The sequence below is a fragment of the Pseudorca crassidens genome, chromosome 12 (genome assembly GCF_039906515.1).
Source record: "Pseudorca crassidens isolate mPseCra1 chromosome 12, mPseCra1.hap1, whole genome shotgun sequence".
In the NCBI taxonomy this organism is placed as follows: domain Eukaryota; kingdom Metazoa; phylum Chordata; class Mammalia; order Artiodactyla; family Delphinidae; genus Pseudorca; species Pseudorca crassidens.
The window spans coordinates 21,119,081-21,407,438 of record NC_090307.1 but is presented as its reverse complement, the minus strand read 5'-3'; the positions used below and the strand labels follow the sequence as shown (position 1 = coordinate 21,407,438).

At 37.5% G+C, this 288,358-nt stretch overlaps 1 protein-coding gene across 1 annotated transcript; it reads left to right on the top strand.

Moving 5' to 3' along the window:
- Nucleotides 1-79,461: 79,461 nt before the first annotated feature.
- On the top strand, nucleotides 79,462-270,330 carry LOC137204224 (netrin receptor DCC-like). The gene is made up of 10 exons (XM_067701461.1): nucleotides 79,462-79,534; nucleotides 80,803-80,957; nucleotides 83,512-83,632; nucleotides 179,236-179,392; nucleotides 196,277-196,431; nucleotides 229,586-229,734; nucleotides 231,401-231,539; nucleotides 237,777-237,826; nucleotides 267,296-267,469; nucleotides 270,085-270,330. Exons 1-10 carry the CDS (start codon nucleotides 79,462-79,464, stop codon nucleotides 270,328-270,330), a joined length of 1,419 nt encoding a protein of 472 aa, XP_067557562.1.
- The last annotated feature ends 18,028 nt before the right edge of the window (nucleotides 270,331-288,358 follow it).

Genomic DNA, 288,358 nt, shown 5'->3' with positions numbered 1-288,358 from the left:
AGAATCAATATTGTGAAAATGACTATACTACCCAAAGCAATCTACAGATTCACTGCAATCCCTATCAAATTACCATTGGCATTTTTTTCAGAACTAGAACAAAAAATCTTAAAATTTGTATGGAATCACAAAAGACCCCAAATAGCCAAAGGAGTCTTGAGGGGAAAAACATGGAGCTGGAGGAATCAGACTCCCTGACTTCAGACTATACTACAAAGCTATAGTAATCAAGATTGTATGGTACTGGCATGAAAACAGAAATATAGATCAATGGAACAGGATAGAAAGCCCAGAGATAAACCCATGCACATATGGTCACCTTATCTTTGATAAAGGTGGCAGGAATGTACAGTGGAGAAAGGACAGCCTCTTCAATAAGTGGTGCTGGGAAAACTGGACAACTACGTGTAAAAGAATGAAATTAGAACACTCTCTACCACCATACACAAAAATAAACTCAAAATGGTTTAAAGACCTAAATGTAAAACCGGACACTATAAAACTCTTAGACGAAAACATAGGAAGAACACTCTTTGACATAAATCACAGCAAGATCTTTTTTTTTTTTTTTTGGCGGTATGCGGGCCTCTCACTGTTGTGGCCTCTCCCACTGCGGAGCACAGGCTCCAGACGCGCAGGCTCAGCAGCCATGGCTCATGGGCCCAGCCGCTCCGCAGCATGTGGGATCCTCCCGGACCGGGACACGAACCCGCGTCCCTTGCATCGGCAGGCGGACTCTCAACCACTGCGCCACCAGGGAAGCCCAGCAAGATCTTTATTGACCCACCTCCTAGAGTAATGGAAATAAAAACAAAAATAAACAAATGGAACCTAATGAAACTTAAAAGCTTTTGCACAGCAAAGGAAACCATAAACAAGATGAAAATACAACACTCAGAGAAAATATTTGCCAACGAATCAACAGGCGAAGGATCAATCTCCAAAACATATAAACAGCTCATGCAGCTCAATATTTAAAAAAATAAACAACCCAATCAAAAAGTGGGCAGAAGATCTAAATAGACATTTCTCCAAAGAAGACATACAGTTGGCTGAGAGGCACGTGAAAAGCTGCTCAACATTACTATTAGAGAAATGCAAATCAAAACTACAATGAGGTATCACTTCACACCAGTTAGAATGGGCATCATCAGAAAATCTCCAAATAACAAATGCTGGAGAGGAGGGCTTTTCATGATGTGGTTCAAATTCTCCATAAATTAGTAAATTCGATGATGGAATAGCCCTATGGCTGCTACTATGAATGGAGTGGCAGAGAACAATTTCAGATAATCAGAGCCACGTGAGGACCAGAAATGAGGGCAACAGTCACAGCCTCAGTGCCCAAGTGCCCATTCATCCCACAGATGGAGATAGGTGTGTAGCCAGTTTCTTTGACCACATTGCACCTCAGAAGTAGAAAGATACTGCCTAGACTTTGACCAATACTTAGCACTTTGGAATATTAAATCATCATTGGATCCACAATATCCTAATTTGGGGGTGGGGTCACAGACATTGAGTTCATAGCACCTTCCCAAATGCATGGTTGTTTTTTGTTTTGATATTGAGTTGTATAAGTTCTTTATATATTTTGGCTGTCAACCCCTTATTGCATATATCATTTGGAAATATGTTCTCCCATTAAGTCAGTTGCCTTTTTGCTTTGTTGGTGTTTTCCTTCACTGTGCAAAAGCTTTTCAGCTTAATGTAGCCCCATTTGTTTATTTTTACTTTTGTTTCCCTTTCCTGAGGAGACATAGCCAAAAAAAAATTGCTAAGATCGATGTCAAAGAGGTTATTGTCTGTGTTTTCTGCTAGGACTTTTATGATATCAGGTCTTGAATTCACTTTTGAGCTTATTTTTCTATATGGTGGAAGAAAGTGGTTCAGTTTGATCCTTCTGCATATAGCAGTCAAGTTTTCCCAATACCGTTTATTGAGAAAAACTCTCTTTTCCTCATTGTATAGTCTTGCCTCCTTTGCCATAAATTAACTATATGAAGATGGGTTTATTTCTAAACTCTATATTTTGTTACATTGATCTATGTCTCTGTTTTTATGCCAGTACTGTACTGTTTTGATTAATATAGCTTTGTAGTATAGTTTCAAGTCTGGGAGTGTGATAGCTCTACTCTGTTGTTCTTTCCAAGATTGCTTTGGTATTTGGGGTCTTTTGTGGTTTGAAATACATTTTAGAATTATTTGTTGTAGTTCTTTGAAAAATGTCATTGGTATTTTGATAGGGATTACATTGAATCTGTAGATTGCCTTTGGTAGTATGAACATTTTAAAGATATTGATTCTTTCAGTGCATGGACATAGTATATCTTTCCTCTTATTTGTGTCATCTTCAGTTTCTCTCATCAGTTTCTTACAGCTTTCAAAGTACAGGTCTTTAACCTCCTTGGTTAAATTTATTCCTAGGTATCTTATCTTTTGATGAAATTTTAAATGGGATATTTTATTTTTTCTTTCTGATAATTTGTTAGTGTACAGAATTGCAACATATTTCCACATACTAATTTTGTATCCTGAAACTGTATTGAATTCATTTATTCTAATATTTTTGAGTCTTTGGTGTTTTCTATATATATTATCTGCAATTAGTGACAGTTTTATTTCTTTCCTATTTGAATGTCTTTTATTTATTTTTGCTGTCTAATTGCTGTGGCTAGGACTTTCAATACTATGTTGAATAAAAGCTTGCAGCTTGTGGGTTTTTCATATATGGCCTTTATTATGTTGAAATACGTTTCCTTTATTCCCACATTGTTGAGAGTTTTATCATAAATGGATATTGAAGTTTATCAAAATCTTCTTATTCATCTATTGAAATGATCATTTGACTTTCATCTTTTGTTAGTGTGGTGTATCACATTGATTGATCTATCCTGGAATGAATCCTGCTTGATCTTAGTGTCTGATCCTTTTAATGTGTTGTTGAATTAGGTTTGCTAATATCTTTTTGAGGATTTTTGCATCTGTGTTCATCAGGAATATCAGCCTGTAATTTTATATTTTTGTTTATGTCTTTTTGTGTGGTTTTGGCATCAGAGTAATGCGGGCCTTGTAAAATGAGTTTGGAAGTATTCCTTCATCATCAAATTTTTGAAATAAACTGAGAAGGATAGGCACTCTTCTTTAAATGTTTGCTAGAATTCACCTGTAAAACCATCTGGACCTGAAATGTTTCTGAGTGGGGTAGTTTTTTGATTACCAATTCAATTTTGTTACTATTAATTGATCTATTCAGGTTTTATATTCATGATTTTGTCTTGGAAGATTTATGTTTCTAGGAATATATCCATTTCTTCTGGTTGTCTTATTTGTTGACATATAGTTGTTAATAGAATTCTCTTATGATCCTTTATATTTCTGTGATGTTAGTTATTTATTCTTTTTTGCCTGATTTTATTTATTTGGGCTGTTTTTTTTTCCTTGATGAGTCTGCTAAAAGTTTGTGAGCTTTGTTTGTCTTTTCAAAGAACCAACTCTTAGTTTCATTGATCTTTTAAATAGTTTTTTAATCTCTTTTTTCATTTATTTCTACTCCAATTTTTATAGTTTCCTTCCTTCTTGTAACTTTGGGCTTTGTTTTTTCTTCTTCTAGCTCCTTTAAATGCACATTTAGATTGTTTACTTGAAGTTTGTTTGTTCATTTGTGTTTAGAGGTAGGCTTATATCACTATGAATTCCCCTCTTAGAATTGCTTTTGCTGTGTCCTATAGATTTGGGACAGTTGTGTTTCTACTTTCTTCTGTCTCAAGGTGTTTTTTGATTTCCCTTTTTATTTCTTCATTGACTCACTGGCTGTTTATTAGCCTGTTGTTTAGTCTCCATGTGTTTGTGTTTTTTCCAGTTTTCTTCTTGTAGTTGTTTTCTAGTTTCATACTGTCATGGTTGGAAAAGGTGCTTAGTATGATTTTAATCTTACTAAATATATTTCTGGAGACCTGTTTTGTGGCCTAGCGTGTATTCTATCCTGGAGAATGTTCCATGTGCACTTGAAAAGAATAGATGGAGTGTTCCATATAAATCTATAGGTCAATCTGGTCTAATATGTGGTTTAAGGCCAATGTTTCCTTACTAATTTTCTGTCTGGATGATCTATCCATTGATGTAAGTAGGTTTTTAAAGTCCCCTACTATTATTTCATTGCTGTCTATTTCTCCATTTATTTCTGTTAATATCTGCTTTATATATTTAGGTGCTTGTATGTTGAATGCATAAACGCTTACAAAAGTTATATCCTCTTGTTGAATTGACCCCTTTAATCATGTAATGCCCTTCCTTATTTTTTGTTTCAGTATTTGTTTTAAAGTTGTTTTTGTCTAATGTGAGTTTTGCTCTCTTTTGTCTAATGTGAGTTTTATTTTCCATTTATGTCAAATAACTTTTTTCATCCCTTCATTTTCAGTCTATGTGTGTCTTTAGATCTGAGGTGAGTCACTTGTAGGCAACATGTTAAGTGGATCGTCTTTGGTTTTGTTTTAAATCCATTCAGCTACCCTGTGACTTTTTATTGGAACATTTAGTCCATGTACATTTAAAGTAATTGTTGATAGGTAGGTACTTGTTGTTATTGCCACTTTGTTAATTGTTTTCTATTTTTTTTTTCTTTTTCTTGGTAATTCTTCTCTGTTCCTGTCTTCTTCTCTTGGTTTCTTCTCTTGCGGTTTGATGAATTCCTTTAATGTTATGCTTGTATTCCTTTCTCTTTATTTTTTTGTGTATCCATTTTAGGTTTTTGGTTTGTGGTTCATATATATCCACCTGTTTAGTCAGCTGTCTGTTTTAAGCTGAGAGTCACTTAAGTCTGAAGGCATTCTAAAAGCACTACATCTTTATTCCCCTCCCCATACCCACATTTTATGATTTTGATGTCATATTTTACATCTTTTTATTTTGTGTACCCTTTAACTACTTACATAATTGATTGTACTACATTTGTCTTTCATCCTTCATACTAGATTTTTAAGTGGTGATTCACTGCCTTTACTATATATTTACCTTTACCAGTGAAAAATATTATATATATATATATATTTTGTTTATTTATTTATTTATAGCTGTGTCCTTTTCTTTTCCATTTAAAGAAGACCCTTTAACACTGATTGTAAGACCAGTTTGGTGGTGATGAACTTCTTTAGTTTTTGCTTATCTAGGAAACTCTCTCTCCTTCAATTCTGAATGATAACCTTGCCAGATAGTGTATTCTAGGTTGTCAGTTTTTTGTTTGTTTGTTTGTTTTCTTTCAGCACTTTAAGTGTACCTTGCCACTCCCCTATGGCCTGTAAAGTTTCTGCTGAAGAATGATAGTTTCAGCTGATAGTCTTATAGGGTTTCCCTTGTGTGTTATTAGCTGTTTTTCTCTTGCTGCCTTTAAGATTATCTCTTTATCTTTAACTTTTGCCATTTTAATTATAATATTGACATGTCTATGTGTGGACCTCTTTACGTTCATCTTGTTTCGAACTCTCAGTGCTTCCTGTGCCTGGGTATCTTTTTCCTTCCCCAGATTAGGGAATGTTTTTCAGCCACTATTTCTCCAAATAATTTTCCTGTCCCTTTCTGTCTCTTCTCCTTATGGGACCCCATCATGTCAATGTTAATATGCTTGATGTTGTCCCCAGAATCCCTTATACTCTCCTCATTTTAGAAAACTGTTTCTTCTTTTTACTGTTCTGATTGGATAATTTCCACTATTCTATCTTCCAGATTTATAATTCATTCTTCTGTGTCATCTACTCTGTTGTTAACTCCCTCTAATCTATTTTTTTCAATTTGAGTTATTGTACTCAGTTCTGATTTGTTTGTTCTTTTATTCTCTGAGTCTTTGTTGAAGTTCTTACTTAGTTCTTAACGTTTTTCTCTCAAGTTCAGTGACCGTCCTTGTGACCATTTCTTTGAACTTTTTTTGTCAGATAATTACTTATCTCCACTTCATTAGGGTGCCCCCCCCCACAACCACCAATGTTTTATTTTGTTCTTTTCTTTGAAACATATTCCTCTGTCTCTTCCTTTTGTTTGAACTGTTTTTTGTTTTCTATGAATTAGGCAAAACAGCTACCTCTCCTGGTCTGGAAGGAATGGCCTTGTGGGGAACAACTCCTTTGTATATTGCTTGTACCTAGTGGCTTTGGCAAGCTGGCTGGGGCTGGAGTGAGCACAGGCTAAGGGTTGTCTATAGGGAATGCCATGCCTGAAGTCACCTTGACTGTGCAACTGGGCTGGAGCAGCCTGGTCCAGGACAGTCCCTGGGGAATGCTGCACCTGAGGCTAACTTAGCAAGGTGGCTGAGGCTGGAGTGGGTGCAGGTTGGGAGGGGAGTCCCTGGGGAATGCTGGGCCTAAGACCAAGCTGGTGGGGTGACTGGAGCTTAAATGGGTGCGGGCCAAAGGGGAGTCCTGGGGGCACTCAAACAATGGTGTTAAATGGCATTTCTGGCCCCGGGGGTGTTACAGCAGTTCCTTGCCTGTTTGGCAGAAGCTCTAGGATTAGTAAATGAATTTCCTTCCTGTATAATCTAGTTACACAGGAGGCTCCCTACCCAAATGTTTATTTTATCAACAGAATTAAATGTAATGTGTTGAACTGAAGGCAGGTTATAGCTCACTTTAAATGAGAGTTTCCGGTTAGTCCATCTAGAAATAGAATGGATTGCCTCATTTGTAGAAGTGCTCAAGCAGGTTCTGGATGAACTCTTCTTAGGGAGATACACAGGATTTAAGCACACGGTAGGATATTTTAATTAGTGACCCCTAAGATTTTTTTCTGACTCTGTGTCTCTATGGTTAATTTCTTTATCTAGTGACTCTGCCTATATAGACTGAGATTGATTTTATCTTTTTTTTTTTTTAAGTTGCTCAATACTGCTTTCCTAAGCCACTAATTCTCAAGAGACAAAGAATTGCTATTTAAGACAATCGTGCAAACTTATCATCAATCAATATAACTCAGGGAACACAACTCCCTTGAACACTCCCTCTGATGACTTAATTTAGGACATCTTGTGTGGAATGAGTTCATTACCATCCTTGGCATGGTTCAATATGTTGTTAGGGAATTGAACCTGGGAATCATCATCTTTTTTCCTCAGTCATTCCAGTTTCCATAAAGGTAAGTTAAATAAAGCTAAACTTAGAAAATATCTCTGACAGAAAAGGACAATTATTTTATAACATCTATTGAAACCAGTAAAACTTTGAAGAGTTGCTGTGAGGCTTGATGGGATAAAAGGCAGGAAGGAAATGAAAAGTTCTTTGATGAAAAAAAAAGGTTCTTTTCTGGTTTCATTTTATATAAGAACTTTTAAGTGGGTTCTCATTCTAATATACACGAACATTTGGCAAATGTACAGGAATATGCTTAGCACTGGAAGGAAGAATAAGAGGAACACAGTTTAATTCTAGAATATTCTAACTCCTGTGTAAAACAGAATGAGGGTATTCCCTTTCTCAATAAAAATGACCACCTCTAGTGTTAATATAATGCCTCTTTACCATCAAATTTAAGTGGGAGACTAAGGTTTTATTACTGCTTCATATAGTAATGAGGTTTGAGATGAGTGACTCAATTGTCAAAAGAATTTAGGATGGGAAAGGCTATGATTTGGCGTGTTTCCAGTTGGACAGAGGTAAAAAGATGGGTTAGGTTCTTAGGGTATGTGAGAAATAATATGGATTGAGGAACATGGTGCCATTTTCCTGGGTATATATTTCTGTTGAATTAAAATTCCTATCTTGTATAAATAAGTAACTGGTAGTTCCCAGTTTTATAAATTCTGAGAATTCCTTGTGATTTTTCCTTGCTACCTGTCACTGTGATATTCCTTTCACTCTGTGTCATGTTCGAATTAGGATTAATGAGGAGTTTTCCATGAATCAAGTCAAATTTTTAAAATACCTTAGCTCATTTTTCTTTGAATGGTCGGGAATTGCAACATGAAAAATGTTTTATCACACAGATGGCCAAGTTGAGAGCTGACCACACTGACGGAACTATTCAGCTCAGTAATGTTAACAAAAAAGAAATCTCAACCTAGGTAAGGGTAGCCAGTATGTATCAGGAATAGTCATACTGTTTAAATCTCTTACAAAACGCTAAAATTAACATTGCCTATCAGATTTGCTATAAAATGTAACCATCTTGATCCTTTGAGTTTCATTGCTTTCTCTTCTTACCACTTTGATTTATTGACGGAATATTCTTTTTTAAGACCATCTTTGAGAGAAGCGAATAAAGTAGTAGATTCTTGGCAAATCATTCTCAAAATTTCCACCAATTCAGGAATGTGAGAGAAATGAGAGGAGAAAGAAGCAATTTTTATTTCAATTACTTGCTTCCCCTGAGAAAAGAATGTCCTCTTCTTTTATTTTTAAAACAAGGAAGGAACAAAAGAATTCATACATTAAGAAAATTGGAAGTATCCTAAGCAACTATGATTGCATTTTATGCTTAACTTTCTAGCGAGAATGAACTCCTGATACTCAAATTTGAATGTTTCAGTGTATTGTGTAAGCATTACCTTAGGGGCAATTAATATAAAATTGGTGGCAGATATAGCTTTTGCTTTACAGAATGGAAATTAAATTTAGTTAGAAAGATAATTCTAGTTAAATGTGTTAATTAAAAACCTTTTTGACTATTCTATAATTTAAGAACCAAAATACTTCTGGTGACTTGGATGCCACATTTATTTTAAGAAAGGTTTCAGTGAATCAGATTCCACATTGCAAACAAATCTAACAAATCTGATTGCTCCGTGCGGTTTTATTTATTTATTTTTTTTAACATCCATACAAAATTAGTTACCTTCTATGAGAGTGCGAACATGGTTGGAAGATGTTTTGAGGGTTTTTTTTTTTTGTCCCACAACTTGCCATTTATTAATTAATAGTTACAACACCAGCAAATAATAATAAATTTTCTCAATGAAAGTGTTTCTTTACTGAACATGGTTCCTGATTGCATTTTAAACAAATCAATAACATTTTAAGACATTAAACTTCTCAAAGCTAGTGCCTTTTAAGTAGCAACTAAATTAACATGAATTTAATTAGCTGTCTGTGAAACTATTTAAGAAGACAAACACCTCAGTTGTCAATTGTTGGGTGCTCAGCATCTAATATGAACCCAGATTACTTTAAGTGAATATATGGTCCTTGGTATGGTCCTTGGTCTGTTGTGAAACATGGTCAGCCCTTTTTGTTAACCGATGGTCAAGAGAAGAGGTTTAGAGTAAGCAGCAAGAGGTAGTAAACTTGGACCTGACTTTTGTCCCAACTCAACTTACTAATAGCTTAGTCTTGAGAAGTAATTTAACTTTGAAGCATTTACATTTCCTCTGTCATAAAATGTTGCAAGTAATATCTACTTTGCATGATTGTTGAAATATTTTTTGAAGAGTCCCCAAAACAGTGCTTGTGTTGTTCAGTGAATATTTTCTTTGCTATTCAACCACCCCTACCCCAACTCTCTCTCTTTGCCATCTTGTAAAGGTCAGAAGAAGACTTGGGCAAGCAGAGCCCAGGTTCTCTGACCAAGAGGTCTGAAGCATTTTTCTGTGGAGACTGATCAGCTTCTGGAGAATCTGTGTCCACTACTTAAGCCGTACTACACCTCCCATGCTGCCGTATTCCTTCCACTGAGAACTGCAAAAGAACACTCGGCACCTAACAAACCCATCCAAATTCCTACACTAAAAGGCATTAACAAATACTAGCATAGTTTTTTTTAACAGCTCAAGAATGAGACCCTAGGAAAGCTACTACAACCTCCTTAAGTTTCTGCCGGGAAAGCTCACAGATGCCACAAAAAAATACTGTTTGTCCCAGTTAACACCTGAAGAGAGGATCCCTGTCTCTTTGTCTCTGTGGCAAGGTAGGAGCTTAACTTTGATAAGTTCACCAACCCAAATGGCTTAGCTACATGGACCAAGTCCTCCCCTTTGCCCTTCAGTGCCTTTTCCTTCACATACCCCAGCCTTTTAAAAGTCTGTCTTTTGTTTGGGAGAAGTTGAGTTCAGTTCATGCTGGACTTTTTTTCCTGTTTCAATAGTTACTACTGCGCAGAGCCTGTCCACTTTAACTAGTGTCTGGCTTTGATTATCTTTGGCACTACCCAAAAGTGTTTCCACATCTTCCCCCATGTCAGATGGAAGCTGGGGCAAGGGAATAGTCAGAAGATTGCATTGTTAAGGGAGCACATTTTACTCCTCCGTAGGCATGGATAACGGCATGGATAACAGCATAAAATCACAAACTGCATATACCACACAATATTCCATTCAAACCTCAGTGTTTTAAATCTGTACTTTAAGGCAGTATATTCTATATAATAATTGGATTGTTTCAGTCATATTGTTGTTTAAAAGAATTACTCTAACAGTAATTACCATAAATTGCATGTCTAAGGAAAAGCTCCATGAATCTTTTGGGGTTTACATTTTGATTTCAGGGATGCTAACAGTTTAGGTGACTGTTTTGGGATATATTTATCAACACATCTTAACTTCATGTTCATTAAATATTTTTTTGAGAAATTGCATGTAAGCAGTATTCTTAAATGATAGTTTATTTTGAATTTCATAAATTCTGAATCCTAAATATTTTTTTCTTGAGATCTTCATGTAATTTCATGTTGCAGACACTAATGATTACTAAGAGAACCATATATAAATTTGGTAAATATTATCAGAGTCAAATGTTTAGGAATTAAAACAAAATCTTGCAATAATTTTCTGTTTTGAAAAGGTAAGCCCTACCTCATCGTGACCTGCCACACTCTTCACTTATTTATTTTCTCTTCTCAAACAGAATCACCTTTTTCTTGATATTCTCTGAAGTGAGAAACACACGTACTCTGTGTCTCTCTGCCCACCCTTCTGAAATAGAATTTGGCTCCTGACGTTCCAAGCTGTCAACATTTTTGTAGACAGTCATTTTTGATGAAGACACACAGAATTCAACTATTCATGGGGCTGTCAATTTGTCCATGTACACCAGTCTCTTAGGCTCTTCAGAAGATGAGCTCTCATCTTTATGCTTTTATATTCCCCAGTGCCTGGTTAAAAAATAAGCAAAAGCCAAACCAAACCAGAAACATTAGAAAAATATTTGCTGTGTTAAACTAAAACAAATACACAATGCATTCATTGAGTGAATGAGGAAGGTACAGACCAAATCTTTGTACCTTGAAAATGTTGTCCAGGAATGTCTTAGTCTTGATGACTCACCTTGATCTTCACCTGGGACCCATCTCTGATGGCTCTCAGCAGGGCGCCATCCCTTTCCCATCCTCATTAGAATTTTGTCCTTCAACAGTGATGTAGACAGGTTTTCTTACTTCCAAGTATGTTGGGTAGAAGAGTTTGCCCAAAGAAGACTTACTCAACATTAAAAAAAAAAAATCTTAGAAGGCTAAATATGTTTTTATTATCTAGATAAACTGCAGTAGGCACAAAATTCTACATCTTAGTTCAGAACTCACATTTTCCAATTACTATTGGAGAGGCTTGACTTATTAGCAGTTACACTGAGAACTTATAAAATTCTTTCAATTAAATGTAAACTTAAATGGAGCCATTTTTTCTACCATGAATGCCAGTTTGAATTTCAGATGCACATTTTGAAGTATAGTATTCAAATAAGGAAAGAAACATTCTCACATTTTTTTCAACAGGCCAAGGTAAATTGTGTATAGAGTATGCCTTGAAAACTAATTTTATGAAGGTCATGAGGAAAATGGAGTTTCTACTCAGTATCTCACAGCCAGATTTTTGTGTTCAAACTGGTATTTGAATTCTTTGTTCTCATTAGGTTCATTCGTGCCTGTGTGATTTTGTGAATTTTTTTCTGAAACTTCTTCTCCCCTTTGTCACCTGGCTAATTTCAGCACCAAGACCCAGCTCAGGCATCACCTCCTCAGGGTAACTCTAACTCAGCCATCACCTGGTCTCTCATTTCAGCCCTTTTCTGCTGGGCACTATCATAAACAATATGTTTATTGTTATATTTATCAATGTATAGGCCTGTCTATTCCATCAAACTTGCGTTGTCCAATACTTTGCCCATTGCCATATGTGACAATTTAAATAAAATACAATTAAATAAAAATAAAAATTCAGTTTTTCAGTTTCCCTATCATTTTTCATATGTTCAATGGCTACACTTGGTTAGTGGCTACCATATTGGACAATGTGGGTATAGAATATTTTTATCATCTTAGAAATATCTATTGGCTGTAACTGCACTAGGCTGAGATCCTTAAAAGAGATTCTCTTTGCCTGATCTCTACATCCTCATCATCTGGGGTAGTACTTGGTACATGGAAGACTGCTGGTAACAAACCACTGGACACAGCTGAACTGAGAAACAGTGGGTATGCTAACATGGAAAATAGGATCAGAGTTTGTGTTGCACAAGGATAGAATTTCAGATGCATGAAGGTACCGCGGAGGCAGATTTGAGTTCAGAGTGGTAAGCAGCTTTCTCTCAATAGACCTATTGGAAAATGAAATGGGCTTCCTTGTTCTGTATTTAGCTCAGGCCCCAAACTCATTCCGTTAAAGCCATGGATCACCTTTCAGGACTCTGGTGCAACATATCCTTGCTTTGGGGTGGGAACTGCAAGCAGAAGAGAATAACTGAGGTTCAGTCATTCTCATGAACAACATTTGAGAAAGTTTTGTGAAACTTTTTACAAACCTTGACTACCTGTCACATTTCCATCCTTGACTGTCAGTGATGATCCGTGCTTCACTTTAAAATATCTCATATGTATACCTTGTCTTTTGCTAGGATAGCTTTTACTAAACTAACATAGCTCTAAAATGTTCTTTTTTTTTTTTTTTTTTTTTAAGGAAGGCTGTCTGGAGATAACAGCTGACTGGTAAATTTTCAGGATTTTTACAAGCCGGTAGTTAAACACAGCCATAATTAAAATTAAATTATATAAACTTGCACTTGAATTATATTAAAATCAAGGTAATACATACTTATAAGTTCCTAATTATTTTTACCACATTGTGCTAGTACCTTTGTTCTTGAGGTTATTTACATCTATTGAATCTCTGTGATAGACAACCAATATAAGATGTATTACTCTACCTCTCATCCCAACTCAATGTTCCATCAAGTCAGTAACTTGAAATCAATCATAGTAGAAAATTGGGTAACCAAGGAAATTGACAGATGCTACCAGTGAGGGCTTTCACCACTCCAGCCTCCAACCAGGAGAGTTGATAATATTTATCAGCCCACCACTGGTTCACACTTGCCTGATTGTGCACTCTTTCACCCCCAGGATTTTTACAACTTTGGATATTGTATAAGAAAGTTGGACTAGAATACAAGAGAGGGCCCTTGAACAAGGTTAAATCACACCCTTTTTAATAGGAGAGTTCACAGAAGGTTTGAAAACAGTGCTTTACATCTTGATCTGACCTTTATGAATATAAAGGAGTTGTCTTCCAATTACAGATTTTTCAGGGAACAAGATGCCACCATCTTTCTTATGACTTACTTATCATGACCAAGTGTTCTCCTAAGATGGATAAGAGTAAAATAGTTCATAACCTTCTCAAGACTTTTCCCTTCTGGGTCCCAGATTTTGCATGATTGAATAACAATGTATGAGAACAATGAATCACACTTTTCATTTGAAATATAACGCTTTTCTCTTGGGTGACCTTTCTGAAAAGTTTCGATACTGTCTCTAACCTGCAAGAGACTATTTCTTGTTTGATTATGTTACAATGATAAATTTCTCTAGGTTATTTAAAATAAGTCATACACTTGTTTTTGTTATATTTTGTTTTTTATTGTCTTTTTTTTCCTTAGGCAAAAGCAATGAGGTGCAATATACCATAACTCAGACTTAATGAGTTCTAAATGGCTGAGATCTGGGGAAATTCCTCCTTTAATCTTAATTTTTCTTTAGTTATTTTTTTGGGGAATTGTCCATGAGTGTGACCACACGATGAGAAACTCATCCTGGTCACTTTATGCAGCTGTTTCAGATTTTTTTTTTCTGTAATTTCATTAACCTGTATTTTCCAACAACTGTATATCATAATCTGAGAAAATTACTATAATCATAAAAAATACATTGATAGCCTTTACCCCATGAGAAACACAATTTAAAAATATATTTTCTTTATTTTCATGGTATTACAAACCACATAGGCAGATCAGTAGATTTTTCTGAGATGCAATAATTTTACTGTCAATGTTTACTGTCTAGAGTTGGCAGAGCTATCTAATGATACAGCTACTACTCTTCCTCTAGCCATGTGTAAACATCCTTTGGTTTCCCAGCTCATGCACATTTTGATACTGTTCCCATGCTTAAGCTTCCTGTATTATAGACTATAACAAAGTGTTTTCAGGGCAACATGAATAAGAGCTACCACATATAGACTAGACCAAATAATATTGTCTTCTCCGAGGGGAAGTCATCATTATCATCATCATCATCATCATGAAATATTACATTGTAAAATAAAATATTTTTGCTACACATTCATTTGACAATGGAAGTGTTATGGATTTCCTCTTTAGATTACCCACCTTGTCTTTTTTTTTTGTAGTTAAGTTGGTAGTGCTATACTGCTTTTGCTTGTCATAGGCAAAGTGACCAGGAACATCATGGATGAGCAAGTAATTGACAATAGACCAATGATTACTTTTGGCTCTTGGTGAGATTCAAAATCAACTCATTTCTGATTAAACACCACAAGTCTGCTCATTATTCCTTTAATTACACCTCTTTTTGTTTGTTTTTTCTCAGAACTTTGATGATAAGCACATGACAGATGTTTAAAAAGCACTTGTTTTTGAAGCAGCATTAGCCTTGAAAAGACAAATGGGAGAGGTTGGGAGGACAGAAGGATAGATTTGCACCTGATATACTTACAGGCAAGACTGAATGACTCTCCAGTGACAAGCTGCATCAGCACATAATCTTTATAAAAGCTAAGAATGGAACTGGTCAAATTTCCTTTGTGTTTATTTCTTTTTATGCCACCAACATATAAGAAGGCTGCCTGTCAAGTCCTCTTGACAAAGGAAACTCTGCCCTTAGGTCATATCTTGTGTTTTGTAGGAGCTAAGGGTACATAGCTTTAGGGAAAAGCAAGTTGGTAGGTGCTGAAAACAAAGCTAAATAACGGGATTGTGACTAGACAGTATAAGGAATGCTGTCAAGGATGCAGGGGTAGAAGGTGACGTGATACGTTTCCCACTGCATCATCCTCTCCCGTTTCCTTAGCAACTTGGCTTCTTGATGGTCAGACCTGAGATAACTAATTAAAATGCTGGAAAAATCATTATTATTTAATTAAACAATGGATTATTGAATGCAAACCATTCAATACATGATTGAAAATGCTGTTAACCTAAGAGATCTCTTCCTTTTGGATCTGTAATACACATCGAACCCAGTAATATGACCCTGGGGTCAGTGGTGAAGTTTGTGTGGATTTGAGGAGAGAGAGGTTTGGGTGGAACTACCCAGACATAACAAAATAGGTCAGATGCTACCTCTGTCTCATCTCCTGTATGCCCTCTTTATGACCGCTTGGTTGTGCCCATACGTTCTAGATGTGATTAATCAAGAAAGCTATAATGCACTTGGAGGTGACACATACTGTTCTTTGTTTTCTCAGAGAGGTGAAGAAGAGAGTGGCCTCCCCCTATGACTTTCTATCCCTATTTCTGTGCTTTTCATAGACATTGGGTCTCAGGCTCCAATTTATGGTGATGGTCCAAAACGGGGAAGATTATGAATGACAAAGTCTGTCATTTGAAATCTACTTATAAAGAATCTTTATTTGGTATGTGTTATAATTTCTTTCTGGTGGTCCACCCCAATCACCATTTGGATGTGATGGATATTAATATGCGTGTAATGTGTCATACCTTTGCTTCACTTATCATTTCTCCAAGGTCTAGCCTCATTAACAAAGCCCAGTGTACCTTCAGTATTGGAACTTATAAATGGATCGATGGAATTCCCACAGCATCTTTCTTGATAGTAGTAGTTCATTAAGAAAGAGTAGTATACTGGGCGAGGCAATGATGAAAATGGGGAAGAGCCCTCAGATAAGCTTTTATCTCTGTGGTTGTAGTTTTGGCATTTTTTTTAGTCTACGTGTATATATTCTTCAGTCATTATGTAAAAATAATAGTCATAGCAATTTTTATGCCCATTTTCTTTGTATTCTTATGTAGATATCCAAATACTTTTACTGATACAAAGAGCAACAAAAATCAAAACTGGTTGTGTATCTCATGATACACAAGTAGAGTTGTCTTCACAACTTTCCAAAGTGAGATTTGTAAATGGTATGAACCAGATTTAAAGTGTCCAATCAGGGACTTCCCTGGCGATCCAGTGATTAAGACTTCGCCTTCCGATGTTGGGGGAGTGGTTTAGATCCCTGGCCAGGGAGCTAAGATCCCACATGCATCGTGACCAAAAAAACAAAAGATAAAACAGAAGCAATGTTGTAACAAATTCAATAAAGACTTTAAAAAATGTTCCACATCAAAAAACATTTTAAAAAAAGTGTCCAATCGGGTGTCTTCTGTATAGATTGATTAATTAATTCTTAGGCATGGCAATGCTCATCTCAAATCAGTCCCTGTCTTCTGGGTTAATGCTAAGTAAAAAGCAAGAGTATATATTTTAACCATTAAAAATTCAATCTAGGAAGATGAAAAATGATGGCAAAATGGAAGAATCAGCAAAAGAGAAATGACTTTGGATATACATTTAAAAAAGCTATTTTTCTTTTTTGCCAGCTTTAAGATATAATTTACATATAACATTATGTAAATTTAAGGTAGACAGTGTAATGATTTGATATACATATATATTGCAAGTGATCACCACAATTAGTTAACACATCCATCCACCTGACAGTTACAATCTTAATTTTTTTCTTTTTGTGGTGAGATCGTTTAAGATTTACTTTATTAGCAACTTTCAAATATACAATACAGTATTGTTAACTATAGTCACCATGTGGTACACTATATCTCTAAATTGTATACATCTTAAAACTGGAAGTTTGTGCCCTTTGACCACCTTCACCCATTACCACTGTCCCCCTTACCCCCACCCCCATCAACCACCAGTATGCTCTCTGTATCTGAGTTTGTTTGTTTTCTTAGAATCCACAAAAATAAGATCATACAGTATATGTCTTTCTCTGTCTGGCTTATTTCATTTAGAATAATGCTCTCAACCTTCATCCATGTTGTCACAAATGACAGGGTTTCCTTCTTTTATATGGCCAAACAATATTTATATATATATATATATATATATATAACATTCATCCATCGGTGGACACTTAGGTTGTTTTTGCATCTTGGCTATTGTAAATAATGCTACAGTGCATATTGGGGTACAGGTACCTCTTCAAGATAGTGATTTCATTTTCTTTGGATATACTTCCAGAAGTAGAATTGTTGGATCATAAGGTAGTTCTGTTTTTAATTTTGTGAGGAACCTCCATACGATTTTCCATGGTGGCTGTACCAACTTGCATTCCCATCAACAGCGTACATAGGTTCCCTTTTCTTCACATCTCATCAACACTTGTTATCTTTTCTCTTTTTGATAATAGCCATTCCAGCAGGTATGGCTGTATAACAGTGAGGTTATACCTCACTGTGCTTTTGATTTGCATTCCCCTGATGGTTAGTGATGTTGAGCCCCTTTCCATAAACCTGTTGGCCATTTGAATATCTTCTCTGGAAAAATGTCTGTTCAGGTTCTTTGCCTATTTTTTAATTGGATTTTTAAATTTGCTGTTGCATTGGGCTCTGCAATCGCCTCCCATCAGGTGAGGTCACGGCTGTGTTCCCTGGCGGTATGGTGCCACTTGTTGAACTCCCTGGTTGAGCAGGGCTGTAGGCTGGGCTCCACAATTGCTCTTAGTTAGGTGGGTTTCAGGCTGTGCTCTCCAATAGGACAGTACCTCTGGCTGCATTCCATGTTCAGGTGATCCCCCAGACAGGGCTTTTTGATCTGATGGGGCCTCAGGCTGTGCTCTGTGTTCAGGCGGGGCCATAGGCTGTGCTCAAAGTAGGCAGTGCCACAGGCTGGACATCATGATCGGGTAGGCCTCTGGCTGTGCTCTGTTACTGGGCAAGGCCACTGGCCAGGCTCTTTTCAGGAGAGGCCTTCAGCTGTAGCCTGCAGTTGGGTGGGGCCAAAGATTGTGCTCTGGGGTCAGGCAGAGATGCTGTCAGGACTCCCTTGTCAGGCAGGGCTTCAGGCTATATACTCTGTAGCTGGGAGGAGTCACTGAAAGGGTTCTGTGCCTGGGCGAGGTCATGGCTATGTTCTGCAATTGGGCTGGGCTCTGATGCAGAGCTAGATTGTAGGCTGGGCTCCTAGGCTGCCCGGGGTCTCTCATCACACTTCCTGGTTACTCAGGGCCTGAGGCTATCCTAAATAGTTGGCAGGGCTGCTGGCTCGGCTCCCTGCCCAAGGCAGGTGTGGGATGGGCTCCATGGCTGCCAGTGTTCTCTGTGCGGGCTTGGTTGTGGGTTACCAGAAGCTATACTGAGCAGTTAGGAGAGGATGGAATTTGCTCTCCTGCCCAGGCATGGATGTAGAACACATCTCATTGGCTGGGAATCCAAATTAGGCAGACCTGCCAACTGAGCTCCCTGGCCAGATAAGGCTCAGCTCTGCAAATATGCATATTCACTGGCTGAGTTTCAGCTCAGATGCTTATGCAAAGCAGATGTGCAGTCTGCCAAGATCCAAGTGCTTGTTGCTTTAAGCCCCAGCCTCCTCCTGATCTCCTCCTGACACTCAGTCCTTGAGCCCTCTAGACTCCTCCAGTGATCCACTTGAGGTTAGACCCAACTAGGCTTCCCAGGAAGTGTCCTGCAATGCTAGGGAATTGGATATCCTCCTTGAGCTCTCTTCTTTCAACTGGAGAACTGGAGAAGCCATAGGCCCAGAAGGGCTCTTTGTATATGACATTGCGCCAGCCTGGGGGAGGGATGATGCAGTCAGAGTGTAGCTGCTTCTCTTACCTTCTAATATGATCCTTCTCAGTCTCTGCGGTCCACAGCGAGGAGTGGTTCAGCCTTACCACTGGGTTCTGGGAGTTTTCACAATGGTGTCTTGTCTTTGGATAGTTGCTAGTTGGTTTTCTTGTGAAGGGGACTGAAATAGGGAATGACCTGTGTCGCCATCTTGATGATATTGCTGGAGATACATTTTTATGATAAAAATATTCCAAAAGAAAGCATAAACTTAGGAGTAAATATGCATATTTACCGCCAACATAGAGATGCAGAATTCAAGAATCCCAGATGAATGCGAAACCTATGATATTGATAATAGTTTGATAAAGTATGCCACGGTACATTGTTAGTTTTGACTTTTATAGCAGTTGGTCATTTATATCATCCAGGCAGGAAGCACAAACTGATGTCAAACCGTCATGTAAGCACGGCTATTTGAATTAGTTTCATTATTACTTATAAGCTGCTCTGACCTTGTCAGCTCTAGTGTATAGAACACTTAAGTCTTGAGTCTTGTCAATAAATATCTGGAAGCTGATCCACTTCCAAGAGGGCATGACAAGGTCATGATGTTTTGCAACCTGCTTTTCCTACAAATGATAATGACCATGGATTCCAAAGAGATTGCTTTTCTGCATGTGATATATCATCAGAAATGGTGCATTAACTGAAATGTAATCACCATAGGCTGATTTGAAGCAAATGATAGACGGGATTGTAGGAATGCCAAAGAGCTGTAAAAACAACAAAAACAATAAAAATATCCTTAGCTGAAGTGAAGCAACTGATTAAATGGTTTATATGTATTCCAAGCTTCTAACATAGGACAAAATTAATTGCATCTGGCATTATGTAATTAAACTTTTTAGCCATCATTGGAAAAGCACTGAGGTTGAATTACAACGGCTATGATAACTTAAGGACGATGTGGTTACATATAGAGAAACCCAAGTTGACAATGATAAATTTTGTAATAAATTTATGGTAAGTTTGGACATGGGTATCAGGCCAATTAAGTGAGCAATCAAACTCCAAATAGAATTAGTTTCCTTTGAACTGCCAACTCTATGGAGAGCCCTATTACTTGGCAAGAAAAGGAAACTTATAGAAAAAAATCCATCAAAATATATTGTTTGGAACTAAATAAGAGCTGAGGTAGCAACTGTGTTTATAAGAGAAAGAAACAGAATTTGGAATCAAGATCAACTATTAAGTTTTAACTAAAATATGCTGAGAGTCAGAGGCAATTTAGAAGCTTGAGAATAGAAACTAAACCCCCATTATCTTTTGTGAATATATAAGTATATTATAGATATGAGATCATAAATAAAATATTATAAATATATTATATATATTTATAAATAAATGTAAAATTAAATTTTACATAATATAAATAAACATTATATATATATTAGAAATACAGTAATTATTTGTTCTCAATATAGCAAAATGTAAGCCTAGAAGTTACAAATTTAAATGTCTACAGAACCAGGAAATCAACATGAAGATTAACATAAAAGGCCCAGTGTTATATAACAGTGAATGTCAGAAACCATGACCAACTGGGGTGTTCATGACTTATTTAAAGCCATTCCCATTCAGTTTTCTGATCTAGGAGCCTTCTTTTTGCTAATTCAAATGCTGTTGATTTTGACCAGTAAGCCCCCAATTCTGGAAAATCAGGCTGAGACCATTAAATAATTACTTGAACCAATTTCAACTAAAGATATATTATGTAAAGATGAGAGTGATTTTACTATTCCAAGATTGAAAATATGAAGCAGCACCAGAATTTGTACATAATGTTATTTTAAAATGCCTCTGAATCACATATGCAGAAATGTTAAAATAGTCCTCACCTAAAAATAAAGCCATAATAAATATTATTAACTTTTTTGCAATATGCTTTGAATTCCCTGTTTAAGGTTATTCGGTGAATCCATCACATTCAACAGACTTAAATCACACTTTCATGTTTATTGATAGCTAGCCCTTTACTTAGCTTAGTTATTCTGCTGACTCATGAACAATTTTTACCATTGATCTTTAGTATCTATTCTGCTTAATTACACTTCTGTTGATATATCAGTAATTTCTACTTAATTTGCTTTCCGAAAAGTGGTTTGGAAACTGAAACCTTTAACCATTTCCGTTGCTCCAGGATATGCTTCTGTCTGGTAGTATTTATCTATTTTCAAAAGAGAATATATTCTATGGAGAGAATAAGTAGAAGTCTTTCCTGTTCAATCTAATGAGTACTTGCAATACACAACTTTAATTTAGTTATAAGTGAATTCTCAGGATATGAAAAATATCAGTATAACTTAAATTGGTAATAAACTTATCGCATAAGTGTAAAATATTTTAAAGCTATGTAATGTTTTTATAAGTTAACCATTTCACTAGCATAGTCCACGTTTCTGGAATATGCCATCATTACTCAATAAATATTTGTAAACAGATGAAAATAGTATACTTAACAGCTATTATTAACAAAAATTGTAGAGTATAAATTTAGAAGAAATTTCTCGATAAACATTATTAAGTACTGAAGAAACAGCACTAACTTTAATATAGGCAGAAAATAAAAGAAATACCAAATAACACTGGTGATTCTTAAATGAACAGGTTACAAATGAGTCTCTACATACATCAATAATGCCAGAAGTATCGACAGTAATAAGTGCTGTATATTAGAACAGGCACCCCACATTTATAACCCTTAAACCCTTATATTAAAGAAGGAGTTGCAACAGACCTGAAAGGATTATATCAGAACATGTAAGTTAAGATAATGGGAGTAGAATATTATAGCCCTCATTAACAATCCCCTTGCCACTCTGGGTTTCTATTAGCTCACATTATTTGTGGGTGCTAGGAGGAATTATCTCTATCTTAACTGATCATATTTCTGAGCCCATATACCAGAGCATAATATCTTTTTTATTTATTTAGAACTCAGCCTGAAAAAATAAAAAAAAGAAACAAGAAGCTAAAGGATATTCTATAAATATATATTTTATTATTAGTCTGTGATACTTTAAACTCATTGTTTTAAATAAAAGACAGTTACGATGCAATAAAAAATCAAAGATATTCCTCAAAGTCCAGAATCCTTGGTCATTATATTAAAATGTCCCCGTTATTACTATAGAAGGCTTGGGACTGGCTATATATGCAATGCTGTCCATAAGATGTCGAAACAGTCTATCCATTATGTTGATTGTGTGGTTAGGGAAATAGTGGTTCCAGATTTAAAAAAGCAAATAAGAGAGAAAGTCAGTATAAAAAATAATAATTATTATAATAAAACAATTCTGAATTCAGACCTTACAATTAGATGACTTCTTTTTGGACCATATGTTAGATATTTATACCTATGAACATTTCTCCATTGTGTAGGTCTTGTGTGGTAGAGTAAGTCTGTTCTTCAAATTTATTAGTAAGAAGATAAAATTTCTTGGCATTTAGTTAGGTTTCGGCATTTATTTTAGTTAGAGTTAGGTTAGGTTAGGTTATTTAAAGTTTCTGGTTAGATCATATATAAATTTTAAAAAGCAGTCATATGTTATATGATCTGAACTGAACACTCAGCATTAAAAGTTTTAACTTCCCAATATGCTTCACCTATAGGCTAACTCAGTTGAAATCATCTACCCTATTGGCTTTCAGAGTCAATGCCATTGTCGCTGGTCTAATCATGTCTTGAGTTTCATTGTTGAACCCCCAGTGGCTTCTCTAGATAGAGGCAATGAAGCAGCAGGAGTAACTCTGGGAAAGTACATGTGACAGATGTTTTAAAAATCAAATCCGGGCTTCCCTGGTGGCGCAGTGGTTAAGAATCACCTGCCAGTGCAGGAGACACAGGTTTGAGCCCTGGACCAAGAAGATCGCACATGCTGTGGGACAACTGAGCCTATGTGTTATAACTACTGAGCCTGTGCTCAGTCATAACTACTGAGCCTGTGCTCACTCTAGAGCCCGCAAGCCACAACTACTGAAGCCCGTGAGCCACAACTACTGAGCCCGTGTGCTGCAACTCCTGAAGCCTGTGTGCCTAGAGCCTGTGCTCTGCAACAAGAGAAGCCACTGATATGAGAAGCCCGCACACCACAACAAAGAGTAGCCCCCGCTGCAACTAGAGAAAGCCCACGCGAAGCAATGAAGACCCAACACAGCCAAAAATAAATACATAAAATAAATAAATTTATTTAAAAAAATCAAATCCATCAAATATTACTACTTTAAATTCACTCAAAAGTGATTAGACCCACTCGTGTGATCTTGCCTCATACTGGTTTTGTTTAGTTTAGTTAATGTTGCAGTTAATCTTTGCAAAAATCTAATCCATCCCCAAGCTTCTTTCATGCCATGATCTGTTTGTGTAAATCTTCTGAAACAAAATACCCTGTTTAATTTGATCTGTTGTCATGATTGAAAATAGTAAGCTGATATTGTGTTTTTTCTACAGTGATATAATTAAGATGTCCATGCTTTTCTAATTAATCTAGTCTAAAATTGCTTCGGCTATTAGATATCCTAATAGAATGTAATGCATTGTTTTTTTTCTTATCTCTGTCATTAGTCAGGAGAATTAATTTCACCAAGTTTGAAACACACCCAATGTTTATTTGCATTTTCAGTTATCAATCTAAGCCAGACTTCTTTGTCAAATATGATCCATTGCTTATTTGTTCTAGAAAAAGTGTCAGATTCAGTATTCGAAGAAAGAGAGATATATTCATGAGTAGATACATACCTAGAAGTTTTAAACTTCAAATTAAGCTTTATATTAATAAAAAACAATGGGAGTTAGGGAAGGCTTTGAAGAGCTGTGAATAATTTTCCTGGAATTTTTTTTTTTTTTTTGCTGTACGCGGGCCTCTCACTGTTGTGGCCTCTCCCGTTGCAGAGCACAGGCTCCGGATGCGCAGGCTGAGCGGCCGTGGCTCACGGGCCCAGCTGCTCCGCGGCATGTGGGATCGTCCCGGACCGGGGCACGAACCCGCGTCCCCTGCATGGCAGGCGGACTGTCAACCACTGCACCACCAGGGAAGCCCTTCCCTGAATTTTTATCTTAGTGAAACATCATTGTGCAAATCCACATTTCTGTCTTGACATATGGCAAACATTATTTTTAGAAATGGACAATGCAGAGATTAGAATTTAAAGTATTTTTAATATGCAATTCACATTTGATTTTTTAATGAAATGATTTAGTAATGAAACTAAAAAGGGAAAATTTATTAAGCAACATTAGAATGCAGCTCTACGATCTTCAAGGAAAACTAGCCTGATTTATCACTCAGGGTATGTTTAAATCTGATATTAAATAGTTGCACTTATATTAAAAATGTAAATTTAATTAAATGACTCATAGTATTATTAAATTAATAACACATATTAAATATGTTGATAAAACTGTTCCTTTAAAAATCCTTAAACTCATTTTACTAATATTCTGATAGTATATATGAGTATGTAAATAATAGTTTATGTGTCAGTTGTTGATAGAAAAACAGTACAATAGATTGTTTTGATTGTTTGCACATAATCTAAAGAAGCCAGTATTATGATACTCAGAGATGCTTGCATCTCATGAAAACCCTTCTATTTAGAAACAATTCTGTTTTAAATTAATTTTTGAACACTTTATAATGTATTTCAATGCTTAAAATATTCATTTTCTAAAAACATAATCCAGTTTCCATATGGTTTCAGCTTTGACTATATTTTCCTCCTCTTATAACTAAATTCAGTATTTTAAATTTATCAAAAATAAACCTTACATAACTAAAGGCTTAAAAATCAACCCCTTAAAAAAACTTTATTAATGAAAATTTTATTGATAATAAAGTACATGAATGAAAACACTTGTAATGAGATAAAATTGCTATATAAAACATTTTTGATGAAGGAATGCATTTCCTAATTGCCTATGTTTAGGGCAAAATTCAGATTAATTTGAATTAAAGGCATTCTGCAGCTAATGAATGCTTTAAACCCTCCCTTCCTACTCATTAAGCTCATGGACCTTACCTTAATTTTTTTCCCCAAGATATTCCAACCCTTTTTCCATATTTTTATGTTGACTTATATAACACAGATTTATTGAGTCCTTGACTGTATATTTATATATTCATTCATATATTCATATTATAATGAATATACACTTGACCCTTTAAACAACGTGTGGGTTAGTTGTGCTGACCTTCCTTGCAGTTGAAAATACATAAATAACTTATAGTTGATTCTCTTGGTTCCTTCATATCTGAGGTTTCACATCATGGATTAAACCAACTATAGGTTGTGTAGTACTGTAGTACATATTTATTGGAAAAAAATTCACGTATCAGTGGGTCTGCACAATTCAAACCTGTGTTCTTCAAGGATCAACTGTATGTATATATATCAATCGTATATAAATGTAATTATAGTATATAATTTAATTGCATAATACATTTTTAAAAGCTTACTTAAAAAGTGAAAAATAATGTGGATCCTATTGTGCTTTGATTTAAAAATTACGGAAACTGCTCCACATAATTAGTCATGGAAATGCAAAGTAGATGGCATGCCCTTATACACCCACCAGAATGCTTAAATTGAAAAGACTGACAATACAAAGTGTTGACAAGGATGTAGAACAACTGTTCTACTCATACATTGTTGCTGGAAATGTAAACACGAAACTATCCCTTTTGGAAAGCTATTTGACAGTTTCAAAAAGATACGCCTTCCGTATGGCCCAGCAATTCCACTTCTAGGTATATATGCAAGAGACATGAGTGTGTATGTGCATAAAATTCATAGAAGAATAGCGATAAAAACGTTATGCGTAGTAGTGCAAAACTGAAAACAACTCGTGTGCCAAAATAGGAACAGAAATAAACAAATTGTATTAGTCAAACAATACAATACTGAACAGCAATAAAAAAGATGTACAAACTGTCATACACTATGATGTGAATAAATCTCAAATATATTAGTTTGAGAAAAAGAAACCAAAGAGGCATATACTATGTGAATCTATTTATACGAAGTTCTAGAAAAGGCAAACCTATTGCTCATGATAGAAGTCAGAATAGAAGTTACCTCTGGGGGGCAGATTTTAACTAAAAAGGAACACATCAGAAGTTTAGGTGAAAGGAAGTGTTTTATACCTTGATTTTGGTAGAGTGTACATATACACACACACACACACACAAATATTAATTGAGCTATGCAGTTAAGCTTAGTATATTTTGCCAAATGTAAATTATACCTTAATAAATAAAAGAAACATGGTACAATTGATTATTGTTCAATAGAAAAAAAATTTAGGATGTTTTCATGAGTATTGATTCTACTATAACAAAATACATAAAAGCCTTAAAACATGAGTCTATTTCCTCTTCAACCTGACTACCCTTGCTTTCTATAAAAAATTTATCCAGGGCTTCCCTGGTGGTGCAGTGGTTGAGAGTCCGCCTGCCTATGTAGGGGACACGGGTTCGTGCCCCAGTCCGGGAAGATCCCACATGCCGCGGAGCAGCTAGGCCCATGAGCCATGGCTGCTGAGCCTGCGTGTCCAGAGCCTGTGCTCTGCAACGGGAGAGGCCACAACAGTGAGAGGCCCGCGTACTGCAAAAAAAAATTTATCCATAGCTTTCTTAAGAATTATTCTTGAGATTGGTTCAAGATGGCAGAGTAGAAGGACATGCGCTCACTCCCTCTTTCGAGAACACTGGAATCACAACTAACTGCTGAACAGTCATTGACAGGAAGACACTGGAACTCACAAAAAAAGATACAATACATGCAAACACAAAGGAGAAGCCACAAGGAGATGATAGGAGGGGCACTATCACAATAAAATCAAATCCCATAACTGCTGGGTGCGTGACTCACAAACTGGAGAACACTTATACCACAGAAGTCCACCCACTGGAGTGAAGGTTCTGAGCCACACGTCAGGCTTCCCAACATGGGGGTCTGGCTACATGAGGTGGAATTCCTAGAGAATAAGACTTTGAAGTCTAGCGGGTTTTGATTGCAGACCTTCAGCAGGACTGAGGGAAACAGAGACTCCACTTATGGAGGGTACACACAAAGTTTGTGCACATCGGGACCCAGGGGAAGGAGCAGTGACCCCATAGGAGAGAGGACCAGACCTACCTGCTACTGTTGGAGGGTCTCCTGCAGAGGCGGGAGACAGCTGTGGCTCACCAAAGGACAAGGACACTGGCAGCAGAAGTTCTGGGAAGTACTACATGGTGTGAGCCCTCCTAGAGTCCGCCATTAGCCCCACCAAAGAGCCCGGGTAGGCTCCAGTGTTGGGTTGCCTCAGGCAACCCAAAGGGGAGGGAACCCAGCACCACCCATCAGCAGACAAGCGGATTAAAGTTTTACTGCGCTCTGCCCTCCAGAGCAACAGCCAGCTCTACCCACCACCAGTCCCTCCCATCAAGAAACTTGCACAAGCCTCTTAGATAGCCTCATCCACCAGAGGGCAGACAGCAGAAGCAAGAACTACAATCCTGCAGCATGTGGAACAAAAACCACATTCACAGACAGACAAGATGAAAAGGCAGAGGGCTATGTACCAGATGAAGGAGAAAGATAAAACCCCAGAAAAACAGCTAAATGAAATGGAGATAGGCAACCTTCCAGAAAAAGAATTCAGAATAATGATAGTGAAGATGATCCAGGACCTCAGAAAAAGAATGGAGGCAAAGATTGAGAAGATGAAAGAAATGTTTAACAAACATCTAGAAGAATTAAAGAACAGACAAACAGAGATGAACAATACAATAACTGAAATGAAAAATACACTAGAGGGAATCAATAGCAGAATAACTGAGGCAGTAGAACTGATAAGTGACCTGGAAGACAGAATGGTGGAATTCACTGCTGCAGAACAGAATGATGAAAAAAGAATGAAAATAAATGAAGACAGCCTAACAGACCTCTGGGACAACATTAAACACAGCAACATTCGCATTATAGGGGTCCCAGAAGGAGAAGAGAGAGAGAGAGGCCCGAGAAAATATTTGTACAGATTATAGTCGAAAACCTCCCTAACATGGGGAAGGAAATAACCACCCAAGTCCAGGAAGTGCAGAGAGTCCTGGGCAGGATAAACCCAAGGAGAAAGAGGCTGAGACACATAGTAATCAAATTGACAAAAATTAAAGACAAAAATTATTGAAAGTGACAAGGGAAGAATGACAAATAACATAAAAGGGAACTCCCATAAGGTTAACAGCTGATTTCTCAGCAGAAAATCTACAAGCCAGAAAGAAGTAATATGATATACTTAAAGTGATGAAAGGGAAGAACCTACAACCCAGATTACTCTATCCATCAAGGATCTCATTCAGATTCGATGGAGAAATCAAAAGCTTTACAGACAAGCAAAAGCTAAGAGAATTCAGCACCACCAAACCAGCTCTACAACAAATGCTAAGGAACTTCTCTAAGTGGGAAACAGAAGAGAAGAAAAGGGCCTACAAAAACAAACACAAAACAATTAAGGAAATGGTAATAGGAACATACATATCGATAATTACCTTAAACGTGAATGGATGAAATGCTCCAACCAAAAGACACAGCCTCACTGAATGGATACAAAAACAAGACCGATATATATGGTGTCTACAAGAAACCCACTTCAGCCCTAGGGACACATCCAGACTGAAAGTGAGGGGATGGAAAAAGATATTCCATGCAAATGGAAATCAAAAGAAAGCTGGAGTAGCAATATTCATATCAGATAAAATAGACTTTAAAATAAACAATGTTATAAGACACAAGGAAGGACACTATGTAATGATCAAGTGATCAATACAAGAAGATATAACAATTATAAATACATATGCATCCAACATAGGAGCACCTTAATACATACGGCAACTGCTAACAGCTCTAAAAGAGGAAATCGACAGTAACACAATAATAGTGGAGGACTTTAACACCTCATTTACACCAATGGACAGATCATCCAAACAGGAAATTAATAGGGAAACACAAGCTTTAAATGACACAACAGACCAGCTAGATTTAATTGATATTTATAGGACATGCCATCGGAAAACAGCAGATTACACTTTCTTCTCAAGTGTGCATGGGGCATTCTCCAGGATAGATCACATCTTGGTTCACAAATCAAGCCTCAATAAATTTAAGAAAACTGAAATCATATCAAGCATCTTTTCTGACCACACTGCTGTGAGATTAGAAATCAATTACAGGGAAAAAAACGGAAAAAACACAAACACATGGAGGCTAAACAATACGCTACTAAATAACCAAGAGATCACTGAAGAAATCAAAGAGGAAATCGAAAAATACCTAGAGACAAATGACAATGAAAACACGATGATCCAAAACCTATGGGATGCAGAAAAGCAGTTCTAAGAGTGAAGTTTATAGCTATAGAAGCCTACTTCAGGAAACAAGAAAAATCTCAAATAAACAATCTAACCTTACACCTAAAGGAACTAGAGAAAGAACAAACAAACCGCCAAGTTAGCAGAAGGAAAGAAATCATAAAGGTCAGAGCAGAAATAAATAAAATAGAAACAAAGAAAACAATAGCAAAGAGCAATAAAATAAAAGCTGGTTCTTTGAGAAGATAAACAAAATTGATAAACGATTAGCCAGAATCATCAAGAAAAAGAGGGAGAGGACTCAAATCAATACAATTAGAAATGAAGAAGGAGAAGTTACCACAGACACCACAGAAATACAAGGCATCCTAAGAGACTACTACAAGCAACTCTATGCCAATGAAATGGACAACCTGGAAGAAATGGACAAATTCTTAGAAAGGTATAAACTTCTAAGACTGAACCAGGAAGAAATAGAAAATATGAACAGACCAATCACAAGTAATGAAGTTGAAACTGTGATTAAAAATCTTCCAACAAACAAAAGCCCAGGACCAGATGGCTTCACAGGTGAATTCTATCAAACATTTAGAGAAGAACTAACACCGATCCTTCTCAAACTCTTGCAAAAATTTTCAGAGGAGGGAAAACTCCCAAACTCATTCTATGAGACCACCATCACCCTGATACCAAAACCAGTCAAAGATACTACAAAAGAATAAAATAACAGACCAATATCACTGATGAATATAGATGCAAAAATCCTCAACAAAATACTAGCAAACAGAATCCAACAACACATTAAAAGGATCAAACACCATGAACAAGTGAGATTTATCCCAGGGATGCAAGGATTCTTCAGTATATGCAAATCAATCGATGTGATGCACCACATTAACAAATTTAAGAAGAAAAACCATATGATCATCTTAATAGATGCAGAAAAAGCTTCTGACAAAATTCAACACCCATTTATGATAAAAACTCTCCAGAAAGTGGGCATAGAGGGAACCTACCACAACATAATAAAGGCCCCATACGACAGACCCACAGCAAACATCATTCTCAATGTTGAGAAACTGAAAGCATTTCCTCTAAGATCAGGAATGAGACAAGGATGTCCACTCTCACCACTATTACTCAACATAGTTTTGGAAGTCCTAGCCACGGCAATCAGAGAAGAAAAACAAAAGGAATACAAATTGTAAAAGAAGAAGTAAAACTGTCACTGTTTGCAGATGACATGATACTATACATAGAGAATCCTAAAGATGCCACCAGAAAACTACTAGAGCTAATCAATGAATTTGCTAAAGTTGCAGGATGCAAAATTAATGCACAGAAATCTCTTGCATTCCTATACACTAATGATGAAGAATCTGAAAGAGAAATTAAGGAAACACTCCCATTTACCATTGCAACAAAAAGAATAAAATATCTAGGAATAAACCTACCTAAGGAGACAAAAGACCTGTGTGCAGAAAATTATAAGACAGTAATGAAAGAAATTAAAGGTGATCCAAAAGTTAGAGAGATATACCATGTTCTTGTATTGGAAGAATCAACATTGTGAAAATGACTATACTACCCAAAGCAATCTACAGATTCAGTGCAATCCCTATCAAACTACCACTGTCATTTTTCACAGAACTAGAACAAAAAATTTCACAATTTGTATGGAAACACAAAAGATCCCGAATAGCCAAAGCAATCTTGAGAAAGAACAATGGAGCTGGAGGAATCAGGCTCCCTGACTTCAGCCTATACTACAAAGCTAAAGTAATCAAGACAGTATGGTACTGGCATGAATACAGAAATATAGATCAATGGGAAAGGATAGAAAGCCCAGAGATAAACGCAGGCACCTATGGTCAACTAATGAATGACAAAGGAGGCAAGGATATACAATGGAGAAAAGACAGTCTCTTCAATAAGTGGTGCTGGAAAAACTGGGCAGTTACTAGTAAAAGAATGAAGTTAGAACACTCCCTAATACCATACACAAAAATAAACTCAAAATGGATTAGAGACGTAAATGTAAGACCGAGCACTATAAAACTCTTAGAGGAAAGCATAGGAAGAACACTCTTTGACATACATCACAGCAAGATGTTTTTTGATCCACTTCCTAGAGTAATGGAAGTAAAAACAAAAATAAACAAATGGGACCTAATGAAACTTAAATGCTTTTGCACAGCAAAGGAAACCATAAACAAGATGAAGAGACAACTCTCAGAATAGGAGAAAATATTTGCAAATGAATCATCGGGCAAAGGATTAATCTCCAAAATCTATAAACAGCTCATGCAGCTCAATATTAAAAAAACAAACAACCCAATCCAAAAATGGGCAGAAGACCTAAATAGACATTTCTCCAAAGAAGACATACAGATGGCCAAGAAGCACATGAAAAGCTGCTCAACATCACTTATTATTAGAGAAAGAGAAATCAAAACTGCAATGAGGTATCTCCTCACATCAGTTAGAATGGGCATCATCAGAAAATCTCCAGCTGGAGAGGGTGTGGAGAAAAGGGAACCCTCTTGCACTCTTGGTGGGTATGTAGATTGATACAGCCACTATGGAGGACAGTATGGAGGTTCCTTAAAGAACTAAAAATAGAATTACCATATGACCCAGCAATCCCACTACTGTGCATATACCCAGAGAAAACCATAATTCAAAAAGACACATTCGGGCTTCCCTGGTGGCGCAGTGGTTGAGAGTCCGCCTGCCGATGCAGGGGACACTGGTTCGTGCCCCGGTCTGGGAAGATCCCACATGCCGCGGAGCGGCTGGGCCCGTGAGCCATGGCCGCTGAGCCTGCGCATCCAGAGCCTGTGTTACACAACGGGAGAGGCCACAACAGTGAGAGGCCCGCGTACCACAAAAAAAAGAAAAAAAAAAAGACACATGCACCCCAATGTTCATTGCAGCACTATTTACAATAGCCAGGTCATGGAAGCAACCTAAATGCCCATCAAGAGACGAATGGCTAAAGAAGAAGTGGTACATATATACAATGGAATATTACTCAGCCATAAAAAGGAACGAAATTGGGTCATTTTAGAAACATGGATGCATCTAGAGACTCTCATACAGAGTGAAGTAAGTCAGAAAGAGAAAAATGAATATCGTATATTAACGCATCCATGAGGAACCTAGAAAATGGTACAGATGAACCGGTTTGCAGAGCAGAAATTGAGACACAGATGCAGAGAACAAATGTATGGACACCAAGGCGGGAAAGTGGTTGGAGTGGTGGTGTGCTGAATCGGGCGATCGGGATTGACATGTATACACTGATGTGTATAAAATGCATGACTAATAAGATAAGTAAATAAACATTAAAAAAAGGATTGTTCTTGTGACACAGCATATTTTCTAGCAAAGCTTAAAAACTTTGCCTATTATTATAGAGAAATAAAAGAAACAGTTTACAAATCAGACGTTACTGGATACATTGTCTACCTCTGTACCTGAGTTACTGTATTTGAAACATGGCAAAATGGCTTTATGACTACAATGAAAATAATCATAGATAGATACTTATATATTTCAAGACTGTGCGAAGTAATATTACATGAACTCTTCTTCATAGCAATATTAATGAAATGAATCTTATTTTATTTTAGTGAGTCCTGGAGCTGTACCTTGAACCTAGGGATTTTGTCTTCATAGACCCTGTTCTTAACAATATATTATTTTTATACTGAGTATTTCAAGTGTAATGATTATACAACTAGAACAGCTGGTCTGTTGTGAGTCACTCTACATTTGGACCATTGTATTGAATGAGAAAAATCACTTGCTTATTAACAGATTAACCATTGCAATTTCTGAAGCATATATTTGAAGTTCAAGCAGTTATTTCAAAACTATGGATAATTATTTGTGCTCTTCAAGTGTAGGTACCTTAAGTAGAACGTTTCTCTACTTTTAAATGAAGTAGATTAGCATTATGGGATGTAAACAGAAGATACAGGTAAGCATGTACAGAAGGCTAATGTCTTCTCAGATTCTGGAGGAAAGATGATTGGATTTGAGTTTGGAAATATTTAAGAAGATCTTTAAAAAGAATGGCTTAAGTTCTGCATAAGCATCTGAAGTTGAGAAGAAGAAATAATGGGTGGGCCAAAAAGTTCGTTTGGGCTTCTCTATAAGAAGGTATGGAAAACCCGAACGAACTTTTTGGCCAACCCAATACTTGAGTGATCAAAGTGAAGGTGGTCCCCAAACTATTTTCTGTTGAAGTAGGTATGATTTCATCTGTATTGGGGAGGAATTTAGTTCTCCATTTAATTAAATTCCCTCTGGAATCAAAAGTAAATTACCCATATATCTTATTTATAAAGCTTTTTGCTTTCCCAAATAGTTAAAATTAGAATATAACTAATACTCTACTAAGGGAAGGAAAATTCAAATGTAAAATTATCATCCTTTCAATTCCCTTAGAAGTTTGATAAAAGAGAGAAGAATACCAACAATTACACTCAGATTCTAGAGTATCACTAGATTTCTTCTTTCTATAAATTTCCTGATTTCCAAGATAATGATTGATGATAAGAAGTTTAACAGTGTTAATTCACAACTGATTTTCAGTTCATTTATAAAATTAAATATAGTGAACTCCAAATATGGAAGGAGCAAGAATCTTTCTGATCTATCAGCTCATCAAAATCTTAAAACAGAGAGTTTTAGGATGAACATAAATTTTACTCATTTAGCTGAATTAAACATTTAATTTGTATGAATGTGATTAATCTTAGGCTCTCTTAGGTACAAATGCAATTTCAGAGTTTCTCCAACTCAAGTTCATTGACATTTTTCTGAAGTAGATTAACCTTCACTTGTTGTGTTTAGTTGCTGATGGCTTTAGATGCCCCTTACATCACAGTCATACTTTGACTCTGTGTATGTGTGTGAAGTGGGAAAGCTTAAAATGTTTTGTAAACTACCTTAGATAAATCTATTTCTTCCTGGCAGGTAGTGTGCAAAATTATTTAACCAGAGAGGCAAAAAATTTCTCCCTGAAAACATTGATAAAAATGCTGTACCCTTACAGAGCAAACTAGGACATGCCCTTGAAAAGGTAGATCTGATATTTTAAAAACTGCATTTGAAAATCTTTGCCCTTGCTTTGGATATAACTTTAAAATTACATTGTTTTAATAATTATGGTTGAATTTTAAGTAACAAAAATTGCAAAAGAATCTGTTTTTATGTGAATTTTCACTGTATTATCCATTAGAAATAATCAAAGTAAAATATGTTACCTCATATATTTGAAAGTCATGACCTGCCAAAATGGCACAAATTTATAGTAAAATATTTAATTCTTCTCTTTGCTTAAGTGCATAATGCAAGTCAATACTTGGTTTATTGAGACCAGAAAAACACTACAAGGGAAAATGTAAAATCAGACAGTTCTGCAACTGTGTCAAATTATAGAAGAAATAAGCAAAAAATTAGCTGTTTGTTTTCAGAAGATTTTTCACATCTCTCCTTGAATATTTGGAGCTTGTCAGCGACTAAAAACTTGAGTCAACTATTTGTGGTAAACCGGTTTCTACTGAAGTATGTTTGCTGATAAATAAGGATTTCCTCTATGAGATGCTAAAAAGTAGTTAGGCATCTTCAGCCAAAGGTATATCTTATGTCAGTGTGCAGTGGAGTACTTTGGAAAATGATTTATAGAAGTTCTCACTTTAGTTTTATGAAAGGCTATGTGGTATTCAATAGTGGTGACACATCTGTTTTTTAAGATGGGTGGAGAGTTTACAAATGTTCACTTTACAGATGTTCACTATACTATTATGCTTGACTTTACTGTTATGCTTTACTTTACTATCATGCATATATATTTTTACTTGTGATTTTATGCATCAACAACTTTCAGTAAAATCTAAAATCAATAATAGATCATTGGCTATTCTGAAGAAACACATAATTTAAGCCTAACTCTTTATTTCAGTCTTCATTAAAGTGGAGTTTATTCCCAGTTGTTTTTATCTCCAGTTATCTGTTATTTTAACTAAAAAGATAATTTAAAAACAGATATAGCCAAACATAGAAGTTTGTGAATTTCTTCAATATCCATACTAAATCCTAAATCTTTGGATACTGGGTAGAGTTATTAACCTTAAACTTGCAGTTGCATGGATGATACTCAAGGCATGTACAGAGCAATGGTCCATAAACTCACAGGGACTGGTAAAACTAGGGCTCATCACCACTCCCCACCACCCCAGGAGAGGGAAAGTGTACACATTCTGATACATACAATTTTAAAAAATTTAGTATGATAGTTACAGATCTCCTAAACCCTTCCATTTCTGGTAGATGTAACAGTACTGACACTGTTAGCAGTGCAAAAAAAAAAAAAAATGTAGTATTTCTTTTTCTTTTTCTACATACTTAACTGCACGTTCCCCAGTGTTGTTCCTGATGCAGACTTACAGTGTATCATGCTGCCTGAGTTACCACATGCCAATTTTTGCATGGCAGTGGTTTCAGTCTGTTTCTATTACCTGTTCTTAATCCCTGTGTTTAGAGGATTTGGGTTACCATAAGCATTTATCCATGCAGAGGCAGAATCTATATTCCACTGATGTATACATATTCCTTTCTTGATCTTTAATGTTACATGTGACTTTCAATGTTAATAAAATTGCTTAAGAGTATCCAAGAGATTGAAAGCTGTCACTAAATCACTAAATTATCCTACACACAATGGTACCAGTACTTGGCTAAACAACACACACATAGAATAAATATTGACATTACAGTTTTCGGGTACAGCACAACATTGGCTTTACCCAAACTCTGAATATAAGGATTATCCTAGTTGTTCCCAACCTGGCTTTAACCTGGCATTCTTCACTAACTTCTTTACCTTACCCCCTTTTCTTCTTTCTTTCTTTCTCTCTGTTGTCCCCCCTTCTTCCTTCCTTCCTTCCTTCCTTCCATTATCTTTATAAGAAACACTCCTCTTGCCTTAAGAGCTATAATTTTGTTTGGACTGCTTCAACTTATCCTCAATTAAACATTTCTTCTTCAGGGTCACTTACCACGAACATATCCTTTTTCTATCATGGCATGTAATTCATTTTGTTCCCTGAAATATAAAAGAACAGAGTAGTATGATATATACAATATTGTATGTACTCAAACAGCATTTATTGTTGCACAGTAAGTGTATGAATGAATGAATAGATGAATAAATGAATGCTATAGCCTAGTGTATATTCAAAATATATTTGCTTGTTAAGTAAAGGATATCTCTCACTTTTGATCTTAGAGATGCTTCAAAACAAAAGCTGAAATGACTGAATTTGGACTTTTCTACATATAATATAGTTACATATCATCTTGTTTTAATACCTAAATCACAATTGTCTTCTATTTTTCCATTTAGTTTCTTTATTGTCATTCCCTCTTATGAGCATTTGAAGACTAGAGTTCAGAACCATGGAGAGTTCCAAGTCGTCAACAAAGCCCTGTTGCCTGAATTTTCCTGTGAGAAAACTAGTAACTTATAGTAGTAATCAGTATATTAAGCACTGTTATTCACACTGACTAGGTCCTACACTATTTAGCACAATTCTTTTTTTAAAAATCTTATTTTTCATAGATAAGATAGCTGAGAGCTGTCAGTAATCCAAAAGCTGATTCCAAAATTCAGGATCTTTTTCCACAACTCATTGCCTCTTCAACATCCATTTGAGCCTATAGTTTTCATAACTGGTGTCAAGACGAAATTTCTCTCTTTTTCCTGTATGGTCCACGAGCATTTAACAGTCAATACCTCCTAATTTTGCAGAAGACATTAGAATTAGCTTTGTAATTTTAGAATAACTTCTGAGGTAGAAAATTCTATTATCTTTAAAATCGAAGAGAAGTTAGAGTCTCTGCCATGAGCTACCTTCCCTGGGTTGGAATCTCTAGAACACTTGCATTTTATGTATCTGTACTTGCAATCTAGGTCATCTCTATGGTTTTGGGATTGCACACTTTTAATAGTTATTCTCATCAGCCTCATCCTGGGCTCCACCACCTCCTTTATCCTTAAGCCTTCCTCTTTCCTGTTCATAAAATCTATAATGAAAATCCGAAGACATACTTTAGTATCTTGTACGGTGATATATTACAGATTCTCCGATTCCTTAAACCACGTGTTGGCAAACTACAACCTGTGAGTCAAGTTTAGCTCACCACTCATTTTTAAAAATAAAGGTTTATTGTATTACAGCCAGCTCCACTTGTTTACATTTTATCTATGACTGCTTTTTGTGGTACAACAGCAAAGCAGAGACCCTATGGCCTACAAAGCCTGAACTGGCCCTTTACCAAAAAAAAAAAAAAAAAGAGAGAGTCTTCTGACCCCTAGTTTAGACACAGGGAATTATTAAGTGTGGTTTTCAATAACATATTAAAGAGAGTAAAGTTTCCTGGATACTAGGAGTCACAAACTACACAGATTGTGGCCATATACAGTTAAACTAAAAGTGAATCAGATGTGTAAGAAACAGGGAATGATGGAGATGTGGGAACTTGGTATATGCACGTTTTGCTTAAGAAATGCAGCTACTACCTAGCTCCAAATTGATTTGCCTAATTGGGTTGTAGACAATATATTGCAAACCTAATTTTTTAAGAGAAGCCTGAAATTTATATTCTTATGCGAAAACTTCAAGTAAATAAAACTGACTAAATATTTAGGATTTCATGCTGCTTGAATTTGTTTTGTGCCAAAAACAGAATAAAACTTGAATTTGACCAAAGATCGTCAGTTGCAATCTCAGCTTTAAAAAATTCAGTTCTTATCCAGAAATGTAAGATTGAACCATATTGTTACACAAAGTAGATATTAACAAATAATAAATTTGGGGGAATCACTATTTTTGAGTACTCCTAATGTAATTTCCAGCACTTAAATTAGCATATCCTTACAAATAATAGGGATCTTATTGATCAGGTCTCTTAGGGTTTTCTTCAAAATTGAACTTGTACCAAAAGTTATTTGGAACCAGCAGTAATCAAAGAGGAAAAGGTCATATACTACTCTTAATCAATGTGATGTGCTTCATACTCCTTATTTGTTCTTAACCCTAAGTGTAAATATGCAATCTAACTAGCTTTGGATGGACTCCTGCCCATTGAGGCCAAGCGAAAACTGTAACAAATACCTTAATTGTGTCTTCTTGTTTTAAAAGTCTTTTCAGAACAACAAACTTTCTAGTTATAAGGGTATGAGATCTGTAGGATATAGATAAGTTAAGGTCCTAGCACCTTTAGCTGGGAATTGAGTAGAATTTAATAAAAGAGCTGTCTTAAAAGGAAGGGGTAACACTTAGGAAACAAGAGGGAGTAAAAAGTCCCTGGGCGTAGTTCATTGCCACCTCAAGGCCAGCAGAGGTAAGGGGAGGGCCAGGTTATGCAACCTGGAGGTAACATTTTATTGCCATCCGACAAGAGATTTTGGTAGAGAGGCATAACCAACCAGCTGTGCATTAGAAGCCAGGGAACAGGGAAAGAAAAACATGCTGACCTTATTCCCATTCTTCCACCTCCTCTTGGTTCCTCATGTTGCTGAACCCACTGGAAGCCTGAGGGAAAGGCAGTCTGTTGAGACAGTCCATAAAGGTCACCTTCCTGGGGCACAGAGCAGAGGGTGGAGAATGTAAGGATCAACTCTGAAAGGGTAAAGAGGGAGTACTCAGCCCAGTGTCTTTCTTCTCTAGTTGTGTGAAGAGTTCTCTTAACCTTTGAAAATTGTTAAGTCTTCTAAAGCCAGAAACTCAGTAATGTAGGACATGAATAGGAAGGTTTTTCTGTAAAGCAATGGAAGTGAATGAGCTGTGAGTGAATACTTGTGCAGAGAGCATCAAATGTATCTGTTAATGACAATTATTATATCTTGTTCTATTATGTGTCTGGTGAGCTGCGAAGTCAAGTGAGGGTGACAGGCACAGTGGAAACTGAAATGTTATTCCCCTTATAGCATCCCCTGAGAGGAAGTACTGAGCGGACAGTTGCTATTCTAAATAAACTTGCATGTATATGCTTTGAAGGAAAGATTTCCATGGAGAAAAGGATAAAAGGTTATATACTGGAGAATTCCACAGTACTGGACTCAACTGACTAATTTTGAAGGTCAATTGATTTCTTTAATCAGACCATGTTCTTGTAGATGTTACCGTAATCGAGGGAAATAGAGCACTTCACTATTAATTCTACTTGAAGCCTGGCCTGATAAGGAAAATAAACTTGGATGACTTGATGGATACTGCACAATTCTGGAAAACCTTAATTAGTGTTTTGGGAAAAGCAAGCAGTTGGATATTGGCTACATTTGTTTTTATCTGGACTTTACTCAAAAGCCCTGGTTTTACCTACCTACATACAACTGCATGGAATACGAGTCTTTGGGCTAAAATTTCTAAACCTGGTTTCAGCAGTTAAGTCACAATTAAAATATTGGGAAAGGTACATTTTTTCAACTATTTCCTAGTTATATTAATAGGAATAATAATCTCTTTTTTATATGTACCTTAGTACATTTCAGCATACCTTAATGCATTTTCAGTTCAAAATCTCTATTTATTGTAATGCATACATTTGAGAATATCCTTTTACTAAAATAAACACAATTAGATGTGAAGGATTTATCATGAGTATACATTTATAGTAACAAGCTTTTAAAAAGATTAACCTTAAATTAGATATTCTTATTAAAAGATGGGTTAAGAACGTAAGTTCTAGAGTCACAATATTTGGGCTTGATCCCAGACCTGCCACTTATTAATTCTGTGAACTTGGGCAAGTTGCTATACCTCTCTGTCTCACTTTCCTTATCATTAAATTATAGGTAATAATTCTATCTACCTCCTGAGATTTTTCTAAGAACTAAGAATTAATCATTGCAAGGCACTAGAACAGTACTTAGAATATGGATGAAAATATGAGAATGTGTCACTAGAATGCAGATTGATTTTTTCTGCACTATTGGTAGAACTACTCAACTCTATTATGTAGAGATTTGTAAAAAATCATTTTTAAACTGAATGTTTATTGATAAGTTTTTCTTCCCTGGTGAGCTTAATTTGTGAAATTCAAATTTGATGACTTGAAAATCCTGAGGATAAAACAAATCGAACAATAATAAGTTTAGTCCTCTTTGTTTTAAATAATTAGACAAGGAAGTAAATGACTTATCCCAATATTTTACTTTAAATGGAAACAATTTATATTAATAAATGAAAGAATAAATAAGTTAATGTTAAAAAATAAGTAATTTAAAATGTATATTAAGATTGTAGTTTCCTTTATCAAAATTAAGAAGAGGGTTTTAATTATAATCTACCTTTCAAGCAGCCTGTCTGCAAGAACATCATTTATTCTCAAGGCTACTTAAGCATTAAAAGTTTATATCAGAAAAACATTAATAAAAAGTAGAGAAGTATCTTTTAAATACTTAGATTCATTGTTCATCTTTATACTCTAAGAAAAATCATACATTTTTCAGCCATTATGTAATTTTAAATGCAAATAATAGAAAGATTCTTGGAGTCCTATCTCATTAAATACCACATCAATGACTGCAACATCCTAGTTTCCAAAAAGTCCTGCTTTTTGTTAAAAAAAAAAAGATTCAAGAACATGTAAATCAGTGAAACAGAGTAAAAAGGAATTTGTAACATTTTGTAAAAGCAAACATGGCTGCAATTATAAGAAAATAATGATTTTTTTCTGCTGTGAAAACACAGTCAAGTTAAAAGAATGTTTGTATTTGGTACTGATGTAATGTTTTCTTCAAAATTTACCTTTGCATTTTCATAAAGGATTCAACAATTTAAAACATTAAGTTTTATATTATCGGCTGCTCCAGCTCATGAGAGCTGACCGTGCACGTCTCTTCCCAAGTTTGTGTTAAAAAACATCACCCTGAAATTTCAAAATAGGCAGTGAGGGTTGTATTTATACCATGGAAATTGTATAAATATAAACCTGGGTCTTCTTGGAGAGCTGGTTGCAATAGATTTACCCCTATACTCTCCTCACACTTGATGGATGTAGGTAAATTCCTCTGCATTTTCATCCCTTGTTTTCTAGTTTTATAATAACGAACGTACCGTACTGAATACTACTAAAGAGTACAGAAGTTTTTACTGGTCAGGAAAAAAAGTGTTGACATAAACACAAAAAATCCTTTGAGAAAAAACGATTTCAAGATCTTTCAAAGAATATATGGTCTTACAACTAGGTTGACCTTTAATACAAGATTGTTTCTACAGAAAATTTTCATGATAAAACCCTGCTAATGCACTCCAAGTTTTGGCAGTATGTCATCAAAGTTAAAAATCTGGACCCCAGAGCTACTCAGAATTCTATTTGAAATGTGATTTGTCCATCTGAGTGACTTTCAGCAACTAATTTGTCCGTTTTGATATTTTGATCTTTACAATGGATGTTACAAGAATAATATAAAGTTTATGAGGTATTATAGCAATAATGTATCTAGAGCTTAGCACAGTGCCTGGTACTTTAAACGCCTCACTTACGAGTGAATTGATTTGGCAACTGCTATGTAATCTGAAATCCAGGGTTTTACTTGGCTGGTTTAGCCCATACTATCTTGACTACAGATGTCCCAAATTCCACTCGGTCATTTAGTTAGTGGAATTATTTTACATCTGTTAACCTGTTAACTTCATCTAAAATGCATATTCATATGTTATGGGTCAATTTTTTTTGATTATTAGATGAATAGAATCAAAAACTCCAAAACTTAATTGGGGAGAAAGTGGAGAACTGGGCAAAAATACGTTTAGAATGAAGAGGACAGACTTTCACACACACACAAAATCTGAGAGCAAAATTGTTCATTTTTGCCCTGAGCACATAATATTTAACAATAGAAACAGGCTAAATTTTTTTTCTTGAATGAGTTGGCTCTAAAGAGTTTTATAAATGATGCTTAAAAGAAAATCAACATAATAGGAAGAAAACTCGGGAATCAGGGGAAATGGAGCTGTTGTATTTTGGGGGTACAAGCTTGTACAGGCAACTTCACCAATCTGACTCTTGTTTACCTCCTTTGTAGTCTCTGAAGTACATTTCTATTCTAAAATTCCAGAGTATCATCCTATGAGGATAATCTCTGAGGTTACTGTTGATGCATTACATTTGCATAGCTCTTAACAGTTTTCAAATGCTTTTCACATCCATTAGCCAAGGGAGACTGCCCATGAGCTAAAGAGCTCATCAAAGTAATAAAGAGGGAGGAAGATGAACAGAAGTGTCATCCACTGAATCACAGGGAATAAGACATAGAAATTCAACTCAGCAGAGGAGACTCAATAGTCCCTGGCAGCTAAACCAAGGACTCTTCCATCTTAACTGGTCTCTAATGGGTTTCTAGTCCTTTGATCAACTTTTGAGTATTAACGACACTCTATCAATTCAATTTTAAATTCCTAAGTCTTGTGAAATATATGTGTTAAATGTTAATTTTTTATCAGCAATGGGTAAAGGGATTGCAGTGGTTGTTTCTTAATATATACAAACTTGGCTTGTCTTTCATAGTTAATGACACTAACAATTTGCTGTAGCTTAACATATGAAAAATAAACCACTCCACACTCATACCTCCCTTCTTTTATCTTCCACCTTCACAGAAGTAAGGAAAATCTATATTTCATTATAGATTTTCCCCTCTCTAAATATATTTTATTTATGAAAGTAATATATAAACATATCCAACTTTAGTTAAAAATTAAAATATTGCAGACAAGGTTGATTCTCAGAAATGCCTTGATTTCTCAAAAGGATGAAGAGCTTCAATCTGGAACATTTGCATTGGAGTTAGTCTGGTTAAAATGGGTGGAAAAATATAATCAAACAAAAGATGTGTGAATATTTACTGAGGGATCACTTGGAGCAGGTGAGGGTTCATGAAAAACAAGCTATTTAAAACTAATTTTCTGCCATATTTTAATGACATTACTAGAGCGGAAGATCTTGAAAATTCTTTAGAGATTAAAAAAATTTTCATGCTATTGTTTTTGCTTTTTTTTTTTTTTTTTTTTGCGGTACGCGGGCCTCTCACTGTTGTGGCCTCTCCCGTTGCGGAGCACAGGCTCCGGACGCGCAGGCTCAGCGGCCATGGCTCACGGGCCCAGCCACTCCGCGGCATGTGGGATCGTCCCAGACCGGGGCACGAACCCGTGTCCCCTGCATCGGCAGGCGGACTCTCAACCACTGTGCCACCAGGGGAGCCCCTCATGCTATTGTTGAGGAAAAAATTTGGGAGAGTGGACTAATGGAATGAGTATCTAATGGTACATGAGTATTGCCCAAAAAGGAAATGTGATAAACTGATATTAATCAAAATGATTGTTTCCTTCAGGGATCTTAACTTGCCCCTTCCCTGTTCAACACATTTGTTAAAGGCTGCTGTTATGTCAGTTGGGCTGCAGCCAACTAGTACACATGAGGTTCCCAATACTCAGGAAACGCCAATCTTCATTATGGCATGACTATTCCAGAATAAGATTCTAATATTGGACTCTGATGCCAAATTTTAGGGTGTTTTACCCCACAATATATCTAGACCTTTTTGTCTCTGATAGTGGATAGAAAGTAAAACGATGCTGTTTGAGATATAATTGAAATAACTGAGGATGTTTAGACTGGAGAACTAAAGTAGGCAAAAACTATCTTATGATATATGTAAAGAGCTTCCATATCGGAGACTATTAAACTATAAAATATGTCTTTCTTGGAATAAATTAAGACTGAATACGGGATATAGATAACTTATTTGCTGTTTAATGTAAGAAAAAAACCCATCTTTTTAATGTTTGTAGACTTTTCTAACTAGAATAAGCTTCCTTATTTAGGAAATGACTTTCTCGTCATGTGAGATGTTCCAGCTCAGCTTAGAGGATGACTTTTCGCAGTGGTTGGTCATAAGATTCATATGGGGTTAATTGAATAATATCCAAGGATTTTGAAACTCTGATGTTTCCCCCTCCCCACCATGAACCTATAGAGGATATTCATTAAATTGCTATAAAAGGTAGGTGAAGGTATTGATATTTAATTATCTTTATTTTACTATGAGCTTATAAGCATAATTGAGAAAACTGGAGGAAAAAGGAAGATAAAAAGTAGCTATGTGACATTAATGCAACATTTTATTTTTTATAATATACAAAGACATTTCTTTATTCTTTCTTATATTTTATTTAGTTCCCTTTAAGAACACAGTCTTCTTTAAAAACTGTGTTATAGAGAAAGAAACATGTCACCTATTCATCTCTTTATGCGGATCAATGCTTTTTTTCTCAGTCTTACATTTTAACACTTGGCTTTGCCCTATTAAATTCCCCTTTCACTTTAGGAAATGTAGCCTGAATTGGTAACTCACACCTGGGCAATCCTCATTCCATGCTACCGCAGCCCACTCTTTTCTTTAAAGACAAAATTTGAAGAAGTCTTGTAAATATCTGCAGGGTTTTCCCAATCTCTAATGGCATCCCACCCTTGAAATAATTTTTATCTCTTCCAGTCACCACAGCTTATCTAAAAGATTGTGATTATGCAAACCCTTTATTACTCACATTAAAAAAAATTAAACAAAAACAGTAGTTTCCTGGACAGTCCTTAAGCTGATAAGGTGCTATTTGTCTTTCTCATATATCTTATTCTTGATCATAACAGCCTGTAAAAACATACCGTCCTCCAAGATGACTAGATTCTCCCCTTTTTCTGTGGGACCACATATAGGAAGGAATCAGCAAAGTTTGATGAAATGATCCTGAAACTTACCTGGAGGAATGGAGACATCTGGTTCCTGTTTTATAGGGACACTGAAGTGAAATCTACTGTATATAATCAATGAGGACAAGACTGTCACAGTTCAGCAATGAGTAGACCTCAGAGAATCCACACTGATAAAAGTATTGTAAAGGCCCATTTAGTTCAAAAAGAACCGTAACATTAGCATCAACAAACATTGATATGGTCCATTACAGTTTATAAAAAGCTCTAAATGCATGAAGTAATGTTATTTTCAGAACCACTCTGAAATTCTGCATAATATATAAACAATTTCTGGATGGGAAACAGGATCAGAGAGTGGCAGTATTCCGCCTAAAGTCACACAGCTGCAAACTTGGGGCAGAAAACCACATCACTTAATACGAGATCACGTTTTCTCTTTTATGTTCAATGCCAAATTCCCCCCTCCACCTTCCATCTGATGCTGATTTTTCCAACACCTGGACTCCCAGACTGTGTTTGACTGGCTCCAATGATGAGGAACCTCACTACCTCCTAGGACTTCCCTGTCCTTTTATTTTCATTTTCTTTTTTTTTTTCTTTACAGCTTTAACTTTTATTTTCTTTATGAATTTTATTATAGTGAGATTTTTTATGGTTGTGAGATAGATATATATATATATATATATATATGGTTTATTATTTACAGATAAGTCCCCCTCTTTCATTTGACTCTCACTGTTCATATTATTCACTGGTTTCCCTAAATCACCTTCTGTGTACCAAATTGTCACCTTCTGCATAGTGCTGAAGTCCCATCTCCTGCAGTTCAGTGAAGTTTGTCAGTCAACACTGTCACTGGGAAAATGGCTCACCCTTGATAAAGCAGGAGTGTTTGCTATTTCCTTTTCAGCAACCAATCATCTTAGCTTTGGTAAATTTTATGTAGTATTGATTAGAGAGCAAACATAAACTCTCTGCAGTCTTTTTCCTTTGCCTGATTTTAATGGGACTGCTTTTAATATTCTGTCATTAAAGTTATTTTTGTTACTTAAGAAAGTTTTTTTTTTAATCATGATAAAGAATTCTTTCTGTTTTTTAATTGAAGTATAGTTAATATACAATATATTAGGTTCAGGTGTACAATATAGTGATTAATATATTTATAGATTATACTCAATTTAAAGTTTGTTATTATGAAATATTAGCTATTATTATCCATTCTTTGCTAGAAATTATGTAAAATAATGCATTTTTGTGTCCTCAAATGATAATGTACTTCTTTTTTTAATGCTAAACCATCCTTTTATTTTTGGTGATAAATACTTTTTGCATCAAAGTTTATATGTTATTTTTAAAATTTTTGTTATTACCTATAATATATTTTAATTTCAAGTTTATACTAGCTTCATTAGATAAGTTGACAAGCTTTCCACCTTTTTCTTACTCTAGGACAATTTAATTATCTAAATTATCTAAACAGAACAACATCTGTTTCTTGAAAATTTGAATTAGGTCACTTGTTAAGGTCGTTGGGCTAAGGCAGCATTTTTGGAGATAAATGTTTAGAGAAATTGAGAATTTTTTTCTCAGTTTCTTTCTAGGTTTTGTACTTTTTAAAGCAGTTTTGTGATTTGTACTTTTGTACCTAAATAAAAGTTTCATGGTAATAGTATTTATTATCACAGAGCTGTAAAAAGGTCTGCTAGCATTTTTGATCTCTTTGCCTCTCTTTTATGTGCTTTCCATGCCTCTAATGTTGCACTTTCTCACTCTTCATTAAACTGTTGATTCTTCTATTTTCTTTCTTTTTTTGTAGTCTAGTTCATTATTTTTCTGCTACCTTCATCTTTCCTCATTGTTTCCTTCAGTCTTCTTTATTGTTATTTTTGTTAACCTTTCAGTTAAATGAGATAATTCAGCATTATGGAATTTGTATATTGAGATATTCTAAATGTGAGAACAATATGAAATAGTATTATGTAAACTCAGATAATCATGGCAAGAGAAGAGAATGAGAGAGACAGACAGACAGACAGACAGAGACCAGTATAGCATTGCCGCTTCCTTATTGGTTACTTTTCCTCTCCTTTTCTTCTTGAATTAAAAATGGTTTCTTGTGATCAGTTAGTTACTTTGTATGCCAAGAATAGCGTGTAATTCCATGGTATTCAACCTATGTGCCTTAATAAAATTCTGGACTATATAGTGGGTGCTATTCTCACATTGCTTGTCATCTTCCCCCAATCCCCAAAGGTACACTCATTATTCTGCAGGGTCCCTATAACAGGATTTCTTCTTATTCTGGAAAATAGAAAAATGAGGCAGTATGGCAAAGCACTTATGAGTACTAGTTCTAGAATTATGTTCACTGGCTCTGAATCCTGTTTTTCCCACTTGCTACTTACATGACCTTTGACAAGTTATTCAAATTCAGCTTCCGTATTTGTAAACTGGCAAGATTAGAGGCATCTCTTTCATAGGTTGTTGGTATGAAAATGCATCAAAAGTATCTATTGGCATCCTCAGCACATTGTCATTCTGTCATTTTTGATTCACAGTTGTCTATTTATACAATTTTAAAATTGATTTGTTAAGCTTTCTGATTGCCTGACTTCTTATCTATTTGATAAGAAGTCAGGCAAATAGATAAGCTTTGATAATTTTATGGTAAAAAAAGAAATTGATTTTGTGTTTTTGAAGCCAGCATTTCCTTCCATACTTAGAAAGAAAAAAAATGCCTGAAGTTTCTATTCTGTAAAACACTCACTGGGAGAATGATCAGGCACAGTTACTCACACTCAGTTAACAAATGTTCAAAATGAATTGACACTTTTTGTGTTTCCTGTTACTATACCATCTATCACTGCTAGACCTGCAGTATTCCACCTTCCCCTCAAATCAGCCTGATGACTGCAAAGAAAAAAATAAAGAGAGGGCCTGATGAGTCTGTTCTTCTAACGAAGAGAAAATGGCAATGCTCTAAACCCTGAAGACTTTGTAATTAGCCCCAAGATAGGCAAATTATGTAGCCGGATGAGTAACTATTGTTAAACAGAAAGTGAATCTATAATTACAGCACAGTAATACTCTGATAAAATACCTTACTTCTCAAGTATCTGTAAGTTTATAATTTCATTTTAACCTCATAACAACTCTGCCTGGTGGAAAGAGAAACATTTTACACACTGGTGCAAATGGATAGTGAGTTTAATGGGAACAATGGCACATCCCGGACTGGATAGTGATACACCCAGACTTTAAATCCAAGCTTCCTGGAGGAAAGAGGCAGCGGGTAAAACCACTGATTAGTAAAGGGGAGATTCATTCATTTTATCCAGTTTTTAAATATCTATGGAGTTATGATAACTGACTATAATACGTTCTGAATTGAAGAATAAGTTTTTGATTTTGTCTTTACATGTAGCTCATTGCCTTATCACATTTCTGTTGAATTTTCTTCTATATAATATACAGTATATATTTTTATCAACTCATGATAAAGCATTGTAGTAGTCTAATATAAAATTGTTTTCAGAGCCTTCAAAATATTATAAACATTAGGAGTCACCCTTCATTTTCTGCTGCAGTTATAATAGGGAAACATAGGTGTAGCTTATTTGTTGGGGTTTTTTTGGCAAGCAACAGAAAGCTTCTGTGACCACTGCATTCAGTGTTTTCCGTCATATAGAAGATGTATTAAAAGAGAAGAGATCATTCATTACCAATTATCTACTTGATTAATTAAATTACTAGGTACCTGTTGGTTACAACAGGCTAAGTTAAATATAAACATTATTACTGTTATTACTATTATTATTATTTAGCTTACAATATTTGAAATCCTTATAATTGAGGTGCCTTAATGGCTGTTTATATTTCTGGAAGATATGATAGTACATCCACCAATATAATAGGAAGCTTAAATTCTTTCTTATGCAGGCAAAATGATATACCTGAATGATCCTAATTTAAGGTGTTGCAGGTGATTTTCTGTAAGAACTCATACATTTTTTGTAGCTTTCAATTTCATCAAATGGCATTTGAGTCATTATTAATATTTTATTACCATATCACTAATCATAATTATTTAATGATGTTTACTTTTAGCTTGAATATTGGTATAGATAACTTTGTACAATAAATTTGAACCCAAAGAGTTGTATGTAGATAAATTCTTTTTTTTAAATATTGGATAATTTAAATTTACTAGACTATCATGCTGTTTAACATATTTTTTAACATCTTTATTGGAGTATAATTGCTTTACAGTGTTTTGTTTGCTTCTGCTGTATAACAGTGAACCAGCTATATGTATACATACATCCCCATATCCCCTCCCTCTTGCATCTCCCTTCCACCCTCCTTATCCCACTCCTCTAGGTGGTCACACAGCACCGAGCTGATCTCCCTGTGCGATACAGCTACTTCCCACTAGCTATCCATTTTTCATTTGGTAGTGTATATATGTCTATGCCACTCTCTTACTTTGTCCCAGATTGCCCTTCCCCCTCTGCGTGTCCTCACCATTCGCTACGTCTGTGACTTTATTCCTGTCCTGCCCTTAGGTTCATCAGAACCATTTTTTTTTTTTAGATTCCATATAGATGTGTTAGCATACGGTATTTGTTTTTCCCTTTCTGACTTACTTCACTCTGTATGACACTCTCTAGGTCTGTCCACCTCACTACAAATAACCCAATTTTGTTTCTTTTTATGGCTGAGTAATATTCCATTGTATATATGTGCCACATCTTCTTTATCCATTCATCTGTTGATGGACACTTAGATTGCTTCCATGTCCTGGCTATTGTAAATAGAGCTTCAGTGAACATTGTGGTACATGACTCTTTTTGAAATATGGTTTTCTCTGGGTACATGCCCAGTAGTGGGATTGCTGGGTCATATGGTAGTTCTATTTTTAGTTTTTTAAGGAACCTCCATACTGTTCTCCATAGTGGTTGTATCAATTTCCATTCCTACCAACAGTGCAGGAGGGTTCCCTTTTCTCCACGGCCTCTCCAGCATTTATTGTTTGTAGATTTTTTTGATGATGGCCATTCTGAATGGCGTGAGGTATAACTCACTGTAGTTTTGATTTGCATTTCTCTAATGATTAGTGATGTTGAGCATCCTTTAATGTGTTTGTTAGCAATCTGTTTTTCTTCTTTGGAGAAATGTCTATTTAGGTCTTCTGCCCATTTTTGGATTGGGTCGTTTGTTTGTTTGATAATGATCTGCTTGTATATTTGGAGATTAATCCTTTGTCATTTACTTCATTTGCAAATATTTTCTCCCATTCTGAGGACTGTCTTTTAGTCTTGTTTATGGTTTCCTTTGCTGTGCAGAAGCTTTTAAGTTTAATTAGGTCCCCATTGGTTGATTTTTTGTTTTTCTTTCCATTTCTCTAGGAGGTGGGTTGAAAAGGATCTTGCTGTGATTTATGTCAAAGAGTGATATGCTTATGTTTTCCTCTAAGAGTTTTATAGTGTCTGGCCTTATATTTAGGTCTTTAATCCATTTTGAGTTTATTTTTGTGTATGGTGTTAGGGAGTGTTCTGATTTCCTTCTTTTTCATGTAGCTGTCCAGTTTTCCCAGCCTCACTTATTGAAGAGGCTGTCTTTTCTCTATTGTATATTCTTGCCTCCTTTATCAAAGATAAGGTGACCATATGTGCGTGGGTTTATCTCTGGGCTTTCTATCGTGTTCCATTGATCCCTATTTCTGTTTTTGTGCCATTACTATACTGTCTTGATTACTGTAGCTTTGTAGTATAGTCTGAAGTAGGGGAGCCTGATACCTCCAGCTCCATTTTTGTTTCTCAAGATTGCTTTGGCAATTCGGAGTCTTTTGTGTTTCCATACAGATTGTGCAAGTTTTTGTTCTAGTTCTGTGAAAAATGCCATTGGTAATTTGATAGGAATTGCACTGAATCTATAGATTGCTTTGGGTAGTATAGTAATTTTCACAATGTTGATTCTTCCAACCCAAGAACATGGTATATCTCTCCATCTGTTTGTATCATCTTTAATTTGTTTCATCAGTGTCTTACACTTTTCTGCATACAGGTCTTTTATCTCCTTAGGTAGGTTTATTCCTAGGTATTTTATTCTTTTTGTTGCAATGGTAAATGGGAGTGTTTCCTTAATTTCTCTTCTTGATTTTTCATCATTAGTGTATAGGAAAGCAAGAGATTTCTGTGCATTAATTTTGTATCCTGCTACTTTACCAAATTCATTGATTAGATCTAGTAGTTTTCTGGTAGCATCTTTAGGATTCTCTACGTATAGTATCATGTCACCTGCAAACAGTGACTGTTTTAGTTTTCTTTTCCAATTTGGATTCCGTTTATTTCTTTTTCTTCTCTGATCACTGTAACTAAAACTTCCAAAACTGTGTTGAATAAAGTGGTGAGAGTGGGCAACATTGTCTTGTTCCTGATCTTAGTGGAAATGGCTTCAGTTTTTCACTGTTGAGAACAATTTTGGCTATAGGTTTGTCATATGTGGCCTTTATTATGTTGAGATAAGTTCCCTCTATGCCTATTTTCTGGAGAGTTTTTATCATAAATGGGTGTTGAATTTTGTCAAAAGCTTTCTCTGCACCTATTGAGATGATCATATGGTTTTTATCCTTCAGTGTGTTAGTATGATGTATCACATTGATTGATTTGCGTATATTGAAGAATCCTTGCATTCGTGGGATAAAGCCCATTTGATCATGGTGTATGATCCTTTTAATGTGCTCTTGGATTCTGTTTGCTAGTATTTTGTTGAGGATTTTTGCATCTATGTTCATCAGTGATATTGGCCTGTAGTTTTCTTTTTTGGTGACATCTTTGTCTGGTTTTGGTATCAGGGTGATGGTGGCCTCGTAGAAGGAGTTTGGGAGTGTTCCTCCCTCTGCTATATTTTGGAAGAGTTTGAGAAGGATAGGTGTTAGCTCTTCTCTAAGTGTTGGATAGAATTCGCCTGTGAAGCCATCTGGTCCTCGGCTTTTGTTTGTTGGAAGATTTTTAGTCGCAGTTTCAATTTCAGTGCTTGTGATTGGTCTGTTCATATTTTCTATTTCTTCATGTTTCAGGCTCGGAAGTTTGTGCTTTTCTAAGAATTTGTCCATTTCTTGCAGGATGTCCATTTTATTGGCATAGAGTTGCTTGTAGTAATCTCTCATGATCCTTTGTATTTCTACAGTGTCAGTTGTTACTTCTCCTTTTTCATTTCTAATTCTGTTGATTTGAGTCTTCTCCTTTATTTTCTTGATGAGTCTGGCTAATGGTTTATCAATTTTGTTTATCTTCTCAAAGAACCAGCTTTTAGTTTTATCGATCTTTACTATCGTTTTGTCATTTCTTTTTCATTTATTTCTGATCTGATCTTTATGATTTCTTTCCTTCTGCTAACTTTGGGGGTTTTTTTTGGTTCTTCTTTCTCTAATTGCTTTAGGTGTAAGTTTAGGTTGTTTGTTTGAGGTTTTTGTTTTTTCTTGAGGTAGGATTCTATTGCTATAAATTTCCCTCTTAGAATTGCTTTTGCTGCATCCCATAGGTTTTGGGTCATCGTGTTTTCATTGTCATTTATTTCTAGGTAGTTTTTGATTTCGTCTTTGATATCTTCAGTGATCTCTTGGTTATTTAGTAGCGTATTGTTTTGTCTCCATGTATTTGTAATTTTTTACGGTTTTCCTGTAATTGTTATATAGTCTTATAGTGTTGTGGTTGGAAATGATCCTTGGTATGATTTCAGTTTTCTTAAATTTACCAAGACTTGATTTGTGACCCAAGATATGATCTACCCTGGAGAATGTTCCATGAGCACTTGGGAAGAAAGTGTATACTGTTGTTTTTGAATGGAATGTCCTATAAATATCAATTAAGTCCATCTTGTTTAATGTATCATTTAAAGCTTGTGTTTCCTTATTTATTTTCATTTTGGATGATCTGTGCATTCGTGAAAGTGGAGTGTTAAAGTCCCCTACTATTATTGTGTTACCCTTTATTTCCCTTGTTATGGCTGTTAGTATTTGCCTTATATATTGAGGTGCTCCTATGTTGGGTGCATAAATATTTGCAATTGTTTTATCTTCTTCTTGGATTTATCCCTCGATCATTATATAGTGTCCTTCTTTGTCTCTTGTGATAGTCTTTATTTTAAAGTCTATTTTGTCTGATATGAGAATTGCTATTCCAGCTTTGTTTTGATTTCCATTTGCATGGAATATCTCTTTCCATCACCTCACTTTCAGTGTGTATGTGTCCCTAGGTCTGAAGTGGGTCTCATAGGCAGCATATATGCAGGTCTTGGTTTTGTATCCATTCAGCCAATCTGTGTCTTTTGGTTAGAGCATTTAGTTCATTTACAATTAAGGTAATTATCAATATGTATGTTGCTATTACCATTTTCTTAATTGTTTGGGGTTTGTTTTTGTAGTTCTTCTCCTTCTCTTGTGTTTCCTGCCTAGAGAAGTTTCTTTAGCATTTGTTGTAAAGCTGGTTTGCTGGTGCTGAATTCTTTTAGCTTTTTCTTGTCTGTAAAGGTTTTACTTTCTCTGTTGAATCTGAATGAGATCTTTGCTGGGTAGAGTAATCTTCGTTGTAGATTTTTCCCTTTCATCACTTTAAATGTGTCTTGCCACTCCCTTCTGGCTTGCAGAGTTTCTGCTGAAAGATCATCTTAACCTTATGAAGATTCCCTTGTATGTTATTTGTTGCTTTTCCCTTGCTACTTTTAATATTTTTTTCTTTGTATTTAATTTTTGATAGTTTGATTAATATGTGTCTTGGCCTGTTTCTCCTTGGATTTATCCTGTGTGGGACTCTCTGAGCTTCCTGTTCTTGATTGACTATTTCCTTTCCTATGTTAGGGAAGTTTTCAACTATAATCTCTTCAAATATCTTCTCAACCCTTTCTTTTTCTCTTCTTCTTCTGTGACCCTTATAATTCAAATGTTGGTATGTTTAATGTTGTCCCAGAGGTCTCTAAGACTCTCCTCGATTCTTTTCACTCTTTTTTCTTTATTCTGCTCTGTGATAGTTATTTCCACTGTTTTATCTTCCAGGTTACTTATCCATTCTTCTGCCTCACATATTCTGCTTTTGATTCCTTCTAGAGAATTTTTAATTTCATTTTTTGTGTTGTTCATCTCTGTTTGCTCTTTAGTTCTTCTAGGTCCTTGTTAAACCTTTCTTGTATTTTCTCCATTCTATTTCCAAGATTTTGGATCATCTTTACTATCATTACTCTGGATTCTTTTTCAGGTAGACTGCCTATTTCCTCCTCATTTGCTTGGTCTGGTAGGTTTTTACTTTGCTCCTTCATCTGCTGTGTATTTCTGTCTTCTCATTTTTTTTTAACTTACTGTGTTTGGGTCTCCTTTTCGCAGGCTGCAAGTTCGTAGTTCCCGTTGTTTTTGGTGTCTGCCCCCAGTGGGTGGTGTTGGTTCAGTGGTTTATGTGGGTTTCCTGGTGGAAGGGACTGGTACCTGTGTTCTGGTGGGTGGGGCTGGATCTTGTCTTTCTGGTGGGCAGGACTGTGTCCAGTGGTGTGTTTTGGGGTGTCTGTGAACTTAGTATGATTTTAGACATCCTCTCTGCTAGTAGGTGGCATTGTGTTCCTGTCTTGCTAGTTTTTTGGCGTGGTAAGTCCAGCCCTGGAGCCTGCTGGCTCTTTGGTGGAGCTGGGTCTTAGCATTGAGACAGAGATCTCTGCGGGAGCTTTCCCCGATTGATATTATGTGGGGCCGGGAGGTTTCTGGTGGATCAATGTCCTGAACTTGGCTCTCCCACCTCAGAGGCTCAGGCTTGCCACCAGGCCAGAGCACCAAGACGGTGTCAGCCACACGGCCCATCTAGGTGGCGGCAGCTCCCTGGCCCCACTGGCTGTGCCACCCTGCCTGCTGCTTCCCCAGGAAGATGCAGCCACCAGGTTCGCTTCCTGCTCAGCTTCCTGTGACTCGGTCCCTCCTCCTCCCTGGCTGAGGGGGTCAGTGGGCGCCGTGGCTTCCGGGCTTGGCTGGTGGGATGGGGGCAGCAGCAGCACCACCACGTGGCCGCCTGTTTAACATATTTATGCTATGAGTCTTTCCACAAAATAAAGACACATTTTATCATTTTGGCAGACACAAGTTTTCATATGTAATATTTGCATTAAGCGAGATGTAGCTGTATATTCTCGATTGTTCCTCAGTCACCCTTATTTGGAATGCTTATTTGGACTGAGTTCTCAGGATTTTCAAAATCGATCTTCTCTTTTCCTCCATACCTTATTGTTCATGAAAACATTTAACCATTTTCCTCCATGAACCCAGAAATACCGTTGCCATAAACCTGCCAATTTTTCTAACCATAATAAGAAAACAATTATAGTTCTCATCTCACAGGTACTTAGATTCTACGTGGCATATAAATACCATACATTATGCATTTAAAATCATTATGTGTGTACTGTGTGCAAAGCTTAATCACAGGTTTACAAAAATGCGCCTTTCTTTTTTGTATCTGATCTTAATTATTCTTTTGAGATTGGCTTTATTTTACTGTGGATGGAAACCTAATCTCTATTAATCTGGTAGGAAAATAGAAAAAGCTTTATATACTGTCAGGGCCAGGAGTAGAAAGCTGGGATAGTCATCTGGGTGATAAAATCTCTGTATTCCAACATTCATGGATACCTCCTCATTTCTAGCTGGTTCTCTAGCTGTGATCTCTAAAAGCAGCTGTGGCATTATCCTTCTTTGATATCTTAATGGCCTCTGCAGGTCTAGTGACCATCTCGCCTTGAACAGCGTGGACAAGGATCTAAGATAGCATTGCTTGCCCTCCAATTCTGTGTTCTTCCCACCCCAGTGGAGAATCATTATCCAGTCGTTGTCATGGTGGTGGGGGGCGGGGCTGGACTCGTCATATTGGTTTTATTTTCTTTTCCTCTTTCCAAAGTCCCTTGAGTTTCTGCACTTCCCTGTCGGAACTACAAAGCCTTTTCTTTGCTTTTGTGATGAAACATTCCGTTTTTAAGGTAATGAGTGTTTCTCTCTCTAGTAGCCAAACTCAGAAATGATCAAGGGGTAACGGAAAAAAAAAACAGTTAATGTTTCAGAATATCATCTTTCTGCACTTGCATTATAACTCCCTGGACTTTTATGAATGTTTTGCATTGTGCTGTTGGGTAACTTCAGCTGGAATGTTTGATCTGGTGTTGGTATTTTAGAATTCAGAATTTGAGAATTTTACACGGCGTGTTCTCTGAGAAAACATTTCAAGAATATAGTTTATATTGTGTTCTCTCTTGTTTCTACCACTTAAACAGGCATACAGCATACTCAGAAACCCAAAATTTCACTGTACATTCCAGAACAACATTTAAAACTCAAATGCAATGACATATGAAATAATTCAGTCAAACCTTGCCCGATGTCACTAAAGATATTCAACTACATTTTGGGGTGGGAAGTTAGGATGATTGGGTGTGAAGAATGTGGTCTGTAGGCAGGTGGTAATTTCCCTTTGAAGGTAGAAGGTCGGTAGCATGAAAGGAACAATGTCCCGTGAATGGAAGACCAATGTTGAGCAGGCCACACAAGAGATGCTCATCTCCATGGAAATGCCTGCATACCAAGACGGCCTTAGAGGAGGTGCAGCTTCAGGTCCTCTAGGAGAAAAAACACAGGGGAATCAACATTTTGTAAAATTTTTTAGTATGTAGATATTTGGGGACATCTGACCATTTCCATTTTCTCTTATTTTTCTCTTTTCTTCTGTCAGCTTTTCTTCCCCTCTTGCCTCCTTTCTTTTTGTCTCCCTCAATTCCAGTCTCCAACTTTTTTACAATTCTACTTCTCCCTTTCCTGTGCACTCCTCCGCCTATAGCTTTGACCCATGGCAACAGCAGATATTATTTTTCCATTCTAATCTCCTATGGAAATCTGGCCAAGGTGACATCAAGCATTATAAAGTGAAGGATCATTGGCTTCATATGAGAGAGTAAGGCGGTATTTGAGTTGATTGAAGGCACTTTAGCATTAGCAAATGGAAGTCAGAACAGTGATCTACTTAGGAATACTGATAAAGTCATGTGACGCTACAGTTAAAGGTAATCTCCTAATAACGGTCAGTAAGGCAAATGGACATTTGTATCACAGCCCAGGTAGCCAATCTGAACTACACTGTTTGTCCAAGTTAATATCATCATAGGTATGCAGTGCTCATGTTGCCATGCAGGTGAGTTCAGCTCAGACAAATTATGCTGTCAGTGGTCATTGGAAGTGCTATTATCAAAATCAGAATGTGCCTTAGGTACCATTAACGGCAGCACTCTTATGGGTTTTTTTATTATTTGTTTTCTCAACTTTAAAATTTACATTATTTTTATTAAAATTAGTTTTGCATTAAAAATATATTTAATAACCACATTTTTCTCTTAGTCATTAATAATGCCTCTGTCCCCCAACAAAGTATTTTTGGCTCTTTTCCCACTTAATTACTAAAAGTGGAAAATATCATACACAGCTTTTCCACTGCATAAAATTATGCTATGTATGCATAATATTCAGAGACCTTTGCTAGGAGCAATGTAGTTATACTATTATCAGTCATGTTAGGTAGTAGTTAAAACTCAAAATCCTTAAATGATTATTCCAATTTAGGCTGACTTAAATCTTCCGTAACTTCTTAGCCTAATAATTATTTTCTTAATCATCTGTAAATTTGATTTTCAACCATTTCTCATTTCAGTTTATTATGAAAACTCCTAACAAAGACAATAGTCTCAATATTAAACAACAGAAAATAATTCCATTGGAATTTTAATAACATCCAAATATACCTAAAGACCCACTGCACCTAAACTACTACTAGTAGCTTATGATCAAAACAATTACTACACTGCAATTAAATCCAAAAATGATTTTCATTATACAACCTTATATTCAGCCATGTAGTGTAGAATTTTGGGAACTGGAAAAAAATTACATATCCTGAAAGGAATTTCAGAGGTTTTGTTTGTTTGTTTCTTTGATTGTTTGTTTCTCTTCCACTTGGTTATAACGATTAAGTACTAGGAGGGGAAATACGTATAAGCCATAGTTTTTGTCTGTTTCAATTAATTCATAAAGCAATAAACTAAAATTCTCCCAAATGTGGATTTTTAAATAGATGTAAATAAATAGAATAAATTAACACTTGGTTGAAAAAGGAAATGCAGATATGTGGGGGGTGAAAATATCCCTCTGTAGGGTAAGAATAACTTAAAATTAGCCTCTATTGATGCTTCATCATAAAACTCATCTGTTCCTAAGATACTGAAACTTGCTTTAATTTAGTACAGTGGAACAAAATAAATATGTATTATTTGTCTCTCATATGTAAATCATTTTGCTGAGACTTTTTCTGTGTGCATTTATGGTAGAAATAATCATTGAGCACAGTCTATCATACCTCCTTCGTGAACCTAAAACAACTTGGAAATGCCTGATTTGTAGCCTTTCCCATACACTATGGAAATTATCTACTTCTATATCAATTACTGTCACTAAATTGGTGATAACTTGAAGGCTGGCACTATGTCTGTGTCTTCTTTGTGTAGCTATCTTTGTGTAGCTACATAAACTCAGAGGTACAACGAATATCACATTCCTTTATTTTTCTCAATTTAACTTCAAAACCCCCCTCTCCTGTTAAATTGAGGGGCTGTTCAATCTATGGCATTATTAGGGCTCCTCCGCTTCTCCAGGGTTTCCTCAACAGTCCCCAGGGGCTTGGTAGGGCAAGACGTTTGGAGAGAGTCCGTTTATCTGATCCATTCTGATCACTGTTGTCTTTATCTAGCTTGCCTAGACGCTTACAGGTGAGTAGCTTCCTTGATTTTATGCTAAATTTGAGTACTGGGAAATTTTCTGAAGTTGGGAACCTTGGACTCTAGAATCCAGCCTACACAGATATTTCATTCATCAATTAACTTCTCAGATTCTGCCATCTTCCCAGAACAGAGAGGGACACTTTCTGGTATTGGTGGGATCTTAAATCATTTTCCTAGATTGGCCCATGCCACCCTCTAAAACTCCCTTTTATTCCTCAATGCTATTTAAATATACAATCCACTTGTAGGTTTTAAAATAAAAGGAGGTGGTCTTCGGAAAACTTAAACTTTTGGTCAATAACTGTGCCTCATCTGCATCCCCAGTAAAGCAGGGAATACAAAGTCTTGGCTATTTTTCTAGAAGAAGAGAGACAAAAATACAGGAGGAATAAGCACATACTGGCATCTCAATATATGTTCTAACCATATTAATAAATATAGTAGAAAGAAGATTCTTCTACATGATAGATACTCATTAAAGAGTGTTGCATGGCTGAATAAATAAATGGGACTCTTTTTGATGTAAAGAACAAGGGCTCGTCTGTTTCTATTTCCATTTTACTATTGTATCTGACAGTCAAGATTAATATTATGCACATAGGAAGCATTCTACTTTGAGCTGGAAATATTATTCTCTATAATTATATCAAAATTTAGCTCTTCTTGGACCTATTGCTATGGGTCCCTCCCCTATCTTGGTAATAGCCAGAGGCTATGTTATAATCATTGCCCTCAAAATAATATATGCATATTTTTTCTAGATGAAGTTTAGTGGATGCCACACTCTAACTCAAAGGGAAGATGTTCCTGATGGGAAGTGTAGACCCTATAGTAGTAAAAGAAATATTTTGTAACAGAGCACAGTGTTACTGTTCCATTCCATCACTTCACTGTGGGCAACCAGAGCAACTCTTTTGAAACACATTCCCAGGAAACTGAAATACATTATCAGCACACTAGAAATCAGGTTGACCTGGATTGTACCTATCACCTGTTGACCAGTGGTCACACACCCACAAGTGGGGCTGTGTGACCAGTGTATTGGATCATGGGTCTCTCTTGAAATTCTTTTCTGACATGTGATCACTTAGAATATTGATAAAATTCTTTCCTGGACCAGATATACTGTGACCTTAATTTTTGTGTGTGGAAATTAGGTAATATTATCTTTCCCAATTTTTTATAATTAAAAGTAACTTTGTTCACTCTGAAATGTCATTATTTGGGAAATTAGAAGTATATTTCCCAATTATCATTATTTGGGAAATTGCTAAAAGTGCAGATCTCTGGAGTATGAAAGATGAGTTTGCAATTCTCTCATGTTATAAGACTGATAACTGGTTTGGATCATATAGACTTTGATATGTATCCATAGACTCCAAAATTTGGTTTATTCAAATTTTGACTAAATAATAAAGTTTGAGTTGAGAAAGAAAAATGAAGGTTAACAGAATAATTAAATTAAAACAGATTTTCAAGGAAAAATAAGACAAAATACATATAATGTTAGGATTTGCCAAAATTTTACCTTCTAGATATCAAACTAAAATTATTTTTAAAGAATTTGACTTTTTCAGTAGGTTAAAGTATTCTGAAGATATTTTCCTGGGAAGAGCTCCAAAAGGGTCTAATAACTTACTCTTCAGATTATGTATTTTTACTTATATTGAACCTTTTAAATCAGTATATAGGTGTGTGTGTGTGTGTGTGCGCGCGTGTCGGGGGGGATGGTGTATGTGTATGCAGGTTTAACTAATTTTAATTTTCAGTTAAGCTGTTTTTCAAAAAGGACAATTCACTGTTCTTTGTGGAGCAGCTTTGAGAATATAAGAATGTGATATTCTAGTAAATACACAATCTGTCAAACTGTTATTTTGAGAAATATGCATGTGTCGCTCTGGAGGTCCGTCTCAGACTTTCCTCTTGTTTGGATGCCACAAGAAAATGTTATCAAATAAATGATACAAAACACACTTTCATCTTTTAGAATCTTTTTTTTTCTATGCTACAAAGAATTAGAATCACCCAAAATTAAAAATAATAATAAAATAAAAGGAAGTCTAGTAGAACCAGAGAAAGAGAGAAACAAAGAGAATTGCATATGATTTTTCCTGTATAGATTCCTTTTCAGGAGGAGTAGAACTAAAGGAAAACATATTAGAAGTCCTTTTACTTGAAGGAAAGATAATTTCCTGGCAAATAGTTGGACCAAGCGTATATTTTTCCCATTTGATTTCCCTGTTGTCAGTTCTTTGGATGTGATACAGGCACTTATTGATCTCACCGTTCTCTCATGATACATGGCGTTATTTGTGTTTTGGGTTTTTTTTTTTAATTTTTCTTTATTTATATTTGGCTGCTTTGGGTCTGCGTTGCTGCACAGGCTTTTCTGTAGTTGCGGCGAGCGGGGGGCTGCTCTTCATTGCGGTGCACGGGCTTCTCACTGTGGTGGCCTCTCTTTGTTGTGGAGCACGGGCTCTAGGCGCACGGGCATCAGTAGTTGCGGCACGCGGGCTCAATAGTTGTGGCACACAGGCTTAGTTGCTCCGCGGCATGTGGGATCTTCCTGGACCACAGCTCGAGCCCGTGTCCCCTGCATTGGCAGGCGATTCTTAACCACTGTGCCACCAAGGAAGGCCCGTTATCGTGTTTTGAGAATCATATTTTGTATGCATGGCATGAATCCATTTTGAAGAAAAGTTTAATTTATCAGTGCAACGTCTTTGATAGAAAATGTTTCTAAGAGTTAGGAGTCTATGGTTCTATACGTTGTTTCCGTGGGGTTACCACTTACCATCCTGTTTTATATTGGAGGAATCAGGGAAATGTCAAGCTCCACGTTTAATGCTTTTGCATTCACATGGAAACATAGCTCACGGTAAACCCCTGGGGATAAAGATCTAGTGTTCCATGGGCCATTATGAGAGCTTCAGGGTACAGAGTGCAAAGAACATATAGGCATTTTTTTTTTTCTGAGCAGAACTTTGAGCATTGAAGCTCACTGCTGGGGAAAGAAGTTAATAATAAAGAGGAAAACTTGCAGTTCAAGTCAGACTTGAGGTGGAAATAGCGACTTCCCCAGAAATCTCCCTCTGGCTCTAAGTCTGACTTTTCTTGGCAACCCACATAAAATCTTTAAAAAAATTTAATGACATACCCAGTTCTTCACATATGGTCTTTTAATGAGTTGAGGATTCTCTGCTTTAGTGTGCCTTTCATACCCGTTAAAAAGAGTTCAAGTCTCTATGAAAGGTAGAACTCATTCTGTGGCAAGTAACTGAAGACTCCCAAACTGACTTAACACAAAAGGGAATACAGTGGCTCATAGAAATGAAAAGTTTCTGGGTGGGGAAGGCTTCAAGTACAGCATGATGAAGAAACTCAACTGGCAAACCCAATCCCAGGTAAACCTAATTTTTACCCACATTACACTTGAATTCTGAAGCCAAACATAAGTGGAGAAAAACACAGGATCTTGCTGACAGGTCTCTCAATTATAATGACTGCTAGCTTCAAGTGGTCCTTAATGTTGGTTGGTGTGATCCAGCCATGTTTCTCTACTCCATTTGATCTCCCACGAGCCTGTAAGACTATTTTACAATGTTTTCCTTTCTCCTCATCCATCCACTCCCTCTTCCCCACCTCAGTCTCCGTTGATGATGTTGTTTTCCATTTCACTGAGAAAATGGCAGGTATCAGAAGAGAACATTCATCTGTTCTGTATTTATCAGACCACTGTGTGTGCCCGACCAACTCTTGCTTTCCTTCTGTATGACCTGACCTAAAACTAGCCCCTCTATCCCTGCACTGTCTCCATCGCTTCTTGGGTACCTATGGGCATTGCTTCAGCATTTGTCCTCTCTCTTTCCTAGAGCATCTGTTTTCCTTCTCTGCTAGATCATTGCCAACCAATATACAAATATGATATAATTTTCTCTATCTTAAAGAAAATGAACTTTGTGAATGTACATTGCCTTCAGGCATGACCTCATTTGTCTGCTTTTTTTGTGTTGTTTTGTTTTTCTGTTATTTTCACTGCAAAACTTCTGTAAAATGTTGACTTATATACAGTGTGTCTCCACTTCCTCCTCTAACAGACTATCAAAACTTTCCTTCCCGAGGCCGCCTCCTTTGTGGTTATTTTTCAGGCCTTAATTTACTCAGCTTATTAATAATATTTGACATGGGTGACATACTTTCCTTCTTAAAACCCAATCTTCATTTCTCTTCTGGGACAGCTCCCTGGTTACTCCTTTTCAATCTCATTTACTGGTTTCAGCTCATCTCCCTGATGCCAAATGTTGAATTTACCCAGCTCTGAGTTTTCACTCCTCTTCTTTAATGACCTGGGTGATATCCAAGACATACTATTTATGTATTGATAGCTTTCAAATTGTGTGTTTTTTTTTTTCCATCCCAGAACTCTTCCCTAAGCTTTAGACTCATACAGACTCTCCTTAGATGTCTGGTATCTAACCCTAACCACGCTAACCCTAACATGTTATACTTAAAATGATAACCAAATTTCTCATCTCTTCCCACAGCTTCCCTGCCCCATCATATCTCTCTAGAAAAGTTTCCCATCTCAGTATAGAGCAGATGCACCATTCCAGTTGTACAGGCCAAAAAAGCCATGGGGTCACATGCAACATCTCCTCCCTGCTCCCCCAAAACTCACCTCTGGTCTATCTACAAATCCTGTTGGCTCTAACTTCAAAACACAGTCAAAGATGGTTGGAATCTAAAACCCCACTGCCACTGTGCCACCCTGACGCAAGCTACAACTGTCACCTGGCTGTTGCAGGAGCCTCCTAACTGACCTACTTATTTTCATCCTTGTTCCTCTACAGTCTGTTCTTAATTCAGAAACCAGAGTCCTGATAAACCTAAGATCTGCTGGGTTACTTCTCTGCTCAAACCTCTTTAAGGCTTTCCTCAGTCCATCATAGTGGAAGCCGGAATAGTCAAGGAGACCTAAGATCTGGCCTCTTTGAGCTCATCTCTTCTTCCTCCCCTTGCTTGTGCTGCTCCAGCCTTGTAAGGCCACCTTTGCTCTTCCTTGGACCTTTCAAGCACACTCCTCCCTGCAGCTTTGCTGTTCCCTCTGCCTCAAGTATTCTTATGCCCCAAATACTCCCTTCCTACTCAACTAGCTCATTCTTCCCACACTCCCAAAGGACTCTTCCAACTCCCTTTTGTCCTTTACATACCTTTTTTTTTTTTCTTTTTTTTGGGTAACACTTACCATCACTCATTTTCAATCTTACTAAACTAGAATGCAAGCTTGCTGAGCACAGAACTTGGTTTTCTACACTAGTTTTGTTTTCTAGTGTATCTCCAGTGCCTAAAACGGTGCTAACAGCAAAGTTTTAAGACAACAATTTTAGGTCTGGTCTAAAGAATCTTGATTTCACTATCTGCAGTATTATCTGGTCAAAAAATGGATACATTTAGACTCTCTAATGTTATGTGGAAAATGGAATCAAGTTTATTTTATAATTAAAAAATAGTATAATTGTAGTTTGGGGGAATATCAAAAGCCCAATATTCATCTCTCAGGTATGTTTATACTCTTGCTTAAAGAGGAGTATTATTCCAATGTAGGGAAAACTGGAAACAACGAAAGTGAACAACAGTGGGGTCGCCTCCATTCTTTGGTACATTTGTATAATGGGGTACTAGGCAGCTTTTACAGACTGTGCTATAATGTTTAGTGGCTTCATATTCATCCATAATTGATTTAAGTAATCCAGTCATTCTAATGTATAGTTGATACTTTGTATGCAATAGTAACGGACATCCCTATACACACATTTTTTGGCATTTGCGCGATCATTCCCATGGTATTAATTCCTAGTGTTTTTGCTCAAATTAGATTCAGGTTTTTAAAAACTATATTATTAGTCAGAACTTTTTTCCTGTGATTTTTTTTGGGGGGTAGGATTTAGCAATTCTTTACTTAGAGAACTTAGTATTTTACTGTTACAAATGGTACACTGTTACAAATGGAACACTCATGTTGACAAATCATTGTCTCCAACTGTGCTTATTTCCATAGGTTACATTCGTAGATGCTGAATTACTTAATAAAAGAGAAAACACATATCTCAAGTCCTAACATGGTCACTTTATACATCTTACAAAATTGCCTTATAAGAAAAGAATTTCAATTTATCTTTCCTCAGAATTGTATAATGGTGTTTGTTTCATTTCAACTTTACAAAAAAAAATGTTATCTTTACAAAAAATGTTTTTAAGAAGGTCTTATAGCTTCCAAAAATCTTTACCCAAATTGGTTAGGATATGCACCTACACAATTTCTAGTATAGTTCGTTCTGCTATAATGCTTGTTTTGAAAATGTGAACTTGTTGCAAGGTAATCAATATATTAGGGAACAATTAGAGTATAATGCACGTTTTGCATTTTCTATATGTGATTTTATCTGCAAGAAATAATAGGTGACTAGAGAAAACTGTGCCCAGCTGAGCCAAACCAGGCAGGAATCCAGAGCTCAGACATCTACTAGCTACCCTAGTTTACCACATGTGTTTATGAGCCTCACCTATCCATAGCTGATCTTACAACTTTTTGTCCAATTTCAGGTAACTTTCCCTTTACCACTTCACTATAACATGGTCATTTTTTAGGAACACGTATGTCTCATTATAGCAAAACTGTGTATGAATTCAACATACATCAAAGGTATGTCTACACAGGTGTTATTTGTGTTTGTTTGTTAATAGCCTACAGAAGTAATATTCTATTTTAGAGGCTTTCTGAATCACTGGTAAAGGCACTGGTGGATCTGTTATTAAGTATGTGTCCCTAGCCCCCCTATCTGCTCCTTAACTGTGTGTGGAGAAGGCAAACTTGAGACAGCAGAAATTGAAATGGAAAAGGAAGTGTTCAGAACATTTGGTGTAAGCAATATTGGAACTGAATATTTCTGTTTGAAAAATATGCTGTAGAGTCTGGGAGATGAGTTCTTTCAAGTATTGCTTCCCATCTTGGGTACACTTGAATCCTTTAGCTTTTCAGAAAGAAAGTTTAGTCCAAACTTGATACGCATTTTCAAGGAGGATTTTTCAAGCAAACAGTAGAGCAGGGTCCTTATCAATCCTTCAAGACTCAGGAAACATTTGGTTATTTTTTTCATCAGTTTCAAACAGGAGAGCTGACATTCTGTTTAGACAGAGTAAATGATTTGGGGGACATTAGAAAAGACCCCTTACTCAAAGAAGCATTGCCAACTCAACCAATGATGCCTAAGTTGTTCTGTGCTACAGTAAGAGATGAAACTTCAAGTGTAGCCATCCCTGGGTTTGCATTCTAATTTAGATTCAGTTGCAAATGGCATCAAGTACAGCTAGGAGAAGTTCAAGGATAAGAGAATTGACAATGAGTAGTTGAAGAAGAAAGGTGATAAGGAATCAATTGAAAGTGAGCATAGGTACAAAAAGAAACAACACATATTTCCCATGTAACTGATATATCGCCTACTTGATATATTTTAATATATGTAAATATATATTTATGTATAATATAATATATTAATATACATTTAAGGGACTTCCCTGGCGGTCCAGTGGTTAAGACTTCGCCTTCCAATGCAGGGGGTGCAGGTTCAATCCCTGGTCGGGTAGCTAAGATCCCACATGCCTCACGGCCAAAAAACCAAAAAACATAAAATCAGAAGCAGTATTGTAACAAATTCAATAAAGACTTTAAAAATGATCCACATCAAAAAAATCTTTTAAGTATATATATATTTAATATGTAATATACTTAATATATTGCCTACTTAACTGCCCTTTTAATAAGTCACTATATGTGAGTGTCGGGGCAGGGAGGTACCAGTAAAACAAAACTAAACTAAACTAAAACCTGACATGGTTTTGTTGTTTACAGTCATGAACAGTATTTACACAGCCTTGTTCTGTTACCATGTTACATCTATTCCTCCTGGTCTCTTAAGAGTTTTTATCATAAATTTTGAGTAGAAGATTACAGGAAGGTGTTACTTAAGAGGCTGAACTCTTAAAACTTACCAACTCTGAAGGAATGAAACCACACTGGTATGGAAAGTACAATGAATAGGCAACAACAAATGTAACCTCTGATAAGGTAAGAAAACCACATGGTGCTATTTGAAAGCACAGCCTTTGAAGTCAAGCAGAGCTGGGCTTTATCCTGACCCTCCACTTATGGGTTCACAATATGGAGGAGACCATTTAGCCATCATGAGTCTCGTTGGCTTCATCTGTAAAATTAGAACTGATGAGAACACTTGAAAGGATGTTTTAAAAGATTCAATGAGATAAAGTTGTGTGAAAATATTCTATATTATCTGTCACTTGGAAAGTATGGGAAATGAAGGCTAACAAAAAATAAAAAGAAACAAAGGAAAATGCCTTATGTCAGAGTTCTACTTTGGGAAACAGATCTATCTCCAGAGATGGTCAGGTTATGCAATCCCAAAGCAAAAACAAACAAACATATCTGAGATCATTGTTAACATTTAATGCTACTATCTTTTGATTCATGCACGTACTTGTCAACAAATATTTGAGTGACTCTAAGGCATGAAGCTAGGTGCCAGGGATAAAACAAAGTACAAGACCAGTCCCTGTTCTCCATGTTCTCATTTGTAAAGTTAAGAAATTGGGACAAATAATCAATTAGTTCTCTTTCAGTTTTGATATTTTAGGATTTGATTATTACTGGTATTAGTAATATGTATATATAATTGCTATTGTCTTAGCTTGGGCTGCTGTAACAAAATACCATAGACTGGGTGGCATAAACAACAGACATTCATTTCTCATATTTTTGGAGGCTGGGAAGTTTAAGATTAAGATACCAGCAGATTTGGTTCTTGGTGAGGGCCTCTTCTTAGCTGGCAGCTAGCCACCATCTTGCTGTGTTCTCATGTGAACTCTTCTTTGTGCTTGTGTATGATCTCTCTGTCTTCCACTTCTTATAAGGGCATGAATCCCATCAAGAGCATCCCATTCTCAGTGTCCCATTCTCATGACCTAATCTAAAGTTAATTACCTCCCAAAGTAATTACCTTCCAGTTCTAAATACCATCACTTTGGAGGTTAGGGCTTCGACCCGTGAATATGGGGGAAGCATAAACCTTTAGCCCATAACATCTATACAATACTGTTATTAGGACAGAAGTTTTATAGGATTCTCTCTTATCCTTAAGGTAACCTTTATTTGATAGTTATTAGTATGCTCACTTTACAGATAGACGCGGAGACTAAGAGAGGTGAAATTAATTGACCCAAAGTCCCATAACCACTGAGCGGCAAGGGCAGAATTCTAGACTAGAAGTGGACTAGATCTGTATCCTTTATGGATCCCATCAGTCAATCAATCAAATCAGCATTTATTCAGCATTCATTGTGTTTTAGGATATATAGTAAGTAATAATTAGACAGAGTTCTCTCCTCAAAGTACTCCCAGCCTACATTTCTACTCTACCTGAAGTTCAGGTTTATTTAAAAAGCAAAAACAAACAAAAAGTGGCTCCTTCTTGTCTAACTTGTGACTTGACTTGTAGCTTGGTGGATTTATTTTTCTTTCCACAATGCAGAAATCTTGTATCAGCTTTGTGCACATGAAAACAGAATGTTCAGATTGCAGGTTGCACTTTTGTTATAGGCATGTCAGTAGGTATAACAGGATACAAGGGCATGTATATGGCCATAGAATATAGATGTTTGAGGTGTATAGATATATGTCACAAAGTAAAGACTTGTGTTGGTTTATATGACTGCTTTCGTTTGGCATATAAACAGGAATTATATGTATGTACACGAACACACATGAGATACATATGAATGACAAGTATGAAAATCTGCCAAGTACTTTTTAGAAGCTTCTGAGAAGCACATATATATATATATATAATTTTAATCAGAATCAGTAGATGGATTATAAGTTTTCTAAACAGTTTGCTTGTAATTGATGAGTCATATGTTAAGCTATGCAACTACTTCTGCAAATGAGAAGGAATAGAAGGGATTCTGTAAAGTTTGAAACATTACATAAAATATTTCCTTGAACTTTTCCTTCCAACCATTTCCCAAAGAGCCTTTGGGTGTAAGAAGGTTTCACTATGAAATGCATGGTCAAAAATGCAAGAACTTCTGCGTTAGCCTTACATTTTGACTGTTGTATTTGGTGAGTTTTAGGAGGGGAATGAAGTGTTTCCCTGAGGTTTGAAGAGTGTTAGTCATGGGAGAGGAAGTTTAGGGTTAAACACTGTTCTATGCCAGCACTGATTGCCAGACCGCAAGTGATAAAGGTAGCAATACATCCCTTATCACACACACACATGTGCACTCACACACATACATGCACACATGCATACATATACATGTTTATGATATTCAGGATCCTCCAAAGTGCAAGGCCAGGGCAGGGTTTTAAAAGTGGAATTCTTCAAAAGTGCCAGGATAATCACTGGAATCAGAAAGAAATTCTTCTTCCTGCTGGTCTCAAACCTAGAGCCAGAAGACATTTGTTGAACAACTGCTTTCCCAGGACTGGTGATCCCCAGTTTTATATACAGCAAATGATTTTGTTTTTATTGTTTATGTACTGATTTTTAAATATAATTCCATTTACAAAAAATAAATAAAAATAGAATTGGGATTCTTAGCAGTCAACAAAAATTCCTAGATTTCTTTTGATATAAACTTGTGTTAAACGTGTAGTAGGTTTTGCTGTTTTTAATCTAATGCATGCTTTTATCATTTGCCCTCAATACACTGCATTTTAAAATTTGATACCAATTCTTCCTAACTAAAATGAACTTTCTGAGTTCTGAATTTTTTAACTCAATTTACCACTATGAATTACACACACATTTTGTAAGCATTCCTTTTTGCTTTTAACTATCAGGCGAAATGTTTAAAAAGACCATTTTCGTTTACTGTGCAAGAAGTCATTCAGGTTTACAAATGGCTTATCTGTGTGGTGAGATTTTATAAATCCTAACACACATGCACGTGTGCGAGTGCACATGCACACACACACACACGTGCGCGCGCGCGCACACACACACACACACACACCCCTTCTCCATGGTTTCTGAAATCCATGTTTGTAAAGCAGTGAAATTACCATGGAGCTTGGTCTTATCTGTAGGGAAATAGCTAAGGTCTCATGAGGCCAAAATGCAGGAATGAAAAAGGCAGATAAAATCTGAAAGTTGGAATGTAATCAATGCTGGAAGTACTCTTACACCAAGTAATCTTAAAAGCCATATGTGAGTGTTAGTATGAAAGGAATACTGTCATTTTACAGCAAGACATTGAACTAATTACCTTTGACCTGTCTGTGAGTAACTTTCTCAAGTGACTCAAAGATGCTTGAGATACTTATGTTGGTATTTATTGTTTTAAGCAATGCATTGATTCAAATATTATTTTAATGGTTGAATAAAAAGCAAATTGACAACTTATTTTCCCTCTTCCTTTCTAAATCAACTTGATGTAAACTGTTCATGTTGAAGAGCATTGGACCAGCTAAATATACTGATGGGTTAGACTCACCAGAATTTTAAAGCGGGGGTGAAAAAAAAGGGCTTGGGGATAATTTACTTTCTTTGTTTTAGTAGCAGAGAATGTTCTCGTGAAGCTTCGAGTTAATATAGAAGCTCATTATATACAGTGGCATTGGTACCGACCAGGGTTCTTGACCTTCCCCAATCAATAGAACTTGATAAGAGACCAGACAAGAAATTCAGGCAAGGCTTTACTGGGGCCCCTGTTGTAGCAGGGGGAGTGAAAACAAATAACAGGTTCCCTAGCTCGCTCCCCTAGGGGGTGTGGGATGGTTCCTTATATTTGGTGAGGGAAGGGGTGTGTCCCGCGGTCGAGCTGGAGGGGTGACTTAGGTGATCTCCCCACCCCTTTGGTGGTGTTGAGTGCAGGGGCATGTGCAGTACCCTGCTTTCACTCCCAACACCCTGTCTTTGCTCCTGGCTCTTCAGAAGTGGCAATTGGATTTTTTTTCTTTTGGTCTTTTTATATCTTCTTGTCCAGACTTTGCCCTAACTGCCCATGCACAGTTATTTTTAGTCCTTTATAGTTTCCTTGTATTCTGTTGCTCGAGGAGAGGTTTGTCCAGGTGCACGTACTGCAGCAAAGGGTCCCAGGGCCCAGGTCCCAGCCTGTCTCAGCATTACTTTCCTTGAAGGTATTAAAGCGTTGGAGAGAAACATCATCACCATCCCCTCCCCAGCAACTGGTGAAGAGATTCCAAAGAACCTGAATGATTGGATTCCAATTTAACCTTCTAAGTTTTCAAGTAAGAAACTGAAGTCAAGCAAAGTTCAGTTACTTGCGTGGTGTCCATAATCTGACCTTTAGTAGAGCCAGAATCAGGGTTGTTCCTGATTCTCCTGATTCTCCTTTTTCTCATACAGTGGTTTTCCCCAGATCATCCTGCATATAGGAAATATATAGGAAATATATTATCCTTCACCAAATTTGATACAGGAAACCTGGTGTTGCTCTTACCTCCACATGATTTCCCTTAAGGGTTTATGTACTCTTGTCACCAGCAACAAGAGTTTCTCTGAAGTTCTTCCAAGACCCAGTGAAGAGGTAGAATAAAAGGAAAAGAAAAGAAGGATAAATATGTTTACTTGCTATTTATATCATGTGTATTATTTATACAAGCTCTTGAATTTCCAGTGGGTTCTATTATTTAAAACTATCATAGTGAGCCCTCCCAGAAGGTAAATGTTTAATTAATATCTTTTTTAATCATTGAATTTTTTTTAAAATACAGAAAAAGAAAGAAGATATATCCATACTTCCATAATCACTGTACATCTTAGAATATTTACTTCTAGAGTCTTTAAAAAATTGTTTTAGAAGAATCACTCTATAATTTTGTGAAAATAACCCATGTGATTTAAAAATCATCCCAAATCTCAGTATTCCATACATCCTTCTACGTATATGAATAGTTGGATACTTAGGTAGAAGTATGTTTATAACAATGTGATGCAGCTACAGATACTGTTTTTTAAAGTTCACGTTTTATTTAAAGGCATAATTGATTAAATTCCTGCTGTGAAAGATAGCACCTAGGGGTTAGCATGAGGGGTTAGCAGTCTCATCCATCCTCTCATTCCCCCACCTTCTGATTTTGGTAGTTATGGTATTAGTTGTATCCTTTTCACGTTTATGACAATTGACTTATCTTCAGTAAACATTATTTCCACTGTGTTTACTTTTATTTCTGTATAGAGTTATATTCAATATTCATCACCAGTCTTTTTATCACAATGCCTATCTTTTCATTTTGATGGTACTCTTCTTAATTGCCTGGATTTTGTTGTCAGACTTACTTTAGCAAGTGCTATATTTTCTGAGCACTTTCATAATTTAGACTATGGCTTTGTAAATAAACAACTGTATATAATATTCTTGGGTAATATTGCTTCATTATCTTCTAACATTGGATATTACTATATGGGAATCTGATTCCCCCTCATTCCTTGTAGATGTGTTTTGATCTGTTGAATGTTCAAATAATTATTTATCCTCCAGATTCAATATTTCAAATAAGATATGTCTTACTGTTGAGAATTATGCATTCTATTTCCCAGGAAAATGGGATAGTCTTTCAATCTAAAAATTCATATTTATTTTTTTAGGGAAAATTTCCTATTATTTTATCTTTGAATATATCTTCTGTTCCATTTGTGAGTTTGCTACATCAGAATGCCAGTTATCTCAATATTAAATCATCTTTGCTTGGCCTCTTTCTATACAAGCTTTTCCTAATTACTTTAGTCTCTTTGCCTTTTTCATCTGCATTCACTGCATTTATCTCATTTCCAACACATCGGTAATTTGGTTTTTAGTGGTGTCTATTATGTTACTTGTACTTTCTAATTTATATATTGGCTCTCTAATGATGTTGTTTTGCCCCTTGATTTGTTTCCTTAGGTCCGCTACCTTCATTTTCATTTCATTCTGTTGTTTTTCATCTAGTCTTTGACCTCTAGTGTTGTTGAATTTATTTTCATAATAAGTAAATCTATTGTGTGAAACAACTTAAGAAATTTATTTCTGCTTCTCCCCTTAGATTTTCTTCTGGGTTGAGTGTTTTGTTTCTCTCTCTTCCTCCCCCCACTTTTCCCTCCTTGCCCCACCCTCTCTCTCTCTCGTTATTGTTGCCGATAATATATTTCCATATTTCCCATGTGTGTCATTTATCTTGCTCATGTGTGGGTGACTCTGTCCAGACACTATTTGTGCCAATATAGCAGAAGTTACTTCTAGACTTATTTACCACGCTGCCTGAGACCCCTTGGGCTCCAGTTTGTAGTGCTGGATATTTCAGGTTTTATTAATTATTTAATAACCAGCAGGAATGGTCAGGGAGTGAGTTCAGTTGAGGCAACATTCGGCCTCTTTGAGAGCACCCAGCTTCGTTGGCTGGTTCCGTATCCTATTCCCTTCTGTAGGGGAGGGGCTGGTCCTCAGGTTCATAGCCACTGCAGCTTCTCCTCAATCAGAAAAGGAAGGAAAAACATAGGACTCTCCATAGGTTTCACATTGATTCAATTTTGGAGGTATTACTGAGAATTCTTAGGCTTTTCCCCAAAGTCCAGGGCAGTTTCTGGTGTTTAAGGATAGATAAGGACCTAAATCCTGCTCTGCCTTTCTCCTCTATTCCAGAAACATCTATTTTGATTTTTTTTTGTTGTTTGCAATTGACTGCTTTCTTTTCTTTGGTTGCTATGGTTGGGGTGTGTGTGTGTGTGTGTGTGTGTACGTGCGTGCATGTGCATGTGTGTGCTGGGACTTTTGACTTCATTGGGTATTGGGGGAGGGAAATTTGTTGTGTGTTAGAATTCATCATCGTCTCAGTTAAATGTTTGTGTTGGAAGATTCCCTCATAGAATATCTACTACTAACAAAAAACTCGAAAAACAAAGTTTTCACTATAATTTACTGTAACTCTTCAATGTCCACTTAAAAATACACAGAAATTGCTCTAATGCATGACAGAAACATTTTTTCTAGCTGTTTAGAATATCCACATCTTTTACTCTCAAATAACAAGAGGGCATGCTAGAAAACATTTGACTGAGGGAAAAATAATAAGTCTTAAAAATTTCTGTCAGTATGCAGTGTTAGGAACTAGATAACTTATTCTAAATATTTATTATTTTTGTCATAACCCATGTGAGTTAATGTTTTTATCTTGTTTTTCTTAAAATGTTTTCATTTTCTTCACAGCTAAAGTTGAAAATTGGATAAGAAAGATGTTTATAAATTGTATATGTATGGATATATCATTTGCATGTCTTTGTGTATACATAACATTTTAAATATAGGTATTCGATGTGATTTTACAGTTTACATAGGATTACATAGGAGCACAGATATGTATATAAATATATAGAAATAAATGTATTTAATATATGTGTTTATATATACATATACATATGCATACATACACACACACAGACTTAATTGTTGGAGAGTTGCCAACATCTACTGAAGGACACTGATAGCACACAAATAGTTTCCAAAGACATGGTGATAACATAAGTAAGCATATAGGATTAGGGCCTTGAGATTAATCCTCCTATCATTTTTATCACTGGTTTGAGCCTTACAACATCATTCTCCCAGTTTGGTCCTAAGCTCTACAGTTAAAGAGAGAAATGGAAAACTCAGTCTGGATTTAGAGAGAAGCAATCCTGATTGCAGAAGCAGTGGAAACTGAAGAAGAGTAATGGAATTATTTGTCTGGATAAAGAAAATTGTGACAAGAGGTCTAAAATAGTTTCTAAGGTCTAAATAGTTTCTATTTTAAAAAAATAAAACAAAAAAACAAAATAAAACAAAATAACCTAAACATAACTCCAAAGTAAAGGTTGAAGGTCAGATGCTCTTCATCCCCACAGCACATAGACTAGAATTTTTAGATAGGAGCACAAATTTTTTGGCATGATGGGGTAAGAGATAAAATCAAAAGGTCTCAATTTTTATTTCTCTAAGATGATTAAAATATCCTCTTTGGCAGCTATAGCAGAATAGCTTATAGTTTGATGCTTCTAATATTCTATTGTTGTCATTAGCATTGACTTTAGAAGAAAAGTATATCCTTATTCTTAAATGTTGTTCCTCATCTAGCTTTTCCATAGCTATTACCTGTTTGCAGCCAGAAAGTGGCAATGCCAAAGCATTGGCCTATGAAGACTAAACCACATCCATGCCTGTTTATCTAATAAGTGTTTATTAGCACCCATCCCATGTTTAGTCTTGGGGACAGAAAGTGAAGTAAGGTAGCCCCTGTCCTTAAGAAATTAAGAGCTTGGTGGATTTGCATCCAGATGGATGCTACAAGGGGATGAATTGTTGTTGCCTCATCAGCTTTTCTGAAATGTAGTTTTCAATAATGATATATTTACTTCTGCTTGAGAAAAAAAAAATATAATTAAATATACCACTTAGGCTTACACATATGTCAGGGAAAAAGGTAATGTACATTCTGGAAGTTGTTAAGAGGACCCAAACCCCCCCACCCCCGGAAATTGAAACACTTTTTTGAATAGAAAATGCTAAGAATAAAATCCATAGCTTAATAGTCATTTTTCTAGAACAATGGAAGCCCCAGTCAATATTATTAATTAGAACAAAACTAAAATGAGATCTTATTTCCAATGTGGGATACATTCTAGTCACTTAAGGCTAGAACCCAACTAGACCCAGATTTCAAGTCACTTGTCACATAAGAAAAGGCCTGGAGAGAAGTGTTGGATTGGGCAGAAATATATCACACAGCTCCTTGTTAAATAAAGGAGAAGGAAGGTTATTCATTTAAAGATCAAGTTAGCTGAAAGAGTTACTTTGGCACCAGAAGTCGGTGCAGGAAGAATTGAAACTATGGGATCAAAGAGCTATTTCTAATCTATAAATTGAATGTCCATTAGAAACCTTATTCCATAAAAGTAGGATTTCGTTGAGGTACATTTAACATGGAAGCCTGAATTGATAAAAAAAATATTTTCCCCCTGTGCTATGTTATCTCTAAACCTACATTGAACACCAGATGGCTTCCTTTGTAGTCATCTGAATGTGATTACGTATCAAACTGTGGCTCCTTAAGGTGAAATTATCTGACTGTACTTGAAAGAACTCAATTTATTTTGGATATAGAGTTAACCCAGTTTGGCAGCAAACGTATTTTAGATTTTTGATCTGGTCAGAATCTTCAGGTATTTGCATTTAAGAGAAGACTAATGGGTTTATGTCCATTATTTCAACAACAAATTAACTCCAAAAGGCCTGGAGAGATAGGAGTGTTTTGCTCAGGGACACTAGCTGGCTTTCCAGTGTTCTCAGGATAAAAATGTAGCCCATCAAGGCTCATGGTAATTTCTATTGTCTTCCTAACAAAATCTCGCTAATCTGTTTTTTTCCTTGATGTTTATCATTCCCATGATGTTTATCATGTTTATCATTCACCAGTTGTGTGTTCTGCCTAGTGTTCATTTAAACCACCTGCATTCCTTTAAAGTTTCATTCTTGCAGTTTCAAAGAGCTGTAGTAAATTTTTAGGATGTATCGAATCTTCTCAATTTCAAGGTAATACAGAGTGTTAATTATGTGTCCTAGAGCAGTATTTTAGAATTGACCCACATTTATTTGTACTTAAATAACTGGAAAAGAATAGATAAATGTTACTAAAAATACTTGTGAGGCATCTTTTATGTGAAATAAAACCTTTAATACTATTTAGATTGTTGCTGATGACTTGGTTTGGGGCTGAAATTACCGAATAAAATTTACTCTACAGAATGCAAATGATTAGTCATAGCATAGAAACTCATTTATAAAATATTTAATATAAATTAGTCATAGCATAGAAACTCATTTATAAAATATTTAATTTAAATTTTATTCAAATTTAAGGTTTAATTTTACAATTCTAATGATTGCAGTGTAGAGGGATCTCTCGTCTATTAGTCATTTCTAAATATGATAGCATTTTCTAGAACAGACATATTTTTTCCATCTTTCTGTTGTAGTCACTATTTCTTCTTCCCTCAACCCCTAAGTTATAAAAATTCTCTATATATGTACTCTAAGTACTTAAGAAGATCCTGAGAAACCAAGATCTAATGAAAATCTGGGTAATTTATTTCTGGTCATGAATTTTATTCTGTCTAAAGAAGGAAAGTATAACAAAATCAGTATCTTGCCTGAAATTGCTGTAGCATCATACGTGTATGTTAAGCAGTTCTCTGAAATGGACTAAAACTGGGTGAATGGAACGATTTGATAAGCTTGAAAATTCATGGCACTTCATTTTTATTAGTCATTAAGGAATTGTTGAGCTGTGACAGGGCGAGAGAGCGTCATGGACATATACACACTAACAAACGTAGTAAGGTAGATAGCTAGTGGGAAGCAGCCGCATGGCACAGGGATATCGGCTCGGTGCTTTGTGACAGCCTGGAGGGGTGGGATAGGGAGGGTGGGAGGGAGGGAGACGCAAGAGGGAAGACATATGGGGACATATGTATATGTATAACTGATTCACTTTGTTATAAAGCAGAAACTAACACACCATTGTAAAGCAATTATACCCCAATAAAGATGTTAAAAAAATAATTGTTGCCCCCCAAATAGTTTAAAGTAGTGAATTATTCCTTCCATGAGAGTGGAAAGGAAGGAGAACTATGTTAATATTCAAAGGGAATTAGAAGAAAAAGCATATGCTTCAGGCCCCATCTTTATAGTCTGGTTAGTAAATAATGATGTAGGTGAAAAATATCTAACAATAATAAGTGGGATAAAAATTGAGCACAGAGAGAGAGCACTGCAAGAAGCAGGAAAACCCACGATCGGCTTCATGAAAGACAACATTTCATGGAAGAAGGAGTGTGTGAGTTCCCTCTTCATGATCAGAAAAATGCTAAAGAAACATGTCCACAACCATTGATAAGTCATGTTCACTCATTAGTCCCAGTTTATATTTGTCTTGAGAATCTAGTACCCCAGAGCAGTGAAAGTTATACCTAGGTCCTAAATTCTAGGAAGCAATCCTAAAATAGGATGAATAAATCCTAGTCTGCTCATCACAAGAAAAGAGAAAGAGAGAGGAGTAGCATAGGAATAGGAAGGATTAAGAGTATAGAAGAGGAAAGCAGGAAGAGAAGAGAATACTAAGTCTCCTTCTCTCTATATAAATATATACACACATATGTATATGTTTATGTATGATATATGTTTATGTATATTTATATTACTTATATACATATATATTTAAAGTTTAGTCTCAACCCCATAAATTAATTTCAAGATCCACTTATGGAAGTCATCTGAATTTTGAAAACTCTGATGTGGGCACAAATGATTCCAGGAAATCTGATGAACATGAACGCCAGGGCTTAGCAGACTCAGACAGTTTTCATGGTACCAGGAAAGAAGGGCTTAAAGGGAGAGGCAAAATAGACAACGTGATGTTATTTTTTTTAACAGCTCTAATTGCTTAATTTCTATTATCACTGAGGCTTTGGGAATATTTTTGAGTTATCCTTCCATCAGAATTTTTCGGTGGCAAAATAATTTTCCATCGGAATTTTCCAGAGGTAGAACTATTACAAAATAGTTCAGAATGTAGGCAGTGGAGTCAGCCTGTCTGTGTGGTTTGGAGAAGTTGCTTACACACCACAGTCTCTTCATTTCTAGAATGGGGGTAAAAGAGCCTGCTTCAAAGAGTTGTGGTGTGAATAATAAAGTGCTTAGGTTAATAAATCGTACAGTCAGCTCTCAATAAATACTGGCTATTGGCTGGTAAATAAATACTTGATCAAAATCTGTGATAAAATTGACAACAGAATCCAAAAGAGACAATAAATGTATCTGCTCAGAGGCACTCAAGAAATATTTCTGATGTTGGTTCATTCTCAGTGAATTTGGTGAAAGAATAAATAAAGTCTAATATTACTATAAATTATAAATAATTAATCTTAGCCCTATATACAATGGTGACACATTCTCTGTAGGAAAGCTCTCAGACACATTTTTTCCATATCTTTAATCTGTGAATATTAATGAATCCCAGGCAAGTCACCTAAACCAAGTTGCCTGTGTGAAAGATTCAAGAATTTAAAAGTTGTTTGGTACTAGAGGCCCAAATATTTAGTTAAAAATAGGAAGATAAGACAGGGAAGGGGAGAGAGGGAGGGACAGAGAGAGAGAGAGAGAGAGAAAGAAAGAGGAGAGGAGAGGGGAGGGGAGGGGAGGGGAGAGATCTGACTTCCAAGATCATTCAGTAGAAGAACTAGGACTTGAATCCTGGGTGCCTTCCACTGGCTCTTCGATTTTTCTAGAAGGCAATGACCATCAAAGATTGTAAATTCACTTTGACTTCAAGGGAAAGTTTTGCTGATGGTGGTTGGAAAGAGCAAAGTATGGTGGTTACTCAAAGAAGCAAAAATTAGCACACCTTACCCACTGAGCGTAACAACAGCAAAGACAAATATTATAATCTGTCTTTAAAAATGTCTACGAAAAATACATATTTATTTCCAAGGTGAAAAGGGGATCAAGGCTGCTACTTCCCTGTGAATTTCAGACAATATAAATATTCAAGTTTCACATCATTTTAAGGTTCCCAGCGGAAGAAAATGACAATCACTTAAAAAAATTTTTTTTCTTTATTGGAGTATAGTTGATTTACAATGTTGTGTTAGTTTCCACTGTACAGCAAAGTGAGTCAGTTTTACATACACATATATCCACTCTTTTTTAGATTCCCATATAGGTCATTACAGAGTACTGAATAGAGTTCCCTGTGCTATACAGTAGGTTCTTACTAGTTATCTATTTTATATATAGTAGTGTGTGTATGTCAGTCCCAATCTCCCAATTTATCCCTTCCAACATCACTTTTTAAAATGTTCCTTTCCTACACAGTGTTCTGAGGCACCAGGTCTGGGAGATTCACTAGCGAAGGTGTGTTATATTTGTAATTTCCTTTCAATTGCAAATTTCCATCATAGAGTAATGAGTATTATGGTAATTAAGACATTAAATTAGTGTATCCTGTACCCTGCTGAGAAAATAGTAATATAGTATAGCGATGCACTAGAGTAGATAATTGCTGGGACAATAGGCATGTGTCCACAGTAAAGACGATGGTCATTTTTAGTGCCCTTGTCACCACAGCCAGTTTCAATAGGAACGAGTCCGTCACATTAACTAAATCCTAATGAAACTCTAGAATTACAGAGACACTAAGCGTTCGTGTCTTATACACTGGGTTGTGTCAGTCATATCAGCTCCCCTTCATTTGCTTTATCAGCATAGTTTCCATAGCTTTATGGACTTTCCAGTGTCCTTTATGTAGGTCAATACGAACACTTATTCAGAATGTTTATTATATGCATTTTTTTAAATTTATTTTTATTTATGTTTATTATATGCAAAGGTTGTTGTTGTTTTTTACATTCTTTGTGGCAAGACACCATTAACACAACAACACACTGTTTAACTGCATTTGGGGGGGGCGGTGGGAGTTTATCATGTCCTACAGTAGTTCCTATAAAGTAAACTAAGGGCTTAGGGGAATTATTTGAATTACAAACATTTTCAATATTTGTTTCTAAGTCAGAGAAGATGCTAGCATGCAAGTTCACATCCCCACCCACTCACTTTTTATTTTTCTGTCTTTACAGTTCCACCATGGTTTTTAAATCACCCTTCCAACCTCTATGCCTATGAAAGCATGGATATTGAGTTTGAATGTACAGTCTCTGGGAAGCCTGTGCCCACTGTGAATTGGATGAAGAATGGAGATGTGGTCATTCCTAGTGATTATTTTCAGATAGTGGTAACTATCTTTTTTCATATTCACTTTACAATCCCATTCATTGTCTACTCTGTTTTCAGTTGCTTTTCTTTCTTGGGAACAACGTTCCCGTTGGGAATGTTTATGATGTATGAAGAAAATTGTTCCAATAAAGCAAATCATTTTTTAGACTTGGAATTTTTGAGCTCAAAAAAAGTCATTAAACAGTCCAGCCCCCTTGTTTACAGACACGGTTTTAAACAAACAAAGAAAAAATGGGGGGCCTAAGACCAGTGCTTTCTAAATATTCTCATTGGTGGTTCTTGGAAAAACAGAGTTTAGAATCTAGTTCTAGACTGTATGAATCCAAGAATCTCTTACTTCTTTAAATTTTGCACATTATAATAAAGTTTCAAGTAAGATGCGCTACTTATGAATATGGTAGTCTTACTTTGGTAATTAGGATGGTCACTCTTTGCTCCTTTGCTGCTCTTCCAGATAGGCCAGCTGATCCTACATGAGCAGTAGAAAAGGGCAGTGATGATGGTGATAGTGACAATGGTGGTGGCAGTGTTGGAGAGGATTTGAAGACCCAGAGTTCACATCCTTTGCAGTTCTGAACTTTGGAAAGAATTGAAGCCAAGAACAATGGTTCTTATAGTTCCTATAAGGTTTAGTGTACCTCTCTGTCCCTGCCCTGGAGAGAGATAATAGGGATAATGGTGGTATATTCACTGAGTTGTTGTCCTGGTACATAGTGAGTGATCCATACCTATCATTATTATTATTGTTTTTGCTGCTACCAGCAGAATGCTTTGCTCATTTAAAAATGCTCTGTGAAAACTCTCCTTTTGGTGTAGGTCAGCATCAGAGGTTCTGAATTCAAATGAATATCTGAGAAATATGAAAAGCACTTTTTAAATATCAAAGAACTTTGCAGCTAAAGAAGGAGGCTTTCAATCCATTTCTCTTACGTTTGAGATGCAGACATGACCCTGTCAAAGAAAAGTGGTCCTCCAAGCCAGGTCTCCCAGGAGACGGCAGTTATAGTGTAAGTGCCCTATGGAATTCAGGCACAAGCTCTCTCCATGGCTTTACAGTGCCTCTTGCTGGTGGTCCCTCTTGCACGATCAGTCGGCTTTCAGAAACTTTCATCACCTCTCGATTCATGCATTTTGTCACATTGTAAGGGCTCTTAAGGAATACATCCGTAAAGAATATCTTTATTATGTTTATCACCACTTACCATTTTTCATTTTTAGTTGCATTTAATTGGTTGGGAATAGAGTAAGAAAGGAAAAAAAATTGACTTTTGAATGCCACATCAATCCATTAGTTCCTTTACATGCAATGCTGTTTCCCCTATCACTGAATTAAAAATGATCTGCCATGGGGCAACTTGAAATGTGTTGTATATGCCTAAAATAGATGCTACTTGCATATAGAGGAAATTGTTGAGTGCCCTTAAGGACACAGGATAAAATGAAGCATTTCATTTTTTTCTACAGTTTGAATAATCTTTTCCCCAGAATGACTTATTATAGCCAACCTACTTAAAATGTTCCTTTTCTTAAGGTAAAAAAAAAAAAAAAATGTATGGTATGAGCCCTTTTCACATTAAATTGTGCTTAAAAATATTTCCCCAATAGCTCCAGATCTGTCACACATGTAACATTTAGCACAAATAATAACTTATATGAGAATTGTTAATTGTAAGTTAGTCAACTTTATCTTAGGAATTTTACATCAGCTGAGAATTGACTACAAGACACTAAAAACAATTAAGTATTCCCCATGAGGTAATATTTATCTCTCAATGACTTCAGGGCAAGTGATTTAACTCGTCTCACTTACTGAACTAATTCTTACACTATCGAGGATAAACTGAGTTACTGTAATTAAATGCTATTTCAGATCATTTTATCATCCATCCTTGAAAACTATGGTGGCCCAATTTACATAAAACAGGAGTTAACATTGCTGTGTTTTAATTTATGGATCACTGAAGGTGAAACATTTCGGCCATATAACAAGAATGACATGGGTATAAAAGATCTACCATACCCTCCTCCAAATCCCCGAAAGGGCACACAATTTTAAAAGGATTTTCAGATATTTTTTTTCTCGGCAAATGTCCAGAAAATATCCAACCTAGATTTCTTGTCCTTTAGAAGCTGCAAAGATAAGTAATTTTTGTTTCCTTTTGCTTTTTTTTTTCCCCCTCCAGCACCCACTGAAACTATTTCCTTCAGTACAAGGAAAAGAATGAGATTTCTTTTGATACTAACCTCTCTTTCGTCCATACCTAATAAAAGAGTTTTCTGTTTACTGCTCACTTATGGAGGATGTGCATTCTTGGAAGTATACTTTTCATGGCAGAACTAGGTTAAATTGTGGCATGTGGATTCAGCAGAATCTTGGGAATCTGTGACATTTCCCAGATGACACAGGACATATCTGTAAGGCTGAGGACCCTCTTGGCCTCCCTTCCGGTTTCTTTTGGGAAGTTTGATTAAAATTTGTTTTGTGATCATTTTGTCACTTGGAGTTTTTTTTTGCTTTTTCAAATGCTTTACCTGCTTTTTCTTCTCCCTAGGGAGGAAGCAACCTACGAATCCTTGGGGTGGTGAAGTCGGATGAAGGCTTTTATCAGTGTGTGGGTGAAAATGAGGCTGGAAACGCCCAGACCAGTGCACAGCTCATTGTTCCTAAGCCTGGTAAGATGAAGTGAACCTTGCTCTGGTTCCTGTAGTTGCAGTTCTGCATGGTTCATCTGTGAAATCTGTACTGTTTTCCCTATTCTCAAAGTCAATTTGAAATTATTGAGTTATTTAGTTAATCAGGTATACATGTGTGTATTGTTGGTATATTTGTGCTAGCAAATTATATCTATGACTATCGATATATATCTCCATCCAGCGAGATACAGTCAAGATGACTACCACTAAATTACTACCGTCTCCCCTCTTTTGTGGCCTACCTTTCTTCTTGGTGTTTCATATAAATATAAACTCTATATATGGAACATATATATATATGTAATATATATAAAATAGATAAGCATATACATGTATACATACATGCTTATTTATAGTCTTAAATCAATGGAAGTTGGTAGAAAAATAGCAGGAGTAATCACTTGAAAGTAAAAGCATTCTTCTCTTTTTTTAGAACAGATTTTGATAAGTTGTCTTTTTTCTATAATTTATTAAGTTTTTTATTTTGTTCTGTAATCTTTTAGAAGTTTAATATGGTGGTGTATTCAAAACTAGCGTAAATCTATAATAGACATGTCATGTAATATCCCCATAACAATATGATTTCCAGAAAGCAAGCAAACAGACAAAAACAAACACACAAAAAAACCAGCTGGTCAGCTACTCTGAAATGTGGTTACACTAAAGAAGATCAAAAACATCCCTTCTCTCTTTTTATTCTTTTTTTTTTTTTAAAGCAGGGACTGAACAATTGTTTCTATAGATCAAAATACCTTAAAATATTAATAGCTCCTCATGAAAAGTTTTCATACCACCTATTGATTATGTTAATTTCAACTTTTTGAGGCCAGTTTCCTTCCTCTTGGCTCAACCTTGTCTTAATCTTTCCCTGCTTTAATTTTAATAGAAAACAGATTTTCTGTTTAGAAACAGTAATTTTAATAGAAAACAGAAATTTCTATATAGCTACTGAAATATATGAGACATAGTCTTTCTTTGGCTTCTGTCATTTACAGTGTGCCTATTGAGGCCTTATATTTTGTGCATCTCTAACCAATTATCTGAAGATGCTCAGACTCTCATAATAATGCTCACAGCGATGACTTTCTCTGCTTTTCTTGATTAAAACAAAAAAGCAACCATAGAACCGCAGTCCCAGATGAGTAAAGGAATGAAAGGAACTATTTAGGAATTTGAAGGTACCATTAACTCTTGTTCAAGATCACCAGTTTCTCTGATGGACTGTTTGTTTTCCCTCCATTTAATGTGCCTTACATGTGAACGTGACCTCATTTGTGTGACTAAATACATTCTCTTCGGCCGAAACAGTAATGGATAAGGAGGGGAAAAGGAACCTCTAAAACCAAGGTCTCTAATATGAGCCATGGTTTAAAAACTCTGTGCTGTCTCATTAGCAACGACAATATGGCAACATTTACACTAATACTGACTGCTACACAAGTCACAGAATAAGAGAATTCTAGTTAACATTGATTTCCACGTAAGGCCATAAAGCTGAGGAAAGTGCAAGATAAGTAGTCCCGTATTTCTAAAGAGAAGTATGAGGTACCTTCTCCTATCATCCCCTTTGACTGCCATTAGGGATGGAGGATTCTTTGAAGTGTTGAAATTCATAGGATTAGACAGACATCATCATGGTGTTTTCTTTCCCCCACAAGTCAAGTTGTGGAGATACCAAGAAAACCCCTTGAACAGAATGTGTGTGTGTGTGTGTGTGTGTGTGTGTGTGTGTGTGTGTGTGTGTGTGTGTGTGTGTGTGTTCTACTGTTTTGCAAAAATGGAAAATGGGCAACTTACCCTGACTAAAAGCTGTCTGGAGCTGCCCACAACTGCAGGAGGAGAAAGGGGAAGGCAACAGTGGGGAGAAGCTCAATTTCCACCTTTGGGAAGAATGAGGGTGTGAGTTGCACTTGAAGAAAGCAGGGCGGAAGACATCTTGAAAGGCCTTGCCCACGAGGTCCTGGCTGCTAAGGCTACAGCCACCAAAAGACGCTAGAGGGACACTGGCTGGGACGGAGCTGAGCTGGGAGCTGGTGCAGAAGACTAGCCAGATCCTGCCGTGCCTGCTGCAGGAAGGGGTCCAGGGCGGGGCTTCCTAGGTTGGAGGGGCCTCTGAAGAACACAGAGCTGCTCCCCAAAAGGAGGCAAGTTGATGCCTTCCATGACTGTGGACTCTCAAGAGCACAGGCTAAGAAAAACAGCCTTTGTCTCTTTACTCCAAATCCATCCTCTCTTTCTACCCTGGAGAAGCCCTAAGCAGAGGGGGAAAGAATAGACCCAAGAGAATAAAAAAAAGTGGTGACAGACAGTCCCATTGCCTCTTCCCGATTTTTGGTCTCAGGCCTACTCTGGGAGGAGGGGAGAAACTTTAAATTGAACATTAAGTTAATGTCTTGATTTAGATCTCACTGGTTGTGTGTGTGTGTGTGTGTGTGTGTTGCTGTTGTTGTTGTCATTATTGTTTTTAATACCTGCAAATAAGGCTTTTAAAATATTTTAAGGTGCCCTTAGGACCTGAGGGTTGACCCAACTTGTTATCTGGGGTAGGAAATATATCCGATAGGGTGTGTTTGAAAGTGGATGACAGGAGAGAATAAAACTGTTTCCCCTTGATATTCCAATAGTTCAGCTCGTTCAATAAACCAATTATAGGCATTCAACTTCATTTACACCAGGCAGCTCTGAATTCAACAGGTAGCTCTTTATTAACAGTATCTTGCCTTCCACTCAGGCCCTGATTCATTTGGGTCTCTGTGACCACAAAAGAGCAAGGCGCCCCTCGGCATAAATGTCAGTTACCTCCTGGCTAGGGCAAACCTTGGAGAATCTTGATAATTCATTCTTCTCCCATCTAGATGGTAAAATGTTGTCAGTGGATTCTACATTCTTGGTCGGTGTTTATTGTATCTGGCATTGGATTAGAATGAAGACCAAAATCTGAAAGCGTGACAGAACACCATTGTAACTGTCTTACATCCCCTCCTTGTAAATGATGGATTGCTTTTTCCTGGCCATTTAATCAGGTCTTAAAATAATGCCTCTCCACCTCCGCAGAGGTGCAGTATAGGCCATGTGCACAGATGGTGGAGAGGCCAGCTATAAATATAAACTCAGCAATGAGGCTGACCTTGGCGGGAAGAACAGAGCCCTCTCTGTTTAAGTTCCAACAGTAAACGGTCACCACATATTTTGAGGCACATCGTGAGTCTGCACTGACCAGCTGTTCAGCTTTGGTCTGTCCACATGCTTGCGTCTAAGAGTTTCTCTTGACAACCATAACAATCTGCTTCTAACTGAAGTGCACACAATGGCCTGTTAGAGCCAGTGCCCATTGTTGGTGGATATTTACATAAGCCTAATGAAGTTTCAACCTAGTCTTTTCTATATAGTTAGTTATTCCCTCTTTAGCAATTAGTGACTTAGGAAAGAAACATCATCTACTAAATTAAATTGAGTTAATGACTTGTTTTTCTTTCCAGAAGATAAATTTTGGGAAAATACTGAAATGTGTGCACTGTAACATGTGAAATATATACATGATTTCCTCTAGATAAAGATCAATGGCACTTAAAAAAATCATTATACTAGAGGAGGTGCTATCAGTAATGGTTTCTATCTGATACTCTAACACCACACACACAGTTCCAGACTGCTGACCATCTCTCTGTATACCTAACACAAACATGAATGCACACACACACTCGTGCACCCACAGACAATGGTCTGCACACTTAAGAAGACTTTGCATATGCATCAAAAATACTTTAGCCATATTATGTAAGTGGTGGTGAATGCGAGTTAAGATATTTTATCTGATATATATCACTTGTATTGCCTATTCATCTCTTCTAAGAGCTAAGGAAATGTTTTCTTGTTATTTGTTTTAGTTTTATTTATTATTTGGCGAGGGACATTGGTTAAGAAGTCCTCTTTCCAAAAGAGGATTGACTGTAGCCCTCCAACTCTACTGTTCAGTGAACAGCCCAGACAAAATGTGCCAAGAATCAATGTGTTAGGCATCATAAGAATAAGATGTTTCAGTAGCCAGATTTGCAAACAGGTAACCAGTACCTTAGGATCTGGTTGACATAGCAGATGCTGATGAGTTAGTTACCCTTGAGTCTCATCCAGTGAACTGGAGTGTGGGTAAGTAGTAATTAAATTAAAACTATCGGGTAGCTAGAAGGAGAAGTGAGCATACTTTCCAGTGCTGGTGGGGCAGCGTGGGAGCATAGAGAGCAAGGCAGGAACAAAGGTAAGATAGATATAAGATATCAGTTATCTCTGAGTTAGTGATTCTGGTTCTAGTTGCTAGGTAGCATTATGTTTCCAGGCCAGTGGTCTTCAGTGAAGGTAATTGGAAATACCTAACTGCTGGGCAGAGAAGAAGAGAGGGCCAGGGAACTGGGAATGCAGCTGTAATCAGGGCATATGTAGTCTGGAATATTTTAAATTTAATGGCAGAAATGGGTGAAGATAGAATAAAGTCGCCACGGGAAGAAATAATGTATTCTTCATATTCTACTATGCACAGAAAGGTTATGTGTTCACAAATGAATAAATGCTATTCTAAATATTTCCTAAATGTAGATCTGCTTGGGCAAGTTACCAAATCATGCCTTCCACTGAAGAAATATATATGGGATATGTGTCTCATGTTAACACTGAATATTTTTTTAATGCTGGTTTTGTGTTTTTCCTCCAATATTGATGGCAAAATAGAGTTTCCCACTGTAGGAGGGGAATATATTGGTTATGCCTTTAGTAAAATAGTGAGCTACTATCAATTCCTTGTTCTCCCCTGGGAAAGGTTACTGATTACAAATGCTGTAGAATTTTAAACATTGTATTAAGGCAGTGTATTATATATTAGCAGAAGTGTTAGGTCCAATCATAAACATCAAGGCATAACATCAAAAGTCCTTTTGATGCCAAAAACTTGGCCTCTGTGTCCCAGTGCTGAATCAAATCTCAGAGACAGAGTTTTGGGTGAAATAGGAAAGAATAGCTTTATTGTTTTGCCAGGCGAAGGAGGCCACAGCAGGCTCCTGCCCTGGAAAACTTTGTGTCCCCACCCGGGAGGATTTGGTGAGTTGCTGATAAGATTAGGAGGTGTGCAGGGCCTGCACTCCTTTATTCTGGTGTCAGGTAATCTTTTGATGAGCTTCTCTGGTTCCTTTAATCTGGCCTCCTCAGGGTGGTCTTCTCTCATATGAAGAATGCTGACATCTTCCATTTGTTGGGTCTTAGTTCTATAAAGGGCTTAAAGGCAGTGTTATGTGTATCGCTTGAGGCAGCACCAGGACCCTGCCCCAAGGCTGCACTATTGTCTCTTGACTGTTCCTCCCTTGTCTCTTCATCCCCTCCCTTCCCTGATTAGCAACTGTTCGAATCTGCCCTTTGGAACTCAGGGAAGGTCATGGAGGCTGGAGTCTGTTCCTCACAAGAAATGAGGGACATGAAAAGGCTTCCGTGCCCAGGAGCCCCACAGGGTTCTGCTAGGTTTCACTTTGGATCTGTTTTTGTGACTTGTTCCCTATCAGTACGAGAGGAATACCTTGAAATCCAAATAGGCAAGAGGAATATGTGGGTGTGTACTCATACAGTGTATATTAACTGCAGCTAGTTTAAGTGTTTCTTACTAAATGTGGGCTCTTATGTAGTAACTTCGGTGAGATTGTGTGAAACAATGAAAATTGTACAATTAGTTGTAACACTTCAAGATCTGTTAGAATTTAATTTGTCAGTGTAATAGCACTGTGTAAGAGAGATTGTTACTAACTCTCAAGTGGTGTACTTTTAAATCTGATATTAGTCACTGGAGGTCAATTAAGTTGAATTTTTGTCTCTTATTATGAGAAGAGTTACTATGATTTAAGCGCTCAGTATTATTTTGTGTGGGATCAAATTATTCCTGGAGTTCTGTAAATAATTTAGAAGAGCCAGTTCCATGTATTGGACTAATATATTGGTGGACCCAAACTAGAAAATGAGTCATTAGACAGTTCCCCTCACACAAACTGAGACGCTCATTAAAACTACAAACATTCTCTTTAGAGTTCCATCATTGAGTTTACGTGAATGAAAGTGCAACTTAATATTTTTGAAACTTGTTTCCAGTGATGATTATAGTGATTATAGCTCATAAGCTTTCCACAAACATTTTCCCTTATAAGCCTTAGTAATTAACTGTAGCTATTAAGATACAGAACCGATTTTTTTCAAGGAAGTGATTAATGTCCGTATATGTATGTGGCTGTGAATTTGTTCAGTGTACTGAAAAATTATTTCGCTAGCTAAGGTAAAGATAAAAATAAGAGGAAGGTAATGTCTGCTCTTTTATTTTCTACCTCAAAGTCTCCTTTCCCTTAGAGAAATCTTGACGCACAAACTAGCACTTTCCCTGAGGGGTTCAACGATAGCCGAAGTTTCACATTTGATTTTTTACCATGTGATATTCACGTAGTCTATGAGATGTGGACACATTTCATGTCCACATCCTTCTCTAGTTTATCTATAGAGATTTAAACTATATTGGAATATAGAATATAATGAACAGAATCTTAGACAATATTGCCTAACCTTTCCAGGTCTCCATTTCCTCAGCTTTAAAGTACAATAGATAATTGTCTCAAAGATTTAGTGCAATAAATGTATGTCAGAGGGGTTTGTAGGCTGTAAATTGCTACACAAATGTTAGCTATTATAAAGTCTTCCACTGGTTTATTTAGTCTCAAGAAAAACAGGAGGCATTTCTTGGGATGGATACAATGATAGCTATCTTCTAGCATATTTTTCCATCCTCCAAGAAAAGAATTAATAAACAAATATTTCAGGGACAGTGGCAATTTGAAGTTTAGGTTTTTAGCCCAGTGGACAAGGTGAAGGGAAAAGGTTTATTTCAGAATGCCTGCAGTGGAGAGGTTTGTAGTAGGGTTTACAGTATCCCTTTAATGACTTGCTCATTCCAGTTTTATGTTGGCAGAGGTTTCTCAGCAAATAAAAACTTGTCACTCACCTTGTCCTTCATTCAGCATGTGTTTCAAGTAGGAAGCTAGCTCAGTGCTAATCAAGAGGATATGGCAGACTTCGAAATTAGAGATGAATTCTACAGTAATATGAAGTATCCTGAGACCAGTGATAACTATAAATCCATACAATATGAAAGACTTGATAGATTCATAAATACTGATCACATCAGACTTTGGTGGTAAACACACCAAAGATTGTTACTCCATAGCTTTTTAAAATCCCCATTGTGGGGAAGTAGAAAAGAAGAATCCTGATTTTTACACTGAACCCAAAGGATCTTGTTCTTGTATTTCTGCCTTTTATTTATAAATCATCGTTTGATAATAGATGTGCCTGGACACACACACTACACACACATACAGATATTCCTTCTGATATATTAGTATAAGAGAATTTTAAAATATCAAGGTGATCGTTAGTAGGAGGTATATATAATTTAATAGCTAAAATTATATAGATGTAATTTTAACTGATTATCAAAGTGATAATAATCAACATTGATAGGGCTACAATGAAAATAGTACTCATATACACAGTTTGAAGGAATGAATTACAATGTAGTCAACAACATGGGCCTCAGATGATTCCACAGGAAGCTTTGAAGCTGGGTTAGCTACTCAGGGTACTCTACCCCCAGAGATGGGTATGACCTTGAGTGAGGTAGTTCTCTTTAGCTGAAGGCAGTTACTGGAGATGGATTCTGTAGGGAGCCATCAGCCACCATCACTGTCTCCAGCTGGAGGAGTAAGTGCCACAGTCTATGAAAGGGAGATCCAGACGGTACACCACCCTATTCACTACAGTCTCCCGCTGTGCCACTCAAACCTATTTGCTTCATGTAACCAATTCTAGAAATAACTATTCCAGGATACAGGTTGGTCTTATTCCCTGGGGGAAAAGGAAGGTTAATGGGATGAACTACAACCCTCACCAGTACAACTACAGCTGGTCTCAGGGCTGCAATTCGTGCTCATCACTTCCTTCCTCTCACCCTCAGCCAACATCTCTGCTCATCTGTATGGCTTAGCGGATGGAATGACTCAAACTCCTATTCCTTCGCAAGTCATAGAACTTGTAGTAGTCTATTTACCATCAAAATTGGGGAAGAGAGTACCAAGAGACACTCCAGTAGATCACCTGGGTGCTAACCACAGTCATCCCTGTTTCCTGCTTCCCCCTGATGATCTGATAATTATTCTCTCCTTGCCTGCTGCTATTTTGGCACAAGAAGCCTGAAATGACCAGGAAGCAGTGATAGCTCAAAGGTTAATGATTAAAGTATTCCTCCTCTGGGAACTAGGACTTCTAAGTCCTAGAGTTTCAGGGATGAGAAACACAGATTCCCAAATGGGTCACTGGGAGTGATGGTAAGCAGGGTTGCACCTACTTCAAACTCTTTTATCCATTTACTCTACCTTTGGGGACATGGCACCGTATACTGATCATTCATTTTGTGTATGTACCTTACTCTAGAGGAAGGCTCTTCATTTTTTTAGGATATCGTCTTCAGTCTTAACCCATTGCTCCTCCAAAAGACTGTACTTAGGCTGTATCAAGTTAGCGGCTTCTCAGAGGTTGGTATGTGATAGGATGAGGGGCTCCCATGGTCGTGTATTCATGCCCACACCCCTTTTGCTGTTAAGTGTGTTATTTGATCTTCTGTAATATTATGCATGATCCCATGTCTGTGGCTCAGAAACTTTGGGAGCTCTCAGTACTGCAGGCTGAAGCCTTGAGAATAAGAAAGGTGGAATATGTGTATAGTCCAATCAGGAATTTCTGCCCTTTCCAGAGTAGAAGGAGTTCAGTATAAACAACTTGCTACCAAAAAGTTAGTCGGCCTCCTCAAGGAACATTGTTTTATTGGGTGCTCTGCATCGGGCTCTTTACTGGTAGATTGAATGTATGGCAGCTCCAGTAGCTGCCGGTGAGCCCGTGTTGTTGGGCAATGCACAGGTCCAATCCCTGCCACAATAGCCTCTAAATTTATGCACCTTTGATGTCACCACTGGAGCCTGGCTGATATCACCTGGCCAGATTGTTCCATCTAATTGATTGTGTCTCTTTCATGGAGGATACAATCTGGTGTTTAGATGTTTTCAATTAGCAATAATCATGCCTGGGATAAACTTCATTGACTACAGTACTTCATTGACTACATTGCACAAAGCTTGAGGTTTAGATGTGATTCAGAGATCTTTATAATACTTGATATCCACTCCCAGAGGCCCATCCAAATCTTTTCCAAATCTCCATGTCCCTGATCTTTCAATCACTATCCCTCCAGACCCCTGGTCAATCAGCCAGGCCATTTGACTTTGCTCATAATCTACATATATATATTCTTACTCTGGGCCATTTCTCTCTTCACGTAAGGTAGATGGCCTGGTATACCAAACATTCTGCCTATTGAGAAAAGCTCCGGACTGCTCTCTTTCAGGGCTTTCCCTAAGAGGGGCAGCCATCTATTCTGAGTGCAACCACATACCCACGTACCAAGCCGACAAAGCTTGGCCTTTTTCCTCCTCAGTCACTTGGTCATAAGTGTGAGTCAAGGGGGAAGTTCCTTGGACAGCAGTGATTGAAAATATGGTGGTCAGGGACACCTGCCATTATGCCCTCTGGTCATGCTTGAGCCTGATACCAAATATAACACTTTCATCTGATGATGGTGCTGCATGAACCTTTGACTCAGTGCATCTCAGGGAACTCAGCTCAAGATGAACAGTTCTCGCCAGTTGATTATCCAATAGTGGGGCATTCTTACTCCAATAGGGTCCAATATTTTGTCAGAATCCATTATATAAATGGTGTGTAATTCTCTACTGCAGGTGGCCTGATTTTACAACAGAACCGTCAGGGTTTATGTTGTGATTCTTCTCTCAGGGTCTGCTGTCATCTCTCCATAGAACATTTTTTCTACCACCAATGCCTCTAATACTACGGAGTCTACTAGGTTGTATAGCCTAAGTGGCAGAGCCACTTGCATCATGGCCTGGACCTGCTATAATGTCGGTTTTTACTCTGGAAACCGTAATCAAAGACAACACCCTTTCACATTACTGAGTAAATAGGTCAGAACAGAATGTGCTGCCTGCACAACCCAAATGCTTAAGAGGCATTGTGATTCTTTCTTAGTGTTTGGAGGTATCAGATATAATAACGTGTCCTTACCTATAGGACATGTCTTGCCATGCCGCAAATCACAGTGCCTCTAAAATCTTTACTAACGTTATAGGCCACTTTATCTCCATAGGGTTTGTCTCTCACTACTGGAATGTATATTTTTTTACCAAAGCCTTCCACGTATTTGCCATTTCTTGCTCAACTTGTCCGGTGAACATGCTGTCATTAAGATAATGGACAAGTGGATTATGCTGCAAAATATCTGGATGGTCCAGGTCCCTTTGGACTATATTAAGACAGACATGGGAGAGTTAGCATAGCTCTGGGACTGAAATGAATGATGATTTTTCATTCCTAGTGAATGAGAAAATGTTTTGGTTATCCTTTCTTATAGGGATAGAGAAGAACACATCACTGTGGCTAAATGTGACTGGCGGTCATTTGCATTTCATGCAAAGATACAGCATCTGGTATAGCAGATGCAATGGGAACCACCACTTAGTTAAGTTTGTGGTTGTCCCCTGTCATCTTCTAGGTGTGATCTGATTTTTATAAGGGACCAGATAGGGGAATTAACTTAGAATGTGATAGGAATTACCATTCTTTAGGACTTTAAGAGTGGCAGTCACCTCCGCCCTTCCCCCAAGATGTGATATGATGCAGTGATAAATGGAATATAAATAGTGAAATATAAATATATAGTGGAATAAATATAATATGTGTATAAATAGTGGAAACAAATATAAGAAGTAGAATGTAATTTTTGCATGCAATATGGGTCCCACCTTTTAAAACAAACAAATCTAAATCTATTTCTATATTTGTAATAAAACTATTATTTTTATTTTAGAAATCAAAATACATGGATGCAAACAGTATCAAACAGCAAGCAATATACACTAAAGCATTGCAAGCGTTTTAGAAATGTGAGTGTGATTTTGCCTTTAACTTCAGGCCCCAGAGAAGCTACTGGGAGTATTCTCTACCCCTTGGGACACTTAGGTGGCCTTAGGAATAAGACTTTTGTATTTTAGTATTTTCAATCTCGTAAGAAACTTAGAAACATAAGAAAATAAACACTGTTTTAACTTATGGAAAATAACATGCCAACAGAGCTATCATCAGTCCTATTTAGAGTAAGATTTAAATAAATACAGACCCAAAGGAAAACACAGAGAGAATAACATATTCTAGAACATTCTTGTGTTGGATACTGTGTGCTAAGCATTTTATATGCATCATTCCTTTCACTTCTACAATAATCCAGTCTAGAATATATTTCTGTTCTCATTTCGAATGTTAGAAGGTTGTGCCCCGAAGAGGACCATGCAATATAAAATAGCTACAAAGTGGTAGAGCTGGATTTGAAAACACTGTTGAATCTTTGTTAGTGGGTAGTAGCATGCTGAGTTCGGGCTTTACAATCACATATTAATTGATTCCTCTCAAGAGTCCTATGGAGGAGATAGAATTGTTTTCCCCTTACTTTGTGGGTGAGGAAACTGTGGCTCAGGGAAGGTAATTAACTTACCAAGGCCACACAGCCAGTCAGCCCTCTGACTTTTGCACTTAACTTTCTCATCCACTCTGCCATGATGTGACTGACCACCCATATTCTGTCCACCACATGGAGCTTTGTCAGGTGAATGGGTGATATTTCAGATTTATTTGAATCTAGTCAGACTGGTTTGGGAATTATTGATAGAGGAGAAAAGCTTGGAATTAATTAAAATTTCTAACATTCTGCCACTCAAATGATCTCTGTCCAGATTCCCACTGTGCTAGAGGTCATTACTAAGTGTGGGTCAGTCATAATATTGTCTTAAGAGTCTTAAAGGTAAGCATCACATCATCTCTGCTATTCAGGAATCCATACTTTAACCAAAAATACACTTGATGCAACTAATCTTACTTATCAAATACAGTTAAGACAGTGTGACTTGTAGGGGTGGGGGAACAGTGCATGGAGAAAGAATCCATAAGGATCAACAGTCCCATTAAATGTAAATAGTCTAAACACTCTAGTTAAAAGATAGAGATTGTCTGGTTGGATAGAAAGACCCAACTATATGCTGCCTACAACAAGTCCATTTCACATATGAAAACACAAATATGTTAGAAATAAAAAGATGAAACAAGATGTATCATGGTAACACTACAAATAAATAGATAAGAAAAAAAATTAACCTGGAGTTTCTTTACTAATGTCAGGCAAAATAGATTTCATGGCAAGGAATATTATCAGCGATAAAAGGTTTATTTCATAATGATAAAGGTTCATTAATCAAGAGAACATAATCCTCAATGTGAATGCAACTAATAATAGATCTTCAAAATACATGGAACAAAACTGACAGAACTGCAAGAAGAAATAATCTACAGTTATAATTGGAGAGTTCAACACTCCTTTGTCAATAACTAATCAAACAAGTTGACATAAAATCGTTAAGGATATAGAAAATTTAAACAACTGTATCAACCAGATTGACCTAATTGATATTTCTAGAACACTCCACTGAACAAGAGCAGAATGAATACTCATTCTTCTCACGTGCACACAACATTTTCCCAGTTAGAGCATATCCTGGATGTACAAAAGAAGTCTCAAATGGACCTGGAGGGTATTATCCTTAGTGAAGTAAATCAGACAGAGGAAGACCAAAAAACAAAAAACCAGACAGAGTGACTTGTCATGGTGTTTTAATTGTTCAACATTTATTAAGCACGCTGAAAATGTATGAAGACTCACATAACAAATACAAATTAGAGATAGTAGATGCCATTCAAAGAAAGTTCAATTCTTTATATTTATACTCCTTAAATTCTAATACAGCTAGTGCTTGGTGTATTTTTGTTTGTTGTTGTTCTAACCCTATTTTTAGTACCCCTTTTCACACAGAATGACAAGGCTCCTATTGTTTTGAAAAGTTCTTTCACTTATTGTTTTATTTTGTTCCCAGCTTTAGGTGAGAAGCTCCAGGTTAAAAAATAGGTTTAAAACATTTTTTTTTTCAGATCGTCTACTCATGGGTCTTTAACCTATAGTGTCGTTCCATCAAAAAAACAATAGTTAGTGAATAAGCCTAAATGACTAGTGCATGCTGTGCACAGCTGTCTTTGTTATTTTGTGTTGACAGATATCCACCAAGGATCTATAGATGACCTTAACTTTCTCTGACAATATTGACAAAATATATATACCTATTTAGTTGATATCTGAGTTTGATATATTGTGGAACATAAGAAAATTCAGTTGAAATGAAAAATAACCCGTCCTCAAAATAAAACACGCATCATTATAAAGCAAGAAAAATCAAATAGAGAAGTGAGTTTTCCATATCTTCTGTTATTTTTCAGTGCCAGTTCTTATTTAAATAAAGATCTCCCTGATAACCAGACAAAATATTCTTTAGTTCTGAAAGATGTGGGCTGAGTGTATGTATATAAAAACATACAAAAGCAGAATAGACTATCTTGAATAGAGAAGAACGATTCTTTCTCTAAATGATTTTCTCCTAATAATATGACACTTATTTGGGAGAAAAAAGAAATAAAAATACTATGTAGCATATTTCATATCCTTCTCTTGCCTTGTCTTCTTGATCTCATAAATAGAAAGAGACATGAGATAACAAAATTGGTGGCCCAGACATAAGTCTTTGGATCTCATGAATTTCATATCCAATTTCTGCCATACAGACTACCTGCTTTCTTTTCATATGTCTGCCTTACTTCTCATTATTTAATATGAGCCTTTGAGCCCAATTCTGATCAGCTATTTTAGGTCTTTAACACGCTTGCCTAGAAAGGATATTGTGACCCTTGGGGAAATTCAACTGAATGAAGTGGTAAATGCCTTTTGCTTTTTATATCAGGAACAATAACAACAATGATAAAACCTCATACCAAGTAGATACTTTCTTGCATATAAAACGTTATCCTAGAATAAGTTATTCCTATTTTCTGAATGCAGATGCTAAGTGGTTGCTCAAGCTTCTAGTCTAATAGGGAACTTTGAAGTAGAACAAATCATTACCATGAGTTCCAGGAGTATATTCATACAAGAGGTAGGGCTAGCACAATGAAGAGCTTAAGCAACTCTTCTGTGGAACAGAGGAACTCATCTCTGAGGATGTGACATCTAAGCTAAGATGGACGTTGAAGAAGGAAGATGATTTTTGCCAACCTGTCCAGAAGGGCAGAGAAATGGCTGGTAGAAGACATGTTATACCCAAAGCCTAGAGAAATAACACAGAAGCAGAAGTATATATTCAGAGAAGTATGTGTGGTTCAGTAAGATGGGAGAGATACTCAAGGGCTGAATCACAGTCTGTCTTTCAGAATAGGGCAAAGAAAATTGGACTTTTTGTCTAGGCTGTGTGTGGGATGTTGGGGGCTAGGATGTAAAAGATAGGCATGCTCCTACTGGTGTTTTTAAGAGAGAACTCTGGAAGCAGTGTGGATGATAGCTGGGTTAACAGTGGCAGGAGGCAACACTAGAGATAGAAAAACTAATCGGGAAGGTATATCGTCCATTGGTTAGGCAAGAGAGAATAAGGCCATCTAAAACAACAGTACAAAAAGCGTGAGTAGATATATTAGAAGGTCTTCAAAATGTAGAGATTACTCTGAGTATGTGTGGATGCATTAGGGATCTGGGACGATTCCTAGATTCTTGATTTAACTGTATAGATGGTAAAACCAGTACTTACAAAGGGCAGAAGACTAAGAAGAGTGATTTAGTGCATTTAGACAGAAAGAACCTGGCTAGTGAGTTCCTTGAGGGTGCCTGTCTTTGCATTTCAAGCACCTGGTAAAAGGCCTAACAAGGGCAGGCTCTCAATTACTCACTAGAAGGCCTGAAAGCAAATTCTGTTTTCCTGCTTAAGTGACAATACCAGTGATTTAGTAAAAGATGAAGCAAAGGAGGTAAACGTTTAAAAAGATCTCAAAGCATATAATTGAAAAATTTATAATCAAAATAGGCAAAATTAATAGTCTGACTGAAAAGGAATGTTCTGCTGTGTGTATTTGAGAGATTGGAGCAGAAGGAAAGATGAATGCAAAATGTTTTGTAGTATCCCCAGAGGGAAGTAATTATGGTCTGAACTGGGTGGCAACTCAGCTCATGGAGAGAAAGATAAATCCAAAGAATACTATGAAAGAGGAAATGCTTAGCAGTTTGCATTTGAACTGAAAAAGAGATTTTAATGCTGACTGGGAATCCTGTAAGTTATTGGCATTGCTGCTGGTGATGAAAAGCTTAAGGGAGAGTATGACGGAGCCTTATCGTGCACCCTAAGTTCCTTGATAGGCTATAAGTGAGTCATTCTCCTACTGATGAGAGGATTCCTCCTTGCTGGACATTTTTTTTTACCCAGCTCTGAGGAAGGGACTCATTGTACTGCCATCTTGGAAGGAATTAAAGGGCTATGCATTAACATAAGATAACCATTGAGAACATACTGTCACCGCCAGGACCAGAACATATTGATTTGATTATCCCTTAACTATCAGAAGGATATAACTGATCACTTCTTTTTCTTCTCTCTCCTCTTTGTCTCTCCTTTCTGTGATAGACAGATTAGAACTGAGAAATAGATTAGAAGTGGAAGGACTAACTTTGGTTCTTCGCCACCTGAAAATATTCCATGTAATTTACCCTGACTATCCTTGTTAGAGTGTTAAATATCGACTCAACAGTTTAATATGGATTTATGTAATGAGTTCACAAATTGATTTTGCAGAGTACGCTTGCTTTAGGAAATAAGCATCTATTCACGTGGCTTGGATGCCATACCTGTATGTTTTGAAATGATGAATGGATTTTTTTTAAATGATAAGGATTCTAATTTATGATCATTTTATCATCTCAATATTTAAAAAGCTCAGAGTCCAAAACAAAACAAAACAATGATTTAGAAGCTCCAGCTATCTCGTAGGGGAAGCAGTCTCTATAGGGTAGCAGTGCTAATATCTCTGAGTAACAGTATTAAACAAAAAAGACTTTCACCCTATGTCTGCGAAACCTCCACTTTCTCTTTTCCCTGTGCAAGAAAGTCATATGTACCTTATTTAAACATTAATTATTTAGCCTGAATTGTCTGCAGCTCATTTGTAAAATAAAATTCCTTGCAAGTTTGAAGATGAATCCAAGAGCGGTGCCTCTCTCATGCGGGTCCCCTCCTTCCCTATCTCGGGTGGCCAAATTTGATGTAATTGTAATTGGTGATGGGGTGGCGATGACAGTGTCAGCCAATCATTCTAGGCATGACTGCTAAGATTTGTAATTATAATGTCCTTTATTCCCATTTAAATTCAGCAGTATCTTCACATTACTATTCTTTCTCTTGAAACATGGAAATTTGGATATGGAGGTTGGGGATGGTTAAGAGAAAGGGTTTTGCCTTCTTGAAATCTATACTTTTTCACAGTCTATCCCATTTCTCTAAGGCACCAGAGACAGGGGAGGCCAGCTATCAAGAATGGTAATTTACAATCCAAGAGTGCTTAATCTAAAATCTGTCCTTGTCGAAGGAGAGCATGTTGGTCCCCATGCAGCAGTAATGGGAATTTTATTTCAGCATAAGCTTCAAATTGTATTTCAAATTGTATTCTTTAAACTACCCTGTCCTTATCAGTTTATGCAATGTACAAGTCTTGTGGGCCTTCAACCTCGTTCTACTTTTAAAATAGAAATCACTAAATGTAAACTCTGAAAATGTAAACTAACCTCATAAACTGATTACAAACATAATCGTTATACAGTTTTGATGGGATCTAGCTTTATTAGTAATCATTTCTCCTGGTGATTAAAATTTAACTCTCCAAAGAGACCTTTTTCCCTAACAGACTTGTCTCTCTTTCACTGTAACCATGTTATATTCTAAAATTACTTCCCTTAATTTTCACTTTCATATACAATAGAGATTTGCTTACCATGGCTGTTAAAAAAAAGTCATAGTTGAGGAATATATTATTTTAGAGTAAAAACTGGATCGAGTAGACAAGAATGAAAATACATACATAAGATCTTTATAACTATTTTTGTTCACTTACAAATCACTAGGCAGCATGCTAAATAAAGGCAGTATCAAAGACATAGTAATAATGGGTATTTTGTTTTAACTCTATTTATAAGCCCTGTTTGCTGGAAACCTTTAAAGATGTCTTACCCTCATAGATTCCAGGTGATGTGTATAAAATATTTTGCTTCAGAAAACACATATCCTAACTTTATTTTCCCTTGTTTTCTGGTCTGGGACTAAGTTAAGTACCAATATCTGGCTTCCGCGTACTGCCTCACTGAATCTCTCCTCTGTTATCCCAAGTTTATCCTATTTACATCTGCTGTAGTGGATCCCTAAATGCTACACCTCACTGAGTTCTGCATCCACCTACCCCTGTAACACTGGTCCATTTTTTTCCTTCATAGCAGATTCTACTAGGGACCAAGTCTTAAGATTTTTTTTTCACCTTTACTTTTTCTTCCAACAACCTTCCCAAGGCATTATTGATTAAAAAAAAAAAAAAAATCCAACAGGTATCATCATCCCCTCTTCCTCATCAAAACATTCATTTTTCTCTGCTGTGTTTTAACACAATATTTTGTCCTCAAACCTCAGTTCCTTTATGTTTTCCAGTTATCTCATATGAGAGTGACAATTCGAGTGCTAGAAATGGCAGATTGATGACTGTGTATGTGGTATATATGTAAAATTATATATATTATTACTTCAAGAAACGTCAGATATCCAAATTGACTTGGAAAAGACTTGATTTCTCATATGTGAAACTCTTGATGCCTGAAGAGTGGCACAGTTATGGTTTGGATGCTTGGTGATGTGAAGGCAAACTGACAGTGTTAAAAGTTTGCACTGTGTGTTGGGTCAGTTTCTCCTAAAGCATATAATGCTGTCAAGAATACTAGGACGGGGCTTCCCTGGTGGCGCAGTGGTTGAGAGTCCGCCTGCCGATGCAGGGGATGCGGGTTCGTGCCCCGGTCCGGGAAGATCCCGCGTGCCGCAGAGCGGCTGGGCCTGTGAGCCATGCCCCGCAGAGCCTGCGCGTCCGGAGCCTGTGCTCCGCAACGGGAGAGGCCACATCAGTGAGAGGCCCATGTACAGCAAAAAAAAAAAAAGAATACTAGGACCTAAGGACTTTTTTTTTGAATTTTATTCAATTTATTTTTTTCTATGGCAGGTTCTTATTAGTTATCCATTTTATACATATTAGTGTATATATGTCAATCCCAAAGGACCTAAGGAATTTTTAAGACCACTTTTTGTTGACTATTTCTTAGATTCATCCAGGGAACACTTTGCATTCTGAAAGTATGAGCAACTAAAATGTCATATCCATAACTAGCAAGATTCCTTACCCAGTTTTTAGAATGACTATATTTTACCTTTCTGCTGTTCAAAATAAATTTCAAGACATAAAGGTACCAAGAGTTTATGATACGATGCTGCTATTTAGAGAGAATCTGTGGAAATCTCTTTGTTCACATATGTATAGATACATGGTCAAAATTTTGGAATAGTCTTGTCAACAATCAAATTCCCCTACTCTGTTTCCAGATATTGGAGTCTTTGGGGAGAAAATGAATGGCTATAGTGATGGCAGCAGAAATCGTTGTTTACAGTGTTTTTCAACGGCTGAGGCATCTGAATATCAGAGTGAACATGGATGTGATGGATTTTTACTGTGGCACTTCTTTCACGCTGGAACATTTCTCTAGGTTGCCTCCCCCGCATGGTTCTACGTTAGCGTGGGCCAAAAGAGAAATTTTATATGAGATTTGGCAAATAGATACAAAAGAGGAGCGAGGAGCCATACTTCTTTGTGTTTTGAGGTTGTTGCAGGCGCAAGGTACTGCTCATCTGCTGACAAACCTGTTGGCACGAGGTAGCATCCTGGCCAGCGGCAACTCTAGGTCCTGCCATATCTTCTGCTTCAGCTTCTCCACCTCCTGAGCTAGGTGTGTGTTTAGGTCTGTGCTGGAGATGGTGAGAGACTGACATGGATTCCAGTCTGTCCTCATGGGTTCCATCTAAGCTTTGTAGATTTCATCTTGTCCTTGCTTTCTCCAGTCCACAGCCATCTTCCCCTTCCAACTCGCTGCCTGATGACTTCAGTCTCAATGACCAGATTCAGGAACAACAGCCTTACAAACACTGTATAACCAGCCCTGACAACTGTGTAATATTAAATCCTGTAATAAGTTCTGCTCCCTGCACAAACCCCCCACCCTGACTCTCATGCTCTGATCAAACCCTGATTGATACAATGGAGAAATGGCAGCAGTAACAAAAGTGGCCAAGAATTTGGGGAAATGGGTGAAGGATTACTGAAGAGAGAGACCCTTAAATGATTTGGCCAGTTTCTAAGACACATTATGTCAATATTTACTTTATTTTTTAAATTAAAAACTCTTAAAATTCTCTTCATCTACTAAAGTTGTAACCTCTAAAATGTGAGTCTGAATATACAAGGGTCCCCGAAGGAAATGTGAAACATACTTAATTCAAGGAAGGCTTAATAAAGAAACTGTTAACAAAGGTGTTGGCTAAGGTACAAGAAAATACAAAAGATAGTGCAGTACTGAGAGGCTATTAACAGTGGAGCCGTCATCGTCCCTTGGCTCAAAGGGGGAACTTGGTAAAGCAGTTACTAGAATTGGAAGAACAGAGGGCCTTACAAAGAGGGATACTTTGAAAAAAGTTGTAACTTGCATTGGAGGGGAACAGCTGGCTTAAGACAGATCTGCACGGAGACAGGTAGGAATAAAAACCTCAGATTCACACTCATTCCTCATTCAGATTCCTGTCAGTGCTCAACAGTGGGTGTACTCAAAAAAAACCCAAGGTCAGACAGAGACAGACAAATATCATATGATATCACTCATGTGGAATCTAATTTTTAAAAAATGATATAAATGAACTTACTTACAAAGACTAACAGATTCCAAAAACAAACTTATGGTTATCAAAGGGGAAGCATGGTGGGGAAGAATAAATCAGGAGCTTGGGATTAACATACAGACACTACTATATATAAGATAGATAACCAACAAGGACCTACTGCACAGCACAGGGAACTGTACTCAATATTCTGTAATAACCTATATGGGAAAAGGATCTGAAAAAGAATGGATACATGTATAACTGAATCACTTTGCTGTACACCTGAAACTAAGACAACATTGTACATCAACTATACTCTGATAAGATAAAACAAAAAAACCCAAACAAAACAAAATGCCAAAGGTCAAGGAAGCCTTCTGATATGCCAGAGATGTTTGAGAGGTCAGCCGCTCAGAGATGGGATGGAGAGTGTACAGAGTGCGTCTGTGTGAAAACAAAACACATCCAGCCCAGGATCTTGATCATTTGTTCACAAGTTTGTTCTTTTTATTCAAGAAGATTTGAGAAAGGAAGAGTGGGCAAGAAGTCACAGACGTGGACTTCCCTGACAGTCCAGTGGTTAAGACTTCACCTTCCAATGCAGGGGGTGCGGGTTCGATCCCCGGTCAGGGAGGTAAGATCCCACATGCCTCGTGGCCAAAAAACCAAAACGTAAAACAGAAGCAATATTGTAACAAATTCAGTAAAGACTTTAAAAATGGTCCACATCAAAAGAGCCTTAAAAAAAAAAAACAACCTCAATTATTAAAAAAAAAAAAAGTCACAGATGCACAGGGTAAATACTCACTCTATACACAGAATAGTGTCCCCCCAAAGATGTCCGCATCCTAATCCTTAGATCATTTGAAATACTATGTTTCCTTGCAAAGGAGAATTAATGTAACAGATGAAATTAAGGTTGATAATCAGTTGATCTTAACATACGGAGATTATTCTGGATTATCCAGGTGAGCCCAGTGTAATCACAGGAGTCCTGAAAAGTGGAAGAGGGAGACAAAGGAAGAGGGCAGAGCAATGTAATGTGAGAAGGATATGACTTGTAATGCCTGGCTTTGAAGATGAAAGGAAGTCCCACAAGCCAAGGAATGTGGGCGAACAGCCTCTGCAAACTGGATTCCTTCTTAGAGCTTTCAGAAAGGAACACAGCCCTGCCAACACCTTGATTTTAACGCAGTGAGAACCTTGCCAGCTTTCTCACCTCCAGAACTATAAAAATAACAAGTACGTGTTGTTTTATGTCGCCAAGTTTGTGGTAATTTGCTACAGCAACAACAGGACACGAATACATTTGCATGCAGATTTCCTCAGTTTTGACTCTACGTTCTGATCACCTCGGTTAATTCTTATAGAAGTTGTGCACCATTGAGCAAAGAGTGATTTTATATTAATGTTTAGGATTACCACTGCCAAGGAATTCTGTCTTAATATTTCACAAGAAGAGTTATGGAATTATGATCCTTTGTGGTTCTTAATCTAAACAGGAAGAGAGTTTCTGCCAACCCATTTAAAACCTCCCCCATCATCCAGGTACTCAAAGGAAATCCAATCTTCACAACAGGAGGAGGGGAAACAAATCAGGAAGCCAAAGGGTATTACTCTCAGGGTAGGAGGCCTGAGATTTTGTGTTCAGTAGCTTTTCCTGGAATTAATAAGTGAAGGCCAAGGATTATAACAAAGATATGAAGCAAGAATTTAATACCAACTAGGTGACATAGAAGAAGAAAAATGTGTACAAGAAAACCACTCCAAATTAAACCTAGGCAGAGGTTTGTTTGTTTTCCCCAAAATAATTGAGTCCTCATAAATTCCTTAGAAAAGAGTCATATTAGAACCCAATCCTGGTTCTTAGGTTTCTAAGTATAAGAAATTGGAGTAAACAATGCCACAGTCTTATTGTGATTTGTAGGTTAAATAAACTCCCCAAATCATCTAGCCATCTTAAATTTCAACCTTAAAGATACTACAGGGTGTTGTTATAATGGGTTTCCTGGATTGTTTAAACCCTACCCAATCAACATTATCGAATTCTGGTGTCAGGAGTAGAGAAACCATTAAAAAGTACCTCTTAGAACATTCTGTGTCATGTCACCAGGCTATGTTCTCCTTAATTGCGCTTTTATTCCTATTAAATAAAATAGAAATATCAAGCTAACTTTTCAGATGGAAAGGTGAATGAATCCCCACAGCTCCCTCTAAAACCACACCGCTCTGTTGCTTGTTCTTAAGTTTAGACAATACGAAGTAATCCATTTCTTTTTCAAACAAATTCATGTTTGTCATAACTGTCCTTCTTTAAAAAGTAACCTCTCTTGTGGACTTAATGATGATGAAACGACAGACCGTCAGTCAGTCAAGCAGGATAAAGTGAGCACTTTAATTTTTTATACAAATTCCATATCTCTGGGCTTCCCTGGTGGCGCAGTGGTTGAGAGTCCGCCTGCCGATGCAGGGGACACGGGCTCGTGCCCCAGTCCGGGAAGATCCCACATGCCGCGGAGCGGCTGGGCCCGTGAGCCATGGCCACTGAGCCTGCGCGTCCGGAGCCTGTGCTCCGCAACGGGAGAGGCCGCAGCGGTGAGAGGCCCGCGTACTGCAAAAAAAAAAAAAAAAAAAAAAAAACAAATTCTCTATCCCTGCCACCCTAATTTCTGGTGGCATGTTTTCTGATATCATTGCTACCCAGCATTTCTTAACAATGATGCCATTATAAGTTCCAGCAGTGATTTCCTGTTATTTTGCATTATATTTAAATTGGTTTCTTATGAACACTGTTAATGATCATAAAGCTCTCATTTTGAATATTGAGAAAGATTAGCCAGCAATGAACATTAATTCAACACTGGATAAGTTTGGAATGCGTGATAATATGAATATGCTCTAATAAGGAACTCTATCCAGTTGTGTATTATTTATAAGAATGTGACCAGACATTCCTCAAAATAATGTGACTTAGTCATTAGTTTTATAAAGCAATGCCATGCTTGTATTCATGTATTTTTAAATATTTCTTTTTTCACATCTCTGTCTTCTTCTCTGTCTTATTTTCCTTGGAAAAGGGGAGAGAAAAATCTGAGATGTGATAGGATAGGAGAACATCAAAAATGTCATTTTTGGTACCTTCCCCCATCTATAGTGAGCTAAGGCCTGTTTACACCCCAATCTGTACGTGGCTTTCATGGCTCAGAGGCACTTGTCTTTTAGGTCCCTTCCTCCATTAAAAAAAAAATTAAGAATTTTATTTTATAATTACATGGGTATGAAGACTAATATAATCCAGGTTGGATTGCATTCATTTCTTTCCTGCTGATTCAAAAACAAAAATGAAAACCTATTCCTGGACCCCTAACAGTGCTGGGGGCCCTCGGCACTATGCTCCGTGTGTCCCGTGGATGGCAGCCCCGTGACAGCCAGTGGTTACACTTTCAGTAAACTTAGCCTAACTTTCTAAGTGCTTTGCAGTCTCTTGATGCGTAAGACAGCTAATCAATTGTTTTTTCCTATTGTTTAATAAATCATTTTTACTTTAAAATCACTTTTATGTCATAGGTATATTCTGTGAGGTTGTGTCAATTAATTTTTTAATCAATGAAACAATTCCTTTTCATTAACTTTTGTTATTACCACAAAGGAATTGAATCTTATTTCATATCAATTTCCAATTCAAATAGCAACTCACGTTTAAGCTTTGAGAATCTTTGACTTCTAATTTCTTACTGCTCCCCTTCTGTTTGCACACACTTCTGTCCTAGAGCTCATGTTTTGACACACATACTTATGTTTAGGAAAGGTGTTAAAAATTTAGGGAAATCTTTTGTTCTGCCAAAAGAGATTATCTGTAACCTACCTGTGATGTCACTTGGAATACTAACATGTCTGTTTTATTTTTTCTAAAAGCAAGGGATATAAGAAAATATTCTTAATAGCAAACATATATCTTTAGAGGCAAATAGTCTGTATTCCTTAAGTAACAAATAGAACTCTAAATACCAGTTCATGAGGCTAGTGCATGCTCTTACTTTCTGATAGTTAAAAATATCCTTGCAGATTGCTAGAGTTTGCCTCAATACTCTGTGCTATGCAGAAAAGTATACTAGAACTGGTGTTTTGAAGGGTGCTTTAAGGAATGTGTAGTGTTTCCTGATCCTAAGACTGTCCAAACCAGTTCAACCAAGTTACTAAATAAGCTTAGTAATTTTTCATAGTTTATCTAGAATCTCTTAGAGTTTAGGCAAATTTTAGAATAAACTAAAATTTATTAGTTTGGATTATTAACTGTGCTCCACAGTTAATGTACAGCCTTGCCCTACAGACCACAGGTGTCCTGGGGTCATCATGTTTACAACGCTTAGGGCAGCTGCGTCCTGATGGAATGTCAGGAGTCAGTGCAGAATTGCAACATCAGGTCCACATCCTGAAGTGGTACTTCATTCCTCCAGGGAGTCATTCTCAGCAGGAGTTGAGCCCCAACTATCTACAACATGTGAATATAAGAGAGATGGGCTCTCTTAGCGGCAACATTTTAAGTTGGAAAATGTAAATCAAAGACTTCCAATAAATTTGATGTTCAATGTACTTAGAACTCATATAGCCAGTGTAGATCCAAGAAGCTGCAGCTAGCTTTTCATCTTTCCAAAATGATGAGAGAATGATGATATCCAAGAGAATAACATTAAAAAGAATTACTTTGGGGGCTTCCCTGGTGGCGCAGTGGTTGAGAGTCTGCCTGCCGATGCAGGGGACACGGGTTCGTGCCTAGGACCGGGAGGATCCCACATGCCGCGGAGCAGCTAGGCCCGTGAGCCATGGCCGCTGAACCTGCGCATCCGGAGCCTGTGCTTGGCAACGGGAGAGGCCACAACAGTGAGAGGCCCGCGTACCGAAAAAAAAAAAAAAAGAATTACTTTGGTCTTTCTACAACAACAACAAAAATCTTCTTTATCCTTTGATAGGAAGGTAGATAGGTAGGTAGGTAGATAGATGAGAGTGAGAGAGAGAGAGAGAAAAAGAGAGAGAGCCTTTAAAATTTGGTGAATTCTAAATACCACTAATAAAAATCTATGGGAGGGATTTCCCTAGTGATGCAGTGGTTAAGAATCCGCCTGCCAACGTAGGGGACACGGGTCCGATCCCTGGTCCAGGAAGATCCCACATGGTGCGGAGCAACTAAGCCCGTGCACCACAACTGCTAAGCCTGCGCTCTAGAGCCCATGAGCCACAACGACGGAGTTCACGTGCCACAATTACTGAAGCCTGTGCCCTAGAGCCCGTGCTCCTCAACAAGAGAAACCATCGCAGTGAGAAGCCTGTGCACCACAACGAGGAGTAGTCCAGTTCCCCGCAACTAGAGAAAGCACTCGTGCAGCAATGAAGACCCAACGCAGCCAAAAATAAAATAAATAAATAAATTTATAAAAACAAAAAGCTCCATAGGGCTGAAATATTTGCTGATTTCTCAGTTTAGAATTTGAGGTCATAAAGAACTTTGGGAACTATCTTTAATTACTATGAAAAATTTTTTAAATTCTAGACTTACTGCAATGGTAGCTTGCTATAAAATAACATGTTCATTATTCATAGACTCATACTTTTGATCAAAGTGACTTCTTAAACTTCAAAATTTAGAGATGTTAGTGTTAGTCTTAACAACTAGAATACACTTATAAAGGTTTTAAAACATTATTTATCATCAGAATACCCGGTGGGTTTATGAAAACCTTAATATGCCCAGGAAGCTATATTTTTAACAAGCCATGCAAGTAATTCTTAAATTCAGGTAATTTTTGGGACCAATGCCTTAAGCAAGTGATCTATTTAAATATTGAATTTCTCTTCTTAATTTTCTTCTCCCCCACTCAGAGATGCAAATGCATAATAAATTATTAGAGGAATTAGTGATGAGTCCATGATTAGAAAATGGACATTATAAACCAAACACAACATCATACACTTACTATATGATTCAATGAAATTTTCTTTTTTTTTTTTTTTTTTTTTTTGTGGTATGCAGACCTCTCACTGTTGTGGCCTCTCCCGTTGCCAAGCACAGGCTCCGGACCCGCAGCCTCAGTGGCCATGGCTCACGGGCCCAGCCGCACCGCGGCACGTGGGATCTTCCCGGACAGGGGCACGAACCCATGTCCCCTGCATCGGCAGGCGGACTCTCAACCACTGCGCCACCAGGGAAGCCCCTCTAGATCCTTTTTAACTTTATTCCAGAAGATATCAATAGAAAGAGAGGGAGGCAGGACAGGAGGAAAAGAGGGATGAAGCAGAGAGCCCCAACAATTGTTTAAAAATCATCTTAGTTTATGATATGATCATTATTATTATGATCCTTGTCGATGATAGCATTACCATAATTACTGGGCTAAAAATATCATGACTACTCTATAATGAAGTAAAATGTATTACTATTTAGTGTGGTACATTTTACACAAAATACCTTCTCAAAAGATTTACAAAGCTACATAATGTAGTTGGAAATACATACCAAGGGAAAGACAAAGGGGAAAGTAAAAAATGAGGAAGCAGTAAGTAAAGGTGGCTTTTATTGCATTTGAAATGAGATTTTAGGGCATGATACTAAAAAATGAGTTGAAGTAAGGAAAACCTAGTGTGACAAAAGGAGAGTTGCCATATTAATTTGTCCATTCAATAATAAATTGCTTAGTAGATGTAATTTTATATTCAAGGGGTTGATTAGCTAATGTGGACAGTCTTTGGTTTAAGTTTATACATCTTCTATATTCAGTTTTTTCTATCTTGAGTGCATTCAAAGGTATGAAGTGAGCTACTTGTTGATAGATGAAGAAGTGAGCTGGTCACTTCCCTTTTTTACTGTCTAGTCCTCATAGCCATCATCCTGCCCACACTACATCCTGCTGCTACTTACAAGTTCTTCTGTATTCATCTTGACCAATTATAAAGACGTTTATTGATTGATTGATTGATTGATTGATTGCAGTACGTGGGCCTCTCACCGTTGTGGCCTCTCCTGTTGTGGAGCACAGGCTCCGGACGCGCAGGCTCAGCGGCCATGGCTCACGGGCCCAGCCGCTCCGCGGCATGTGGGATCTTCTCGGACCAGGGCACGAACCCGTGTCCCTTGCATTGGCAGGCGGACTCTCAACCACTGCGCCACCAGGGAAGCCCCTAAAGACGTTTATTTAAAGAAAAATTGAGTGTCCGTCTACTACATACATGGCATGATGTCATATTAAAAAAATATATACTTGCACGGAGCTTAGACTTAATTGAAAGAGATTGACAAATATACCAATAAATTAGACCAGATTTAATTAAATGCATTAATTTTCACGTGTCATTTTAAGGCTCCCAATACATCTAGTGTTTATTACAATGCTATATTAGTCTGCTTGGTCTGCCATAATAAAATATTACAGACTGGGTACCTTATAAACAACACAGATTTATTTCTAATAAACCTGGAGGTTGGAAGTCCAAGATCAGGGTGCTAGCATGGTCGAGGAGGGCCCTCTTCTGGGTTGCAGACTTCTGGTGTTTCCTTCATATAGCGAAGGGGTGAGGGATCTCTCTGGGGAGTCTTTTATAAGGGCTCTACTCCCATTTAAGAGGTCTCAGCTCTCATGACCTAATCACTTCCCAAAGGTCCCACCTCCTCGTATCATCACACTGGGCATTAGGTTTTCAACGTATGAATTTTAGGGGGATACAAACATTCAGACCATAACATATTGACATTCAAAGTGTCCCATATTTGGCCAGTAGCCGTCCTTCCAGCTCCTTACTGTGTCCTTTTGACAGGTTCCAATTACATTATAATCTGGATCATTTTAAAAATACTTTAACACAAAACCCCAAATAATGCAATGAAAAACTCACAGAGTCACATAGAATTGAGTTTAAATGCTGGCATTCCTAGGTCCTAGCTGTGCTGCCTTAGCAAGCAAAACCTGAGTCTTCGTCTTCTAATCTGTAAAATGAGAATGAGGATTAATGAGAAAGCCTATGCAAGGCAACTAGCCCAGGGCTTACGACAATAATAGTAATAATAGCTAATACCTATTGGGCACTATATATGTAATATGTAGGTGTCCTTTATTTCTCTAAAATAGATAGGAATTCAGTAACCTGTCCTTGGCCATACAACTAGTAAGTTCCTGAAGAAGATTTTAAATCCAGGAAAAGTGGCTTTAGAGCCATAGCAGGGAGGTAATAAATGTGAATTCTGTTATTATTAAATGTTAATTGTATTGTAATGAAAGTGGAAGTAAATGAGTTATCTTTACGAAATAGCAGAGGGTCTACCTAATTTCAGTTAGAGGATATAGGAATATGAGTTACACTAGCATAGGAGTCTTCATCCCCCACTCCCCCAAGTGCCCTTAAGCGTCAGATTAGAAGAGAGTAAGAGAGGTGTTTGTGATTTAGCTGAGTATCAGGATATGCATATTAATTTACATGTTCTAAAATCTCATTTCTAACTAAATAAGAATATTTGGCAAAACCTTAGTTCCAAATGCCCTACTGGTCACAGGAAAGAAAAAGGAAGGATAGAAAATCTTTTAGCTGCCACAGTAGAGGCAGAGAAGAGAAAATGAGAGGAAAACAGAGGCAAGAGAGAAGAAGGAAGAAAGGATGGGGTGTGAGAGGGCGGGGGAGAGAGAATGACAAGCAGTCTGTTCAGAGGAGAACATAGTATCTCAGGGGTCAGATGCCTCCTGGTACCCGTGCCATCTCTTGACAAGTCCTGAATACTCAGATCAATTAAATAATCTAATTCCAATACCAGCTTCCAAGAAGAGATTGCAAACAATGGCAGGGGAAATGGGGAGTGCCTATTTTAAAATAGGGAGATGGCTACCATCCTTTTATCTCTGGCATCGTGAAATGTCCACGCAGAGAATGTTCTCAGGATTCACTTTTGACGTAGTGGATGTCAGTACTATGCTGGTGGTGGAGGAGATGTATCCATTTATCCCATAGCCCTGTTCTCCGTAATCCTCTTCTACACGATTAACAATTGCTTGCGTGGCTGCCTTCTTGACTTCCCTGACAGCAGTGTAATTTTGCTTTACAGGTAAGACGTAGCAGAAACAAATTAAAGTGGGAACAGTTATAATCTTGAAATTGTCTCAAAGAGGCATCTCCTTCCAGCTAGTCAAAACATCGGAGCCCAAGGTCAATTCTGAACACTAAGGATGGATGACATATCTGTCCTCTCCTTGGAGGAGTACTGGAGGACCCACACACTGGTACGTGCACTTGGCAGTGTGCTCATTCATGATGCCAAAGGAAGCTGTGGTGTCACAAAATCAAGGAGATAAATAGGGACTGACTCAAAGAGCCAGTTACATTAACTCTTGGGACTGAGCCATGAAATACTGCATGGAGCAAAATGAGAGGCATTAGATAGCTGCTAAATCCGTAGACCTTGGGGCCCTTTAACAGTGATGCTAACTCAAAATCTTACTAGGTCTGAAAAAATGGGCAAGGTGATCTTTGCATAAAGAATTCTCTGGAGTGCTAGTCGCACACCAGCATACTGGGAACAATAAGTACACAGAGGTATTTGTTCAAAATAGTTGACTTCCCATATGGCCTCTTAACCAAGAAAACATAGAAGACAACTCACAGTTTACTGAAATGTTTGTTGTCCTTTGTTCTATAGCCATCCTGGGGATGGGGATAAAATATGGAGTTTTGATGCTAAGACACTGTTTTTACTAGAAATGCTGTCAGGGTCCTGGTGATTCCCTAGGACAAGAGGAAGTGCCTCTTGACATGACCACTGTGCTGTTTACTTTAGTGCTGACATTGATTTTTCTCCTCTTGGCATGTAGAAGTCCCAGGTGCCCCACTGACCCACTACCTGAGGCTGTAATTACTCCAGGAGTAGGGAATGAAAAGGGCATATCTCCTCTGCTTTCAGGGAATGACAGACTCAGGGATTTAGGCAGGTCCTGCATTAAGGTGGATCTCTCAGGAGAGTTTAAAGACTCCCACACCTTGATTTGTACATTTTTGCATTAATAGAGGCCGTGCTCATTATCACCGAAGGCTGCGCAAATTGTGGAATTGGCCTATGACTCTGAAACTGTTTCATCGTAAAGTCAGATCCTAATGCTCTTATTGGAAACCCAGACAAAAAATAGAATGATTGTAACTAGGCAGCTTCCTTTTTTCAGAGTAATTCTATTTAGTGAGTTCTTTTCTACTTCATTAAAATATATATCTATGTAAAGTTTATGATATCTTTTAAAGTGAGCTGGTTGTTATAAGCCATTTTTAGGGACACATTGCTATTTTCAAAAGCATTTTTAAGCGATATGAGTGATCATCCCATGTATTTTTATTCCTTAGAGAGTCTGAGATTTGGTAATTTTGTGAAATCCATTTTCAAACTCTACAAAGCTCTCTGTACATCATATTAAAAGACCTCTGCCTAATTTTTAAAAGTGTGTGTGCTTCTAGCTTAATATTCAAGCTGTATCCTTGTGAGTGAGTAAGCTTTCCTCCCTTAGACAGTCTGCTTAGCTGATTTTTAAAGTTAATTATGGTGCAATGAAATCTAAAGGTCAAACCGTGTCTATTTTCCTGGCTTATTCAGTGCGATGGGCATATGGGCACCAGATTAATCCATTCACTGCTGACCCAAATAATAATTTTCATGTACACTTTAACCTGTTTCCTGTTCCAGGTTCTTAGACTCTTTAGTCTGCTTTAGGGTCTTCAGAATGGATTATTATAGTACACAACACCCAAGGATTCCATGAAGATCCCCTTAGGGTTTCAAATCATAAACTGTAAGGCTGCCTTTCTGTAATATTTTCCCAAGTTATCTACATATTTCCTAAATTGCCTGGATTATTTTGTTTTATCCTTACTACTCAAGGAGAAAATTAAATTTTGGAGAGAATTTTGAAAAGCGTGTAATGCTTAGGGTTAGTTACTTAGGGATGATTTGCTCACAGTTTTGTAAATTATCTTCTTATTTATTCATTCATTCACTCATGTATTCATTCATTCATTCATCGATTTCTTAACTGAGAAATAATCTGGGCTCATCACCATGCTGAATACAAGAACACAAGAGACATAGAGCCTGAAATAAGTATGTGATCATAACCTGAACTAGAAACGCAGACCAAGATTCTGCCAGTGAGAGATGGAACCAAGCTACACACCCTCTGCAGTCCATGATAGCAGAACCTTGAGGGCATTCGAAAGGATTCAGGAAAGAAGAGGGACCATGAGGGAGTGGAAACCGAGGTATGATCTAAAGCAGTATATTTGGTGTCTGTTTAGGGTGAATATCTTTTCCTTGAAATAAACCAAAATAGTCACACATAATTAAAATAATATGCCATGACTCTCTATGCAAATCTGAAGCCAATAGTTGTGGTAAAGTTGTATTCTCATAACTAATCATAAATCAGCTGTCCCCAAAATCACTTCTGGTGTGCTTTCATAGAATGAAAGGATTATCCGTCTTCTGCGTTAGAGAAGTTATATCTCCTACTACTCCTTGAACGGTATTAAAAGACAGTAGGTTCTGACCAAATGCTTATTAAGTAGCTCATTTCCTCTGCCACAGTTTGAACCCAAATATCCTCAAATAGGGGAATGTTAAACGTGTGAGGGTGTTGATTTATTTGCCTCTGCATCAACTGGACCAATGCATGTGGGCTTAGAGGAATGATCTAGGAACAGGGCTGGAACTAGGATGAGGAAGGTAAGGCTCTTGCCTGGACTCCAAAGCACTTAGTAATCCAGGCAGTATTTTAATGCAATAATTTTTTTATATCAAAATTAATGCAATAAAACCCATGACAAGCAAGATATCACAATTTTAAATAAAGTCAATTGGTTTTACCAATTTTTTTCTCTGGCTTCAGGCTCCAGTGTGGCTCAGCACGGTACCAATCTAGAAGAGCTGCAGATACAGAATAGGCACTTATGTCCTGTAAAAGCCATAGAACTTAGACTCTGGGTTACATTATTTCTCAGATATTTTTTTTTTAGGCATGCCTACTTGATTTTCTGGGGATCCTGTAAAGAGAACATGCATCACTGGAGCAATGTTTCTACCAGTCTACATAGTATTTGAGTATGTGAGAAGTAGAAGTATCCTTGAAGGTCACATAGCAGTCCAGAGTTAGGAACTAATTAACAAGTGAGTGAGATGCAGTTTGTTCTAGAACCTTCTCTTTTGTCTCGCAGTCCACTGCTTTTAAGTCATCATGCTACCTGGGGCCTGAGTGTTTCACAGGTAGAAGTAGGTTATTTATCATTTAGAGCTCCTGTTTGTGAAACCTCCTAGGGATGTTCTATGAAAATTCAATTTAACCTTCTCACACAAAATGAATACACCACATGGGAGTAGACAAAGGACAGATAAATTAATTCCCATCTATGATTATGTAAATGAATTCTGGTTTTCATGCATGCATTTAATGGGTTAGCAATCATAATTTTAAATACTGTGCTAAGAAATGGTATCATTTGGAGACTGTAAATTAAATGTGTTCATGTATTAACTGGCATTCTTAGAATTCCAGATCTTAGAGAAATAGAGTGAGAAGAAGCTGCAACTGAAATGTTTTATGTATGAGGGAAATGGGTCCCCTCTGATGCCATTTCCTGCCACAGAAGAAGTTCCGTAACAAGCAGTTTGAACTTCCTTAGTAAAGAAAGCCAGGTACATTTCTGGGGTGCTTGGATTTGATTCCAGGAGCTGGAAGCTACTGTTATTGGCAACTGAAAATGTAAAAGTTCTCATGCTACTCCAAGGGCCACTTGTTTTCTGAGTTTATCTGTGTCTAAAGATCCTATCCCCAGGGGCTTCTCCGGTGGCGCAGTGGTTAAGAATCCGCCTGCCAATGCAGGGGACACAGGTTTGAGCCCTGGTCTGGGAAGATCCCACATGCCGCAGAGCAGCTAAGCCCATACACCTGCGCGCCACAACTACTGCAGCCCGTGCACCTAGAGCTCATGCTCCTCAGTAAGAGAAGCCACAGCAATGAGAAGCCCGCACGCTGCAACGAAGAGTAAGCCCCGCTCGCCGCAACTAGAGAAAGCCCACATGCAGCAACGAAAACCCAACTCAGCCAAAAATAAATAAATAAATTTATTAAAAAAAAAAAAGATTCTATTCCCAGAATATCCAGCTCAAAATCTACAAATTTTGCTTCTGTCTTATGTCCCTGGCTTTGTCATGGGCCCTAGTACCAGGAAAGGATATGTGTGTTTATTTATTCGTGTGTAGTTAAATAATCAGATTTCAGACTACACAGTTAAGGTCCAACTTAAAAGAGATAAATACTCATATTTGTGATAAGTGGATTATTTTAGGGTTGTGAAATTATTTATACTCTAACTTCATCAAAACCATGACAAGCTATGCATCTTATAAAGTAAGTTACCTGATTTCATCCACCTTTTCTGCTCCCCTTCCTCCTGTACATCCCATTTTTATAAGGTGTTTCCAGGGCCTGGGAAATAAACTGCATTTTTTGCAGGTAATAGGTTGTTTTCTTACCAGGCTCTGACAATTTGTGCTCTCACAGCCTCGCTTTCTGCCATCACGACTGCCTGAAAGAACCATTCTAGTGTGACCAACTTTTTTTTCTTTTTTTTTAACATCTTTATTGGAGTATAATTGCTTTACAATGGTGTGTTAGTTTCTGCTTTATAACAAAGTGAATCAGTTATACTTATGTTCCCATATCTCTTTCCTCTTGTGTCTCCCTCCCTCCCACCCTCTCTATCCCACCCCTCTAGGTGGTCACAAAACACGGAGCTGATCTCCCTGTGCTATGCGGCTGCTTCCCACTAGCTATCTGTTTTACGTTTGGTAGTGTATATATGTCCATGCCACTGTCTCACCTTGTCACAGCTTACTGTTTCCCCTCCCCATATCCTCAAGTCCATTCTCTAGTAGGTCTGTGTCTTTATTCCCATCTTACCCCTAGGTTCTTCATGACCTTTTTTTTTTGGCACATATATACAATGGAATATTACTCGGCCATAAAAAGAAACAAAATTGAGATATTTGTAGTGAGGTGGATGGACCTAGAGTCTGTCATACAGAGTGAAGTAAGTCAGAAAGAGAAAAACAAATACCGTATGCTAACACATATATATGGAATCTAAGGAAAAAAAAAAAAAAGGTCATGAAGTGACCAACTTTTGAATGTCCTCTTTAGTCCCTCTTTATTTGCGAGGGCTGCCTGAGGCATTTTGTCTGCTTGCCTTCTTTCACACCTCCCTATGACCTGAGATGAGAGGGGAATCTTAGAAGCAGAGGCAGAATGGCTGTTTGAAACTCTAGCCTGGCTTTCCTCAATTGTCAATTTTATTTTATTTGACTGTGGCGGTTTCATGGGTATATCAGAGCCCTCAGATATCGCTTAAGGGAAGCTATTAAAATCCCTGACAGATTAGATTATTTTCTATTTCTCTCTATTGAACTTTTTGGCAGTTGGGCTTGATGGGTTAAAACTCAAAGGAAGTGTCTTATTTTCCATTGCGGCCTAAGCTAGGTTCTTAGATCAGGACATATAGCTTCTTAGCACATTTTGCCATCTGCAAAATACAGAGTGAAATGTCCCGCTCCTAACGTCCGCCATGTGCCGGCTTCTTGCCTGCTCACTGGACACATTTGCTTGCCTGGTACTGGCATCTCACTGTTAGCTGGGACTCTGGACACATCATCGTCTCCAAGGCTGGGATGTACTTTCATTTATTTTAAGAATCTGTTCTGTGGGTGTTGACTTGAATGTAAGTCTTATACGGGTTGGCCACCTGGTAGTCAAGAGGAAGTAATTATTCTAGAACGTCTAGTGAAGACCTACTTCAGGCTTTGCTCTGAATGTAAAAGAAAAAGTCTCCAACCTTGAAAAAAGATAAAAGGTTGTGCCAAGAACAGAAGGAGATACTAAGGCATGTTGAAGAACAACCACAGAGAGCCATTTACCTGCTAAACGTCTTGTATGATAGAAGACTCTTTCAGCCCACTTCTACCATCTTGTGTGCTCTTAAAATGGCCCCATTGTCCTGGCCTGTCTAAAAAGACCTTTTGTTCAACACTGAACTCTAGTCTGGAAAAGTTTAAATGACTATCCTAGAGAGAGCAGAATTGGATTTGATACCCTCTTACCCTTACAATCTTTGCTTCACACTGTAATCCAAGATGGAAACCTGGAGGACAAAAGGGAAGACATGATTCCTAACCTCAAAGAGCTTATACTAAAGTTTGTCTTTTCCTTCTCAATCAGAACTTCCTTAGTAGGTGTTGCTAGTTGACTAGCTAATATGATAAAGAAATTAAAGAGTTTATAGGTGAGTGTGTGTTACTTCCCAAAGATGAATATTCATGATTTAAGAGAGACTTTCTGGCTCATGATGCCATAAAGTTTTAGATGGTGGCTCATGCTCAGGTAGGTAGACTTGGAAGAAAATAATCTAGGTAGGAGTGAGGGTTATGATTTTCCTATTATTTATTTATGCCTAACGTGTGTTTAACCTGTTGTTTTATTTAATCTTTTATTTCTGGGTTTGATATTTTTTATTTTTGTTTCGGGTTGCTTATTTATATTAATCATACTATCCCCTGTCACTTCTTATCTGGTTTTTTTTCCCCTTACTATCCTCAAGTAGATAATCATTAAAGGAGTAATGCATCAAAGCAAAAGAAATTAACTTTAAGTGTAAAACTCAAAGTAATTTTCAGAGATTTAGAAACTTTATAGCCATGGCATTTTGCTTATCTGCTTTATTTTATATCTCTTCTATAGTGAAATAAAGATTCGCACAGAACCGTGCTCACGTACACGTGCACACATACACACCCCGAGCAGCTCAATGTATTTGCATTTGACTCCTTCAGTTCAAGGAATAGATCACCAGCTGCCCAAGGAGCCCCATCATGACTTTCCTAGTTGCTTACCTCTGTGTCCCACCAAAGGAAGACACTATCTTGAATTGTACTGAAACCACTTCCTTACTTTTCATTAGAGTTTTACTTCCTAAGCAAGCGTCTCCAAATGTTATAGTTTAGTTCTTGTTTTTGAGCTATATATAAATGGAGTCACACAGTATGTATCCTCTTGTGTGTAGCCTTTTCTCTGGGTGTTATGTTTAGAAGAGTCATCCATGTTTTTGCATAGCTGTAGTTTGCTCATTTTATTCATATTTAGTGTTCCATGGTATCAAGATACCATAATTTACTTATCCATTCTAGCGATGACAAATATTTGGATTATTTCCTGTTTCTGGCTCTTATGTTCTTGGACAAACTTGGACATGTCTGTTTCGATTCACAAGCACATGCTTACCTGTTGGGTATATATCTAGATGTGGAATTGTACATTTTCAGCCTCAGTAGATAAAGTCAGCCTGTTTGCCAAAGTGGTTTTATCAATTTATACTCTCACCCAGTGTTTATGAGAGTTGCTGTTACTCTGCATTCTAGTAAACACTTTCAGTCATTTTAATTTTAGCTTTTCTTATGGGTAGGTACTGGTTTTATTTCATTCGAGTTTCAATATGCATTTCCTTGGTAACTAATGAGGGCAGCCACCGTTTTATATATTTATTGACCATTTGGTGTCTTTCTTGATATGACTATTTAGACCCTTTCTCCATTTTTACATTCATTGGTTGTCTTTGTGTATTGAATCTATTGATCAATTTGAGGAGACATGATATTTTAGTGTAGAGTATTTCAGTACTTTACAGTACTCAATTTTCAAATATTCCAGTACTTGATACAATATTTAGTAAGCTGATTTTCACAATGTAGAGCACTTAAGTGTTCTAAGACTTTAATATTTACTAGCTCTTCTTTACATTTTCTAAATGTTTTATAGTTTTCTGTGTAGAAGTCTTGCCCATCCTGCATTAAATTTATTCTGGAGTTTTCAAGCTCGTGCGCTTGCACACTCTCTCTCTCTCTCTCTCTCCCCCTCTCTCTCCCCTCTTCCCTTATCCCTCCCCCTCTCTCCCCTTCTTCCCTTATTTCCTTTCCTTTTCCTTCCTTCCCTCCTTCCTTCCTTCCTTCCTTCCTCTCTCCCTCCCTCCCTCGTTCCCTCCTTCCTTTCTTTTTCTCTCTCTTTCTTTGTCTCGTTCTCTCTTTTTGCCTTATTTTAGCAGCTGGACCTTCCCGTAGAGCACTAGTTCTCAACTCAGGGCAATTTAGCCCCCAGAAGAGATTTGACAATGTGTAGACATTTTTGGTTTTCACGACTGAAAGATCCTACCAGCATCTAGGGATAGAAGCTAGGTATGTTGCTAAATATCTGCAATGCAGAGGACAACCCTCCACAACAAAGACTGCCAGACCTCTAATGCCAATAATGCCAAAGTCTAGTAACTGTGCAGAATAGCATCGTATAGGAAGGACAATACAGGACGTCTTGCCTTGTTTCAGTAGCAAGGTAAAAGCTTTTAACATTTAACTAATCAGTGTAATGCATCTTGCAGCCTTTTAGTAAGTAACTTTTATTAAATAAATGTCAGTTTCTTCTGACCATACTTTGCTGAATGCTCTTATGGTGAACTGGACATCATATCTGCAAAAATGTTTAAGAAAGCACATTGAGACCTAGGAAGATGTTATCTTTCTCCAAAGAGAATTCACATTGCTTCTGCTATAAGAGCCATTTCAGCAGAGACTGAGATAACTAAACACTGAACTTCAATACATACTTCTGCATACTTCTGGTTTACCCTTGCTCATTGACTATAGCATCTATATCTATACATATATATCTATATCTATATATCTATATCTATTTGTCTATAGTCCCAAAGTAGCAGGTTTACCAGGGCTCCCCCAACAGTCTGTTCACTGGTCTTAGACACACATCCTTGTAGCCTTTGTCCATCAAGGCTGTCCACTGCAGGATCACCCTCAGGGCCTCTCAGTCTCTTCACATTGAAAAGAACCAGTCTCTTGGAGTAAAATGGGCCCTAAATTCTAGGATCATCACTTCCCTTTGCCTATTTTTTTTTCCTATTTCCTAGGAATTCTTCATTCTTTTTTTTACCTTTTCATTGCCTTCAGGCAGAGTCGTTTTTAAGCTGTATTCTTTTTTTGATAGAGATTCTCAGTCGGAAGATTGTTCTGAATTATCTAGTCCACCACTACAGGAAGCAGAATTCTTGTTTTATTGGTATATGCATTTGTTAATTTATTTCTAGATAGAACTTTAAGGAAATCAGCATCGTAAACTATTGAAAATGTTGAGATATGCTCATACTTGGCAAGTAAAAAAGTCATTCTTATATGAATGAAAAGTTTGAACCATTTTTCCTTTAATTATTATAATCACAATTTACATACTTAGAAGAGATGTCCACCTACGCTCACCATTCCTGAATTAGGAAAAGAATAATTAAATGATTAAAAAGTAATTCTGGAATAGAAGTGACTTGTAGCTCCCTAATTTTTCAGCTGAATTGGCACAGCTTCGTTAATTGTCATGTCAATACCATCAGTGGTTAGATATGTAGACAGATGCGTGAAGTCCACAGCTGGCATTTTCTCTCTTCTCTGTATTATGCAGATGCATTTAAAGACCATTCTTTAGCACAGAAGTGGATTGGAGGTTAAGTGAAATCAGATAACTTAGCAGTCAGCAAGTTTTAAACCTTTGGGGATTTCCAAGCCTGACCAGGGAAACACAACAGGATCTTTGCCACTTTGGTCCAGGTTTTAGAAAAAAGTATAAATCTAAAGAGGCTACCAGTTGTGGGTTTGATTTCTCTATCCTTCAAGTTACATACGGCACCTCAGAAAAATGTCCACTCTGATATCTCTGCTTTTCTCATAAACGAGGATTTCACAGTCTGGGCTTATTAGTCTGCCTTTTGACAGTACAAAATCTTTTGTAAATTGCTTTTAAAAGAGGAAGAAGAAAATTCCTCTCATGCTGTTTAGATCCTCAGTCTTAATTCCAAGCATTTATATTGACAGAATGAATGTATGCTCATTTTCTAAATATTCTCTGCGAACCTCTAACCCTATTGGAATTAATTGAATAACTATATATATATATATATATATATATATATATATATATATATATAGTAGAACCTCTAAGGATAACAAATCTGAAAAGAAATGAGAAAAAGGGAAATTCAGCCAAGTAACAACCACTTTAGACATTTTAGTTGTTTTGCAATTATAGTTTCAATTGCTGAAAATTTTCTCGAGTGCTTCATTGTCTCACTGATCTACCAGGAAATGAGAGCTGTGTTAAGAGGAGGAAAAAGAAGAAAGCACCTATTTCATCCTAGCCTGCATATTGGTCTGATCGGACACAGGATATGGTTTTCACTGTTGCTTTTGACCTGCACAGAGTGACTCTAAACATGCATTTAGAAGCCACTACAGAAAACAATTTCCCCCAAATAAATAAAACCTTGGCTTATATCTAGGTGATGTTATACCAAAAATGTATTTGAAATATTTTTAGAACATTAAGATGCTGCTAACTTTGGAGAAAGGAAAATAATGTTGGTTTTACGCTAACAGCTCATTTTCCTATAGCAGTCAACTCCTTGGCATAATGTGAAAAATGTCAATAAAAAGGAACACTTAGTGAATGCTCTCTCTGCTAAGTACTTTTGGTTCATTTTTTTTTCCCACCATTCAATCCTCACAACACCACCATGAGAAGAGGTTCTGTTGTACAGTTGAAGAAAATGCAGTTTAAAGTGATGAAATAACTTGCCAGTCATCCATTTAGTAAATGGCAGCATCTGAATTTAGAACCAGGTCTGGCTTTATTCTCAACCCCAGTGCTGCTGCATCATGTATTGGGGGGAGGGGCGGGGAGGGGGATGGTTCACAGTGATTGCATCATAGGTATCTGAACAATGTAATGGATAGATGAGAATAATCTATAAACTCTACGATTCAGCTACCCTCAGATAAAGACAAGGAGTTTGAGACACATTTATTAGAATTTAGAATTCAGCTATCCTCAGATAAAGACAAGGAGTTTGAGACACATTTATTAGAATTTAGTCGGGCACCCTTGAAAGTATGAGAAGAAGTCTGTTTCACTTCTCTTTTTGTTGTTCTGAGCACCCAATTTCCAACATGTGGTGGAGGGCTTCCCCCACACCAACAAGCAGTTCTCATACATCAGCAAGAGTGTCTGAGAATTCAGCGCAATTCTTCCACTGTCCTCCCGAAGGTAGCATCAGATTCCATAGGTTAACGGTTTAGTCCTACAAGTCTGTGCTCCCCGCCTTCAGATGCCAGTCATGAGCCCAGATTGTTACCTGTGCTTCTAACGGATTGGCTATAAATTAGAGGTTCCCAAGACTCTCTCCTCAGCTTCGACTAATCTACTAGAACGGCTCAGAGAACTCAGAGAAACATGTTACTTACTGGTTATCACTGGTTTATTATAAAAGGATATATCTGAGGAATAGCCAGATGGAAGAGACACACAGGGCAAGGGATGGGGAAAGGGTGCAGAGCTTCCATGTTCTCTCCGGGCATGTCACGCACCCCAGATCTCCACGTGCTCATCAACCCAAAACCCTGTCCTTTCAGGTTTTTGTGGAAGCTTCCTTACGTAAGCATGACTGATAAAATCATAGACCATTGGTGAGTGAACTCAATCTCCAGCCCCTCTTCCCTCCCCAGAGGTCACGGATGGGACTGAAGGTTCCAACCGTCTGATCACATGGTTGATGTTCTTGGCAACCAGCCCTCATTCTTAAGTGCTTCCAAAAGAAGTCACGTCATTCACCTAACCAAAGACGCCTTTATCACTCTCATCACTTAGGAAATTGCAAGGATTTTGGGAGTCGTGAGCCACGACCTATGGACAAAGACCAAATATATATGAGAAATATATATCTGAATGATCAAATATATATTTCTTATAAATCACAGTATCACCACTTCCCATTATAGGCACATTCAAAAGATCACTGGGCAGTGAAAACAGAATAAAGCAACAGAATGTAATGACTTACTCTTTTTGTACTACCTTGAAAACTATTTTAGCTTTTAGCATACAATTGTATAACTACTGTGCATAACACTTGTCATTATTTACAGGACTTGTCGCTTATTTTCAAAATTGAAATTAGTGATTTATTTCAAAAATCCCCTAAAAAGGTATCCCCTTTCATTCTTGCTCGTGACTGATTCATAAAATCAATAATATGCAGGTCCAGTATTCAAGAAATTTTCTTTTAAATGAGTCTCCAGGGCTCCAGTGACTCAAAAAAAGCCCATTAAAATATATTTTAAAAATTAAACTGAACCCACCAAATAACACATCCCTGAATGCTTATGTGAAAATAATGTAAAAGAGAAGGTTGATGTATATTTTATTGTATTTAAAATATTTATATGGTGTGAAAATTTAGTGAGTTGGAATCTTTTATTCAGAGGCTGCTCCGTTAATAAACTACAGATATGTAACATTCATCTTTACATAGTAAGATGTAAGATTCATTTTTACATAGTCAGATATAATTTATTAATTCCGTTTATTTAATTCCATTCAATACCAATGAGAGGCTTCGAGTAGTTGAATGATTAACATGATAATTTATAAAACATGTAATTTCCCTCATACAGTTCCCTTTTGGAAATCTCATAGGCTTACCTTCACATATTGATTTTCATTAGTCCTGATTTATTTTTCCTAGAAAAACAGACCCTGTTCTTCTTCTTTCCCCCTGTTTATTTATTTGTTTTTAGCAACAGTTTTACTGAGATCTAATTCACATACCATAGATCCTATTATTCTTTAATTACATGGAAGTAAAAGTTTACCTTATGTCAGAATGACACATGTTGTAATAGGAAAAGTTTGGAATGTAGGTTATTTTTAGAATTATCAAAGCAAAAGCCTTTATCTTTATCAAAATCCATATCTTATTTAGAAATAATAATAGATGCATTTCTTGTCCTAATAGCAAACTAATAGTAAATCTGAGGTATTAAGCTGACTTAATCTAATCAAACAACTTTCTTTTCTTTCTTAATTTTTGAAGACTTAATGATTTTAGAACAGTTTTAAGTTCACAGCAAAACTGAGAGGAAGGTAGAGAGAGTTCCCATATATTCCCGGCCTCCATATACGCACAGCCTCCCCCATTATTAGCATCCCCCACCAGAGTTGCACATTTGTTGGAATTGGTGAACCTGTATTTGCCATCATAATTGCCCAAAGTCCATATTTTATATGAGGGTTCATTCTTGGTGCTGTACATTCTGTGGGTTTGGTCAAATGTATAATGACATACGGTCATCATTATAGTATCATACAAAGTATTTTCATTGTCCTAAACGTCCTCTATGCTCTGCCTGTTTATCCCTGCAGCACCCCAGCCCCCAGCCCCCGGCAACCATTGGTCTTTTTACTGTCTCCCTAGTTTTGCCTTTGCTGTTTCTAGAATGTCATGTAGTTGGGGTTATACTGTATGTAGCCTTTTCAGACTGGCTTCCTTCACTTGATAATATGTATACAAGTTTTCTCCATGATAGCTCATTTATTTTTAGCACTAAAATTCCATTGTCTGGACATACGGCAGCTTATTTATCTATTCATCTATTGAAGGACATCTTGTTTGCTTCCAAGTTTTGGCAATTCTGAATAAAGCTGCTGTAAACGTGATGTGCAGGTTTTTGTATGGACATAAGTTTTCAGCTCCTTTGAGTAAATGCCAAGGGGTGAGATTACTGGATTGGTAAGAGTGTGTTTAGTTTTGTAAGAACAAAGTGGCCGTACCATTTTGCATTTCCCCCCGCCCCGCCGCCCCTGCCAGCAATGAATGAGAGTTCCTGTCATTTCACATTTGGTGCTGTCAGCGTTTTGGATTTTGACCGTTCTGTTAGGTGTGTAATGGTATCTCATCCTTGTTTTAATTTGTATTTCTCTGATGACATATGACATGGAACATCTTTTTGCTTATTTAACAACTGTATATCTTCTTCGGTGAGATGTCTGTTAAGGTATCTGGCCCATTTTAAAATTAGGTTGTTTTATTTTCCTAGTATTGAGTTTTAAGAGTCTTTTATCGTATGTGTTTTGCAAGTATTTTCATCTAGTCAGTGACTTGTCTTCTCATTCTCTTGGCATTTTCTTTCACAAAGAAGAAGTTTTTAATTTTAATGACGTCTAGCTTATCAGTTATTTCTTTCATGTATCATGCTGTTAGTGTTGTAGCTAAAAGCTGTCGCCATGCCTAAGGTCACCTAGGTTTTCTCCTACATTATCCTCTAGGGGTCTTATGTTCTGCATTTTGTATTTAGGTCTGTGATCCATTTTGAGTTACTTTTTGTGAATGGTGTAAGCCCTGTATGTAGATTTACTGTTTTGCATGTGAATGTCCAGTTGAGTTGTTCCAGCATCATTTGTTGAAAAGACTTTGCTCCATTGTATTACCTTTGTTCCTTTTCAAAGGAAGATCAGTTGACATATATTTATGTGGATCTATGTCTGGGCTCTCTGTTCCATTCCAGTGATCTGTTTGTCTGTTCTTTTACCCATACCACACTGTCTTGACTACTGTAGCTTTACAGTAAATCTTGAAGCCAGGTAGCATCGGTTGTTCAATGTTGTTCTTCAATACTGTGTTGGCAATGCTGGGTCTTTTGCCGTCTTTTATTTTTAACTGATGAATTTTTGAGCCATGCTGCTTCATTTCTGTCAGTTTATTCTGTGATCTTAACTAAATCTTGCCAGTGATGTTTTGATCGTGCCTTTACTATATTAAAGTCACATTCTCTCTTATTGTTCTACATTTCTGAATTTTCTGAAGCTTTCTTGGTTTCTCGAACTTGCAAGTGGAATTTTACAATGTGTTTTCTTCTTCTTTTGAAAATGAAAATTGTGAACCTAAAGATAGATTCAAAATTGTTTATTATGGAAAGAAAGACAAGAAAATATTATGTTGTTTATTATGGAAAGAAAGACAAGTAGATAGCCCTCTGGAAAGTGGTATCCTATGTCCCTTTATAATTATAACTATGTATTTATGTCTATGTAAATGATGTCCTACCAAAGAGTTATCTGTAGTACCAGTTGGTAGCATTTGTACTGAATCTTGGTGACGCTTTATTTCTAAATTTTAGTAATTTTTAAGTGAAAACCCCCTTTTTTCCTTAATGCCTTTAAAAGATGATGTCGAGTGCAAATTAATTTTAAATAGTTGAGTTTTGTTTCTGTGTGAGATAGTTAACATCTAAAAGAAAAGTGTCAGCCTGCCAACTGCATAATGCACTCTCCCGAGAATTAGACCTTGCACATGCCCACAGAATGCAGAAAAGGAATTCTGTCTACAGAATAAACTCAAAAGATATTTCACCTCCGCCTTAGCTTCAGCATATTTTAAAATCGGGTGTGCCATTGAGAAATGGGTTTGGATGTTCTTATTCCTTTTTTTAAATGGAAGCTACAGTTTTTCAGAAGTCAAGCATGTTGTGTCAGTGTACACACTGAGCCAACGGGCCCGCCAAAGGAGCAACAGAACTTACTCTCTTTGCAAGCTGGAGTGGCTGGGTTATTTACATGCAGATCACCCGTCACGCTGGGCTGAATTGCCCCCACCTACAGGAGCTCAGGACTTCATATCACTTTGAAAACACTAGGCCAGGGCTAGAGATTTCCGTGGGCCCTCGTTCCTTGATTACATTTATGGTTGGATTCACAAATTTATAAAAATAAGCCAGTTCAGTTATTTGGGGCCAAATGGAATATAGATGAAGAAATTTTTCTACACTTGATGAAAGGAATGGGTCCAAAAGCAATTATTATTTTGACCTTTGAAAGCAGGGCCCGCTGCCGTTAAGGCCAAAGCATGAACTGTTGCATTCTCTGCCTGGCAAGCTAAGCTCTGGTTTGAAATGAACTCTTAAGGTTCTCCCTTACTTCAGGCAGGCATTAAAATGTTCAAGTCTTTCTTCTTTAAAACAATTCTTAATATTTACTATCTAACCAGTGATTTGGAAAAACTAGACTTTTCTAGAGAGAGGGAAAAAACACACTCACAGATTATCAGTGTTATCATCAAATGAGTAATGTATTGGAGGGCCTGGTGCAGCAAACTAATTTTCTGGTTGTAAAACAAATGGTGCTTTTCTGAAGTATGTGAAATGAATTGAAAACTTTCCATCTTAAAAAAAAAAGAGGATTAACAGTAAGAAATATACATTAAATAACATTAAAAAACAACATTTTCACAGTGATATCTAACATAGGTCCTCCTAGTCTTGAATATCTGTGAAGTCTTCTACATATTAGTTTTCCATGTTTTATCCAGTATATTAAACTTGGCGTGTGTGGGTGCATGTGTGTGTGTGTGTGTGTGTTTAGTTTCGGGAGGGGGGATGGAAAGTGATCCTGGCCTCATTAAATAAAAAGTCTGGAGGTCATCTTTCTAAATTCTATTTAGAAACTGGGCCATTGAATCTCTTTCTTAGATTTGATTCACCTGTCTGATTACTATAATTGGACCAGTAATTGTGAAAAAACAGCACTGCAGTGGTTGTATTTTTATAACCAAGATAACATTTGACTTACAAATTTACATAACTCTTCTGCACATAAAAATGATAGACATTTTCTTTGATGATAAAATCTATACTGGGACTCTCATTCATTTAATGTATACATTTAGATTTTTAGCATTAAAACTAATGTCAACCTAAAATTGAAACAAATTATTGTGTATTTGCTGGAACATCATTATGGGATGTCTTAATGGGAGGATTAACATTTTTCTTTGAATTTTTTTTCTGTTTCTTATTCTGTGGTGACAGGTGACAGTTTTTATTATTATTTTTTACTGGTAATCTCAGGAATATGTATTGTGAGTCTGGAGGAAATGTAGAAAGAATGGACCAGGAGCAAACTCTTACTCCTGCCAAGAGTAAGGAAAAACAAGGCAGAGATGATAAGATAATAGGTCCGTTGAATCTTCATCATGGGCTGAAGGAGAATATCAAACAGTACTATATTCTTATGACCTGTTACTGGTGAAATTCCAGATGGAGTCAGATTTGCAATGATTGGAATGTTTTGAGCTTAGTTACAGTTTTGTTTACCCTGTTTTGCAAAATTAATTCCCTCTTAACTAGGATACGTTCATTTTTTGGTGTGTTATGCACAATTCCAGCTATTTGTTATTGAATTTTTTCAAATAATCATGAAAGTATTCCTGGGTTTCAGATCAAAAATGATTTGCAACAAAGGAAGTTGCTTTATGTCCTGCTCAATATCACATACTTTTGCTGCCTTTTTTTTAGCAAAAATTAATCTTTCTAAGGTCCTACTTCAATTACAGTTCAAGATTTCTCACCTTTTCTTGATTTATAATACATATAGATAACCTTTTAAAAACAGCCCACACTTATCTCACCTACTTCCCTAATTTCTACCTCTAGACCTAAAGAGCAGATCCCCTGTATTTAGTTTTGAAAAAATAAAATAAATTTCTTTCCTTTTGTGACCAAAATTGTTTATCTTTTTTTAACCAGCCTATCAAGCGAACTTTTAAATAATCAAATTCACATTGAACTATTTGTGAGATAGAAAATTATAATCATGGAAAATTCAGTAAAATGCATATATAAACCCTTCAAATGTCCAAAGAAAGTATCTCGTCTGTGCTGTGGAATACAAAACATTTTAAACATTTTCTAACTAGAGTACCTAACTTTCATTAAATTTTCCTTATATCAGATAATTTACTCTATTTCTAAATCAGTAGTTATTTTGGCTGGATTGCATTAGTCAGAATTTGCTTTTGCTGTTTTATCCCCAAAGTTTACTTGCACTGTATGAAACTGCCAGTGTTTGATGGGTTTTGACCTACAAAAACAGCAATTCCATTAGGTTCAGTCTAAAAGTGCCCACCCTAAGGTCCTTGAAGAGTGACAACGCAGGAGGATGGGACAGAAAGAAGCTTCAGGATCAAGATCTATTTTTGCTACTTGTTCTCTAACCCTTCTTGTGTTCCCACCTTATTTGTAGCCAGTCTCCTTGTTGCTGGCTGTTTGGAGCTCTTTGGGTGTCTGATTTATATTGCTGTTTCAAAGTCCATGGTTTCTCATCTGCTGTTTATATGACGACAGCTATCAGAGAGTAGGAGAACCTTTAGGTTAGAAGGAACCTTAAGACTGAACTAGGGGTATTTGACTTCAATCAGTTTTCAGTTAAAGTGATCCCTATAGCAGGAGTCAGCAAACGTTTTCTGAAAAGAGCTGACTGAAACTACTTTAGGCTTTGTAGGCCATATGATCTCTGTTTCAGTTACTTACCTGCCATTGTTGGGCAAAGGCAGCCATATAAACGCTTGTGTTCCAATAAAACGTTATTTATCGACATTGAAATTTGAATTTCATATAGCTGTCACGTCATGAATATTATTATTATTTTGATTTTTCTCCAACTAGTTAAATATGTAAAGATCCCTCTGATCTCCTGGGCTGCACAGACAGGCAACTAGATGGATTTGGTTCACAGGCCATCCTCTACAGCATCTTTGACATGGGTCATCTGACATCATCATAAACACCCTCATTTGATTGGGAGATGACACAGGTCAGCACATCCCAAATGCTTCATTTGCACTTATAAATGCAGTATAACCATATTATAAAGCCTATTTTGAATCAAGCAAAAGAAAAAGAAGGTGCACATTAATATCATCACAGTAGCATAATTATCATTAATGTCGGGCAATATTTTCTTCCAAATCATTTTCAATGTATATTTGTCGATTCCTACAATAATAATGCATATATTTTGAATACTATTTTTGTAGTATAACACTGCATCCTAAGTATTTTCCATATAGTACATAATTTTGTAAATATAATTTTAGGTGTCTTGGCTAAATACAGCTCACTTGGGCAACTATTCCATGCAGTACTTGGCTTTTGCCAATTTGGGGCACTTAGGTTGCTTTCAGTTGTTTCACTAAGATGATTACCTTTATGCATTTTGTTACATTTTCAATGTTTTGATTAAATTCATTGGGAAGATTTCCAGAGAAGGGATTACTGAGTCTGAGTGTATGATCATTATATTAAATAATTGTTGAATTTACTAAATGGTTATGGTGCTTGTATTAATGGGGATGGTATGTTAAGTCTTTTATATGTGGCAGGCAATGTGCTAAGCACTTTGTATTATGTCACTGAATCCTCACTATAGCTCTATGAAATAAATGTTATTGTCCCCAAGTATAGAAAAGTATTGGGTTAGCCAAAAGTTTCGTTCGTTTTTTTTCCGTGAGATGGTTTTAGTAGCACTTAGTTGTCTTTAACTTAATTTGAAACATTTTTGTTAGATCGTATTGTGACAGCTGTCATATCAGCGTACATTTTAAAAAAGACATCAAAATTGGTGAATTTTTGTGTAGCGATTTTAATACTGAAGATGGAAGAAGAAAAGCAACATTTTTGGCATATTGTGCTTTATTATTCCAAGAAAGGTAAAAATGCAACTGAAAGACAAAAAAAGATTTGTGCAGTGTATGGAGAAGGTGCTGTGACTGATTGAACATGTCAAAAGTGGTTTGTGAATTTTCATGCTGGAGATTTCTCGCTGAATGATGCTCCACAGTCAGGTAGACCAGTTGAAGGTGATGGCAATCAAATTGAGACATTAATTGAGAACAGTCAACATTAACCACGAGGGAGATAGCTGACATACTTAAAATATCCAGATCAAGCGCTGAAAATCATTTGCACCAGCTTGGTTATGTGAATTGCTTTGACGTTTGGGTTCCACATAAGTTAAGCAAAAAAAGTCTTCTTGACCATATTTCCGCAGGCGATTCTCTACTTAAACCTAATGAAAACATTCCGTTTTTAAAACAAATTGTGATGGGCGATGAAAGTGGATACTGTACAATAATGTGGATGGAAGAGATCGTAGGGCAAGCGAAATGAACCACCACCAACCACACCAAAGGCCGGCCTTCATCCAAAGAAGGTGATGTTGTGTATTTGGTGGGACTGGAAGGGAGTTCCCTATTATGAGATCCTTCCAGAAAACCAAACGATTAATTCCAACAAGTACTGCTCCCAGTTAGACCAACTGAAAGCAGCACTCGATGAAAAGTGTCCAGAATTAGTCAACAGAAAATGCATAATCTTCCATCAGGATAACGCAAGACTGCATGTTTCTTTGATGACTAGGCAAAAACTGTTACAGCTTGGCTGGGAAGTTCTGATTCGTCCTCCATATTCACCAGACTTTGTAGCTTTGGATTTCCATTTATTTCCATCTTTACAAAATTCTCTTAATGGAAAAAATTTCAATTCCCTGGAAGACTGTAAAAGGTACCTGGAAGAGTTCTTTGCTCAAAAAGATAAAACATTTTGGGAAGATGGGATTATGAAGTTGCCTGAAAAATGGCAGAAGGTAGTGGAATAAAAGGGTGAATACGTTGTTGAATAAAGTTCTTAGTGAAAATGAAAAATGTGTCTTTTATTTTTACTTAAAAACTGAAGGTACTTTTTGGCCAACCCAATAGAACTATCACTATTATTAACAGAGTCCAAATTAGGATTTTGGTGTCTGACACCAAACCCTATATTGAGGCATTTTGTTGCATCTAACCATAACTTATAAATTTACAGTGCCAGCATGCCCACATGATAGAATGTTATTTTAATTCCTTTCTCTCTTTCAAGTGAAATCCTACATACCCTTTGAAATTTATTTTAATGTTAAATCTTTTCATGAATCTTTCTCCAAAACCCATGTGGCAGAGTCTGTCATTCCTCTCACACTTCCGAAGGCTTATCACAGTGCATTATTTTTAGCATCTCGAGGAAGGCACTGTGGTCTGTTTATGCTGTATCCCTTGAGTTAACCCAAGCTTTGTACAAAGTCAGGGATCAAAAATGCCTATGAATATAACTATAATGGGTCATGATCTGCTTTTGGAAGCTTCTTCCCATTGACACAAATCCTTTTTCTCCGCTGCTGAAGAATGTAGTAAACCAAATGCTTTGGTCTTATCCTTGCTTTATTTTCTTTGCCCTCTTTTCAGGTCCTTATCCAATCTCTCACCCCTGTACTTCCCTGGCAATCTTATTTCTGTGTGCTAAGCTTTCCTTGGGATGCATCCTGGCCCAACTTCTTTACCAGCAGGTGTCATGTGGCTTCATCTTCAGTAGTAGGGCTTCATCTTCAGTCTTAGAAAGACTAGAATGACATCAGGGCTACCGCTGGAGAAATCAAAAACCCTCAGCAGACCAAAAACAGTTCAGATTTGAACTTACAGGTTGTTTCTTATTTAAATATCCTCAAATACTAACAGTTGTAATTTGAGTCAGAATTGATCTGGAAAGGTATCTGATAGATATATCTCAGTGTTTGAGTTCTGATTCTATCAGTTTGCCCTATGAAGAGTTTCATATAGCCATCATCATTGCGCTTGACCTGCTCCACTGTCACTGTCTCCTCCTCCTCCTCCTCCTCCTCATCATCATCATCATGTTACTGTAAAGTTTATCATAACCTCCTAGGCAATTGAACAGGTGGGTCGCATCACATTGTGAGGGCTGCTTAGATAGAAATTTTATCTCTTCACCTATTGTATTGTTTTCTTAATTAACCCTCTCTAACCTCTATATCCTATACTTCTTGGATAGGATGAGATTAAGAAAAGGAAGATCCAAATTACACCCAGATAATATGGTAATTGAACAATCTAATGGTAAATGAGAACTATTATTAATGAAATTTCATTCTAGAAAAATTGGTTTGGAAAGTCCATCCCAAGCAACTTCACCACCTTGAAATTCTTGATAAATTGAATTTTATCAGAAATTTAAACAGGATACAATCATGTAGCTATATTTCAGAAATAACTATGTTCTTCAAATTGTAGAAATATCTAAACATAAACTTCAACAAATTAATTTTACATAAGAATTTCAATAGTTTCTATAAATTCTGAAATGAGAATATATTGTATCTGAAATCTTTTCCTATTCTGTTTTATGGTCACATATGTGGGAAAAAAATCTTTGTATAAAGTACTATTCATCTCTTTCAATTAGCCTGGTATAAAAATAAGCATTTCTAGAATTAAAATACACTTTAAATTTAGAGTTTAATCTTAAAAGGAGAATGTTATTTTTAATTGATGTAGGTTTTTCTTAAAAGAAATGCATCCGGCAAATTATAATTGGATAAGACATTCTTCAGTTGAATAAAATGCTATAGCTTCATTCTTTAACACACGTAAGAATCAACTTTTATGTACGCTAATGAGAAGGTTACATAACACAATTCAACTCTGTGTTCTGCTTACCTTTATGCTCAAAAAAACTTTGAATTTACAAGGAAGACAGGGGAAAAAATCATTCTGCCTGTAAGCACGGTAATGATTATGAATAATGAATATTGGAATGCTATTATAGAATAAAGCCACAAGCCATGATGTATCTTACTGCTCAATTATTTAAAATGCTGCCTGATAATTTTAGACTTGTTTTAAGTCTACATCTGTACATGTTAAAGCTGGAATCAGTTTCTAATCAGTACCATTTTTTCCTTCTTGGTTGGGTGGGAGGACGATGTTTGTGATAGAAAATATGTTATACAGTTAGAATGTTGAAAGAGGAGCTATATTTAAATTAATAGATGTTTGTTTGGGGCAAGTGTTACTCCAGGGCAGGGATTACTGAAATTTTAGAAATACATTGCAATAAGACTATTGTAATTAGTGGAATTGCGACTCACTGTGTTCTATGGAAAGTATTAAGGAAGGAAATACATTTTGTCATTAAGGAAACAAAATATGAATTGCATATTTAACACTTCATTAAATATGTAGATTGCTGTGAAATCTGGTGAGAAAGTTAAGGATAGTGAGATGCCATAAAGCCATCTTCCCACACACATTTGTTTCATATATGATAAAGTTAGAAAATTTTAAGAAGAACCAAAGAAAAGCCAGAGTTGATTAGACATAAAAAATAAGAGATTGGAAGCAAAAGGACATTATTAAGGATATATCTTTTCAGAGGTAAATTAAGGACCATTTTAACACCTTTTAATAACAAAATATTATTTCAGCATAGTGCATGTGAAATAATGTGGGCTGCATTTAAGAGTGAACGTTACATTACATGTTATAGCACATGCCAAATGAAGTCATGGGGTCACCACTCATTTCTCGCATTTTTTTTTTGCGGTACGTGGGCCTCTCACCACTGTGGCCTCCTCTGTTGCAGAGCACAGGCTCCAGACGCGCAGGCTCAGCGGCCATGGCTCACGGGCCCAGCCGATCCGCGGCATGTGGGATCCTCCCGGACCGGGGCACAAACCCGTGTCCCCTGCATCGGCAGGCGGACCCTCAACCACTGCGCCACCAGGGAAGCCCCATTTCTTGCATTTTTTAACCCAAGTTTACATTTCTTCTTGCTCTCCATTCAGATTCATGAGCGTTCACACAGCCTGTATCTCAGGTGCATTATGGAAACTTACGATTATGTGCATGTATTTGGTGATTTTGATTTGAATTCTTGCCTCCTTTATCTCTGTTCCTTGGGAATATTTTGCCTGCTAAAATCATATTTGTAAATCTATTTATAGTTTTTCTGGAAAGTCACAACTAAATTTTTAATTTACACTTGTTTACCCTTTTTTTCAAACATAATGCAATATAAATAGTATTAACTGAGCATCTATTATGAGCTCAACACTGGTTACATGTAACACAGTTTTGCATGTAATATCTCATATCTCTGTTATTGTTGAAGTATAGTCGATTTGCAATGTTGTGTTAGTTTCTGGTGTACAACAAAGTGATTCAGTTATACGTGTATATACGTATTCTTTTACGTATTCTTTCCATTATGGTTTATTGAAGGATATTGAATATAGTTCCCTGTGCTATACAGTAGGACTTTGTTGTTTATCTTTATCTCTTATATCTTAATAGCAATTCTTTAATTTGTATAAACTTCACAGATAGAAAACATTATGAACCAGAGATGCTAAGTAACTTCCCTTGAGAAAGTTATGCCTAATGCTGGTTGTCCTATAAGTCTCACTCTGTGCCTAATTCATTTAATGAAAAGCCATTACATTTTTATAAAATGGTTTATTGGATGCTTTGAGGCTCTACTCAGCACTGCACATTTTGAGGATATATGCAAAACCTATTTTGAGAAAGAGAACACAATTCAAATATTCCCTGCTAAATTCCTCACAGCAGCCTTATGTTTGGAAGGTAATAAGTGAACTTATTCAGTTGTTCCTTCTCTAATTGTTTTCATCCAATTGCTCCATGACTTTTGACCAGTTGAGTGAATTATTTCAAACTTTTCAGTTTTCAAGCTGACTTACATGCAAATTAAATCCCAGAAATTGTTTGTGAAACTGGTGACTGGTGGTCTGAAATGCCTTTAATTGGTCACAGTTACGACACTGAGCACTGATTTTACAGTAATAGATATAGGAATGGAATTAAAAGTAGCTTTAGCCATTAAATTCTAAAGAAAGTTTTCTTTTTCACTCCAGATTTGTGGTGTCTGATAATGTATTTGTAAACAAATACATTACGATATCTCGAAAAATGAACCATAATTAGTGTAGGCTTATAGATAGCAATCCCATGGTCACTATTTATCTCACAATTGCACCTCTTGTCTGTGACACTCATTTGAATGAGGAGCACTGAGTGTCATTAAGATATAGATTTAAGGGCTTCCCTGGTGGCGCAGTGGTTGAGAGTCTGCCTGCCGATGCAGGGGACACGGGTTTGTGCCCCGGTCCGGGAGATCCCACATGCCGCGGAGCGGCTGGGCCCGTGAGCCATGGCCGCTGAGCCTGCGCGTCCAGAGCCTGTGCTCCGCACCGGGAGAGGCCACAGCAGTGAGAGGCCCGCGTATCGCAAAAAAAAAAAAAAAAGATATAGATTTGTTCTGCTGGTTCTCCCTTATTTCTGTAAAATTCAACAGTCTAGAAAAACTTTATCTTGGAAAATATGTAGTAAACATGATTGACCATATTATCTTTGCTCTACCACTAGGCCATTAGACCAGACCCTTTAGCTGTCAAAGTCAATTCAGGATTTGATTAAATTGCCCTATGGTCAGACCTTAAAGAGAGAATGTCACAAGACTTCTCAGGTATTAACATGATGGGTTTTTTTTGAAGCAGGTAGAAGTAAAGGAAAATGGTGTAAATTAGTTACTTTTAAAAAATATTTTACTGAAGTATAGTTGATTTACAATGTTAGGTTTAATTTCTGCTGTACAGCAAAGTGACTCAGTTATACATATACATATTCTTTTTCATATTCTTTTCCTAAACCAGTTACTTTTCAAGCTCCGATTGGAATATTTCCCATGTTTTGCAGACCTCAGCTATTTTTGACTTTCCGCCTTCCTGTCATTACCCTAACAGTTTTACCTCCCTTTTGTGTGCACATCCTTGTCAAATGCCCCTTCTTCTGTCTCTGGTGTTCAGTCATTTTCTTGTAATTTCAACAATAAAAAATCCTTATTGCATGTGTAATATATCCTACGGCCCGTTCTGGACACTGGGCCTCTCTTGATGAGCCAAATGGACAATGCATCTGTCCTCATGAAACTTACAGTCTAGCGTGGGTTCAAATAATAAACAAACCCCTCACGTATAACAAGGTGTTATAATTACTATAAAATATATCTATAATAGATAAATATATTGAAGAATGTTGGAAGATTATATAATAATGTATAATATAGTAATGCAGAAATAAATTGGAGAGTATTGGGAGAATATTTGTAACGGGATCAGATACAGGGTTTCCTGGGAAATTCTCCTTTGCGCTGAGATCTGAAAGAGGCACAGAAGGTAGTCGAGTGAAGTCAGGGTAGTGACGGGTGAAGTGCTGGTGATCCAGGACTGGGGAACAATTTGGACAAAGACCTAAGAAGGCAAGAAGCAGGACCTTCAAGTACTGAAGGACGGTGAGGGAGACTGGTGATGTGTGGGGGGCACGAAGGGAGATGGAAAGATGAGCAGTAGCATTTCTCAGAGGTCCTTGAAGACTTTGGAATACATTCTCTTTAAATCGGAGCTCACTAGAAAATTCTATGTGCAACCAGCCCTATTAGGTTCTTTCCATACCTTCCTAGCTTATTCTTCTTGCGATAATTTAAGGGTACCTAGTTACAGTTGGCTTATTTTTTTTCCAGCAGAACTGCCCTTTCTTGTGAAGTCATTCTCCCTTTAAATTTTCTGACAATGATGTCGTATCTACTTTTTGTCAGTTTTCTTCATTTTATTCTTTCTATTGCTTTCTTCCATCTTTCCTGCTTTTAAAAATCGTTTTCATGTCCAGTCAAGTTCTTCATCCCTCCCATCCGTGATGACAGCACTCCAGTAGGATATGGCCCCTTGCTCCAAGTTTTCTTCTTGAATCTGTCTCATCTTCCTGTCCTTTCTCCTTGGCTGGAATTAAGTCCCAAGCTGCCATTTTGCTCATCACTTCCTTTACTTTCTGGATGATGAAATTGTCAGTGAGGCACATCAGGAACATATCCTATGATCAGCTCTCAAATGAATTTCGCTCCCAGCAGATGCACGGGTAATTGAAGCTTCCTGTAGCCAGATTGCCTTCCCAGGATGCTGTTTTTAATAATTTTACAGAGAAGATTGGCCCACAGTTTTCATCCACGCTTTTGGTATTTACTGTGTTGCTGTGCTAACACTTTTATTTTTCTTTCCTCTGTTCTCAACCAATTGCTTTCTATTGTGTTTTCTCCTTTTCAAAGTTGGTAGATTTTCTTTTAAATGCTGCATATTTTTGTGTACATTCAGGGCTTGGCTATGCTCTGAGGCTTAATGACACATTAAATGCTAGGATTTGGAAAGATAGGAGAAAACCAAGAGTAGGCTGTACAAGGACCAGGGAACATTAACCCTGCGAAGACAGCAAATCATCTCCATCAGCGTGCTCGGTGAGATGAGCATTTGAGTCATTTTCCAGGGTCTTAGGGTGAGAGTTAATGGGTAACTAATCAATACAGTGTATGATTGAGAAAGGTGGTGATAAGATAACGATGAAAATGATGTGCTGTTACAGATGCCGAATCATTTCCATTTTCTTTAACCTTTAGGTTTAACTATTTTTTATACATGGTCAATCTCTAGAATGCTGTAGTTAATTGTTCCAAATTAATGGAACAATTAAAAACAAGCTTAACAAGTTAAAATCATAATTTGTAGATGTTTAATATTTTCTGAAAGGCGTGTCCAAGTTAAGGATGAAAAAGATGTACATAATATGTATATAGTCAAATACCAGTTAGTTTCATATTCTGTCAGGTTATAGTCGGCGATGACAGTTATTTGGGGTTTTTCAAAATCTTTTATTCAATTTATAAATTTGTTTTCTGTGGCAAGGGGAAGGAATGGAAATCCCACCTACTTTTTGAACTCTGTCCTTTCTCATGCCACGCTTGGAGAAACTTGCTGTACTGGTGCTTTAAGATTATCAATTACTTGTTTGGGGGAATCCATCAGAGTCTCTGTAGGAGCCTCTGAAGAGAGTGGAAGAGGAGGTCACTGCTCAGACATTTATTCTGGGACTCTTGCAGCTCCCTGAGTAATATGGTGTTCTCATCAGAATCATTTCCATTTTAAATAATCCTTCCAAAAGTATAAAACATCCTGAAGATTTTAACTAATTTTCATCAATTATACATCTTGAGAAAAAAAAATATATATGTTTGTGTATACATATGTATAATTTGGAAGTTTAAACCAACAGTAAGCCAACTCTATTTTAAGCAGTAATCTACAGTTATCCAGGGAAATAATTTTTATCAGCCATCTGGTACATAATAATTTGCTGATCTGCCAAAGATTTATGGATTTTACTGCAACAATACTTACTGTGATGTTAAGAGCTTTATTTCATTTGCCTGTTTGCAAAATTGCACCTTTCTTTCTTTGTGGAGCGTGTCTTCTCTCATGAACATTGTGGCAGTTAACTCAGTTCACGATGACTGTCTGTCACGGAGCTCTTTAAGCCCTAAGGATGCTTGGAAGCATCACCTTGGCTTTTACTCTGCCAAATACAACTTGTGCTTCTTTTCACTTGAATAGTTTTGCATTGGGCTCCCTCACCACATTTTCCCATGTCCTGAGATTGCATGTTCTCATTATTATTCTCCTAGCGATTTTCTTTACCGGTCTCACTCTTATAGGTCCTTCCAGCATTTGCTGGGTTTAATGTTTGGCTCAAAATGGTCACCAAACAACTTATCACCAGGGATTTTCCAGGCCAGAGTATTACGTCAAGCAAACGGTTCAGTAGAATAAGTTCTCATGGTACTGTAGGTGCCTTCATTCCCAAGTCTCTGGTTCTTGGAGCACCCAGCAGCACTACTACAACCAGGGCAACCCAACACAATTTAGACCACAGCCCTAACATGCACACGCAGACACAGTGATCCTTTTACACTATTATTATGTAACTTGACACATGAGTTCCAAGAGGAGAACACATCATATATAACAGGGAACGGATGGATCTACTGTCAGGGAGCTTGTGCTATAGGAAGAAGAGGCACATTGAACAAGTAAGAGCAAGTTGTTGAGTGTCCAAAAGGAAATGCATGATGATGTATGAACGTAAAGAAAGGGAACTCACCTCAAGGGAGAGGTATTTTAGAGAGACTTTAGAAGGAAATGTCCTTCAGTCAGGTAGAAGGTCTGGGGGTGGGTAGGGGAGAGAATGGGGGAGTAGATTAGAGGTGGAAGCAATAGTATGGGTAAATCCAAAAAGACCACGGAGTGTTCAAAAAGCATTCTATGAGGATTTTTAATTCATAATTCTTGACTCATCTGCCTTTTAAGATCAAGACATCTTGTTGAAGATCATTTCCTTGGTTTTAACCTTTGAGATATTATTTGTGCCTAGAATTTTTGAGAAAGCAAGAAAGCATTCCTACAGTGTCCCAACTCTTCCTTAGCTAATACATTGACTAACTAGAGTAACACAGCATAGTTGATGGTGCAACTTCATCATATAAGCTTAGAAGTGCTTTGCTTTTATTTTATTATTGAAATTACGTTATTCACTGTGACGGGTATTTGAGGCATTGTGTTGAGCTGTTGCTAGGAACAGTAAGTATTATCTTCTTAGGCTTTAAAACACAGGGGAAATGCAGATATTTTGGAACAGCCCCCATATTCTGGGCTGCCCATTGTTTTTCCTATTGATTTTATTTGCCCAACTATTTGTTCTAGATAAATACAAAATATATGGAGAATAAAAAGGAACACTAATATCTATCACTGAGAACTGTTCATTCTGAAGTTCATGTTTTTTGTTGTCACTGTTTTCTTGCAACACTGGCATCATCCGGATGCTTGGGTCAAATGAGAGCATAAGTAAGAAAGAAATTGCTATGACATTTGAGTTGACAGGCACAATTCTGACACGTAGAAATAACTGGGAAGAAAACCAAAAAAAAGGAAATTCACAAATAAGAGCTTAAAATGAGGATCATGCTGTCTGCTTCAGAATTATTGTATTATATGCCCAATTTTTTTTGCCAAATATGCCTGACGTTAAAGAATTTAGGACCCAAAGATAAAAGATAAATACTTGGCGGTCTCCCAGGGACCAAAGACTGGCAGGTGGTGGCTCATCTCTTTCACATGCAACATGTGTTCAATGGAAATCAGTCTTAACAATGATGCTTTGGGAAAGATTTAGTTGGATAAGAGGTGCTCCCCAAAAGATTGGACAGGCTTCTTTCTCGTTGTTAATGATCATGATCATGAGCATCATTCAGATAGAGCTTGTTCATGCTCTTCCTCATGCCTTCCTAGAATTGGCTAAACTTACATTTCCTACCGCCTGCCGAGAGCTCTCCATCCAACTGGGTTCTAAATCTTACCGATGTTCTTTCAGTCTATAGGAACCCTGGAAATCCACATTCAGTGGTTTTGAACCTAACAAATGCTACCTATAGGAGCGCCACTCTAACCCCTAACGTTACCAGTCCCAGTTAAGGATTTAAAAAAAAGCTTTTTTGCATCATTTGGATCTATTGCATGCTGGCAGACATAAAAAGTATGACCTTGAACTAGTGAGAACTTTGCCACCAAAAACATTGATTAACTTCAGTGTCTACAGGAATGTTTTTCTTCCAAGTCGTTACTTTGGAAAATTACTTTGAACTTTTTGGAACTCTGCCTTTAAAAGTAGATCCAGATTCAGTTCACAAGCACAGAATAAACACAGTGTCATTGGTTTACAGCCTTATTTAAGGTATAAACCTTATCTTTCTTCATAAATCCAAAAAGTGGGCCATTCAGCCAGAACAGCAAACTGTTCAAAATATACGACATCACATTTTTTTTCTTAAAATCAAATATTCTCAAGCACCAAAATCTCTCATAACTTAAATATTTATATACAAAAGACTCTAAAGACAATTTCCAAAGAAACATCCCCAAAATTATTTTAGTAACCTCAGCTTCTTGGAATATTTACGTAACATGCCATGGTGGTTCCTTGAAAAAGACAATACTCATTTGAGTGTTAAGCTATGATACTTTTGTTAAACACATGAATAAAATAAACATAAGGTCACATTAACCGTGTCCTAATGGTAATGGACTCAACCTCTTTTCTTATTTACCGTAGCGAGGAAGATAGCTTATATTTTTTAGTCCGTTCTATAGAACGGATTAAAAAACATAAGCTATCTTAAAAATCAAATTTATGATTTCACATAAACACCTTTTTTTTTTTTTTTTTTTTTGCGGTACACGGGCCTCTCACTGTTGTGGCCTCTCCCGTTGCGGAGCACAGGCTCCGGACGCGCAGGCTCAGCAGCCATGGCTCACTGGCCCAGCCGCTCCGCGGCATGTAGGATCTTCCCGGACCGGGACACGAACTCATATCCCCTGCATCAGCAGGCGGACTCTCAACCACTGCACCACCAGGGAAGCCCCACATAAACACATTTATTTGCCCTTAATTTTTTTATTCATAGTTCTTTTGCTAAAAATAATATAGCCAATCTTGAAGAGGGGTATTATATAGAAAATGAATGCACAAACTGAGCTCAACTTGGCTTAAAAATGCATCTTTCCTTCCAATATCTGATGGTAACATTGAGATAGTTTGCATCTCTCTCTTTCCATCCTTACATCTGTCGTATCCTAATGACAATAGTGACATCTGAAGATACATTGTTACCAGCTTGCAGCATTTGCAAACCATTTCTTGTGAAACTCTATTAATACTCAGTGTTCTCAATGCACCAGAATGTTCATTTTCCCTTTTAAATTTTGTCTTTTTGTTCTGCTCTCTTAGTTGCATTAATTTTTTGAAAAATTACTTTCATTGTTATTAAGGAAATTATTTAAAAAAACATATATTTAAGTCTGTTAAACTCAGAAGAAAGGGAAGAGAAAGAGAAGCAGGAAGGAAACGTGAGAAAATCATGGTTTCTTTCAACATAGATGACTTGCCTCTTTAAGACAATCATTTTCAAATGTTTAGCTGTTTCTTCTTATATATACTTCTGTATTTCTAAATAATATTTATGTATAGCTATCTCTTTTAGATATTACACATCGATTTCTACTATGACAGATCAGTGCTTTAATTACACTACACCTCACACTTGCCCTCCTCCATTACTTTTTTGTTTGTTTGTTTTAAATTGGGGCATAATTAATATGTAACAAAATGCACAGATCTTAAATGTTTAGTTCATTGAATTTTGACGGCTGTATACACTTGTGTAACCACTACCCAAAACAAGATACAGAAGATTTTTATCCCTCTGGGGTGTTCTCTCACGGTTTTATCCACTAAGTTTCTCCCCCTCCCCTTCATACATACATGTGCCATTATCTGACTTCTAACGTCATAAAACAGTTTTTCCCGTATTTAGATTTCATGTAAGTGGGCTCAAACAATATTGCCTCTATTAATCAGGCTTCTTTCTCTTAGCCTAGTTTTTGAGGGTGGTCCATGTTGTTATGTGTACCAATAATCAATTATTATTTTATTACTAAATAGTATACCATTGGTCACAATTTAATTATCTGTTTTTTATTGATAGTTATCTGGATTATTTTCCAGTTTTTGACTATTATCAATAAAGTTGCTGTGGACGTTTACAAATAGGTTTTTGTTAGCATATTTATTTTCACTTAAGAATAGAGTTGCTAGGTCATATGGAACTCCAAAATAGCTCTCCAAAGTAGTTAAAATCAAATATCATTTTATAATCCCTCCAGCAATGTATGAAATTTCTATGCATATTATTCAGTTTTTGCCATTTGATGTTAGACATTATTTCTGATCTCTTTACACATTATCTGTGTTTCCTCCAAGTTCCCTTTTACATTTTGTATATGTCTTTCATGTCAGAGATGTTCCTCAAATTCTAGGAATCCAGGCTACCAATTCATACTTAAAAGTGAAGCACTAAACATTTTATCAAAAACATTATGTTTGTAGGCAGGAAGATGAAATTATAGGCTTCCTTTTAGGACAATCGCATGGCCGTCTTGTCTTTTTGGGAGTGGTCTTCAAAATAATAGTTTCTTTTAGTCTTTACTCTGTGGGGATTCAGATTCCCCGGAGAAAAATTCTCTTACCTTTTACTTTAGATTTATAAGTCTGGTTCCCAGGTTTTGGCATCAAGTGGGTCAAGAGGTGTGGGACTCCTCCTGTGCAGTATGCAGATTTTATTTAATCTTTCTGTTGCCCATCTCACCCTTTCCTCTTCCTCTTCTCTGTACTTGGAGCTTTTCTGGTTTAATTTCTGCACAGACTATGCCTCTTTACTCCTACCTAGGTTGGCTGAGGACAAGTAAGTTGACTGTGCTAGGGGAGGGAACAGAGGGAGCTTGGTGTGCTTAACACAAAGTTTCGAACAGTTCTCCTGATTTCAAGCCCTACCTCACCGTGATCTTTCATAGTACTAGGTTATCCTGGGATCTGTGGGGCGAACCATTTGCTTCCTATTAATGTCTCAAGTACACTTCAGTTTATTGTTCCTCTGCTCTGCTAAATCCTGAGCTATCCAACATCCATCTTTTCTTCATCTTTGGTTATAGATGTTTCCTACTTTCCTGAAGATAGAGTTCGTGTTTGTACCTTGATTTCTATGTTTGGAGGGCTTAATGTGTTGTTAATTTTTAAACTACATGGTTTCACACGAGGCATTCAAATTACACCGTACCTGAGGCTTAAGGGAGATTGAGTTAGAGGAAGAGTACAGTATTTGCTGATGAAGAGCAAATTTAGTGTTTCTGAAGAGCTAAATCTAATGGGGCCTCTCAGTTCATTTTCAAGAATGCTTAAAAGACTGCCTGAGAAAATGACACAGGAATTTCAGAACCTCAGAACATGGGGTGGTACCCAATCTCTTTTCATCATCAGGAGGGTTTTGAGGGTACAATTTCAAACAAAGGATATAGTCACCTTTTAAAATGTAAATGAACTGCAACATCAGCATAATGTTCTTGTCCTATCTTTGAAAAAAATGAAAATAAGTACATTCACAGTATTTCTTTATTCTCTCAAGAAGGGTGTTGAAAACCCATGATTATAGAATTTATTAAGGAAAAATAACTAATAAATACCATTAGAGGAGAATACTCAAAAGTTGAAGGATTGCTAGGCAAATTGTCTTATTTCTTAGACTGTATCTTGGAAGGATGTTGAAGCTGTTATTCACTGACAAAGATAAAAACAAGTTATAAATTAAGCATATTGGAAACAGCAGGGAGGATCCGAGCTGACAAATTATTGATGTTGCAGAGGAACCAAGGAACAATGTGCTAAAATGACACTTGGATGATCCGGCTGCATGTGTGATTATTGATGTGTTTGATCAGAGGGAAAATTTCCCCAAGTATCAATCAACATATATAATCAAGAACCTCTGACATGCTAGTCACGGTGTAGGCTATCAAGAAATACGAGCACACCCATGATTTCAAGAGAGATTAGTTTGGTTGTAGAGGCATATTCAAACAAAGAGATGTCATCAAGGAATTGACCTGAGTGTCAATTAAGTGATACAGTAAGAACTACCTTAGTTCCAAAGAGACAAAGTCATAGGTAGATGGAGAGTGGGATCTGCACAGGAGAAGCAGAATTTGCCATTACTCTTAAAAATAAATCAGCATAAGTAAAATTGGATGTTCTAAATCTTGTAGTCTATAAAGGAACTTGGAAACATGGTATCATTGTCTCTGAGTTGTTTTTTTTTTAAAGCTACATTGTATTTTGGCTAAGATAAAGAAGCATGCAGTTCATCATTGCCTAGTAGGTAGCAAGTTTTTTAGATGAAAGTGTGTCTTCTTGCTCTATTTGTGGATGTATATGATCTTCTTTGGCAGCATGACCACAAACTGACACATTTGAGGACTTTGGAAAATGGAAACAATATCATATTCAATTTTTGTCTTTTTTTTTTTTTTTTTTTAATAAGCACACTTCCCAGGGAGAATTCAAAGTCAGGGAGGAGTCTAACCAGTGATGTGAATATATTCACCATGGCCAATTTCAGGCTACCAACTTGAGGTTACTGAATCCTGACTTGGGGACAGTTGAGCACAACTGGCTGTCCTGAGCTGGTGGTGCAAGCTCACTCCAGCACGCTGTTGAAGCCATCAAGTTTTCAGATTCCATCCAGAGAAATGTGGGCAGGGATGAGAGCAACCTTTCAGTCTTTCTTTTTCCAGTCTAATCTTCACTTAGTCTTCTATCATTCTTCCTTCTCAGGTAGATAGCTCTGGTTATAACATTATAAAAGTCAAAGATACTTTATTCCAATATGTATCTTGTTCATTTAGGCTGTCAAATGCAATTTAGTTTGTTATTGATAGCAGCAGTGCCTTGTTGCTTGAGTAGGCACGTGACAGAGGAGGTGACAGGACTTGAAGTCAGCACAGGTGTGGTGCAGCTGTTTATTATGAACTCACTTCTGATAAAAGCCTGTCATTTTAGGGTTCCTCTTTTGAAAATAGGGACAGTAATTCCAAAGTCCTCCACTGATTGGTGAGGAAGAACCCATAATTACATAACTCTGCGGGCCATGCCAAGGTCGAATTCTTTATATGGTACTTCATTTCCTTTAGTGGGTCTGGGGCAAACCTTGCAGAGATGTTCACAAGCCCTGAGTGCCTGCATCACAGGGGGACATCCCAGTACTAGGCCTGGACAGATCAGGTATTTACCCATAAATGTGTGAAGCAGTATAATCAAACAGTGAGTAATAACTTGGTTAGAGCCTGTTTTGCCAAAGACCAAACCAGGTCCAGTACTGAGCAACTATTAAGAAAGTATTGACTTCCTTCCTCTAAATTCCCACATGTCTGTGGACCTCTAATAGTCCTCTTAGCTACCGCATGACATTTACCATTTCCCTGCTCTCTCATTGGTTGCTGCCGCTACGCTGTCAGCCACCACATCTGACAGAGACTAGACCAAAGTGCCCCTGCCCCCCACTGGTCTTGTTGATGCCCAGGAAGTTCTTAGGAAGACGAAGATTGGGCCTCCAAGCCATCGCAGATATAAAATCATCCACACTAGTACAACTGAACTTAGTGCCAGTGCTGTAAATTCACAGTATCCCTGAGATTTTAGTGGAAAATCCAAGTACTGTTTAGCACTATTAGTTGTGTTCCCTTTCTTTTACTATGAGCCCTTTCAGGGTTGGACTGAGTCCTCTGGGTAACAGACTCTTCACCCCTTCTGTTCCTGGAATTGTATATATGTTTGTCTCACTCCTTCTCTGGGGATATTTTTCCTTCTTCAAGATTCTCTTTGTTGAGAATCCACCACTCAGTAAGATCACACCCCCCACCGTAGGTCACACAGATTTTATAAATATTGCAGAAGAGATGAGAGAGAAATCAGTTCCTGGTGCATTAACTACAGCTCCACTCCATTTTCTTTCTTCCCACTGATGACAGGGAAGAGAAGGACACATTGGTTTGAGAGCCTCTGCCCTAAAAGATTTGTCTACGAGTCTCCAAAGATCCTCCAGTAGGAAACCACTCATTCAAGACAAATCTAGATAAAGCCAAAGGTCAGAGCCAGGGATGCAGCCATAATGCCAGTGATGAAGAGCCAGGGGAAAGGAATAAAATTCAGAGTTCAGATGCTGGAGTCAGGAATGAATGTGACTTGGGATGGAAAGAATGGTGAAGAGGAATGGTCATGAATATTGTCAGAGAGCAGGAGACCATTTTCGTGGAATACCAGCTAGGTTAATGGAGTCAGGCAGGGTGGGATGTGTGAACTGTATGAAAATATTTATTATCAGCCATCATCCTCATAACTGCAGAGGGACAAGTTGAGGCTAGCTCTCTCTTTAGAGTGTCTGCACTGAAAGATGCATCTACAGTGAATGATGTTTTGCTGTGCTGTGGGTTTGTTAAAACATGAGCATATGTGTTGACAAGGCAAAGGTGTGTTAAATATCTTTGTGGATAGTCAATCCTAATAAAGCAGGACATAAACTTAATTACGGTCATTTAATGGTGGCTTTTCTACTTTAATTATAGTTTTATATAATCTAAGCTTGATTTAGCTGAATAATGATGAAGTAGCATTTATATGCTGAGTATGAAGAAGGTTTTGGACCCTGTATGCTTGTGAATTCGACTCTCAGTCTGAAGGTATAAGCACATAAATAATATGCATGCTTTTCAGAGTATCACATTACTAGAGCTTCACACTTCTTAAATATGGACAAGATATGTTTGCAGGTCATTGGAGATACAGAGATCCACAGAGCTACCTTGAGTGACCCATTTTTTTATACACAAATCTGGATTTCACCTAGGTAGATCAAAACCTAAGGGCCCAATGAACGGCTTATCTCTTAGTTCAGAATTTGACTCTAGGGTGAGAAGACTGTAGTTAAAATAAATTATTTTTATTTTTTTGACATTTGTCAGAGTGGTATTTTCTTATGGTGAGTTCCTTTGTGCATGTACTTGTACCTAGAGATTTCAAAGGCAAGACATACTGAACCCAGTTTCTGGCTCTGTGGCTAGAAGTGGGGCTTGCAGGCACAAGTGTGACATTCCCTCTCAGCAATGTAGGTGACGTTTGCAAACAGCAGAGGCGAAACTGGAAATTCTGTTTTCCTGTTTCCTGGCAGCTTATACTTCTTCATGTCAATGTTGCCCCTGTTGTCACTCCTCAGGGCCCTTCTTCAGCATTAGTACTAGGTTGTTAGTGGTTTAGTGGTTAGGCAGCATGTCTGACAAGGAAAACATCAGGAACCCATAACTGCTGGCAACTCTCATTCATCTGTTTTTGCTTTTTGAGGACACATTTATGCAATGGATTCTCCAAGTCTCTCTGTTCACCAGGCATATTCCCTGAACCTCTGCTTCTCAGCATAGTGGATTGAAGCAAAAACTGTGCTAGTCTCTGATTTTCTAGGGCTGAATCTCAGTGTTAGTGGGGCCTGTGGCAGAGGGGCCAGGTAAGAAAAAAGGCTCCTTCCAAAGATGATGTAACCTAACAGCGCTAAGCTCATGACATGGGAGTAGGAGGAAAGATGAAATAAGAATTTGGGAAGTCAGAATCTCCAAAATATACAAACAGCTCATACAACTCAATGACAAAAAACAAACAACCCAATCAAAAAATGGGCAGAAGACCTTAATAGACATTTCTCCAAAGAAGACATACAGATGGCTCAACATCACTAATAATTAGAGAAACGCAAATCAAAACTACAGTGAGGCACCACCTCCCACTGGTCAGAATGACCATCATTAAAAAATCTACAAATAACAAATGCTGGAAAGGGTGTGGAGAAAAGGGAAACCTCCTACACTGTTAGTGGGAATGTAAGTTGGTGCAGCCACTACGGAAAACAGCATGGAGGTTCTTCAGAAAACTAAAAAGAGAATTACCATATGATCCAGCAGTCCTACTCCTGGGCATATACCCAGACAAAACTACAATGCAAAAAGATACGTGCACCCCCTATGTTCATAGCAGCACAGTTCACAATAGCCAAAACATGGAAACAACCTAAATGTCCATCAACAGATGAATGGATAAAGAAGATGTGGTACATATATACAGTGGAATACTACTCAGCCATAAAAAAGAACAAAATAATGTCATTTGCAGCAACATGGGTGCAACTAGAGATTATCTTACTAAGTGAAGTAAGTCAGAAAGGGAAAGACAAATACCATACGATATCACTTATATGTGGAATCTAAAATACGGCACAAATGAACCTATCTACAAAACAGAAACAGACTCACAGACATAGAGAACAGACTTGTGGTTGCCAAGGGGGAAGGGGGGACAGAGAGGGATGGACTGGGAATTTGGGGTTGGTAGATGCAAACTATTACATTTAGAATGGATAAACAACAAGGTCCTACTGTATAGCACAGGGAACTATATCCAATCTCCTGGGATAAACCATAATGGACAAGAATATTTAACAAAGAATGTGTATGTACGTAAAACCGAGTCACTTTGCTGTACAGCAGAGATTGGCACAGCATTGTAAATCAACTATACTTCAATTAAAAAAAAAGAATTTGGGAAATCAGGATTCATCATACAAAATACATTTTCATTAATGTTTGTGAATTAAAGATCATATGGAAAGAATGCCAGATAAAAAGTCATGTTTATTCTGTGAAGAGGAGACAACGAAATGTGACATTTTGGTTTTGACATCCCTCATGTCAAGTCTGGATAAAATTCCCTAGGGTTGTAGGAATCATTTTTGTGAGTGTCTGTGGTAATTCTTAATCTGTTCTTCTTGTGATGTGGTTACAGGTAGGATACTGCCATGTAGGACTGAGAGCTGCTTTCAGCTGGGCAAAGCTTCATGTATTTCTTTTCTCCCCCAAATAGCCCCAAATCTCTTGCATTTATTTATATTTGTTAGTTTGCATGAATGGGGGAAAAATAGTATTCAGCAATTCAAAGATGGCTGAATGGAATAACAGATTTTTATTTCCTAAGGGAACATTTGAGGGTGATTGAATTGCTCTCAGTCTACAAGCCATTTTTTACACCATTTTCTACTTGACTAATTGATTATGACAGATGTCACCTAAGCTCTGCTGCTCAAGCTGGTTTGATGCTAAGGCAGAGGCAGAGCAAGCAACCTCTGTTGATGAAATAGAAAAGCTATGCGTGGGCATTTTTCTTATTGATTTTTCCAGTATATGATATCAGTTAATTACTGATTTTCTCTCAGTTAATTACTGAGAGCCATTCACTGCATAAATGTAAGCAGTCATTATGCCTGCATTTTCAATTGATTTTCTTTCCCTACAAACATGATAAGTGATGTATTCATTTTGAACTAAACAGAAATTTAAATAGCTTTGGTTGATATATATATATAGGCACTAGACATGGTGAATAACATGTGCCCATAAAAAGTAAACTCCCTGTAATATAGATACAGATGTGTTTGTGTGAGCAGAAAAGGAGCAGCACATATAATTGCCATGCTGTAAAGTTGTAGTCATTATACCAAAAGAGGGATTTATAAGATACGGGGTTTTAAGTGGACTACTTTTTCAGTTTTCACAACATGACCAAAAAATTTAAAGAATCTATATTGAATGAAAAAGAGGTGTGAGGAAACTTTGCGGGTTGATGGATAGAATCCACATTTCTTGGTTCCGGTAGTAATTTACGGGTTTATACATCTGTTGGGTTTATATATCTCAGTAAATTGTATACTTCAAATGGCTACATTTCACTGAACAGAAATCATACCTCAATAAAGGGTTTTCCTTAATTAAAAGATTTTTACTTCATCATTTAAACACTATTTGGAGAATTACCTTAGATTTAACATCTCTAATAATATTAAATCATTTGTGCATATGAACAAAAGCTACATTTCACTCAGAATATACTCTTAGAAGGAATTGAATTGATAATATCCATGATATATGTTGAATGTTCAGGCTCCAAAGGGCTATTCTAAAGACAGTTGAGACTTTCTCTAATGGGCTTGATGATCTCCACTTACCTAGGAGAAGGGGAGAAATAACTGACCTTTTGGGAGTTTCTCATGTTGACCTATGTGATACGTTGCCATAATAGTTTTCTATTTCTGCATAAAAAATTACTACAGACTTAGCAACTTAACATCGCACGCATCTATTGCCTCATAGTTTCCATGGGTCAGGAGTCCAAGCACAGCTTTGTTGAGTTTTCTCTTTCAGGGTCTGACCAGGGTAAATTTCAGATGTTGGTCATGGTGGAGGTCTCATCAGAGGCTTGACTGGGGAATGACCCATTTCCATGCTCCTGCGTTGTTGGCAGAATCTGTTTGTGGCTATAGGACCAAGGTCCCCATCTTCTTACTGCTCATTACCCATTACTGGCAGTTCACTTCTTCAAGGCCAATAGAAGACATTCTCCTTCCAGTCTGCTAAGACAGAGTTTTATAAAGATTAGCTTTACCTAATCTTGAGATTGAGGATGCCATCACCATTGCCATATAATGTAAGTGAGTGCCTGTCTCATCAATTTTGCCATATTCTGTTGACTAGGAGTCCAAATTGCTCAGAGGAAGTGCAGTCAACTTAGGTCGTGTGGGTCACCTTAGGGTAATATCCACCATAGTTGTTTTACAGAGGGCTCTTGAAATTAATAATTCCTTAATAATATATTTAAATAAATAAATAGTACATCTTTAAATTTATAAACATATATTTCAGAACAATTTAAGCAGAGTGTGATTTGATTTTAAATAACAGGGTTATTAGTACATTTAAAACTTGATTTAATTTATGTCAGTTTGATGTTTATACAAAATCCTAGGACCATAGCTATAGTTCAGAATCAGACACGTCCCTACAGGGTGCATCAGGCCATGAAGGAGTTAATATGTTTCTCAAACATTGTCAATTTCCTTCCTCCTCATCCCTAAAATAAGACCTATAATTTGCAAAACGAATCTGCATTCTTGAACACTGACTGAATGAAAAACCTGAGTCTTTTAATAATTAGCTATTCAGTTATCTACGGTTGCCTACTTTTCATAAAATCAAAAACATAATATAAAATAATGTAGATCATAATATTAGTTACAGATGTCAGCTTCCTCCTTTTTTTCCTGAAGAAAAGGTGTTAATGAATTACTCTAGACTGATTTCTGACATAATTGCCAGGATTGTACGATATATCATTCTACATTTATGCCAGCAAATTGGCATCTGTGATTCATACAGTGGTAGCTGTCTTAATTTTATAATGTATGAAATATACGTTGCTTAGGTTCTCAAAATAACAGGTGACTCTATACCTTCTAGACTGAAAAGAATTTACAGTTCTGTCGTTGAATTAGTGAATATTTCAAAGATGACACTAACGATATACCTGTGGGTTTACAGCAAAATAAGGCTGAAACTCTGACAAGCTACTAAATAGTGCAAATGCATCAATAATTTCAACCTGAGAAATATGACTTTTAATAATTTTAGCTCCCTTTTCTTCTCTGATATATTTTTTTCATGACAAGTACACAACACACAGAACTTAATATTCATTTTCAAATACCAGGAAGGCAGCTACAGATGGTGTCAGTAGAAGTTGTTTGTAATATTCTCCGTGCTTGTACATACTATATGGTATCAATTGCAGCCAAGAGTTGGGGTTTGCCGACACTCTCTGCCACTTTATCGGTGACCTTGGGTGCATTCCTGAACTACCCAAAGCCTCCCATGATGCAAAATTACAGTAGAACCCACTTAATGCACCCACTCATGTGCCCAGTGCCTGACATATAGTGATCATTCAAAAAACAGTGATGATACAATTTCTTATCACAATAGACCATTGCTGGCCATTGTTTATACCGTTTTCCAACCTAAACTGCCCCCCCTGGGGCTGGCAACTTGTGGGGCAAAAAGCAGCAGTGTGAGGGAATTCCTTGGCAGTCCAGTGGTTAGGACTCCTTGCTTTCATTGCCAAGGGTGGAGGTTCGATTCCTGGTTGGGAAACTAAGATCCCACAAGCCAGGCAGGGTGGCCAAAAGAAAAAGAAAAGAAAAGAAAAAAAAAGCAGCAGTGTGTTATTTCTAATTATGCAACTTTCTTCAGGGTTCAGGAAGTCATTTGGACTCATTCTATTTAAATGAAAGAGGCAGTGGGAGTTTATGTTATTATATTTGCCTTTAAAATAAAGAAATAGAGGGTTTCCCTGGTGGCGCAGTGGTTGAGAGTCCGCCTGCCGATGCAGGGGACACGGGTTCGTGCCCCAGTCTGGGAAGATCCCACATGCCGCGGAGCAGCTGGGCCCGTGAGCCATGGCCGCTGAGCCTGCGCGTCCGGAGCCTGTGCTCCACAACGGGAGAGGCCACAACAGTGAGAGGCCCACACACCACAAAAAAAAAATAAAGAAAGAAAGAAATAGAAGCAAAAGGAAGATTAAAGTGTTTGGCCAATGGAGTGCACTGGTGAAGTTGGCTTTAGTGGGCACCGTCTCATGATCTAATTCCTGGTTATTTTTTCCTCTCGGGCATCTCCTTTATTTAACAGAAGCTTATAGATGCTTCCTATGAGTCAGGCATTACTGTGTGTGTTTTACAGGTTTTCACTCACTTGACTTTCAAGGCAGTCTTAGGGGTTAGGTACTGTTATTATCACCCACTCTGTATAGGTGAGGAAACTGAGGCTCAGAGAGGTGAAGTAACTTGTGTGACAACATATATCTATTATGTGGCAGAAGGGATTTGGCTCTGGAATCTATATTTAACCACTATCCTGTGCTGCCTTTCATTCTCAGATATGATTTTTTTCCCTCTGGGTCAAAAACACATCAAATAATGCCTAATCTCCCCACCCTGTGATCACAGAGCTTCTACTCTGCTTAACATACTGAGTCAGTCACCAAGGAGGGTACAAGAATGTGTGCTCCCAGAGAGAAGGGAGTTATCTTGTCTACTACATTTCCATCACCTAGAACAGAGACTGATACATGGAAGGTGATCAGCAAAAATATTTTGAATGAACAAACAATCCGATGGATAGATGAATGAATGGATACATGTATGAATTAGGTATGTACCTTGTTTTAAGGGAGCTTTTAGTTTAAGGAGACAAACCATAATTCAGATGAATAAAAGGTTTTATTTTTTTTTATTCCTTTCAGATTGTTCAGAAAAACGTTCTATATATAAAACTATTCCAGTCTGAGTGAAACAGATTTGCTCGGTTTTAAAATACATATTAGAAAAACATATGCTATAATCCAAATTAAACAAGCTTTTATCTGCATGGCTCAGTCTCAACCCAGATTAATTTCGTAGAGGTGAAAATGAATTCTTTCACAGGAATTATCTTGCCATATTTTAGCATGACATTTTCCTTATGGGTGGCATTTTTATGAGAGGAAACTGAGAAGTAGAAGTAAGAATGGGGTGGGGGGATATTGTTGAAGGTATCTTCATCTTAAATATACCCCCAATATATCAGAATCTAAAGAGATCAGTAACATGCTGAGGTTAATAGTAAGGATTTAGAAGACGAGTTTTTATTTTCTTATCATCATAAAAAATAATGGCATGTTTATATTTTTAAAACTGTGGGCCATTCAATTTGCTCAAAAAAGGAGACAGAAGTAGATATATTCAAGAAGGGAAGCTAAAATAATCGAGAGGAGAATGGATTTGCAGATAAAGACTAATCTAGCTAAGGGGAGAGGAGGAAGGAAATGTCATTGTGTGGTGATGTAGGCAGTTGGGTTATCGTTTTGAGATTGGAAAGACAAGGTCTGAGAGTGGAATTTCATCAACGTGTGTAAAACCAAGAAGGATATCAAATGTGACCATTGATTTATTTTACAAATCCCAGTATCTTACCCTCAAGGATCTACTCAAAATTTAGAAGTGGTTGTTTTAGCAAGAGTTATAAATATATTTCATAGCAGATAATAAATTCAGAGTGAAAATGGCACAGGAAGCTCCCTAATAAGTCATTACTATAACTTATGAAATTTTAAATACACATCTCTAAATTTTACCGTTGATATCATGAGGGTTAGTCAAATGCTTATATAGCATGCTCCCTGGTGAAATATCCGCCAGAGAAAAACCTGCCAGACTCCTTACCTAGTTGACAAGTATAACTTCCCTTAGATGGGGTTATTATGGAGACAAATTATGATGCAAGTGCCTTATATTTCCTACTTAAAAAAAAATTATTTATTTATGGCTGCGTTGGGTCTTCGTTGCTGCGCGTGGGCTTTCTCTAGTTGAGGTGAGCGGGGGGTACTCTCCATTGCGTGTGCGGGCTTCTCAGTGCAGTGGCTTCTCTTGTTGTGGAGCACGGGCTCTAAGCACATGGACTTCAGTAACTGCGGCACGTGAGTTCAGTAGTTGTGCCTCACTGAGCACAGGCTCATAGTTGTGGCACACGGGCTTAGTTGCTCCACGGCATGTGGGATCTTCCCGGACCAGGGCTCGAACCCGTGTCCCCTGCATTGGCAAGCGGATTCTTAACCACTGCACCACCAGGGAAGTCCCATATTTTCTACATTTTAATGGGCTAAAATTGTGAAATGATCTGAATACAAGGAATAGGAAAGCAAAAGAATAGAGTATGCATGGGTGGGTATCCTCCAAAACAATAACAAAAAAATCTGGACCATGTTTCTGACCTGATATGCATCAAGCAGAGGATAGACGTGAGTAAGTGTGTGAAGTGAAATTCAAAATTATTTGTCATAACTGCTGATAGTCAGTGATGGGAAAAAGTCTTGGAGGAGAAAGAATTTGAAGTTTCTCACCAAAAATGGGTTTTACCTAAATGCTGGAGTCAAACTGCCATCTTCAGAGGGCACATTATTTATGTGGAAGTTCATCCTGGATTTTAGTGATCCGTGACATTCTTACCCTGGATCAGCATCGTCTGTGATTTTTGAGTTTTTAGAAACATAACTTTAACTACCTGGATTTCAGGGATTCCTCTGGTTATTCAGTCGTTTCATCTGAGTGATTAGTATGTAAATATTCTCTTCAGTAAATTTTACTGGGTGTTTTCTTGACTTCCCTCAGCAAATTGCTATACTCAACACTTTGCCCCTTCCTCCTCTGCATAGTTACATAGTTACAAAAAGTAAATCTTCCCACCCACGGTTTTTAATTTTTTTGCCCTGATTATTATTACTTATTTTCTTACCATCCTCGATGGCATTTCCACTCGTTCCCAAGGAAGCACACAGAACTCAAAGTTACCCAGGGTGTGATCACAGGCTGTAAAACCAACTGTGATGCATGTGTCCACCTCCTTACCTGAGACTCTACCCATAGGATGAGCAACCTTGGTGATGATCCAGGTACATGCTACCTGGGAATTCATCATGCCACCTTGAGAAAAACTGTTTTTCCATTCTGTCGCCATTAATTTTACTAGCTATTAGACTTCACAATTTGAAAAATAGAATGAACCAAGGGTCTACTTTGGAATCCAGTACATTACTCCCTATGATGAAATAGAAAGTGGACATACAGTAAGACTGGTGCCAAGTGATACAGACCCATCAGCACGAATCATGAGTGCTCTGGGTGGGATGACAGTTCCTGGGTCCATGTTTGCCATCTGAATGCTTTATCTCTCAGGTCTGTGTTTGGAAGTCCGGGTGGTGCACATCCCTTTCAACCTTCCAGGATTCATCTTTCCACAGTGGCTGATAAATGTTCACTATGACCACACTAAGAATCCTAAAACCTAACAGTGCTCTTGTTCCTTTTCCTTTTTAATTTTTTTATTCTTCACTCAGAATGAAATGGTGCACTCCTAAAAGATAAGCATCTTTTTATCATGTGTCTTCGGGGAGCCTACTCTCAGCTTTTTAAAAACCACCAGAGCTAAGAGCATTAGGGTTGACTCAGCAACTGTAATTAAAAAAACAGCTCTTTCCCCCTTTTCCAAAGAAACTGTTTTTATATACTGTGGAATTTTTTTTTTTTTTTTAGATTTACGGAAAATTTGTAAAGATATTGCAGAGTTCCTGTATACCCTTTACCCAGTTACCCCCACTATTGACAACTGCCATTACCATGGTGTATTTGTCAAAACTAAGAAACTGACATTAGTATCCTACTATGAAATAGACTCTAGAGTTTATGTGGATTTTCTGGGGTTTTTTGTTTTCTTTTAATTTTTTTTACATATTTAGGATTCTATATGGATGTTGTCTTTTAGATTTCCCTTGGTATCCTCAATTCTTCTCCCAAGCCAGGTTTCTGCTGCCCCTTTAGGCTCTGTGGGGTAAAGAGGAGAGCTCAGACAATAATAATACTTTAGATGATTTTATAGTAATTATAATGTATCTCATTTCGTTTCCAAGGCTATGTTCTTTTTTTTGAATTTTATTTTATTTACTTTTTATACAGCAGGTTCTTATTGGTTATCCATTTTATACATATTAGTGTATACATGTCAATCCCAATCTCCCAACTCATCACACCACCATCAGCACCCCCCGCCGCTTCCCCTCCTTGGTGTCCATACATTTGTTCTCTACATCTGTGTCTCCATTTCTGCCCTGCAACCCGGTTCATCTGTACCATTTTTATAGGTTCCACATATATGTGTTAATATATGATATTTGTTTTTCTCCTTCTGACTTACTTAACTGTGTATGACAGTCTCTAGATCCATCCAATTCTCTACAAATGACTCAATTTCATTCCTTTTTATGGCTGAGTAATATTCCAGTAATATTAATGACTATTCCAGTAATAGTAGTGTCTATTTGGGTTTTCTGCCCAATTTTGCATTAGGTTCTTTGTTCTTTTAATATTGAGATGCATGAGCTGTTTATATATTTTGGAGATTAATCCTTTGTCCGTTGACTCATTTGCAAATATTTTCTCCCATTCTGAGGGTGGTCTTTTCGTCTTGTTTGTAGTTTCCTTTGCTGTGCAAAAGCTTTTAAGTTTCATGAGGTCCCATTTGTTTATTTTTGTTTTTATTTCCATTACTTTAGGAGGTGGATCAAAAAGATCTTGCTGTGATTGATGTCAAAGAGTGTTCTTCCTATGTTTTCCTCTACTAGTGTCCAGTCTTACATTTAGGTTTTCAGTCCATTTTGAGTTTATTTTTGTATATGGTGTTAGTGAGTGTTCTAATTTCATTCTTTTATGTGTAGCTGTCCAGTTTTCCCAGCACCACTTATTGAACAGACTGTCTTTTCTCCATTGTATACCGTAGTCTCCTTTCTCATAGATTAGTTGACCATAGGTGCATGGGTCTATGTCTGGACTTTCTGTCCTGTTCCATTGATCTGTATTTCTGTTTTTGAGCCAATACCGTATTGTTTTGATTACTGTAGCTTTGTAGTATAGTCTGAAGTCAGGAAGTCTGATTCCTCCAGCTCCATTTTTTTCCTTCAAAACTGCTTTGGCTATTCAGGGTCTTTTGTGTCTCCATACGAATTTTAAGATTTTTTTGCTCTAGTTCTGTAAAAAATGCCATTGGTAATTTGATAGGGATTGCATTGAATCTGTAGATTGCTTTGGGTAGTATAGTCATTTTCACAATATCGATTCTTCCAATCCAAGAACATGTTATATCTCTCCATCTGTGGGTATCATATTTAATTTCTTTCATCAGTGTCTTATAGTTTTCTGCATAGAGGTCTTCTGTCTCCCTAGGTAGGTTTATTCCTAGGTATTTTATTCTTCTTGTTGCAATGGTAAATGGGAGTGTTTCCTTAATTTCTCTTTCAGATTTTTCATCATTACTGTGTAGGAATGCAAGAGATTTCTGTACATTAATTTTGTATCCTGCAACTTTACCAAATTCATTGCTTAGCTCTAGTAGTTTTCTGGTGGCATCTTTAGGATTCTCTATGTATAGTATCATGTTATCTGCCAACAGTCTCTTATTGCTATGGCTAGGACTTCCAAAACTATGTTGAATAATAGTGGTGAGTGTGGACATCCTTATCTTCTTGTTCCTGATCTTAGAAGAAATGCTTTCAGTTTTTCACCATTGAGAATGATGTTTGCTCTGGGTTTGTTGTATATGGCTTTTATTATGTTGAGGTAGGTTTTCTCTATGCCCACATTCTGGAGAGTTTTTATAATAAATAGGTGTCGAATTTTGTGAAAAGCTTTTTCTGCATCTATTGAGATGATCATATAGTTTTTCTCCTTCAGTTTGTTAATATGGTATATCACATTGATTGATTTGCGTATATTGAAGAATCCTGGCATCCCTGGAATAAATCCCACTTGATCATAGTGTATGATCCTTTTAATGTGCTCTTGGATTTTGTTTGCTAGTATTTTTGCATCTATATTCATCAGTGATATTGGTCTGTAATTTTCTTTTTTTGTAGTATCTTTGTCTGGTTTTGGTATGAGGGGGATGGTGGCCTCATAGAATAAGTTTGGGAGTGTCCCTTCCTCCGAAGTTTTTTGGAAGAGTTTGGGAAGGATGAGTGTTAGCTCTTCCCTAAATGTTTGATAGAATTCACCTGTGAAGCCATGTGGTCCTGGACTTTCATTTGTGGAAGATTTTTAATCAGAGTTTCAATTTTATTACTTGTGATTGGTCTGTTCATATTTTCTATTTCTTCCTGGTTCAGTCCTGGAAGGTTATACCTTTCTAAGAATTTGTCCATTTCTTCCAGGTTGTCCATTTTATTGGCATAGAATTGCTTGTAGTAGTCTCTTAGGATGCTTTGTATTTCTGTGTTGTCTGTTGTAATTTCTCCGTTTTCATTTTTAATTTTATTGATTTGAGTCCTCTCCTTCTTTTTCTTGATGAGTCTGGCTAATGGTTTATCAGTATTGTTTATCTTCTCAAAGAACCAGCTTTTAGTTTTTTTGATCTTTCCTCTTATTTTCTTTGTTTCTATTTCATTTATTTCTGCTCTCATCTTTATGATTTCTTTCCTTCTGCTAACTTTGTGTTTTGTTTTTTTTCTATCTCTAGTTCCTTTAGGTGTAAGCTTAGATTGTTCATTTGAAATTTTTCTTGTTTCTTGAGGTAGGCTTGTATAGCCATAAACTTCCCTCTTAGAACTGCTTTTGCTGCATCCCATAGGTTTTGGATCATCATGTTTCATTGTCATTAGTCTCTAGGTATTTTTTGATTTCCCCTTTGATTGCTTAAGTGATCTCTTGGTTATTTAGTAACGAATTATTTAGCCTCCATGTGTTTGTATTTTTTTACGTTTTTTCCCCTGTAATTGATTTCTAATCTCATAGCAGTGTGGTCAGAAAAGATGCTGGATATAATTTCAATTTTCTTAAATTTACAGAAGCTTGATTTGTAACCCAAGATGTGATCTATCCTGGAGAATGTTCTGTGCGCACTTGAGAAGCGATTGTAGTCTGCTGGTTTTGGATGGAATGTTCTATAAATATCAATTAAATCTATCTGGTCTATTGTGTCATTTAAAGCCTGTGTTTCCTTATTTTCATTTTGGATGATATGTCCATTGGTGTAAGTGAGGTGTTAAAGTCCCCCACTATTATTGTGTTACTGTCGATTTCCTCTTTTATAGCTGTTAGCCGTTGGCTTATGTATTGAGGTGCTCCTACGTTTGGTGCATATATATTTATAATTGTTATATCTTCTTCTTGGATTGGTCACTTGATCATTATGTAGTGTCCGTACTTGTCTCTTGTAACATTCGTTATTTTAAAGTCTATTTTATCTTGTATGAATATTGCTACTCCAGCTTTCTTTTGATTTCCATTTGCATGGAATATCTTTTTCCATCCCCCTCACTTTCAGTCTGTATGTGTCCCTCGGTCTGAAGTGGGTCTCTTGGAGACAGCATATATATGGATCTTGTTTTTGTATCCATTGTGCAAGACTGTGTCTTTTGGTTGAAGCAGTTAATCCATTCATATTTAAGGTATTTATCGATATGTATGTTCCTATGACCATTTTCTTAATTGTTTTGGGTTTGTTTTTGTAGGCCTTTTTCTTCTCTTGTGTTTCCCACTTAGAGAAGTTCCTTTAGCATTTGTTGTAGAGCTGCTTTGGTGGTGCTGAATTCTCTTAGTTTTTGCTTATCTGTAAAGCTTTTGATTTCTCCCTCGAATCTGAATGAGATCCTTGCTGGATAAAGTAATCTTGGTTGTAAGTTCTTCCCTTTCATCACTTTAAGTATATCATGCCACTCCCTTCTGGCTTGTAGAGTTTCTGTTGAGAAGTCAGCTGTTAACCTTATTGGAGTTCCCTTGTATGTTATTTGTCGTTTTTCCCTTGCTGCTTTCAATAATTTTTATCTGTCTTTAATTTTTGCCAATTTGATTGCTATGTGTCTCAGTGTGTTTCTCCTTGGGTTTATCCTGTATGGGACTCTCTGTGCTTTCTGGACTTGGGTGGCTATTTCCTTTCCCATGTTAGGGAAGTTTTCGACTATAATCTCTTCAAATATTTTCTCTGGTCCTTTCTCTCTCTCTTCTCCTTCTGGGACCCCTATAATGCGAATGTTGTGTTTAATGTTGTCCTAGATGTCTCTTAGGCTGTCTTCATTTCTTTTCGTTCTTTTTTGTTTACTCTGTTCTCAGCAGTAAATTCCACCATTCTGTCTTCCAGGTTACTTATCCGTTCTTCTGCCTCAGTTAATCTGCTATTGATTACTTGTAGTGTATTTTTCAGTTCAGTTATTGTATTGTTCATCTCTGTTTGTTCTTTAATTCTTCCAGGTCTTTGTTAAACATTTCTTGCATCTTCTCGATCTTTGCCTCCATTCTTTTTCCGAGGTCCTGTATCATCTTCACTATCATTATTCTGAATTCTTTTTCTGGAATGTTGCCTATATTCACTTCACTTAGTTGTTTTTCTGGGGTTTTATCTTGTTCCTTCATCTGGTACCTAGCCTTCTGCCTTTTCATCTTGTCTGTCTTTCTGTGAATGTGATTTTCGTTCCACAGGCTGCAGGATTGTAGTTTTTGTTGCTTCTGCTCTCTGCCCTCTGGTGGATGAGGCTGTCTAAGAGGCTTGTGCCTAGAGTTTATGTGGATTTTGTTAGCTTTTCCATTAATGTTATTTTTCTGTCTCAAGAGCCAGTCTAGTATACCATGTACATTTAGTTGTCATGTTTCCCCAGTCTCCTTTTTCTATAATGGTTTCCTTTTTTGCTGCTGTTTACCTTGACTGTCTTGAATGATACTAGCTAGTTATCCTGTACACTATCTCCAGATCTTGGTTTGTTTGATGCTTTCCTCATGATTTAGATTGGGGTTATGGGTTTTGAAAGAATACCATAGAAGTGAAATACCCTTTTATCACATAATATCAGGTCTATGGGACAGCTACATGACATCACTGGGTGTGATAACTTACGTAGTAAGTCAGTTTGCCAGGGTTTTACCATGAAGTTTGCATTTTTCCTTTGCATACTCTTTTCTTTGGAAGTAAGTTACTAAATCTAGCTCATTTTTGCCTCTCTGCCTCTCTTTTTAATGTTTACCATCACCTCTGTGACTCCGATCTGGCAAAATTATATCACATTCTCTGTTAAATCTCTAACACCTAGAGAATTAGTGTAGAAGGCAGTGTAGCCTTGTGCTTTTATCTGGGCAGGGGTACCTCCTCTTCTGAGAACACAAAATGATTGCTCAGAGAGAATTCAGTAATAAAACATTTACAGTCCCCAAATTTCCCATTTCTTATCTTTACCCAAGAGAATTAGACCCCAGAAGAGAGAATTTACATATTTGAATTATGACATAGCAGTGTTGCAGGGAGGAAAGAAGACATCTTCCCCTCTACTTCATCTTGGTTTTGGTTTGTTTTATTTTCTGGTCATACTTAAGTGGATTTAATCTCTGTCCTGACACAACTATATTATGGAGGGAACTTTCATAACCACCTCTTCATTCTTATTACAAAATAGCTACAGAGTTCCAAACTACATATTCGTAATTTAGAAATGTCTCAGTAACTGTGGCATGGAGCTCTAAACTCTGTACAACTAATTTTTTTCCCCTGTCAAAATATTTACTTGTGAATATAATATATCGTTTACTCTTAGCTTTAAATAATCAAAAGTGTGAGATTGATGGTTTCCTTCTCATTTGAAGCTTAATGAGTTTTTGCATTCTTGAAGATGAAGGCTAGAGTACTTTGTATTTTCATGATGACATCCATTATATCGAAATAATTATTTCTGGTGGAATTAATAATTGCTAGGAGTAAAATAAACAACAAGGACTTACTGTATAGCACAGGGAACTATATTTGATATCTTGTAATAACCTATAATGAAAAAGAATACACACACACACACACATATATATATATGTATATATATATATATAAAACTGAATCACTTCACTGTACACCTGAAAGTAAAACAGCATTGTAAATCAACTATACTTCAATAAAAATTAAAAAAAACAGAAACAAAATAGTTGCTCTGTGGAGGAGATAATAGGAATTTTCTTTTTCTTTCTTTTTTTTAACTTCTTTATTGGAGTATAATTGCTTTACAATGGTGTGTTAGTTTCTGCTCTAAAACAAAGTGAATCAGGTATACGTATGCATATATCCCCATATCTCCTCCCTCTTGCGTCTCCCTACCCCCCTCCCTATCCCACCCCTGTAGGTGGACACAAAGCACCGAGCTGATCTCCCTGTGCTGTGAAGATCCTTCCCACTCGCTATCTATTTTACATTTGGTAGTGTATATATGTCCATGCCACTCTCTCACTTCATCCCAGCTTGCCCTTCCCCCTCCTGGTGTCCTTAAGTCCATTCTCTACGTCTTTGTCTTTATCCTGTCCTGCTCCTAGGTTCTTCAGAACCTTTTTTTCTTTTTAGATTCCATATATATGTGTTAACATAATATTTGTTTTTTTCTTTGTGACTTACTTCATTCTGTATGACAGACTCTGGGTCCATCCACCTCACTACAAATAGCTCAATTTCATTTCTTTTTATGGCTGAGTAGTATTCCATTGTATATATGTGCCACATCTTCTTTATCCATTCATCTGTCGATGGACACTTAGGTTGCTTCCATGTCCTGGCTATTGTAAATAGAGCTTCAGTGAACATTGGGGTACATGACTCTTTTTGAAATATGGTTTTCTTTGGGTATATGGCCAGTAGTGGAATTGCTGGGTCATATGGTAGTTCTATTTTTAGTTTTTTAAGGAACCTCCATACTGTTCTCCATAGTGGCCGTATCAATTTACATTCCCACCAACAGTGCAAGAGGGTTCCCTTTTCTCCACACTCTCTCCAGCATTTATTGTTTTTTTGTTGATGGCCATTCTGACTTGTGTGAGGTGATACCTCATTATAGTTTTGATTTGCATTTCTCTAATGATTGGTGATGTTGAGCATGCTTTGATGCGTTTGTTGGAAATCTGTATAGCTTCTTTGGAGAAATGTCTATTTAGGTCTTCTGCCCATTTTTGGATTGGGTTATTTGTTTTTTTGATATTGAGATGCCTGAGCTGCTTGTATATTTTGGAGATTAATCCTTTGTCAGTTGCTTCGTTTGCAAATATTTTCTCCCATTCTGAGAGTTGTCTTTTCGTCTTGTTTCCTTTGCTGTGCTACAGCTTTGAAGTTTCATTAGGTCCCATTTGTTTATATATTTTTTTTATTTCCATTTCTCTAGAAGCTGGGTCAAAAAGAATCTTGCTGTGATTTATGTCATAGAGCGTTCTGCCTATGTTTTCCTCTAAGAGTTTTATAGTGCCTGGCCTCACATTTAGGTCTTTAATCCATTTTGAGTTTATTTTTGTGTATGGTATTAGGGAGTGTTCTAAAAATTTCATTCTTTTACTTGTAGCTGTCCAGTTTTCCCAGCATCACTTCCTGAAGAGACTATCTTTTCTCCATTGTATAGTCTTACCTCCTTTATCAAAGATAAGGTGACCATATGTGCATGGGTTGTCTCTGAGCTTTCTTTCCTGTTCCTTTGATCTATATTTCTGTTTTTGTGCCAGTACCATACTGTCTTGATTACTGTAGCTTTTTAGTATAGTCTGAAGTCAGGGAGCCTGATTTCTCCAGCTCCATATTTCTTTCTCAAGATTGCTTTGGCTATTTGGGATCTTGGAATTTTAAAATATATTGAAATAAAAGTTATATACTGATACTACTTGCCCATCTTTTCTAATTCTCTTACTTATTGGCTTCTTGGTTAGTTCAATTGATTTGTGACAGCTGTTTGCATATTAGGCAAGTCAATCCTTTTCAATATTATTAAAAATATTGTCCCAGTTTCTAATTCATATTTCAATGTCATTTATTATGCTTTACCATACAAAAGTTTTGGTTTCAATACAGTCATATTTATCAAGATTTTTCTTCATGGGTTCTATTTTTGTCATATTCTGAGAACTGCCTCCCCACTTGAATAGCAGAATGTATTCCCCTCTGTTTTTTCTTGAGCAGCTTTCCGATGTTTTTTTTTTTTTTTTTTAACATTTATTTCTGGACACTCTATTCTGGTATTCTGGCTTATTCTTCTTTCTGACTGTCTTTGCATTAGTGCACAGAAACTTTTAGCATCTCATCCAGTATCACACAGAAAGTAAGTCAATGTGCCCTGTTTGACTCCAGTAAGCCCTTAGACTCTCACTCTCAGATCTGCCTCTTGAGGTACAGATTTATAGATCTTTCTAGTGTAAATTTCATTCCTAAGATTACTGAGCCTTCCTCTGCAGAACAGTCTATGTTTTAGCTTAATGTGGAAAATGCTCATGTTTATTAAGGTGGTAAATAGTCACAGCAGGGGCTGGTGCCATTTGTTTTCCTCTTTATTTTTAGGCTGTCTTTAACTGAACTCAAAGTACTTTATGTGCATCATCTGCTATATTTTGTGTCTTCATGGTCGTATTGAAGAAGAGGGATGTTCATGCAACATTTTGACACTGGGAAAAATTCAGAGACAGAAGGCAGTATAATGAGGTCATGAAATCAGTAGTGACCCTGGCACAGAATTCCACTGTTTTGAGCCTCCCATAATCAATAGTGACTCTAATTCTAACCTTTTTCCATATCATGTTTTCTTTAAACCCAGCTTTCACCCCTGAACTAGATAGTTAGGCTGCCATTGGGTTCCAAATTCTGTCTCAGATTTGGGTGAGTCACTTTCAAAAGAAAGAAGGGAAAAAAAGAGAGAAATAAAAAAATAGAAAAAAGAACAGAAAAAAGAGACAGAGATGGAAGTTATTGTTGCTTCCTAACATGATAGAACCCATATGCACCCTAGAAACTAACTGCCCAGCTACTAACTCATGGAGAATATAGGCTGTCTCCTAACTGCAATCCCAGGATTCTTACTTTACTTCAGAAAAAAAAATGTCATCCATCATACCTCTTACTTGATGCTGATGAACGTGTGAACACAGGCCAAGCACATATTTTGCTTTAGCTAGAGTAGCAACCAGGAGTCAAACTTAAAATAGATACCTCTGTTATGGTGGATGAACACCTGTATCTTATATTTCAGAATTTCACATGCCTTATGTTATATTTTGAATTATTGGATAATTTTACCTGCCATAATTCAAATTGATATGGGTCTTTAGGCAAATCAACATATTGAATGATTAAAAAAAAATCTACCAAGACTTTTTAAAAGATCCATCTTTTCTGTAGGAATTAATATTGTTCTATTTAGAGTGACCAAGGAGAATACTGGCATTTGACGCACATCCACAATTTAAGATTATCTAATGTGTTTTTATTACTTAATCAATCATCTCTGGTAGTTATTCCTTTTGTTCGCCTACTTAATATATTCGAGGAATGAATGCTAGGTTCAGGCCAATAAGCCTCTTTTATGGTTTACAGTTTTACTATCATTTCCCTCACCGCGGTATATTAAAAAAGAGACAGGATGAGCTTACATGAGTAAGCACTCAGCTGTGGTTGCAAATTCTCCATGCTCACCATCTTACTTCCCAGAGAGGGGACTGTAATAGAATTGGTCTGTCTGTCTCTCTCAGCTGTATATAGGCTTAGAAGGACACATTCAAAAAGAAACAGGCATCTAAGGAAACATCATTCATACACATTCTCTGCCCCCTGTTGTTTTGTGGTGGCTTTATAGCAGTGATATAATGTTCTGCTTGTTTAAACTTAATCGAAATAAGTAATAATTTATCTTTGCTTTATATCCTCCTTTATTCATTTTATTTTTATTTCCCTTTAATTTGTTTTGGTAGCTGTAAAATTTAAGGGTGAATAGTTAGGGGTTAGAGTCAAGTGTACGGCACACAGATTCTCAATAAACCTCCACATCTTGCCAGTGCCCCCAGCCTTCAGTCTCCTCACACTCATTCTCATCCTGTCCGTAGATGACATGGCATTTGGTGAACCTGTCAGTCTGAAATTATGACTCTCAAAGACACTTCAGAGCGTTGAAAGCAGCCCATCCTGGCACTGAGCATTTCCACGGCTATACTTACACAGTACCCTTAAATAAATAATATAGAAATCTATTTTAAATCCCATGGACTGGGGCTTCCCTGGTGGCTCAGTGGTTAAGAATCTGCCTGCCAATGCAGAGGACATGGGTTTGAGCCCTGGTCCGGGAAGATCCCACATGCCACGGAGCAACTAAGCCCATGCGCCACAACTACTGAGCCTGTGCTCTAGAGCCTGCGAGCCACAACTACTGAGCCCATGCGCCACAACTACTGAAGCCCGCGCACCTAGAGCCTGTGCTTCACAATGAAAAGCCACCACAATGAGAAGCCTGTGCACCGCAACAAAGAGTAGCCCCTGCTCACTGCAACTAGAGAAAGCCCGTGCGCAGCTACGAAGACCCAATGCAGCCAAAAATAAATAAAGAAAATAAATAAATTTTAAATCCCATGGACCAAGTTGGAAGTTTGCCATTAGTAGAACTCACTGAACCATCAAATTGGAGGGTTTTTTTTTCTTTTGTCACTTGTTATTCTGAAATAGTAAAAGTTGTTAAAAGTACCGACGCTACTAAAGAGAGTAGCTTAAACCTTTAGTTCTTCTTACGTAATCTGCATTATCTTCAACTTACTTTTTCTTGAATTTCTTACTGGAAGAATTCAGTTACTTAACAACAACAACAACAACAAAAAATTAAAACGCTCTAGCACTGAGTCAATTCTTTTTTTTTCCTTAACAACACAGACTGTCAGCTATTTTACATTGGTAGTGTCTTATTACCAAAGGAAACTGCATGGAAAAGCACCGCTTCTTAAATCCTTCCATGTTGATTTGTAGCTTTAGAGGTTTGTGTTCTTTAGATGTTCTCCATGGTTGGAGAAGAGGATTTCATGGCAGTCGGGACAAAGCACCATATGGTTGGGTTGAGGTGAATGATCATAAAAGCACATGAGAGATGGGAGGAGAGGTGTCACTTGTCAGTCTTTATCCCTAGAGGAAGCTCTGGTGACAGGGGAATGATTGAAACAGCACTTTTGGGGTCGCTGGGCATGGAGAAGGGATAAACAATGACTAGGAATTCAGTGATGTAAACTCAAGGGAAAGGATGGAAGCAAAGGGAGCTGGGGATTGGGTAGAAGTGTAGCTCTCCTGCAGTTGGTGAAAGATGCCAGGGAGAGACATTGATGGGAGAGATGATTAAAGATGGCCTCGTAAAGCCCTGGAATAGTGACAGATGGAAAGGCTACAGTGATTAGTAAGAAAATACAGAGAAGGAAAGAAGACCTGAAATGAAGTAAACTCTTGTAGGAGGAGGCATGTGCGATGATAAAAAGGGAAAACAAAAGATGAATTTTTCTCTGCTACCTGTTAAGGGAAATAGGCACAGAGATGGAGGGGACCAAGTCCTGTCCTTGGATATAGGAAGCACTCTTTTCCCCAACTCACTTGACCTATCAGAGCCCAAATCCTTCTTAAAGCCTTTCCAGTAGGGTGTCTGGATTTCCAGCCTGACAACTTGACATTGGGCCAGCAAAAACAGACTTTTTGCTCCCTGGATCTAAAGATAGAGAAATAAAAAATACCATTTACTGAGTACAAATCATACGCTAGGGAGTGTGAGCAGCCCTTGAAGTCCATCTCTCGTCATCACTCAACCCTGCATGTTAAAGATTTTGGATCAGTTTTTAAACATGGAAAATAGGGCTTCCCTGGTGGCGCAGTGGTTGAGAGTCCACCTGCCAATGCAGGGGACGCGGGTTCCTGCCCCGGTCCGGGAGGATCCCACATGCCGCGGAGCGGCTGGGCCCGTGAGCCATGGCCGCTGAGCCTGCGCGTCCGGAGCCTGTGCTCAGCAACGGGAGAGGCCACAACAGAGAGAGGCCTGCGTACCGCAAAAAATAAATAAATAAATAAACATGGAAAATAATCTTCAAAGAAGCTAAATAACTTCTCAGGTCACATAGTCACAGAGTATCAGAGCAGGGATCCAACATCATGTCTATTTATTTGCAGTTTTCTAGTCAGAACCATTTGTTTATGTAACTGATAGATTAACCACCTCCACAAACTGCTTGTGACTCTTGCTCCATTTTGGATAAACTCTTTAAAAGGTATTTCCCTCAATGAAGTGAAAATAAAGAAAGCATTAAAAGCATACAACATATGCGTTTACATATATACAATGTACAGATTGTAAACACATTCATTCACACATGTGATGGTTGACCAGTTCTCCAGATATTATTTTTTTCTTCTCATTTTCTTTTGAAAAGACTTTAAACTCTGAGAGATGTAGTTATCTCTGCTAAAATGATAATACTTTCCAGAATTTGTTTTTCTTCTTATCTCTTTGTGTGGCCGTAGGTAATTTTTCGTAGCATACTGCCTTAGCCTTGCAATTCTCTTTGATGTGTGGTCCTGGGATAAGCATCGGACTTCTTATAACAGATCCCCAGGTCAGGGCTGCACAGGTCAGGCCAAAGCAGTTTTCCAGGCTTCTTTTCTGCTCCTTAATAAAATGTTATTGCTCTTAGAAACATTCCTATATGAATGCATGTTTTACATTGTTTGGTACATAGTTGGATTTCGGAAACATTTTCCCCTATTTGATCCAAAATGAAATATTCTTACCACTAGCCTACATTCCCTGGAAACCTCCCTCTGAGTTCAGTTTTTCACTCCACTTTGTAATTTATTAGCAGAGTAATAATGGTTAGCATAACCAGCTTGCAGTGATAGCTCAGTCCCCTTCCAGTACCTAATCTCAAATACCCATTTTTCATGGTGGCAAAATGAAACTTTCTAATCAAAGTCTAAACATCATAATTTCACAAGTTTGCAAAGCCTTTCGTTTAGCTAACAACTGCAAGAATGCATTGGATGCCTAGGATGTGACTAAATACAGTGCACTAGATTTGGGTCTTAAACTGTGGTGAACGGTTTAGACTTGGTACCTACTCTTACCAAGCATATCCTTTGGGATAGGATACAAAAAAGTGACTAGACCACAGCAGTGCAGTGTAGGACATGTCCTGAGGAGATGCTTATTCTTCTTGTGTGAAAGCTCAGTAGAGGCACCTAAGCCAGGATGGGGATCAGTGAGGTGACTCCTAGGCTGAACTCAAGAAGCCCAGGTCAGAGCAGCAAAGCAGCTGGAGGGAGGAATTCCATCCAGCTCAGGTTCAGCACCCGGAAGTAGCAGAGGTAAGAGCATGAGGTTTTCATGGAACCCAGCAAGTTCAGCTTGGAGAGCTGAGAGGTAGCAAGGAACCAGGCCTGCAACTGAAGACTTTCAAAACTCAAGACTAGCTTCTCAACCCCAGAGACCTTCAACTGGATCCTTTATCAGGCTTAACACTGCCCAAGACAACTGAGACAGTAGACTGGGATGGGAGGAGCCATGTTGGAGGTGGGAGGAGATAGGTCCTTGAGGGTGAAGCAGGGGCAGGGAGAATTCCCGAGCTGGCCTTCCTCCCTGGAATTGGGAAATGGATTAAAACAGGCCTTCACACCTTGCCTTACATGTCCTCATCCATCCATGAATATTGAATGGATTAATTATTTGTTACATGCATTGATTTACCAAAGAAAATTCATACATGTATGATCCAACTCCATAGCACTCTTACTATGGATAGTTTATAAAATGATGAATTAAATAGGTTTCTGGGAACAGAATAGAAATGGTTTAGTGAGAAAGTGTGTTCTGATTTCTAAACAACCATCCTGCCAAAACACTTAGAACGGGACACATTTGTAAGTAAGAGACTGTCTCAAACTTTGTAATTGTCTTACATACATATACCGTATGTCTTCAAATTAGTTCCAGGCTCTCCCAAGAAAAAATTCATGGTTTTAAAATAATTAATTCTTCACTTCAAGAATAACCATAGGAGATTATAGACATTCAATAAATAATGGTTACTTGTTTTTAGATACTAACCCAGTAAGTTATTTCATGTAAATATTTAGGTTTAATGAGATATTGTATAGTTCATGCATTGCTATCTCATGCTAACCAAAATTGAAAAATGGTTTCAAATCACTATGTTTTTTAGTCCACATTTCTTAGATTTATTAAAATTCATTATACACTAGCTCAAACGCCATGATTCTTTGAATTTTGAAAATCATATGGAACTTTAGAAAAAAAATGTTAGTCTTTGTCATTTTCAACCATATACAGCCAAGCTTTTTTCAGTAAGCTTGTGAAATTACTTTGTGAACTCTAAAAACTCCAAACTACAATTTAACTGTTATCTACTTCTCCATTTAGACAATTAAAAGCTAGAGTTTGGTGTCAAAGGAATAACAACAAGAAAAAAGTCCAAAAGGAAAAGACATAGATGTTTGGCCTTAGCACAGTTAGATGATCCTATCATTTCACTAATGTTCTCTGTTTATATTTTATTTTTATCAAATCTGCCAGCTAATGAAAAGATGCAATAAATAAAGCATCTGGCTGATCTGCTGGCTACATTTATAGTATTTTAGTTCTATAAAATAAAAATAGACATGGAGAGTAACAGGGTTGGTTGTATGACGTTTAATGCAAATTAAATATTTTTGTATTTTTATGAATATGTCTTATCATCTTTCATATGTCTCACAGGGATTGGAGGTTAGGCATTGTTAATAAGCTCAGAGAAAAATTAATGTCCATAAACACTGTATATTAAAAATCCAACAGAAAGAAAGCGTCTCTGGTATCTAGAGGGAATGTAGCTCTACAGAAAAATTAACCCAATATTGTAATTGTTATCAATGATTTTGCGATGACATCACAAAAATATTATTATTGGTTTTGAGTTTCAAAACTATCTATTCTTTGGATTTACATTATCTTAAGAAATCATCTCCTTTTCCGGATGTTGCTATGATAAAATATATTTAAAAGAAAAACCAAAAAACTATGTTATACTGTGGCAAATTCTCCTCTTCTTCTCCATGACAATAGATAAAGGAGCTGTAACCATGACAACAGTAATGGGCCCGGGAGATTAGGGCCAGACTGGAGATTAGGGCTCCAAGAGCAAAGAAAAGAAGTCCTGATTGGTTCTTTATTGAGACCTTATGTGATGACAAGTTACCGTTGAGAGAAAGCATGAAGGATTAGTAAGAACAAAATGATTTCTCTTGTATAAAGTAAGAAGCCATTCCTTTGTTAAAAATGTGTCCCTTCCTTTTTATATAACGACTGTTGAAATTGAGGTAAGGAGTCCATGATTAATTGTCTCCTCTGAGCTTTGATAAATCGAGTCTAGACTAGCTCTGTGAGAAGACACTTCGGAAGCCTGGAGCAAAAAGCATCTGTGTGGAGCCCCATCACCCTCCTTGTTGGCAGCCCCTGAATGGGTGGAGAAACCAACTCGTTTTTGATGTGGTGCCGTCTATAAGCAGAGCGCTCTTGGTGGAAGAGGATTTGAGAGTTTCTTTCCTGTTCTTTGAAAACTTACCTTTCTAACTTCTTGAAAATTCTCAAAAGATTTTTCCAAGCCATCATTGTTCACATTTTGTTTTTAAAAAATCTTTTGTTTAAAAAAAAAAAAATTGAAAGGATCCCATTTTCTTTAAAGTGGTGAGATGTATAGGTATTACATTTTGAGAAAACATGCTATCTATGATTTTAACATGGATTCATTGATAAAGGGGGTATTTGCTATTTTTGAAGTGATAAATTTACAGGCCTGAGAATGTTTGGTCAAATGGTATGAATATTTTTCATTTTAAAGTATTTTGCCAAATTGACTTCTAAAAAGATTGTACTCTTACAAACTTCAGCTGATAGCATGAAGGTGCTATACCCTAGCCAACGTTTTATATCAATGTCTTTAGATTCGTGCTACTCTGACAGATTTTTTTTTTAAAAGCTTTTTTAAAAAAAAATATTTATTTATTTATGGCTGTGTTGGGTCTTCATTGCTGCACGCGGGCTTTCTCTTGTTGTGGTGAGCGGGGGCTACTCTTCGTTGTGGTGCACGGGCTTCTCATTGCGGTGGCTTCTCATTGCGGAGCACGAGCTCTAGGAATGCGGGCTTCAGTAGTTGTGGCTCATGGGCTCTAGAGCGCAGGCTCAGTAGTTGTGGTGCACGGGCTTTGTTGCTCCGCAGCATGTGGCATCTTCCCAGACCAGGGCTTGAACCTGTGTCCCCTGCACTGGCAGGTGGATTCTCAACCACTGTGCCACCAGGGAAGTCCCTGACAGATTTTTAAATAGTTTATTCTGACAGATTTTTTTTTTTTTTTAGATTTTGTTTAAATGTACATTTCTTTTATTATTGTCAGGTTGAACCCTATTTTTAAAGAAAGTTATTCATTATTTTATTGATTTTTCAGACATTCTTTTTTATTACAGATATTAACTATATGTCTGTTAGCTATTTGACAAAAACTTTGAATCAGTCTTTACAGAGGAAACCCATCTAAACTAATTAAAAAGGAAAGTAGGATTTAAGTGAATGAGATGGGCTTGAGTGGGAACTGCCTGTGCAAAGGCCCTGGGGAACTGCCAGGGGTTCAGCCTGGAGAGAGCATGTTCAGTGTAAGCATCAAAAAGCCAGGGCACATCATGTGCGTCCCATGAGAACAATGGCCTCATCTCCTCTGCGCTGGAAGAAGGGCTGGCATAGGATAGGCACTCTGTGAATATGTGCTGAATGAGTAGAGCTGATATGGACACATGCAAGCCTCTGCCCAAAGCTGTTATATTTCTGCCAGCAGAACACACAAGGCTATTGTGCAGGAAGGTTATGTCCCTGGGATTATGCTCCGCCTACGGTGGAGGAAGAGTGAGTAGATAAATCCCCCAACATGCTTCCCTCAGGGACATACTTCTCGAGTCCTGTGCTGCATTGTCTCCCAGAGTCTCCAGTAAGGTTGCCCTTCAAGTTACCCTGAATGACAACCAGTCAGATAACTCACTCTCTCTAGCCTTCGCTCCCTGGCCAGTCTCTCTTCCCAAGTCCCCACTGATCTTTCCTGTGATCACCTTCCAAATAAAGTATGTGCACTTAAATCCACTTCTTAGGGCCTGTTGATGGGAGAAGCCAAACCTAGAAAAATGGTAAACAGGAGCAAGGCCAACAGGCAGGTTGAGAAGTTTGGAGTTTCTCTGAGGTACAGAGCAGACACTGAGGAGAAATAGTAGAGGGATATGAGCAGGTGTGTCTTTTGACACGTTGATTCTAGATGCTGTACAGAGAATACATTTGAGGGAGGTGAGTGGAAGGAAAGCAGAGGAGCTGGAAGACCATTGTGGTGAGTCTGTTGAGAGAGATTGACAGCGACAGCGCGGATAGGAGTGTGGGCGTGGAGACAAGAGAGAGTAGATGTAGCAGATGTCCAGGAAGGGGAATCCTCAAAGACGTGAGTGAGGGTGAGTCGGAAATAGGGGATACATTTCAGGGTTCTAAGCTGTAGATTTGAGAAGAAAGTGTAGACAACTGAGTTCAGCAGCCCAGGAGGAGAAGCAGGCTGAGAGCGTCAGTGAGGGGGCAGGGAGAGGATAAATTCACTTCAGTGTGCTAGTTTGAGCTGTCCATGGTGTGTGGAAGCAAAGGTTTTTGTCAAGAGGCTAAATATCACCCATATTTTTGAGAGAGATGCTCCCTATCCAGGCATCAGTCTCTCCCGGTCCGCTTAGTACCCTGCCATAAAAGATCGACTAGCTTACCATCAGTCTTCCTTTTATTTCAAATACTGTGCTGATCAAGAAAGCAAGGGGAGGGATAAACTGGAAGATTGGGGACTGACATATACACACTACTATATATAAAATAGATAACTAATGAGGACCTACTGTATAGCACAGGGAACTCTACGCAATACTCTGTAATGACCTATATGGGAAAATAATCTAATAAAGAGTGGATGTATGTACATGGATAACTGATTCACTTTGCTGTACACCTGAATTAATACAACATTGTAAATCAACTATACCCCAATAAAATTTCTTTTTTAAAAAAAGAAAAAGGAAGGGAAATTGTATCTACAAAGAAGTTGGCTAAGAATCTATGGAGCCAGAAATAACTTTGAAAGCTTTTTGCAGTTCTTGAGAACCTCTGTTTCTGGTTCTAACTGGTATGTATTGTAAACTGACAGTTTCTGGAACCACTGGAAATGTGATATTCCTCCCGCCCCCCAAATGGATTTTCCAGCTAACAGGAGTTTAGTTTACGGCAGGAATGCCCACTCAGCCAGCCCCTGGAGAAAGTAAATGCAAGAATGGAGACTGAACTTCAGTAAGAAACTAGAGAAAATGGCCCACAGAAGCCAGTTTGAAGACTAAATTTAGACACATGGGTACTTCTGCTTTGGGGCTAGGAATCACCTGTCAAAATGAAATACATGTTCTTTAGACTTGGGAACTTGAACAAATAAGAACAAAATAGAGGGCTTCCCTGGTGGCGCAGTGGTTGAGAGTCCACCTGCCGATGCAGGGGACACGGGTTCGTGCCCCGGTCCGGGAAGATCCCACATACCGCAGAGTGGCTGGGCCCGTGAGCCATGGCCGCTGAGCCTGCGTTGTCCAGAGCCTGTGCTCCGCAACAGGAGAGGCCACAACAGTGAGAGGCCCGTGTACCGCAAAAAAAAAAAAAAAAAAAAAAAAAGAATAAAATAGAGATATCCAGCAAATATAAATTATGAATTCACAAACACATACACACGCACAGAGACATCTATCACAAACATCTGTTACAGATTATAAATGCCTCAGGTGTTTGAAAAACTAGTTTTCCCGTCGTGGATGATTCAATTATTCCTGTACGTAACAATCATTCAATCTGGCTATAAATATGATGGTACTAAACAAGCATGGTACAATGGTACATCTTGATGTCTGGTGGAATTTTTTTGTCATTTCTTCTACTAGCAGGTAGTCCATGAGAACTGCTGCTACTTTTTATCTCTCATCAACATTTAATTTGCTACTTGTAATTTTCTCTGATCTTTGAAAATATAAAAACAAGGTCCTTCAAATTGTATCTAAAACAGTGTAAATGGGCTCCATCTGAGTGGAGTAAGGTTTTGTAATAACTAGTTGGTTACCTGAAGCATTTATCAATACTTGTAGGGAATTCCCTGGTGGTCCAGTGGTTAGGACTTGGTGCTTTCAATGACTTGGGCCTGGGTTCGATCCCTGGTCGGGGAACTAAGATCCCGCAAGCAGCTCGGTGCAGCAAAAAAAAAAAAAGCTTGTAAATCTATGTTTCCCTGTTTCATGCCCTAACAGAATATATTTCCTTATTGTCATGGATCCCTTTAGTAATAGAAACTGGACAAATATGCAGTAGAATCATATGTTATTAATTTGCCAATCTTTTATAAACCCCAAGAAATTCGAATACATCTTTTTTTTTTAATTTTAAAGATTTAATTTTATTTATTTTTGGCTGTGTTGGGTCTTTGTTACTGTGTGTGGGCTTTCTCTAGTTTCAACGAGCAGTGGCTACTCTTCATTGCAGTGTGCGGGCTTCTCTTGTTGCGGACCATGGGCTCTAGGTGCGTGGGCTTCAGTAGTTGCAGCATGCGGGCTCAGTAGTTGTGGCTCGCAGGCTGTAGAGCACAGGCTCAGTAGTTGTGGCACACGGGTTTAGTTGCTCTGCGGTATGCAGGACCTTCCCGGACCAGGGATCAAACCTGTGTCCCCTGCATTGGCAGGCAGATTCTTATCCACTACGCCACCAGGGAAGTCCCCATTTTTTTTTTTAATTGAAGTATAGTTGGTTTACAATTTTGTGTTAGCTTCAGATGTACAGCAAACTGATTCAGATATATATAGAGAGATGTAGATATAGATATCTATATATATATTCTTTTTCAGATTCTTTTCTCATATAGGTTATTACAAAATATTGAGTATAGTTCTCCATGCTATACAGTAGGTCCTTGTTGGTTATCTATTTTATATATAGTAGGAGTAGAGGAGGGATAAATTAGGAGTTTGGGATTAACATATACACTCTAATACCTTTGATTCCACTTACTGTTTCTTTTCTTCCTCTTTTGTTCCTTCCTTTAGAATCTATGGGAAGGTACCATTCTATGTTTGCTAACGGGTCTTCTTTGCCTTCCTATGCATTTCTTACCCATGTCCCAACACCTCTGACAGCCTCCTCTCCTTCCTCCTTAGCTATCCCGAGCTCCAGCATCCTCCCTTCTGCTCCCAGAGACGTGGTCCCTGTCCTGGTTTCCAGTCGGTTTGTCCGTCTCAGCTGGCGCCCGCCCGCAGAAGCAAAAGGGAACATTCAAGCCTTCACGGTTTTTTACTCCAGAGAAGGTGACAACAGGTAGGTACTACCAGTGAAATTCAGCCTAATCCACCAGGTCTTTAAATGTAGACTGTGGCGTGATGGCAGCGGGAGGTCTTGAGCAGGAACTTTGGAGACTGTGGGAAATCTCTCCTCTGTGCCCTTCACTCATTACTCGGTGGAGATAACATGTCTCTGTTGCCTGTGTGGGGTTTTTTTTAAGGCAGGATTGTGTACAGAATCAAATTCAATCATTTATAGAAAACTTCCTTGAAAAACAGAAAAGCATGTAAATATATGATATCAGGGTTTTTTGTTTGTTTTTTTAATTTCCTTGAGTTTCAAAGTGGTAAGCAGAGAACAGAATCGGGCTGTGTATTGATAGAACCAAGTGTGGGAGAACCAGTGTGGCAGGGTGCAAACTCAGCTCTGTCACTGACATCATGTGATCTCAAGAAAATGACATAACTTCTCTAAACCTTATTTCACTCTTTAATAAAGAGGAAATAATAGTACTTACCTTGAAGGTCTTTGTTAGGATTAAATTAGCTTGCATTTACAAAGGTCATTTAAGAGTATCTAGTATTTGCTAAAAGTTCTTAATATCATTATTGTCTAGGTAAAAGTGAGCTGTATGCGTCTCGTTTCAAGATTACAATCTACTGTTGTTTTTTGTTTTTTTGGGTTTTTTCTCATCATTTTTTCTTTAAGATGTTTCACTGTTTTAAGGCTTTGAAGTTTGATTTGTAAGTCTATGATGGTTATTGGTTAGTTCTAATCTATAAGAATAAACTGTATGACACCCCATTTAATTAACTATATTACACTTTATATTCTCTATTTGATCACTCTCATATCTGCAGTCTTTGTGTTTCTGCTGACTCTTCCTCATGGGGGATTACTTCTTCCCATGTTTGAGTGATTCTTGATTGTTAAATCTAGTCCTTAGAAATTTATCTGAGGGAATTTTTGAGGCCAAGGTTTAAAGTACATTCTCAGGGAGGATTTGCTTTACCAAAACGAGACCACATTAAACCAAATTTTCACTAAGGTATATTTGGTCCATACAGGTCTCATACTGATATTTTATTAGTTATCAGAAAATCCATTGTGTGATAACATTTGTTTTTCTGCCATTTTTAACATATCAACTTAAATAAATAAATGCAGACTTGTGGTAAGCAATTTTTAGAGACGTTTTTGTTGTTCCAACTGAGCTAAGACTGAGACTGGCATGTATTCACCAATTCTCTCATGAGGCTAATTTCACATTCTAGTTCATCCACTGAAGTTTGGTCTTTCAGGATCCTGGCTGTATGCAAGGTTCTTCAGTCAGACCTTGTACCCAACTTCACCTGCAGATTTGTTTCTTGTTCTCTTCTCCTGTTAGTTTCTAAAGCTACTAGCTCCAGACTTCTCTTGAAAGGCAAATACTCTCAGTTAAACACCGGCCCCGCAAGTCAGCTTTCCCACTGTGATAATTCTCTTACTTTGCTGCCAGCAAGTTCCTGGATAATTTTTTTTTTTAATAAAAGAGATTGTGAACAATTTTGGCAGCATTTTAGGCGTGCTGTAGAAGGGTTTTTCACATACGATCTAGTTTGCCATACTGCTTGAAATGGAGTTTTGTAATATTTATCAAATGCCCATGTGATTGGTAAGATTAAAGCATAAAGCCACTCTGTAAACGTCTCACTTAGAAGGAATCAGAAAGCTATAGGAAGCTTTCTTAATGGACCTTTCCATTCTGTTTTTTAAGCATTTTGTAAGTTTCTCTCCTCATCAACTTTTGGGTTTTTTTTATGTTGCCAATTAAAGGTGATAAAAGAGATCAGCGTGTGAAAGCTGAATTTGCTTTAGAGAAACAATATATTGCTAAATCCCAAGATTCTGTAGAGAAGAACACCTATTTTCAAATGTACTCAGCAGACCTACCTATGCCTCTCGCACGGGGAGGGAACAGCATCATTATGTCCTTCAGTAGATGAGGATTTTGATAAGGCAACTAGGATCTTTACAAAATAGCCATCTGTTGACTTGGCTGAGTTCCAAGTTTCACATCTTTTCTTCCATTTTAAACCTCCTCTTATATACAACCAGTCTAAAGTGGACATCCAGTGGTACACAGGGGTTCCTGGGATGTGGCAGCTTCTTCTTTCATCCTTTCTTTATTTTAATATTATTTATTTTATTTTATTATTTATTTTTGGCTGTATTGGGTCTTCGTTGCTGCGTGTGGGCTTTCTCTAGTTGCGGCGAGCAGGGGCTACTCTTTGTTGCGGTGTGCAGGGTTCTCATTGCTGTGGCTTCTCTTGTTGTGGAGCATGGGCTCTAGGCATGCAGGCTTCAGTAGTTGCAGCAGTCGGACTCAGTAGTTATGGCTCACAGGCTCTAGAGCACAGGTTCAGTAGTTGTGGCGCACGGGCTTAGTTGCTCCACAGCATGTGGGACCTTCCCAGACCAGGGCTTGAATCCGTGTCTCTTGCATTGGCAAGCAGATTCTTAACCACTGCGCCACCAGGAAAGTCCCCTTCTTTCATTCTTGAATGAGGGCAGCATTCATTTTCTGTAAAGTTTTCCAGACAAAAGAAATATGACATATTTTATGCATCTCCATATATAGAATATTTGGTGGGGGTGATAATGGTGGTGTAGGGGAAGTAGAGAGGGAGAAGGAGAAAGAAAGAGAGAGAGTGAAGGAGAGAGAGACACACAGAGAGAGGGTGAATCTGGTGGGACCTAGTTGTTGACAAGGCTGAGCTCACACTGATCCTGACTATCACTATTCGTTCTTCTGGAGAAGAAGAGACTAGATGTGATGGCTGTCACAAGCCTTCCAGTGCCTATTGAGAACAATGGAGACGGGGAGGGGGGCAGAGCCAGGATTCAAGTGTGAGGCTTCTAGTCTCTCAAACCTGTGAGTGCTTTAAACATGTAATGACCTGGAGGAACCCTTCAGGATTTGAAAGGCACAGGGCAGTTTGGGCTGGCTGGAGTGGTATTTAGCTCAAAATGCTGCAGTGTGATGATCGGATGGCACACTGCAGCTTCTCTCGTGCTGCGTCTCAAAATGCTTTTCTTCCAGTTCACAGCAGCAAAGTATATCTTTAAGTTTCTGTTTTCTTTTACAATTTGACCTGACTTTAAAATGAAAGGAAAGAAATATACATATGTTCCCTAAGATCATTCATTACCTGAGGAAGCAGGCATTTGTTTTAGTGGAATCTCTACCACTGTTTAACTCTGTGTCCTTATGAGAAGTCTCGTAAGTTCTTTGCGTGCAGCTGTGAAAACAGGTAAGGATTCTTGCCCCCTTGTCTTCATGTATCCACATGGACTTCCTGGAGGCACCTTAAATTCACCCTGCCCAAAACCATACTCACTGTCTCCTCCTTAAATATCTTTTTCTTTACATTTCTTGGTTTATGTTAGTACCTTCCATCCTGTTGACCAAGTAGCAAACCCCAGGTCATATTTTATTCCTCCCTGAATGTTAGCACTGCCATTAGTCATCAGGTCCTGGCAGATCTACCTTGGCCACGGCTCAGCCATGACCCCTGTATTCTGTCGTCTCCACCATCACTTACCTGATCTCTGACAATAGCTTCTCACCCTCTAATCCATCCTCCTCACTGTCTCGAGCTATCTTTTTTTTTTTTAAAGTCTCCTTTTTTTAAAAAAATGTATTATTTATTTATTTATTTAATTTATTTTTGTCTGCGTCGGGTCTTAGTTGCAGCACGCGGACTCTCTAGTTGAGGCGCGTGAGCTGAGTAGTTGTGGTGCGTGGGCTTAGTTGCCTTGCAGCATGTGGAATCCTAGTTCTCTGACCAGGGATCGAACCCACGTCCCCTGCATTGGAAGGCGGATTCTTTACCACTGGACCACCAGGGAAGTTCCTTGAGCTATCTTTTTGAAATACAGTTTGGATCACTGACTTCACTGCTTAAAAATGTGAAAGTGTTTCAAATTTAAATATGATAAAATTTCTATGTAAAGACATGCACACAACAACTACCAAACTCCCTTGAATAGAAGTCTATCTCCAATCTATATATAGGTAGAGTGTGATTCCTATAACCTATGAAGATTAAAAATATACCACTTGGGCATCCCTGGTGGTGCAGTGGTTGAGAGTCCGCCTGCCGATGCAGGGGACATGGGTTGGTGCCCCAGTCCAGGAAGATCCCACATGCCACGGAGCTGCTGGGCCCGTGAGCCATGGCCGCTGAGCCTGCGCATCTGGAGCCTGTGCTCCGCAACGGGAGAGGCCACAACAGTGAGAGGCCCGCCTACCAACAAAAGAAAAAAAGAAAAAAAAAATATATATATATATCACTTAAGTCCAAATGGCTGGGTTTGGAAATGGTACTACTGTTTTATCAGACATGTGAGTTTTGTGTATTTAATTATGTAAAAACCAGGAAGAACATCTCTCTGCTGTGGTGGACAAAGGGAAGATGAATGCTACCTGTAGGAATTGCTGTGAGGACTAATTGAAAGAATTCAAGTAAAGCATCCAAGGCAGTCACTGCACAAAGGCAGAGGGTCTCAGAATAGCGTGAGTTCAAAGACAGTATGGAAGAGAGGCTGAAAATAAGGCCCAAAGGTAATGGTGGTAACAGTAATAATTAACAACAATGGGTTTCCATTTTTTTTATATGAACCATTTATTTTCAAAGCTGCTCACTGTTTCCTGCTAATAAAACCATTTTATCCTTTACTCATCTATTGATATCTTCCTTACCTTTCAAGCCCATGCATCCTTCCCCCATACCCTCTTGGACAGTTATTCCTGTGGTCATACCATGGTCCTTGTCAACACCACTCTCTGCAGCCTCTCCATGATCTCGATTTCAAACCTCATACTTTCATCTCAGTCTCTCATTTTCCTACCTTCCGTTTAAGACTCTGATTCCATGGGGACCTACAATTCATTGATTCTATGGCATTTCCATTGTCCCTCATCCTTCATGTTTTCCTTCATTTGTTAAACAGCTAAAACCCCATGGCCAATTATTATAAAGACTGACATACAGCAATGTTTTGCTTGTTACTGTCTCATTTAATATTAACTTCTTGGCCAAAATCAACTCAAGTAACTGTAATTTTCTACCTACCTTTTCTTGCACTCTTGTAGCTGAATATACGTGGAAGGAAATATGTAGCTTTGCTGACTAGTCTTGAAATTCATAACTACTTATCTGAAGTTGCCTCTTCATGGTGTTGGGGGTTGCATCGCACGTAGCAGTCAGCCTCTCTCACACACGATCCTAATGATATTTCCTACCTTTTCCTCTCTTCTCAAATCTCCAACACCTTCCCTCTTTCCCTCACTCTTAATTGACCTTGCTTCTAATCTCCAGGAAAATAGTAGCAATCACAATAAAAGTTGTACCAGCTTCCATGTCTGATTTACCTAAGTGGGTCTTTAAGCATCTAATCTGTCTTTCCTCAAAGTGCTATAAAAGAACTGCCCATGCTCTTAACAGGGCCAAACAATCACTTATGCACTAGATCCCATCCTTTTTTTTTTGCGGTACGCGGACCTCTCACTGTTGGGGCCTCTCCCGTTGCGGAGCACAGGCTCCAGACGCGCAGGTTCAGCGGCCATGGCTCACGGGCCCAGCCGCTCTGCGGCACGTGGGATCTTCCCGGACCGGGGCACGAACCCACGTCCCCTGCATCGGCAGGTGGACTCCCAACCACTGCGCCACCAGGGAAGCCCTCCCATCCTTTCTTGAAAACCAAAGAACAAAGCTTCAGCCCAGTGTTTCTCCTCATCATCAACGTTTCCCACCTCGGGGTATCATGCCCATCAGCATACAAGCATGTATTTGTATTTTCCATCTCAACAAATCATCCCTGTCAATCCCATTTCTCTCTTCCTATCACTTCATTCTATCCCCTTTTATAGCAACATACCTTGAGCTGTCTAACTTCACTCCAGTACCTACCTCATATTCCAGTTATGATTCTGTCCCTAGTATTTCACTGAAACTGTTCTTATCGAGGTTTACCAGGTGACATCCATGTTGCTAAACCCAATAGTCAATTCCTGGTCCTCTCATTACTTGGATAGTTAGCAAATTTTGTCACATTCGATCACTTTCCCTTTCATGAAACATACTCTTCCCTTGGATTCTATTACATACATTCTCCTGGTTCTATTCCAGTCCCTCTGGCCACTCATTTTTAGGCTCTTTTACTCCTAATCTCCCTGACCTGTACTGAATTGCCCTAGGACTCAGGCTTTGGAAATCTTGCTTCATCCAGTTTGTGACTTTATATTCTGTCACTATGTTGACGTCTTCCAGATTTGTGTATCTGGCCCTGACGTTTTACCTGCAATTCTGAATCATATCCAAATTCCTGCTTGGTTTCTCAACTTTGATTTATCATGAGCATCTAAAACTTAAAAACAAAACTAAATACCCATTTTCCTTCAGCCTCAAACCCTTTCCAAAACTTTATCATTCCAGAGGTTCCTGCATCTCAGTGTCATCTGCAGATTTCTCATTACTCAGGCCAAAGTCCTTGGAGTCATTGTTAGGTCCTCTTCTTTTCTCACACTCTATATCAAATCCACCATCAAATCTTGGCAGTACTGTCAAAATATCTCCTGAATACCTGATACAATAGGATACCTGATATTTGCTACAAAATAATACTAAAAGACTGGCTTTTGTGATTTATTCGAGCTGAGTGATGGGAATAAAGTGGTTCATCCTATCATTCTGTCTAATTTTGTATTGCTCAAAAATTTCCATAATAAAAAAGAAGTCGAATAAATAAATGAAAATAAAACATAGATGGAATCCTACCACTTCTTACCTCTTTTTTACTACGATCAGGTCTCATGTGAACTATTGCTATAACCTCTCAAGCCTATTCTTACCATACCAGCTGGAGTTAACCTGGAGTTAACACAAGTTAGATTGTGTCAATTCTCATCTTCAAAACCCTCCAATGACTTCCTGTCTCATTCAGAGAATAATCAGAAATCCTTCCTGATCTGACCCCTTTTCACCTTCCCAACTTCATCACTTACTGTGTTTACTGTTTTCTTATTTGCTCACTCCTCTCCAGTCTCACTGGCTTCTCTGTATTTCCTATATATACCAAGAATCCTTTTCCCTCAAGACCTTTGTACTAGTTCCTCAGTCTGCCTAGAATGTTCCTTCCCTCAGACATCCACATGGATCATTCTCTAACTTTCATTAAGTCTTTGCAGAAATGGTACTTTCTCTTGGAGGTTTTACCTGACTGCTAGCATTCCCAGCGTCCTTTTTTATTCTTATTTTTCACCACTGCGTTATTACGTTTTAGTTATTGTTTCCTGAATCCCCTTTCTCGCCACCAGAATACAAGCATTATGTGGGCAAGGATATTTTTATCACTTTTATTCATTGAGCTATTCTCAGCACCAAGAGCAATACATAACCCAGAGTAAACACTCACAGAATAGTTGTTGAATTGAAGCTCCAACTGAAATGTCAATCACCATGTGAAACTCTACATGGTCCTCCAGGTCAGAAGTCATCAGTTTCTCCTTTATCCTCTCCTTTCACTTTGATTACATCCCTATTGTAGCATGTGGCACCTTGTATCTGGTTTTGTGTTAGTTTGAGTACATGTGTGTTTCTCTCCCAATGATTGAGACTAGATCTTATTTATAATTCCGTATCCAAGTGTCTAGTCTCCTGACTTCTATAGACGTTTACTGATTGGAACTGGTATGATAAAAGTGGCAGAGAGACAAATGTGATATTCTTAATAGATTTTTCCTCAACCAATAAAGCAAATTGTGTTACTGAGGAAGATGAAAAGCTGACAGCAATTCAATAAAAACTTGTAAGTTGAGAAACAAAAAGTTGATTTTGAAATTTGATTCCAATATCTTTGTTCATTTTCTGTTTTCTGGCTCTCAGCTAGAACGAATATATGCCATATGTCTCTGAGCGATTAGCTGTGATGCTTGTTTCCTCATATAGGTTTATTTAGCCCCTTAACACAATAGCTTTCTAAAAGGTAGTGGATTTAACATTTGCCTCAGATTTGCAATGGCTTTGTCAGGCAAATTACTCTAGCTCAGATTATCATTAATCTGTCTGACTGGTTAATGGTGTCAATAATGCAAGTGCCTCAGTTAACCTTTTTTAATCAACCCCTCAGGAGCTGTCATTTCATAAGTCAGAGGACAGCATAAATTCTAGAACCTGAAAGCCAGAATTCACAGAGATGCGATTGCTTCGCAGATATCCAGCTGTCTCCTACTAGTACCTAAAAATCGTTAGAATGGAAAGTGATCTTCGGAATCCTAGCCCAACTTCCTGCTACTTACACATCTAGAGATTGATGCCAAGGGAGGGGGTCATTTGCATCCCTAAGGCCACAGAGTAAGCTTCCAGAGTGAGAGCAGGCGTTTATTGAGTACTCGCTGTGCCAGATAACAGGCTAAGCATCTTATATAAATTATCTTATTTCATCCTTACAGCAAAACATTATCCAGATGAGGCTTAAAGAGGTTTACACCTCTGTTATATAGCTAGCAAGAGGTAGAACCAGGATTGAATGCAGGCCTGACTCCAAAACAGGTGTTCTCAATCCCTGTACTTGCTTGTTTCCAGCAGTTAGTGGATTAATCTAGAAGAGAACCAAGCTTTCTTGATAGCTTCCGACTTATGACATGGATTTCTTCTGTAGGCTTCTTTCTGATAATTTTCTGATTCAGTGGCAAAGTTAATTTACATCATTTATCTACTGTATATAAGACACAGTAGCAGACTTTTTATGTGTGCATAGAACGTTATACCTTCCATTCAATAATCTAAAATTACGTGTGGAGTGTGACTCAGTGTATTCACAAGGTTAAGGCTTTGGGGCTGTGAAATTGAACGGCCTGGGTTGCAGTCCTGGCTCAGAATTTTACTAGCTGTGTGGCCTTGGGGCAATTATCGGTGCCTTCATTTCCACTCGTGGAATACTGATAGTACCTGACATGTAATGTTGTGATGAATATTAAACAATGTTAAGAAAATGTGCCTAAAACACTTGCTCATTGCCCGGTACACTGAAAGCACTCAACTTTTTTAATTTAGTACCAGGTGCTAACTGTGGTGTGGGTTGGAAGTGAACAATCAGTGAAATACAGGCATTTCCCAATTCATATTTAGAAAGAACTTTACCAGTTTCACAAACATTAGCCCATTTGATCCTCAGATAAGGCAGGGACGATAATCTCTATTTTACAAATGAGCTTGTGTGGCTCGATTGAGAATGTCTACAAAGCATTGCCTAAGAAGCTACACAACTAGGAAATATTAGAAGCAGGATTTAAATGCAGGTTTCTAGTCCAGTGATCTCTCTACTATACCACACAAAGTAAAAGATATTTCCTAAAAGATGTACATATAAAGTACTGCGGGAGTTCAGATGAGAGAATTAAAACACTTTCATAGGCATCATTCAGTATAATCCTCACAATAACCTTGTGAGTTAGGCAGATAAGGGACTGGTATCTTCTTTTTGCAAATGAAGCAGGGAAGGCTCCAGGATAGCCCCTGACTCGCTCAAGGTCACATGCCTATTTTGTGGCAGAACAAAGACTGGACAGGGCCTTCCAACTTGCAGCACTGTATGCTTTACCTGGTTTTATGCCACCACAGGAAACCCCTGCTCACTGCTTGGGATTAGAGACCAGCTTTTCATGATTGCCGTGGAGGATTCATTTTAGAATTCATCGTGCGTTACATTTTCAACACGGTGTTTACATATTCTTTCCCTGCTTCTCGGTTGAGGACCGGGCAGCAGATGAAGCTTGTTATGAAGGGAGTGTGTTGTGATGGAAAGAGAACGAGACTCAGAATCCAGCCACTTTCTGGCTCTGGCTTAAAGCAGGGCAGAGTCAGCCCTCCTCTCACTCTGCTTCTCTGCAAAATGTAAAACCCTGTCCTCTTTACCTCAAAATGAGTGGTTTAATTTTTCCCATGGCCCTGATGCGTATTGCAATATAAAACCTGTCATCGACAGTTTCCACATGTAAATGAACAACCCATTATTCACTTGTGAGTCGACAATGTGTCCAGAACTGTGTGGGAAACGATGGAGAAGGGAATAGTCTTCTTGGAAACAGTTTAGTCGTGTTTAGTAGGTGGGCAAGACTAAGTGTATCAGTGGAGCTGGAGCAGTGACACATCTAGAAATATTTAGGAAGCAAAATGGACAGAACAAGGTACAAGACTGGTCATTAATGGTGAGACAGAGGGGGTTTTCAAGCATTGTTTAGAGATTTCAGCTTATTTAGATGGACAGATGGTGGGGCAATTTGCTGAAATTAGGATGCTGGAAAAGATCCAGGTTTGAGAATGAAGGTCGGAAATTCAGTTTCGGACACGCTGTGTTTGACATACCTTTACAACTTTCAAGTTGGAATGTCAGGCAGAGCCTTGAAAATAGGAACCTGGAGCCCAGAGGAGAAGTTTGGGTTGGAGATAACATATCAGGAATTTGTCAGCATGTAGATGATAACAGCAGCTAGGGAAGGAGAAGATAGGCCATCCCCATAAAACAAAACGAGAAGAGGGCCCAGAACTCACTCATATTTATTAGGGGAGCATTGGCTGGAACTAAGCAAGATAAATAACTTGAATCCGAAACTTTTCTTTTTCTGTGAAAAGGTAGCTTTTTTATTTATTGTTGCAGTAGTTATTGGATGCAGTAGTCTTTTGGATGTGTCCTAGGTGCGGCAACAGAGATTATGTTAAGGCAAACATTTTTAAAGCCTGTTCCTCAGACCGTATGTTTCTGTGTGTGTGTGTGTGTGTGTGTGTGTGTTTTAAACGATTCAGGTAAAAACAATTTTTAACCAAACTTTAGTGGAAATGCCTCTGACCAAGAAGATGATCTCTGTTCCCCCATCATGCTTTGTCTTGGAGTAGATCACCTCTGAACCTACTTTCCCTTCAAGATAACACTGATTCCAAAGTCTGTGGTTCTGGGGTAAGAAAGGGTGTGGCATTTGGGTGGTTGTTGCCGCTGTCACTTTGGGCCCTATTTCAGTGACCAGCATATTTCCGCTTTGAAATCCTCTCATCACTGCACCCTTCTTGCTCTCACTGAGGAAAGAAAAATGAAAGTGGAGTGGATCAAAAGATGTTAAAAAATCTTTCCATCAAAAATATCGTAGGTCCTTTCTTACAAAGGAACATTAATAGAACTCTTCCTTCTTGAAGCAACTAATTAGTCATTTGGTACATCAAGACAGGGTTTGTTGCTCAGCTCACAGCTGTGACTGAATGTTAATGCCCCGCTATACTTAGCCCTTAGGAGGATATGTGTTTTCTTAATATGTATGCTGGAGACAGGTTACAGATGATCCACTAAGAAACAGAACCATCGTAATCTGTAAACTGTGTTTACTTCTGAAATGTAAATACAGAAGGGCTGAATTCAGCTAATACACACACACACACACACACACGTAATTTTCTATTCCCAATGAAGAATATTAGATTAAAAAAAAAAACAAAAAAAAATTTCTTTTAGTAGATCTCACTCTTCACATCATGAAAATGAGACCCAGGAATGTGGAGTGGCATCTGAAGGCCACCTGAGTAAGCTGAGATGGAACACAGAACAGAACCCAGCTCTCTAAGCATTTCTGAGATCACACTATGTGAAAATGTTATCCAATTAGTCTATTAAAATTTTTACATTTATTTATGCATTCATTTTCTTTTTAAATATGCGCACCAGCAGCATAGGCATACTTTACCTGCAGTGGATATATAGACTGAGTGTCAATAAAATATGAATGGAATGTGACTTCTCTTCTAAAATAGTTCACAGTTGAGTCAAAGAGACAGACCTGTCAACACAACGTGATATGGGCTGCAGAAGATGTGTAAATCAAGAGCAACAGAAGCACAAAGGAGATAATATTTTATGCTGCTTGAATCAGAGGACATGATGGTAGGAGAGCTCCAGCCAGGAGATTTCATTTGAATTGGATTTGAAGGATGAATGGGCTTTTGCCAAACTGAGAAGGAACTGAGTCAGGAGAAAGTAACTCCAAGATAATCAAAATAAAGCAAAACAAAATTAATGAAAGTCAGAATGACAAAGGTAGGGATGGATAGGGTGTTGTGGAGCTGAGTGACCCATTGCAGATGAGTGCATAAAGGTTTGGGCCACATCTCGAAAGTCTTTGCATCTTGTCCCAAGGAATGGAGATTGTATTAATGATAGAATGGCAGCCAGCATGATGTTTTGGGCGTGGAGTTGACAGATGATGTATGTTAGAAGAGTATCTCTGTCAACGGAAGACAGAAGTGGGAGGACCAATGACAAAAAACTAGGAAAAGCTATTATAATGTAATACATTGTAAGTAGGAACCAGAGCAGGGGCCAGATCCGGGCACGGGAGAGTATAGCCTAACCAGAGATAGGTTTCAATGCATACTGCTTAAGGGTGCATTCCATGCCACCACGTTTGACTCCCTGAATCAAAATGTATCGGCATCTACAAAGACTTTAAACAAAATGCCTCATCTCAGCAAAGCAGCACAAGTATTGTTACTGGGTCAGAATGTATGCTTTTAGAACACAGTAGTTATTTTCCAAGAAACCTCAACCAGGTAACCCAAAGCAACCAAGAACCAGAATTTACAAGAAGGAGATGCTTCTTCCTAACACACTCTTCTTGGTCTCCATGTAAAGGTCGAAGAAAGCAAGCTGCCTACATCTTTTTCAGCCAGCAGAAGGAGACAGACTTTATAATTTATTCTCTATGTGGATGTTCAGTGAATGAATTTGCAGTGAATGGATTCTAGAAAGCCCAGGTGATTTACTTCCTTTACTTCAGTCAACTTTATCTTGAACTTGCCTGAACCCCACACTGCCAACCAACTCAGAGTCAAGGAGAAAAGAAATGGAGTAATGAAACTCTGTCTGACAGTACATCGACCAACACAGACCATGACGCTAAGCTCTGAGGATTTGAGGGGTAAATTATGTCTTCAGAGTTATAGGAGAGAACTTCATGGAGAAGCAGCCTGGACCCCTGCTGCTTTCCCAGGAGTGGTTGGTGTGGTGACAGTCGCGACACCCGAACACAGTAACTGGGCAAAGTCCTGACGTCTACTGTTCTTCAGAACCTAGTGTGGTATCTGCCCACTTACAGAGGATCATGGGCTACGGTGGGCTAATTACTAACTGTCTAAACACAGAGATTATGGAGAGTTTATTTTACGTGGCTGGCATTGCCCTATTGTGGAACCAGAGAAACAGGAGTAACAAACTGCCCTTCCAAATTTAGATTCTACTTACTTGTTGGGAAATGATTTGCGCTGGTTTGTCTTCAGCTATTAAAGAACAAATGGGGTGATCAAAAGCCACCTGCGAATCTTTGAAGAAATCTGTGAAGGGTGACATGGCAGTAAATGCCATTGTCTTAGAATGCATTGGTATCACGGTTGATGTTGCCCCAGTAGGACCCAAGAAAGCGTCAGAGCTTGCACCTGAGAAACCTGAGGCTCAGATAAGTTAATGAGGAAGCCAAGACAACCACCCCAGGCTTAAAACTCTTGAATCCACTCCATAGTCTACATAGCATTTTAATGTGACCTCAGTTTGATAGGATAAGCAGATTTCTGAAAATTGGCACATAAAATGGAAATGTTTAGGTTAAATTGTTGTTTAAAACCATTAAGAGCCCACATTGAAGAAACTAGTGGTAAATCTAGGGCAGTGCTAGCGTCTGGTTGGAGGAAGGGCTGAGATCACTACCATGGAAGTGTTTTCTAAAGATGCTTTGTTCATACTCTTAACGCTGAGGAAGTATCAGTTGTCCATATCAATGAATATAATTTTTTTTCATGACCATTAGTAATCTGGGATATTTTTGGAGGCTGCTGGAGATTATAAGAACCTAAAACTCCCTTCCTTGTAATAAAAGCCAGCATCCCCTTTTATATGTGAGTAATGTTTCTATTATATGATCTTAGACATTCTTACCTGGACATGCCCAGATGTTCTTGCCTCTTTTTCCTTTGAAGAATGCCTTTTCAAGGGGTTATGCCAGCATGTCCTAGAACACAGCTATTTCATCTAAATTAGTCAGTTGTGAAAGCTGTCCTTCCTTATAGATACTCAAGGAGTTTGGTATGCAGATCTGACCTTCAGTGACAAATATGTTGCTTGAAGGTTTAGAAAATACATCCTGAAATGACTCATAACAGATGATAATTACACTCATTCTCCCAGTGGTTTCTGAATGCCCAAGTGTCGCTTCTTTCCCTTTAGGAGCTCATGTCTTCTACGCAAAGTACCCATGATCCAAATAGGCCCCTTGTTTTCCCCTATTGTTGAATGATACCAGTACTGGCTCTAGAGGATGAAATCCCAAATTTCATTCTTAATGGTAATATTCATTAACTGTGAGTCCTTTAAAAAAATGTTGTTTCTTTAAATCTCACTTTTACATCTGTAAAATAATGATAATAAAACCATCCTATTTATATAAAAAGAGAGGCAATACATATAAAAATTCTGCTGAAAGAAAATAATATGCAAAACTGTCTACATCCACAAGGCGTACAATCTGATTATGAGGGTTTTCTTTTAAAAAGCAATCTATTGGCCTGAATAATCTTAGTTTGGTAGAATAGATCAGTGTGATGTGTGATACATGGGAGCCCTATCTGATGTTTCTTACTCCTACTTACAGATAGGTCGCTATTGAATCCCACCCACATCCCTCCCTCACTGTAAGTCACAATTCAGCCTTGCAGCAAATTAACACAGTACTTGTAGAGGGATACCTAAACCTTGGGCTATATCCAGATTCATACAGGGTGTTTTTTTGTTTGTTTATCGTGGTAAAATATACAAAACGTAGCATTTACAGTTTTAACCATTTTTAAGTGTAGAGTTCTGTGGCATGAATTGCATTCACCTTACGGCACAACTTTCACTGCCCTCTATCTCCAGAGTTTTTTCATCTTCCCCAACTGAACTCTGTATTCATTAAATACTAGCATCCCATCCCTCCGTCCACCTTGCCCCTGGTAGCCACCCAGTGTGCATATTTTAATTATGAGCGGTAATGGATAAATGAATGCTAACCGCTATAACAAGCCCTCAAATTTATAATGGCTCTCATCTGTTTGACTCTGTAAAGTATTATAGGAAAAGGATGTTCCCGATTGACAGGCAGTTCTTCTCCCAGGTCTTCTCCAGAATTCTTGCAAAAATTTGACTTCTCCATCATCTGTGTATGGTTTCCAAGGTCTGCCTGCCACATATGTGGTTTTTCAAGGCCAGGCCTGGAATCAGCACGCGTTGTGTACGCTCAAGCTCATTGATTAGACCCAGTCACATGGCCTCATCTTGGCTTCAGGGGAGCCAGGACATACAGTCTAGTACATGAAGAAGGAGAAATGGGTTTGAGGAGGATCCAGCCAGTCTCTGTCATATCAGTCAAATTAGGAGTGTATATATGCCCGGCAATCACTATTCATGCCCGTAGAACTTTGTTTTCACTTTTCTCTTTGGAAGCTTACTTTACCCTGGCAGCAAAATAGGTTTTATTTTAAATATCTCCCCAAACAAAATAAAACTGAATGGTAAAATTAAAATGAATATATAATTCCACTGAGATGTAAGAGGTATCATCTAGACGTAGAAACCTTAAGAAACAGTTAAGTGGCTAGAAGGAACTCTTTCTTCACATTCGATTGTGCGAGACCAATGAGGATATAAATGTCTAGAATCATGTGGGTCCTTAAAGCGTACTTCAGGAGTTCCGGTTCTTATATGTCAGCATCCATATTCGTAGGATTTGTCTTCTCTTAATGTGAACTATAAATCTCACCATGATCAGCAGGTTAATTCGTTTGTTTGGAGCCCTCTGAGGAAGTTTTTAATTGGAAAATAAATTGGACACATGTAGATGTGGCTTGAAGAAAAGGCAAGTAGACACGTGTTCCACTTTCTCCTCACGAGGAAGGGCATCTACTTCTTTCACTAAATTGCACTTAACATAACCACAGGACCTCAAGCTCTGTACACATCAACACTTGGCCTCTGCCTTTTCCTTTCCTACAGTGAAGGAAAATGCATAAATGCATTTGTTGACAGTACTGACAAAGACTGGCTTGTGGAATAATCAAAACCCTGATTTCTGTCATTAGCTGAATGCTTACAAAACGCATCTTCCTGCCTACATTCCAGACGCTTCTTATTTTACTAGCTCTTTGTTATGAGTTTTGAGACTAAATTGTAAAGTGTCAAGGGAAAAGACTTTCGTATGCAAGGTTCATGGGAATGGCATAAACTTGAACTCCCCAGAAACCCTGCAACATTTATTTATAGGCTCTTCCAGTCAGTTTACATCCCATAGTAAACCTTCAAGGTCTTGCCTTACATGCAGAGTCAACAGGAAATGAGTAAGCAACCTTTTGGTCTACCTTACTGCTGTTGCTCATTATTGTTATTTTTGATTAATTAATTTATTTATTTTTGGCTGCGTTGAGTCTTCGTTGCTGTGCGCGGGCTTTCTCTAGCTGCGGAGAACGGGGACTACTCTTCCTTGCGGTGCGCGGGCTTCTCATTGTGGTGCGATGGCTTCTCATTGCGGTGGCTTCTCTCATTGCAGAGCACAGACTCTAGGCACATGGCCTTCAGTAGTTGTGGCTCACGGGCTCTAGAGCTCAGGCTCAGTAGTTGTGGCGCAAGGGCTTAGTTGTTCCGCGGCATGTGGGATCTTCCTGGACCAGGGATCGAAACGGTGTCCCCTGCATTGGCAGGCGGATTCTTAACCACTGCGCCACCAGGGAAGCCCCTCTCTTGCTCATTAAGTAAAGGCTGTGGCTAAAAGTATTCATGTGGGAATAATCTTTCCCTGCAACTTTTATTTCCTAGGGAACGAGCAGTGAATACATCCCAGCCTGGGTCCCTTCAGTTTACTGTGGGAAACCTGAAGCCAGAAGCCATGTACACCTTCCGAGTCGTGGCCTACAACGAGTGGGGACCAGGGGAGAGCTCTCAGCCCATCAAGGTGGCCACTCAGCCTGAGTGTGAGTATGAGACAGGAAGGGCAAATTTAGAAAGCATTTGTTTTCGTTGGCGATATCTTTGAATCCTTTCATAATAATTTATTGAGGTGACGGAATGGAAGGAATATTTCTGAAGCAACATGTTTAACCCGAGGGTTTTTAAAGGTAAGATAACTTTAACAAAATGGCCTTCCCACTTTGGCCATATCTCCATAATGACAAATTAACAACTATCAAGGCCTGGTCCATCCACACAGTCTACATGTTCACTCCCGAGTAAGTGACTGACTCTACCCGCCAGTACTTCATCATCAACATTGGGTTTCAGCCTCCTGCATTGATTTTTTCAGATTTTTCTAAGTTTGTCTATAAAAAGTGTAACATCAAAGGAGAAGAAAAATGGCATAGGACTTCCCAACACAGGGATTATTCAAGAACTTACTCATGCACTGAATGCCCTTAAGAAGCTTCCAAAAGTGAATCTAGATTTAAGAAACGTAAAGAGAAAATCTCTATTGGGCAATCTCATTGTCCTTTAACATAAATCACTATATTAAGCTCCATGATCACAAAGTAATGCAGCTGAATGTTATTGGACCAAGTTATAATTTAGCGATTTGTACTTTTATAAAGGAACAGCCCCCAAACTGTACATTTGAAAAATATTTCTGTATTGTACAAAATTTTGATTTTTCTACTAAACGTCTAATTTATTTGGAAAGATTATTACTGATGAGTAGTCTGCCAGCTTTATTTGGTTCAGAGTTTTAAAAAATTGTGATCTAACAGCTAAATGACATGAAGGACTACTTGTAGCAAAGTACATTATTTAGAGATTTAGACACCTAGTTTCATCTACTCCTGTTCTTTGTTTTTGTTTTTGTTTTTTTGAATGATGCTATTTTATCTGTATTCCCAACCATTTTATTTAAAACTATATTTAACTTCAAAATCACCTCACATGCTTTTGGAAGAAGGTGAAGTAGAAATCAGAAAGATTTTCATTGGTACATATGAGAAAATAATCTTTGGACTAGGTCAGTTCTTAAGGATTTGAAATCAGTATGTTGAAGAAGAGCAACAGAGACGTAGTCTGGCAGCTGGTATCATGCTCTGCACACTGGGCTGAATCTCCGTTCCTTCTTCCACTCAGCCAACGCTACAAAGACCAGATGAGGACGAATTGCAATAAAGTATTTGTTGGGGGTGGGGTTATGACTAAGCTGGACAAGTCTTAGAGATATTTGCCTCATAGAAATAAAACCTCACATAGCATCTTTAAGGGCATAGTAATGTACAGGTTTCAGATCACATAAAAAGAAACGAAATTGAGTTATTTGTAGTGAGGTGGATGGACCTAGAATCTGTCATACAGAGTGAAGTAAGTCACAAAGAGAAAAACAAATACCGTATCTAAAAAAAACAAATACCGAATCTTAAAAAAACAAAACAAAAAAAGTGGTTCTGAAGAACCTAGGGGCAAAATGGGAATAAAGACGCAGATGTGCTAGAGAATGGACTTGAGGACACGGGGAGGGGCAAGGGTAAGCTGGGACAAAGTGAGAGAGTGGCAGTGTATATATGGACATGTATACACTACCAAATGTAAAATAGATAGCTAGTGGGAAGCAGCCTCATAGCACAGGGAGATCAGCTCCGTGTTTTGTGACCACCTAGAGGGGTGGGATAGGGAGGGTGGGAGGGAGGGAGGCACAAGAGGGAAGACATATGGGGATATATGTATATGTATAACTGATTGACTTTGTTATAAAGCAGAAACTAACATACCATTGTAAAGCAATTATGGTCCAATAAAGATGTTAAAAAAAAAATGCAGCCTCCCAGGCAGGACAGGCTAAATAATTTGCAGGACCCAGAAGCTACAGTAGAGCATTAAGCCATGCTCCACGTGGGACCCTCCTAAGCGTGAGATCTTGTGCAACTTCGTTAGTCGTATGCCCACAAAGCTGGTCCGACTTCCAGGTTTCTCTTCTTAAGAATGTTTTGTTGCTGTTTGGATTGAAATCATGAGATAATGCTGATTTCCACTTTGCAGTGACTATGTTCACATGTAATTTGAGTCATCAATTTCTTCATTGACTTTTTTTTTTAATTAATTAATTTATTTTTGGCTGTGTTAGGTCTTCATTTCTGTGCTAGGGCTTTCTCTAGTGGCGGCAAGCGGGGGCCTCTCTTCATCACGGTGCGCAGGCCTCTCACTATCGTGGCCTCTCTTGTTGCGGGGCACAGGCTCCAGACGCCCAGGCTCAGTAGTTGTGGCTCACGGGCCTAGTTGCTCTGCGGCATGTGGGATCTTCCCAGACCAGGGCTCGAACCCATGTCCCCTGCACTGGCAGGCAGATTCTCAACCACTGTGCCACCAGGGAAGCCCCTCTTCAATGACTTTTCACAGATCGTATATATACAGAATCAATAACTTTTAAGAATATTTGGTATTTTAATCAATAAACTTGAATAAAAACAAATTAAGTCAAAATATATATTTTTGAAAATGGTATATGCCATGTTGTATACAGACTGATAGTTGAAAAACCCATAAAAACTTCTGTAAAACAGTCTGGTTCAATTTTCTCATGGCAGAACTTAAACTTTAAAAGAATGTTCATTTTCAGAAGATCCAATTTCTATGGATCGTCTGAATTCTTCACTTCCTAATCCAACTATTATCCCTGGAATTGTTTTAGTGTACTTTTCAAGGCTGACTGGCTATTATTACATTACATTTCTGATGAAAATTCTACATAGTCAGTTTCACTTCTAGGACTGAGCAACATTATTTTTCTTCTATTAATACCATTATTTTTAAGTATCCAGTTTGAAAATCAATATCCAGAATTTTTTTTTTGCGGTACGTGGGCCTTTCACTGCTGTGGCCTCTCCCATTGCGGAGCACAGGCTCTGGACGCGCAGGCTCAGCGGCCATGGCTCACGGGCCCAGCCGTTCCACGGCATGTGGGATCTTCCTGGACCAGGGCACGAACCCGTGTCCCCTGCATCGGCAGGCGGACTCTCAACCACTGCGCCACCAGGGAAGCCCCCAGCATTTTTTTAATTCACATTTTTAAAAACAAAGGGACACTTCCTAGCCAAGGGAAGGAAAGTCTTTTTCATTTGTTTACTGACTAATAATAACGCCTCATTTCATTAAAAACATTACTCATGATACATTTTTAGTATAATTAATCAAAACAATAAGTCTGTGATTATTTGTATTACACATATGGCCTTAACCTTTATAAAGTAAAAACAATAGCATAATTCAACTTACAAGTGTGTTTAATGAACACCCACTGTGTTCCTAATACTTAAGAAAGCATATGTGTGTAATGAAGTAACAGCACTTAGGGCTCTCAGAAGCTTCCTGAGGAAGCAAATATTTTAAATAGGTAACAGCAACAAAACAAGTAAGGAAACCTGTAAGAATTTGTTAAATGAAATATTAAAAGTCTGAATCACAAGATTGGTTTATGAGCCCATTACTTGTGACGGCCGAGGCATATGATGCCAAGAGCTCAGCCTCTGTGTACCGGTGCCAGATCGAATCTCGGAGACAGAGTTTTGGGCAAAGTAGAAAAGAATAGCTTTATGCCTTTGCCAGGCAAAGGGGAACACAGCAGGCTTCTGCCCTCGAAAACTAAGTGTACCAACCAGGGAGGATTTGCTGAGGAGTTTTATGGCAGTGGTTCAAGGGTGGGGTTGCTGATAAGATTAGGGTGTGTACAGGGTTTAGGCTCTTTAATCTTTTTTCGGGTAATCTTCTTGATGAACTTTCTGGTCCCTTTAGTCTGGCCTCAGATGGTCTCCTCTGGCATAAAGAATGCTAACATCTTCATTTGCTGGGTGTTAATTCTATAAAGGGCTTAAAGGCAGTGTTATGTGTATCCCTTGAGGCAGCAGCGGGACCCTGCCCCAAGGCTGCACTATTGTTCCTTGACTGTTCCTCCCTTGTCTCTACATCCCCTCCCTTCCCAGATTAGCAACTGTTCAAATCTGCCCTTTGGATCTCAGGGAAGGTCATGGAGGCTGGAGTCTGTTCCCTACAAGAAACGGGGGACATGAAAATGCTTCCATGCCCGGGAGCCCCGTAGGGTCCTGCTCGGTCTCACATATTGTCTAGGTAATTTTTTATGCCTTAATCATATTGTGCTTACCTCCTCAAATAAGTGCTTTATTACAAAGACAGCTGCTTCGGTCCTTTGTATATATCTTCCATTCTTCCTCATTCAGAAAGCAGTCTGAGAATTTATGTAGAACTCACTGGGTGCTGGTTTCTGTAAGCATTTACTTTGCTTAAAAATTAGCATAAATGATGATAAGGCATAAAATAAAAACTAAACACCTAACTGAATAAAAGGTTACTGTTGGTATTGTTGTCTCATATAAGTTATCTTTCTCCAGAAAATGAAAGTAGAAAATCATTCTGGGTTTGAAACATTCAAAGTATCTTGAAGTTTTTTCATTAAGGGCAGTGATAGTGGTCTTACAATGCTAACTGTATTTTGGCCTTTAATCACACCTTTGTTTTATTAAATCACCTCTCTTCTTACCACTGTATGGAGTAAGGATTATTTCCTTTGCAGGCCATTGTTTACTTGCAGGGTGACCTGATTGTGTTTCATTAAGAATTGGATAATTGTCCTTGGATAATTAATCTCTTGCTGAGGAGATAGGTAGATAGGAACAGTTCAGCCTAGATAAACAGTACTTTAGAATATCTTTTACATGTGCAAAACAGTAAACTCCTTCAATTCATTTAGATTAAGAGTATTGTGTAGCTTACTCGCTGTCTTTATTACAGACATTAGGATAAATAAATTATGTTATCAGGACTAATAGGTACGGCATGTGTATTTCATCTTCTGTTGTTAACACAAAATGCCATTTTAGCAATTTAAAAATATTTCTAGGATAAGGAACACTTCATCTTCTCCAAACCTGCTCAATAATACACCAATTCCTGAGTAAGATGGAACACCTTAGAGATCCTGTGCTTCATTTCCTCCTCTCCCCACTCCCCTCCCACCTCCCGTCCCACCCCCTCCCCTCCCTCCCCTTTCTTTTCCCTACTCTTTCTTCTCTCTCGACTTCTTATAAGCTCATCCTTCTGTGTTTTTAGAGGAAGTTCAGAGGCTGATTTTATTACTTGGTTAGAATTGCAGAATTTAGAGGCAAAGGTGGGGGGACGTTTTCATTGTTCTCTCACTGACAAAATGATCTTATCTGTTGAAAATGGGTCTCGTCTGGTTAGCATTTGCTTGCTCGTTTTATCACTGTTTTTCCAAATGTGATGTAGTAATTGTACACTGAAATGACATAGCTTTTATACAAATTGAATTTCAAGGTTTCCATATTATTTGAAAATAGCAACTCTGTTATGAAAACCATATTCTCAAGGAATAAACACTGATGGAAAACATGTCTGAAATATAAATCAGCCAGCAACTGTTTCTAAAAAGTGCACACGTACTGCAGTAATCATTTAAAGAGATCAGCAGCCCAAGATCCAGTTTATGAAATAATCACCCAGAATACAAAGGCTTGATTTATAGGAAGGTCTGTGTCTCCTGATTATATCTTCCTTTGGCTAAACCCTTGCTCTTCCCTCTGCCTTTATGGTGTATAATTTCTTTGCTGTATTATCAGCCAGATTTAAGTCCCCGTGTGCTTAAGACTTGTCTAATCTTTTCACACCACATGTGGAGAATTTTTGAATTATTATTTGGGGTCCTTTAAGATGCTGTTAAGGCAGTTTAATCATGAAGGATGTTAAAATGGACCACATACTGGCTGGAGGCTTGAGTTAGAACGGGGAGCCTATTTGCTAGACCACAACCCAATTATCCACAAAACCCTTTTATAGTTAAGTGTTGTAAGTAATATTCTTAGTCCATTATATTCTTTACACTGAAAAGATGAGTGAAAGCAACCCCCAAATCGACTTTAGAATTTATTATACAGAGGAAATAGGACTTCCCTGGTGGTCCAGTGGTTAAGACTCTGCGCTTCCACTGCAGGGGGCACGGGTTCGATCCCTGGTCAGGGAACTACGATCCCACATGCTTCGCTGTGCAGGCTAAAAATAAAAACAAAAACAAAAAATACTTTACGGGGCCTCCCTGGTGGCACAGTGGTTAAGAATCTGCTTGCCAATGCAGGGGACGTGGGTTCGAGCCCTGGTCTGGGAAGGTCCCACATGCCGCAGAGGAACTAAGCCCATGCGCCACAACTACTGAGCCTGTGCTCTAGAGCCCGCGAGCCACAACTACTGAGCCCACATTGCCACAACTCCTGAAGCCTGCGTGCCTAGAGCCTGTGCTGCACAGCAAAGAGAAGCCACCACAATGAGAAGCCTGCACACCTCAACAAAGAGTAGCCCCTACTTGCTGCAACTAGAGAAAGCCCACACGCAGCAACGAAGACCCAAGGCAGCCAAAAATAAAATAAATTTTAAAAAAGATAATTAACTGTTTAAAAAAAGAATATATTATACAGAGGAAATAGACCTATTTGCCTTTTTCATCTGTCCCTGGATTTTTTTTTTTTAATTCTAATAAAGCTCTACTTCTATGGTTGTTATGGGGGGTACTGGAAAGTCTCTGAACATTATGTCTCCAAACATTACTATCCATATCCTAGGACAAGTTCCTTAATCCTTGAAACCTCATTGTCCTTGATTATAAATTGGAGATATGAATGATTTACCCCTCCTCCTCCTGATGCCAAAAGCGCAGCCTCTCTGTGCACCGGTGCTGAATCGAATCTCGGAGACAGAAGTTTTGGGTGAGGTAGAAAAGGATAGCTTTATCATGTTTCCAGGCAAAGGGGGACACAGCAGACTCCTGCCTCAAAACACTATGTATCCCAACCTAGGAGGATTTGATGAGGAGTTTTAGAGCAATAGTTCAAGGGTGGGGTTGCTGACAGGATTAGGGTGTGTGCAGGGTCTCAGGTGGTCCGACTTTTAATCTTGATGAGCTTCTCTGGTCCGTTTAATTTTGCCTCAGGTGGTTTCGTGGCTGGGCCTCCCTTGACTACCAACTTTTTGCATCTGCCCTTTGGAACTCAGGGAAGGTCATCGAGGCAGGAGTCTTCCCTACAAGAAACAGGGGCCAAAAAGGCTTCCGTGCCCAGGAGCCCCACAGGGTCCTTCTCAGTTTCATTCCCAGGTTGTAAAGATGAAATGTGATAACATATGGGAAGCCCCTGAGTCTTACCTGGCATCTAGTAGGCACTCAATAGAGAGAAATTCCCTGCCCCTAATGGGATCAAATGGAAACATAATTCCAACTGCCCTGCACTGACAACCAAAGTGGGACACTCTAGAGTAATCACTAAGGTAATAAGGCTTGATTACTATGCAATCAGCCATTTACGTATATTATTACTTTCCCCCTAATCATCCCCTCCCTCTTACTTAGCACACTATTGTAGACTGGTTTGTTGTCTAATTTGCCTCTTGTACATCTTTGCAACCCTAACTAAAATTTGAAGCTTTATGAGCAGAAAACACTCTATTATCCCATAACATGTGTCACAGCATTGCCATTTTGCGAATAGCTAGCTGGTTAACATTTGCTGGTAGAATCTGATTTGTACTTAATTTGTGGCGGAGATGATACGTATCAGCAGTGTTTATTCATCATGATTCTATAAATTAAGCAAGCCAAGTAAATTACAGTTCTGGCTAGCTAATTTCTTGTATCACTTAAACTGGTTTCCACTTACTGACTGCACTGCATGGTAATTTGAGTGAATATTTGGGATGACTATGGAGGAGAAGTTTACCGTGAGCCAATCAGCTGGTCCAGTTTTGTGGTCGTGTACGTGGCTATAGACTAATAGTAGAAAGAAAGAAATATAAGCACTGATGTTTCATCTTTTTAGGTAACACACAAATGCTGGTATAATTTAAATATTCTCTCATTGCAAAACGTGTTTTCAGGTATTACAAGTATAAGATGAGAGACATTAAAGGCTCATGGTATGGTATCCCCGGCAACGAAGGCTTAAGGAATCCATTTGGATGTTTGTTTGTTTTTTTTTTTTTTTTGCTGTACGCGGGCCTCTCACTGCTGTGGCCTCTCCCGTTGCAGAGCCAGGCTCCGGACACGCAGGCTCAGCAGCCATGGCTCACGGGCCCAGCCGCTCCACGGCATGTGGGATCTTCCCAGACCGGGGCACGAACCCGTGTCCCCCGCATCGGCAGGCGGGCTCTCAACCACTGCGCCACCAGGGAAGCCCCCATTTGGATTTAATGGTCAATTAGCGAGGTATTATATCTTCTACAATGATGAATATTACTGGAAAAATTAGAGGTAGGCTTGTGAGTGTGGGTTGTTTAATCACGTTAGAAAAATTGAAAGCAAAAGGTGAGTCATTCTGTACTTATTCATTCAGTCAGTCAGTCATTCAAAATGATTCTTTTGTGCTATGTCCTAGACTTCATGGTCCCATACAATCACCATTACTACATGTGCCTATTTACATTTCAATGTATTGATGTAAAATAAACTCTAAAAGGCAGGCACACTGACCACATCTGTCAAGGTAACACTTAAAATTTAAATAAAATTGAAAACTAAAAATTCAGCGCCTCATTAGCCACATTTCAAGAGTTCATATATGACTGCTGGCTACTGTATAGGACAGCACAGAGAACATGACCATTATTGCAGAAAGTTCTATTGGGCATCCCTGATCTAGATGCTCTGCTAGTACATGAGGATACAAAAGCAAGTCAGAAAATGTCCTGACTCCCAAGGAACTATTAGTCTAGTGTAAACTATTTTAATTAAGCAGAACTCATTAAAAAGGTATTTAATAGATTAGTCCCCTTTGAAAGTTGAAAAAGTTCATTATGTGTTCAGTTAATGTAAAATATTAAGTTTTAAAAGACCAGAGAATCTAGATCTGAACATATTTTCTGATTAGTTTCTCAAAGCTCCCTAAATATTTTCTCAGAAAAAAAATATATATACATATTATATATATATATATTATATATATATATATCTTTCAGTGCAAAATTAAGGATGAAGGACAAAGATGACTTGTTGTTTGGGTTAATCAGTGGTACAGCATAATTTAAGTCCCCTAAAAAGCCTCTCCTGGCTCCTTGTTACTCTCTCTGAGCACAAAGCATAATTCAAGCTTCTTCCACTGGTATAACCAAACATCTAAAGAAGCTATCTACTTGGTGAGAAAGTATAGAGAAAAAAGCTACAGATTTCTGACTGCTATTAGGGAGTGTGAAGAAAGATGACAAGAGAGTGTCATAATAATGAGAAGTTCCTGGAGAGTATGGGTATCTAGCCTGGGATAATGAGCTTCCAAAAAGGTAGATTTGTTTTGCGTTTAATTGCCTCGTTTGGTTATGTAGCCTACTGAAAATGAAAGTAGGTTGCTTGGTAAACTGAATTAGAGCAAAATAGAACTTGAGCATCATCAGGGATGTTGTCATCATGCTGCAGCAGCCAAATAAAACTCTACTTCAAAGATAAAACAGCTGAGCTGAGCTCTTTTAATGGGGCTCCTTCAGTCCTATTGGATTCTGTGGAAAGCTGGTGTTCATGAAGTGAAGAAGAGTAAAGACACACAGAGAATATAGCATGTTTACTCATATGTATTTATATATTCTCTCATCTTGACAGCCCTTTTATCTGAATGGTCCATAAGCAATTATTGAGCACCTACTATGTGTCAAGCCTCTTATAAGGTGCTGGAGAGATAGAAGGTAAAATAAGATGGGCAGAATAGTATCCAAAAGTTTAGAGATGAAATTTTTGAAGAAAATATAGTCAGATAAATTGTTCTAAATCATACTGTGGGATCAAATTTATTTCCTCTTTTTTATAACCTAAAGTTAGGATTATAGATATTAGCGTATAAATAATATATAATTTAATACATATATACATACATCTATGTACACACATATACATTTTGTGTTTTAGTATGAAACATGATAGTACTTTTTAGAAAGTAGCACCTGAAGAAATTTATAGTTGACTATCCTCATGTGATACCCAACCCATAAAGAGTGAAACTCATTTTTTTTTTGACATCTTTATTGGAGTATAATTGCTTTACAACGGTGTGTTAGTTTCGCTTTATAACGAAGTGAATCAGCTATACATATACATATATCCCCATATCTCCTCCATCTTGTGTCTCCCTCCCACCCTCCCTATCCCACCCCTCTAGGTGGTCACAAAGCACCGAGCTGATCTCCCTGTGCTATGTGGCTGCTTCCCACTAGCTATCTATTTTACATTTGGTAGTGTATATATGTCCATGCCACTCTCTCACTTTGTCCCAGCTTACCCTTCCCCCTCCCCGTGTCCTCAAGTCCATTCTGTACATCTGCAACTTTATTCCTGTCCTGCCCCTAGGTTCTTCAGAACCTTGTCTTTTCTTTTTTAGGTTCCATATATATGTGTTAGCATACGGTATTTGTTTTTCTCTTTCTGACTTACTTCACTCTGTATGACAGACTCTAGGTCCATCCACCTCACTACAAATAACTCAATTTCATTTCTTTTTATGGCTAATATTCCATTGTATATATGTGCCACATCTTCTTTATCCATTCATCTGTTGATGGACACTTAGGTTGCTTCCATGTCCTGGCTATTGTAAATAGAGCTGCAATGAACATTGTGGTACATGACTCTTTTTGAATTATGGTTTTCTCAGGGTATATGCCCAGTAGTGGGATTGCTGGGTCATATGGTAGTTCTACTTTTAGTGAAACTCATTTTTAAATCACTATTTTACGGACTCTTTTAACTGCAGGTTATAGTCTGCCTACTCTGAAGTATCTTATGTGCTACACAAAAGGATAATAATTTGACTTTAACTCTTATTCTCTGATTCCAGTGTTCCTGCATTGTTATATTGTTTTAATAAAGATATTATTTCTACTTTGTAGGAACACAGCTGAGGGGAATAATACCTACAACTATTCCCTGTTCTGTGAAAACTCTTTTGGGTCTCAGCCCAATCTTCCCACCTTGGGAAGCCCCATATCACATCCAATATTGAGTTTAAACTGGGCCAGAATTTCTGACCACAGGATGTTTGACAGATACAGGGGATTTCCATGGGTTGAAATTGAAAGATTTTTAAGATGAGGCCACACAATTACTGCTTTCAATGTACGATGTTAAAATTGGAATCAAGATGGTGCCACCAGTGTCCAAGAGGAAATGATCATGGCCTTTTATTAACTGAAAGTCGAATAGTGGAACTCTGAGCCCGTGATTAATGCAGGTAGCCTGCTCATTACCACCTTATTTGAATCTGTAATTAGTGTTCCGGGTCTTTAGAATGGAGGAGAGAGAAAGGTAGTTGAGAACAAGCATTCAGAAATCAGATTGGATTAGAATTCTGTCATTTTTACTTACTAGCTAACTAGGGTGAGCTGGTTTTGCTAAACCACAGCTTCCTCATATGTAAAATAGGGAGATCTTGCAGGGATGTTGTAAAACTTAAAAGAAAAATCCGTAAAATGGGACAAAACAGTACATCCTCAAATGATTATCCTGAGAATTCAATGAGGTGTTTAGCATAAAATACTTAGCCTGCTCTCTGGCACTTTTTTAGTCCGCAATTAATGCTATTATAATCTTGCATTCCATCACTGCTGTATTCTGATTATTCTCATGAAGTCATGTTCCTTAACAATGCACATAATTTGTTCATTTCTATCTGTGGGCTGCTGACATGTGTTTGAAATGCTCTCTTTCTTCTTTAGGCTATTTCATAAGTCTCTTGTATTTCGATTTTACGATTTTATTTAAGATTTGAAAAGCAGAAGCCCACTCTGGCTAATTCACCCCATGGATCCGTTAGTCTGCATAAGCTCATTTTTCCCGCTCCAAATTTGTTCCCGTCTTTCATTCATTCATTTTTTTCTTTCAACAAATAGTTATTGTGTGACCCTAGTGGGCTACCCTGTATTTCTCAGCACTGGGAGTTCAGCAGTAAAAAAAAAAAAAGACAGACAAATGTTTATCTTTATGAGGCTTCTATTCTAGCAATAGAAAGGGACAACAAACAAATAAAACTAAAGCATGCAGAAGAATAAACTAGTTTAAGGAGATAGAGAATGAAAAGGATAGAGGTGATTCTAGAAAGGAAAGTCAGGAGAGCCTTTCTGAAGAAGAGGCGTTTAAGGGGACCTGGGAATGAATTCGGAGGGATGCCAGCAAAGACCTCGGGCAGAGCCACATTTTAGGCAGAGCCAACAGCAAGTGTCAAGTCCCTGGAGAGGAAGAGGAAGAGGACCACCGTGTGGCAGCAGAACAAAGAAGAGGGGGAGTGAAGAGAGGAGTCCACAGGTAGCAGGGCCCAGACATGAGAAACCTTGAAGCCACAGTAAGGAAGGTGGATTAGTTCTCAGTGCAGAGGCATCTGCGCAGGAGGGGGTGACATGATGTAATTTTCATTTTAGAAGTGGGAGCTAGAGAGCAGGCTAATGTGTAGTACAGTCAAGAGATGTTGGTAGATCCTGTTTGGGGGGAAACTGTAGAGCTATGAAGGACTGGTAGGATTCAGGATGCCTTTGGAAAAGATGAGACTTGCTGCTGGGTGTGGGATAGGAGAAAGGACAGCAGTCAAATTTACTCTTTGATGTTAAGCCTCAGAAACTAGGTGAACTGTGGGACCATTTTGGGTTCTGAAACTTGATAAAGAGCCAGCTTGGAGGGTGTGTGGGGAGGGGAGAGACATGAGGGACAAATCAAGACTTTTTAAAAAAATATGTTAGGTTTGGGCTTCCCTGGTGGCGCAGTGGTTGAGAGTCCGCCTGCCGATGCTGGGGACACGGGTTTGTGCCCCTGTCCAGGAGGATCCCACATGCCGTGGAGCGGCTGGGCCCCTGAGCCATGGCCGCTGAGCCTGCACGTCCGGAGCCTGTGCTCCGCAATGGGAGAGGCCACAACAGTGAGAGGCCCGCGTACCGCAAAAAAAAAAATAAATAAATAAAAAGTTAGGTTTGACTGTTAAATGGATTCAGGTTTTATTTATTTAATTAGACTGTAAGTTCAAAGAAGGTGCCCAATATTTTGAATAGAAGAATAAAAGGAAACGCCACATACTGCTAGCCAACGGCCAAGGTCATGCAGTATTTAGCTTCTTATAGTGGCAAAACTGAACAGTTGTTGGAGTAACAGGGGCAAATTCTCCATGTTGTCAACTATAAAATATCTGTGCCCTACATGTCCCTGATTCATGTGTTACAGGGATATGCACAGTGCCATGCTCAGAAGACACTCAAATATTTGTCAATCACAGAGAAGCATCCTTCTTAGAAAGCATCCTGGCAGGCCAGTGAAGTGTAATTTGATTGGCTGATCCCAGAGAGGGAGAATTGACTAAAAGGATGCCTCAGATGCACAACCCAGTCTTCTTGCTGCCAAGATTTTCCAAGAAACCAATCCAAAGGGGGCTAGTTAGTGCCAAAATAAGTGTTAGCCCAGAACCAGCTTGTTTTCTGATATGTCCTTTGCCTGTGTTCATTAAACAGGAGATTGAATTCTAATAGGATGTCTATTCAGAAATGACCCAGCTGTTGAGTCACCTTATTCTCTGAGATGGCATCAGGATTTTATCAGTGGAAGCCTGGTTTATAGGTCCAAGTAAAGACTACAGAATTCACAAGGAGTTTGCCTTTCGGTTTGTAATATCCCTTTTCTTTACCCTTTTCCCTGTCTTGGGAAATCTTATACACCCCGTTAACTCAGGGTACCCAGAATCCAAAACATTCACCCAGTGATCTGAAGCATAAAGTCAAGTTCATAAAGTCTATTTGAGATAGCTAATTTCAATCATTGAGTTATACAAAGAATAAATTTGGGGATCAGGGAGCTTAAGGCCAGTCGTAGGATGGGTCAGTACACAGCGGGTATCACCAGGCCTATATCTATGTCTAGATTGCTCATCCAGGGTTATTTATGTTAGATAACTCTGCTTACAAAAAATCTGTTTCCTCATTTTGAAAATGGATGTAACACTAAACCAATATACAAAATACCTGGGTTCTAAACTGAAACATTCTCTGTATATTGCTGTTACGTGTTTGAGAAGGTCACTTACCTTTTCTGATTTTCAATTTTCTCTCCTAAAATAGGGATTATCCTGCCTGTGTTAGTTCCCTGGGGCTGCTGTGACAAAGTGCCACATGTTGCCTGGTTTAAAACAACAAAAATGTATTCTCTGACAGTTCCGGAGACTAGAAATCTGAAATCAAGGTGTCAGCATACGCATGCTCCCTCTGAAGGCTTTAGAGAAAAATCTTCCCTTGTTGCTTCCCGGCTTCTGGTGGTTTTGGCAATCCTTTGGCATTTTTTGGTTTATAGGTGTATCACCCAGTCTCTGCTTCCATCTTCACATGACCTTCTCCCCTCTGTGGCCATGTCCCTTTGTGTCTTCTTTTTTTTATAAGGATGCCAGTCGTACTGGATTTAGAGCCCACCCTAATCTAGTTTGACTTCACCTTAATTTAGGTAATTATATCTGCAAAGGCCTTTCTGGGTACACGTGAATTAAGCAGGGGGCGGTGGATGGGGGAAACTATTCAACCCAATACATAAACTTCCCTAAAAATCATATAGATTGTTAGTAAGTTTCCAAGTAATGTGGGTGAGGACTAAGAAAACTATTATATACATATATATATGCGCACACACACACACACATACATATACATATATGCATACATATACAGACATTTTTTTTCATTTTTATTGGAGTATAGTTGATTCACAATGTTGTGTTAGTTTCAGGTGCATAGCAAAGTGAATACATATACATTTATTCACTCTTTTTTAAGATTCTTTTCCCATATAGACCATTACAGAGTATTGAGTAGATTTCCCTGTGCTATATACAGTAGGTCCTTATTGGTTACCTATTTTATATACAGTAGAGGGTATATGTCAATCCCGATCTCCCAATTTATCCCCCCCACCTTACTCCCTGGTAACCATAAGTTTGTTTTCTACATTGACTCTGCTTCTGTTTTGTAAATAAGTTCATTTGTACCCTTTTTTTAGAGAAGAGTTAACATCTATCCTTCTCAAACTATTCCAGAAAATTGCAGAGGAAGGAATACTCCCAAGCTCATTCTATGAGGCCAGCATCACCCTGATGCCAAAACCAGGCAAAGATATCATAAAAAAGAAAATTACAGGCCCATATCACTGTTGAACATAGATGCAAAAATCCTCAACAATATACACATTTTTTAAAAATTAAGCTACCTTTTTCATTTAAAAAATAATTTCAGTTATTGCCTCTTAAGCAGAGAAATATTAAAAGTACCCTTAGTTCCTTAAAATCATATTTGATATGTTCCTACCTTCTTCCGCTCTCCAGAATTCTAACCCTGCCTTGTAGGCTGTAGGACACAGTACTTTCTGAATATTAAGGACTGCGAACTGCTTAGGTGGCCCGAAGCGAACTAGCAAGTGAAAGAAATCAGCTGAGTAACAGTTTGCAGAAGCTGCCAGCATGAGCTGTGACAGGTACTGGCCACACCCTCAGATTTCCGCTGTTTGACCTTCAGTTGATGAAAACGCCATGATCTTTTACTTGCGAACATTGATGGCAGCACCTTGACTTTGGTTTTAACAGCTACGACCCAAAGCATTAATTGCATGTCATCACCTTGAAATCTTTCAACTTCAGGCTCAGCAGCCATGGCGCACGGGCCCAGCCGCTCCGCGACATGTGGGATCTTCCCGGACCGGGGCATGAACCCGTGTCCCCTGCATTGGCAGGCGGACTCTCAACCACTGTGCCACCAGGGAAGCCCCTAAAGTTCTTGAGTTATTCTAGTGGCATTTCTTACTTCTGTAGTGTTGGGTATGGTAACCACTAGCCACAAGTGTCTGTGGAGCACTTGAAATGTGGCTTTTGCCCGAATTGAGGAGTCCTGAGAGAGTAAAATCCACACTGGCTATTAAAGACTTACTAGAAGCAACGTGAACTATCACATTAACACATTTCATATTGATTATGATTTGAAGTGACCGTATTTTAGATATAATAGGTTATATATATATTTTTTTAATTAATTTCACTTATTTCATTTTTACCTTTTTAATGTGGCTACTAGAAAATTCAAATTACATATGAGTATTCATGCCTCACATTATACTGGACAGGGACGACTTTGATATATTCCCTATGTCTTATACCCAGCCACAAGGAAGTCAAAAAGATTGCCAATCTGATATTAAAATGAGTTTTGGAGCTATTGAAATACAATGGTTAAACAAATTCATCTTCTTAAATATTTCTGAATATTATCTAAATAGCGTCATGTTTAACCCCTATTTTCCTTATTTTACTCCAGATTTACTGAACATTATAATCAATGGCCTTTGAATGTTTGAGTCAAAGACATTTCTTTCCTATTGGTCTGAAACTTTATGGCACAAATGAAAATTTAAGCCAAGGAGGTGGGGTTGGGGAAATAAAAGGAATCTTTGGATACAGAATAGTACATCCGTGTCCCTGTGTTCAGTTTTACTTAAAGTCATTGTCTAACTTCTGTGAAATGATTTACTGCTGAAGACTGTTTGTCTTCCTGCTGCTATCTCTGAACAAGCCCAAATCTTCCATGTGGTTAATAAACTTCTTATCTTTTGAATACTGAACATAAAATAAAGTAAAATAAACTTAATCCTCAGGGTGGTTCAGTCAGCAGACGGGGAGCCTTTTAGATGCTTCTTAGAGATAGAGGACAACTAGGTTTTCTGCCCTGTGCAATGATCAATCTTCCCTTTGCACGCGTGTATGTGTAAGGGCATTAAAGGTGCTTCTCAGTGATAAATGTCAGTGGAATCGCAAAGTGAATATTAATTTCAGTATTGTCAAGGTCACATGTGTACCCAGGTTCATTGTTATTGGGATTTTTATTGTTGCCACTGTAAGGAAAGATATTTTTTTCTTGAGCTCTTTTTTTCAAGTATCGGGAGCAGAATGGAGCAAAATTCCTCAACACGTATATATGTTGCTTGGAAAAAAGTGCCTTAGCAGAGTCTGATCTGTTAATTGGGGTAATTATTTGGAGTGCCTTAAAAAAGAGCAAAGTGTGGGTTTAGAGGAGCTCAGTTAGGTGGGAATAGAACAAACAGATGATCACAAAATCTGGAGACTAGCTAATGTTCCTAAAAAGCGGCTGACTATATATGGAAAAAGAAAGGAAAAAATTGCAGGAGAAATAAAGAAAGAAGAAAAAAAGTCTGTGATGAGGCCATTCACAGAACTAGGGTGTGAAATTGTCTAGCCCAGAGCCCACGAAATTAAGAGAGAAGTAAAGATGAAGAAAAATAATAGGTTATGACTATCCATCTGAGGATAAATACCCAGCCAGATATCTCTGTATATAGTGAAGAACCTCGACCCCAGTGTGGGTACCAATACTGTGATATTCACCTGCCCACACACCACACCCACACACCTGCCCAGTCTCGCTTTAATCCAGTGTTTGCTATCTCAGTGAACAGCATGAAGAACAACCAGCTATGCAAGTCAGAAATACAGGAGTCATTCTTGATGCATCTCTCCTCTCACTGCCCAACCTCCAATCCCATCAAATGCTGTTGTTTTTACCTTCCCTGTAGCTCTTGAATCCCTCTTTTTCTCTTCATGTCCATCACCATCATTCTAAATCAAGCGGTTAACCTTTCTCTTCTGTGCTATAGAATACTCTCCCAACTGGTCTCCCAACACCTACATTTGCCCCCTTCAATTCACAATTTGTATAGTGGACAGAGTACAAAATGTTTAAGTCTATCAGTACCTTGATGAGTCTTAAAACTCAAAATCTTCCTAACGCCTTTAAGGCCCAGTATGGTCTCACCCCTGATGATCTCTCCCACCTCATCTGGACCTCTCCTAGCTCCTTGTGGCCCCATCACCTTAGACTAAATTTTAAGGAAGGTTTCGTTGTTTCCACTGCTGATTCTCATGATGTCCGGCACACTGTGAAAATTGGTAATATTTATTGAGCATTTCCTTGGTACTAGATGCCATTCATAAATGATTTATTATTAATCTCCACAACAAAGCCATGAGGTAGGTGTTGGTATTAACCCCATTTTTGTTGTTGTTGTTTTGTTTTGTTTTTTGTGGTACGTGGGCCTCTCACTGCTGTGACCTCTCCCGTTGCGGAGCACAGGCTCCGGACGCGCAGGCTCAGCGGCCATGGCTCACGGGCCCAGCCGCTCCGTGGCATGTGGGTTCCTCCCGGACCGGGGCACAAACCGTGTCCCCTGCATCGGCAGGCGGACTCTCAACCACTGTGCCACCAGGGAAGCCCCAACCCCATTTTTAAGGTAAAAAAAATTAAGCTCAAGAACATTAAGTAGATTGACCCTGGCTATATAGCCTGAGCAAGGGTACTGGATTTGAACCCAGGGTCTCCTATTCTGGAGGCCACACTCTTTACTGTTAGTCTCTCTCACCAAACTTTTATTAGATGGGATGTAGCCCAGATCGGTAACTTCTGTGAAACCTATGTGTTAGGAGAATAGAGTTCTAAATTTCTTCTCTAACTATGGTCCCTCCACAAAGAGTCAGTTTACCCAAGGCTGTTACTTATCTTTTAAAGCCTAGAGATAGATAAACAATACATTTCTTCCCCTATCTTTTAAGGTAGGATCTTTTTGCTGTTATGTAGAAAAACCTACTCGCTTGACTGCTGGAGGAAAGATTGCTGCTTCCTTCTCCTCTGATACACAGCAGCAGGGCTCTTTTATAAAAGCAATCCATACATGTCATTTATTGACTCTATTAAAACTACGGACGTCAAATATTGATTTTCCCATACCGACCATAAATACAAGCCAAATTTGAGAAAGGTTGCTGAAATTTAGTTACATCATCACCATGGGGAACACTCTGGGTTGCACTTGAGCTGAAAACACCTGATTCTCTGATGCGTATCTATAATATTTATAGAGAACTGACTTTTTTGTGTGCAGAAGTACGATCCTGAAGTATATACGAGTCTCAAATAAGTGTGAAACAAGCAAGAGGCCTACACCTGTGCCCTTCCTAGGGATTTCTGCTTGGGACTCTTCTATAAGAATTAAACGTACATGTATGGTCTGTATAATAACAAAATAACTGTGTGGAGTATTTATGAGAAGGTTGAAAGGTTTAACTTATGTTTACAGACATAATCCTGGCCAGGACTCATGCTACACGCTATGCAGGTATGGACTGCAATGCTTACTGTTTCCTTTTCACATACAGCTTCTCCTTGTGTTCTTCTTACAATCTTGAGAATTAAGAGGAGCAAATACTTATTCCTCCAATTGTCTGATGAGGGAACCAAAATTTGGAAATGTTTAAGGGACTTGATTTCAGGTAACAATAATATTAATTACTGTATTATTTTGAAGACTTGCTTTTCTATAATAGCATCATTTACAGTACAGTTTCTACAATAGCCCTGTTATATAGAAATTATGAACCCATAAGAAAATAATATGCAGAGTGTTAAGGTAGTCTGGTCTAAAGATAAAGTATTATTAAATAGTGAACAGGGGTTTTTGATCCAGGGTTCAAAATTAAGGTGTTTCATTCCCATTTGGGGTATTTTCTTTTTTTTTTTTTTTACCATGTATCACAGTGATAGTTTTCACCTTTCCACTATCTCTGGAATTTCTCAAAAGTTCTTGACAATTTCTTAGAAAACTCATTTGAATTTTTTTTTCTTTTGTGAACATTTGTTCCCAAACTGAAGTTCTAGAGGCAAACATCTTGCAAAAAATGGATGAGTTTTTTAACTTTCTTCAAGCATCTTGAGACACACATTTTCTTAGAAATCAGTAGAACACTATTTGATTTGTTGATAATGCTAATAAAATAGATAAGCAATTTAATCATTGATAATTTCATGTTTGTGGGTTGTTTCCTGATTAACTGTGCCATCATTAATTAGTTCACTTTGGAATTATTCTCATTATTTTTACTTAAAGACTTCCTCATCTAAAGCCTTCCCCAAACTATTCTCTAGTGTTTTTCTTTCTGTTGACCAACTTGTAAATTCTATTCCAGAAAGGCAATTATCAAGGCCATTACTCATTAAACTCATTCACACCCATTGACCCTGACTCACTAGATTCCTCCTTCACATCTGAATTTCCTGTCCTTCCTTTTTCCATCAGTGCAATTTTCAACTGCTGTTCAAGAAACACTCTTGACCAAACTTCCCATAACTGTCCTCAATTACTATATACTTCATCAGTAGGTCTATTTCTAGCGTTCTTATATACTTCATCATCTGTCCAGTCCAGAGAGGTGTTTTTTTGTTTGTTTTTGTTTTCTTTGTCAAAATAAGTTCCTTAAAAGTTTCTACATGATAAAATATTTCACAGTACTAGAGAAAGCATTGTATTATAAACACATAAAGAGTGTGATTAGACTTTAAAATGAGCTGTTACTTTTATCTAGAAACTTCAATCACAATGGAAAGTAAGGAGACCCAAGCTATTCTGGGAAAAAAATTTTTTAAGTCATTATGATTAGGTTTACATGACAATAAGCCTTCAGTAATATGGAAATTTAAGCACATTTGGCTGAAACTTTAAGTTTTTAACTTCAGTATTATATTTTTGGCAATTTTGCTGTTTCATTAAAAACAGTTGCCTTTGACATTACTTAAAAATCTCCAGTTTAGGGCTTCCCTGGTGGCGCAGTGGTTGAGAGTCCGCCTGCCGATGCAGGGGACACGGGTTCGTGCCCCGGTCCGGGAAGATCCCACATGCAGCGGAGCGGCTGGGCCCGTGACCATGTCCGCTGAGCCTGCGCGTCCGGAGCCTGTGCTCCGCAACGGGAGAGGAAATCTCCAGTTTAAATGGTTTGAAATCTCATTTGGTCAGGAATCTACATTACCCACTACATTTTACTTTTCTAGGCATTGTTTGTGTTCTAAAGTGAAATTCAGCATAAGCTATGTACTTCACCAAGGTTATTATTGCTTGGTGGTGTTAGTGAAAAATCTGTTACTCCACTGAAAAGACCTTACATTGAGGCTATCCCTGTAATCACTTCTTTTAAGATTTTTTTCCTTCAGAGAGAATCATTAAAGTTTTCCCTCCTATGCTGTCAAAAAATATCCATTATTTAATATATCAGCATTTATACGTGTTTATATATATAAGTAATATGTAAGTCATAAATCACACATATTTTATATATATGTGTGTATATATATATAGATACATCAATATATGTATGTCTACAGACACACAGATGCAGACACATATACGCACACATAATGACACAGTTTAGTATATTGTGAGTTAGCAGATAGCACCTATTCAAACCAAAAATATTCAATAAAATGTTCAGGTAATAACTGCTTCCTCCAACCAAATCTTGTCAGGCTCCTGTGGTTTTGTAATAGAAACCTACCCCACAGTTTGTGCTTCTTCCTTGCCAAACTACTGTCATATCTCCTAACTGTGCATAGTTCAGTCAAGAAGGGTTTTATTATGTTAATAATTGCATTGCCTGCAGGCTTTTTGATGTTGCAGTCCCCCTGCAGAATAGAAACAGATTTCATAGAAATATCATTAAAGCTGTTAACTACAGGAGAAAAAAAAACCAAAGAGGCAATCAAAGCATGCACTTTATTATCAATAAATGAAAATAGTTTCAGAAATGGTTTGCATTTGAAACACATTCAGTGAGGATATCATTGGAAATGGAAGCTGCTGCTTAAATAAGAGAGCTTTGTGGCCTAAATCCATTTGGATCACCACAGATAATTATTTAGATCCCTTGCTATCCATTTTTAAAAATGGACTTAAGAATCATTTTTGTATTAGCACATGAATAAGAAGGTAGACTCACCCTCAGAATTCTGGCCTGAATTGAAGACATGTGAATTATAGGTCATTATTTGAATGACAACACATGTGATTTTTTTTTTTTTTAACGCACAGTTACTTTAGTTCTTAAAAAAAAAAAAAAGTATTTGGTGGCTGTTAAATTAATGATTTAGGAACACTGTACTAAGCAATTATTTTGAAAAGACTTTAAATATTCAAACGTTCAACTAGGTATTTTCTGACACTAACATTTGTCTTCATTTCGGACTACCAGCTGCGAAACATCAGTATAATGGTGAAAAGATATCAGCCTCATTCAGTGTTGTGATGACAGAGACATGTCTTGATCCTTCTAAAGTTTTTTCTATGAAAACCTTATATTCACATTCTTATTTGGAAGACGTTATTTAAACCCCCATTTTTATAAGCATATATTTGATAAATCATAATTTGGAATTTAGCATGCTCAATACAAATATCAAATTACAGAACAGAGAAGTCAGGAAGGTAGACAAATAGATATTAGAATAGACACAGAGCAAGAGAAAGGAAAGGAAAATAAAATAGGGTATTAATTTGTATATGCTGTTTGATTTTTTGATCATCAGAAGTCCTAACATTTGGAAAATCTAAAATATTTGATGAATTAAACCAGATGAATTCAAATGCATTTGATTTACCCATGATTTGCAAAATGACATAGAACCATCTATTTCACAAATGTTTCAGCTTATGAAACAGTATAGCATTTTATTAAAAGTTGAAGATATCTATTTTAAAGTGAAATTATTGCCATATTTCCCATTATAAAGTAATTAATAAGCACTACAAATGATTTGATGATAGAGTCACTGATTTTCAGAGTCAAAAGAAATCAGAGATATTATCTAATCCACTGGGAGCTACCACTTAGGAAATTGTAGACCTTAATGATGGAAACTTTGTACCCTACAACTCAAATAATGTACATATTACATTTTTGAAAGTATGCAGACAATTTCAGGGGGTCCATGGACACCTTGGTCTTTGATGCCAATGACTGGTCTCTATCATGAGTAGGGACAAGAAATCATACCTTCTGACTCTTTTCTTAATTAATCAAGTAGCTCATTAAACTGTAATATTCTTCCCCCCACCCCACTTACCTACTCATACATATATAGAACACAGACATACATCCTGTCATCAGTATAATTATATGTGATAAATCATGCCTTATTAAAGATTCAGCCAACTTTATATGCCATCTTTAGGTTAATATGCAATAAGAACTCATTATAAAGTACCCTGTTACACTGTAAACTTATATATAGTCAGAAATTCCTGTTCCTAGTACAAATAGTGACATGTAATACAGCTCATTTACTCTAGCATAGGTATTTAATTTGTTCTTAGGTACAGGTGTTATAATGAATTTCTACTGTAATGCAATATTGAAATTTAAAAAGGTAGTTGGTTAGGTTGACATTGATTGATGAGTTACTTGCATAGATTATGCATCTATTCTGAAATCTTTCCATTCTTTGAAGAAAGAGGTAACTGGAATAGAGATGGAGAGAAATTAGATGCAGTTTGCCACAAAATTATTGTCCAACTGTGGGGATCAGTGGGAATTATTAAAGACATCTTGGAAATGATGAGTGGTTAAACCCATTAAGGCTCTTGACTGACATGCTAAAATGTAATGAAGTGGAAGGCTGAAGCTGTTAACTGTATTGATTTCACATCTGATTCCTATTGTTGAACATCTTTGAGTCTTCCGTTTTCCTCTTTTTCTTTCTTTCTAATATGCATATAATGAATCACTTATTGAAAAGTGTGTAAGTTATGTATAAATATAGTTTATAGACATAGGTCTGAATAAATACACAAGTACATATATATATATATCAATATATGTATATGTACTTGTGTGTGTATATACAGATATACACACACACAAGCACATATGCATATTTCCACAATCAACATAAAACACAATATATTATCCACAGGCCGATGTTAGAGCTATAATTCAAAAGGAAAATATTAGGGAATTCAGGAATTTGAATTTATAGTACTGTTGTGCAGAAGAGTAAGCATGTAATAGCTTATGTTGTTACCTAACCAAACTTGCCTCTGTTCTCACCTGCACGGTAAAGCCAATCTGTTGACACTGGGTTATAGTGAAGGAAAGTACAGCATTTATTGCACGGCACCAAGCAAGGAGAATGGGCAGCTCATGTTCAAAAGTCCCAAACTCCTCAATGGCTTTCAGGGAAGAGGTTTTAAAGGCAAAGTGAGGGAGGGGGCCACAGGGTGTCTGATCAGCTCATGCAGAATTCTCGAATTGGTTGGCTTCAAGGTGAAGTTTTGCATCATCAAACTTCTTTTCAACCGGTCCAGGGTCTGCGTGCTTGCGGTCAGCAGTTTTCATGTGGTGGGGGTGTGCTTCCTGTAAAAACAACTTAGGAATGTGTGTCAGGCCTTCATCTGTATCTTTCAGGGAACTGGGAGTTGGGTGATTCTGCTCTGTGGCAGATTTATAGTCTAAATTGTTACCAGTTTCCTGACCCAACAGCTATTCTTTGTTTCTATGTCTTCACATTTCCTAATCATTAACTCTTTTTATTATTATTAATTAATTTATTTATTTTATTTTATTTATTTTTGGCTGCTAATGATTAACTCTTGAGCCAGCCTTTTGAGACTCAAGGGAGGCTTGGGAGACTAAAGCAGAAGCCTTTTACTTCAAAGGACAAGGGCACAGGGGCTTGTACATGGTTTCAATCCCCCTTTTCTTTGATAGTGCTCAGTCTTGAGGGGAACAGGTTTAGGAGAAGAAAGAGAGTAAAGTTTTGGATAGAGGAGTTAATCATAAACTTGGCAGAGGAACTCAGTTTTAGGGGAACTCAGTTTCAAAGTAAAACAGAGTCTTGGCACTATCCAGGAATGCTGTGAAAAAGAATGTCCCACGTGCAGGTGGTATTTTGGTCTGGATGATTAACTCTTTCTCTCTATCTCTCTATCTCTCTATCTATATACAGGCAGACCTCATTTTATTGTGCTTTGCTTTATTGCACTTTGCAGACACTACATTTTTTACAAATTGAAGATCTGTGGCAACCCTGTCTTGAACAAGTCTCTTGGCACCAGTTTTCCAATGGCATTTGCTCACTTCCCTGTCTCTATGTCACATTTTGGTAATTCTTGCAATATTTCAGAATTTTTCATGATTATTCTGTTTGTCATGGTGATCTGTGATCAATAATCTTTGATGTTGCTCTTGTAAGTCTTTTGGAGTTCCACAAACTGCACCCATATAAAGAAGGTGAACTTAACTGATAAATGTTGGATGTGTTCTGACTGCTCCACTGACAGGCCACTCCCCTCTCCCTCTCTCCTCAGGCCTCCTTATTCCTTCAGGCACAACAATAGTGAAATTAGGTCAATTAATAACCTTAGAATGACCTCTGAGTGTTCAAGTGAAAGGAAGAGTCAATCGATGTGGCAAACTGCATTGTTGTCTTATTTTAAGAAAATGCCACAGCTGCCCCAGGCTTTAGCACCACCACCCTGATCAGTCAGCCGCCACCAACATCGAGGCAAGACCCTCCCCCTGCAAAAAGATTATGGCTCACTGAGGTTTCAGATGATAGTTAGCATTTTTTAGCAATGAAGTATTTTTAAATTATGTACATTTTTTTTTAGACATAAGGCACACTTAACAGAATACAGTACAGTGTAAACATGACTTTTTATAGGCACTGGGAAATGAAAAATTTTGGTTTCCTTTATTGTGATAATTGCTTTATTGGGGTGGTCTGGAACCTAATATACAGTATCTCCAAGGTATGCCCATATGTCTGTACAGTTGTCCCTCAGTATCTTCATTGGCATTGATTTCAGGGCTCCCCCATTGATACCAAAATCTGAAGATGCTTAAGTATCCTACATAAAATGAGGTAGTATTTGTATTTGCATATAACCTACACATATCCTCCAGTATATTTAATCTTGATTAATTATTAATATCTCTAGATTACTTATAACACCTAATACAATCTAAATGCTATGTGAATAGTTGTAAGTAAAATGTAAATGCTATGTAAATAGTTGCCACAGTACAGCAAATTCAAGTTTTGGTTTTTGGAACATTCTGGAATTTTTTGTTTTTTTTGTATTTTTGAACTGAACTGAGGTTGGTTGAATCCAGACATGCAGAAACTGCAGGTATGTATATCTATACATATACTGTATATACCTATATCTATCTCTCTCTGTATATATCTGTGCGTGTGTGTATATATATATATATATATATATATGACTGTATATCTATATCTGTATTTATGTATATAAATATATATGTATATATGAAATGGAAATAAAAATAAACAAATGGGACCTAATAAAACTTAAAAGCTTTTGCACAGCAAAGGAAACCATAAACAAGATGAAAAGACAACCCTCAGAATGGGAGAAAATATTTGCAAATGAAGCAACTGACAAAGGATTAATCTCCAAAATATAAAAGCAGCTCATGCAGCTCAATATCAAGAAAACAAAAAACCCAATCCAAAAATGGGCAGAAGACCTAAATAGACATTTCTCCAAAGAAGCTATACAGATTGCCAACAAACACATGAAAGGGTGCTCAACATCACTAATCATTAGAAAAATGCAAATCAAAAGTACAATGCAATATCATCTCACACCTGTCAGGATGGCCATCATGAAAAAATCTAGAAAAAATAAATGCTGCAGAGGGTGTGGAGAAAAGGGAACCCTCATACACTGTTGGTGGGAATGTAAATTGATTCAGCCACTATGGAGAACAGTATGGAGGGTCCTTAAAAAACTAAAAATAGAACTACCATATGACCCAGCGATCCCACTACTGGGCATATACCCAGAGAAAACCATAATTCAAAAAGAGACATGAATCCCAATGTTCATTGCAGCACTATTTACAATAGCCAGCTCATGGAAGAAACCTAAATGCCCATCGACAGATGAATGGATAAAGAAGAGGTGGTACATATATACAATGGAATATTACTCAGCCATAAAAAGGAATGAAATTGGGTCATTTGTAGAGACGTGGATTGATCTACAGACCGTCATACAGAGTGAAGTAAGTCAGAAAGAGAAAAACAAATATCGTATATTAACACATATATATGGAACCTAGAAAAATGGTACAGATGAACAGGTTTGCAGCATAGAAATTAAGACACAGGTGTAGAGAACAAGTGAATGGACACCAAGGGGGGAAAGTGGTGGGGGGTGGGGTGGTGGTTTGATGAATTGGGAGATTGGGATTGACATGTATACACTGATGTGTATAAAATAGATAACTATTAAGAACCTGCTGTATTAAAAAAATAATAAAAAAATAAAAATGAATGCTCATATATCACTTAACTGACATTTCTCTGTAAAATTTATTAAATTATTCAGTTTCTAAAGAGTCTTTGGTTTATGTGGAAGAATAATTCATTTTTACTTAGGTTTAGACAGTTCACAATTCTAATCAATACTTTATATATAATAAAAAAATAAAAAGGTAGTTGGTTAGGCTGGCATTGATTGATGAGTTGCTTACATTTGAATAGATTAGATTATATTGGATTGGATTAAGTTAGATTAATTTCATGTAATTCATGATAACATAGGATTATAGTATTTTTATCTTCATATATGAGGATATTAAAGAAACTCTACCGATTCAATCAGATCATGAAATAAATTATATTTTAAAACATAAAGTAGGAAATTATCTTATTCTAAAATACAATCCTTTTTCAGAAAAAGACGATTGGAAACTTTACACTAACAAGTCAAATGTAATCTATGAAAACACATACTGTTGTCTGTGAATGCTTAAACTAAATGCTCTGAATGTTCCTTTTTACTTCCGGTATCTATTATCTCTGTTTGAAATTGTTCTGGATTCCCAAGTACACTTTTTTTCCCTGATGGTGTCCAGTGACCATTAGGAAGCGAGAATAATTCAGCTGGTGAACAGATGATTGGGATTGACACTACCGGTATGTCCTGAATCCAAATTATGGTACTTACTGCCTGATGTTGTCCCACTGGTAACTACGCCACATGTACATTTAAAGAAATTATCCTGTGGGCAAAGTGTACACAGACTCTCATGTATACAAGAAACACGGACATATATAGCAGCTTTAGTTCTCATCAGGTGTGTTAGGAAAATACAATGTTCTGATCACTCATAGTGACAATGCTGAATCAACAAAACCAAACGAGTTAGACTATGTATTTTAGGCTTGTGATTTACCATAACATTTGGTAACTGCATATAAAGCCCTTCACTTGACACACATTTATTGATTACTTTCTCTATACCTAGCCTTGTGCATATCTCTGGAGAAGACAGCTGTTCTTACTGTTTGGGAAACTCAGTGAAGGATTTGGACCATTCTCCTAACAGCCAGGACACTAAGCAGCCGTGGCTGGAATCATCAGGGGAGGAGTATGGTCTAATGTTTGTTATTGTTGGGGTGTTGCCTTGAGCTGCAGCATCCCTGTAGTTTCTTCTCCACAATGCCTGATGGAAGTAATTGATCCCCACGCACTCAAAAAGTCATAGACAGGCTTTGCATCCTCCCGCCTCCCCCTGCCCGCCATGTGCCCCTACCATGCTAAGTGGCCCTTTCAGCTTGTCCTTCCAGATTCTCAGGTGGCTCACTCTGGGTGCATGGGTCATTTCTAGATTCTCTCCCAGCCACACCCGGAGCCTCAGGAAACTCTGAGTGACATAGGCACTCTTCACACCCCTGCCTCCTTAGCAAAGTTGCCACTGACTCTGCATGTGGTGGTTCAGGTGAAGTGCAAACTCATTTTCTTCTTTGTTCCTCAAATATTGAAAACATTTTAAATTGTTTCACATCACCCCATTGTGCTCCAGTAGAACAGATAAGCAGAAACTCCCCAAGCATTGCCTCCCCTTCCTTTCTCCCAGACATGTCCTGGAAACCTTTCTTGAATGTGTTACATGTCACAGTGGGACTGATGGCTTTGGAGTTTGGCCAGTTTAAAATCTGAATCTTTTCTCTCAGAATAAGCCCTGTTATTAGTAAGCAATGCCCCTTCACTTTAGCCATGGGAGAGCTAGAAAGGACACATTCAATCACATTCAGTTAATACTTTACACATGAATGGACTGCACAAATATGCTCTATGTGAACTTTCAAAATCCTGGTTACCTCACATTCAACATATATCTTAAGCGGTTCATTCAATCTCGCTGCTGTTTCTGCTCCTTTCTCTATCTCCCTTCCATAGAAGAACAGTAGATTCTGAATCAGAAATGTCCCTTCTTGAAATGTTTGCATTGTCTTTGTGAGTATATAAGTAATCAAAGAAGTATACAAGTCATCAGTGTTTTTACTAATGTTATTTAAAATATTGTACTTCGAAAATCTCGTTGAAGAGTTATCAGCAGGCAAATTTTGAGTTTGCTTTTTTTCCCCATGGAAGAAAACGTCTGCTTCGTTATAATACAATTCTAACTGCATCACTATAAACTTTGACACAGGCAAGACTTGCCACTGTTCAACAATGTCTACTAAAGTCTCCTTTGTATATGAAATAAGGGATTTTCCATAGAAAAATTACTGCTTCATGGAAGAGTACTGACGTGGGGATACTCTCATGAAATGTCTATCAAAATACAAGTGTTTGGGACTCAGAGTTCTCCCTTTGGAAGAAAGGACATGTAAAAGAAGAATGAGGAAGGCAAGAATGACCCCATCCATGCACTGGAATGGGAGGAATCTCTATAGAGTCATGAAGAATAGCATACGGATCTGTGTATTTGAGTATATGTATCCACCTAAACGTTTTTCTGTGTACCTGTGTATACACATTCATGTGTTTCTTGTTCACCCAAAGAACCTAGAGGCATTGATAAAAAGCATACTCCCAATGTAGTATCTCCACACAGATTGTTTATTAGTTGTAAGCAATGGAGCAGAGGGCTGGGGTCTGGGGGGATGCAGGGGACCACTTAACTCTACAGTGGAGAAATCTGATAGTACCTTGACCTGCTATTCAAAATTAACAGGAATGATGGTACAGAGATCTTATGCCTCTGGATGTGATGCCTTGAGAAGGACTGACATCGCTTGCATTTTGTTTCAGCTTGGAATGTATAACCTAAATTCAGTATGAAGAAACAAAGACAAACCCAAAATGAAGAACATTCTATTAATTAAAATAGAACCCAGCAATCCCACTCCTGGACATATACCCAGAGAAAACCATAATTCAAAAAGATACATGCACCCCAATGTTCATTGCAGCACTATTTACAATAGCCAGGACATGGAAGCAACCTAAATGTCCACCAGCAGAGGAATGGATAGAGAAGATGTGGTACATATATACAATGGAATATTACTCAGCCATAAAAAAGAAAATAATGCCATTTGCAGCTACATGGATGGACCTAGAGATTGTCATACTGAGTGAAATAAGTCAGACACAGAAAGACGAATATCACATGATATCACTTATATGTGGAATCTAAAAATAAAGGGTACAAGTGAATTTATTTATAAAACAGAAGCAGAGTCACGGATGTAGAAAACAAACTTATAGTTACCAGGGTATTGGGGAGAAGGGGGGATAAATTGGGAGATTGGAACTGACATATACACACTACTATATATAAAATAGTTGACTAATAAGAACCCACTGTATAGCACAGGGAACTCTACTCAGTACTCTGTAATGGCCTATATGGGAAAAGAATCTTAAAAAATAAAGGAGTGAATATATGTATATGTATAACTGATTCACTTTGCTGTACACCTGAAACTAACACAACATTGTAAATCAACTATACTCCAATAAAAATTAAAAATATATATATATATATATATATAAATGTCCTAAAAAATAAAGAAAGTCTTTTGAACTGTTTCAGTATAAAGCAGACTAAAGAGATATGGTAAAGAAATTCAAACTTAACCATAAACTAGATCCTCAATTAGAGATGAAAATGCTACACAAATGACACTATTGAGTCAGTTGACACAGATGACGATTAGTGATATTGTATTACTATGAAATGCACTGAAGTTGACAACTATATTATTCGTGCACACGTTAATTCTTAGGAAATATGCATTAAAGAATTTAGGGGTAGAGAGCCCGATTGATGCAACTAAATCTCAATAGATAGATAGATAGATAGATAGATAGATAGATAGATAATTGAGAGAGAGAATGATAAAGTTTATAGAACAAAGTGTTAATAATGGGTAAATCTTGATAAAGGGAACAAGGGTGTTCTATGTACTCTTCTCATTCTTAACGTTTTCTGTAGGTATAAAATGTCTTCCAAATAAGTTTTTAAGAAATTATTAATAATCAGTTGTTAAGGTGAGAAGAATGCAATTGTCAATAATAACGATTCTCCAGATTTGGGGACTGGTGGGAAAATATGTGAAGGTGACATTGATACCGACCAGGGTTCTTGGCCTTCCCCAATCAAGCAAGGCTTTATTGGGGCCCATGCTGCAGCAGGGAGGAGCGAAAACAAGTAACAGGTTCCCTTGCTCGCTCCCTGAGGAAGGGCGAACTGGTTCCTTCTATAGAGTGAGGGAAGGGGTGTGTCCAAGGATTCGGCCAGAGGGGTGTCTTAGGTGGTCTCCCCACCCATTTGGTGGTGTTGAGTGCAGGGGGCATGCGCAGTACCCTACTTTTGCTCCCAACACCCTGTCTTTGCTCCCAGCTCTTCAGAAGTGGCAGTTGGGAATTTTTTTGGTCTTTTTGTATATCCTTGTCCATAATTTGCCCCAACTGCACATGCACAGTTATTTTTAGTCCCTTATAGTTTCTTTGTATTCTGTTGCTTGGGGAGAGGTTTGTCCAGGTGCATTGCAGCAATGGGTCCCGGCCCAGGTCCCAGCCTGTCTCAACATAAAATATGTTTCTGACGTGAGTATTTTTTTCCCCCAAAAAAAATGCCTTAAGGAGCTGGGTAATGCCTTAAGGAGCTGGGTTCCATGGAACAAATTCCGAAAATGATCCAGAGACACAGGTTCCATTCCGATCTAAGAAGTATATCATCAGATGTCATGTCATCTGAGTTTTCATATGCTATTTCGCTATGGAAGTTCAAACTCACAAGAGTTGAACTAGAGGCCAAAAATGTATATCTATCTGTCCAAAGCTAGGTGGTATCTAAGGCTGGGGGAAGTACACAGCATGTTTAAGTTAAAGTTGTTGTTACGCTTGCAATGATGAGACTATTTATTTATTTCAGATTATAGTAACTAATGTGATTATTGAATTTACCATTTACAAACCATATATTTAATTTCAGGTCCATAGGCACAAATAAAGAATTCTGCACATATTCAGAATTTGCAAATCTAAAATCAGAAGGATTTTCTGAACTCATTTCACACCCTAAACTGACTTGACCTTATGTTAGGCTATATATAGTCTTTAATAATCCTGTTTGGTGTGAATGTCATATATTTGCTGCAAATATATGGTTTAATAACAGGGTGCTACCACAGACCCCACTCGGGGTGTTACATAAAACACTGTGTATGCACCACGTTACATTTCTAAAACCTGAAAATTTTTGGATATAGAAACACATCTGGACATAACTGTTTTGGTTAAGTGATTGCAGACCTGTGTTTATCTAATTTCTTTAATGAACAAGCTTCTTATCCTTGATTAAGTGAAGTAATAGTTATGAGAGAAGATAGAATACTAGAAAGTAAAATTGAAGATTAAATCCTGAAATTAATTTAAAGGACCCAGATTTGGGCAAGATTTTAAAATGATGACTTAAATAAGGACAATGTGGTAAATTAACCGTAACTGTGCTGCCTATTTGAATTATAAGTAGGATCATGATGTACAAGTATTCTAATTGCATTTTCTCTTTTCCTTCTGCAGTTAGCAATACACAGGCAAAGGCCTACTTGCAAAGTGGAAAATTCTCCGTACTAAGAATTTAGATTAAGAATCCCACTCTTATTCAGCCATTACCCTAGTCACTTATACTCCTTGACCAGTTTCCTCAACCGTAAAATGAAATAAGTAATTTAGATTAATATAAGTCCTCTTCTGAATTTTAAAATGAAATGATTCTAAAATTTCATAACTTTCTGTTTATATCCTATATTTTTATATTCTTATTCCATATGGTTCTAAAAATAGTACATGGTGCTATAATTTCCTTGAACTGTAAAAGATGAAATGCTGTTTGTTTTGAGAAAGAGGACCTTCTTGTACTAATCAATTTCTCTTGTAAACAGTGCAAGTTCCAGGGCCAGTAGAAAATCTGCAAGCCGTATCTACCTCACCTACCTCAGTTCTTATTACCTGGGAACCCCCTGCCTATGCAAATGGTCCAGTACAAGGTTACAGATTGTTCTGCACTGAAGTGTCCACGGGGAAGGAACAGGTAGGCAAGAGAATGGGCCCCACTCCTATCGCCTATCGGAGAAATTGCAGGAGATCTGCAGGCTCTTGATATAAACCAGTATCCAGCACATTAATTGGATAGCTGACCAGTTTTAAAGTAACTGTTATTGAAACTGTTAAGCAATTTAATTGAATTTGGGTGGTAAGAGAGGCAAATGGGCAATGAGATGAAGTTAATACAAAGGATGCAGATTTTTTGTTTGAGTATATTGTGGTCTGGGCCAGTGTAACCACATTTGAACGAGCCCATGTGGTTCCAGAAAAGTATTTGCATTTTCAGTCCTTATCCTAAGGGATGATCAATCTTATTTTCAGCAACTTCCGTCAAATTGCTTTTTTCATTCTTTTTTCATTCATATGTTTGATGTTATTTCTGTCTTCTCCCCGCCATGGGACCGTCACCTATCACTTCTCGTTGTTTTCAGAATTACTTTACTCCTGAAGACTACCTTCTATTTTGCTTCTAATCTGTGGTTAGCACAGACATTGGAAAATAAACAAATTAGATTTTCATGTAAAGTAAGAGTAAATGAGTCTTAAGGGAGACACATGAAACTCAACTATTCTATTTTGTGACATATATATGACTATTGAGATGTTTACTTCCAGATTCTCAAGTTCATGTGGGAAAAGATACATAGACAAGTGGGTAGTTAAATAGGAAAGACCAGAAATGACCTTGGGATATTGAAGTTCTTATGATGTGTTGTGAAATTTGCCCATTATAGTGTGGTCTTCATGCTTCCACATACACTGCATGATAGATATTTTTCATTAAAATAAAATGTTTGCATTAGTTCTATTCAGAACAGTTCCAAGTTCCAAGTTATAGCATAAGAATTATTGAGATCCTCCTAAGTAATCATTCATTCCATTTTTTTTGTTTACTGCTCCCATGCTATTTAGCTCTTATTTTCACCTTTCTATTCTACCCTTTTCCTACACATGTTAGTTCTTCAATAATGCATTTTACCAATTCATTTAAATAAATTAAAAAATAGTGTCACCCAAGATAGAGTGTGAGGATCATTGGGAAGAGCTGTATAATGGATCTTCTGGAGTGAACTGGCTCTGATTTGCTCAGTGACCTTCACCTCCATTACCTCATTTCTACATCTGTGAACTGCTGAAAACAATTCCAACTTAACCTCACAGCATTTTGAGAGATAATAATTGTAGCAAAGTATCCATAACAATTGTAGCAAAGTATCTGTCAGTTTCCAGAATCTCAGGTATATTTCAGCACAAGAAGGAAGAATTCTATTGTTTCTTGGTAAATTATTCCATTTTGGGTACAGGAGCAACTCTGCCTTCCTGTGGATTTACAAGCTGCCTTCTGCCTGTCAGGGTTTTGGTGTGGGTGTTAATAGTGCACACCATTCAATGTATTGGGTGGTGTTAAACAAATTGGAACTTAATGACTCTAAAGATAGCGTGGTGCTGTTTTAACTAGGGTCCACAGAGTGGTTTGGTCTTCAGTGGGGGAGTGTGTGTCACAGTTTAGGTTTTATAACAACTCATAGTAAGGTTAAAGTGTAGTTTTGTGAGTAAGAGTCTAACATCCAATTCACTGATTGCACAGAATGGCTGCCATTTCAGCTTTTACGTGTCTCCTGCATGACAGTTTTGGTGTTTTATGTCTCCAGAATATAGAGGTTGATGGACTATCGTATAAGCTGGAAGGCCTGAAAAAATTCACGGAATATAGTCTTCGATTCCTAGCTTACAATCGCTACGGACCAGGAGTATCTACTGATGACATAACTGTGGTTACGCTTTCTGATGGTAAGTTATAGACAGTGAAATTTGACTCACATAGTTGTTATAATAATGAAATAATATTGGATATATGTCATAGATTCCATGTTCAAGGCTTCCTAACTAAAACTTCATGGAGTATACTAGCATACATCAGAAATTTGGCTAATTCACTCAAACTGTCTATTACAGTCAAATTTAAACTTTGAAAAGGTATACACTCTGAATCAGGATATGCTAATTAGTCATCTTCAAAGTGTGACTGCTGCCCGAGAGCTCAGAGTCATTTCTTTGTGTGTGTTTCCCTTTATTCCTATAAATACAAACACATTTGTACATGTGTGTGGGCTAATTTACATCAGCATCTTTCTTTTGTTTCTCCTTCTAAACAGTGCTAGATGATTAAAAGTGTAAATGATGGACAGTCCTCCTACATATACGTATTGAAAGTATTAAAACTGAATATGAAAATTTATATTTTAGTTTTACTTTGCCTAACAAGTGAAAGATGAGACATATTTTTTAATGCCATAACAAAGAGAAAGAAATCTTAATGAAGTAGATGAATTTGACAAAGCAGTAGCAGAGGAAACTAGGGATCTAAAAATGGATGATAATGAAAGGTTGGAAGTTTAATGAAAAGTGAAAATAAAGCACAGCAGAGCATATGATATGGGGCCAGTGACAATTCAGGCAGGTGCAGAAATGCAGAGATGTGACCTCCATGAATACTAAAAAGGCATCAAGCTATTTCTTTTCAGCAGCGGTTTCCATGTTGGTATGTGTAATTCTATAAATTATTGATCTTTCGAATTTCAAAAAAATGACTTTAGTTTGTGATTCCTTGACTGAGCCAACCTTGCTTCAATCTAGGAAAGCATCTGGGTGGATATTTCATACAATATCAGTGAAATGAAGAAGGGCATGCATGTTATTAAGGATAGTGTAAAGAAGACAGAGGAGTAATGTTCATTTGCAATTTCAATGTAAAATAATACTTTATATCTGACACTGCTTTGGTAGAATTTTTAATGTAATTCTTAAGCCCATCCATCTGATTCTGTTATTGAAGACAGAACAGAATATTTATTGGCAGAATAAATTACTTCACAACTTATAATTATAAAAATAAAAGGAAAACAAACGAAAATGAATATTTTACATAATTTATGTAGATTTCATTCACACACTGAACTGTAATGCTGTGGCCTTATTCTCTACTTTGGTTTTAAATGTCATAAGTGAGAAAGACAGATTATTACTCATTAATCCAAGAATTATTATCTAGAAGTATTGCAACATTTAGGATTTAGAAAATGCCTGTCCTTAAATGAAAGGATTTCCTGACTCTAATCCAACAAGCATCACTCTGCAAGGGACCCCAGCTTCCCTCTATCAGATGCACTTGAGAGAGAACACATGAACTTCAGGGGCCCCTAGGGGTGGGTACTTCAACCTCGTCTGCTTTCATCTTTACAATAAACTCATCTCTTGTACTTCAATCTGATGTCCTCTACTCTCTACTGAAGCTATGCAGGCTGAGGTCACATACAGATGAATTTAATTACGATTAACAGTCACCTGCTTCCCAGCTGTAAGTCACAAAGCCCTGTTCTCCTTGACTTTCTGGATGTTATACAAGGGAGATGTTGTGAAAATCAAATGTTTAATCCACATAAGCACCTAAAACATGGGCATGGCATATATTTAAATGTTTAATAAATGTTATCTATGCCAATGTCTCTTTTTCTCATTATTCTAAGTGTTCCTTAATATGAGGGATGATATTATATTCATCTCTGTATCCCTCCTGACTCAGTAAATATTTATTGAATTAATCAGACAGTTCAGCCACACCTGTACAGATGTTTGTAAGTATAGACTCATCTTTAGGACTTCCTCTTTGTGTGACTAACTTAACATATGATCATGTGTAAATATATATGTGTTATAGAGAGCATCAGATTTCCTATAAGGCCAGAGAAATTCTTACCATAAAAAATTTATATTGGGACTATAGAAAAATGGAATAAAAGCAAAAATAAGATGCAAATAACTTTTTTTCTTAATTAATTATCCCCAAAGTATCCATGTTATGCTAAGATGCTTGTAAAGGTTTTATTCTGAGGAGCTGTCATCTCTAAGTTAGCTCTGTTTTAATTGTTTTTCTGGGAAGAAACACGTTTTTGTTCAGATTCCTCCACCTAGTATATCATTAGTTTACAGCGTTCCACTTCTTCAAACCGTTGGGGTTGTAGAGCATCAATCCAGACAGCCTAATATTTAGTGTAGACTGTAAGTAGTTTTGCCAGTTTGTTCTTAAGCACTGTCTCTGGAACCAGTTGACATGAATAGGTTACTAACAGATTTTATGAATTAATCAACATTTATTGGTGCCCGTGCCAACTTGCCCTGTGTTCAAAAGCAGAGGGACCAAATTTTATAGGCAAGCTTAGCTATAGGAATGTGCTTCTTACTGTTATCGCTAATATTTATTGAGTACTTATTAGTGCAAGGCCCTGCTCCACACACTTCACAACACTGTATTTTTCCCTACTTTACAGATGTCAAAACTAAGGTAGAGGTCACAAAAGCTAGTAAGCAGCAGAGCCAGGTCATATAAGCAAGTAAAGAAGGGGGATTCAGTGTGGAAATATATTGTTTCTCTTATTCTATAATAAATGTCTCATATTAGGTCCTTCAAGAAAAAAGCTCAGGGCTACATATAAATTCTTTCAATCCACAAATTATGTGTACAGGACAGCACACACTTGCTAAGGGGAGGAATTCAAGTGACTATATGTACGATTCATTTACAAGTTTGAGAACTTAATCTACTCTACAGAATGCTTCATCACCATGTGCTTAAACCAGCATGCTCCACCACATTGAGAGGAGTTTCCAGAGCAAATGCCTCTGATTGGCTTTAATGAACCTATTGTAATTGATAAATTACTTGACATTTCGAAGAGAAAAGCAATGAACTATGTCCTTGCCCTCTGCCTCATGAAACAATGAAGCGTTGTCAAATAAGACAAATAAAGAAAGTCCCAATAGATAAATGTAGATTCCACTCACTTCCACCAAGCATCTAATCCTATCTATTGTATCTATTTATTTGTAAATAGTACGGAAATTGATAGTAAGAAGAAGAGAATAATAACTAAAAATACTGTAGAAAAACACCGTCCACTTTTTTTCCTGACTGTGTAAGGCAAGAATAGCCAGTGTGCCATCTGTGAAAAGTAGGAGAAATTTATATTGTAAAAAACTAGGCAAAATTCATTAACACCGTTGTTACAGTCCACCTTTGGGACTTGATGGCTTTAAATTCCTAATATGGAAAATTATCAAATTGTGGTAGTTTATTATTGTTCTTATATATTCTTGGCTTTCTGAAATGAGGAGTTAAATGCCATTTATAAACTTTCATTAAAGTGAGATTTAAGGGTTACATATCAACTAGCACAGTACCTAGAACAAAATGTATGATAAATTTAAATACCTTCTCTTTCCTCCAGTATTCTGTGTTTTCATATTATTTAATTGGTCAAAAGTGTGTGTAATATGATTAGTAAAGTATAATATGATATAAATGTTAGAATATCATATGAAACCTAAACTAGAAATATTTTTCATCAGTAAGAAATGATTTATTATCACCTAATATTAAGACATTATTCCCAATCTTTGCTTTTAAAGAATATATTTTTCAGAAGCTGTGCAATTATATGATTTAGAACATAGCTTTTTTTTTTCAGTTTGTACCTGTTTTAATTTTTACTGCTTTACAGAGTGATTTGAATGTGGGTCATATTAAATTCTTCCTCATTGTGAGAACATCAGTTTTTTTTTAGTTCTTCTGATCACACAAATTATTTTTATTTCCAGCCTATCTTTAATCTTTTCTTGGTACGGTCACTTTAGAAAACTTTGTATCTATTAAAACTTAACATATGTTTAACCCTCATAGGGGGTCCCCCACCACCAGTATTTCCACTCCTAGGTATAAATGAATGAAGGAAATGAGTGCAGTTGTCCAGCAGAAGACACAAACTAAAATTTTCATAGCAGCTTTATTCTCATAACTCCAAACTAGAAATTGATCCAAATGCCATTCATCAGTAGAACAGATAAATATAAATTAGAATAATTGTACATTGTAATACTATGGAGCAACAAAACAAAACAAAAAACTATTGCTACATGCAACAATATGAATGGATCTCAAGAAGTAAGCGAAAGAAGCCAGCCTCTGGGAAAGAGAACACACAACTATAGTTTTGCTTTTAGTAAGCTCAAAATAAACTAATCTGTGGAGTTAGAGGTGATAATAAGTAGTGGTTACTATCAGAAAGATACTGACTAAGAAGGGACACAGTGAGCTTTCCAGGTTATTGAAAATGTTCTATATCTTGATCTAGGTGGTGTTTAAATGGGGATGTACACACACACACACACACACACACACACACACACACACACCACTTTATCCAGTCATACATTCAAGGTTTATGCACTTTCCTATATGTTATACCTTAATTTAAAAAATAAAATTGCAAAATTATAAACTTTTTTTTTATTGTGACCAAATTTGTTGACTGAAACTCTAAATATGAAAAATATTTTATTGTAATCTTATAGTCTTTCTATTAATTGATTCATTCAATATATATTTGCTGAGTGTGCCCCATGTGCTTAACACACATCAATATTGGGGATGCAGCATCAAAAGGACAAAAATCCTGGTTCCTGTGAAGGTTATATTCTGTATTTGATAAGAAAACCATAGCAGAATTAAATGAAATTAAAAAATAAAGTCTATCTCCTAAATAATGAAATATGTTTTGAAAGAATGCTTGTTGACCTAATTCATGAAAAACAAGCTCTGATAAACATTTTACCACACGTTACATTGCTAATAACCTTTATCAAGTACTAACAAAATAAGTGACTATAATTCCTATCATGTTTATCACTTATTCATCAAAGTCAAACAAAATGAGTGATTATAATTCCTATCATGTCCAGAAAGGTCCAGGAGCTAATATTTAAGTAAGTATCCACTTGTTCATTTAATTATTGAGTCGGTAAATATTAATTGAATGTCAGTTTGGAGGATTTAAAGATTAATCAGGCATATATCATGCCCTCATAGTGATTACTTTTGAGAAGGCAAAATCAGAGTAGGAGTTAAATAAATTCAGGGTAAATATAAGCACCCCAGGAAAACAGATTATTGTCCAAGTTCAAATTAAAGAAGAGGGACATAACAAAAATGGCCCTTAAATTTTTGAAGATGCTGAAAGCCTTTCTCCTCTATTAAATTTGTAAATTTGTCATGAAAAAAGATAAGGAATACTCTGATTTATATATATTAAGCATTTACTGAATGCTACTTATATGACTGTTGTGGGGCAGAATTATTTATTTATTTATTTATTTATTTATTTATTTATTTATTTATATGATTCATCCAAGACATCTAGAATAGTACTTGAGATATTACAGTCATTCAGTGAATGGCTATCATTGAATTACTAACTTGATAGAATATTCACTTTTTGATATAGTAAATATCCATTAGAAGTATTATAAAGAAAGCTGTATATGTTCTTCCTCCTTCCATGAAGGATTGGAACAATCAAAATGCAAGTAAGAGAAGCAAAATACCTAGAAAACCCACGAAGAAAAATAAATTGCTCCTTTGTTAATAGAATTGGCTCACCAAATGCTCTCTGGTAACCTGCTTGCATCTATGACACAGAGATTTAATTACAAAGTGTGAGAAAAAGAAAAGGGATGTATTTCTTCTTTTCACTTTTTAAGGGATAATAAAGGTTGCATTTAAAAAGATTAAGCAACAAGAGTGACATATTTCATCATAAAACTGTGGAGGTCCTGAAATGCACAATATCTTAAGCCCTTAAACCACTCTAGGAAATCTCCCGTGTGTTTTTATTGGTTCCTCTGGGAAGGTTATCACTGGAAAGCTGTAATTAAATGGCAGTATTTAGTATCATGGCAGGTGCTTTTTGCCTAAGAGTTTTGGGGGCTCCCTAGATGGATATCTGGGCCACTAAGTGAGAAAAACAAATGCAGTCATTTTTCATCTCTCCAGGAAAATTTTGAAGTGCCTGGAATTACCTACCTGATTATCCTTATGAACAGTGAAAAAGACATGCTTTCTCTTTTCACAGAGGGTTGGAGTTTCTCTTTCGTGACTTTGGCAATAACGATCTCACCTTGTTTTATTTCTTCTAGTGCCAAGTGCCCCGCCTCAGAATGTCTCCCTGGAAATAGTTAATTCAAGGGTGAGTTGTGGAAATGTTTACTACTTCATTACCAATACCTGTGTAACTTTCAATCACCCATCCACTGCTTGGGGTGGATGGTGGCTTCCATGTGAGGAAATGTTCCAGAACAACACAGTGAGTGGCATTAATCCCACATCTTCCACCACACTTGAATGAATTAAATGAAGGAGTTGTTTGCTTCTAGTACACTTGATTTTATAAATGTTATCATGATTAAAGGCTATTCCATCAGGTAACAAAGTTGTCTATTTACCTATACTTATCAGTACAGTAAGTCCCCCACATAACGAACCTTCAAGTTGCGAACTTTCAAAGATGCGAACATGCCTGTGTGTGCCAGCTGTTGTACTGTACTACTGTACTTTTCAGGGTACTGTACTGTAAGATTAAAAATGTGTTCTTTATTTTTTGTGTTTGCTTTTTTATGTATTATTTGTGTGAAAAGTATTACAAACCTATTACAGTATAGTACTATGTAGCCGATTGTGTTCGTTGGGTACCTAGGCTAACTTTGTTGGACTTTTGAACAAATTGGACTTTTGAATGCGCTCTCAGAATGGAACTCATTTGTATGTGGGGGACTTACTGTATAGGACATAATGTGCTAGATGGAACAATTGAATGTAGGAATGAAAAAAGTAATTACAAGAGTTGGGATAAAGAGAGACTTTGTTTCCTGGTAGATTTAATTTGAATTGAATATTTCATCCTCATTCCTCTTCTTCTCTTATAAATATAGACATGGAAGGCTGTTCTTGAGGTCTGATAAGGTTATCTGTATGAAGCAGTATTAATCAGTGATTAATGTTTTACTGGCCTGAAAAGTTGATACAACTTTCAAAAGGGTTTAAATTAGGCTGGGTGTAGCTGAAGATAAGGAGTTAATGCCAGAATCAGTTTTCTAGAAATATCTCCTTTTTCAAGTGTGTCTCACTCAGCATTGGAAAGAAGCGAAAACCACACAGTAGAGGAAAGCAAAAGTAAGATTGGCCTGGCTTGCCTCTGTCATCATCTGGTTGTGTGTGCTTAGCGAAATAATTTCACTCTCCCTGGGTCTCAGTGAGGAGACTAGCCTAACCGGTCTCCAAGCTCTAGAAGATGACAGGAAAATCATATGTGTCTCAGAGAAAGTCATACTCTGATTTTTAATCCTACCTTCCTCTTCTAGTAACTGTATACGATGTCAGAAAAGTTTCGAACCTCAGTAAACTTCAGTTTCTCTATATTCATACAGTGTGCATGTTAATCCCTCCCTTATTGATTTGTCATGAGGAAGTAGTAATATAGCATATGCAAAGGATCTAACTTAGCATCAGTAGCTATTACTTCACTCAATGTACAATTTCTTGCCATATTTTGCAAAAGTCTCTGACGAAGCCATATTTTGTGATTTTGATCAGATTTACCTCTGTCAAATGAGTTTACCTTTTGGAGCTAGTGAAATGTCTTTTAAATGGTTATCCTCTTATAATTTTAGGCACTAATTGGATAAGAATGAATGAAACAAATTTAAACTTAGAAGGGAGAAAAATAAATGAACTAAGGGAAGAAAAATGAGCTAAAGGAAAATAACGAGAAATAGACATCACCCTAAAAATGACATTATTATTTACAACATTAAATATTTTACAGATGTTTACAGCTATTCTAGTTAACAGATTGCCAAATCAAAGTCAAGTAGATTTTTATAATTATTGTAGGTTGCTAATGAATGAAACTGGGAGACCATATTATAGTTTCTCTTGTTTTAATGACTCATTTTTACTAGAGTTTCACCCGATTTACATCTTTCCTTCAGGACAGAACATAGAAATTGATATAAGCTATTTTGTGTGTGTATGCTCGTATCCCATAAAAAGTCTACTTTAGCAAAGGATGAATGTTTTCTTCTGGAATGTGAATAAGGCATTATTGAATGACCCTGGTTGCTGACTCTCTTTGAATATGAATTTATTACCCTCCTGTAGGAGGGAATTCCTGGATTGCAAAATTGACTTTTTCGACTGATATATATATATATATATACACACACACACACATAAACACACACACACACATACACATAATCAAATATCACAGGCCTTGCTCTTCTAAAATCTGCAGTGTTTGCAGCAACCAAATATTAACACCCCTGCTTCTATCTTCTTGAAGTTATCTGTGTAATGTTGCACTACCAGAAAATTTAACTTGTTCATTAGCTTTTCAGAATGAATACAGCAGGCCCAGGCACTAGAAAGCTTCTTGCTCTCCTCTCCCTCCCTCTGTTATCTTCTTTCCTAGCTTTTCAGGCATTATAAATTATTTTTCTTGGATTGTTACCAAGAGGAAAGGAACTGGATGATCAAAGCACTGTTTTATCATTCCCAATATGTTGATGCAGAGAAAAACAATAATATGATATTTTTATATTTGTCTCTTGTTTGAAACAAAAGAAAAGCTCTCAAATATACTAATATTTGCCCCAGATGATTACCACTTTAAGGAAGAAATTTGTAAAGAAAGAAACATTGTAGTTGAATAGTGTTGTATTCTTTTAGACTAATAGAATTATGACTTTAATGTTATTCATTTACTTGGAATTTTTATTTAATATAGAAGGAACAGTCATATTTTAAGTTCTTATTCTATATCATATCTGTAATTATGGAATATAATTGACCATTTTATTGACGGTCAATGAGAAAATTTCTTGGTATTTGCACACAGATGGCTAGGATTTCTGTACATAGAACCGAGAAGTGAATACAAGGTATAAAATTATCATTTATATATATATATATATATATATATATATATTTTTTTTTTTTTTTTTGGTACGTGGACCTCTGAAAAAGGCCCTGAAAAAAAAAAAAAGATTTTTTTTTTCAGTTAAGCTTTGACGGTTAAAGAAATAATTTATTTCTTTTTTTAATTAATTTTTTATTGGAGTATAGTTGATTTACAATGTTGTGTTAGTTTCTGCTGTACAGCAAAGTGAATCAGTTATACATATACATACATATACAGGAAGGATTTTGACTGAGGTCTCTGTCTTCTGTCATTGGGCTAGTGATAATTCTCTTATCATCAGAAGTGACAGGGCTTCCCTGGTGGCGCAGTGGTTGAGAGTCCGCCTGCCGATGCAGGGGACACGGGTTCGTGCGCCGGTCCGAGAAGATCCCACATGCCGCGGAGCGGCTGGGCCCGTGAGCCATGGCTGCTGAGCCTGCACGTCCGGAGCCTGCGCATCCGGAGCCTGTGCTCCGCAACAAGAGAGGCCACAACAGTGAGAGGCCCACGTACCGCAAAAAAAAAAAAAAAAAAAAAGTGACAGCCAAGCAGATAGCTGAGTGAGGCTTTTGCATTTGATCCCCACCTGGGATATTCACTTGGTAGCCACTGTGAGCAAAATTGTCAAAATAAGGAGAAGAGGAGAAACTGGAAGAAATAAGAACAAAGAGCCAGTTGAATTATGATGTTAATTTGCAGGTCTTCTGTTGTTTTTGCGGGGGCATGCCTTGTTTTGTTTTTATTCTGTAATTGGGGTTGTCTTCTCTTGGCTGTGCAGAGAGCACTTACATTAACACTGTTTCCTGCTGTCTGGCAACCTCACCTCTCTGAAACTGCACAGTTCGTGTAGGTGTTCTGGAACCACTTCTGCTGTCACACCATGATGCTTATAAATGTTAATCTCCCTCTTTTGTGTTGTATAAAGGCCTTAGATAGCTCATGAAAAATATTTTTTGTTTGTTTGTTTCTCTCTGAATCATCCTAAATCCTTCGTAAAATACACTTTGGCCACTGAGTTACTTGGAACTGGAGCTCTGAGTCCTCCGCTTACAAATGTGGTAGATTTCTCAAATTTAATGTAGAGAAGGAGGAGACATAGGAGAACTTAGATGATTGATTCCGTGTAAAGATAAATTAGAAGCTGGCATTTACAATAATATTTACACTCGCAAACTTCACACTGTTATTTGTATTCAGTCATAATATACAGAACATTTTTTTTAACATTATTATTGGAGTATAATTTCTTTACAGTGGTGTTAGTTTCTGCTTTATAACAAAGTGAATCAGTTATACATATATCCCTATATCTCTTCCCTCTTGCATCTCCCTCCCTCCCACCCTCCCTATCCCACCTCTCTAGCTGGTCACAAAGCACCAAGCTGATCTCCTTATGCTATGTGACTGCTTCCCACTAGCTATCTATTTTACATTTGGTAGTGTATATATGTCCATGCCACTCTCTCACTTCATCCCAGCTTACCCTTCCTCCTTCCAGAGTCCTCAAGTCCATTCTCTAGTAGGTCTGCATCTTTATTACCATCTTGCCCTAGGTTCTTCATGACCATTTTTTTTTTTTTTTTGAGATTCCATATATGTTAGCATACGGTATTTGTTTTTCTCTTTCTGACTTACTTCACTCTCTATGACAGACTCTAGTCCATCCACCTCACTACAAATAACTCAGTTCTGTTTCTTTTTATGGCTGAGTAATATTCCATTGTATATATGTGCCACATCTTCTTTATCCATCCATCTGTCGACGGACACTTAGGTTGCTTCCATGTCCTGGCTATTGTAAATAGAGCTGCAATGAACATTGTGGTACATGACTCTTTTTGAATTATGGCTTTCTCAGGGTATATGCCCAGTAGTGGGATTGCTGGGTCGTATGATAGTTCTATTTTTAGTTTTTTAAGGAACCTCCATACTGTTCTCCATAGTGGCTGAATCAATTTACATTCCTACCAACAGTGTATGAGGGTTCCCTTTCCTCCACACCCTCTCCAGCATTTATTTTTTCTAGATTTTTTCATGATGGCCATCCTGACAGGTGTGAGATGATATTGCACTGTACTTTTGATTTATATTTCCCTAATGATTAGTGATGTTGAGCACCCTTTCATGCGTTTGTTGGCAATCTGTATAGCTTCTTTGGAGAAATGTCTATTTAGATCTTCTGTCCATTTTTGGATTGGGTTTTTTGTTTTCTTGATATTGAGCTGCATGAGCTGCTTGTATATTTTGGAGATTAATCCTTTGTCAGTTGCTTCATTTGCAAATATTTTCTCCCATTCTGAGGGTTGTCTTTTCGTCTTGTTTATGGTTTCCTTTGCTGTGCAAAAGCTTTGAAGTTTCATTAGGTCCCATTTGTTTATATTTCCATTTCTCTAGGAGGTGGGTCAAAAAGGATCTTGCTGTGATTTATGTCATAGAGTGTTCTGCCTATGTTTTCCTCTAAGAGTTTGATAGTTTCTGGCCTTACATTTAGGTTTTCAATCCATTTTGAGTTTATTTTTGTGTATGGTGTTAGGGAGTGTTCTAATTTCATTCTTTTACATGTAGCTGTCCAGTTTTCCCAGCACCACTTATTGAAGAGGCTGTCTTTTCTCCATTGTATATTCTTGCCTCATTTATCACAAATAAGGTGACCATATGTGCATGGGTTTATCTCTGGGCTTTCTTTCCTATTCCATTGATCTATATTTCTGTTTTCATGCCAGTACCATACTGTCTTGATTACTGTAGCTTTGTAGTATAGGCTGAAGTCTGGGAACCTGATTCCTCCAGCTCCATTGTTCTTTCTCAAGATTGCTTTGGCTATTTGGGGTCTTTTGTGTTTCCATACAAATTGTGAATTTTTTTGTTCTAGTTCTGTGCAAAATGCCAGTGGTAGTTTGATAGGGATTGCATTGAATCTGTAGATCGCTTTGGGTAGTATAGTCATTTTCACAATGTTGATTCTTCCAATCCAAGAACATGATATATCTCTCCATCTATTTGTATCATCTTTAATTTATTTCATCAGAGTCTTATAATTTTCTGCATACAGGTCTTTTGTCTCCTTAGGTAGGTTTATTCCTAGGTATTTTATTCTTTTTGTTGCAATGGTAAATGGGAGTGTTTTCTTAATTTCACTTGCAGATTTTCCATAATTAGTGTATAGGAAAGCAAGAGATTTCTGTGCGCTAATGTTGTATCCTGCAACTTTACCAAATTCATTGATTAGCTCTAGTAGTTTTCTGGTAGCATCTTTAGGATTCTCTATGTAGAGTATCATGTCATCTGAAAACAGTGACAGCTTTACGTCTTCTTTTCCAATTTGGATTCCTTTTATTTCTTTCTCTTCTCTGATTGCTGTGGCTAAAACTTCCAAAACTATGTTGAATAAGAATGGTGAGAGTGGGCAACCTTGTCTTGTTCCTGATCTTAGTGGAAATGGTTTCAGTTTTTCACCATTGAGGACGATGTTGGCTGTGCGTTTGTCATATATGGCCTTTATTATTTTGAGGTAAGTTCCCTCTATGCCTACTTTCTGGAGGGTGTTTTTTCATAAATCGGTGTTGAATTTTGTCGAAAGTTTTCTCTGCATCTAGTGAGATGATCATGTGCTTTTTCTCCTTCAGTTTGCTAATATGGTGTATCACATTGATTGATTTGCATATATTGAAGAATCCTTGCGTTCCTGGGATAAACCCCACTGGATCATGGTGTATGATCCTTTTAATGTGCTCTTGGATTCTGTTTGCTAGTATTTTGTTGAGGATTTTTGCATCTGTGTTCATCAGTGATATTGGTCTGTACTTGTCTTTTTTTGTGACATGTTTGTCTGGTTTTGGTATCAGGGTGATGGTGGCCTCCTAGAAAGAGTTTGAGTGTTCCTCCCTCTGCTATATTTTAGAAAAGTTTGTGAAGGATAGGTGTTAGCTCTTCTCTAAATGTTTGATACAATTTGCCTGTGAAGCCATCTAGTCCTGGGCTTTTCTTTGTTGGAAGATTTTTAATCACAGTTTCAATTTCAGTGCTTGTGATTGGTCTGTATGGGTCTGTTCGCATATTCTATTTCTTCCTGGTTCAGTCTCAGAAGGTTGTGCATTTCTAAGAATTTGTCCATTTCTTCCACGTTGTCCATTTTATTGGCATTTAGTTGCTTGTAGTAATCTCTCATGATCCTTTGTATTTCTGTAGTGTCAGTTGTTACTTTTCCTTTTTCATTTCTAATTCTATAGATCTGAGTCTTCTCCCATTTTTTCTTGGTGAGTCTGGCTAATGTTTTATCAATTTTGTTTGTCTTCTCAAAGAACCATCTTTTACTTTTATTGATCTTTGCTGTCGTTTCCTTCATTTCTTTTTCATTTATTTCTGATCTGACCTTTATGACTTCTTTCCTTCTGCTAACTTTGGGTTTTTTTTGTTCTTCTTTCATTAATTGCTTTAGGTGTAAGGTTAGGTTGTTTATTTGAGATGTTTCTTGTTTCTTAATGTAGGTTTGTATTCCTATAAACTTCCCTGTTAGAACTGCTTTTGCTGCATCCCATAGGTTTGGGTCATTGTGTTTTCATTTTCATTTGTTTCTAGGTATTTTTTAATATCTTCTTTGATTTCTTCAGTGATCTCTTGGTTATTAAGTAGTGTATTGTTTAGCTAACTCCATATGTTTGCATTTTTTACAGATATTTTCCTGTAATTGTTATCTATTCTCATAGCATTGTGTTCCGAAAAGATACTTGATACGATTTCAGTTTTCTAAAATTTACCAAGGCTTGATTTGTGACCCAAGATATGATCTATCCTGGTGAATCTTCCATGAGTACTTGAGAACAAAGTGTATTCTGTTGTTTTTGGACGGAATGTCCTATAAATATCTATCAAGTCCATCTTGTTTAATGTATCATTTAAAGCTTGTGTTTCCTTATTTATTTTCATTTTGGATGATCTGTCCATTGGTGAAAGTGGGGTGTTAAAGTCCCCTGGTATGATTGTGTTACTGTAGAGTTCCTCTTTTATGGCTGTTAGTATTTGCCTTATTTATTGAGGTGCTCCTATGTTGGGTACATAAATATTTACAATTGTTATATCTTCTTCTTGGATCGATCCCTTGATCTTTATGTAGTGTCCTTCTTTGTCTCTTGTAATAGTCTTTGTTTTAACGTCTATTTTGCCTGATATGAGAATTGCTACTCCAGCTTTCTTTTGATTTCCATTTGCATGCAATATCTTTTTCCATCCCCTCACTTTCAGTCTTTATGCATCCCTAGGTCTGAAGTGGGTCTCTTGTAGACAGCATATATATGAGTCTTGTTTTTGTATCCATTCAGCCAGTCTATGGCTTTTGGTTAGAGCATTTAATCCATTTACATTTAAGGTAATTATCAGTATGTATGTTCCTATTACTATTTTCTTAATTGTTTTGGGTTTGTTGTTGTAGGTCTTTTCCTTCTCTTGTGTTTCCTGCCTAGAGAAGTTCCTTTAGCATTTGTTGTAAAGCTGGTTTGGTTGTGCTGAATTCTCTTAGCTTTTGCTTCTCTGTAAAGGTTCTAATTTCTCCATCAAATCTGAATGAGATCCTTGCTGGGTAGAGTAATCTTGGTTGTAGGTTTTTCACTTTCATCACTTTAAATATGTCCTGCCACTCCCTTCTGGGTTGCAGAGTTGCTGCTGAAAGATCAGCTGTTAACCTTATGGGGATTCCATTGTATGTTAGTTGTTGTTTTTTCCTTGCTGCTTTTAATATTTTTTCTTTGTATTTAATTTTTGATAGTTTGATTATTATGTGTCTTCATGTGCTTCTCCTTGGATTTATCCTGTATGGGATTCCCTGTGCTCCCTTGACTTGATTAACTATTTCCTTTCCCATATTAGGGAAATTTTCAACTATAATCTCTTCAACTATTTTTTCAGTCCCTTTCTTTTCCTCTTCTTCTTCTGGGACCCCTATAATTCTAATGTTGGTGTGTTTAATGTCCCAGAGGTCTCTGAGACTGTCCTCAGTTCTTTTCATTCTTTTTTCTTTATTTTGCTCTGCAGTAGTTATGTCCACTGTTTTATCTTCCAGGTCACTTATCCGTTCTTCTGCCTCAGTTATTCTGCTATTGATCCCTTCTAGAGAATTTTTAATTTCATTTATTGTGTTGTTCACCACTGTTTGTTTGGTCTTTAGTTCTTCTAGGTCCTTGTTAAACATTTCTTGTATTTTCTCCATTGTATTTCCAAGATTTTGGATCATCTTTACTGTCAATATTCTGAATTCTTTTTCAAGTAGACTGCCTATTTCCCGTTCATTTGTTAGGTCTGGTGGGTTTTTACCTTGCTCCTTCATCTGCTGTATGTTTCTTTGTCTTCTCATTTTGCTTAACTTACTGTGTTTGGGGTATCCTTTTCGCAGGCTGCAGGTTCATAGTTCCCATTGTTTTTGGTGTCTGCCCCCAGTGGCTAAGGTTGGTTCAGTTGGTTGTGTAGGCTTTGTGGTGGAGAGGAGTAGTGTCTCTGTTCTGGTGGATGAGGCTGAATCTTGTCTTTCTGGTGGGCAGGTTCACATCTGCTTGTGTGTTTTTGGGTGTCTGTGACCTTATTATGATTTTAGGCATCCTCTCTGCTAGTGGGTGGGGTTGTGTTCCTGTCTAGTTGTTTGGCACAGAATGTCCAGCACTGTAGCTTGTGGGTCATTGAGTGGAGCTGGGTCTTGGCATTGAGATGGAGATCCCTGGGAGATTTTCTCCATTTGATACTACATGGATCTGGGAGGTCTTTGGAGCACCAGTGTCCTGAACTTGGCTCTCCCACCTCAAAGGCATAGCCTTGATGCTTGGCTGGTGCACCAAGAGCCTTTTGGGAGGTCTGAGGTCTTCTGCCTGCATTCAGTAGGTTTTCTGTATGAGTTGTTCCACATGTAGACGTATTTCTGATGTGTTTATGGGAAGGAAGGTGATCTCCACGTCTTACTCTTCTGCCATCTTGAAGCTCCTCCTCTGTACTCACTCTGGCACAAGATGGCCATCCCTGGTTTCACATGAACATGATCCCAGGCACAAAGCTCCTTGTTTTTCCATTTTGTCTTTAAGTTAGTTGTTGAAACAACTGGCCCGCCGTCCCAAGGACTGTTGCGGCTTTGGCTGGTGGGACCCCTCCAGAGCTGACAGCCTCAGTGAGGCCGCCCTCCCCTCGGGCTCCAGGGCAGTTCCCTGATGGCGGAGGGAAGAGGCCCTGAGCTAGCTAATACACAGAAAATTTCTGCTCGAGTATAGTGTCTTGAATTCAATTCAAGTAGGTACAGATCTCTTGTATTGTTTTTTTTTTTAAGTTACTGATTCTGTGATTGATTCATTATATAACTGTTCTCTGAGCATAGATAATGTGCAGGGAACAATGAATGAAAGTGTTTTGGGAAGGGTGAGAGGGTAGGAGCATAATTATGAGGAAAGGAATGTCTCCTGATAATTCTTATAGTCTAATCTTTCTTTTTTTTGTCTAGAATTTGTAGGCTAGACTAGATATGTTTTTTAAATTATATTAAAGTAAGACAACATGTAATAATTCATGAGACTCCCTCAAAAATAAAAGTGTGTCTGTAATTTGGATTGAACCCATCTTCAGATAGCTGCTATCCTACTTACTTTTTTGAAAAATACATTTTTTTAATTGGGGTAAAACATACATAACATAAATTTACCATTTTAACCATTTTTAAATGTACAGTTTATAGGCATAGTTACATTCACATTGTTGTCAAACCATCACCATTCATTTTCAGAACTCTTTTCATCTTCTCATCTTCATTGTACCCATTGTATAATAATACTCCATTCCTCCCCTTCCTCCAGGCCCTGGCAATGATCATTATACTTTCTGCTTCCTGACTTATTTTATAAAAGAGTGAGGACACCAATTCACAGAAAAATTTATTATTGCCTTTTCAATTTATCTTAATAGAGAAATAAAACACTTTTAAAACATTAGGTCTTCCCTTTCACAGGGAAACGAAGGATTTAATGAACTGTGGTGGTTAAGAATATAGAAAGATGCTTTAACTGGCTGGGAAGAAACTCCTCCCTTCCCATTATTGATACTGCTTTCAGAATACTTCTGTTCCAAAGTCCCACACTGATGTACTTTTTTTTTTTTTTAATCTACTGATAAAGCCATCTGTCGTAGTTAACAATAAAGAACCAGAAATATATGCATGAGATTATTCTGGAGTAACTTTGGGAAACATAATTTTGGTCACCAGCATGAGTTTTATATCCCATTATAATTTAGATCAGAGCTCCTAGCCAGTAGTTAAATTGATCCTTTAATTTATTTTTGAAGTTCCAGTAAGTCAGCAGTTTTCATCTTTTTTAGTGAAAACACAATAAATGGATAAACTCTGAATGGGAAGGATATTAAGACAGTAAAAAAATTTGGATAACCAATTTTTAAATAATATAAATGTATCATGCCATTTAAATACATTCTGCAAATAAGTTGAAGAGAATACTCTGGAAATTCTAAGCATATCTTTATATCATACTATCACTCATTTTCTTAGATACTTATCTCATGGTACTTTTCCAAGCAATAATATTTTTTTAAAGTGTGAGAAAAATAAATCCCCTATTGAAGATACAAAAGCCTGTGAAAAGTATTTGTCTAATTCTGCTTTTCGCAAATGATGTCTTTCTACAAAAGCATTTTGTAGTAAATACTATCTTTAAAACTTTTTCAGTCTCTTACCTTAGCATCACAATATACATTCCAAACCAGAACAACGTACTCCATAAATTGAGTAACCGCATCCCCTACATTGTTACCTGAATTAATTTGAAGTAAAAATATAAATTGAGTTAGTGAAAGAAGAAAAATTTATGAAGAGCTAGAAGTAGATCTAGGAACAGTCTTTATCAAGTGCCTATGTACGTAACTAAAGAATAGGGATTAAGAACCAGCGAAGGTGTCTATTACATGATTCGAATAAGTTAGAGACATGATTAAATCTCCATGTCTATATGAAATTTTATAATGTAAACAGGATAGAAAAACATTTTCTAGAAGTTCTCATCTTCATACTTCAAATACTTAAATACATCATTTTTTGCTATTGTGTGTTTTGAGGTTATTATATTTTGCTCTTTCCAAATGTATTCTAGTCACTGCCACTTAGTATACCTGCACAAAGGCTATGACAAAGAGTCTAAATTATGTGATAGACTACCATTCTCTTTGGAGTTCTAGTCCTACTTTAATATCACCTTGTAATATGTACTTCATCACACAGATTCCCGATGGATCCAATTCTGGTTGGCTCTGAAGGAAAAGCTCAAGCCATACATTTTTGAAACGTGGTAGGTTTAATAATGGGCTTAAATTAAATGAACCTAGGTCTAGTGATAAGGTCTCTGATTTTAATTTAGTTCGTGGAAGTTGCCCTTATAGTTGGAATGGTTGATTAGTTAGAGGACATGAATAGATTCAGTCCTACCAGTAGGTAAAAGCAGTTGCTAACTATGTGATTTGATTTAAGAGATGTTGAAATATTCATTTAATTCACTAGTTTAGCTTCAAATGTTATTTATCTTACAAAATAACTGTTGAAAAACAAATCTTTTGTCTGAAAGATGTAAGATATTAGCATGAGTTATTGTCATTAACATTCTTGACACATATTTAAGGAACACCTAATTATAACTATAACAACAATAATAATGACAGTAACTTTTTCAGCAGGTGTTTTGTGGCTGGCAGTGTGCTAAGTGATGAAAGCCCTATTTACTCCTTATAACAACACTATAAGTATTATTTGTTAAACCAGTGATTACTGAGCTTATTGCTGGAAAAGCTACAATGAAGGCAGTCAAATGTCCTTCTAAGTTAAGCACAGGGATATGATACAGAGGGAGCTAATTTAAATCAGATTGTCAGGGCAGGGCCTTTTAAGAAGATGACATGAGCTGAGACAAGAATATGAAAAAGGGCCAGTTTTGTCACACTTAAAATAAATCATTCCAAGTAAAGCTAACAACTAGTGCAAAAACCTTGAGGAGAGACCCATGTGTGCATGATTGTGAACTTGAAATAATAGCAGTGTGAGTGGATTAGAGATCCCTGGGTCAGAGCTAGATCATAGGGGCTTTACAGGGCATGGTAAACACTGGGATTCATTTTGTGGACAATGAAAAGGGTTTTGAAAGGGGAATAATCTCATTCAGCTTTTTAAAAGATCAAATTGGCTGCTATGAGGAAAATTATTGGGGATAGGGCAGAGTGGACACCAGGAGACCAGTGAGGATACAGTTGAGTGATCTCTATAAGATGATTGTAGTTGACACCTGCGAGTCATTAGAGCAGATGAAGGGAGAAATGGAAAAAATCATATGTGTTGTATCTGGAGCCAAGAAGGTTGGCTAGTGGATTGGATTAAACACACACACACACACACACACACACACACACACACACACACACACACACACACACACACACACACACACAGAGGGGAAAGAGAAGAATCAAGGACAGAGACTAGATTTTTGCTACAGAAAAATGAGTGAATTGTGGAGTTGTTTAATGAGATAAGGATGATTGGAGAAAAAAATTAGTTTAGAGAGAACGGTCAATTAGTTTTTGGACGTGTTGAATTTGAGATAACTATTAGACATATGATTAGGGATGTCAGTCATGTAGACAAGTTGGTATATAAGACTAGAGGTCTGATGACTGGCCAAGAGGTAGATATTTAGGAGTCACTGTCATGTTGATGACATGAAGGGAGAGATTATAGTTGGAACAAATATAGATCTTGGGAACACTATACATTTAGAGTTTGGAGAGTGAGAAGGCACAAGAGTGGTAGGAAAAACAGAGGTTTAGTGTTATAGAGGTCAGGGGGTAGAGTGGATGCTGTTAACTATGTCATGTGCTGATGAAAGATATAGTAGAATAACAGCAGCAAAGTGACCGCCATGGGAAGGAGCGTGATGATGGAGGGGAAGTTGGGGGATTGCGTAGACTGAATGTAGATGATGTTTTTGAGAAATTTTGCTCTGAATTGGAGCAAAGAAATGGATAGTGAAATTTTAGAAGGTGGTAGGCTTGAGGGATGTTTTACTGTTTGTTCATTGTTTGTTTTTGAACCTGAGTGATACTGCAACTTTTAGGAATAATGCAGTACAAAGGGGGTGATTCATGATGCAGAAGAGAGAATAGAAACTTGCAATAGTGCAAGCCATTGAGTAGGCGAAACAGCAGAGGATACTTCAATCTTGGTAAGATGAGCAAAGATGGAGGGAGTGGGTGTGGATGCAGATGTGTCAGTCACTTTGGAGCTGGGAAGATGAGAAGTGTGAGAAAAGATCATCACCAGAGTGTAATGGCTTAGAGGATGAAGTATTGAGGGTTTGAAAAGAGGGGGATAGATGAACAATAGTGATTCCGGATTATAGAAAGAGATCATAATGTATGTCAGCGGTGTGGAGTGACCATTTGAGATTTGATGTCATGAATTTAAAGTGAAACTGGCCAACACAATTGTGTTTGTTTTTCTTCCCATGGCTGGTTGCTTGGTTGCTGGCCTGGGGTAGGGAGAAGGTTTTCTTTTATTCTGTTCAGAGTTTGCCAAAGGAGAAGGGGTGGAATTATCAGGTTTGACAAGGGAGTGATTAAAAAGAAGACCCACGGAATCTAAACTAATGAAAAAAAGGAGGGCATGGTTGGGGTGGAGGCACGTTGCATAATGGAAAAGTGATAAGGTCCTTTGTATAATTATCCTCATTTTACCAAGGAGACCACTGATGCTTAGCGAGACCAGGTAATGGGCCCCACTGCCCCACAGAGAAGAAGTGGCAGCACTGGGATTCGAACCTAGGTTAGGGTTGTTGGTCATTTGGCCACACTGTCTCCAAATTATAGGGTCTTATGAGGTAAAGGGTACAAAGCAGAATTCAAAATAAGCTTTGTCTTCAAGTGTTTCAAGTTCTCAGTGGAAATAGTTCCCAGGCAGAAGGTAAGGTCTAGATCAGCAGCTAGGAGATGGATTCAACCATCCAATGGAACTCTGTGGAAAGCATAGGAAGAGATTGGGTGTAAATGCTGAGAAAGGAGAGCTAAGAAGGGGATTTTAAAAAGAAAAACACATTTCCTTGACTTCCCAGTTTTTCCTGGAGGAATCTACAATTAAGCTTCTGTATCTCACAACGATGTATTTCTCTCTGATGAGCCTAAAAAACACTTCAGAGGAGCTGCAGTTTGTTAAGTGAACAAAGCTGACACCTCAACGAATTTTATTAAGCAATCTTAAAAACTTCTAGCATTTCTGGATGTAATTCTGGTTTTTCCTCAATTCCAAGTTCTAGAATATTTTCTTATAGAATGTTTGAAAGGGAAAAATTGAGATCACAGAGAAGAGCTTTACCTTAGCCCTCAAGGTTTGTTGGCAGTAAAATAAAACCTCTAATTGATCAGCAGCTGTGGTCTGGAACAATTCGGAAATGTGTGTTAGATTTAGAGAAAATGCAAATCAGAGCACTGGGCATACATTCATTAGCAAACATTGTAAATTTAAATAATAAACAAAACTAAATCAAATGGGCATAACTTAGATAAATATAGAGCAAATGTTGTCAGGTAATAGTGCAACTGTCTAAATAAGAGTCCTATTTTAAGGTATAGCTGCTTTAGCAACCAACATAAACCTAATGTATCTTTCCCCTGAGGTCATTTTAGTTTAATCTCATTAAAAAACCCTCTAACATTATGCAATTGGAATATATACTCCCAGTAACATTCAACATTGAAATCTACTTATTTCATTTATTATGTTGCTCTTTCACGTAGAAAATGGTAGCCTTCGTTAGTTTTCTAAAGTTGTCAAAAACATCACTCACTCCACTGGAAAACTATGTGAAATTGATAGTTTCTAAGAGCATCATCTTCATGATTCCTGAACACTTTATAGAAAGTATGCTACATATTGAATACAAATGAATGTTTCAAATACATTGAAAAGTATGTAATGGTAGGTTAAAAAGTATTGAAGAACAATTTTGTATTTTCAGAAAATTAACTTGAGATCATATGACATATCTACTCTTAATGGAACTGGGAGAAATTACTTGTGTCTTCTACAGATAACTCTGTTCCGAGATAAACGATAAGAAATTTTTTGGTTTTTTTTTGGTGTAGTAACTCAAGTTCCTCCTACTTAAACATTTCTCATCTTTCAGAGAAATCTATTTGACAGACTGTTTTGTGTTTTAGCTGAGAGGCAGTAGATATTAACTAGATCATTGTCTATTTTTACATGGGTAATGTTGAAGACACTCAAAAAGGATTTATATGTGAAGAAATGTTTCGTACTGACTTTAAACAATATGCATCCTTTGCAAATATGAAGCTGACCATAGATTTTTATCTTTTATGCATAGATTAGTCTAAATGTTGCAAAGAATATATATATGTATATGTCCATGGCGGTAGTATCAACATCTATTTCTCCAGAGATATATATATTTCAATATTTCCTAGTTGAGTTTTCTTTTTTGTACTTCAAAGAAAGAAAAAAGCATATTTGTGTTTCATCTGAGTGCTAATCAAATCAAATTGAAATCAAATATCATGGTACTTAAAGGAAACATTGTCAGTTTAAAAAAATCTCCAAATGGTCTCTTAATTTGGAAGTTTTATTACAGAAAAGGCAATGAAGAATTTCAAGATTATTTCCATCAAAATCTTGGGTAAATTCTTTCATGTGCTTATTCATTCATACCTTCATTTATTCATTTGTTTGTTTAATAATAAATATTCATTGAGTATATACCACGTGACAGACACTAGCTAAACACTTCAGCTCCGCTAGTTTAAAAAGAGGCCTCTTTGCTTATCAGTCAGGAATCTCAACACCTCTATGAATGAGATCAAACAGATTTTCTGTTCTTATTGAAGAAATTAACTTCTCTACCAATGATAAAGGGAGCAGGTGCTTGCCCCTTGCATATTGGTTAGTGATTGTTGGGGCATTTTCTGATTATCCTTAGCTTTGATGTAGTCAAAGAGATGTTCTGGGCGTATGAGATGCCAGGTCTAGAAAGCTGAACCTCAGCTACAGGTGGGACTGAATCTGCTCACTGTCCTACTGTCCTGGAACTGAAGCTGGATGTGTCTGAGTCAGCAGGTGGAGGTTATCAGCTTGGAGAAAGGAGAAGTTGAAGGCCAGAGTTGAAATGCTCAGACTTTACGGAGCGTTGAAATCCCTTAAGGCAGGTACTTGTTTAAAATGCAGAAACCCTTCCCCTCACCCTCCAACACACACACTTCTGATTCAGTAGATCTCCTGTCTAGGAAACTTGTGTTTTCTGAGAGCAGCCCAGATTATATAAATGAGGGTGATCTACAAATTCCACTACAATGAAGTCTAAATAGATTAGAGGTTTCAAACTTTTTAATACAATCCCAAGATCCATTTTTAAAAACAAAATTTTGGGGGCTTCCCTGGTGGCGCAGTGGTTGGGAGTCCGCCTGCTGATGCAGGGGACACGGGTTCGAGCCCTGGTCTGGGAGGATCCCACATGCCGCGGAGCGGCTGCCCCCGTGAGCCACGGCCGCTGAGCCTGCGCGTCTGGAGCCTGTGCTCCGCAACAAGAGAGGCCGCGATAGTGAGAGGCCCGCGCACTGCGATGAAGAGTGGCCCCCACTTGCCACAACTAGAGAAAGCCCTCGCACAGAAACGAAGACCCAACACAGCAAAAATAAATAAATAAACTCCTACCCCCAACATCTTAAAAAAAAAAAAAAAAAAATTTTGCGTGGCACCTTGGTATAGTATGCAAAGGCAAAGATACGCAAAAGGAAAAATGCTGTCACTGGTCTTTCGGGGACGAGGGCAGGGGTGTGCTGGAGGCTGCTTATGCTGGTTCCTAAAATGAACTGTTAAGTTTTTAAGGAATTTTATGAGCCCACTGTTAAACACAATCATTGTTAAAATTAAATTATATAAACTTATGATTAAATAATTGCTGGTGAAAAAGGTAAAATTTGAAACCTATCACTTCCTCATTACTTTACTACATCTTACTCTTATCTATGCTTTGGGGTTATTTGCATCCAGTTTGCACGATGGAAGTAATGTACAGTGGTGTGCTTTGTACATCTCTTTCCAACTCTGCTATCAGTGACGTCACACTGATAGCTTGAAATTGCCCTTGTTGGGTGTATTTACATCATAGAAGTCAGCCAATGCTAAAAGCGAAGTCTTTTTCTCCCAGAGAGCTAGTTTTTAAATATTTATTAGTATCCCATGAGACAAGGATGAGTGCCGGGAGGGCCAGTTTTTTAGCCTCACCCTCTCTTCCTTTAGTGGACTTTGAGGCACCTCAGGAAAACAAAATAAAGAAGAAAGGCTGGACTAATTATATTGCAGCTATGAACATGAAGAGGTAAAAAAAAAATCAAGAAGGAATCGAGGAAAATCAAGTCTTTTACTGTGAAGACATGCATTTTACAAATCTGGTCATGAGACTGACACTGTATTCATAATCCCAGGGGAAACAGCACAAAGGTAGATCCAAGTAACCCTTCTGCTACTGCTTCTCTTTTGTTTTCTAATCTCCTTTACATGATAAAGATGGAGAGAGGCGATATACATACATATATATGTATATATGTGTGTGTGTGTGTGTCTATCTCTCTCTCTCTTTATATATATACATATATCCACAAATTACACGATCATTGTTTAAGCCAGAAAGTGGTCCATCCATCTTCAGTGGTTATGATGCATGATAAACATCTCTGTGCCTTCTTTGAAATGAAAGTGACCATCTTTCATAATAATCCCACACTTAGAATTTACTTCAGCAAATTGTAGGTTTTCTTCTTCTATAATGTACAGTTTTGTCTTTAACAAAATTCAGTATGCCCCCAGTATAGAAAAATTACACAATGCCTTTAATAATATCTTTATAATGAATATAAATTATTTCATTAGTTATGAGTTATTCTAGCCTTTCAAAAATGATCCAAATTTTTTGTGTTATTTAGAAAACACAGTTGTTTTTTCTTAAGGGGTTTCAGTATCTAATTTTTCATAAACATGTGTAGCCTTGTGTCTGTCACTTGGCCATTTGACCTGAAATTCAGGTCATTGAGGTAAACCATTTGAATTGCAGTATGATAAGCTAAATAGACCAGTGTGACTTTTTTTTTCTTATTTTGAAATATATATAAAGGGAGCAAATGCTTGCCTTACAAATCTTCACTTAAAATTACAAGATATTTTAAAATTCTGTATACAGAAATTCAGTTTAGAACAGTTGCTTTCAATCAAATATTGTACTATTTGTCTCTATAATTGCTAGTAAATACCTAGACTTTTAGAAATGTCTGCACAAGTGAATTCACATAGCTTGAGGTCTGCTTTTCTTTGAGGTGCATGAAAACTTTCTATTCTATTCTTAAATGGGTGTGCCTTTTTCTAAGAGTATTTTCTAGACTCCTAGTTTTGGTTTTAGAATTGATTTTTTTCCCCCCATGCTGAGGAGGATATGAATGTCAGGAACTTGACTATGGGATACAGTTTGACAGAGTGACACACACAGGAGTCAGATGTTTTCAAGAAGAAAGCATACTTATTCTCTGACATGTAGATCTTGTGAGAAACCGACATTGATGGGAAGTGATGCTCTTTAGCTAAAAGGGGGGTATCTATCATGCTGTCAAATCAGATTTGGTTCAATCTAAGTGAACACTTTTGTTATGATACTGTTCTTGGGAAATATACTTCTGAACATGCTCTTGGCTTTTTGGATAAGTCATAAATGGCCATAAAGTATATATAAAACTACCTGTCATAATAACCACATGATAAAAGAAATTTTTGCTTGTGGTAACTATCAATATCTGTATCTATGAAATGGACTATAAAGTCAGTAAGTACTTCAACAGTGCAGCACATCCTATTGTTACCTAATTCCAACAATCAGCAGTCCTTTGCCTGACTTGCAGAGAATTGTGACTAGTGATATAACTGGTTTGAAGAGGCTCTTTTCTTTAATGAACTTGAGACTTATTTCAGCTCTGAATTTTATATTTGAAGACTGATTTAACATGTGAGTATTAATTGACTTGAAACTTTTCAAAATGCGAGGCTTACACAAATTCTGTTTAATCCTCATGATGCTAGATGGATCCTCCAGTATTAAAAAAAAAGAAGGCTGATCCACTCCACTTTCCCTCATCTATAGTCTTCTCTATCACATGTACAACAGCAACAGCAAGACAGAATCACCAAGAATTTATCATGAAACTGTAATTTTAATTTTATTGATTTAAAAAATAATTGGCTGGTTCTGTAATTATCTATCTGATATTTGGGTCTCCTTTATAAAACATTCTTCTAGCTCATTCATGCCTGAACTCTTCTGGGGACAGTGAAATTTTTTCTCTCTAAGCAGCCATTTTTTGTCATTTGTAGGTCTAACTTCAGAAATTTATATTCACTTGTCATCATTATTTCCCCTGGGACTGTAGGGAACAAATCTAGTGAGTCTAGTGGCTTTCTCTTATGGCACTACTCTGAATATTTGAAGATGTCTGTCAAGTCCCCCTTTCCTCCACAGATTTTTTTCTCCATGTTAAATATCCTTAGTTTCTACAAATATTTCTCATTTGCTTGTCAGCTCCTGACTTGATATGTCATCTTCCTCTGCATAGTTTGTAGATGTCATTTGATTATTAATCATCCCTTTAGGGTACCTTCCTCATGTTAAATATTACATTATTATTCGTATAATATGCAATCACATTGATGGTGTAGGTGGTCACATCTTGTGGATTCATTATAGAGGTGATTCTCCACTAAAAAACCTTTAGGTATTTCATGAATTGTGCTTACAAACCGCATCTCCTTTACTCTGTTCATGCCAGCCTTTGTCTGATTTACATGCAGGATTTCTTTATTTATCTTCATTACATTTTGTCTCAGACGAAATCCATGACAACCTTTCAAGGTCCCGTGGAATCGTTATGCACTTACTCAACATCAGTGAACAAAGATTGGCTGTATAGTTGGTACGTGTCAGGCAATGTGTAAGATGCTAATTCTGTGGTCCAGTTATTTCATACATCACCCAACTTCAATTGGCTTCCTTATTCCCAGCAATTTTCTCTCACACTTTAATTTGTCCATCACCCCAGACCATGTTATGTTTCTCCCCCTTGAAGAAAATTTCATTAAAAACCTTAAATTCTAAAATCATCCTAAAAGCAACCTAAGTGTCCATCAACAGATGAATGGATAAAGAAGATGTGGCACATATATACAATGGAATGTTACTCAGCTGTAAAAGGAAATGAAATTGAGTTATTTGTAGTGAAGTGGATGGACCTAGAGACTGTCATACAGAGTGAAGTAAGTCAGAAAGAGAAAAACAAGTACCATATGCTAACACATATATATATGGAATCTAAAAAACAAACAAAAAAAACTGGTTCTGAAGAACCTAGGGGCAGGACAAGAGTAAAGACTCAGACGTAGAGAATGGACTTGAGGACACAGGGAGGGGGAGGGGTAAGCTGGGACGAAGTGAGAGAGTGCCATGGACATTTATACACTACCAAGTGTAAAATAGATAGCTAGTGGGAAGCAGCCTCATAGCACAGGGATATCAACTCGGTGCTTTGTGTCCACCTAGAGGGGTGGGATAGGGAGGGTGGGAGGGAGACACAAGAGGGAGGAGATATGGGAATACATGTTTATGTATAGCTGATTCACTTTGTTATAAAGCAGAAACTAAGACACCATTGTAAGGCAATTATACTCCAATAAAGATGTTTAAAAAAAAAAAGAAATGAAAACTATAGTAACATAAAATAAATAGGTAAATAAATAAAACCATCCTAAGTGGTGATTCTTCTTTCCTTGCAGACCTGTACTGTGTTCACTCTCAGTGAACTGATTAACCTCATTAATACTTTCCCTTCATTTCTTTGGCTCCATTTATCATTTTCCCCTTTATCTTGCTCTTACTTTCAAACTGGACCTTGTGTTTGATCATGTGACTAATCATATTCACCACCCTCAAGTTTATATTTTGTTTTGTTTTGCTTTAACACTACACCATTTGTCTCTTATCAATCTCTGAACTCTCTTGTCTATTCCTAAGTCAAGCCAATGAGTTTTATGGGAGAAAATTCTACAATGACTGAAATACCTAGATCTGAAGGACCCTAAACAAGCCACTGTTGCTCTTGTTGACAATTTCCAGTTCTTTCCATCATATCAGTTATTAATCTAATACTTCTTTAGTTTTCCCTGGAGTTGAGTTGAGTTTAGTTTTCCCTGGAGTTCTCTATGTCATGCACAAAAGTGATTCAGAAATTTGTTCTGCTTCACACCAAAGTCCACATTTTTGCCCATATCCAAAAGGTCAGTTAGTATGCAGGGCTCCATTAACCTAGCCCTGTTTCATCGAAGCTAAAATTATATCAGGAAACAGTTTTTCTATACATTTTTTAAAAAGTAATTGAAGCGGATTCATTTGGGTAATTATTATAGGTCCCCATTTCATCTCATTTCTTGTAGTTTCAGGGTCAATGCATTTGTCATATTCTCATTCAAAGCCACATGAAAGGAGTTGATAAAAAGGAAAATTGATCTCCTGTTTGGCTTCCTGGTTTTCCTACTGAACTGTGTCTGATTTTACTTAAAACTCTCCTGAATTAGTATTGGCACCAAACATGTGGACCATTGCCTATAACCTCATGATTGGTATAATACTCTTTTACGTGGAATAATACAAAGGTCAACACAAAAGCAATATACAAAAATGAAGTAAATATTTTTTTTACATTCTTTCTAGTCTCAAAATGTATTGGCCAATCCTGGATTTTGTTTAGTTTTTGTTTTTTGTTTGTTTGCTTCCCAAAGTCACACAAAGCCTGGCCAAATGTACCACCAAAAAATCATACGTACAACCTACAGAAAGCCATCCTTCTTTTAATCAGGGACTTAATGACCTATTTGGAATATGTCAAGTATTTGGAATATGTCAAACATTCAGAATATGTCAAATATTTACTTTAAAGATGAAATCATCCAAGCCCCCGGTTTTAACTATATAAAATACACACATGTCTAAATTCCTCAGCAAGTTAGTCCTGGAACCCAAACCTCAGTTGTCAGTGTCTACCTAAACTAGTACTTACTCTGTTTTATATGGAAAGAAATTCTCAAAGAACTGATAGTGCCTCTTAATACCTAAATCTCTTGAAAAAAATAACAATTTGTTTCATTATGATTTGTTTAAAGTTGAAGCTTTTGATGATCGTATGGTCTGTTCCTCTCTTCTTCCTTATAAATATATTCATCTTATTAATTAGACAAGACAAATATGTGTGACAAAGGGAGAGTCACATAATTTTTGTTTGACAAACCTCACAAGTGTGTGGAAGGATGCCCTATAGATAGCCAATTTCCATTCTTTTCATTCTAATGTTAATTATGTTATTTAAAGTTATTGGATGCACAGCATCAAATGACATTCTTTCAAGTGACTTCATGATACAGAGGGTACATTGTGTAAGGAATATCAAGTAGAGGTTCTCAGGTGTTTTTGCATTTAAAATGCAAAGGACGAAACGCAATTACTATTTATTATTTAGTTACCTAATGCCTGCCCATCATGTCTTTTTGAATTTGGCCCAGTAACTTATAATTAAAGGAATTATCCCTGCTGGATGTGGGCACAGATTCATATTATTTCTGTGAAAGCCTGTCTGCTGTCTCACTTTAATGAAAATTTAAACCTCTTAGAATGGCATGTAGTACCTAGAATTATTTTTCTTTTGTCTGAACAGAGTTGCAAGGGAAAGAACTGCTAGAAAAGCGAGTCCCTGTTCCTTTCCATAAAGTCTTCTCTTTCAAGCATGCATTTTCTTTTCTTGAAAGGATTGATGAGAAAAGTATGAAAATATTTATACAGTACTGTAAGACCATAGATCAGTAAAACAGAAACAAAACAACCAGTCGCCTCCCAATTATTTGGCTTTTTAGAAATTGTGGTAAAATATAATAACACAAAATTGACCATTTTAACCATTCTTAACTGTACACTTCATTGGTATTAAGTACATTCATGTTATTTTGCAACCATCACCAATATCTATCTCCTGAACTTTTTCATCATCCCAAACAAAACTCTATATTCATTAAACAATAACTCCCCCTTCCCTTCTCCCTTCAAACTCTGGTAACCACTGTTCTACTTTGTCTCCATGAATTTGCTTATTCCTGGTACCTCATGTAAGTATAATCATACAATATTTGCCCTTTTGTATCTGGCTTATTTCACTTAGCATAATGTTTTTGAGATTCAAGCATATTGTTGTGTTGTCACAGTAACGTGTTCCTTTTTATTGCTAAGTATAATTTCACTACATAGAGGTACTGAATATGTTTATTCATCCTCCTATTGGTGAATTTGGATCGTTTCCAGGCTAGGGCTATTATAAATAAAACAGCTACAACATTCTTAAATAAGTATTACATTGACCTAAACTTTCTCTTGGATGAATGAGTATCTAGAAGTAGAACTACTGGTTCAGAATTCAGATATGTGTCTTACTTGATTAGAAACACTTTTCCAAAATAGTTTTGCCAATTTGAATTCCCACCAGCAGTGTGTGGAAGTTCCAGTTGTCCAGTCTTAACCAACACATGTATTGTGAGACTTGTTAATTTTAGCAGTCTAATGGATGTATAGTCATGTCTCATTGTGGCTTGAATTTGCATTTCTCTGATAACTAAAGATGCCGAACGTCTTTTGATGTTCGTTGGCCATTTGAGCATTTTTCCCATTTATTAAAGCTGGGTTGTTAATCTGTTAAATTATTGATTTGTTGAACTTCTTAAACATTTTGGAAACAAGTCCTGGTCAGATTTTTGGATTGGGAATATTTTCTCCACATCTGAGGCTTGCCTTTTCAGTTTCTTATTGTTGTCTTTTGATGAGCAGATGTTTCTAATTTTGATGAAGCTCATCCGTGTATTTTTCTTTCAGTTTTAATACCTTGTTTGACCTGTCTAAAAGACCTTTGTTTACCTAAATGTATGAAGATATTCTTTTATGTTTTACTACCGTTTGCATTAAGGTCTATGATCCACTTGAATTAATTTTTATGTGTAGATTGAGGAAGAGGCCAACCTTCTTTTCTTTTTCTTTATATAGATAGCCAGTTTTATTAGCACCATTTATTAAAACACTCCCCTTTTCTCATTGAATTATTTAGTGCCTTTGTTGAAAATCAATCAACATATATGTTTATGTCTACTTCTGGACCCTATTCTGTTTCACAGATCTATTTGTTTTTCCTTTTGCTAATACCGTGTTGTCTTAGTCACTGTACCCTTAGAGCTTGATTTGTTGTACTTCTTCTTCAAGATAGATCATTTTTACTTATACTCCTTTTTAGACTATTATTCTCCACAAAGAACATGTGATCTTAGTAGAGAAATGATCTCGATTCAGTTGGCAATCTCTACTAGATTATCCTTCGTAATTAAATAAGGCAAGGCCCATGAAGTAACTTTTTGCCAAATATGTGTATACGTGGGTGAATGAGATAAAGCAAGATGAGGGCTAATGTTTTGAGGTGCTTTTATGCCTTTTCTTTCCAGATCTTGTTATATTTAAATGTAATTTTCACGACAAACTCTATGAGATAGTTTTTACTATCTCCATTAGTAGATGTATAAAGTGATGGTCAGAGAAGTAATCTGTTCACCTGATTCAGCTGGATTTTCTTTCATTCTTGATGATCAAGGCTGGTCAGCAGTCATCCTGAGTGATCATGTGGGGTTGACAACTACACTTTTAGCTAGAGACAGATCTTCCTAGCCACCAGTTGTTACACTGAATATATATATATATATAATCCAGAGAACAGTTTTAATAACTCTATGACCGTTCAATGGGCCTTCCATAAAAATTATATCCAGAAGTACTTTATAAGTGAAGTCAAATTCTCATTGTTTTTAAAAAGCACTATTAAGTATAAAAGTCAAATATACATAGCATTTTTTATGCCAAAAAATGTGTGACTAAATTTTCTGACAGCATTAAATGTTAATAGTTGGAAAATTATACATTAGTTACACATCAGTTTAAATAAACAGCCAGATGATTATCTTCTTGCCGCCACTGAGAAGGAAAACCTTAGCACACAATTGGGTTTAACCTTTAAATCTGTTACTTATTGAGAGGGCCTAAGAAGACAAGTTGTCCATCTAAAATGTTTAAATCAATTATTTTCTAAAAGGCCCTCATGGTTCTGCTTGACCTTCACACGGGAAACTTGGAGATGTCAGTTGTTAAAAGTAACTAAGTTTCTTGTATTCTTTGAATTTATCTAGTATATATTGCTGATGATTTTCTTCATGACAGCTACTTTCTTTAATGTTCTAGAGAAATGCACCATATCTAGGGAAAGTGTATTTAATTTTTATTCTAATGGATCTTCTAATTTATCAGTAATTAGGGGATATATTATGCTGGGTTTTAGGTATTCAAGGTGAATCTAGGTGAATCATGGCTCCTAGAATTATGCAATATGAATGCTTTATTGAAGTTAAATGGTACATTTATGCACTGCGGTGTGTCACATAAGATTATAACTCTCTTGGAAATTCCTTTATAAGTATAATAACCCATGAAACAGTAATCTTATCATTATGCATTTTAATCCTTACAAAAACTCCATGACGTAGAATCGAAACATAACTGTTTCCATCGAAGATGAGGAAATAGAGAATCAGAGATATTGATGATTTGTCCAAGCTCACACAAACTGTAGGGTACCCCTGTGTTCCTCATGAGCCTTAGAATAGTAGTAGACACCAAAAAGTGATACATAAGAAGTATCACTGCAGCTAAGGAACTCACAGCCTAGAGGAGGAGTGAGAAAAGCAGCCAAACATGTAAAACTGAATTTGGAAAATGCTATGATAGAGGTATGTTAAGAGGACAGGAAACCTTAACCTACACAATGGGGGCCATTAGCCTATGGAAGGTGAACTCTGAGAAGTTAGACAGCCAATAGTTATTGAAAGGACCTTCAATGTCTGTTATGTGCCATGTGCCTTCCATATACAATACCCAATCTGACTTAACCGTCCCAAAAATCCAGCAAAGTCCATCACTGTTCTCCATTCTCTAGTTGCAGAAATTGGAGGAAAGAAAAGCCCAAAGAACAGAAAAGATGAAATGACCCTTCCATGTTTCTCCCAGGTGTATCGTTTTGTGGTTCTTCAAACCCCAAATAACCTTGAATTACTGAAGCTTTCTTCATTGTTTTCAGTTATTAATGTTCTCTGCTGTGAGCTCTTTAGTGGTAGCTTATGTTGAAAGAGGCCATGGAGTAGAGATGACGGTTGTTTTGATAAGTGAGTGAATTCACAAGCAGAGCAGGTAATGAGGGGGAAATACTCTTACAGAAAGGCCCAGGGTGCATCCCTACACCGTTGAGCCCTTTGATTGGTGTTATTGGCATGAATAACAAGAAGAATGCTTGAGAAAGTCAAGAAACCTTAAAGATTTTCTACCTTGAGTAGAGGAACTCAAATGTTTTTGAACACTAATATTCCACCCCAGGAATCAGGGGGTTTTGGGGAAAGACCTCTGATTTTCCTTGGTTTCTCTTCAAGGGGGGTGGACATGATAATATAATTTGCAGAATTTCAGATGGCCTGTTAGAAGAATTCTTTTGTTTTGAATACTCGAGGGCTGATATAATACTATAATTCATGCCTTTTATCTTAGCGTGTGAAAGTGCTACATAAGCAAAATGGTGACATAATACACATTTTAATCAAAAGTAGGACAGGACAATAAAGACTATGCTTATAATTTTATTTTTGTTGGAGAAGAATCGTAAGAAAAGAAGTAACGATATTTAGACTTCCAAAATTTTAGTTCTAGAATCAGAAAAACACTGTTTTCTCACAAATGTGTAATGTATAATCAGAAACAGTTATGCCTCTACTCTTTTCCAAAGGAATAAATAGCAGAGAGTTTAAATTATTTTTATATTAGACAGTTTTTTTTTCTGGGGATTTTTTTTAAAGGGAAGAGATGTCAGATAAAATTACAGATGAATGTAAATGCTAATATTTTTTTAAAAAAGCCTCAAGAACAACTGCATTGAAAGCTTGCATGTTTGATTATTCCTTAAATACTGCATATATTCCCATTTCTAAGATGGCCTCAGCACACCCTAAGCCATATCAAAATCTGCTATAACCACTGTGGGATCAACAGTCGTCTCTGTGATTGCCATAGTTATAGTCAATTTTATATATGAAAAGCAGAGAGGGCTTCCCTGGTGGCGCAGTGGTTGAGAGTCTGCCTGCCGATGCAGGGGACACAGGTTCCTGCCCCGGTCTGGGAAGATCCCACATGCCGCGGAGCGGCTGGGCCCGTGAGCCATGGCCGCTGAGCCTGCGCATCCGGAGCCTGTGCTCCGCAACAGGAGAGGCCACAACAGTGAGAGGCCCGCGTACCACACACACACAAAAAAAAGCAGAGAAATAAAAGCTACCATTCCTGGTTCTACTGCTGAAAGACTCAGAAATAGAGCTGTTCAAGTGTATCCAGGTAGGAATATTTGTAGAAAATATGTTAGACAATGATCTTCAAGGCATAAAAGGCTTTGGTATCAAACAGACCCAACATTAAGACACTCTTTTCAGCTGAGTGACCTTTTTGTAGTTAATTAACAATCTTTCTGTAAAATGAGATTAATATTAGGTCCTTACTCTGCTAAGATTGTTATTAGAATTCAAATAATACTTCTAAATGCACCGTACCTAGTGAAGGTTATTATTTTTAATATTTCCATTTTTCTCTGAGGCTATGTCTACACTTACAAACCAGTTTCTCAAAGTCATTTTTAAAAGCTTACATTTAGTCAACCCAGTTTTCAGATATTTGTAATAAGGGCATATATGTTCACTTTTATAGTCTTATATTATTGTGTACATATTGCTTACATGCACAGAAGAAGTATCTTTAGTGCATTAGCCTGTGCTACTGTGGCAGAAGAACCACCGAAAATGTTGGGGAGTCAGCAAGACCTTGGAAATATTCCTTACCTCTTTGGGAGCAGAGATCTCTGGGCTTCTAAGCAAACCTTAGTTTCTACCCGTTATTTGGCCCAGAGGCTGTGAAGGAGGACATTTCAGTAGGACGAATCAAGGTGATCCAGGGCAGGGGGAGGGTGAGGTGTCGTAACGTCTAAAGCTGGCTCTCAAAAAGGTTGCTGGTACCTTAAATGTATGAGTGTCAAGGGCTCAGCTGAGCTGGGAAGAGCTGAGCTGCTGGGGTCAGAAAAGAGGCCAAATGAAAGTAATAGTCAAGCTTTTGATCACTTTGTTGCAATAATACAAGCAAGAGGCAAACCAGAGAAAGCACTGACTCTCCTCTGTTCCATTGCTCCCATGGAACAGCACAGACACTGGGCTTGTCTCACTGCCCAGGGAGCCCTGAGCAGAAGGTTCTGCAGTTTTGTGGACCCTGGGCCGGGGGTGGACGGCAGAGAAGGCTAAGAGTGGGAAAGGTCTGAGCGCTGAGTCAGAGTGGAGAAAAGTGTCTTCCTGGTCCCCGCTCCTTTCCCCAGAATGAGCCCTGGGCACAGAAGCCTGAGGTCGAAGTCTCTGCTTTTCTTTTTCTCTCCCAGAAAAAGACACCTGTGAATGAGCTGCATGGGATGGGATTGCAGACAGGCTTGGAACATGGCCACTGCCAGGAGGGCAGGGCTGAGGCCTTGACTGCAACTGCCTTCAGAGACTGCAGAGCCTTGGATGTGCACCAGGTCTGCTGTGGGGAGGGCAGCTTCCAGGGCACCTGCCAGGTGAAGTCTTTGTAATCACCCATGGTCAGGCCTGGAAAAAAAATCACACCGGGTTTTCGGCAGAAGCCGGACTCTTCTATAGGAAGCAGTCCTGCAGACGTCCAGGACTAGCAAGGATAGGAACTTCTTGAAACTGGCCAGCCTTTTTGTTTTCCTTCTTTACTCGCAGTAAAATTCATAAAGCAGAAGAGGGGTGGTGGGTTTGTACTGAAGATGAACGTGAAGAAGAGAAACTAGGACGACTGAGGCCCAGGCCAGAGCCAGTAATAAGGAGGAAACTGTGGTAGCTGCTCATTTCAAAGCAAGAGAAATGTGTTAAACGTTTGAGTTAGAAAGTAAAAGAGTGAATCAGCTAACTTGGAGCTTTCACAAAAATCTTCAAGCTTAATAATATGTTTCCGTGGAGAAGCCAGGAAGCTATGATTTCTTTGTTCTAAATCGCATTTAGGATTCAATGAATTGACATACAGAAAGCACCTAGTGCATTTTCTGAAACATAGTGTTTTCTCAATCAATGTCTGTTCCATTTTCTCAGGGAAGTGGAAGGGGGTGGATGTAAAAATTAGTTAATCACCAAATATGTATTAGATACCTAGTGTGCCAGCTTTTTGTGATAAAATTAACCAACCAAACAAATACTATGAGACAAGGCCCGTGCCTGTAGAGAATATTTAGTCTCGTTGGGGAGATAGAAAATGAAATTTAACGCCTCGTAGTTATGGAACCAAATGAACTCAAGAAAGTAGTGTGGTACCCTGTCAATGGCAACACATTGTTAGGATCAAGAGTTTAAATGACTCTACAAAATTTGCTGAATAGGCCCTACTATAGACCACTGGTCAGTTTTTTATTTTTTTGAAAACTAGGCTAGTGTCATGTTCTCCAGTCTCTCAATAAAACGCATACCATTTTCAGTCACTGAGTAAAATCCTCTGATCCCTCAAGATGTCCAGACCTATCCTTCAGTGTAGAAGAAAATGATGAGGTGTGTGTATGTCTCTGACATCCTGACATATGGCCAGGAACTTTCAAGGTTCAAGCACTCACTTTGTATCCCTGGTTTTGAGATAGGACAGTACTGTAAGTGGTAAAGGAAGGACCCCGAAGCTGTAAAAGCCATCTGACTGTGAGTTAAGAAGGAACATTTGCAACATGTTGAACTGATGTGGGTATTTCTGGATTTAAAAGAGAAGCCGAACGATGAGGAAAGCAGCTCTGCTTCAGTAAATGGCACCAAGGCTGGCACTGGATGAAGTAGCGCTTGAGCTGTCAGGGACTTGGGTCCTCATTAAGAGTGTGAAGACAACTTCTGACTGTATGTCTCTTAAAGAAGAATCATCATGTAATACGGCTTGGGGAAGACACTTCAGCAGTGACCACAGGGAAACAAATCAGTGTAAAACCTGAGAGTTCATGAAGGCATTGGTACTTGGCTGCTATCTGTAGCAATCACATCTTAAGGTTCTTGTGCCCGTCACTGCAGATCTTTCAGATGCCTACCAAAGAAGCAGGCGTGATTCTCTGAGCAGCCAGAGGATAACAAATGGAGTAAGGCAGGGGCCAGTTGTCCCTTTGTTTCTGAACTATTCATAGTACCTTCTATGTCCATGTAATCAAAAGATGGGGATTTGGCGGTTCGCCGAATGCTACTTCAGAGTGCTCTCTGCAAAGAGATAGAATAATTTACTGGCAGATCATGTGGTATAAGGATCTTCGAGGAAACTGGAGACTCTTGGAAGTTTGGACGCTACTGGAAAGCAGGATTCAGGCCCTACCTTTAAATGAGGTTTTCATGGTGTGTTAACCATATAACGTTCACATACCCAACATGGTCATTCAGTTGAAGGGACGGGATGGGAATAACTGTTCTCACTCTACAGATTCAGCTGGTTTTTCTGCAGAAATCTAGTCTTAAAAATCTTCCCTTTCTTTTTATTATATTTACAGTAGATTCAACGCTCAGGTAAGCTTGTTAGGAAAAACAGAGCAAGATAGGCGTTGTTCTCTGGGGGTAATTTGTCAAGAGCAATGCCCTAACATTCTCAGCAAAGCGTCACAAGCCACAAGGTAGTCTCCCAATGATTATGAAAAACATGAGTGGGCTTCTGCATGTTATACTCGGTTTTGTTTCAAGGAAGTCAGGTTATTTTGCTGCTGCAGATGTAACCAGATGTAAGCTTCTTGCAATCCACTTCATGCTATCACACTGAGCATTATTCTTTCTACTGCAGGAAACTGAAGAGTCTTCATGGAGAGTTTGATACTTTATTACTTCAGTTTCATTTTGTGCACTTGAAAAACATTTGCCTTAAAAAAAAAAAATGAACCACCTACAGAAAAGTTGATATTCCAATTCTAGTTCTGCTATTACACGGATTCAGACCTAAAACCTGTGGTGAGGTGCCTATGACCAATTATCCCCACGTGGCCCTCAGAAAAATGTTACAGGACTTGAACCAAATGTTCTAGCGCAGGTATGTTTGCGTTATGCATTGTGGAACAAGCCACCACAAAACTTAGTGGCTTAAAATAATAACTATTTCATTATCTCTTGTGATCCTGTGGGTTTACTGGCTTCAGTTATGAAGTTCCTCTGCTCCATGTGATGTGAGCAGAGTTTGCATCTGGGGGCTTGGCTTGACAGGGACATCCACAGGGGCTTCCTTGCCTTGTCGGCTGTTGATGTTGGCTTTGCTGAGAATTCAGCTGGGATGGTTGACCGCATGACTCTGTTCTTTTACATGGCGGCTGCCTGTGAAGCTTGGGCTTTGCACAACGTGGCAGCTGGATTTCAGGAAGAAGTGCACCAAGTGGAAGGCTGTGGTTCATACGACTCATCGGGGTCCATTTTTAGAGACTAGCAAGCGTAAGCCATTGGGTCTGGCTTACATGCATACACCCAACTCATATGTCTCCCAGAATCACAGTAGGTAATAATGTCCACAGGATAATAAAATTGAGACTCCCCACACTGTGTCAAGTAAATCACCCTGCCTTTGGGGACTAAAAGCAAGATATCCTATTACTTTAAATGATTCATTGAACATTTTAACATTCTCATTCTAAAAATGTGAATGAACATCAATGGTGATTTACTTACTTATAATATTTAATAGTTTTCTCACTTGTGCCTGAACCTCATTATCCTGAGAAAATGTAACTAGAGTTGTGTCTTGGGATGTTAGAAATACCATCTAACGGTAGTCTATGCTACAGGGAATCCTAGAACTCATCTAATTCACCTCCAGCATTTTGCAGAAAAAAATGCTGAGACCTGTGAGGTTATAACTTGTTCAAATCCCCCTCCCCTACTTCAGTCAGGGTTACTTCTCTGTCATTCACTTTACGGAGTGTGGCTCAGGTATCATTTTATTTGGAATCCAATTCCAATACATTAAAGTTTGAGAAAGAGGCATCCTAGCTAATGGTTAAGAGCACAGGCTCTGGAGCCAGGCTACCTTGGACTATGATATAAACTCTCTGTGCCTCAGTTTCTACATTTATTATGTGAAGAAAATAACAGTACCTGCCTTACAGAGTTTTTATGGGGATTATACGAGTTCATATTGGTAAAATGCTTGCAGTTGCACCTGACATGTGAATAGCATTATGTAAAAGGGAAATGCAGAGGAACATCAGACCTGATGGTACTGTGGGTGAAGGCATGGAGCCAGTCTCCTTAAGCAAGACTAATCTTAGCGATTAGCATTAATAGTAAAATATTTCACAGCAAGCCTTGGACATCAGTTAGGATACCTTAGACTGTAAGTAACTGAAAACTCTCCTCAGTCGCCTCAAACAATAAGGGATGTCTTGTCTGCAGTCCCTGTGCAAGCCCCGAAGTCATAGTCATGCCTTGACTTCCAATTGTCAGGCTTCCAAAGGTCACTTGATATTCACTCCATTCCAATTCCCCAGCTCCTTCGGGTCCTCAAGCCTCTCACAGCAACTCCAGGAGCTGTGCGAGATTTAGAATTCCCTCACAGGTCCATCTAGGTGTGGACTCTGCCAGGCTTTCTCAGGTCCTTACCAACCACCACTTCTGTTACACAAACAGCGTAATGAGGGTGGTTGAGGAGTTCTCCATGAAGCTTGCTGTCACCATGGCCTTCACCAAGGGATAAAAGCGTAAATCCCCTCATCTCTCAGAGTTCCCCTGAACCTCTCTGATTTTGGTTATTTGCCACCAGTGCTCTCAGACTCAGCTCAGGGCCCAGGCCCCAGGCCCCTTCTCTGGGAGTCATCCAAATCTACCCTCATTCTTCCTCAGCCTAGGCAAATCGTTATTGTCTGGCAAAAGTGGTCTGAGTATTCATTTAATTTCTTTGCAATTTAATTTTTACAGCCCTAGCCGTGAACTGTTTTCCTTTAGGACTTTGTCTTTTGCATATCAAAACACTCACTTTCTGTCAGTGTATATGGGGATGGGGAGTGAGAATATGGTTATTTGGATGTGGTCAAGGGTCAGGGAATGAGGAAATGCAATGATAAATATCTCAGCTAATATTTTCTAATTTTATCTGGACTAACTAATGCAGTCATTTGTAGTAGAAAAGAAAATAAGTAAACTAAAAATAAGAGTTAAATAGATCAGGACAACAAAATAGAAGGAACCTCAAAGCCAGTTATGATGAACTCGGAGTCGTGCAGACAATTGCTCTAAGAAGTCAGAATTTACTTCAGGGCTGAGTTGGTCAAGGAAAGCTCTACGGAAAGAGTGTTTTTTTTTTTTTTTTTTTTTAAATCTGGGTCAAAATTGATGACTAGGAGTTGAATGGGAATGGATGATCTCATGGTATAGTTTCAGCAGAGGAATAACAACAGTAATTGCATAAAGCCTGGATATTGTAAGTATGTTTGGATGGTAACAAATTGAACAGTTGCCTGGAGTTGCAAATTCATGGAGATCAAAGCTGGGATTCTGTAGATTGTTAAAAAAGAGGATGAGATTAAATATAGCCTATGAAAGATGAGTGACTTTTATAAGGTGACTGAGCCAGGGAACTTATATGTTCTAAGTAAAGAAACATCAGGGATAGAAGCACAGAAATGACACCAGTTTGCCGAGGCTCAGAGAATAGAGAGTGTTCCACTTTTACCAGAATAAAGACGGCTTGATGAGCTTTATGGAACATGAAGCTGTAAAGTTAGATTGGGCCTGGATCTGGAAAACATTAGATTCCTTGAAAACCATATTGTGGCAAGGCTATTTTTAGGAACCAAACCTGGATGTAGCTATCTCTTCCTCCCACATCCCATAGACTAAAATACAGTCAAATGGCCCTCAATCTAACTGCAAGGGAAGATGGGAAGTGCGATCTTTCTGGATGCCCAGGAAAAAGACAGTGTGATAAGTAATCTAGTTTGGACTTCCCATGAACTTGTTGTGTCTCAAATGTTGTTCTGTGAGAAGAGAACAAGGAGATATTTCAAAGAAAAGTACTTTTTGGTGCAAATGTGTCTACTTACAGAAAAATTATATGTGTTTATAAATAGTGAAGATTATTTATACAAACTGACATTAAATTCATCTACTTACATACTTTGGTCTCACAAACGTGAGAGAGCATGGGAGGCTGTCTTGCACAATATAGACACATAATTAAAGGGAAAAAGTAATAATGTGGACACTAGCACTTTTTTTGGTTGTTTGCTTTGAGTCTGGGTGGGGGTGGGTACGTAAAAGACATGGAGATTAATGTTGATTTGATGTAGCCCTTAAGTTAAATCATTTTGTAAGCTGTTAATTTTTTAAAAACTCATACTGTTTGAAGCTATTTGCCCATTTAATGGGGACTCGCCCTTGAGACTGCTCTGACCTAGGAATTAGGCATATTTGGTTTGGTTTTGCTTCACAGGGCTTCCTTAAAGTCTATTGAACTTCAAAAAGTACTTCTTTTATTTTTAACACAATCACAGAGTTATTTTTCTACCTTTTAGCCCTCAACCTGAGTGCTTTAATACCCATGAGGACATCCTACTCTATACTCTGGTTTCATAATTTCTGAACTTTCTCAAATCTGGTGGCCTTTCAGCCACATACGTCACCCCATTAACTGTTCTTCTGCTGATCTCTTTGTATCCCTTGACTTAGCAGAGTGCCAGGAACACAGTACATGCTCAATTAACTGGGTGAAAAAAATGAATTAGTGTCAGGTGTTCCATAAATACAGCATTAATACATATGAATTGTTGTTTAGTGGCCAGTATCTATTCCACTTTTTGTCTTCCTAATAGCACTTGGATTTTGATTGCATATCCATCCCTCTCCAACAATTTCCATGTAGTTTAGGAGATGCTCACCCCAACAGAGGTTTCAAAGATGGGTCCAGATTACTCTATGACAGTTTGGTAGTCCTATACCCTTGTCAATGATTACCTCCAGAAGGGTCCTGTGAACAAATTCTGGCCAATGAGATTTGAGAGAAGCATTCCTAGGGGGTCTTAAGGTAGTTTTTCCTTGTTCTTAGAAGAAAGTGATGAGAAACCACTTTCACGCTTTCCCACTGGAAGTGATTAAGAACACATATTGTCCTAGTTGCTGGCTGGTGACAGCTAATTCATGACCATGAAGGAAGCCAGATTGAGGACAATCTATCCATGGAAGACAGTCAATCCTGGAATATAGCCAAGAAACAAAGCCAGAGCTGGGCTACCGTTATGTGTGAAGTTCCCCCATCCTACTGTGGCGCTTCGAGTTCTGTGAGCCAATTAAACCCCTTACTGTTCATACCAGTTTGAGTAAGGTCGCTGATACTCAGTATCAAAAGCACCATCCTGATACAAAATCCCTAGCCAGTTGGAAAAATTAGATGCTGACCTTAAGAAGAAGATAAAGCTCACCCTCTTCGCCATGCTGTAAAAATTGTGATTATCCTTATCTATGTATAACTATGATACAAAAAAATACAAATATCTGAATAATTTGATAAAATTGACAACTAAGCATGTGCTTTAGGGGAAGGTACTTTTTGGCAGTTCAGAACAAATAATACTACCTGAAAGTTTCCATCATTCTGAGAGGAGTCTCATACTAAATGTTAATAGGAGATTCCATCAAGTCACTTGTTTTTGACATTTTCATGATTAGCTTTCTTATGACAAATCAAGGGCTATGTATATAAGTTTGGGATATTTGGAGTCTACTTCATGAAGCAAATAAGGATAAAAATATATGTACAGATTAATGAAGATGAAGAATAGATACTTATCCTGGAAATGTAGGGTAAATTACTCACTTATTTTACCAAATTTGACTCTGAGCTTCTTGCTTTCCAGGGCAAAAAGGGAACAGAATGAATTATATATTTTCCATATGTATACTGTCATAGGAAACATGATGGCTGAAAGAAAAGTTTTTCCCAGGTACCAAATTTTAAAAAGAATTGATTATACGAATAGATTCTTTCTGGGTAGATTTTCCCAAAAATACAGCCATGTGGTTATGTCAGCACTTATATCAATCTTCAATAAAAGTTAAGAGCATCATGATTAATTATAAATCTCTGATGACATTGATAAGGGAGCTAAAATAATACCTTCTAGGTATGTTTCTGTCTATGATCAGATTTTTATAGGCACTAAATCAAGTTACATTTTCCATCATACAATACTGTATTCAAAGTTTAATTGGGTTTTTGATAGGAGCTAGAGACAGATAATTTGAAAATAAACCCTTCACAGGGATCTGAAGTATGCATATTCTATGGTGTTGAAAAGCCATTAAAATATCTTGAATATCAGACCCATGGTGGAATTCTGTCTTTAAGAGAGGATTATTCCATGTATGAAAAAAATTGGGGTAGAGTCGAACTTCCGTCAGGAAGTAGTTTTTGATACACATTGATTACCGGATTAAGTGCTGCTATCAATGGTTAAAAATTCACCATATAGAATATTTGCATTCTGCATCTGACAAAGCAAATAATAAGGTTTTACTGTAAAAACTTCCATTTTGGATTAAACATGAATTATTAAATAAACAAATTAAGAGTAAATAATGATTCCAGAATACTGTGAGACAAATGACTCCATCCGGAGAGTCGGTGGTTGGAGTTGCACCTCCACTGATTAGTAGTTATGCTTTGGGACAAATGACTTGCCAGTTGGCCATTTCTAACTGATCCAACTCTTCTTACTCGCCTTCAGATCCCTACTATCCTTCAGATCCCTCTGTATTATTTCACTCTGACCTAGCCTGGTGTCTGCCCAGCTCGCAGACCTACTGGTTGGGTAACATCATCTCCATTCTCTCCTTTCTTCCTCAAATTTCTGGAAGATCCATCCTTTCTAGTGTCCATCCTTCTCCCTGGGTCCCATGTCCTCCAGATTCCTCCAGGGTCTCACCCTGATGATCCTCTCTATTATATATTTTCAGCCTCTCCCTCAATGACCTCCTCATCTGCCTTTAACTATAATCATCTCTCTACCATATTAACAAAAAAGGTGTCTAACCTCTTGCTCTCTGCCCTTTCCTTCATATCAATGCCTTTTAAAGTGTTAGAGGCTCGGTGTCTCTAATTCTCTTACCTCTCCTGACTCCTCAAATCCTGTCGTCTGGCTTCTGCTACATTATTTTCCTAAACCTGTTCTCATCGAGGTCATCCAAGACCCTTCTGTTGTTCTTTCTTAATTAATGAGACTCATTGTATTTGGTTTATCATTCCCTTTTTTGCATCTCTTTCTTCTGTTTCTTGTTCTGTCTATCCTCTTGCGTCTTCTCTATGGCCTCCCTTTTCTTTATCCATTAAGTGGGGACATCTTGGTCTCTTGTATAGTCATCTTTGGTCCCATCCGCTGATCTTTTTATTAGGCTCTGTCCCTCCTCCTCCTCTATGATTATATCAGTTTACTGTTGGAAAATTCTTCGTGGATTTTCCCTGTTATGTAAAACAGCCTTAGATGACAAAGTAAGACTTGCCACAATCAGCTTTTATTCCACCAAATAAAACCTCTGTCTTTTATTTTTAGGATGCCTTCTTTCCTATCTCACATTGAATTTCCCTCATTTTTGCATGTCAGTATCTTTGAACTAGGAATGATTCATTTAAATGGAAATGAGCATTGTGCTATGTCCTGTAGATATAACTAACAGTAACACAAATATGATTCCTGAATTCATGTACTAAATAATCAAGGACTTTTCCTATAATCATACCTATAACTCGAAGTCCAGCTCAAATGGAATCTTCCTACACTTTACTTAATCCTAATCTTCTCATCTAGAATAAACACGGATTCTCTCTGAAACCAATGCATTATTTTCTTTTAAAAAATTCTGAAGGTTACATACAGTAGTATCCACTTGTGCATATGTGTGTGTACAAATAGACACTTCACCAAGTAGATATAGGAATGGCAATGACAAGAAGGGATGTTTAACATCATCCGTCTCTAGGGACATGGGTGCATTGATGAAGCACCACATCCCACCATCATCCATGATTTATCGCCTCCAGTACATTAAAGTGGGTGATAAATGCATCTTTCCCAGCTATTACTTCCATATCCTCCCTCCACCCCTGGGTATCCCACAATACTGTCTGTCTCTAGGGTGTCACTACATACCTCTTCCTGCTGAATTTTCTTTATCTCAGCCCACTGGGCTGAATTTAGAACAGTTCCTGGAAGATGTTATCTGGCGTGGCCACGTTCTCCGTAAGAAACATGTGTGCTTGTCCCGCCAAAGAGGGAGTGCAGTTCTCTATTCTAATACCACAGGTGAAACAAAGAAAACCATAAAATTTCTTTAAAAAATCTTTCATCTTGTTAAAAAAATTGAGCACAGAAAGAAGGTAGAATCCTATAGGAAAATGAGCTCCATACTAGGAGCTGATGGTCATAGTTGCAGAATGTGTGTATATTAATTATCTTTATAGAAGATAAAGTATATGTAATTATCTTTATAGAATTCCAATGTTCTATTTAAGAATATATTTTCCAACAAAAGCACTCAAAATAGGAGCCACGAAATATTTGTCAGATTTAAACCAAATGATTTCACCTAATAAAAAACATGCTGCTTCAGACCGTTCTTCACTATATTTGACCTATGCTTGTTGCAAGAAATCTCTTTAGATGCTTACATGACTTGTGTATTTGTATATTTTTGCAGGCGCTTATATGCTGCATAGGATTTGAGATGGTCTACAGTAGACAAAAAAGAAAAAGAAAAAGAAAATATTACAACATGATGAAAGTAAAGAGTTAATACAAGAGAAAGAATGACACCAAGGAAAGACTGAGACTTATTTATTCTAGGGGTTTCAGATGGTTGGTGTGCTAGTGTGTTTACAGATAAAAAAACAATTGCTGTAAAACCAGATTCCCCCAAAATATATTAAATGTGAAATTCATTTCCAAAACAGTACCTATTTTTCAGACCCCAAGGAGGCAATTTAAAAGTCAACAAATCAGTACAGTCTCAAAGGATTCAAAACTTCTATGAGAAAGAATAAAATATTGCTAGATCCAGTAATGATGAGGTATGCTCCATCACCAGATGTGTCTCCGGGTACCTTCTCTGTATCCAGAACTAGGAGAAGGGGTGTGCAAGTTTGGAGGAGAAGTGGAAAGCATGGACACTGAACTCAGCAGGGTGACTTATCCATTTATTTGGGGAAAGAGGCACACAGAAGTCTTGATTTTCGATCAGGACAGAACAGACTAAAACCTTAAATTGGTTTAAATGAGCAGATTAATCTTATATGCTAAAACCTCAGTTTATGGTGATAGTTTACATTTGTAGAATAGTTTTTGCTCCATCCAGAGCTCTCATTTCGCTTTCATAAAATGAGGTGAGGGAACTAAGGAATAGAGTCACATAGCTAATGATAATAAAAGATTAACGCTCATGTTTCCTAATCACTAATCGATTGCATGGTCCACCATTGATTTTATTCAGGTTTAATTTTTCTCTGTTAGTTAATTGAAATATTACTGTATGCCTGAATAATATAGAGAGAGGTAAATAGATGCAACAAAATAAGTTTAATTCAGCCACAGCTAAAATGACCAGAACCCAGACAGTCAGGTAAATGTTTCGATAATCTACCACAGCTGTTTCTTTTTTTGGGGGAGGGGGGAATGTATACATTAACTTTATCTTATTTATTTATTTACATCTTTATTGGAGTATAATTGCTTTACAATGGTGTGTTAGTTTCTGCTTTATAACAAAGTGAATCAGCTATACATATATATATATATATATATATATATCTATCCCCATACCTCTTCCCTCTTGCATCTCCCTCCCTCCGACCCCTCTAGGTGGTCACAAAGCACCTAGCTGATCTCCCTGTGCCTAGCTGTTTCTTACTTGTATCTTTTGAAGTTGTTAAGGTTCCCATCCATCCCCTCTTCCTAAGCTAATGGCCAATATTTATTGAAAGCTTATTTTATTTCAAGCATGACTGCAAGCACTTTATACGTATTATTTCATATTTTCATTCTCAAAAAGCCTGTGAGTTAGCAATTGTTATTATCTTCATTTTGCAGACAAGGAAACAGCAAGAGTAAAAAAAAACTTGTCCAAGGCTACTTAGATATCAGAATCAGGGTTTAAATTAAAAGTGATTCTGAATGTCAACTTCAGTTGGGGATGTCAGATTCCAGACCTGGTGCTATATTGCCTCAAATAAGGTTTAGACCAGTTTGGTGCCATTCTAACAATTCTCTGTATTAATGTTACCCTTCCCTACGGAGCTGACAAGTGCTCTGAAGAAATTAGCTAATTAACCATCATGTCATTTATATTGTATTACTGGTCTTTTAATGGGAAGGGATCATGAGCTTGCTCAAAGCCGGCTTAGTGGGAGTGTCAGAAAGAAAATGTGGATTAAATTTCTCAGACTAAGAAACCTCTCATACAGATTTAAGGACTTCGATTGAAGCTAATTATAAATCCATGCCATTTTATTTACCATGGCATAAGAAATCATCCATTTCCTTCCTCCCCAACCCAATGCTATTCTGCACAACTAATGAATTAATTTAAGAACCAATGCTTCATCTGAGACAAGGTGATGAAGGATATATAGGAATCAGTTAGGTGGCAGGTGTCTAAACAATGCCTGATTAGATGAAATGTGTTTTCCTTCAAATGTATTAGCATAAAGTGTCATATAGCCTCAGAAGTCAAAAACATCCGGGCAGTTATAAGAGCTAATGAGTGACAGGATTTTTCCAGGGTCCCTTCATTATAAGCATGAATGATTACTTAGTGTGGGGTGAACAATCAGATTTATTTCTTTTATCAAGCAAATATCCTCACCCTGAACATGAAAAAACAATCAGTGAATTATGAGCAAAAGGGTTTAGCCAAGGCTGGTGTGGGTGTGTGCTCTGAAATAACATTTCCTTTTGGGGGTAGAGAACCATGTCAGCAAACTTGAGAGAGGAAAATGGGTTCAGGTCATGAATGTGGTAATGAACGCCTGGGTCTGAGTGGGAGAGACTGAATGTTTGTGTCCCCCCCACCCCCCCAAAAGATTCATATGTCGAAATCCTATCTTTAGATGTGATAGTATTTGAGCATGGGGACTTAGGGAGCAAGGTAATTAGGATTCCATGAGAGTGGAGCCCTCATGAATGGGATTGCTGCCCTTATAAAAGTCATGAGAGAGCTTGTCTCTCCTCTCTGCTTTCTGCCCGATACAAGAAGTTAGCAGTCTGCAACCCAGAAGAGGGCTCTCACCAGAACCCAACCATATTGGCACCCCTATCTCACTTCTTCAGGCTTCAGAACTGTGAGAAATAAACGTTTATTGTTTAAGCCCCCCAGTCTATGGTACTTGTTTGTAGCAGCCCAAGCTAAGCTAATGAGGTCTGCATCTGCGATGGCATTGTCCCCAGTCGTACTGGACTTTCTCGGCTCGCATCCCCGAGAGAGATTCAGGAGCCACCAGCCTCCAGATCGTCCATTAACATGTAAATTCAGTGCCTACCGCAGTCCAAGTGAATCACTCTTTCCAAATGGAAACATGTGGTCTGCATTTCTTCCTATGCCTGTGCTCCTTCTGTCTCCTCAAGAGGCTCTTAATCAGTGGTGTGATGCTCTTGAAAACTACACATGCCCAGCCCACCACACCCACTTTTGTTCCAATGCAGGAACCTATCTTATACTCATTTTTTTCTTCTTTACAAGAACTTAAAATTAAATAAAGCAAACAACTGTGTATCTAGACCTACGGACCAGACCCTCTTCTCTGCAAATTCTGATATTCAACAGTCCATCCTGTGGTGGCGTGTGACACACTGACATCATTTCTATCTTTCAACATTATATGTAGACACAGTGAGTTTCATATAATTCATCTGTCCCTGGCTAGACATTTAGAGCTAATATCCCATCTGATTCTAAACATCTTATAATACTTTGAGAAGAGATGATTTGTGATAAATCTTCACGCACACATTTAAATGTCTATTGAGCATGGTTCCCCAGGGAGATACCACAATTCACGGGGTTACATAATTTAATAGATATTCTCTTTCTATAATGAAAAACACTGATAAGTTCTAAAAGATAAATAAAAACACTTTGCTGCATGGACATTCTTCCTTAGTCCTTGATCAGAAGTTTACTGGTTGTTCTGAATTTTGAAGAAGGGTTCAGAATACCAAAAAATCACAAATATCTTCAAAAATCAATATATTCATATCTCTGAAATATTGAACTCCACTTCTGCCCGGAATAAATTTCATGCTATTTCCATAAAATGAGGAGAGTTGTTCATTTGTAACAAAAGATTACAAATATTAGATGGTGATTTTTTAAAAGTTTTTAAGAATACAGTGTGCATATCTGTGAATTTCCTGTTTTTTGCTTTTTTGTTTTGTTTTGTTTTTTTGATAAGTGTTGGTAATGAAAATTTCCATCGAGAACTGGGTAAATGTGTGAGGAAATCAGCTTACAGCCATTTTGACAAAATTAACATGAATATATATCTGAACGTTAAAGAAAATTCATCTCTTTGAATGAGTTCAATATTATAAAGAATACACAATTTTAAAATGTATTTCTATGTCAATAGTTTAACCTTTTGTACATGATTTTCGGAAAATTGAAAGATTAAGTCATGTTTAATAAAAGACTTGAATTACATTTGCTTTAGGAGCAAAAGTAGCTAACAGGATGGAAAAGATTACGACCACTGTTAACAATGAGTTTTAAATAATAATGATGGAGCACCCAGTGTATACTCTAAACATTTTTATGCATAAAGGACAAAGAACTTATGTACTGTATATGTGCTATATAGGTATTTTTAAAATTTATTTTCTTTCATTCTTATTGAAGTATAGTTGCTTTACAATGTTGTGTTAGTTTCAGTTATACAGCAAAGTGATTCAGTTACATATATATATTATATACATGTTATTTTTCAGATTCTTTTCCCTTATAGGTTATTACAAAATATTGAGTATAGTTCCCTGTGTTATATAGTAGGTCCTTGTTGGTTATTTATTTTATATATAGTGATGTATATATGTTAATCCCAAACACCTAATTTATCCCTCCCCCACTTTTCCCATTTGGTAACCATAAGTTCGTTTTCTATGTCTGTGGGTCTTTTTCTGTTTTGTAAATAAGTTCGTTTGTATCATTTTTTTTAAGACTCCACATATAAGAGAGATCATATATTTATCTTTCTCTGTCTGGCTTACTCTACTTAGTGTGATAGTCTCTAGGTCCGTCCATGTTGCTGCAAATGGCTGAATAATAGCTGAGTAATATAGTTTTGATTTGGTTTTATAACCTTTAAAATACAGGCCAATCAAGTATTTACTGGATTAGATACCCTGTTAGTAGCTTTAAATGTTACTTTTAATACTTTTTAATAATTTTATGATATTTATAATATCTTAATAATTTCATAATAAGCTCTGGCCCTGCTGATACTTTATCCTTCTCAATTTGCAACTGTTCCTTTTAGGAACTTTTGAAGTATTCATTTAAAAAAAAAAAAAGGTACTCAAGAGTTGACAGTGATTTAAGCTTTTTTTTTTTTTTTAATTGAGGTATAGTTGCTTTACACTGCTGTGTCAGTTTGTGCGGTACAAAAAAGTACATCAGCCATATGTATACATATATCCCTTCTTTTTTGGGTTTCCTTCCCATTTAGGTCACACAGAGCACCAAGCAGAGTTCCCTGTGCTACACAGTAGGTTCTCATTAGTTATCTATTTTATACATAGTAGTGTATATATGTCAATCCCAGTCTTCCAATTCATCCCACCTCCCTCTTTCACCCTTGGTATCCATAGGTTTGTTCTCTACGTCTGTGTCTCTATTTGTGCTTTGCAAATAAGATCATCTATACCATTTTTCTAGATTCCATATATATGCCTTAATATATGATGTTTGTTTTTCTCTTTCTGACTTAATTCACTCTGTATGATAGTCTCTAGGTTAAGCTTTCTTATAAGGCACATTCTCTGATTTTTAGTGAAATATAATGATTCATAAAGTGTATTCTCATATAAGGGCTAAATGTATTTGGGAAAGCCCATTGCCTATATGTTGCGCTTAAAATTCACAGATCCCGTCAACATAGGGAATATTCATAGGAGTCTCTTTAACTTTGTCCAAATATTTCATAAAGCCCTTTACCGTGAAACCCTTTTACATAGAATGTTGGGAGGTGGTATTAAGAAAAACACTTCTCAGTAGCATCTACTAGGCAATCCCCATCGAGCACCCTTGACTTAGAGTTTAACTATAATTAATGGTCCTCTTCCATTATCTCATAAATGGAGTCAATGGCACATCTGATTCTCTTCTAAATTTGGAAAGGCTGATATCAGTCTTTCAAGTTCAGCAGAAGTAAGACCTGCTACTCAGCACTTAGCTCATTATAAAGTAGTTGTCTGATAGCTCTCCCTTTAGCTCAGTAATTCTCATCATTTTTCACTGAACAGAATAAGGCTAAAAAAATCAGCATGGACAGAGCAATATGCCATAAAGTCAAGTAATGTGATAGGACCATCTTTCATATCCTGAAAAAGAAATGATAGCTACTCTCAGAGAAGATTCTTGAGGACTATTGTGTAATATTTAGAGCAAAAAAGAATCTTACTTACAACTTTTGTTTCAGGATTTTTTTTATTTAAACAGAATATCTTCATTCAGCACAGGTTGTTGAGTGTTTTCTATTCACATAATGTCTAGTATGTGCCCAGAAGTGAACCTTGAAAGCAAGCCTATACTTTCGCTAGTAGGAAGGCAGATCTGTCCTAAGCTGAACACATGCCATGTCAGAAGCAACTGAATGGCATTAGGGATTCAGTCTATGGAAAACAGTGTGTTTTTCTTTTCTTCCCAAATGCTAACTAATGAGAACCTAGGTCCTTAGCCTCATTAATACTAAGTTTTCTGAGCTACAAGCTGGCTCAACATTACTAATGGAAGTGACAGCCTATGAGAAATTAGAGGAGGAAAGGTGAATTTTTACATGTCATAAATAATTTCTGGGTGATGGATTTCAGTCCTAAAAGTGTGCTGTGCATGGAAGAAATACTCTGGGTATTAGGGAAACCTAGAAAATGGTTGACTGATTATTATCAGGTTCTAAATAGATGTGGTGATTGACAGCAAAAGAAGTTTCTCCTGCTGGAGAGAAGAATGTGTCAGGAATTCGGACATCATGTTCCTTTTCCCTCTCCCTAAATGACCACAGCCTCTTATTTTTCTGAATCTTAATCTATTCAAGGATCATTTTTATACTTCCTTGACCTTCCAATATTAATGGGAAGTGAGAAGGAAAACATACTTACATGTTATACAATTCCAGAAATAAATTTATCACTAAAAAATGGCCAAGGTTTCATAGGCTGATGACTCTTAATAGACATCCTCAGCTCTAACCTCTTACGTGGTACTTTCAGAGGCTTACAGGTCTCCATGCCATCACAGCAAACTCAGAACTCATGATCTCCCCCAACAAAATTGGCTCCTATTCCCAAAAATCCATTTTCTGATGGTGATACCTCTGTCCTTCCAGGTTCCTCTGTTAAATATACTGGACTCGACTTTCAAAAACTTCTGTGGTTCATCCCACCTTTCTGCTCCTGTTATTCCCCATGATTCTCTCACTGGAGTGCTACGTTAGCCCCTGTCTCATGGATGTACAATGCAAGTTTCTGCCTGTGGGCTTGCTTCTGATTTTTTCCTAATCTGGGACATCTTCCCCACTTCCTTCCCCCCATTGAAATCCTAACCAAGCAGCAGATCAGTGACCTCAGATCCACATCAGTCAATTTCCATGAAGTTCTACTTCTTTTATAATCGTCACCATACATTTTAGTACCTGATCTCACATTATCTTGTTTCTCTTCTGTGTGCCTCTACAAAGCGTCTTTGTTAATCTTGGTGTCCTATCTTGGAGACATTTTTATTGCATTCCTCACCTATTGCATGGGCCATATAATAGGTACTCTGTGAATATTTAGAAAGGTAGAGCTTGGAGCAACTAGAGGAGATCGTCTCATCCAGTACGTCTTTTTTTCATTGTTTGTTTTTTTGATTTTGGTTTTAGTTTTTTTCAATGTCAAGGATAAGATGAGACTCAGAGGCTAAGAGACTTATTTCAGAACATGCAAAGCTGAGACCCAACCCAAAGTTCCTGATCCCTTTCCTGTGCTCTTTCTTTTTCTTCTTTTTAAAATAGTTTTATTGAGATATAATTCATACAAGATAAAATTTACCCTTTCAAAGTGCTCAATTCAGTGGTTTTTAGTATGCTTGCAGAGTTATGTAACCATCACCACAGTCTGATTTTAGAAGATTTTTATCATGTACCCATTAGCAATCAGTCACCATCCTCTCTACCCCCAGCCCCAGGCGACCACAAATCTACTTTCTGTCTGTGGATTTGCCTAATCTGAACATTTCATATAAGTAGAATCAAACAATTTTTTTGTCTGTTGTGATTGACTTATTTTACTTACTAAAATGTTTTCAAGGTTCATCCATTTATAGCATGTGTCAGTTCTTCATTCCTTTTGGCTTCTGAATAATATTCTATTATATGGTTATACCACATTTTATTTATTCATTCTTCAGATGATGGACATTTGGGTTGTTTTCACGTTGGGACTGTAATGAATAATGCTACTGTGAATATCCATACATGATTTTTTGTGTCAACCTATGTTTTGTTTCTCCTGGGTACATACCCAAGAGTCATAAGGGTCATATTGTAATTCTGTACTTAACCTTCTGAGGAACTGGCAGAGTGTTTTCCAAAGCTACTGCACCATTTAAACTCCACCAGTAATGTAAGAGAGTTCCAATTTCTCTACATCCTTGCCAACACTTATTATCTGTCTTTTTGATTACACCCATCCCAGTGGATGTGAAGTAGCATCTGTCTCACTGTGGCTTTGATTTGCATTTCAAAATCAAATGATGAGTACCTTTTGTGCCCTTTCTTTTAAAACTAGCTTTTCCCTTACTTGACTGGTTATGTATTTTCTTTTTAATATCCTAAAATGAGTATATCCCCAAGGAGAGCCACATGTGTATCTTGGACTCCTTTGGAAAGGAATATTATAAAACAACTTCCTTTATTTACCTTTATTGCTATACTGATCAGTTAGAGAGTGTAACTGATTACTTTGGCTAGAGTAAAAACCTTAACCAGGATTAAAAAAAAAAAATTGTCTGAAACTCACCACCCAAACTGCAAAGCACCCGAACTCATCTATATTATTGTCAAATATGACTACATAGTTTCCTCATACACTGGGTTTAGACTAGATAAATTTCCTGGTCATTTTTTCTTATTTCACATCTGACACTTGCCTGAAATTTGTCATTTACTTTATTCAGAGCTATGAGTGAGTGTTGGGCTCTTTTATTTTCAAATGCTTGAAAGTACACCTGCAATATTGTTAATGAGGAATGGGTGACACTTCATGTTTTGAATTTGTCAGGTTGAGTGGACATAACTCAGACACATTTAGTTCTGTGAACAGCAGATTTCCAAAGTAAAATACTTAATAAAATCCCACCCTGGCACAGATGGGTTACACCTGAAGAAGATTCATTTATATTATAACCGCAGATATAGTTATTTTGCAGGCACATAAAAAGGAAACACTTCAAAGCATTCAAAGGTTCCCCTGTGAGAGCACCATATTGCAGACTTATTACTTTAGGGGTAGCCGAGAGCTTTCATTGTATCTATAATATTTGATTTCCACTTGAACACAGGCAGCAAAAATGAGTTTATAGCAGGTCTCTGAGGTAAATTTAGTCAGAAACAAGATTAGTATTAAGTGTGGCCTCTGGCTTTCTTTCAAAGGATCTTTTTCTCAGTGGTAGCGGGGTCATTTCTTCTGTACCCTGAAGCATCTTGATTTTTTACAGATTTATAAAAAAAAAAAAAATTAGCAATTCAAATTAGAATTAATAAGATTTACACATACGTATGTAAATTGAACATGTGGTAAATATGTTGAGTTTAAAGTAGTCTCACATAGATTTGGGGAGGAAGGAAAACATGTCCTTCCAAATGAATACAATTTAAAATCAAAAGAATTATTACTTCATGAGGCACATTGGATTAAAATGAAGAAATAGTTTTTTCTTTCACCCGGGAAAATGTTAAGATATAAAATGCCTTCTTACATATCCAATAAGCTCTTCTCAAGAATGTGTCTAATCAGGATTTCTCAGCCTTCAATTTGCTCATTTGCAATGCCATTCTCATCCTTCCTTTCTTCTTCACTTTGTTATTTGGCTTAAAAAAAAACAAAAGACAAGATCCGTATCTCTGTCCAACTGCTGAACTCTCACAAGTTTAAAACGGCAGTGTTTTTATAGGGGAATCGTGACGCTGTCACATTGATTTCAGGAAGCCTTGTTTCCATTCTGTTTCCTCTGTCGTTAAGATGACAGCTTGAACGGATGTCTGGCCACAGGTTCTGCCACTGTGTGTCAGCCGGAGAACAGAGGACCGGGCTTGGTCCGAGGAGAGGAGCTGTAGGGCATGAGGATGGAGGAGTGGAGGGAGAAGTAACACTACAAAGACCACCTTGGGAGAGAGGGCAATTGTTCTTTATAGACTGTAGTCTCCAGGTCATGTACACTAGAAATGTGCTTTTAGAGGAAAGAATATTTGTCCACTAGTGAACAGTGGGTTTCAGTAGGAAAGGCTTCACAGGAGCAAGTTGTACTCACGTATAGAGTTCACACCAAAAATATCCCACTTCTTACTATGGTAATGGAGGTCTGTGTATGTATACATATGTGTGCATATGTATATATGTGCACTTGTGAACAGGCATGTGGGATTAATGTGTTAACTCGTTTGACCAGTTTGATGATATCATGAGTGTGTTTTTCATGTATTTGTTTCAAATGACAAAATAGGATTTTAATGAAAATGTAAGTTTATAATTTCTCTATTGCACTTTCACAATACACATACATTCATCATTCCTGCATTTGCCAAATCAAAAGAGGTTTCGTACTGATGTCCGGCATTTACCAGCAGTGTTCTATTTTACATCAAAACCTAGTCATCCTCTTTAGGCACAAAGTTCCATCCATGGTGGTGGTTGAAATAGTGCTGTCCCCTCCCTCCACTACCAACCCACATCCTAAGAGGAAAAGCAGGGGAGAAAATTATTCTCCTGCACGCAGAAAATAGGAGAAGAGAAAGGCATAGCATGTTAACAATAGTAGCAGTGGTGATACTAATGGTCATAATATTAGTAGCTAATATTTTTGGAATACCTGCTTTGTGTCAGGAACAATGCTGAGTGGTATATGCATATTATGTTTTTGGTTCTCATAATAGCTCCACCTGGTGGGTACTATTATTAACCCCGTTTTACAGGTGAGGAAGTCAAGGCAAAGAAATGTTAAGAAACAGTCCC

Bases quoted from the DNA above. Each gene is read 5' to 3' on its own strand.
- LOC137204224 (XM_067701461.1), top strand. From the start codon at position 79,462: ATGACCATCAAAGATTGTAAATTCACTTTGACTTCAAGGGAAAGTTTT. The intron at 196,432-229,585 runs GTGAGTATGAGA...TCTTGTAAACAG, and splicing joins GGTGGCCACTCAGCCTGAGT to TGCAAGTTCCAGGGCCAGTA. The intron at 237,827-267,295 runs GTGAGTTGTGGA...TTTCTCTCCCAG, and splicing joins TGGAAATAGTTAATTCAAGG to AAAAAGACACCTGTGAATGA.